This window comes from Peromyscus eremicus, chromosome 6, assembly GCF_949786415.1.
Source record: "Peromyscus eremicus chromosome 6, PerEre_H2_v1, whole genome shotgun sequence".
NCBI lineage: Eukaryota > Metazoa > Chordata > Mammalia > Rodentia > Cricetidae > Peromyscus > Peromyscus eremicus.
In genome coordinates this window covers 116,440,623-116,728,980 of record NC_081421.1, presented here as the reverse complement: position 1 = coordinate 116,728,980, position 288,358 = coordinate 116,440,623, and the positions used below count along the sequence as shown (strand labels likewise).

The following is a 288,358-nucleotide window of genomic DNA, read 5'->3' as shown; positions in this document are numbered from 1 at the left end:
GTTCATATGTGCATCCGTCCTGTATCTGGTATCTGGAAGATGCTGCTTCCTTGGAATCGGCCGCCATCCCAGCTCTTAACCCTTAGTCCCTCCCCCACTTTCCCCAGACACACTACACTAGCCCCAGGGAGTCATCCTCTTGGAACAGTCCCTCCCAGGCTGTCACATTCAGTTACAAGTCTTTGCTGTCCCACCCCCAAATCTCCATGGTGGTCTACGAACACAAGTACTTAGAACATAAGTAATGGAGGGGACACAAGGAAGTATGACAGGTAGGGAGGGGACAAGGCGGAGACGGGACAGAGTGCGTGGCCAATGGTAATGTTCAGACTCAGGAAATCAGGCTACTCCATCAGTGATAACACCCATCCCTTGTCACCTTTGTAGACACAAGACTGCTGCAGGCCAGGATCAGGGACGCTATGGGTGTGTAGGTGTCCAGTGGGGAGGGAGGGGTGATGGGGAACAGAGTCTTGGAGAACCACTTTTCTTTAAACCTCCCTAAGAAGAGAACTAGCCATATGCTTGAAACACGAATCACCCATCTATCCTGACACATCTATTCCTCAGTATCAGAAGTTACAAAAGGAGACCACCCCTTCCTGGTGAGCAGCCCAAGGGCAGGAAGCTTCCAGAACATGGCAGCAGAAGAGCTTTTTGAGAAAGAAAAACATGTGCACAGGTAGATTTAAAAAAAAAATGAACCCTGTATGTTCCTTTGCAGACAATTTTCAGGTCAGTTTTTTACTGCTTGTCCCCATGTTTAATAGCAGACTCACCCTATCTATCTATCTATCTATCATCTATCTATCTATCTATCTATCTATCTATCTATCTATCTATCTATCATCTATCTATCTATCTGTCTGTATATATATATATATATATATATATATATATATATATATATATATATATATATATATATATATATATATATCATAGTAGAAATATTGTAACTGGATTTCCTGACTATCTCACTGCACCCCAGCCCATCAGGTCACTTGGCTCTTGGGTCTATAGTCCTCTCGGGGTTCACACAGACATAGGTGTGTACTGGCTGATTACTTCTTTAATCCTGTCTTCTATAAATTTCCCCAAGGCATAATCTATACCCTCTCTCCAAAGTATCCATTTCCTAATTGACCAAGTTCTGACTCAGAGGTCCGAGCCTTTTCTGTTCTGTTCCCTTAGTTACCATGAAGCATGCCCCTACACCTCAGTTCTTGGGCTATCTGTGCCTCTCCACCTCATCTCACCTTGGCTAGACCTTGTCCTAGCACTACCCTTGCCTTTGATGTGACTGTGCTTCCTCCTGGACGCCAAATCACCTTACCGAAGACAATGACCTTGTCATCCGTTCCTTGCAGCCTCAGTACGTAATGCAGTCCTAAAATTTAACACAGAAGTGTGGATTCTTAATACATCATCATTTTCCTTCCCACGCCAGGTAATTATCTGGTGTTTTCCAAAATTAATAACACTTCTCCCTCCCCTTTCGTGCCACTCAGGAAACGCCCATGTTGGTTACCTAAGTCTACTTTCAGATCTCACAGTGGGAGATTAGATATTGATAGCAGCACTCTGAGGTCCTCCCTGAAGCCAAGCCAGGAGGTAGGACCCAATGCACTGGCCCACCTCGTGGATAATACGGGCAGTATGACACAGACACAGGTCAGGGTCCAAAGGTGTTATTAATACCCTCCCCTGTGACTTGGTGTGTTGTGCCCACAGGGAGGATATAAATCCACTTTGTCAGAGCAAACATTCCTCTTGGGGGACATCAGCTCAACCTGAAGGAGAGAATAATGGCCACAGCCCACAGGCAACCGGGATGAGTAATTTAATGCTGCTAGGCAATTAGTGCTGCTAGGGGGAAAAGGCTTTCATTTACAATTCTCTTTAAACCATATGTATCATGTCTCAGGGGATAATTTATGTATCATTAGAAAGTAGGAAACATATATCACACTAATAAATTGTCTCCCCCATTCGCCACAGCCTACAGCTCCCCGGGGTCTTTATGAAGTCAGGATTCTGCTGTCCTTATTATGCAAGGGTGTGACGGCCCATGCTCTCATTTCCCATCTTCACTGGCAGAGACTGATGGCGCGGAGACATTGGTCAGATTTTATTTTGCAGCTGTTTGTGGCAGCATTTGCTGTAAGGATCCCCATGCAGAACAGCCATGAGATGTATTGTTTCCCTAACAGCTTAAGAGTCTATTTGGAGATTCAGTTTAGCTTTGCCAGGGCTGAGGTACACTTTTCTCTAAGGTACAACCAGTTCAGCCATGCCACAAACCCTTCAAATCAAAGGTGGCCACAGGGGTACTGGAGAGACAGCTTGAAGGCTTTGTGTTGGGGTCCCAAAAGGCTTCATTCACTAAACAAGCTTTAATGTCGTATGTAGGCACTCTGGTTGGAGTTTGGAAGTCGAACAACCTTGATTCTCTGCCAAGGGGGTGAACGGCAAAGCCTAGGAAGGCTGCTCTGCCCTGACAGAGAGTGGGCCCAGGGCCCAGGAGGCATCACATCTTCACCTGCCTGAACAGCATGGGCCCTGACACCACCAATACTGAGTTCAGTCCCCACTGTGATCAGATAAAAAGTAACCCACAGTCGCATACTGACATGAAAGACAGTGAACCCCAAGGCCCCTGTTATTATTATTAGGTTTTTGTTTGTTTTTATTTGTTTGTTTGTTTAGTGGTAATAGTGTTTTGTTTATTTGGTTTGGTTTATTGTTTGTTTGTTCGTTTTCTTTGTTTGCTTGTTTTGTGTTTTCTAGAAAAGGTACATGCTTTCCAGAACTGTGTGTGTGTTCAATACGTAGCCGAGGACCTTGAACTTCTGATTCTCCTGCTTCTGCCTCCCGGAGTGCAGGGATGACATTGGGTTTGGTTTATTTGGTGCTGAGGATCAAAACCAGAACTTCCTACAGGCTGGGCAACCTCCTCTACCAAATGAGCTCCCCTCCCCACCCCCGCCCAGGAGACTGTGACTAAGCAGTCAACCAGGAAGGTGAGAGACTGTGGGAGTCACTGTGGGATTACACAGTGAAAGAGGAAGAGGAGAACAGAGACCTTGTGAAGATCGGCCTGCGGTTACCTGGACCAGGGGAAGGAGAGAGAAAGGACCAGGCAGAGCGGGTGGTGTGGAGGGGAGCTGTGAGTGTGTGAGTGTGCAGTGGTGGGAACTGTCACACGTTCACACACACCCATAGAGCCCACGTCAAGACTGAAGCCTAACGCAACAATGGGCCGTGGGTGACGATGTGCCATGCAGTTTCACAGATGTGATTAACAACCAGTGTACCATTCTGTTCTGAGAACCTGATAAACGGAGAGGCTGGGCACCTGTAGGGTAGAGAGGCTATGGGAACTCTTCACTTTCAATTTTGCTGTGAACCTAAAACTTCCCTAAGAAATAAAGTTTATTGTTTAAGAAACATAATTCCAACTCCAGTTCACTTATTTCTATTATATATTTAAATTAAAAGGTTCACTTGGTGTGGTACATACCTGTCATCCTAGCACTCAAGAAGCGGAAGCAGGGGGATTTCTGTGAGTCCAAGTTCATGCAGGGATACAAGATACATAGTCAGCTCCAGGTCAGCCTGGATTACACAGTAAGATCCTACCTCAAAAACAAAACAATGAATACAAATGCAAACCTAGGTTTCTAATCCCTTCTTAAAAACATGCTTCTGCAATATTATATACAATCTCAAGAAAAGGAAAAAAGTAATTGTTTAAAGCATGCTTCAAGGGCTGGAGAGATAACTCAGTGGTTAAGAGCATGTACTCTCTTGCAGAGGACCCTAGTTCGGTTCCCAGCACCCTTGTTGGGTGGCTCACAAAAGTTTGCAACTCCAGCTCCAGGGATCCAATTATTAGATTCTGTGAACACTCACACACAGGGTTATACAAAACAAAATAAATGTGCATTTTTAATATTAAATTCAAATCTAATTTTTAAAAGCATGCTTTAATCATTGAATTAAGTTATATCAGGATTAGCTACTACTCTACAGAGCCTACAGAAAAATTAACAGATGGGGCCCCTTGTCCAAAATACACTAAGAATTTCAAGACTGTTGATGACAGGCCATTAATGCAACTGGAGGGTCCTCTGAGAATGCACAGGTCACACCATCACCAAGTTGACCTAGATATCATCCGTGTTGAGAGCCTGGGAATCTCAAGGGACACAGCATTGTCCCCAGTTCCCGGGCCATGGTGGACCTTTTCCTTCAGTGTCTTTGCACAGCATTGTGTGCTTGGGATAGTCTGTGGGGTCCTCGTCACTCTGTCGGGCAAGGGGGGGGGGGGTGTTGTGCATGCTCTGAACCGTGTGAGGTTCTACATATTTGGTAGAGAACACAAAGTCGAAATATTCAAACTTGAAGTCAGGCAGAGCAAAATAAAATTTGCCAAAGTCACTTGAAAATAAAGGTGGGACCAGTCAACAGTGAAGTCTGTTCGTCCCGAGTTACTACAATAAAGGGGTGCCACGGGTGAGGGAATCACAGTGCCCTAGAGTGTCAGGAAAGGACTCTTGCCAGCACCAGAGGGCAGCTCCCGGACACACTTCACTAATGACCTTTGGACTCCTGGTGTGATGCCAGAGCCGGGCTATTTTTAGATGCAGGTGCTGGGGACTGCTGTTTGCCCCTTGATAAGAGGCTGTGCTATGGACTTCGTGGGCTCAGGGTTGCAAGCCTGGCTTTCCAATGGGTCAGGGCTCCGCAGGACTCTGAGTAGAATGTGAGGAAGAGCTGGTCGTAGTTAATTTGACCAACTCAGCGGGATTAAGAAATTTCTTAATGCCAGAACATTAGTGAGTCACACCTTGAGACCATTTGCTGAGAGGAAGAACTGAGGGGCAAGGCCCACCCTGAATGTAAGCAGTACCATCGTCCTGGACTGATTTAGAAACAGAGAGAGAGGAAGCATTTCCCCTTTCTCTGCTTCATAATGGAGCTGAACGGGAACAAGCAGCCTTGCTCCTGCCGCCATAGCCAAGAGTGGTTCCCACAGCCATGCCTTGTCTTTTGTTCCAGAATGAGCTGGCTGTGCCTTCGATTGTGATTCAGAACAAACCATTCCACTTTTCACTATTTGGTCACACAATGAAAATAGTAATGTGGAGCTTTGGGTAGGTACCCCTCACCTCCTACACATCTGCTTGGGTGAGTACCCCTCACCTCCTGTACATCTGCCTGGGTGAGTACCCCTCATCTCCCGTACATCTGCCTGGGTGAGTACCTCTCACCTCCCGTACATCTGCCTGGGTCAGTACCTCTCACCTCCCATACATCTGCCTGGGTCAGTACCCCTCACCTCCTGTACATCTGCCTGGGTCAGTACCCCTCACCTCCCGTACATCTGCCTGGGTCAGTACCTCTCACCTCCCATACATCTGCCTGGGTCAGTACCCCTCACCTCCCGTACATCTGCCTGGGTCAGTACTCCTCACCTCCCGTACATCTGCCTGGGTCAGTACCTCTCACCTCCCATACATCTGCCTGGGTCAGTACCCCTCACCTCCCGTACATCTGCCTGGGTCAGTACCCCTCATCTCCCGTACATCTGCCTGGGTCAGTACTCCTCACCTCCCGTACATCTGCCTGGGTCAGTACCCCTCACCTCCCGTACATCTGCCTGGGTCAGTACCCCTCACCTCTCGTACATCTGCCTGGGTCAGTACCCCTCACCTCTCGTACATCTGCCTGGGTCAGTACCCCTCACCTCCGGTACATCTGCCTGGGTCAGTACCCCTCACCTCCCATACATCTGTCTGGGTCAGTACCCCTCACCTCCGGTACATCTGCCTGGGTCAGTACCTCTCACCTCCCGTACATCTGCCTGGGTCAGTACCCCTCACCTCCCGTACATCTGCCTGGGTGAGTACCCCTCACCTCCTGTACATCTGCCTGGGTCAGTACCCCTCACCTCCAGTACATCTGCCTGGGTCAGTACCCCTCACCTCCTGTACATCTGTTGGATAAATGAGCTGAGGATGAGCTTCCCTTCATATTGCTGTCGGGCTCATCTGGCTAAGGAAGGACAGGAAGGCTCCTGGTGGAGGACTGGGGACTGAGAGAGTGTGTGCTCCTCAGGACCTTTACATCTCATCTGGACAGCTGGGTACCCAGTGACAAGACATTCAAACTGCTTCATTCTGAATACTACACAACAACCTGTGAGCTTCTAGAGTTGAAGTACCCACTGTCTCCAGGACAGAGCTAGAGCTGGATTTTTGTGCCCCTAACATCCTACCCAAAACAAAGTCCACCAAGAGTGTACCGTGATCACATAGAAAATGAAGATCTTCCTGGCTGGCCCAGGGAATAGATGTGCACACTGTACACCAAGAAAGATTGGCATTTTAATGACCTGATAGGAGGGCAATCTAGAGCCACGCCCCTGCCTCTGAACTTTAAGTTGACTTTGAATTTTCACAGTCTCCATTTTATACCTGGGGAAATGCAGACACATTGTGCCCTGTCCAAAGAAACTCAGGAGAAGATCCCCAACAAACTAACTACAGAAGCAAAGGCCTTGTGTCCACACCATTGCATGAATGAATGGGATCTACTTCCAAACCCGGCAGAGGATAGAACAGAAAGAGCCTCAAGGTCCGCACGAGTGCCAGAGTTTGCAGGAACTTTGGGACCAAATGCCAGTCTGACACTGAGATGTATCACCATCACCTCACGGCAGACAGTGGCTTGTCCAGACCCCCAAAGCTGTAGGCTGAGTGGAATTGGGACTTCTTTCTCCCATTCCAAGTCATCGCGCTCAAGATATCACGTGCAGCGTTGACTGTCACTGTAAGCCAGGGAGGCAATTTCTACAAGGGGTGGGGAGTTCAGAATGCAACTGAAAGGTAGAAAGAATGTATCTCCTGTCACAGGGAAGTCCCCAAGTGGAGGTCTAAGAGAAGAGAGGAAAGGGTTTGTCCCAGATTTGTCTATTAGCAGTTACATGCCACATTGTTCAATGACATCCAAAAGTTAACACTGAGAAATGTGGTAATTGTTTAAATGATTAAGAGAAAAAAACAATGTTTCCATGGTAACCTTGAAAAAGGTTTTTCTTTCTGAAAGTATTTGAGCCAAATGGAACAAAAAGAAATGAAAGCCAATTTAAAAAAAAAAACAGCTAAGAATGGGTGAGACTATCATTAATTTTTTTATCAAATGGCAGCCACAGCTCCAGACTGGAAATCTAGTCTGTTCAGAACCAACAATCTCACACTGGCTTAATCATATAACTGATCTGGAACCAGGCAATGAAGTCTAGAGCCTCAGTCTGATGGTCTTTAGTTTCAAAACCAAGCCCTACGACTCTTGACACTTTATGTAAAAAGAAAAAGTAACTAAAATGACATCTTAACTAAGCATTCTATATGTAGGCATGAGTCTTTTTCATTTAAAATTTTTTAAAGATTTATTTATGAGTATAAGTGTTTTGCTTGTATGTATGTATCTATACCATTCGGCAGATCTCAGAAGAAGTCATGTGATCCTTGGAACTGGAATTATGGAGACTTCTGAGCCATCATGTTGGTGTTGGGAACAGAACTTGGGTTGTCCCCAAGGACAGCAAAGATAGCCCTAGAATGAATCATTTACTTGCTTACAAATTTTAATGTTATTGTCTTATGATTTTCTCTGCCTAGATTTGATGTAAGCACATGAAGAAAGATCAGGGGTAAGGAGCAGATGGAGAATCAGACAAATTATTCTTGACAACAGGGTCTTGGGATACAGACAATGCTAGGGAAATGTGAGTGGTTCTGAGATGCGAATTCAAATTTCACCCCACACCCCTGAGACAGCTCAGCTAGGCCATAAATCTATGTTTAAGGTGATCTTCATCTCTTGCCATTAGCACAAATCTTTATTGAACAGCTTCCATGGACCAAGCCTCATAGTTCCTTCATCACTTGTTTAAAAATGAGAGATCTCTCATGTAGACAAAGTGCTTGAGAGGGGTGTGATAGGAAACTCCCACTTGGTAGCTGTTGAGAAACATTGCATTGTAACACAGTAATAATGAAAGACCGCATCACGGAAATAAATTTATTTAAGGAAACGTACACCACATTTCCTCACTTGACAGAGGTAAATCCCCGCCACGTGGAGCCGACTCATGAGACAGGTGGCCGCTCCCAGTTTAGCACCACTCGCCTTGTGTGTACGGGCCAGGGAAAGCTCACCTGAGGAGACATCCAGATGTTTCGTCCCACTGACTGTGCTAACGGACACTGCATAGCACGCCCAAGAAGCAAGTTCCCAGTGCAACCAGCCGAGATCTGAGTGCTCTAGACATCTTTCTGCTAATGTCTGAGTGTGAGCCTTGCATGGCTTACCAGTGCTCCAGCTTCAAGCCCTAACTTGGTATTGAAACCAAATATATGTCTGTGCTGACCACAAATTCACAAATGTCTTCAAATCCAAAGATCACATTTTAAAGCAAATCTTTTTCTAGCAATAAACATATATCTTCACCTGGTTTTAAATATTGCTTACACACTCTGAAATGGTAATATTGTTTCTATCCCAACGTTATGATGTCACAAGTGAGCAGACTGTTGACGAACTTCATTATCATACTTCTATTACATTAATTCCCAGGACGAACCTATCCTCTACCCTCCATGTTTATAAAAAGTAACTTGGAATGTCACTTCGGGTCAGCAGCTGACAGACACCCCCCCTCCTTCTGGATCCACAATTCAGTAAGAATCTTGTAGTGAGCCTCTGCTCCCTCCGGGGTCTCTCTGCACTACCACAGGAGAAAGAGGTCTGGACTTGATTGACATTAGCAGAAGGGATTCATTCAGTCAATGAGAATCAAGTGGTCATCACTTCCTCTCCTGCAACAGAAAAGGGGGTGAAGAAAAGCGAGACTTAAGAATTTTTGTTTGGGTAGCCCTGTGTTGTTATTGTTGTTTTAGACAGGGTCTTATGGAGCTGGGGCTAGTCTCAAACTATGTAGCCTAGGGTAACCTTGATATCCTGGTCCTTCTGCCTCCCTCCCAGAATACATGCATTGCTATGCTTGACATTTACATTTTAACTTTATTACTTGTATTGTAGTGGTGGGAATCAGACTGAGGGCCTTACCTAGGCTAGGCAAGTGTTCTACACTGAGCTATATCCCAGCAGGACTTCCCAAAATCTTTACAAAGAGACTGGAATGCTCTACATTCTAGACACACACAGCTTACATGAGCAAAATGTGAAAGAGGAAGAAAACTGATGAATGGAAATGTGCATGCTCTGAGACTTGGACACTTCTGGAACAACCTGTGAACAGATAACATCTCTGAGGACTCTGCTTTAACGAAGCTGCTATAAAGGCCAAGTACTCATTTGTAGTGGAGAACATTTGACAACTGGTATCTGCTCAACCAGGCCATTCTCTCCAATGAGCCACATCATGTGAGGCCCGGGAAGAGGACTCTGAGGCCAGCAGGCTCACCCTGACAGTATTGCAGTCAACAAATGGTTCAGGAAGGTGTGGGATATATACATCTGGGTACAACTTTGCGGGCAGTTCTAGAAATGTTTCAGTGAGAAGGGAAGACCACCCTGAATGTGGGTAGCCCTATTTCATGGGCTGGGATCTTGGGGTAAATAAAATGGGAGAAGAAGGTCAACTAAGCACCAGCATTCATCTCCACATTCATCTCCAACTGCCGCGTGCTCTGGTCACCAAGCTTTATATGTTCAGACCCTGACCTAAAGTAAATCCTTCTTTCCTTAGGTTGTTCCTCACAGGAATTTTACCACAGAAGCAAGGAAAGTCACTAATATAATAACTACATGACAACAAGACCACCCCAAGAGACCTGCCTTAGCCTTCCCATTTCTTAGGAGGCAGTTGCCAACTAAGAAAATTTATTCTCCTGTGTTCTGGCATCTACAGCAACAATTTGATGCTCTGAGAAGATGAAATGCAATTTTGAAATCATCTCAGAAGACCTCATTTTTTGTTTACCAGACATTCTTTGAATGTGCTCAGTCACCTCACTGCAAGCCTCAAGATAATAGAAACACACATCATGTGAGCTTAAGTAGTCATGGTCTCACCTCTTCCCTTAGGAATTTGAATTATAGAATCCTCCTCAAAAAACATGGGTAAGATATACCTTTAAAATTTCTACCCCCAGCCCAGGTGAAGACACAGATGGGTGCTCTTAAGAAAACCATCCCCATCTGACCTCCATCCTGGTCCCCACACAACTGTGTAGCACGCTCTGGTCACTGAGATTTATGTACTTTCTCTCAGAGTCCAAACAGCCAGCAAAGCCCAGCTGAGCACAGAAGAGCTACTGATGCATGCTTTTAACCAAGAACACTGTGATGGTTTGAAAGAGAATGTCCGCCATAGGCTCATGCATTTGAACACTTAATCCCCAGTTGGTGGAGCTGTTTGGAAAGGATTAGGGGGTGTGGCCTTGTTGGAGGTGTTTCACTTAGAGTGGGTTTTGAGATTTCAAAAGCCCTTGCCATTCCCAGTTCTCTCTCTCTGCCCTGTGTTTGTGGATCAGGATGTGAGCTCTCAGCTACTGTTCCAGTGCCATGCCCGCTGCCACCCTGCTCCCCACCATGACGGCCATGGCTTCAACCTCTGAAACTGTACACCCCAATGAACTCTTTTTCTCTCTGTTGCCTTGGTCATGGTGTTTTGTCACAGCAATAGAGAACTAACTAGGAGAGACCCCAACAGCTTCTTCCCCATTAGGTCCCCATCTGCCCAAGGAGTCCACCTCCAAACTTTAAGACCTCTTCCTTTGGCCCTTAGCAGGCCAGCGTCTTGACTTGGGTACAGTTGATCTCATGAGGCTCTCATAGGTCCCTAAGAGTTTCAATCATGTCAAACCTTGTTGTATAGAACATTGTTTTACCCCCCCCCCCCAAATCTATTTCTCAAACAGATTTGTGTCGGGGAGGAAAAAAAGAAAAGCAAATATTTCCCACCACAAGCTTCCTTGAGAGTGCAATATAACTTTGGAATGACTTCCTTCCAGCCATAGACACAACACTGACCTCCTCAGACAGCAGACACAGGACAGCGAGGCTGATGGCTCTTTTGGGTACCCGTCTTTGCTACTGCGTTCCTTCAGGAATTTCTGCAGATCCGTTTCAGGAAACCCATTTTGCTGGTATTTCTTTTGAAAAGCACAAATGCTGTTACCCCCTTCCCAGAGCATGAGAAATTGTTTCCTTTGTCAACAAGGCAAACCCACCTTCGCGAAATGAAACTCCTGCAGTGCTAGTTCAGATCCAAGAAGGACTTTGAACAAGGATGGCTCAGTCTGTCAGTCCTAGAACAGCTGAGCCAGGGAGGCCGTGGGAACTGGACAGTGGAAAGGAAAGCTCCAGAAAGCACTCCAGGGGAGCAGGGAGAAGAGGTGCATTGAAAAGAAGAATGAAAGAAAGTCAGACCCAGAAAGCTGGAGTGTTAATAATGAGACCAGCAGACAAATTTCACTCTACACAGTTCCCACCCAGAATCTGATGGGGATATGACCCCCATTCTCTGCGCACATGGAAGGTGACCACAGAGTGGGACAGGGATAGATTTTTCTCAACAGACAAAAAACCCCTAGCTTCCAGTCATGCTTAGTAAGGTCATCCAGCTCAACACTGATACCTGCCCCACATAAGGACACTATCATGTCAAAGATAGGAATTTTCATGGGCAAGAGCCTGGAATTTTGTCCCAACACACCCTGGGACAGGGGTCAACTACCACGTACACTCTGACCCCAGTCCTCACCCACTGATCACTGACCAGCTTTCTTTTGAGTTAGTATGGAAAGGGCTGAGTAGAGAGCAGCACCCTGTGTGGCTTAGGCACTGGCCCTGAAGAGTTTTCCTAGCACAACCATCTGCTGTGGAGATATCAGCTCCAAAGACAGTGAGCTTCCTTAGCGCTGTAAATCAACCACACAGGCCCTGTCTGAAAGGGTGTGGGATGCACCATGGCTTAGGAAAGCTGGAACCTTCGCTTTTTTTACCTTAACGGAGTGCGCACTACAAGTGTTCCTATCACTAGGTTTGAGGCACGTCACCAGCTACCCAGTCGTCAGGGTGGCCATCACCTCCCACCACCGGCATTTACCCTAAAACCTGAGTCCCAGGCAGCCATGCAGGCTGGAGCATCTGTCTGTGCCAACAACAGCCATCTGGTTGTTGAGTTCACCACACTCAGCTTTTCTTCCTTCCTCTCTTTTTCCCAGCATGCCTCCAAACCAAACCACATTGTTCGGGGTACCAAGTAAAACGTTTCAAGTGCTGTGCTGGCCAGCTTTTGTCAACTTGACACAAACTAGGGTCATCTGAGAGGAGGGACTCTCGACTGAGAAGACGCCTCCATACGATTGGACTGTAGGCAAGCCTGTAGGGCATTTGCTTAATTAGTGATTGATGGGGGAGGGCCCAGCCATTGTGGGAGGTACCACCAGGGCTGGTGGTCCCGGATTCTGTAAGAAAGCTGGCTGAGGAAGCCATGATGAGCAAGACAGTAATCAGCAGTCCCCTCCCCCTTGGCCTCTGCATCAGCTCCTGCCTCCAGGTTCCTGCCCTGACTTCCTTCAGTGTTGGAATAAGATGTGGAAGTAAGCCAGATAAAATAAACTCTTTCTTCCCCAACTTGCTTTTGGTCACGGTATTTCATCACAGCAATAGAAACCGTAAGACAAGTGTATATTTAAAATTAGTCATCAGAACAAAAAAAGGTTTATTTTCTAAATTTTTAAGAACATGACTAAAATTATCTTTCAATAAGATTACAGCCTTTCCTCTGTTCCAACCCATACAGTATTTACGGTGCTTTGGGGCAGCAAATCCGGACCGTGACTTACCTTAATGGTGTGATAAGAGTCGGTGATGAGGGCGATGAAAAGGCTGAGGACCATGTATATGAAGAGGCTGATGAAGGAGTAGAGGTAGACGCGGCTGAACAGCCACACCAGGACGCTCTTCTGCTGGATCTGAGCGAAGGTGGCGAACATGTCATCACCGTTGACCAGAGAGAACAGGCATTCAGACACTATGTTCAGGTTTTCAAACTGCAGGGCAAAGACAAGGGAGCTCCTGAGTGTCGGCACAGTGCCATGGGGAACAGGGAGCTGCCGGTGGCTGGGTTCGTCACTGGTAGAACTGTGATGTCTGGATCTTACAGCCAGCTACATATGGAAGTGCTTAAGACAACACAAGACCAAAGGGCTTTCCTAAGTGGCCATAGCCTTCCCAACCACATGAGAAACACTTTTCCAGGAACTCCCCACTCCAAAAAGTGGACAGGCCACAGCCAAGATAGACAAGGCCCCGTGGCAGAGCTGGGGTGGGCCATACAAGGTCAGTGACGTTCTGAACTAGTTCTCAGTAAGCAGAGGAAAAGGTTGTCTTCAGTGACAATGGGGAACTGTGGTGCTGAGACACAGCAATGTCTGAGCAAAGACATCTGAGCCAAATTGCACAGGGCCTCAGTGAGACAGGCTTACGTCAGTCTCAATCCAGCTCACAAGCAGACTTGAATGAAGGCCATCTGAGCCATGGGAGTGATGTGATTTGATGCATGCTTATTTAAAAACTAATGGCCTGTGGGAGATCTCCCAGAAGAGGAGCAGCCCAAGGGCAGGTGCCAGTCAAAGGTGACATTAGGAGTCCAAGTGAGGCAAAGAGTCCTAACCAGGAAAAAGAGACTCTGGAGAAAGTATATCTGCAGTAATCATGTGATGGTTAATATTGATTGTTGACTTGACAGGATCAAGAGTCACCTAGGAGACACACCTCCAATAAGTCTCTGAGGAGTTTCCAGACTAGTTAAACTTGGGTGGGAAGATTCATCCTTTATATAGGTGGCAACATTTTTTTTTATATATATATATATATATATATATATATATATATATATATATATATGTATATATATGTATATATGTGTGTGTATAATTCATATCATAATTTTTTATAATAATTATAATTAATATAATATAATAATACATATTATATATTCCCAGGGCCGAGTAAAAAGGAGAAAGTGAACTGAGCACCCGTGTTCATCTTCTCCTGCTTCCTGACTTCAAATGCAATGTGACCAGCCACCTCATGGTCTCACCACCACGACTTCCCCACCATGATGAAATACACCCTCAAACTGTAAGCCAAAGCAAACCCTTCCTTTAGTTTCTTTTGTTAACTATTTTGTCACCACAACAAGAAATTACCATTCATAGGCTTTTAACAGACAGTTTTAGACACAGTACATCTGAGGTACCAGGCGGGAACTCGGACATTAGGTAGTCTAGCTGAGGTGTGCACACGGAGCTTAAGCACTGATCCACTTAAGGCTAACACAGAGTAGCGCCAGAATCCACAGCCAGTCATCCTGGCTTTGAGGAGCTATCAAACTTCTGCCCCTCCACTAAAACAAACTGCATGCTATCAACAAACATGTCCCAGGGGCCAGGGGTTTAAACAGTAGACGAATATGAAAAACTCATGGAGTAATAATGACTTAACAAGCAAAAGACAGTATAGTTTTCAGAAATACGTGAGACAGGTTACTGCGAAATTTTCAGTCAAATTCTGACATTAGAGGTCAGGGACTCTGTGTTCATTAACTGAGCACTGGGAACAACCAAGGCCTCAATAAACATCTGGGATGTCTCCACATGGGGGAGGAGGGATATGCTGTCACTTTACAGGTAACAAAATGAACCTCCCATCACCCTATCCAAGAAAAGGGCTCTCCTTCCAAATTCTTCTATTTCTGTAATTGGTTCCAACCACCAACCAAAAGAAACATCTGTACTGAAGCAATGGAGCATGCTCCACTTTGTGCCGCTTGGCCGGCCTTCCCGACTCCTGGGTCCTCTGGAGCCTGTGTGCTTTATGGTGGAACCATCCTCCCTCTTCCACCCTGATGTCAGTGCTAACATTGGCTTGTTACAGAAACTTTAGGGAAGGCTTTTGCATGCCAGTCTCTCTCCCCTGGAATCCAGATGGAAAAGAACAAACAAACAAAACCCCCCAATTTCACAGAGATGGCTTTAAAGCTGTTTCTCTTGCTTATGACCATGAAAGCTGAAAACATGAGCACAGACGGTCAATGAGTCCTTATTCTGTGTCGCCTCCTGGCTCCTGCCTGTCAATATCAACACCCGAGCTCAGCTCCCCCCACAGCACATTTCCCTGGTAGAATTCCGTCTCTTCGTCTCATATATTCCCCCTTCCTCTCTGCGTCAAACAACGTCAGCATTCAAGGGCCAATTCAAAGTCTACTTGGGGATAGAAAGTTCCGTCAGCTTCAGCCCCTGCTCCACTGTCACAAGAACTACAGAGAACATGGAGGGCTGTCTTCTAATTGCTCTGAAATGCATTTCCATACCACAGTTGGAGAGCAAACACCACATCTTATACATGTTGTCCTACACACACTACCGGTATAAACACAATGCCCATCTCAACATGAATGTATTCATAACCAGTGTTATCTCTCCCTCAGTGCACAAATAAGACCTATCCCAACCCATCAAGTTAAAGCAAAGACCCAACAAGTAACTAGTGTACTGGGTCATTTTTCTACCACAAGAACAGATTATAACCAAAGTCACATTCAGTGGCCAGATTCCAAACACATGAGCATAAAAGCAGCCATGGTCAGGTACTGAAGTGTCTCTAGTTAGATGGCACATTGGCTACCTCCTAAGAATGGCAAGCCCCCATGTCTAGCTGCTTTTCTTGTCACTGTGAACAAATGCCTGGCAAAGAGGGAGGATTATCTTGCTCATGGCTTGGGGGAGGCTGGAATATACAATCCCTCAGGGCAGGAAGGCAGGGCAGTGATTGCCTACAGCAACTGCTTGCTCACATCTCAGCGGGACAACCAACAGTCAGGACGCTCCCCTGGTTCTCTTCTTTCCCCCTTTTTATTCATTCTTGCCTCTGAGCCCTTACAATGGTACCACTCACTTTCAGGATTAGTCCTCCCTCCTCTGCTGGAACTTTCTGGAAATGCCCAAATGCTTATGCCTAGAGGTGTGTCTCTGAGGTGATTCTCAGTCTAGGCAGGTTGATCAGGCAGATTAACCTGGAAGGCAGGTCAACTGCCTCTCAGAGGCAAACCTGCTGGGCGCCTGACACACTCCAGGCCTCAGGGTGGGCACTGAAGAGGAATGAGCCACAATCTCTGCCTTCCAAGAACTAAGTTCTGACAGAGCTGTGTGTGTGCAGACAGTAAACAGCCAATAGGTATTTCCATTAGAAGTCCTGGTGGGTTCAATGAGATCACAGAAGGAAACAAAACATTTATGTTATAAATGATGTTTGTGAGTGAGCCAAAAGACCTTCCGTTGGGATGCAGATATAACCTGCATTGGCTTATGTCAGGGAATGGTTTAAAGCATGCTCTAAGAGCAAGTAGCAAGAATCTCTTGTAATATTTAGATATAATATTTCAGCTGGCTCATGATTATTTTGAATAAGCAAAGTATCTGAGCATGACCAAAAGCCTTGGAAATTTCTGGATTTTGCCCATGGCCTCAGCAAAGTGCAATGGCTTTTCAATGCCTTGTTCTTATTTGTAAAATGGGGACAATGCAAAATGATTATTCATGCATCGTAGTTTAAGAAAAAACAAGTCCCCCAGAGACAGGAAATGTAAAAGCCACATTAGAGAAGTGCTTAATAATTCAAAATGAGGTTTGGAAGATCGTCAGCAGTCTTTAGCTCTCTGAGCCCAGACGTCTTCGAGGAGCATGGTGCCAAAGTCCATTAGCGCTGGAAATGAACATCGATGTGACACTTTTTGTTCCTTGAGTTGAATCACCGCAATCAGATGTGTAACAGGAAGACAGGAAGCTGAGGAATCTGGTGCTCTGACTCCCAATCAGTTGCATCAACTGAGGATTTTCCTGACACATTCTCTTTAGAGTTTTTTGTTTGCTTGTTTCTTTTAAATAATGAATGGCTTTCACACTCTAGGTTGCTGTGGTTCTCAAACTACTAATGAATGTTGCCCATGATGCTCAGCTGCTCTAGGGTTTGAGCAACCCCGAAGGGCCTCTGATTCAATGGCTAATGGTATAACCTGGACATTCTAACAGATCAGTTTGGGGGTGCTGCTGGGGGCAATAAAAATTTTCCAACTTCAAATCTAAAGCAGCAGCAGCAAAACAGGGCAGAAAAGCACCAAATTCCAGAATCAGCTGCCCACTGCCTGTGCATTTACTGAGCACACACTCAACGCCTCACTTTCCCAGTCTACCAGCCTGGTTAGAGGTGGGCGTGAGCTGTCACCAGCTAACCAGTCAGGGATGCTAGAGATGCTCAGCATCATTTCACCTTGTGAGAGAGAGAAAGGGAATCTGGCACCAGTGAAAAACATGCCCCAAACTGTAGCCACCCACCACGAGTGGCTGTTGAGCACATGACATGGAGTCTGGGAAACTGAGGTGTTGGGGTGTGTCTCACAGTTGGCAGAGTGCCAACATCGGCATCCATGGATTTGAACAGTAGTCCTGCATAATCAGGGCATAGTGGTTCATGCCTGTAATGCAAGGACTCAGGAGGTAGAGGCAGGAGGGTGAGAAGTTCAAGGCCATCCCCTGCTATATCACCAGTTTGAGGCTAGCCTGGGCTACCTGAGAACCTATCTCCAAAAAAAATTTAATAACTAAGATGAGACATGTGGGAGGCCCCAAACCCCCAGACTTCAAAGAGGACAGAAGACAAAAGAGCGAGGCACTGAGGTGTCTTACCTCACTTACACGCCAGAACTGGGATTTGAGCTTTGCTAGGCTTAACAGGATGTGTCGTTAAGATCAGTTCCACCCTGCTCTTCCTTGTTTTTAATGTGGATATTAGAATATTTCGAAGTGTGCACAGCAGCTGCGTTTATGGCCTCACATTTTGTGTTCTTTGCACAGTGCTAGGCCAGAGCACCAAAGCTTCACCACATCCTTTCAAAGGACAGAGATGAACATACAGGAATGGAGTCAAGCTCACAAAGCAAGTGACCAGTTTTTCAGCAGGTGATCTTGACATGTATTGAAGGAACACAACTGATGAGGGACTTTTGTCCGACAGCTGAGCCACAAGTACAGCCTGCCTCTCAGATCAAGCTGGAAGTCCTTTTATAATGGTGAGCATCAGCCAATACCAAGAGGAGCACCATGGGGTATTATTGGTCAAAGCCTGATTTGGCACTGGGCAGACTGGGTTGACGCTACAATTTGCTGTCTGGGTAACCACAGAAAATAGCTTGGTATATTAAGGTTCCTATTCTCCATAAGGGATGGTATCATCTCACCGAGAGACAAGATGACATGCTGTAGCTTGGATCTCAAAATGTCCCCCAAAGGTTCATGCGATAAAGGTTTGATCTCCAGACTGTGGCACCATTGGGCACCCTTAAGAGGTAGCGCCCACTGGGAGCATGCCTTGAAGGGGTGGATGGAAACCCAGCCCTTCCCGTTTCCCTCATCCCTTTTTGGCTACCTTGTTGCAAACAGACCTTCTCTAGTGTCCTGCCTGGTCACAGGCTCAAGGGCAACAGGGCTAAGTGACCCCGGACTAAAGCCATGAGCTAAAATAAACCTTCCTTCCTTAAAAGTTTATCTGTTGGGCATCTTATCACTGAGGCAGAAGGCTAACCTGAGGGGTAACAGAGCAAAGGAGAACTCAGACAGCGGGCCTAACAAAAAGCAAAGATTAGCAGCCATTTGGTAAACTTCAAACAGTATTAACTGAGAACCTTCCAGAACAATGGTGAGGGACAGAAGAAGAGCAAGGAGCGAGTGACAAAGAGCAAAGGACCGCTTGTCTGACTGTCTTGGGACCCTTGGATTGATGAAACCCAGGTTAGGCTCTGTATTTATTCCACACGGTGCAACAGTGCCCTCTAGTGACAGAGAGGTGGAGACGCTCCAGGAGCAGGAGGCTAGCAAGAGAAAGAAAAATGCAAATTCTCCTGGATCTGCAAAGACTGTGAGCTCTCCCTGTTAGAGTTATCATATCAAAGAACAATTTTTACCTATGAGTCACCTTCAAAGACGTGACACGAAACAGAAAAATCAATAGGATCATCAAGATTTGCTGCTAAGCTGGAGGTTGTCGCTTTGTTCGTTAGACTGTTTTTTTTTTCCAGTAAGAAAAGTCGTGACTCTTTTTTAACACATTAAAGTGACGGAGAGGGTAGCCTGGATGTTCCAAGCAGGGGTTTGATTGAATAGGACATGGTGGAGGGTCCAAGCTATGTGTATCACTCTCTCTGAAGAGCTTATAAACCACCTATCTTGGTTAATGTCAAGGTCAGAACTTAGGGTTGAGCTGTTATATGAACTTGAAGGACATCCTTTGTGTTCTCTGCCTCCTTTCTCCTGGCTGGGTGCCTGGGAACACCAGTAGGAGCATGAAGGGGTTGTGTGTGACCTGAGAGAGACCCTGGAATGCTGTGCCTAGCACCTACCCCACGGCAAACAGGTGGTAATGGCTGTCATCTTTTCTGTTGTCCCAACAGCCAGGAGATCGTGGAAGAAATGCCTTCAGATGCAATGATTCTTTTTACTGTTTGGTTTGGAATACAGCCTCACTGGTTTCTTCTCATGATGTTCTGTCCATCAATGATAACATCGCTTTGAGACAAAGTCTCCTTCTGTTTCTAAGGCTAGCCCTGAACTCACTGTGTGGTCCAGGCTGGCCTTGAACTCACAGCACTCCTCCTTCCTCAAGGCTCCTGGGATTATATCATGCCTGACCATAAGCCCGAGCATAAGCCTGTCCACCCTGGACTTATGGTGCCGACTGAAGAGAGATAATAGTTAGAAATCCAGATGCTGATCTTTAACAAGACGAAAACTGGAAGCTTGAACAAAGCCACCCTCAAAGATGTGAGCTCATTTCAAAAGAAATGAAGCATTTATCCTTAGTGAAGCCATTTCTCCTCCCCATTCTCCTCAGTGGACGTAAAGCCTCATACTTCACACTGGAGGATTCTGTCATAATTCCCTGACTTTTTTCCCCAGTTTTACTAACAGTGATCTTGTGCAAACATCTTGCATTGAATGTGTCAGATCCTCAGCCAGGCCCAGACTACTAGGAGAGGTGTGTTTTCCCATCTCCTGGAGTTCTTTTTCAAAATCCTAAAGCCACTCCAATGTCCTGAAAAGGCGGCAGAGAAATAGAAAAAAGAAAGTTCTCCGGGTACTGACGTCAGGGTGCTCGCTGGAGTGGAGGAGGTAAGTGCTGGAGGCTCAGGGTGAAGGGCCCCACGTGCCCTCGATGCAGAAGGAATTGGAGCTACTCACCTTCTCATGGTACGGTCCCAAGACAATCCAGCCGCAGAACGTGTACCCCAGGTAGATCATACCAGCACAGGCGCAGAAGCGGAGGACTTTGGGCAGCGAGGCCTGCATGGTGAGAATGAGCACCTGGAAAACAGTTGCAGCAGTGGCTGCGTTGGAGGACGGGAACTATCCGGGAGAACGCGGCAGAGAAACGAGTGTCAACCACGACGGCGCTTCTGAGAGCTTACGTTGTATGTTTGAAAGTAGCCCAAGTATCTGATGACTCCAACCCAGACCAAGAGCGTTGACGTCCCGAGCAAAATGCTGCACAGATCGTAATTGGTGAGGTTCTAAAGGAGGAAAAGAACGCACTGGTAAGTAAACAGCCTGGTCCCCTTGGCTTGTTTACCTCCCTTTCATGGATGAGAACTGACCATCCCCTATCCATATCTGTCACCCCAGCACTTGGGATGCTGAGGCTGGAGAATCACCATAGCTCCCAAGTTCCCTGGACTATATAGTAAATTCTACGCCAGCCTGAACTACATAGTAAGTTCTAGGCCAGCCTGGGCTACAGAGACCTTGTCTCCAAACAAAAACAATGAAGAAGAAGATGATGAAGAAGAAAAGAAGTGGGGGGGGGGAGAGGAAGCAGAGGAAAGCTTCAAATGTTTGGTGTTTATTTTCTTTTAGTACTTTAATTGTGAACGGATTTCTTTTCCAAATAACATTTTGAAATAGGACTTGCTTTTATCACTGACCCAGGCATGAAAGAGCATGGTGTTTGTCAAATATCAAACAACACAACCCAGTCACTGTTGGAAGCAAACTCCAGTGTGATTAACTGTCATAGTTCCTACTCCTAAGAGTTCTAGGCTTCATTACAGAGACAGACAACAAACACAATTCTAATACGATATGCTAAGTTCTATGAGAGACACAGCGGCCACTTTTCACAGAGGCCCTCCAATGGGCATGACCCAGGGCAAAGATAGACCTGCAGCACAGACTGAAGAGAAGTCTACAAGCTCGTGACAGAGGCTGAACATCCCCAGGACTGAGAACTGGCAGATGAAAGGGCAGTAGAAAAGCCAGAGCCCTGTGAGGGGTACCTTAGGGGCCATGGTGATGGGAGGTCCCTTCATCCTAAGTAGATGCCATGGAAAATATTGTCGCAGCAAGGTAGGCATTTCCAGGAGTTTTTCCCAGCCACTGTGCAGCTGGATCTGTGGCATTCAAGACTAAAGACAGAAGCGCAAACAAGAAGAAAGCAGAGGCAATCCAGGCCAGAGAGGAAGTCAGCCTGAGAGGAGCCAGAGGTCGCTGGGATGGAGACAGGAGGCACTGTTGCCATGAGGAGGACAGTGTTGTAAGACGGACAACAGAGGAGAGAACCGTTGAACAAAGGAGGCAGAGTCCAACCATGAGAGCAAACCAACTAAGTAACATAAACAACCGGTCAGACTTTGTAGACACTCAAGACTCCTCATCCTTCCCCCCACTATTGGGGCACACAGCATGTCTCTCTCTCTCTCTCTCTCTCTCTCTCTCTCTCTCTCTCTCTCTCTCTCTCTCACTCTCACTCTCACACACACACACACACACACACACACACACACACACACACACACACGCCTGCCACTGGCTCTTCAGACATGTTCAGGAGAGGTGACTGGTCTGTGTACCAGCTGCTTCCTTTGCAAGTTACACAAGTAAATGGACAGATAAATTTAATACAAAGGAATATAGAAAGCAAGCAAGCAAGCAAGAAAGAAACAAAGAAACAAAGAAAGAAGAAACAAAAAAAGAAAACCTTCAGTCTTCCCAAACTTCAATTCCTGTTCTAAAGATGTGACTGCACAGGCCGGAGGAAGGCCATAGATGCCACTGTCCACAGTGCACACTCTTCCTGAGGAAGAGTGAGAGGCAGCCTATGTCACGGATGAGAGAGAAGAGAAAACACAAGATTTGAGCTGGGCTCCAGAAGGACTCTGTCTCACAATGCCAAGACAATACAAGGTTCTAGATGGTGTGTCACTTACCTTGGCTTTGATCTCCATCTTTAATATGGATCCAATTATTGTCATGAGGTCGCTGATAGTGACCAGGACATACCATCCATTGATGAACTCCCATTGGTCAGCATCGCACACGCGTCGCTTGTACTTCTCCAGGAAGAAGTTTAGAAATCTCTACCGCAAACATTGAAAAAGCATTTCTTACAAATCACACAGCCCTCTGGAGGCAGAAGACAGAGCGAACAGTTCCAAGATGGCAGATCTACCTCACGGGGAGACACAACGCCACACACTAAGTCACATTGTCTACGCCAGTGTAAGCAAGCATTACCCCAAACACTAAGTACATGTGCTGCACACCAACAGTGCTAACCCAGAGTGTGTTCCAAACACTGCATGTCATGCCCCTATTCAAACTGGTTGATGGGAACCCTTTGAGCTAGGAGTCTCTTGTAGTCCAGATGTGGGCACTGTGTGCCCAATGCTGTACCTGCACTTGGCAGAGAGAGACCCCAACATTGGATTCAGAATACCTAGAGGGGTGGAAGGCAGATATGAAGCAGATATTTACAGAGTGAAAGTCAAGGGGCTGGAGAGATGTCTCAGCATTTAAGAGCACTCATTGTTCTTCCAGAGGACCTGGGTTCAATTCCCAGCACCCACATGGCAGCTCACAGCTGTCTGAAACTCCAGTTCCAGGAGAACTGATGCCCTCTCCTGGCCTCTGAGGGCACAGGATGCATATAGTACATAGACACACATGTGTGCAAAACACTCATACATATAAAGATAAATCTCAAAATATAATTTAAAGACCAACATGGAAGTTAAGATCAAAGAAAACAGAACATGGGCTATTTTATGCTCTGAAGATGGCATTTCAGTGACTTCCTGCTTCCCCGGACCCCAGTGGGAACCCATGCTCATGCCTCAAGCCAGAGTAAGACACACAGTGAGCCGAAGTACATGCTCCTGAGAATGCATACTGAAAGAGGTAAAAGGTACAATGAACTATTTCAGAAATCAAATCAAAGTATTTCATGCTTCATTATCATCCATTTACTGTGCCTTCTTGTCGAAGTGAACTCTGACTTGAAGAGAAAAGATGGAACCCACGCATGCTCTTCAGATCAGCTCTGAAATTAAAATTTTATTCTGGAAGCCTCTAAATGCTTGAGAGCTTACCACAAGTACCTGTACTTGTTAGCTCAATTTCAAGCAGAATGATTATCTGACCTCCTGAAATAACTTAAACCTTTTTCTTCCTTTTAAAATTTTGATGCACGTATGTGTGCACGTATGTTCACATGCACATGTGTGCATGTGGAGGCCAGAGATGGCAGCCAGGTGCCTTCTTCAGCCACTTCCCACTTATTTTTTTTTTTAACAGTGTCTCTCACTGAACCTGGAGTCACTGATTCCCTCAGACTGACTGGCCAGTGAGCTGCAAGGAGCCTCCCGTTTCCACCACCCCAGAGCTGGGATTACAGTCCGGGATGCAGTCCTGTCTGGCTTTTTCATATGTGTGCTGGGAATCAATCTCGGATCCTCATGCTTACGTGGCAAACACTTTACCAACCAGCCTGTCACACTAGTCCCCGGGGCCTCCTCTCACTTCCTGTAGGTCAGGATGGTAAAGGAAACGGATCGAGAAAGGCAGCGTAGCCCAGAGTCGGCAGACCCCCTTGATTTGGACAGATGCAGGCTGCCGGCCGAGAGAGGAGGGGGAAGAGACATGCTCACCTTCCTCAGCTTCAAAGCAAGGACAATGGATCGTGTGCACAGGATAAGGGATGCCAGGCAGATCACAATGACAAACGCATCAAACACCAGGACATAGGGAGTGCTTCTCTGAACTGCAGAGCAAGGCAGAATGCAGATGTTAAGGACGCCTTGCACAAACTGCAGAATAATTTCCCAGCAAATGGCAGTCTGAAGGGAAATTCAAAGAAACATCGCTTTGTCTGTTGTTAAAACAATAACTATCAGAAGCCAAACCATACTGCATTCATTCCGAAGTCCACAAACAAGCTAACACACCCTGGAGGGAAGGGTCAAGAGCTTACAAATGTAGGCCATGTGAATCAAAATTCTTTATGAACAGTTACTGTAGAACAGAATTCAACAGAAGGTGATCCATCTAGGCTCCACTCAAGAGAGGTGAAAGGGCCAATATGGCCTAAGTTGCTTCACACCAAGAGACAGCAGCAAGTTGGCCTTATTAATAAGAGAGCAAATGAAAACGCCACACTGAGAAGCCACAGTTCTGCTCATCAGCCTCACAGTGCACTGTCCTGCCAGAGCACTAAAAGAAAGGCTTTTCCTGCATGCCAATGCCAAGAAAATCACTCCTGGGAATGAACGTCAGGAAGTGAGCAGTGACCTGGGCTTTGCTTCGGAAGGAATGCACAGTGGAGGAGGCTGTGCAGAGAGAGCAATCTGTAAGCTTAGCTGCTGCCAGACTTCACGGTTACACATTGTAGCCGATGCTCTCCCCTTCCACACGGTGACTCCACCGGCTTCCTCTTCTCTGTCCTGCCTGGGGACCTGTCACAAGCTCATGCCTGGAACACGTATACCTGCCCTCGGCCAGAATCCCACTTTGTACACCCCTGCTCAGATTATTTGTTTGGGGAGTCAAGGTTTCTTTCTTCTTGATTAATTCTGTTGCTTGATAATTTCATAAATGTATATAATGTATTCTGACCTCCTGCCCCCATTATCTCAGCTCCTCTCATCCCTGTCCACACCCTTCCCAAATTCATGGCTTTTGTTCTGGTTTGTGACCCATCTGTGTGACCATTGGATTCAAACTATGAGCTGGAGCCTGGTGGGGTCGTAAGTGGACACCCACGGAAAGCGGTGACTTTCTTCTCACTGAATGTGTCTGCAGCAAGCAGCTGATGAGTGCAGGGCAGGGCCCCGAGTCCCACCTCCACCCATGCCTGACTGTCGAAGGCCCATTCTCATGCATTCCCAGTGAAGGCCTGCAACTCTGCAGCTGCTGTGAGTCTGTGGTTGGAGTGTGTTGGAAGTGGCTGTGACTTACCTAGAAGATGGCATTTCACAGCATCCCTCCCATCCCCTCCACCGCCTTCCCACCCCAGTGCTTCCTGGTTGCGGGGTAAGGTGTGAGCCTGCAGCTTACTACTTCATATCTACCTGACGGGGTAGACTCTTATCCCCCTAGAACCATAGGCTCAAATAACTCTTCCTTTTTAAGTCATTACAGAAGGTCATAACACCAACTCACCTCGGTCATGGTGTTTTATCACAGCGATAGAAAAGTAACTAATACAATAACTGGTGCTGAATGTGAACTAGTGGAAATTCTCCTGCCTCAGCCTCCCAAGTGTTGGCAACATCCAGCAGTCACTGATTTCTTACCTCACTGAAACTATTTTACCTTGTAGACACAGCTTCCAAACCTGAGTTTGGAAAACACTGGTTCAGAAATACACACTGGCACTCTGACCAGGGAAGTCCCACACCCAACTCTCTCCACCCTGCCGAACACCTGATGTATAAAGACACCCTTCCACTGTCTGCTGTGGGACACCGGCTCAAGGCTGTCCAAACACGTGTTAACTCCCACCCAGCAATAAGTAAATGCTCTCACATCCCCCATCAGTGGGAAGCCCTGCCACCAGTTCCCAAGCCTCATGTGACTCATTAAAAACTCAACTTGATGGAGACCAGAAGCACACTTGGGGAAGGGGTATCAGGAAGCAGATGAAAGGGGGCGTTGCCTGATGTGGGTGAATGTGGGCAATGACAGGAGAACCAAGCAGCCCAGAAGCTGAGTGAGTGGGAAGGAGCATGAGAACGCTTAGGAAAGAGCCCACCAGATGTCGTCTCTTGTCTCTCAGGAGGGATTCTCAAGCCACCACACAGCTTCGAATGAAAGAGAGGGCATCAGCCATCTCCAAAGCTGCTTTCTAAACTTCAGCTTTTTAATGATTTCATAACCCTTCACTTTATCTTAAATGCACGTTTTTCTGGTGATGAGGCTGAGTTTCTTTCTTTTTTTTTTTTTCGGTTTTTCGAGACAGGGTTTCTCTGTGTTGTTTTGGGGATGGCTCAGCCGTTAAAGGCTAGGCTCACAACCAAAAATGTAAGAGGCCGAGTTTCTTAAGACACAGCTATGCAAATAGCACATTTTAGTTATTTATATATGTGTGGCATGTGTTTCTCCCTATTGAACACAGGGAGGAGCTAGAGCTCCATAGTGCTGGGATTGCAGGTCTGTGATGCTACACCAAGCTCAAGGCTGTTTTAGGAATATTGACCATGAGGTAACTGAGGAAATGTCCCTATGTTTATTCAGGCTGCCATCTGCACTCTGGGGTCTGGTTGTCCAAGTCTTGGATCGAAACATACCTTCTGTAAGAATCATGTCACGATCCCCACTCATCCCTGGTCAAATTTATCATTTACCTTCTTCCTCAGAAGTACCTTTCATAATTCTGCACCTGTCTCTACCTGTATGCACTAGAGATCTGGTCAGGGCAGTCTCCCTCACTAAGACTTTTCCTCCTCTGATAGAGCTGAGCAACTCTGCTAACTCCCATCCTCAGCACTGAGCACCAACTCCTCAACAAATGCAGTCATTGCTTTTGCTCTGTAGAATAGTCTAAGACAGAGAGGCCAAGAGACAGGTCTAAGGCCCCAGACATGGCCAACAGAACCAGAATGCAAACCCAGGCCATCTGGCTGCAGAGGCTGATCTTCTAAGCCACTGACTCATGCTAAGTTCTCCAGAGAACCAATAAACACTTGCTGATGTGGGTAGAAGTCTCGAGACTAGTGTTTGAGCTTTGTTTTCAAGGAACTTTCTTCCCACCACCAACCACAGCAATCACATCGGTTCTCCACTTACTAGACCCAGATATGTTCAGGCCTTTACATTCTTCTATGTTGGCCTCGCTGTTCAGATAGACTTTGATTTTTCCACTGTGAGCTGTGTTGTCAAAGGTAATCTAGAGACAGAAATGGAGAGGTTATAGTCCAACGGGAGGTGGGAGTCATTAGGTCAACTGCTTATGAAGGTCAGCGGCACCCAGCTGGAACTCGGATACAGAGATCGTACCAACAAAAATGCCCCAGCACATGGGTTCTGGTCTAGCTGCTGTCACTGTGATAAAACACTGACCTTAAGCAGTCCGAGGATATTTCAGCCTACAACTGCAGCTTGCACTCGGCACAGAAAGGGTCACAGCGGGAACTGAAGGACACACCACAGAGGAAGGCCGCTTACAACCTTTACTCAGCCCGCTTTCTTTTTTTTTTTTTTTTTTTTTTCGAGACAGGGTTTCTCTGTGTAGCTTTGCGCCTCTCCTAGAACTCACTTGGTAGTCCAGGCTGGCCTCGAACTCACAGAGATCCGCCTGGCTCTCCGAGTACTAGGATTAAAGGTGTGCGCCGCCGCCGCCGCCGCCGCCGCCGCCGCCGCCGCCGCCGCCGCCGCCGCCACCACCACCACCACCGCCCGGCCAGCCCGCTTTCTTATGCAGCCCAGGACCACCTGCCCAGGGATGGCAGTGCCCACAGTGGGATGAGCTCTGCTCGGCAGCCAAGAAAAGGCTCCACCCAGGTGCTAACTGGCCAGTCCAATCTGGGTGATACTCCAGTAGATGCTCTCTCAGATCGCAGCGGGCTATGTCGAGCTGACAGCTGAAGCTAACTAGGAGAATTCCTCTCCAATTTTCTGTTAGTGTTGAAAACTACATTGTAAAGTGGTGAAGGGTTTCTGTGGGTGCCAGGGATCTGAACTCGGGTCCTCATGATTTACACACTGAGTCACCTTCCCAGACCAGGAATACAGTTTTAGGGAGTTGGAAAGGGCTGGCTCCATCTTCACATGAAACAGTCTCTAGATGAGACCACCCCATCATTAAAGCTGCTCTAATGCAGCAGCATCTAATGTCTGCAGGCTGCAGGGTTTATCTTCTTCTACAAAATCCACAGGGAACAAAACAGACGGGGACTGCCGTAAAACACAGACACTTGCCGTATTCTGAAAGCTGTAACAGTCTGGTACCTCTCGGGAATGAATTGCCTGTAGGTCGATTCCTCTGAGGGCAAAGGAGATATCGACTTGCACGAGCCTGAATAAGATACAGTAAAGGGCAGAAATGTCAGTGTCAGTTACCACTGTCCACCTCCCAGGCCTCCTCTCCTGGGATCTGAGGCTTGATGCTGTGCTTACCGGTAAAAATCCAGCCTGAAGAAAGAGGTCTGTGCCCAGTCCTCGGGTTCCTTGTCGAGCCCCTGGAGGTCTAGGTGAAGGCAGTCTAGAGCGACAGACAGACAAGGAATGGTCACTTCTAACCTGATGCTGAAATGAGGACAGCAGTCATGTGATGAGAAGAAGCAGGACCCTTTGAACGTCTCACAAAGCTAAGCACAGCATGGAGCACGGTAATGCTTCAGTGGAGAAGCTGGCAGGCGCCACTTTCAGTCGGGGGCCACGTTAACATGGGCAGTCTCAGGAAGAAGCAGGCTTCAGGTACCTCCTGCTGCAATGCACTGGGAAGGATGCATGCCTGGTGTGATGTTCCTTCCCCGGATGCACAACCTCAACCAGGTGTGATGGAACAAAAATGCCTGGTAGAGGACATTCTTCTCTTTGAAAATCTAGTGGTCTGCAGAAGATGGGTGGCAAATGCCTTTAACCCCAGCTTTCAGGAGGTGGAGGCAGGAGGATCTCTGTGAGTTCAAGATACGAGGTCACTGAGCAAGAGTGCAACTCTGCTGTGCCCTGTTAAACCCTCACAGTCTCCAGAGTAGCTGGCACCCGAAACACGCCCCTGACATGTGGGATATATTTGTGCTTAATAAAAATGTGCCACCCTGGGCCAAACACGAGGGCACAGAACTGAACAGACAGTTCCGTGAAACAGTGTACCACAGGCAACGTGCTGCGGCCGTGTGTGCTCTCTGGTTAATGAATTGTTCTCTTTAATCCTCAAAGCAAATGTGAGAGACAGGCAGCGATGATGACGTCACAGCTGAAGAAACCATAAAGATATGGCTGCACAATTATCTGCTGTCCATCAATATGTAAACACACCCGTTCTTGCCTCCATATCCTGAGTTCTGCCGAGGCTGACCTGTCTTCTTGGTTTAGATACCCTTTCTTGCATACAGTAGAGGAAGCCTGCTAATGAGGCAAACGTGCATAGGATGATCTCACACATTGGAGTAAGCTCCTTGGCTTTTCCTTGAACTACTTAGAGAATAATTCTTCCATGTGTTAAATATTAACAACTGCCTATGTGGCCAGCTTATCTGGTGGGCTAGCCTCAGACATAATACATAGTACATTAAGTATACATTGATAAATAATGTGTATTTTCCTTTAAATTAGTAGAATCTTATATTCAAAGAAACATGATAGAAGTTTGTAAGCTAATTTTATACTATGTGTAAAATTTGCCTTATGAAAGTCTGCTTGGTTGTTCAAATTTTCTGTTGCTTTATAATCCCAAAGCTACATGTTAGCTCGCTATATATTCAGAACGCTCTGAAATATGGCTGACTTCACACCACAGTCAGTGCTCCTGAAGCCACCAAGAGCTTGCTAGTAGCAAAACCAGTTTCCTAAAACAGAAGGGAAAAGCCCCAAGGAAAACATCAGAACTCCAGCAGGAATAGCAGATATTTAGAACAACAGCATCATCATTCAGATGGCTCCCCCTTATAGGATTTTCCAGAAAATGGTGACCTCCTCAGAGTGTCACAGGTTAGACTTGTCTTTAAAGAGCTGGGGACATGGTGAAGCAGTCTTATGCTAAGGACATTTGGAAAGAAAAACAGGACTAGGAATAATGAGATGACTCATTGGATAAAGGTACTTGCTGCCAAGTCTAATGACCTGTGTTCAATCTCTTGAGTCCGCATGGAAAAGGAGAGAACAGACCACAATTTGTCCCCTGACCTACACACACACACACACACACACACACACACACACACACACACACGTATATTTAAAAATCTTAATAAACTAAAAAATTGCATTAAAATAAAATTATATAGAGTGATCATCTCTGATCTAAAAATTCCAAATCTTTAAAATGCTCCCAAAATTTTAAACTTCTTAAACAATGACCTGATGTCTTGAGGAGAAAATTCTACACATGCCCTTATAGGATGAAGAACAGTCAAAATGCAGAGACACTAACAGTATTATATGAAATTATCTTCTGGATGTTTGTAGAAGATGTAAATGAAACAAACTTCATGTCTAGAGTTGGGTCCCGTCCCCAAGATATATTTTGTACTATTGAGATGGCTATTCTTGGTTTTCAGCCTGACTAAAACCCAAGCAGCTGAGTATATACCTGTTAGAGATTTTTTCTTAATTAAATCACTCAAAGTTGGAAGATCCACTTTTAATTCGGATCTTTTGAGGTGGGAAGGTCCATCTTTAATCTGAACCACACCTTCTGGTAGCAGCCTATATAAAGGATATGGAAGAAGGTCTCTCTCTCTCTGCCTGCTTGCCCCATTGGCTTCAGAGCCTTCTTCTTCAGGATTCCTGCATATACTAAAGACCAGTTGAGACATCTAGCCTCATGGACTGAACAACTGCTTTCTTTTTTTTTTCTTTTTTTCTTTTTCTTTTTTTTGGTTTTTCAAGACAGGGTTTCTCTGTGTAGCTTTGCGCCATTCCTGGAACTCACTCTGTAGACCAGGCTGGCCTCGAACTCACAGAGATCTGCCTGCCTCTCCCGAGTGCTGGGATTAAAGGCGTGTGCCACCACCGCCCGGCACAACTGCTTTCTATTGGTATACAGTCATTGTTGGACTAGCTGGACCACAGCCTGTAAGCCATTCTAATAAACCCCATATATATGGAATACACACACACACACACACACACACACACACAGAGAGAGAGAGAGAGAGAGAGAGAGAGAGAGAGAGAGAGAGAGAGAGAGAGATCCCCTCACCCCAAATCTGAAGTCTGAAACATTCCTGGTTCCAAGCATACTGGATAAGGGCCACTTAAGCTGTATTAAAATAATGGCCACTTAATTGTTAAAGATTTTATTTATGTATTCACATTTTTTGAGCAGGGAGTCCTGCCCATCAGAATAAACAAAAACTAAAGTCAACTAGATCCACAGGCAGTTTTGCAGCTTGCACTTCAGCCCAGGGGGCGACCGGTCACACAGGCAACGGTCTGTGTCTGAAACCTGAAGGACGATTTCCTACGCAGCAAAGGAAATGCCGCGTTTGTGAGTAGCTAAGACAGGACAGCATCTACCAAGGACTCTACTTCACCTGCAACCACTTCCCAAGGGGGTCAACCCACCACCTGGAGGCTTCCAGCAACGTGAAAAATCAACCTACATTTATCCCATTAGCAGACTTTCTCTAATGGATACAAGAAAATTAAGTATCAAATATTTTTAAAAATCTTTATACCTTTTCAAAACATTTACAGGTTCTCTTTGACAAGTTATAATTAATAAGATCAGAGCAGGCAGTGGTACACTTAGGCAATCTCTCTTAAAGTCACATTAATAGTCTACCTCTCTCCATTTACTCTAAAATATTCCATATACTTATAGAAAAGAAAGTAACAATGCCACCACTGTCTAATCATTGGGAAATGAATAAAATTTGCTTTTTAGCCCTGTCCATCTTCCCTAGCCATTGTTATTGACTTTGGCCACATTTGTTTAAACATTTTCCCGGAAAACTCAATCAGGGGGGGAAAAAAGCACAACATGGCGTATAGGTCGCTGGGACACTGTTGTGTAATACGTCCCATTTGAGTCACACAGTTTCAAATGGAAAGTGGGAGCTAGCTGAGGGTGTCGGGACCACCTTTCAGCCCCAGCTGTGATGTGCTCCCAGGTCAGTTAGAGGAATCACCTGCACGGCTAGGCTTGGCTGAGCTCCCACAGAAGGGGCTGCAGTGAGTCCTGACTGCCGTTTGGGTAGCTGTTCCCTCTGGCCTTGAGTGTTCCCTCCTTGAAGGATGTGGACATTGAGGGTGGAGGCTGCTACGACTCAGAAAGCTAAGGAGACTTACAGGACTCGGGAAACACTGAAAGTTACAAGATCCATGGAGCCCTCTCCAAAGTCACAAAAGCAGGGAACACTTGCTGGGTCAAGTGATCTCTTAGTGAAAGAGGGACCCGTGAAAGTAATCACCTGTGCTATGTGGGCTTTCCATAGGATGCAACTGCCTTTGAGTCACCCATACTCCTGTGCATAGCCCCAACCAACTGCTCAGTTCACTAGCTACTGTTGGGTGGAATCGGCTCTTTGGTCTGTCATTGGTACCTATATGCAGCAAATACACATTTGTTCACATCTCCCTAGGAAAAGCCCCATAACTACCAACAGGTCTCAGGCAAGCAAAAGCCACAGCACAGGAAGACCAGGAACATTTCTGTGGTGATGGCTAAATTACCAAGCAACTGGCCCCAACATGGACTCTGAGAGCAGCCTGGAAGCCAGACACTGCATGGGCCAATGTGACCCACTGACTTCTTTCAGGATCCAGAGCCTAGGGCACATTTGCTCACATATGGAATGGTCAACTCAGGGAAACAAGTAAAACCCCTACCCTGGGGGTGGGGTCCTCCTGTGTTACCAAAACACCTCAAGATCAGAGTAAGCTGATCTTACTAATATGGCTAAATGGGCTGTGAGATGTCATCATTTAACTAAAGCCCACCCTGCTACCAGGATCCCTCCTCCTGAACTGTCAGGTACTTAAAAAGCCAAAACGGGTTAGCTTTGGCAACCCCATGACAGGAAACAAACGGTGCGTACCTTGGGTCTGTTGACTGAATAGCAAAACCTCCAAAGTCTTAAAGCACACACTGTATGCTCACACATTCTTTTACATTCTTAACAGAATGGCACAAAGTGACTGCATGGTTAGGTGGGAAAGTTTTGTCAAATGACCGCCCAAGAGAGGGAATAATAATCCTTAACCTCAGTCCACCTTTGAAGAACACTGTGTAGTTTATAAACAATAGAGCAGGTATGGTGGTGCACACCCCTGGTCCCAACACTTGGGAAGTAGAAGCAGAAGGATAAGTGGTTAAGAGCACATACTTCAGAATTTTAAGATGTATCAAAGAGATAGACCGAAACAGTTCTCCCTTCCCATTTCCAGAAACGTGGTTTCCTGAGCCAAAGCCTTTGGAGGCATCCGTGAAAGCGACAGCCTGTGCCAGAGACAGCCTGCTCCCCTGAGCTCCACCGGGCTCCACCGAGCTCCACCGGGCTCCACCGGGCTCCACCGGGCTCCACCGGGCTCCACCAAGCTCCACTGAGCTCCACCGTGCTCCACCGAGCTCCACTGGGCTCCACCAGGCTCAACCGGGCTCCACCGAGCTCCACCGGGCTCCACTGGGCTCCACCAAGCTCCACTGGGCTCCACCAAGCTCCACCAAGCTCCACCGAGCTCCACCGAGCTCCACCAAGCTCCACTGAGCTCCACCAAGCCCCACTAAGCTGTTAGCACATGGGAGCCATTTTGCTCGTCACAGAAAAGGACACAGTCCCACGAGGAAATGGTCACTGCTGTTACCTGTCTCAATGTCACTGTCAATATTCAGGGTCTCATTCGAAGAAAACATGGCTCCTGTCTTGTAATGCTGCTTACAGAATTTCAAGCCAGTTCTGTTGTCTTCATTTTCTCCATAACCAAGGGTTGCCAAGGAAATGTTCTTTAGATGATGATACTAAAAACCAGTGAAATTATAGTTAAATAAACACACAAGTTCTTAAAAACCACAAGCCATGCCATATGGAATGCAGTTTTAGCAGATTTTATTACTTATACAATGCTTTTGGGGGGAGCAGTGTCCAGTTCGACACAGCACAAAGTCATTTTCTTCAGCTGAACAGGAACACCCAGCCTCATCGAACTCTACACCAAAGCAATAAATGAGGAACACTCCCAACTTCCTCCCAGCCAAAACCAAGTCTTACTCATCTCTCAGACTTTATCTCATACCGAGGTCTCTTGGCTCTACCCTGTAAAGCCCACTGGCCTCCAGGCCTTGCCAGAGCTTGACAGACGTTCTTCTGCCTCTGATCTTTTAGTTCCCTCTCCTGGAACTCCGTCTCTGTCTGCTCAGTTCACTGCTTGATCAAATATCACCACTACAACGAGGTATTCACTCACTCAGCTAATGAAAATTGCAAACAAATACCCAAACCTCACTTTGTACCTCATCATTATAACACAATTATATATTAGTCAAAATAATAAAAATAAGTAAAAATTCAAAACTGCAGAAAACTGCAACATCCATCTCATACCCAAAATTCCCCATCTCTCTCATTGCTTCACTGGGGACCTGAACCAATCCATGTCAGAGCTTACACTAACACAGCTAACACTTACATTAGCACAATCCTGTGACTGCCTGCCTTCACTAAGAGGGCTTCACTAGCCAACAACTTCATTGCTACGACTTTACTATGGAATATTTACAATGTTACAGGAATGTTGCAAACAACTGCTAATTATTTCAAGAATATTCTTTTTAAAAAGCTGAGCATGGAGGCCTTTATCCCAGCACTCAGGAGGCAAAACTGCATCTCTATGAGTTTGAGGCCAGCCTGGTCTATGTAGCGAGTTCCAGGCCAGCCAGGGATACATAGTGAGATCCTGTCTAAAAATAAACAAAATAAAACCTTATTAACTTGGCTAACAATTAAAAATTTAGTCTTACAGTTCCAAGACCCTGTGACTTATCCCCTGCCTTCACATGCTGGGTCCACCAATTGTTAAACAATTGCAACAGGGTCTTCACCCAATTTTAATCAAGATCCCTCCACATTAAAGGACTCCCACCCCACCCAAGGCACCACTGAGAATTGTCAAAGGAATTTCTTCCTTATCGCTGCCAGCAAGAAACTCAGCTGTGCTTAGTAGCATGTTTTGGGTACTTTGCCACTAAGGAGCCAGCCTTTGATACTATATATTTCATTTCTCTTCATTTATCTAGCTCTCTCTTCTAGAAAAGGCCAGGATTTTATGCTGTGGGATGGTCTGTTTGTGCTCTGATTGGTCAATAAATAAAACACTGATTGGCCAGTGGCCAGGCAGGAAGTATAGGCGGGACTAACAGGAGAATTGAGAGAAGAGGAAGGTGGAGGGAGACACTGCCAGCTTCCGCCATGACAAGCAGCATGTGAAGATGCCGGTAAGCCACGAGCCACATGGCAAGGTATAGATTTATGGACATGGATTAATTTAAGATATAAGAACAGTTAGCAAGAAGCCTGGCACGGCCATACAGTTTGTAAGCAATATAAGTCTCTGTGTTTACTTGGTTGGGTCTGAGCGGCTGTGGGACTGGCAGGTGACAGAGATTTGTCCTGACTGTGGGCCAGGCAGGAAAACTCTAGCCACAATTTTATCTGTTCTATTCACTGCTACAGCATCAGTGTGTAGTACTTGCCAAATACCAGGGACTCAAATATTTATTGAATTAATGAAAGGGAAAAAACAAAAACAAAACACTACCCCTAAATGCTTTCTTCAGACCTACCAATCTCACACTGTATCATATCCCATATTCTTAATAGTTATCTAGGAATATTAATGCTATCACATCAAATTTGAGACCACTATACACTCTCAGATTGGTGTGGTTGGGTGGCTGCACCAAACCTGATTTTATAGTCTCTTAACTCTTTGTTCCGGGATAATCTCCCCAAAGTAGTGGTTCTGAATCAATAAACTAAAAAGATTAAAACCTAGAGAAAAAATTTAAATGGGTAAGTTCTATTATTAGCATCTGAAGTAGTAGTAAAGATCTTGGCAAGCCATGCAAAATTTACATGAGATATTAATATTTGTTAGTTTGTTAAGACAACACAGCCATGTATCAATATAGTCTTTAAAAGTAGGTCATTTAAAACACTTGCCTGCTTTATAGCAAAAAAGATACTCTCATAGACGTCCTCTTGAGTATATATGCTACAGCTGTAGTCATCTTCATCACTTCCAGAAAATCCTTTCAAAAACAGGTGCTTAAAAGCAACAGTGTTATCTTCTTTGAAAGCCACCACCAACTGGTTACCTAAGCCAAACCGAACAAGCTACAAAGAAAACACAGGAATGTGGGCTTTTACCATTTACCAGGGAAAGAAAATGGCTTCTGATTCTTATTAATTCGCACCTCTAAGCTGTTGTGGAATATTAGTTTAAGATGTGTTACACTCGTTTATGCTGTGGAATACTTGTTTAATGATGCAAAGATGTGTTGCATTCTTTTATGTTGCATTTGTTTAACTCTGTAAAGCTGTGTTACTTTGTCTAAAACACCTGATGGTCTAATAAAGAGCTGAACAGCCAATTGCTAGGCAGGAGAGGGATACCTGGGGCTGCCAGGCAGAGAGAATAAATAGAAGGAGAAATCTAGGCTCAAAGGAAGAATGAGGAGCAAGAGAAGGAAGAGAGGAGAACACCACGGGCCAGCCACCCAACCACACAGCCAGCCACAGAGTAAGATATATAGAAAAAGTGTAAAGAGAAATGGGATCATTTAAGTTAGAAAAGCCGGCTAGAAACAAGCCAAGCAAAGGCGGGGCATTCACAAGTAAAAATAAGTCTCCATGTATTTATTAGGGAGCTGGGTGGTGGGCCCCCAAGAGTTAAAAAAAAAAAAGAAAAGAAAAAGAAAAAGAACCTACATTTTGGTGCTCCACTTTGGGCACCAAATGTTTTGCCTTCAATACAGTGGCTGCACCTTAACCAACTGTGGTCCCAACCAGCAATTGCAACTCTGCAGCTACCAGCAGCAGTTTGGCTGCACAGGCTGCAGCCAGGCAGGAATTCCACTCCCTCAGGCACTGGCTGTCACAGCCACTAAAGGGAACTTTATCTAGATCTCCATCCTTCTGTAGAACTCGGGATTCAAAGTTTGAGGTGAAATTCTGCTAGCTCAGAGAGGCTGAATAGCAAGTAGATAACCTTCTCTCCTTGCTTGTGTCTCCCTCCAAAAAAGGGCCGTCCTTCTGCTCAGCCGCCACTAAAGAACCCTCACTACACTTAATTCCTCCTTACCACTTCCTGTCAGCAAGTTGCTGACTCAGCCGCTTGGCTCCATGTTAATTTTATTTAATCAAACAAATGTAATACATCCTTACATCGTTAACAAAAGCAGAAAAAACAAATGTAACGCACATTTACACAGCTAAAATAACATTCCTCAGCATCTGAAGAAAAATCCATTCCTTAGTTTACACATTGAGAACATCAATGTTAAAAACACAAATCCTGAAAGATAATTACCTCATCGCACTACATCAGCAACCTTTAGTATAGGGCTGTGCTAAGACTTAGAGAACATCTCAAAGGACGGTGCTGGGACACGTAAGGGCCTTGAGCTGAAGAAGCATTAAGGCTTCTCCCCCTCTGTCCCTCCTAAGACTTCCTCTGAGGTTCCTTAACCTGACAGAAGTGTCTTCTGAGAGAATGGTCACGTGCTTCTCTGTCTCATCAAGCAGAGAAGAACACATGACTCACAGAAGAAACAGATGACACCACACCCAGGACTTTGCTACCGGATATTTTCTTTCCTTTGGGATGTCTGCTCATTAGAAATCACTTTCTGGTGGGCATAGCGACCACTCCTGCAATACCAACATTCGGGAAGCAGAGGAAGAAGGGTTGCCACGAGTTCAAGGCCAGCCAGGTAATATAATGAGACCCTGTCTCAACATCCCCCTCCCCAATCATCTATTTAGTGACACACAGTTAACTACTCAGAGTCTCTCTTCACTGAGAGCAAAAGTTTCTTCTTACACTCCATACACAGGACACACAGCTAGCACCAAAGGTTTATAAGAAACCAGGAAGCTGCACATAATGTTATGCCTATGCACACCCTATCACACAGGCATGATCCCCCTCCACACACAGTGTGCACATGTGTACACGCCTGCAATGCATGCCTTCATCCTTGCACTCTGTCACACATAGCACACTCTCATTCAAAGCTACACACTCGGGAGGCAGAGGCAGGCGGATCTCTGTGAGTTCGAGGCCAGCCTGGGCTACAGAGTGAGTTCCAGGAAAGGCGCAAAGCTACACAAAGAAACCCTGTCTCGAAAAAAAAAAAAAAAAAAAAAGCTACACACACACACAATCTATCACACAGGCTTGATCCTACACACACACACACACACACCTGCAATGCATGCCTTCATCCCTGCACTCTGTCACATACAGCACACTCTCATTCAAAGCTACACACACACACACACACACACACACACACAATCTATCACACAGGCTTGATCCTACACATACACACACACACACACACACACACACACACACACCACATACCACACATACACATCACACACACAAACCACACACACCACACACCGCACACCGCACACCGCACAAACCACACACACACATACACCATGCACACACATCACACACCACACATACCACACACACACACCACACACATACACATCACATACACCACACACAAACACACGCACACACATCACACACACCTCCCCCACACACACACCACACATACACATACACCACATACCACACACACACCACATACCACACACACACACAGACACCACATACACACACACACACACACACACACACACACACACACACAAATACTCATTGAATGTAGTCTGGCAAAGCTTGGGGATCAAAGGCCTCATTATGAAATCTGTGGAGGAGAAAACATACTGTACCCAGTGAAAGCAAGATGACACTCTGATTGGTATAAGGAACGTGGGATGGAAAGATCAGAACTCAGGAAAGAATGCAGACACCTTCCCTGAGGTCATAAATCGTTACAGAACACAGAGTTAGCTTCATTTCTCTTTCCTTCTTTCTAAAAAGTTTCCTATTCTGAAACCCCAGCTACATGCCTCTTGTCTCTTCAGACTCAGTGGATTGGGAAGAGATAGGGGGTGAGGAGGAAGGAAAGGCGGGGTTTGATGTAAGTGACCAGGCCATCTACAACTAGCTAGAATGAGGCCACACAGGAATAAGACTGTGACAGAACAGATTGTAACTCGTAAGATTATATTAGTGGAGAAACAGAAATCCACACAAAAAGTAGGTTATTAGTTCCCAGAGTTCGCTTATTATTAAAAGTAAAGTAAGTGATGCAGACAGCAGAGCGTAGTGAGGGACGTTACAGAGGCTGACATTATACAGGGGGCAGGGACGTTACAGAGGCTGGCATTAGACAGGGGGAGGGACGTTACAGAGGCTGGCATTAGACAGGGGGCAGGGACGTTACAGAGGCTGGCATTAGACAGGGGGAGGGACGTTACAGAGGCTGGCATTAGACAGGGGGAGGGACGTTACAGAGGCTGGCATTAGACAGGGGGAGGGACGTTACAGAGGCTGACATTAGACAGGGCAGGGGCGTTACAGAGGCTGGCATTAGACAGGGGGAGGGACGTTACAGAGACTGGCATTAGACAGGGGGAGGGACGTTACAGAGGCTGGCATTAGACAGGGCAGGGGCGTTACAGAGGCTGGCATTAGACAGGGGGAAACAGGTCTTCAAATCACACCCACGAAGTGAAGAGAGACAGAACCACTGTGGGCAGGGAAGTACCCACGTACGCAAGAAACATCAGGTTGGTCTGGCTGGACCGGAAGCAGAAGATGAAACCTCACTGGACAGAGGGTGAAGAAGGCTTTGGGAATCTGTGAATTCTGGACTGTAAATTCACGGGTGTCTTCTGGGAAAAGAAGTGTTTTTCAGAAGTTCCTGAGCAGCGGCCTGGAAAATGTTTGCCTTTCGAGTATGGTGGTCTTGGTTCAGTCCCCAGAACCCATGTAAAATGCTGGGCATAGCAGGATGTGTATGGAATCCCTGTGATAGCGAGATGGAAGAAACGGGGAAATTCCCCTGGCTTAATGGCCAGCCACCCTAGCAAGCTTGCTAAAGCCCCAGGCCTGTAAGAGACCCTGTCTCAGACCCCTGAGGAATGACATTCAAGACTGCCCTCTGACATCCATGTACACTCACACACAGCAGAATTCCTGAGCAGGAGAATAGTGAAGTGAAAGCTTCTCTAAGAAAAAGCAGTATGACTGGGCTGGAGTTACAGTTCAGTGGCTAAGAGCCCTGGCTGCCCTACCAGAGGATCCGGGTTCCATTCCACATGTACCACATGGCAGCTTCCAACTTCTGCAACTCCAGCCCCAGCGCATCCGACACCTTCTAGACCTGCACGCATGTGGCACACAAATGAAACACTCATACATACAAAATGATGAAATAAAAATAATACGACAACAGCATTGAAGAGATGAGTGCTTGTTCAAGATGGACTTTGAAGCAGAATGGTCCTGTCTCCCCACCTGCAAACCTAGAAGAAAAAAGCCTGCATCCAGAAGAAGATGGCAGATCAGAACAGGAGCGCAGCCTCCAGAGAGTGACTGGGCTCAAGTCCCAGCTCTGCACGGCGCCCATGCAGGGGCTGTGAGGAAATCAGTTAACCCTTGTGTTCCAGTTTCTTCATCCATGAAAGGGGGGTTCTAACTGAGCCCACTTCACAGGGGTGCAGAAAGGATAAACGGAGCTAGCACCTGCGAGAGCCTCCTCCTGTCTGGCAGTGGCTAACGTTAGCCTGTGGGCTAACAGCAGCACCATAGCTCCCTGCAGTGTGTCTCAACCCAGAGCCCTGCAAATGAGGTGTTTCTTTTGTTTGAAATTGGAGACAAGCGTGGATGGCAAGGTGGCTCAGTGACTGAGAGCACTGGCCGCGTTTGCAGAGGGCCAGAGTTTGGTTCACAGCACCCACACTGGGCCACTCACAGCCAGGTTTAACTCCCGCTCCGGGAGATCTGATGCCCTCTCTGGTCTATGCAGGTACTGCACTCATGCGTGTATACTCACAAATACGTAAATAAAAATTAAAACAAATCTAAATCATAGATAAGAGATAAGCTAGAAAGAAAATAGTGAGACTGGGAAAAGCCTGAGTAGGTAACATTTTGAAGAGGAAAGTCAATGGGATTCAGTAGTATCAGGACATTAAGTTAAAGATGGCAATGATTTTTCATGCCTATGGAAGTGACAATTTTAGTGACAGTACTAGATTAAAACATCAAAGTTGAAGCAAGATAGAAAACTGGCAAATAGTTAACTAAATCATTCCTTTGCCTTTTAAGGAACAATAAGTTCCTAATTTATAGGTCACCAAAACTAAAACCTGAAAACTAAGAGTGGAAAAGAGCAAGAGATGTGTCGTCCTTTTGACTGCATCCCTGCAGACTTGTCTCGCTTCTTCTGAAGCGACTGCTTGTCTTTCTTTTTTAATTACTTTTGTTATATTAATGTATATGAATGTGTCACCTGAATGTATATCTGTATACCACATGCATGCCTGGTGTCTATGGAATCCAGAAGATGATATCAGATCCTCTAGGTCTGGAGTTATAGATGGTTAGGAGTCACCATGTGTGTGCTGGGAATTGAACTCAGGTCTCTGGAAGCCAGTGCTCTTAACCTCAGAGCCATCTCTCCAGCCCCGTGACTTGCTTTTCTGAATGATCTGGGACAGCCCATCACACAACTTGAAGGCCCCTCAGTAAAGTGGCAACCATACTTACAGTGGAGGCCCTCTCATTTCCAAAGGGAGGCATTCCTTGTACTCTTCATATTATATTTAAGAACATCCTTATACACTTGGATTGATGGTACCAGCAGATTATGTACAGTAGAGCTAAAGACTCCAATCAGCACTGTTTTTTTGTTTTTTTTTTTTCCAGACATGTATGTTCAAATGTAGTCGACTACAGAGAAGTCACCACAGATGAGGTCAACGCCACAGCTCCACAGCTGGAAGATAACTCTGACGGCCATTTCAGTTCTGGTGATAAACTTATCTGCAGTATGACCTTAAGTCAAGGTCCAAATGTAATGCTCAGACATTCTCGATCGTGCCTGCTAGTTAGCACTTACATGGGGCACAATGCTACTGGTTAAAGAAAAAATGAGCATTTTCTATGTCTGAAGACTTTCAGAAACATATTAAATAAAGTAAGAAGGAGTTTTGAGAACTCCCTGACAGGCTGTGCACCTCACATGCATTAGGGGGTGATAAGATTAAGAAACTCCCTTCTACATGGATCTTTTTTTTAATCTGTTTTTACAGCTCCTGTGGAGAGATGGCCTCATGAACTCCTACTGAAACCAGATCACCTGAACTGAAACTTCAGCCCGCCCTCTGCCCTCTGGAGGCGACTTAATTGTAGTTTCATGAACTTCAGTGTGAGTCTTGCAGATCAGCCATCAAGTACAGGACACTGGAAACGATTTGATCTCGGGGGAAGGAAGGAGTAGTTGTGTGGGTTACCTGTGTTGTTACCATGACTATCTTCAGAATCTGCAAGCCCAGCTTCCATGGGATCTGGCGTCTGGCTCGGTATTTCTCACAGGGGCTCATGAAGTAGAACTTCAGGTCTTCCCTCAGACATTCTTCCTTCACCTCAGACTCAAGCGATGCCATCGCACTTCTGCCACAGAAGACAGTTTTTAAATACCCCGGAACGGCCTGTTTCTCACAATACTACTGGCCTACACTTCCTGTTTGCATACTTCACCTGGTTCCACAGACACAGAACTCTCAGTCCAGAGAAGCTCTTGTCTCTAGAAATCCGAAAGAGGGTTCCACTCGGTTGTCACCTCCTTTGCACATAACCATTCATCTCACTCAAAATGCCCATTTTCAGGATTTAAAGCTTTACCCGTCACTCCCTAGATCTTAGTACACAGTTTCTCCTGCTACTGAAGAGCTAGAAGAAAGTGTGTGAGTGGAAGGGAGAAATGAGAGTGTGAAAATGTGAGAGTTTCTGTGTGTGTGAATGTGTTATACCAGTAAGAAAAAGATGGGAATCTATCGTGACACTCTGGGTTTGAAATGACTGACATTTGATATAGGTCAATGGAATCAAATTGTTAAGGAATTAGAGAATCTGTGTTCTATAACTCTGGGAAGGATTATGTCCCCCATTAATGGATAAATAACGGTGATTACAAGATTCCAGAATAGAGAGTGGCAGTGGTGGGGGATGGATATAACAATAACACACTATGTACATGCATGAAATTGGCAAAGAGTAAATACTTAATTCCAAAATGTAAGCAGCTTGAGAGAGCCAGAATAGCAGCTCTCTGTTTACGCCCAGCCATATTTTTGTCAACTTGGCTCATCAACTCCAAACTCATGGCTGGACATGTGACTCACCAAGGCGAGAGACAACCAATGAGATGTGGCCACATCACTGTGACCATAACTGATGAGACATGTGTTTTTTCATTAAGTCTCCAAAGTGAGGAGTGCAAAATATGCTGGGAGTATAGAAATTATTAATGCTTCTGTTTTGTAGCCCCTAAAAACTAAAAATATTAATTTTATTAATTGTTAATATAGCAATGAACACATATAACACAAAATCAATCTAAACTATATATATAGTATAATAGAACAATGTGTAAAGTATATTTAACAGTAGCATGTAATTAGTATGATCACAATAGGACCATTGTGATACACTTTTACTGTTGGGACAGAGACAACACAGATCAGAGATCATAGACTAAAAGAGTGGGCTGTGGCTGTGAGTTTGGCGGTCCTGGGAGAAGCTCATCACCTTAGGGAAGTGCTTCTAGAGACTGGGGCTCCCCCAGAAAGTCAGAGGAGACAGATATCAAGTTTAATAATGATGCCGGAGAGTAGAAGGGTTTTCTTTTTGGCCACCATCCCCAAATAATGACATGGAGACTTACTATGAATTCTGAAAGCTTAGCCTTTAGCTTAGGCTTGTTCCCAACTAGCTCTTACAACCAAAATTAACCTGTTTCTATTCATCTACATTCTGCCACTTGGCTTTTTACCTCGTCTCCATTTTGTATGTCTGACTTGCTCCATGTCTTGCTGGTGTCTCCCACACATGCCTAGATTCATCCTGAGTCCCTTTCTTTCCCCTGAAGCTCCACGTATTCTCTCCTGCTTGGCTATTGACGACTCAGCTCTTTATTAAACCAATCACAGTGATACATCTTCACACAGTGTAAACAAATATCCCACAATACCAGAGTTCCTGAATCCAACTGTTTCTGAAGCTATCTATCTTAAGACTTTCAGATCAAGCTTAAGTCCTGAAGGCTTGGGTCATTTGAGTAGGGAGTGTCTTCATGAGTAAGAGCTGCGGGGGTCAGGATTGTTCAAATTACAGATTTGTTGGTAAGCTTTTGAAACTGAGGGTTATTCCTGGAGATCTTCTTATAGAGACTACTTACACAACATCCAATACAACTATAATCTGGGTCATCTGCTTCGACTAACAACTTTAAAAGAAGCTGAAAAGCGTAGAAGGACAGGGCATGGTGTGCTTGGGATGTCAGAGGACAACCTAATGGAGCCAGTTCTCTCCTTCTGCCTTATTGTGGGATTGAACTAAGGTCACCAGTCTTCCACAGCAAGTGCTTTTACCCACTCAGCCATCTTACTGGCCCTGGTTTTCTGTTTCTAAATTGATATTTTTTTCTCTTTCTTTTTTAAAATCTCATTTCTAAGATTGGTACACTAAGTTAGCAAGAACCATCCTGCCAGAAATAATAAAATAAAAAAGGAGGTAAGAAATGAAGGAAGGAGAAAAGAAGGACGGAAGGAAGGGAGGGAAGGAGGGAGGGAGGGAAGGAAGGAAGGAGGGAGGGAAAAAGAAAAGTGAAGAAAGAAGATGAGAGGGAGTGTGTCTTAGTTAGGGTTTCTGTTGCTGTGAGGAAACACCACGACCATAAAGCAAACTGGGGAGGAAAGGGTTTATTCAGCTTATACTTCCACACTGCTGTTCCACTGAAGGAAGTCCAGACAAGAATTCAAACACGGCAGGAACATAGAGGCAGGAGCTGATGCAGAGGCCATAGAGGAAAGCTGCTTACTGGCTTGCTTTCCCTAGCTTCCTCAGCCTGATTTCTTATAGAACCTAGGACCATCAGCCCAGGGATGGCAGCACCCACGATGGCCTGGGTCTTCCCCCATTGATCACTAATTGAGAAAATGCCCTACAGCTGGCTCTCATGAAGGCATTTCCTCAACTGAGGCTTTTTGTGATATTGTGTACCCCAATAAAGCTTGCCAGAGGATCGGAGGATAGAGCCAGCCACTAGATTAGACATAGAGGCCAGACAGTGATGGCACACACCCTTAATCCTATCACTCAGGAGGCAGAGAGCCACCTGGATCTCTGTGAGTTCAAGGCCACACTGGAAACAGAGCCAGGCAGTGGTGGCACACACCTTTAATCCCAGTATCAGGAAGTACACAAGCCTTTAATTCCAGGAAGTGACATGGCTGGGCAGAGAAAAGTATATAAAGTGCAAGGAAACAGGAATTAAAGCAGTTCAGCTGAGAACTTTTCAGGTAAGGACTCAGAAGCTACAAGTCTGAGGAAATAGGATTGGCTGAGGAGTTGGCAAGGTGAGGTTGGCTGTGGCTTGTTCTGCTTCTCTGATCTTTCAGCTTCACCCCAATATCTGGCTCTGGATTTTTATTAAAAGACCTTTTAAGATTCATATCACAGAGGCTTCTTCCTCTCTAATGACCCTAGTTTGTGTCAAGTTGATGCAAAGCCAGCCAGTGCAGAGAAAGAGATGGAGAAAAAGTTCCTACAGAAGGTCCATGCATTTGAAGGTGGATGGGGAAGAACTGTACAGACTGGAGGGTCTAACAGTAGAGAGCTCCTGGAGCAATCTCACCATGGGTCTACAGTTGTTGCCAACTGCCACTCAGACACTCTGGGACTTTGTGAGTGTGTGGTTTCCAGAAAGGGGACCAAGAAACCAGAGCTCAGGCCAAATCCCACCTTGAGCTGACAGCAGATTCTCCTCTCGTGCAGATGCATGCCCCAAAGCACTTCCCTCTGAGGAAGTAGACTGAGAAACCACTCCCAAGGCTACCCTGAAGACCAGACTGACTCCATACCATATTTCTAAAGAAAGAGGAACTGAAAAAGCAACCTCATCCCCAGACATGCTAGCCATAAACCAGGCCAGTAGGACTCAAACCTAGGTGACTGGGGTACTTCAAAGTGTTGGGTTTCTTGAGTCTGAGGATTCCAAGCTGTGTCCTGGGATTTGCACTGGATGAGCCTCAGGGACTCATCAATCTAACATATAATTTGTAGGGTATACCCAACACCTAATTAAACAGAACCAGACCAATGACAATCAAGTAACAAAATGGCTTAGAACGCAGCAGAAACTGAGCATGCACCACTGCATGTGTGTGAGGACTGGACACCTTAGAAAAGAGCCTTGCTGAGGCTGGGGAGATGGCTCAGTGGTTAACAGCACTGACTGTTAACCCAGAGGGCCCGGGTTCAATTTCCAGCACCCATACGGTAGCTAACTACTGTCTGTCTTCAGCCTTAGGGGATCCATTGCCTTCCCCTAGCCTCTGCAGGTACTGCAAACATACAGTGCACAGAGCTATATGCAGGTAAAACACCCATACACATAAAAATAAAGTTAAAAGAAAAAGAAATCAGCCTTGAATGCCATACAGCATGGGTAAAATATCTAAAAGATAAACTTTAATAAACAAAACACCTTTTGTTTTGTTTTTTTAAATAGTGAGAAATCAGCTACTATATGAGTCTCATTTCAAATGATGAAGCTGGGCATGGTGGTCATGTCTATAAGCTCAGCACTCCACAAGCTGAGACAAGAAGATTTTAAGGACTTCTAGGCCAGCCTGAGCTACAGGCTATCTCAAGAAAGACTTTATGAATGTGTTTGCCTTGAGCATGCTGTAGGCAGCTCCTTAGTCAGCCTGACTGACTGAATAGTGACTTCCTCTGTGGACTGGGTGCTTGGGACAGGACATGGGGATGAGTAGGTTCTTTGAAGGTCATGTGCTCAAGCTCCAGCAGGAGAGACTTGGGAGCACATTATTTTCAAGCAGATGAGCAAGGGTTGAACCACAGTGTCCCCATGATTCCAGACAAGTTCTGACTGTGAGGTTAAAGGTTCAGAAAGCAAGGAGAACCCTATCATGCTGATAGCACACAGGTGTCAAAACTACAAGAGCACTTGACTAGGAAGGTGGAGGGACCCAGTACCATCTTCTCTGAGCCTGAGAACAACGTCCTCATAAAGGCGCTTTAGAGCCCAGTTACCCAAAGATCCTCCAGTAAGAAGGCTTCAGAGCTGCGGAGATGGTACAGCTGGTAAGGTGCTGTGCTTGCCTTGTGAGCAGGAAATGAGTCTGATGTCCTAGAGCCGACATGAAAAGTGCCAGTCATGATGATGCTTTCCTCTCATTTCCAGGAGAGCAGAGACCAGAGGCATGCCCAAGACATAGTACACACACACACACACACACACACACACACACTTAGAAGCCTCAGGTAAACCAGAAAAAGATAGCAAAAGCAGCAAGTTTTGAAGTACCAATGTAACAAGAGGTAGCAAAATATGAAAGTGAAACTCAACGTGACTTATCTAAACTACTGTGTCCTTCCAGACCTGTTCCTTAACTCACTAGGCGTTACCAGGTTTCTAGTACTGAGAAGGATTAAACATGTTCAAAGGCACCCCCATCCCCAGAGCCACTCAATCTACAAAACACAGTGAAGAATCAGTGGGGTGGGACCAGTTGGTAGAATGACAGAAATACAGAAAAAAAAAAGTTAGTTGACATAATGAATGTTCAAGATGAATTTGACTTAGATTTTAAAGCATCTAAATTTTGGAGAAAAGTAAATGATATTTGGGTTCAAAAATTCTAGTATCTCAAAGGAAAAGTTTAAATGTGAGTTAATGCGACTTTCCCGGATAGTCTTTCTTGGTCCCCTCTTCCCAGTTCATAGTTTTGCCCGGCCGCCTGGCAGGTGAGGGTATTGTGAAGGCAGGGGCATTGCTATAACCACAGTAGAGGGGCGTGAAGCAAAGAGACAGAAAAACTCAAAAGTGAAAGAAAAGTGGGCAATGTGTCAGGACAAAATCATCCGTTCATTTGACAGGCACGTTCCCAGCACCCTCTGGTGGGGAATACCAGCTGGGAGATGAGCACAGGGGCTTGAAAACTTCATTCGCTGCGTCAGAAGCACGAACCAAGTCAGAAGGCAGCAGAAAAGCTGCCGGTCTCGACAGCAAGGCTAACAAACAGCAACGGGTTCAGAAAAAGGACAAAAACCTTGAGGGGAGGTAAGAACGGCTCTGACGCTGCTTCAGGAACAGGAACTTGTGCAGATCTAACGATGCCAGCCTATTAACTACAGCAGCCACACACTGAAACGGCAAGAAACCGATCAGGACAACTACAGCATTTATAAAGGATTAGTTTAACTAAGTCAAAGGAAATGCATGATCCAGACTGTGTGTACACATGTGTGTATACATTTATGTGTGTGCGCACACAGGCATGCACATGTGGAAGCCAGAGGTTGACATCAGGTATCTCCCTCACTGTGATGACGAAGGTGATGGTGATAGTGATGATGATGATGAAGAAGGACAAGAAGAAGAAGAAGAAGAAGAAGAAGAAGAAGAAGAAGAAGAAGAAGAAGAAGAAGAAGAAGAAATCGCCTCTCCCTGAAGCTGGAACTCATAGAGTAGACTAGACAAGCTGGCCAGAGAGTCCTAAGGATCTTCCTGTGTCTGTCCCGCCAACACTAGGATCCTAGGCTGGAGCCCCCACACCTGGCTTTTGTAGATTCTAAGGCTTGAGCTCAGGTCCTACGCTTGTATAGTGAGCCCTTTCCTGACTGAACCATATGCCTAGCCCCGGAATTTTTATAAGCTTACTAAATCACACTGTCGAAGACCAAATTACCCAAGTTTGGGGGAAACACAGTATCCATAAGCGTTAAAATAAAATATGGAATAGAGCAGATACTTGGTCAGAACATGAGTTGAACAAATGCTAGAGAATGTGGATATAAGATGAAGCCTGAGGCTGGTCAGGTGGTGGGAAGAAAAGGGAAGCAGGCCACCTCTGTGCTGGCTCGTAAGCAAGCCTACCCTTCCATAAGTAATCAGGACCGCATGGTGGCCAGGCTTAGGGTTACCACATGACTAAGGGCAACTCGAGCTTTATTGAACCAATATGTGGAAGCCTGACATTTTAAAAAGCAATTACCAATAATGTTATACTGTATTGGGATCATAACCCCAAATTTCACAGTGGGACTAAGACAAAGGCCCTTGACCTTTGCTTCTGAAAAATGCGCACACCGGGTCCAATGATAGCATCCTGCTGGCAAAGATGCCACCACTCCAGGCTGCTACGGTTTTGAACTTCCCCTTAGGTGACCCTTACTCTGCCTGACCAAATGACAGATGATTCTAATGGCTGGCCTCCTTGTGGAGTGGCCTGTTGCTACCTCCTCATGCTACCAAGGAAGCAAGTTAAGTACCCTGAGCTCAAGACTGGCCCCAATAAAAAAAACCTGCTTTCTACTGAGACCTCTGCCTGTTATTCCTTCTTGACACCCGAGTTAGTATTTCTTTTTTTTTTTTTTTTTTGGTTTTTTGAGACAGGGTTTCTCTGTGTAGCTTTGTGCCTTTCCTGGAACTCACTTGGTAGCCCAGGCTGGCCTCGAACTCACAGAGATCCGCCTGGCTCTGCCTCCCGAGTGCTGGGATTAAAGGCGTGCGCCACCACCGCCCGGCGAGTTAGTATTTCTTAAGGACTAATGAATGGCCTGTAGAATGATCGGGAATGGAGAACACATGCTAAGGAAGGTCTAATATGACTTCATTGGAAAATACATGGCATCTTGGCAAAACACCTAATGCATAAACTCAGGAGACTTCTATGTTTTCGGGTGATCAGAATAAGCAGGAAGGAAACCACAGGCCTCAGGATCTAGAGTCACCCAGGAGAGGAACCTCTGAGCATGTCTGTGAGGAATTCATTGAGGTGGAAAGACCCACCCTGAATGTGGCTGTCACTGTTCCCTGGGCTGGGGTCCCAGCTGAGTAAAAAGGAGAAGGTGAGCTGAACACCAGCGTTCATCTCTCTCTGCTTCCTGACTGATGCATGTGTCCATCTGCCTCACGCTCCTGCGGCCTTGACTTCCCCGCCGTGATGGACTGTAACCTACAACTATGAGCAGAAGCCAGCCCTCCTTCCCTGAAGCTGCTTCTGTTGGGTGTTCTGTCACAGTCAGGTGAACAGAACCCATCAGCTGGTTCCCTTTTCTCTCGATCCATAAAACTTTTCAGAGTAAACAGCCCACAGATCCCCCAACACTTCTGGGTGTGGTGGCCAAGCAGCATTCAACAGCTAAATGCCCTCTCTCTGGCACAGCCTTTCTCTCAACTTCTGGAACATTTCGCGTCTTCGGCTTCCTTCTCACCTCACCCAGCCCCCTCGTTCTCCCTCACTGGCTTCTCTTCTGTCTGACCTTTAAATGCCAGGGCATGGTCCAGCAGCTCTTCTATCATCTCTCCTGTATTCTAGAAGAGCTCATCCAGTCCTGGGCCTTCAAACAACTATTCACTTGGGGGGCTTTCCATTCCTCCGCCCCCCACCCTCTTGTTCCTTACCCACTCCTTTCTGGAAACTCCACCCACATGTCTAGAATCCCCACACCTATCCTCTCCCTGCCTACTCAGTGCAGCCACCCATGACTTTCATCTAGACGCTTCTATGGTTCCTTGCCAGCCACACGGTAGAGCCAACTGGGCCCTCGCTCCTAGACATTTGGGCCCCAGTTGGCATGAGGTCTGAAGTGGGAATCCGGATCTCAGTTAGATTCCCAAGTTCTACCACTGAGAAGCATCCACCCTCACATCAAATCTGCATCCCGAGTGCTCTCAGCTCTGCTCCTCCCATAGCCCCTCGCTGCTCTAAGCATCTTCTCCCTCACTTGATCACAGGCATGGCTTCCCAGTGCCCCACATCACAGCTAGAGGGGATGCTTAAGAGCGACTTAGTTACCTTTAAATTGATTTCGGCTCATTTCCTAAGTCAGGCACCATTTTCCAGCTGACAACAACACCCCTGGGACTTTCTGCTCCTCTCAGAATAAGCACTGAGCCTCCTACCTCTTCCTGGCATTGCTTGTGAGATCCCAGCCCACTTCTTCCCACACTCCGTTCTGCCTCCTCACTGCCCCTAGAGCCACTCCTGGCTCTGGAACATCCCCTCACTTGGGGGTCTGCACTTGCTGTTTCCCGGCTCTGTGCATGTCTGGATCCTTCCTGTCCTTGGGAGTTTCTCAGCTCAGATGTGACCTTTTTACAGAGGCCATTGGGGGTTTTCCTTGCAGGACTGGGCACTGGACCCTCCACCTTAAACACGGTAAGCAAGTGCTCGGCCACAGGCTAGACTCCCAACCCTTTCTTACTTTCTATTTGATGTAGGGTCTCACTAAGTTGTCCACAGGAGCCTTAAACTCACCCTGTTACCTAGGCATGCCCTGCTCCACTGTACCTGGCAGCGTACCATAGACTACCTAACACACAGCAGGTATTCAATGAGTATCGCTTGGAAGAAATGAAATGAATCAATGAATGAGGCGACTACTCTGGCTACATAAATGTTTCAGGCAGTCAGTGTCCTTTAAAATCAAAGCACAGCCACAGTAATATTAACTACATAACAACAGAAAGGGGAATGTTAGAAAGGACGACTGACTGAAATAGCAAAGCCATGCTTAGCCAAGGTGAGCAGAAGGCTCTAGGTGGTTAGGGACCCAATCTGCTGATAGAAATGCTGCTTTATTTTACTCACTAATCCTGTTTTGGGGTATTTTGGGGGGGGGGTGTTCTTTCTTTTTTTTTTTTTAAAGAATCAGCTAGATAAATTACTGCCATGGTGATCTGCTCTTTGGGCCAAAGAGTCCTTCCAGAAACAGAATACAAAAAAGGAAAAACAACAACAGAAAGAACAAAGAAATGTTTGCATTAAAAAATAAAATCAGTGGATAAATCAGATACAGAATTTAGAAAAATAATTTAGTGTGTCTTTCTAAGAAGAGCCAAGCTCAGAAGGCGTGGAAAAGTCTGGCAGAACAACTCGGCCTCCAAGTTTAACACTTCAAAGAGTCAAAAGACAGTGGGCTGAAGGATGGCTGGGGGCGAGGGGGGGGGCGCGGGGGGGGGGGCGGAGATAAAGTGTTCCCTGAGCAAGTGGGAGAGTCAGGGTTCAGACCCCAGAAGCGTGCAAAAGTCAGGCGGGTGTGAGTCCATCTGTAATCCCAGCAGGGGCCCCTGGGATAAATTAGTCCATTAGATAAATTGACTAACAGGACTGCTCCAGCTTCAATGAGAGGCTTTGCCTCAATAAACAAAAAGCACAGAGTGACTGAGCAAGACATTGATGTCAGCTTCAGGCATACACACCCCTGTGCATCCACATACATGCAAACACACACACACACACACACACACACACACACACACACACACAGGAACAGACACACACACAAGCAGAGTCAGAAGGCAGACTCAGAGAAGGTCTGCAAGATACTGAAGTAGCCAAAAGCTTAGCGCTGTTACTAACAGGTACTGGGTTACTAACAGCCCAAACTATTAATAAGAAAAAGATAGCCCAGTACAGCTACAGGCAAAGGATCTGGAAATCAGGTGGGCATTTACTCCCTAAAATCAAATAGCAATCAGGTCGGCACAAATCCAGCTTAACTCTTCTGTATCAAATCCAGGGGAAACTGTATTGGGAGAAAGTAAGTACTAAAAAGTCACTCTGTTAATTATCTATGAGTGTTTGTGTGATCAAGGAACCAATGTTTTATGTATTTTTCTGCAAATTTTGTAATTGCTATTTATTAAGATGATTATAAAAATAATCACTGCAACCAGCCTGGAGACTGTGTATGAGCCAGTAAATGCCTGTTACATTGTTACATTTTAATCATAAAATAAATATAGTATAATCTCATTATTTCTGAAAATATCAGTGTTTGTTTCCATATTTCAACTTTTTAAAATATAGAGCTAAAAAAATCTAGAGCTAGCAAACAAAAAATGAAGAAGCATTGCCCACCCACAAGACCTCTGGGAAGTGTTTCACAGAAGATCTTAATTTCCCTCATGTTTTCTCTATTTTCTCCAGTGTTGGTGATTAACATGAGAATTATCTAGTTACTACCACAAGTTAAAGTGACTTCAATTACGGTCAAAGTAAGGCGTGCAGTGTGCATCAGGAGACCAGGCGTTCCCTTCCCTTATTTCATGTGTGGTGAGGGGGAGGAGAGGGTAGAGGAAGGTTAAAGTCTGAAAGGGTAACTGTGGGGTCCCACAGTGGTGGCCGAGGGCCCCAGGACAAGTGTCAGATGGCCAGTCCAGCAGATGAAGACTTTGGCCCACCCCTGACAACTCCCACCCCATTTTTCTCACTCCATTTCCTATTATGAACTAGTTTCCTTGTGAATTCCTAGTCTTCTAAGAGAAGGTAACTGTTGTTTAAAGGTTATTTAAAAAAAAAAAAAAGTAAACTCTGGTCCCCTTCTCAGTGTACCTCTGGAAAGATAAACCACGTGGTCACTCGGTCCGGGACGGGCCCTGAAGGAAGCCTGAAGGGGCTTTCCATCGCCCACTAGTGCTCTTAAGCGAAGACGAACGCGCAGAATGTTCAGGATTTCCCTGAAGAACGCTGCGCCACTGAGTTCCTGTGAAACCATCCCTGCCTTCCTCTTCATCGCCTCAGACTACCAGGAATGCAGAAGTAGAGTCACGCGTGTTCAAAGTGCTGCTTCTCAGCAAGTCACACTCCTTCTGAAAACAGTGAAGAATCGGCCCCAGCCCGCAGAAGAGGGAGTGGCCTCTTCTCAGGAGTACAGGCTCTGACAGCTGAGGACCCCGGCTGCAGTGATGGCGTGCCCCAACTAACCCTTCATCTCCTCAAGTTTTCAACAAGTGTCTGGTACCAACGTCCTGCTTGCCAAGCCTGTGAGTCTCTTAGTGGGTCGCATCTCCTGGAAGTGTGGAATGGGTAACAGGATTTTCTTCTTAAAGTCCATCATTTAAACCATGCGTCTTCAAGAATTAGGACATCGACTGCAACACGAATTGCTAAACGGAGCCAGATATTGGGGGTGAAAGCTGAAAGATCAGAGGGATAGAACAAGCTACAGCCACCAGCAGACTCTTTGGCCTCTCGAGTTACTAATTACTACCCAGCAGAATTTTTTAGCTGAAATCATGAAGGCATACTTCAAAGAAAGAAAAAAAATAAAGATAACTTTTGAAAGAGAAGAAATGAAGTTAGCCATTTGAGAGGGAAGTTGGACACCTGTGCCTACAAAGAAGTCTGCCCTCATCAGGGAGAAAGAGCCTGGAACCAGGGAGCCCGGGACCAGGGAGCCCGGGACCAGGGAGCCCGGGATCAGGGAGCTCAGGGCCAGGCTCAAAACAGAACAGGGGTTCTGCGCATGCTGGTTAGAAAAGACCTTGGAGGGGAAGTCCCAGTGGCTGCAGAAGCAAGTGACCACAGATCGACACAATCCACACTGAACAGAATGCTATATTCTGCTTTTTGAAGTGTCTGGGGCTGGAGCAGTGACTCCAAGGTTAAAAGTGCTTGCTGCTGCTGTTCCAGAGGATCTGAGCACAGATCCTGGCATTCCCTTCAGACAGCTCACAATCACCTGTTACTCCAGCTCCAAGGGACAAGAAGCCCTTTCTGGCCCCCATGGAAACTCACACACACAGCATACACACAGACGCACAAACAAAAATATGTATTTAAGAAAAAAACTACTCCTGGGAATGAAGTTACTTTTCTCCATATGAGACACAGGGGATGCTCTAAAGAATGATTTCACTCCTCAGAAGTGATATTCGGAACTTAACTCCAAGGCCCCGCTGAAGATGGCTCACTTTAGTTTTGGTTTTCTTTAGCAGCTGTTTTTACTCACAAACCTTAGCCACAAGAAGACACCTGGCTGTCGGCTTGTTTTTCCCACCAAGTTTCAAAACCAGTCTTAATTTAGGTTTCGTGTCACCCACAGAGAGCCACTGGGCAGAGAGATTTGCTTCTAAATGTGTGTGTCCCTGACTTTCAGTTCTGCATCCCCCGGTGCTCAGCTCCAAATGTGTTCCAAGTCTTCTCCCTTTGTTGGCGGACTTCGATGTTGTTACATTTTTTATAAAAACCATCCTTGACAGAGGAGAATGTGAAAGCCTCACTATGGGAGGTTACATTAAAGGTGCTTTTTAAACAGATCCTGGCTGTAGAGCCTTGAGGAAGGTTGAGTGATAAGGGCGTGCCCAGGGAAAAGTCCAGGTGGACAGGTGTTTACATCTCTTGGGATTTAAAGAGGCAGATGAGCAAAAATCTTAGCAGAATTCAGACTCTACAAGGAAAACCTATCAAATTGACCCAGCTGTGTGCTGTTGACTTAGAATGGCGTGGACACTGTGAGCAGCACCTAACAGTGCAGAGTCCACAGCCCACTTCCAGACAGAGCTGCGTTCTTCGTCCCTTATACACAAAGTAACAGAATTTGCATCCTGATATCCACAGGCAATTTTCCACCTCTTGCATCACCTCCCTTCTGTTCTCAGTTTACAGCAACACTGTCTGATCTTCCACCAGTATTGGACAGCCAGGCACCTTCCTATGGTATATTTCACATCTACAAGCCTTCAAACGCAGTTTCCACGAACTTCCAAGTCTGTGTCCTTTAGCAATGCACACAGTTTCTGAAGACATGGAACATGTCAAAAACCATTTAAGCCCTGAATGAAATGTGCTAGGAAAAACGTCAAATAAAAATAAAACTGAAGGTTATGTATTGCACCCAATATGAGCACGGCCATTTTCCAGGCCAAACGGAGGACAGTGAGCCCATAAATCCAGAGGCATTTGCTCCATAGTTTTTAGGACAGTGCATTTAGGAATAACACAGAGAAGTGGGTGCACAACTTCCACCCATGTGGCCTATTAAAAAGAATCTCAGGCCAGGCGAGGGTGGAGCGTGCCTTTAATCCCAGCACACGGGAGGCAGACCCAGGTGGATCTCTGTGAATTCGAGGCCAGCCTGGTCTACAGGGTGAGTTCCAGGAAAGGCACAAAGTTGCATAGAGAAACCCTGTCTCAAAAAAATAAATAAATAAATAAATAAAAATAAAAATAAAATGAACTCCTCTACTTTCAGAGAGGTAGTTTGCAGATTGCATGGCATTGGTCATTTCAATGTGACATTCACAACTCGTTACAGTTGTCAAAGCTGCACCATTTTTTCATGGATGCGTGTATATTCATGTAAGTGTGCACGTGTTGTTGTGCATGTGGGGACAACCTTGTGAGGAATCCTCAGGAACAACACAGACTTCTTTTGAGACAGGGTCTCCCATTGGTATGGAGCTCCGAAATTAGGGGAGACTGGCTGGCCAGAGCACGCTGAGGGCCCTCCTGTCTCCTGCCCCTCCCGCGTTAGGATTACAGGCGCCACGTATTTTTACCAGGTTGTTGAGGCGCCAACCCCGTCCCTGAACTTGCAGGGAATCCCCTCTCCAGCGCCACCAATGTTGTATAATTCAAAATTGATCTTTCGAAGATCTGGGAAATCTATGCTACCCTTGCAGAAAATTACCCACTCGGTAGTCATCATAGACCAAGCAAATTCCCTTCGGATTCAGTTTTCCTTGCTGGCCTGGAGAGGCCTGCTGGGAGGGAGGAGCGGCTCCTGGCTGCCTTAGAAAACTTTAACAGCCCACCACTATTTGTTTTAAGAGCAGCAACCAGGAGCCAAAGGCCACTTTGTCCTCAAGTCGGGCTCAACTGCGCTGCAGCAGAAGTTTAAGCACCTAGGAGGGGCCGCTTGGCAGAGCCATCTGGCTTGACTGAACGCTTTTTCATAGAGCTAGGGAAACCAGGGTTGACCACATCGTAACCCTCCCACCTAAGAAAAGGCCTGTTTGTTCCGGAAGGTAAAACCCGGCCTTATTTAACTAAGTGCAAGCAGTTAGCGTGGGCCTGCCCAAGGTAGCAAGAGTGCTCCGGTAGAGCCAACCAGGATCCTTCAGCCAACCAGGATCTTACAGAGTCCTGTCTCCAAAAAAAGCCTCACCAGGACTTTAACCAGAAAACATCTGGTCTCTCTCCAGTCCTTTACCTGGGAAAACCGTCAGGTGGCAGGGCCAGCTCTCCCTCCCACTTCGGAACTTTCCAGGGCTCAGGGGACTAGAGGGAGTTGGAAAGCTGATCCACTGCGTGCTCATTTCCCGCCCCGCGGGTCAGCAGCCCCCAAATGGAAGCCTGGGGGGATCCAAAGCCTCTTACCCTTCCATCCAGCGCTCTGATTGCAGCCCCGGGGTCCCGCAGGAAGGCGGCTGTGTGAGCCCCGGTCGCTACGCGTGGCCCTGTTCTCCCGTCACGCCCCTGCTTCCCCACCCGTGGCCGCTGCCTTCCTCTAGAGCTGGGCAACCCAGGGCGCTGCTCCGCCGGTGTCGAGAAGGACTTTACGTGGCCGAGGAGAGCCCGAGGCAGGAGGCGGAACGGGGCCAGGTGTGCGCGCAGGGACACCCCGGCTGGAGCAGCCCCGGAAGGATGTGACGCTCGAATCCAGGAGATCACAAGACGTGGCGCCCCAGGGGAGTACCGACCTGTGGTGGGGGTCCCAAGCCCGGTCTGGGGCGCGGTTCCACGCAGGCAGGTCCAGCGCCTCCTCGCCTCCGGGCATGGCACGATCGCCACCGACGTAGGAGACTCCCGCACTGCCTCGATCCCCCAGATCCCCACGGTCCCGACACCCCGCTCCGCCTGCGGGTGTCTGCGGGAGGCAGGCGGAGCAGACGCCCTTATAAAGGGAAGTCTCCCGGGGAGCCTGCCGCGAGGCCGCCCGTTGTCCACCCCGCCCCCGGTCGCGCCGCCCGCCCGCCTGCCCGCCCTGCCCTCCGCCGCCCCTCCTGGCCCCATCCATGCCCAGACCTCTCCAAGAGTAGTGTTTGACCCCTGCAGACGTTCGTTGCATTTCTCTTGAGCTCGCTATGTGGCCCGGACTCGCCTCGAACCCAGAGCCATCCTTCTGCCTCGGCCTCCTGGGTGCTGGGATTACAAACAGGTGCCACCAAGGCCTGGCTTGTCCCGTTTCTTTGGCCACTTCTATTCTGGCATGTTAAATGCCCGTACTGTGTCCTAGGGATAAATGCATTGCAGTCCCTTGGCCTAGGAATCGACAAGTTCATGAGGACCGGTTTATTATGGAGACCGGTTTCTTTATTACGGAGAGTCTTTATTCCAATAATTCCCTGACAAGGAGTGGGATGATAGCGGTGTCGGACAATCATGTGGAAAGCAAGAAGCCAGGCACCTGAGCAGACCTCAGGGCCCCTGGAGAGCCCAAAGCAGCAGACCCCGCGGCCGCCCTGCTCTTCCTTGCTGCCTGAAAACAGGAGCCTCAAGACTGGCTGTCCTCCACGGACAAACCAGACTGCAGTGCTCCACCTGAAGTTGCAGTGCTCCACCTGAAGTTGATAGGACTCTTTGGACAGAACCCGTCTAGAGCTTCCTCTCTTCAACAGGAATCACACGAACAAAACTCCTATTTTTCCGGGCTTTGTACATCAGTAAATGCTCAATAGGCCCCAGGGTTAGCTAGGGCAAAGGACAGTTTGCAGAGGATCGTGTAGAAAACAGTCGGACAGAAAGACAGACGGATGTAGGAGCATTATTGATCCTTTTTGTAAGGGGTTTTTGTTGTTGTTTTTGTTTTTAATTTTGAGACAGCCTCATGTAACTGACCCAGGCTAGCCTCCAACTTGCTATGAAGCTGAGGCTTGCCTTGAACTCCTGATCCTCCTGCCTCCACTTCACAGGTGCTGCTGGTGTTGAGGCATATTCCACCCCCATCCCACCCCACTCTACCCCCACAGAATCTACCCTCTTTTAAAAGTTCCTAAGGACTAGTAGATAAAAATACCTTCCACCTCTTTTTTCCTTTCAGAATTCCTCTTAGTAGAAATGCCCACTGGGTACAGAGATCCTGGAGAGTCTGTCTGAGAAGTCACAGTGCCCACCATACCAACAGGCTCAGGGTTCTGTACACTGCCCCCATCCAAAACGGCTAGATGGGGCCAGTAAGATAGTCAAGGAAGTAATGGTCTGACCCCAGGAACATTTGGTGAATGGACAGAGACAACAAGTTGTCCTCTTGTCTCCACATCAGCGGTTCCTTCGTGGTGTCCCTCTTCCCACCACAAAATAAATAAGGACTTTTTTTAAGGGAGGGAGGGTGGAGGCGGAAGGGGGGACAAGGTCAGAGAAGAGTGTTACTTCTTCAAAGTCACCCACGGAGCAGCCAGCAGGTCCAATCTTTCTGTTCAGGTCTGTGACTCTCCGCCCACTGACAGACACATCATTAAAACAGTTGCTGGTGTACGGTAGCTTTCCTTATCTGAATGAGTTTCTCTAAACAGGTTCCCACCTACAACAAACCAGAAACAGTTTCTCTGGTGGAGAAAACATGCGTTTACCTAAACAGCTGTGAAACATACATTTGTCTAGGCATGGCCTCCCTGTCATTTCTAGGGGACAGGACCTCACAGCTGACTTCTGGCACTTCCTGGTTCTTTCTGTCCCTCTTCCAAGATCTTCCCCAAGCTGTTGGTGCAGGGGTATCCAATGTGAAACGATCAGCCCTGAAATCACATGTACAAAAGCCATACTCAAATGAACTCAACCAGATATATAGAGCGAGATGATAGTCAAGGAGAGGTCATCAATTTTAAAGGGAGTAAGGAGGAGCATGGGAGGGGTTGGAGGAGAAACGAAAAGGGGAGAAGTGATGTTATATTTTAGTTAAATTTTTAAAATAAAATTTAAAGATACATTTATCTAAATAGCTGTAATCAATGAAGCTTGTGTCATGAATAAGTATAAAAGTATCAATTTAAAAATAAGGTTGGCTGTGGTGCACTATGCCTATGCCTGTAATCCTGGCACTTCGAAGGCTGAGGCAGGAGTATTGCAATAGGTTTGAGAACACCCTGGATTATATAGTGAGTACAGTCCAGCCTGGGCTATGTAACACCACATTGTCTCAAAGTTTTTAAATAATAAATTTAAGAAATATAACCAGCAGGCAAATTCTTTAAAAAAAAAAAAAAAAAAGAAAAGGATTTGATTTTATTCTTAATGTATACCTGTGAATGTCTACCTTAGTGCAGGTGCCCGAGTAGGCCAGAAGAGGGTGTCGGCTGTCCTGGAGCAAGAGTCACAGGGAGTGTTGAGCCTTCATAATGTGGGTGCTGGGAATGGAACTCAGATCTTCCGGAAGAGCAGGAGGTGCTCCAAGCTCTTGAGCCATCTCTCCAGTCCTGAAAATTCTCACAGAGCACTGTAAAGGAGAAGCTTGCCAAAGAAGGGTGCTGGGTCTCAATCCTCACCATTACGTGACTCCAGGCTGCTCACTGGGGTCAGGCAGAGCACCGCCAACAGGAAGATGCTACTCATGCGGCCAGTGTATAGGCTGCTCTTAAAGCAGCAAGGGCCCCGAACAACTGAACCAGAATGTGGGAAGGAGCTGTGGGTAGAGAAGAGGGGACTAGAAGAAAGATGGAAAACAGAGTCGGATGGCTGGGGGCTGACTACCGGGTACACCGAGAGACAGGAATTATTGTTTGAGCCCTCCCAATGGTTAGTTCACCACTGTGTCTTGTTTACAGGGAAGACCCTGGCCCATTTCTCACTGGGTAGCCACGGGCATTGCCTTGTGCTACGTGTTGATCATTCCTCTCAGGTTTCTGCTCTGCATACCATACTTCACAGTTTGTATCTTAACCTGGCTTTGTCATGACCAGACAACACAAGAATCTTCTGTTCAACTCTGCATCAGATGACATTTCAGGCTTACCAGTCACTGTCATGAATTTCTCTAGTGGCTTTCCTTCTTATGACAGTTTCATGAATTTACTGTTAAAAAGGTTTTTAAGTCCTCTAGAAAATGTGAGCCAGGGTAATGGTAGACCTGCAACAATTTTATAAAAACGGGCAGTCCAAAGCAATTCCTATTGGGAAATCAAAATGGAGGCAAAGCACAATAAAATAACAGGGAAATGTGCCTTTTGTTTGCATAGCTTCACATCCTTCTGATGTTTGTTGATGTGCTAGTAAGCAGGCTTTGAACTTTCTAGATGTTAATCTTTTGCTGGCTTTAAACATCGTTAAGTACATTACTCTGTCCTTAATCTCTGAACCAGGTGCTCCTTGGCCTAGGTCTTTCCTTTAGACGTTGGAACATCAACATGACATCTGTCTTTATGACCCGAGCGTTTCTGATATTGGGAAGGAAGTCTACTCCAGAGCCACAGGCATTCTGCTTTCTCTGTCGGAGCTCGATTTTATCTGCCCTATCAAATTCCCTGTGCTTCAACGGCAGGTATGGTGGGAGGTAAGGACAGCTCAGCTCTTCTGCAGAAAACAACCCAGCTCAGCAAAAACAGCCTGTGACCCTGGGCTTGGTGACCTTCCTGTCAGGGGAAGGGCAGCGCTCCGGGCTCTGTGGACGGCGCTGCTGCTGTAACAGACGTGTGGTATAGAAGTTAGCTCAGACAAGAGAGAAACAAACAAGACAATGATTTGTTCTTGGTCATGGAAATATTACTAAGTTTCTAAAAACAGATTTTGTTTCTTAGAGCAGATATAGGTTCAAAGTGAAATTGAGTAAAGAGCACAGAGGATTGCCATATGTCCTCTGCCTCCCCCACAGTCACCATCCCACGTCAGAGTCACCCACAGTCACTGGACTGCAGATCAGAAGACGCGCTCTCACCAGGCAGCAGATCCGCTGCCACCCTGACCTTGAACATTCCAGCTCCCAAAACTGTGAAAAATAACTACTTATTGTTTGGTTTAAGCTACTGGATCTCCACTACTGTGCTACAGAAGCCAGAACTGACTGATAACCCTGGGTGAGTCATCTCCTGGAACCCCTAGGAAGGATGCATCTTTCCACTGTCTCTGTTTTCCCTTTTCTAGAAAGCCGTATGGTTGGAATCCTACAGAACATAGCGTTTTCAGGTTGACTTCTTTCACTTCATAATATGGACTTAAACTTATGTCTTTTCATTACCTGCTAACTCACTACTTTTTAGCACTGAATAATATTCCATTGAGTGGACATACCACAGTATATTTATCCATTCACTTCCTCAAGAATATCTTGGTTTCTTGCACATGTTTTAAATTTTGAAGAGCACTTCTATAAGCATTGTTTTTCTTTGTCATTTAATGTGAGCATGTTTCCGAATCCTTTAGATAAACACCGAGAAGCACTCATACTAATTGTTGACTTACGCCGTGAAAATGTAGTTTTGTAAGAAACTTCCTGTATCCCAAACTGACTCTAACATTTTGAATTCTCCTCAAGACTGTCTGTCACTTCCCATCTTCGCTGACATTTTGGATTTTAAGTGTTTTGAGTTTTGACTATGTATTATGGTGGTGTGCAGTCGTTGAAGTCATTTGCATTTCCTGAGTGTGTGTGATGTTGACTATCTGGCACATGTTTGCTTACCACCTGTTTGTCACTTTTAGTAAGACATTTTTCCAGTTATTATATCCTAGTCTGTTTTCCTATTGTTGAATTTTGAGTTCTTTGTGTATCATTAGCTCTGGGGGTTTTTTTGCAAGTATTTTCTCCTACTTATCTTTCTCCCGTTGGTATTTTTGCAGAGCATATTTTTCTGTTTTACAGGATTATTGCTGATTCTAATAGATATTGCCTTATTCAAACACTCAATTCCTAATCTAGATGTGCTGGCACACACCTTCTGTGAGGCAGGTAGAGCTCTATGAGTTTGAGGCCAGCCTGGTTACACATCAAGTTCCAGGCAGCCAGGTCTACCTACATAGTTAGACTTTGTCTCAAAAAAGAAAAGAAAGAAGAAACAAGGAAAGAAAAATGTCAAACTAACGATTCTCCCTTGTGTGAAATTGAGTGATTGACTGTGTTCATCTTCTGTTACTACAGCAGGAATGCCTGATGCTAGGTAATTTATAAAGAAAAGAGTTTCATGTGGTTCAGGGTCCGAAAGTCCAGGAGTAGGCTACCACCATCTCTTTGGCTTCCAGTGGGAACTTCAGACTGCCTCAACCTGTGGGTAAACAGAAGGGAAAAGTGGGGACAGACACAAAGGAAAAAGAGCAGGGTGCAAATGTTCAGGATGATGATTTCCAGGAGGAAAACATGCAGCCACTCCTAAAGCCTCTATCCCCATGGACCAAACGCCTCCCTCGGCCCAGGCTCCCAACACATGGGCCTAGGGGGACATACTCAAACTGTAGCCTTTCTCCTCTGCTCCCTTCCTATACTTCTTGTTATGAATGATTTATTTAATTCGTCCCAATAATCTCCAAGTCTCAACTAGTTCCAGAATCAGCTTCAAAGCCCCTTGTGTCATCTGAGGCTCAAGGCAAACTCCTGTCAAGTGTGAGGCTGGAAATCAGGACACACCATCACCTTTGAGATGTAGAAGCAGAACAGGCTTAGGGTAGACACTTCCATTCCCAGAGAGAAGTGGGCCATAGGGTGGGAAAATTAGTGGCATCCAACATAGCAGACATCACATCTTACAAATCTAGAATCATCCAAGCACAGGGTAGAGGGTGGGCTCCCAAGACCACAGGCAGCTGTTCCCACATCTTTTGGAGGTTCAATCCACATGGCTACTGCCTAGGGTGGGCAGGATGTCTTCACTGCGCTGTGGAATCGCAGCTGCAGGCTCACCCCAACTCTTCCACCTCCTATCCTGGCTCCCAGATAGTCCAGTGCATCTTCTGCTGTTTAGTTGGAGGGATCTGTGGTGATATTTTATTTGTTCTGTAATAAATAAAATTTACCTGAGGATCAGAGGAAAAAGCCAGCCACTATAGTAAACAGAAGTGAGGCAATGGTAGCACACACCTTTAATCCTATCACTTGGGCGGCAGGGATCTGTCTGGATCTTTGTGAGTTCAAGGCCACACTGGGAACAGAGCCAGGCATGGTGACATACGCCTTTAATCTCAGCACCAACCATAGAGGTCTGGAGGTCTATACAGACAGACAGAAAGTGACAGAGCTGGGCAGGAAGAGGAAGTGATGTAGCTGGGCTGAGAGAGCCAATGAGAGAACAAAACAGAAAGGCATATAGGTGTGGATATACAGGAAATAACTCTCTTTGGAGGCTGAGATGTCAGTGAGGTGAGGTTAGCTTGTGGCTTTTCCTATTTCCCTGATCTCTCAGGTAAATTTTATTTATTAGAGCACAAATAAAATATCACCACAGGGATCCACATCTTCATAGCCTCTGCGTTCTGCTCACCTGCTAAGTGGATACTGCCAGCATTTGCTTATTATGTCCTTTGCAGCAACAGTAGAAGGCACATCTGAGCCCACCTGGGCCACAGCACATTGCCCAGGTTTGTTGATTGAATACTTTAGATATGTGGCCAGAGCCATACACAGAGACACACTTGAGCCACAGCTGGTATGGAGTGTAATGTGGGGACCAGAATCCTTGGGCCACCAGAAGTGATGAGGCCGTGGAGGGTACCCAGGCAGTCCTCTTAGAACCATCATACCCCTCTAGGATTCTGGGCCTTTGATGAGGCAAGCAGACTCAAAGATTCTGAAATTGCTCCGTAGCCATTCCCCATTGCTCTGACGGGTAGGACCTGCCTCATCTGCACTTGCCCTGACCTCCCTCAGAAACAGCAGCTTGGCTACACACTTAGCAATCTCTGTGCTTTTTGACTCTTGCATGACCAGGCCACTAGTTTCCCCAGTTCTAGTGCTGTGTTTCCCTCTTAACTATGACTCCCAACCTTAGCCATCCCTCCTTAGCTGCTGCATCCCATAAGTGGTTAAGACCAGGAGTGTCTGAGGAGCGCTACGGGATAGGTGGGTCTTCTTCCAGATACACCATGTTGTCACCCTGTCTCCACAGGGCAGACAAAGAGCTCACACAACCCCTTTCCTTGCAGCTGTATAGGAGGATGACTTTTACTCTGTGTTCTTAGAAGACATCCTCATTTCTACCTACAACCTCATCAGCATGACCTTTGCTTCCCACAGTACTATCAGTATTATGGCCACAACCATATTAGTCCCATGTTGCCCTTAGACTTGTGGGGGTGATATATTGTGTACCCTAATAAACTTGCCTGAGGACCAGAGAACAGAGCCAGCGACTAGATTAGACACAGAGGTCAGGCAGTGGTGGCACACACCTTTAATCCCAGCACTTGAGATCTAATGCTTTTGCTTGGGAAGCACATGCGCCTCTAATCCCAGGAAGTAATATGGCAGAGAAAGGTATATAAGGCGTGAGGAGACAGGAACTCACTCTCTTTAGGCTGAGGATTTCATGGAGATAAGAACTAGTGGCTGCTGCTCTGCTTCTCTGATCTTTCAGCTTTCACCCTGATATCTGGCTCTGGGCTTTTTATTAAAACACCATCTAAGATTCAAACAACATCTGGCGTCCAACTTGTAGGGCACCAATTCACAAAAAAGCCGCTTGCCTGTGGCCTTGCAGGCCCCAGCTCAGGACCGAGCTGAACACCGCTGGAGTCTCCACCCCATGTGGGCCAGAGTCCCTAACTCACTGGCTTTTGTTGCATCCACACTGCAGCAAACACCATTAATTTTGGGAGCTCCAAAGTTAATAGTGGTTAGCCACTTTCTTGTGTTCCCTCCTGCAGAGAGCTGGCTCTTTGGCTTCTTCTCTCCTGATGAGTTGTGGGCTCTCCCTGAATCCCCATCTTTGGCTGCTACCACATTAGGTAGCTGCCTTGAAACCCCGCTCAGGCTTCCACTGTTCTACGCAGAAGCAGTCAGCTTCACATCTGAATCGTCGTTGTCGGCAGATATGGTGAGTCGATTGAGATTTCTTTTCTTTTCTTTTTTTTTTTTTTTTTGTTTTTTCAAGACAGGGTTTCTCTGTGTAGTTTTGAGCCTTTCCTGGAACTCGCTCTGTAGACCAGGCTGGCCTCAAACTCACAGAGATCCGCCTGCCTCTGCCTCCCGAGTGCTGGGATTAAAGGTGTGCACCACCACCACCCAGCAAGATTTTTTGGTTTTTTTGGATTTATTTACTTATTATGTATACAGTGTTCTGTTTGCATGTTGCTTGCCGGCCAGAAGAGGGCACCAGATCTTATTACAGATGTTTGTGAGCCACCATGTGGTTGCTGGGAATTGAACTCAGGACCTCTGGAAGAGCAGCTAGTGCTCTTAACCACTGAGGCATTTCTCCAGCCCTGAGATTTCTTAAAGGGAGGAATTAGTTAAAAGAAAGTTTTTTCCCACATTAAAAAATGGAAAACATTTTTACAATGGAGGATGTTTGGTCTCTGTTTGACAGTCTCAAAATACAACAATTAAATGAGAGGATAATTAATATAGATGGGATTTATGTAATGTCAATTATAAATATTATTTGTTTGATCGTTTTTTGTTTTATCATTTAAAAAGTTGGTTAATATGAGTGCCAAGATAAAAATTTTAAAAAAACTTGTTAAAACAGATCATAGAGAAATTCAGACCCAGACAGAGGAATTTAAAGGTGAACCCAAAAGACCCTAACCCTTCAGGCTTACACTCCCCAAGCCCCAGGAGAATGAGGAACTAAAAAACTAGTTCCAAGGGCAACCTGACTCAGCCATTACTCAATCACCCCTGCAACAATGTAACAATGTAAAAAGATTTCTGTTAAGAGATGTGCTCAGCTGTGACTGGGATAGTTGCAAGTGTTCCAGGAAGGACCACTGTAACCTTTGTGTAAACTCCACTCCTGCCCTGATAACCCCCTTAAGGTTTTGAGAAGAATGTACATGCGGATGTGACTGTACTCACTCTGTGATCAGACCATGATCTTGTAAAACAAAATTGTATGGGAATTGTAATCTTATGGCTTTTGTGAGTTTTTCCTTTAAAAGCCCCCATGGGGCTGCAGTAAGATACGGCTCTTGCTCTTTGGAGTTGAGTTTGCCCGACTGTGCAGCCACTTCAATAACCACCTCTTGCTGTTGCATCAACTGGATCAGAGTCTGGGTTCTTGGGGCGCCCACTCGAGACCCTAAACTTTGGGGTCTAACAAACCAATCTCAGCTTTGCATTGTACAGATACCAGGAAACAGCCTAAGGCTCTCAAACAGCCAACCTTAATCTATCCACTCACCTTACAGGAACTGCCAGATGCTCAAGGCTGTGTAAGAGCTGATTGGAATCTTGTACAAATGTTAGATTTGAGGAGATTGAAAGAAGCAAAAGTATCATATGGTATGCATTCCCTATTTGTGAAGCAAATGTTAAACTTGTGGTCAACTTGTAATACAATTATCTCCCAAGACTGAAGATATTTGGTTACAGCCATCTTAGAGACTGGTCCACAATTACAATGGAAGACCTGGTAGAAGGATGAAGCTAAGGACATTGAACAATGAAGTAGGGCTAGCGGTATGGAAATCTCCCAAGATCAACTTCTTAAAAAGGGAGATTATGCTAATGTAGAAAGGCAATCTCTATATGATGACCACACCCTGGCTTTATGCTGAACGGCAGCTTTGAATGCTTGGGATAAAATTGAAGAAGTAGGAAAGGAAATTGAGTAACTTACAAAAGTTATATAGGGCCCAAAAGAAACCTTCACTGATTTGTTACAAAGGCTATCTTCAGCAGTAAAAAGAATGTCACTAAATTCAGGAGCTAGACAGATAATAATTGAACCTCTGGCTTTTGAAAATGCTAATGCACAATGCAAAAGGATAATTAGGCTGTTAAAAGCAAGATCAACACCTTTAGAGGAATGGATCCCAGACACAATTAATATTAAATCTCATGACCATGATGATACTTAGGAGAGATGATTTCCAGAGGTTTGGAGAAAAATAGTAATGTCATGTATTTCAATTGCAGTAAACAATGTCACCTAAAAAGGGACTGTAAACAGGATGTTCCTAGAAACAATATTTTTGCTAGGAACAATCCCAATGGAATGCCCCCCTTCTGGATTATGCAGAAGGTGAGGCAAAGGCAAACATTGGACTAAAAAATGTAGACCAATAATGGACAGGCAAGGTAATCCTTGGCCTTTGCTGTAGGGGGAAACTCCCTGAGGGGCCTCTCGCAAGCCTCCATGACAAATTCCGTTCAGTCCTTTCCTGCCATCATAGAAGAAACTCCTTCCCAGAGCAATTAAAGAACCTAATGACTGTTGTAAGAAACCATACTGCTCTGGATGATAGAACAACTTTAGAAAGTAAAACAAAAATTTAAGTAGAAACTATAAACCAAAATTCATAAAAATTAGATTGGGAGCCTCCTCAGTGTTAGGGTTGGGGAAGGGTTTTGTTTTTGTTTTTCAGGAGAATGAAGGCTAAGGAATCTGAAGAACACTGGACAAATGAAACATCTGAATAAAAAGAACAAATCATCCAGAAAACTTGCCCCCAAAAAAAGATTTTCTGCTGTGAACCATGACCATACCTAACAGCAACTTTGAAGTCTCCAAAAAGATGATGGGACCCCACAATGACGATTCCATCAGGATAATACCACTAAGATGACAAACACCATCCAAAGATCGGCTTTGGACTACAAACTGCTCAGGACAACTTCAAGAGGGCTAGCTGAGATGATCCAGCCTCAAAGACTACTTGAACAAGGACTTGAGACAAACCCTGCACTTTCTCATTATTCAGAGACTGGACAAATGATCAGCTATCTCTCCCAGGACTTGACAATTAACCCAAATATTTCCTTTTCAGAATTACCTCAACATGCTTTTGCCCCTAGACAGCAGGAAGTAATTTTAAGAACACAATGCCCACATTCTCAAGAGGTGGGGTGGGTGGTTTTTGGTCATTCAGTGGGTTATGGATATTTGTCATTGTTTAGGATGGTTGGTTACAATTTGTTAATTGATAATGGTCAGAAAAAAAAGCTAAACAAGGAAATTAGATTTAGGGTTCTTGTGTTAAAAAAAAGAAAAAGAAAAAAGAGAATATAGATAAGAGGTAGATTATTGAATCTACTCTGAAAAAAAAGAGACATAGAAATAATAGGATAAAAGTGTAGATTATTAAATCTACTCTGAAAAGAAAAAAGGGGAGGATGTAGATACGATAAGATAAAAAGGGAGATTATTGAATAAACTTTTAGAAAGTGACTACTAGTTTTAAATATTTTACATTGGATTGGATTTTTGTATATTGTATACAAATTATATATATTGATACAAATTTGAGATTAATTTTGTTAGAAAATACTGTACATATATTTCTAATCTTGTTCAAGGTATTGTACCTATACAACTCATTTAACAATGTAATGTAAATTTCTAGTCCTTGAAAGTTATTATTACCAACTAATGAGAATATAAAGAAATGAAAGTTAGTAGCTAGTCATTACAATCAAACTGGTAGTCATGTCAGGTATGTTTTTCAAGGTCAAACAGAGATATATTTTAGACGGGTCATCTTCAAATACTTCAGAGATTACAGAATTTGGCATTCAAGATGTTTTAACAACATAGATTCTTCCTTTCCTTACGACAATGAGACATGTCTGCTCCTGGCAGCACCATTATTTTTCAGAGAAGATGATGAGCATTGAAGAAACTCCATATGGAGTTTACTTTCTTTGTGGCAAAAGTTAGCCACTGGGCAAGAAAATGCCCTTGCCTCGACTGCTGACAGTGTGCTGTTCAAAATGGACAAGCAGGACACAAAAGGAAAGACTGCCAAACCTTGTCAAAACAAGGTGAGAATGCTCTTTAGAAAATCCTGCTTCACAGAAAAGTCTGTTAGATACGCTAAGCCTGTAGGCCAAAGATGGATGCCCCAATGTTACACAGAAATCTTGGGTGACTGTCCGGGCAGCTGGCTGTTGCTGTCATTTTTCACATTTTTTGGAAGTTGCTTGTTTGCACTTCCTGCTTACTTAAGCACTATTATTTCCTTCTTGAGTCTCTGAGGGAGTTGAAGATTAGATAGTTATAGTTTTCCTTGTCAACAAATTCAGAAAAGAAACTCACTAAAGATGTGTAAAGTGTATAGGTTTGAATGACATCAAAGGATAGCTTTGAGTTTGGTAATACAAGTTAGGGTAGAAAGTGAATTAGGTACAACATTTGGGACTCACCAAAATAGGATAGATAATAGAGTATTTTCTCTGAATCTGTCAAATATTAATGGACTGGACATTGTTAATGTAATTCTTGTCTGTGTATATTGTATATACTTACTGTACTTATTGTACATAGTTTTATTATATTAGTTATAACATTCTTTTATTATTTTAGACAAAAAAGGGGAAATTTGGTGATATATTGTGTTCCCTAATAAACTTGCCTGAGGATCAGAGGACAGAGCCAGCCACTAGATTAGAGGTCAGGCAGTAGTGGCACACATCTTTAACCCAGCACTTGAGATCTCATGCCTTTGCTTGGGAAGCACATGCGCCTCTAATCCCAGGAAGTAATATGGCAGAGAAAGGTGTATAAGGTGTGAGGAAACAGGAACTTACTCTCTTGAGGCTGAGGATTTCATGGAGATAAGAACTAGTGGCTGGCTGTTCTACTTCTCTGATCTTTCAGCTTTCATCCTGATATCTGGCTCTGGGTTGTTGTTTTTTTTTTTATTAAAAGACCATCTAAGATTTGAACAATTGGGGGGGCATGCCTTATCCCAGCACTTGGGAGGCAGAGGCAGGTAGATCTCTGTGAGTTCAAGTCCAGCCTGGTCTACACAGCAAGTTCCAGGACAGCCAGGGCTACACAGAGAAACCATGTCTCAAAAACAAAAAAAAAGAAAAAAAGAAAGATTTCAGTGTCTTGGGCTATTTTCATTATGTCTCTAGTGCAACATTAAAATGTTAAAATTTTAATGCTTTTATAAAGTCGTTTTATACATAACTGAATTAATGTTGACATGGATAAATAGTACACAAAATGAATATTATACCACAAAAATCCCCATACTTGCCCATCAGTAGACTACAAAGTGTACAGCCTAATTTAGTGTCTTTTCAAGCTACATATATTCATTTTTAAAAAGTTTGAGCATGGGTTCTAGAACTGCAGTCCATAAAGCCACAGATCCTGACCCCACGTGGCTTTGCTGAGACTGACAGGCCTTTGGAAGGCACGGCATATCACTAGATTCCTCCACACTCCTTGGATGACAATAAAACCATCACTGCTTGATCACATACCCCCTTGGCACACACTTAACTTTCTTCATGTCTAGACTTTCTTGGACTTGTACCTTAACACTGAAAGGCAGAGAAAGCTTCTCAATGAATATGAGCATCATAAAATGGCTGTCTCTAAGAGCCAGGCACTGCACTGTCAGCTACGCTGGAGGCCTCTCTCTTGTTCTGTCTTCTTTTAAGGGGAGACTCTAAGACCAGTGACGTCAGATGTGTAATGATGATCTCAACTCTCAGAGAGGGACACTGGGTCATCCACGGGCACTGAGAGACTGGAGCTCACTTTCCAGTGCAGGTACAAGCCACACTGTAAGGCAAAAGGGGGCCTAGAGAACCCACGCGAGAGCTACAGCAGCTGAGACGAAGCAATGATCCGGCAGCTCCCTCACCAAATCAGTTATTTTTTAAAATGCTAATGTAAGCAGCAAAGCCACTAAATATTTTTAAAAATAGAAACAGGTTTTGCTAAGTCATAGTTGTGAGTTAGTTCAGAATACTAGCCTCTGAACATACTGCTGCGTGATCACAAATTATCCACACTGTCTCTGACTCAGCCACGTACTCTGTTTTCCTCTATGAGCACAGAGAAACCCAATGGTTACTTATTGCAGCAGCAGAATAAAGATGCTGGAGGGTCATCTTCTAATCTGTATTTTCCAGAGCTGGGGAGGTCTTTGCAGTCTGCGATAAACTTTCGAAGCTCTGTTTCTGGAAAGCCATTTTGCTGGTAGTGCTACATGGAAGAAGGAAAACGTCCTTGTTAATAGGGCCCCCTCCAACAGCTGTATTCCAAACCCATAATGGAGCATTTGGCAAAGGGATGATCTCTCTGGGGGTAGTTTGGCACTCCCAGGCATTTCTAGGAGAGGTCACCTCTGGAGTCGCTCTTAGGCTAGGTGGAGTGAAATGGGCCTGGGACTCAGCATCAAACCTGTGCTTGCTCGTCCCGGTCACCTACAGAGGCGTGTGAACCTTGTCTGTACCCCTCTCCTGGGAAATACGTAGCCAGCTTTGTCCTAAGTCCTACAGTGTCCACCACCGGTCTGCCCTCAAGCCTGCCCATTTCCCAGACGTGTGAAGAAAGCTCCTTAGGTGGAGCCTGGTTCAGGCAGCCGGAATCCCAATCATTCTAGATTAATGGAGCCTGGCTGGGATCTGAGCTGTGAGCATGTCTCATCTTCCACAGATGATCTCACAAAGCTGTGCCTTTCTCAAATGTCTATTGTGTACACCCAGTACCTACTAACCACTATTAGACTAACAAAAGATTGTAAAATGTACTTAAGAGTTGGGAACGTGAAGTTCAATGGCACAGGGTTTGCCTGACATGTGCCGGGCCCTGGGTTTGATCCTTAGAACAACTAACAATAATTTTTTTTTTAAAAAAAAGGAAAAAATAATTCTCTTTCATTTTTTTGACATGAATACTGAGAAACAAGAAATTTAACATTCTAGAAATTCCATTTTTCCTTTACTTTCTTCTATTCCCCAGTTGTTAAAATTAAGTTGCATCTCTCTCCACCGACGTCCTCCCTCTTAGCACTAAGCTGCCTTGCCACGACACACGTTCTAGAACAGGGTGCCCCCACTGTCAACGAACCTACCTTAATTGTTTCATACGTGTCTGTGATCAGCGCAATGAAAAGGCTGAGAATCATGTATATGAAGAGGCTGATGAAGGAGTAGAGGTAGATTCGGCTGAACAGCCACACCAGGTAACTTTTCTGCTGCATTTTTGCAAACGTGGAAAACATATCGTCTCCATTTATCAGAGAGAAAAGGCACTCGGAGACCCTGTTCAGAGAACGGAACTGGGGAAAGGGGACAAGAAAAGTTTGGTTTCTTGTTCTTTCGTGCGGAGACTTTTGTTCATGACATCATCCTGACAATAGTCAGACCTGCTATCCCAGGTGACACTTTCCCAACAACCACCCCCAGGTAGCCACAGCGCTTGCTTGGCTGCATACGCCGTGTCCCAGCCCTGCTGCTTCGTCCAGAGTCAAGCAGCTCTTTCTTGACCCTCCTCTGTGCTGCAGCAGCCTGAACAAGAGCAGGAAGGACAGTTCTGCTCTCTCGGAGACTTTCAGAGTCATGCTGTCCCTTCCCTGACCCGACCCGACCCGACCCTCCCCTTCCTTCCCCTCCCCTCCCCTCCCCTCCCCTTCCCTTCCCTTTCCCCTTTCACAGAAAGAAACCCTTGAAATGGTTTTAATGCTTCTGCAGAGACATCCAGGTTCCAGACTCCCATGGTCCTTATTTTGAAGCTCATCCAAACTCAAGATAATGTCTACGATTCAAGATGGCGGTCCTCACACTTTTCAAATATCCCTACAGGTTTTTTCCCTATAGTTGTATGGGTGTATATCAGTGAACTCAAACGGACTAAGCAACTTCACTGGCTGTACATAATTATCTATGTATTCCAAATAGGATTTCAGGCAATGGAGCAGATCAATGATTCTAGAAAGGTGTTCACATTTGACTGGTTTACAGTGATGCACTCACTATTAGATCTGTTTGTGGATGTAGATGTATGACTTTCTGCATTTTAAGGCTGAATTGCATGATCAAAGGAGTTCATTTAAGAAGGATAAACACTGTTGGCAGTTGATGGCTGTTGGTTCCAGGGAGTCAGTGTGTGGTCCTTAGTAGGGTGACCATACCACTGTGGATGATTCCATACCCATGTGTACGTGGGCTGCACTAATTGAACCCATCGGGTTATTTTTTTTTTAAAAAAAAAGGGACATAAAGTTAGAATCTGGAAGGAACTGGAGAAGTAGGGGATGAATATGATCAAATATTCTGTGTATATGTGCGAAAGTCTCAAAGAATAAATAAAAGTATGAATATTTTTAAAAAGGATAAAATAGCAAATTAGGTATGTTGACACACACCTGCCATCCCAGCACTTGGGAGATAGAGGAGGTTCAGGACTTCAAGGACCTTGACTATTTATGTGAGTTCAAGGCCAACCTGAACACAAACAAAAATAGAAATGAATAAAAAGTAGTAATCACAAAAATAGAAGCCATTGGCCTTGTCATTTGAGGTTAATAATGTCAGGAAAAACGTTGGCTGTCAGTACCTTGTCGTGGTAAGGGCCCAGGACAATCCATCCACAAAAGCAGTAGCCTAGATAGATCATAGCGGCACAGCAACAGAACCTGATGACGTTGGGCAGCGCTGCCTGCAGGGTCAGAATAAGGAGCTGTGGAAGCAAGAGGGGGCATTAGAATCCCTCTGCCCTTTACTCAAAGCAGTGGAATCATTCTGATGGTTTCTGTAGGATTGCTTACATTGTACTTTGCAAAGAAACCCAGGTATCGGATGACGCCGAGCCACACGAGCATGGTTGAAGTCCCAAGAAATATGCTACAGAGATCGTAGCTTGTGAGACTCTAGATAGAATGGGAAAGATTGGTCAAATAGCAGTATGTCAGTTTGGCAAGAAATATTAAGTAGCTGAGCACCAGGAGCTGTTCTAGGTGTGAAGGACAAAGCAATTGACAAATAGTTTTTACCCTCATGAAGCTTACACTCTAGTGGAATGTGTGGAACATAAAACAACATTAGATGAATGCAGTCTTCGGCACATTCATTGATGGTAAGTACTGAGGAGAAAGATCAGTCAGAGGGAGAAAAAGGAGTATGAGTTTGCAGTTTGAAATAGGATGAGCAGGAAAACTCTCAATGAAAGGTGACATGGAAGCAAAGATCCGAAAGACATGGGGAAGAAAGTTAAGCAAAAATCTAGAAGAAACTTCAGACACAGAACAGCAAATACAAAGGACCTGAGGCACCAAGGAACCTGGCAGGAAGTGAGCAGCAGACGGAGTGTGGAGACCCGGGGGTCACGGGTGGGTAGTATAACACCTCATGGGTACTTAAGGTCGTGGTTTTTGTCAGAAGGGGTCAGGGAGACTTGAGAGCCTTGAACAAGAGTGACATAATCAAATGCTGGCTGTGTGTCTAACAGCCTACTGATGCAGGGATGAGAGGCGTCCTGGAGAAGTGTGACTGAGAGTCGGTGATGACTTGGTCCAGGCTGGAATTACAAAGGCGATGGGGTCATTTTCAAAGGTAGACCATGTAGGTTCCCTCTGGGATTCAGCACAGGAGAGAGGGGATTCATAAAAGAGAGAAACGTCAGTGAACATGTGGTTTGGGGCGTGAACACACAGAGTTGCTGTTAATGGACACTGGAAAGGCGGTGGGAGAAGTAGATTTGGATTGGGGAGGATGGAGGAGTTCTGAGTTGGGTATGTTAAATCTGAGAAGATAGGTGGATAGTCAAGAGAAGACACAGGGTCAACACTTGGATATTCAGGATGCATCACAGAAGCGTCCTAGATGGAGATGCAGATTTGGCAAACATTGGCAATTAAATACCAAAATATCTATCTGGGTCAAGACGATAACATCAAGCAGGATGTCTCAAAGTGTCTCACATTAGGGATTGGCCAAGTGAGAAGGGACCAGCAAGGAAAGCTTTGAAAGCCAGTCAGGATCGGGAGGAAGCCTGGATAAGTGTCCTTCAGCTAAAAGGCAACCCAACACAAACCAGATCAGCAGTGAAAAGCTACTGCAATGATCCGTGAGATATCTGCAGAAAGGAATTTCAATGGGGAAGTGAGGCAGGCAGCCAGACTGGAAGACATCCTAGAAAAACAGGGGTCAGGGGAGCAGAATCATCACAAGGTGAATTGGTATTTTGAGATCTTTCATTCCATGAAGTGGAGCAGAGACGTGGGGAAACAGCTGGGTAGAGGAACTGGGGTTTTAATTTTACCAAAGAAGCAAAAACCGTATGGGGAAGTTACGGAAGACAAAGAACTGCCAGAGAGGAGAAAGAGTAGCTGAAGCTATGTTCTCCGCGGAGAACCTGGGGTCAGCTCCTGAGAGGCAAGCGAAGGAGCTAGCCTTGGACAGCAGCCGGAATCACTCAGAGCATGAGAATATACGGACACTGGGGACCATGAGGCAGGGCAGGGGGGCTGTGGAAGGGGTGTCTCTTTCAGTTATGAAACAGGAAGTGAGGTGGGGGTGAAAGGGTGTGCTAGAGGTTTCAGAGGAGAGGAAGATGGTCGAGAAAATGAAGAAAATGTTGGACACTATTGAAGGCTCACCAAAGGAAAGGATAGCTGAGGTTGGTAAAAACAAAGAATTGTGCTATGTGTGGTATGTGCCTGTAATCCCAGAATCTGGCAGGTGGAGGCAGGAAGATCAGAGTTCAAGGCCAGTCCCAGCTACATGGTGAGTTCCATGATAACCTGAGCTGCATGAGCTCCTATCTCAAAAGTAATAAAATAAATATTTACTACAATCCACCATCTTCTTTTTTGTTCCCTAAAGCTAAACTACTCAAATGGCAGCCATGTATGACCCATGGTGAGTGACATTTTTACCCCCCACCCCCAACCCCCAACCCTTCCCACCCCCCCACCCCCCCACCCCACCCCCCGTTCTTCTCAAACATATGTCTATTTCTTCCCCACATGCCCTTGCAGGTGAGTTTGACTGGCTTCACTTTAGAGGGTGTGAACAGGAATGAAACCTGCTACTCCTGAGCCTAGGCCACATGACACGGGAGAGCTGCCCCCAGCTGGGGTTTTCACTTCCCACGGGCTGTAGCCAGTTCATGAGGCAACCCTGTGTCGATCATGAAGTCAGGACGAGCTCTTAACTTCTGACAAAGAACAAATGAAGAGACTTCAGGTCCCTGAATGACTGCACGGAGCTGAACAACCTGCCAATGTAGAGCCCCACCCTAACTGTCTCAGGAAAGAGAACAAGCTGCCCTTTGACCCTGCCCCTGTGTTGTGAGTCTGCCTACGTTTATAACCAGCTTCCTAGATGATGTGCAGTTAATTACAGCAAGAAAGTATAAAGTTGAGCAAGATTCATTTGAACATTGTTAATATTTTTATTTTTGTTTGGGGAGAAAGATTAACCCTAGACTAATCTTATTTCAAGAGAATAATACCAATAGAAAAAGCAAGAACATAAGCATATTTGTGAGAGGAAATAAAGGTAAAAATACACAGGGTCGTGCCTTGACCTCACTTTCCCCTGCCCCCATACTCCTGAATACCTAACTTTAACAATTCCTTTGAAAACTTTTAGTGTAATTTCCTTGGTGTATATATGACTTTTGGTGTATGTGGCCTGGAGTGTTTGAACTCTCTTGGTCTAGCACAGAGCATTTTCTGGCCACATATGATTCTGACCTATTAGTTTACAGATTATGAATTTTAAAACTCTGATCAAGAGACTTCTAGTTAAGAAAACTGTTACTGTCAACTGAATGTAAATTGCAGAAGAAAGCATTTGCTTTGAATTTCTTCATAGTTTGGAAAAATACATTTTACCACTGTGGTAACACGATTGGGAAGAACAGTTTTTACCTTGGCTTGGATTTCCATTTTCAGAATTGATCCAACGATGGTCAGTATGTCACTGATGATAATCATAATGTACCATCCATTAATGAACTCCATTTGATCAGAGGTGGAAACTTCCTTCTTATAGTGGAGAAGGAAGAAATTGACAAACTCCTTTGGGGAAGAGGAGAGACAGTGTGAGCTTCCCTGCGGCTGAGCATGTGGGCAGCATCTCGGGGAGCAGCGCCCTACCTGCTGCAGCTGAATGCCTCTAATCACAGAGCGGGCACAGAGCACCAGTGAGGACAAGCAGGTCAGGATGACGAAGGCGTCAAAGATCATCATATAGTGGGTGTTCTTCTGAACTGGAAGACACAGAGCCGTGAGTGAGGCATCAATATGATGATGTCGGCTTCTTTTTACAGTAATTTACATAATCCAAGCATTTCAGAATCACAACCAGAAAAAGAACTTGGGAGCATTCTTCCCATTGGTATTTAAAGAGAGCTGAGGGTCCTGGTTATCCTTTGCTTTACATCTAGTATCCACTTAATGAGTGAGTACACACCGTGTTTGTTCTTCTGAGTCTGGGCTACCTCACTCAGGATGATATTTTCTAGTTCCATCAATTTGCCTGCAAATTTCATGATGTCATTGCTTTTTACAACTAAGTAATACTCCATTGTGTATATGTACCACATTTTCTTTATCCATTCCTCAGTTGAGGGGCATCTGGTTGTTTCCAGGTTCTGGCTATTACAAATAATGGTGCTATGAACATAATTGAGTAAGTGTCCTTGTGGCATGATTGAACATGCCCTGGGTATGAGGGAGGCCAATAATGGGGATGAGGGGGCAATGGAAGGGAGGGGATAGGGATGAGAACATGAGGGAACAGGATGGTTGAGCTGGGGGAGGGATGGAATGGGAGAGCCATTAAATAGATATCTTAATATAGGGAGACATTATGGGGTAAGGGAGAAACTTGGTGCTAGGAAAATTCCCAGGAATCCATAAGGATGACCCCAGATTAGACTACTTGCAATAGTGGAGAGGGTGCCTGAACTGGCCTACCCTGGTAATCACATTGATGAATATCCTAACTGTCATCATAAAGCCTTCATCCAGTAACTGATAGAAGCAGATGCAGAGATCCATAACCAAGCACCAGGCCGAGCTCCAGAAGTTCAGTCAAAGAGAGGGAAAAGGGATTCTATGAGCAAGGGGGGGGGGTCAAGATCATGATGGGGAAATCTACAGAGACAACTGAACCAAACTCATAGGAACTTGTGAACTTTAGACCGACAGTCGTAGAACCTGCATGCGACCGGATGAGACCCTCTGCATATGGGAGACAGTTGTGTAGCTGAGTCTGTTTGAGGGGCCCCTGGCAGTGTGATCAGGATCTATCCCAGGTGCTTGAGCCGGCTTTCTGGATCCCCATTGCCTATGTTGGGATGCCTTGCTCACCCTTGAGGCATGGGAGAGGGGCTGGGTCCTGCCTCAGCTGAATGTACCAGGCTTTGCTGTCCCCCTCCATGAGAGAACTTACCCTTTTGGAGGAGGGGATGAGGGGTGAGTGTGGGAAATCTGTGGTTGGTATGTAAAATGAATAAAAAAATTTTTAAATAAAAAAAGCAAAAAAAACCAATTGTATAGAAATAGTTGAGTAGTTGAGTTACAGTTGCAGTTTCAGAAAAATAAACTATGCTTTCTTTTTGTCTGAAGGGGGAAAAAGAAAAGAAAAAGCACTCCAAATCAAAGATCTTTAATTATTGGTTTGTGGTCTTTGTGCTGAATAGGTTCTCCTTGCCGGGTGTGATGGTGCATGCCTATAATCCCAGCACTTGGGAGCAAGAAGCAGAATGGATTACCAGGAGGTCTAGGCTAGCTTGGATTATATACTAAGTCTGAGGTCAACCTGGACTACATATAGTGAAAATCTTTCAAGAAAAAAGTCAATCTATCAATAAGCCTTCCTAAATTGCTCGATAATGTACTTAGCATTGAGCACCCCTATGTAGCTGGCACTTTTCTAGGTACTAGAACACAGTGGTAAACAAGACAGACAAGGCTCCTGACCTAATGCGAGCATCTAAGACAGCGAGCCGAGCCAGGGAATAAGCAGGCGCACCAACAATACACAGAGTGGAGTGATACAAGAGAAGTTAAGTCACAACCACGTCCTCGCCCGACTCGGTTCCAGGTGCTCTGTGTGTGTAGCAGCCTCACAACAGCCCCAGTGAGGCTGTCAGGGTTTCCCCTGCTTGGCATGTGAGAAAACTGAAGCACAAGGAGGTCACATGATTATCCCAGGGTACACAGTGTGACCAACTTGTCATTCAATCCTTCACAGCCTGCTTCTGGCGCCTACCACTCTGCATCAGGTTTTTGGTTTTTAGCTTTTTTTCTTTTTTAAGCGTCACTAGGGGACATCCTCAGCCCTTGCCATAAACCACTGAACCAGAAGTGCAGTGTCACTAAGCCTTCCAGACAAGACTAGTGTTTCAGAGTCATCCCTCCATGCTGTTAAAGGCAGCCAAGAAAGAGGCCTCACCAAAGCTTTAATTGAGCCTTGGGTGACGAGAAATGACCAGCTTCTGCAAGGCTTGGTGGCACAAACCTAAGGTTCCAGAACTTAGAGGCCAAGGCAGGAAGATTGTGAGTTTGAGGGCAGCCTGGGCTACGTAGAGAGACCCTGTTTACACAATGGAAGAAGAAGAGGAGGGGAAGGAGGAGGAAAAAGAGGAGAAGGAGAAAAGGAGGAGAAAAGGAGAGAGGAAGAAAAGGAAGAAAAAAGGAAGGGAAGAAGAGAGAAAATGGAGGGGAGGAGAAGGGAGAAGAGGAGAGAGGGAGGATAGCCTTTGTTCGGCCATATGGAGATGCTGGAGAATCAAAAGTGCAAAGCCATGGCCCACATGATAGTGCCACTGAAGAGGGCCGAGGCGGCAGCCACGGTACCCATGGAGCCTTTCTCTACCAGTCAGGCTGCTGTCAGCTGACACAATGATGAAACAGTTTCAGAGAAAGCTGTAGTAAAGCAAACCACTGATGTTTGCCAGGTGGCTTCTCATGGCTTCCCGAATGTCTAACTCTGAATTAGAAAGACTTAAAAACCAAGAAACAGACATTTGAGAGGCGGCCTCTGTGCCGGGCACTTAGTAGGCTCCCATTTTCCCTATGTGGGATGCTGCTCACCGATGGCAAAACAGGCTTGCACTCCACATAGACAAATAAGAAGCGATGAAGCTTGTGATTTGAGAGCCTCCCACACTCAAAGCTGCCTCTTGGTGCAAATAACAGCAGCAGGAACGCTTCACTCTACACACTCATCGTGATCACCTCGGGGCTCGACAAACCAGTCAGAAACAAACCCTGCAACACTGATTGCCTACCCTCCTGTGGGTCTGATGAATAACACTTACACATCTACCAACTGAGGAACGTGTCTTAGCAGCTGTCCAAGACATTTCCTCTTCTCAGTAGACTCCCAAAAGTCTCATGTAATCATTCAGTGCGGTGCAGCCTTCCATCCGGGCTACTTAAGAGGGCCTAGAAATCACTCGGAAATCCTTTCCTGGCAGAATTTTCCAGTTCCTGACAGGACTCATTCTGACCTGAGTTTTTGTTCATATTTTAGGACAGACATTTTCATATTTTACTTCACTTTATAAGCCAGATAGAAGACAACTACGATGTGTCTTAGCCTCAAGGTCAAACCCCACCTGACTTCTCCCTCGCTTAAGACCTCGGCTCACGCCGGGTGGTGGTGGTGCACGCCTTTAATCCCAGCATTCGGGAGGCAGAGCCAGGTGGATCTCTGTGAGTTCGAGGCCAGCCTGGGCTACCAAGTGAGTTCCAGGAAAGGCGCAAAGCTACACAGAGAAACCCTGTCTCGAAAAAACCAAAAAAAAAAAAAAAAAAAGACCTCGGCTCACTACACATCACTTCTGAACCTTGGCTTCCTCATCTGTAAACATAAGGATTCTGCTGCTCATTGAGCTATTTAAAAATATTAGCATGAGGAAAATAGGTGTGTGTAGGCTTTTCGTGCAGAACTGTGGTAGTTAGTAAGGAGGAGGCAGGTGAGGACTTGTGGGAAAGTGTGTTCTGTCTGAAACATCAGACATCTATGATGCACTGACTTGCTTACAAAATATCAAGAGACTTGGAACTAGCTCGGTCTTTTACTTAGTGGTCCTTGGGTCTTGCAGGCAGTAATTTAACGTTTAATTATTTAATTGCCATCCTGCAAATGGGTGGAGCTTATTACTTACTTGATCCAGATACGTGCCAGTCTTTGCATTCTCTGATAGAAATGTCATTATCTAAACTTATTTTGATTCTTCCACTGTGAGCCTTGTTGTCAAATGTTATCTGTAAAGACAAGAAAAAGGGTCCAGTGTGCACAACTAAGTGGTTTTTTTTTTGTTTTTTGTTTTTTTTTTTTTTTGGTTTTTTTTTTTTTTTTTTTTTTTTTTTTTTTTTTTTTTTTTTTTTTTTGGTTTTTCGAGACAGGGTTTCTCTGTGCAGCTTTGCGCCTTTCCTGGAACTCACTTGGTAGCCCAGGCTGGCCTCAAACTCACAGAGATCCGCCTGGCTCTGCCTCCCGAGTGCTGGGATTAAAGGCGTGCGCAACCACCGCCCGGCTACAACTAAGTTTTGGAGTCAAGCTAGCTCTCTGAATCCATCAGGAAGTAGTTCATTGAAGGACACAGAAAATGCTGGCCCTCATCTCTGATCAGATGGTAACTGTTAATCTTTGGAGTACCACTTTATTTCTCTATGAGTTGATAATATTGAATTGGATCTGGTATAGAGAGATTTCAGTGTCTAAAACCCCATTTTTTTCTAGGATGCATTCCAGCCCTGGACACCCCAGCAAACAAGAGTGCCTTCCCCTCCTTCTGATTCTAGATACTTGATTTGGCAGGAGTTCGGACAGGTTAGCTCTGCCCCACCTTCCAGCAGGATCTTAACTCTGGATGGCTTTTTGGTGTTTGGGAAATTATGCTAACACAGAAGCGCATCATTTCTGTCTTTAGACACCGCAGACAGAGAGTTTTTTTTATTTCATTCTGGGCCTAGATTTCTCCATCACCATGGTATCACATGTATTACAAAGGGCTCAGGGATAGTGTGGCTAGCATGTCTTGCTTCTGCGATAACCAGGTGAAAAGGCTGGGTGAAAGTAGCACAGAGCTTCAGCACAATGCCTTCTGCAGTCCCCCGGGTCTGCTTCTAATCTCCTTGCTTTCTCCATGCAGAGAAAAGGAAGGAAAGGTAAGAAAATCACCTACATCTTCTTCCCTTTCCCACCAAAGGATGGGAAGCATCCAGTTAAAAGTCCTTCGTGTATTGCTCAGTCCTAAATAACTCTCTCACCTCACTCCACCACCATGCTCAGGGAACATCACAGAAGAGGAGGCAGAAAGACTGTGAGAGCCAAAAGATGGGGAGGATGGCTGTGGCATGGTCTTATGGACGTATTATGCCATTGCACTCGGGAGCGCACAGCAGCTGTGGGCACCTGCACAAGACTAAGACACTCCCCTTACAGCAGAGATGGAGGACAGACCTCAGAGACTCCACCCCCAGCTGAGGAGCTCTGCTGATGGCTACTGGAAGAGGAGGAGTCATTACGTTTGGGTGTGTGGCTTCTAACAAGCTGTCCGTGCTCTGGGGAATGGCCTTATACCCACGCATACCCAGGCAACACTAACTGGGCTAAGCGGGAGGGGTGTAGAGCAGGCTCTGGAAGAGGGGGACAGTGCTGGTGAACACGATCAAAAGACATTGTATTCTCTACAAAACTCTCAAAGAACTTTTAAAATGCTCAGAAGGCTCTGCCATTTAAATGAATTTTATTGAAGTTTCTCCACATAGGGAAGTCAGACATGGCCCAAGTGACTAAAACATCGCACAATGGTGTAGTTGCAAAACCTTCTACTATAGCAAAAACTAAATCCCATTTACAACAGTTTGGAAAGAATTGCTCATACATCTCTGAAGTTGCTTGCATCAGAAGACCAGAACATACATTGCTAAGATGTGAGATATTGAGTAACTTCAAAGAGTCTAGTCACCTTGTGTCTCCTCCAGACAGAGAGTCAGCTTCTTTCCCTATACCACCGAGGCCACTGCTGTTGGCTGCCCTCCCCACAGTGGCTGAAGAACACAAGGAGATGTCAGTGTCATTTGATGGGACGAAAAGTCCTTGCCAATGAGAAAGTATTCTTTTTCCACAAGAAGAGCCTCAAGGACTGCTAGGGACACAGTAGATAACTTGAGTTACATCTCAGTAAGCCTCATTAGATGCTGAATTTCCCCAAGAGGAAAGGATGCTGGCTAGGATTTTAAAAGAGTATCACAGAAAAAAAAAAGGGTTGTAATATTTGAAGATGTAAGCACTTACTACCGAAGTGTGAGGGCTGGTGTTCAGATGCCCAGAACCTATGGGCAAGCCAGGCAGACATGGCGGCTGCCTCTAACACTTGAGGAACTAAGACAAGGGATCTGCTAGGCAAGTGGGTTAGCCAGAATAGCCAAAACTGGTGAACTCTGGGTTCAGTGACAGAATCCATTGACCTGCCTCAATAGGTGAAGGATCAAGCAATCAAAGAAACCCCTTAATGTTAACTGTGGGACTTTACACACATGTACACACACATATATATGCACCCATATATGCATGTTCCCACACACATGTGTGAACACACATACAGGTGCACATATACTACATACGCGCATACATACACCATGTGCCACACACATGTGAACACATACACATACCACACACACATACACACACACACAAAAGAATTCAGATGTTCACATGCCTAATAAAGAACCTCAAACAGCATCATGTGAGACTTCTGAATGCAGATGAACTATTTTTTCTGTTATAAATCTGACTTAGCACATGCAGGCAAAAGTTAAAGACTATTTCAATGAATTTGAGGCTTAGGTATCAAAATCAAGCCATTGGAAAGGACCCAGATTTCACAAGCATTTTTTAATTCATTCAACAAATATTAGCCTCACCTACTGTGCGTTGTTTGAGGGGAAAGACATTAATAAAATGACTATAAGCTTCAAGGAGCGTCCAGTATAACAGAGATGATGTCAAACACCTAGAAACTTCTAGAATAAAGAGTAAGATGTCAACCACATAAAATATAAAAAGGTGAGAAGAGGAAAAGGCCATGAAAGCTAGAACAAGAGAACACAATAAATCAGCGCACTTCTTGGGAGATTATAGACTGTGTTTACAACTGAAGAATCACAAAATGTCAAGCAAGAAGGTGTCAAGACTGCAAGAACTGTGAAAACATCATTTCTCAAACTCAAGATAGAGAAGACTTGATGGTATCTCAAAATCTTTAAAATCAGGTAACACTGCTGGTTAATACCAGGATCAACATGTATAGTATGGTTCAAAATTCTCTTCAAGTTTGGATGCTTTTTCATGTTAAACTTCTCCGTATATTATTATATTATATGATGGAATGTTATTTCACCCCTACTCCTGAAAACTCCATTTTTCACAACCATTTAATCAAGCTTCGTGAATATAAGCTACTGCAAAGGCTGTACAAATGAGGCAATATAGTTTCAAACAGAACAAAGGTTTCAGGTTCTGACCTATGTGGGGCCATACAGAATGTGTTATCGACGCATCTTCTTTTTAAAAAATCACACTTATCCATATATATCATATGTATATATGGATATATAGGTATAAGTGTAGTGTGTTCTTGTGTGTTTGAGCACACAGTGCACATGTAGAGGTCAGAAGACAACTTGCAGGTTAGTTATCTCCTCCCATCATGTGGATTTGGAGGACTGAACCCAGGTCATCAGCTTGGCCACAGCATCCTTCCCTATTGAGCATCTTAGCACTCACATTTGTCTTTTGAAATAATAAACCCTCTTGAGAGCATCCGTGCTAAGGGAACTAAGCAGCGCCATCTGCAACTGGAACACATACAATACAGGAAGGGGACGGAAGAAGAGAGACAGAACAGAGCACTCAGAACCACACAGCGGAGTTATGAGCAGTAACCCCAGGCTGCAAACATCCACAGAGAGCAAGTTCAACAAAGACCCCTTGGCAACAGTGGAAAGCAGTCTCTCTCTCTCTCTCTCTCTCTCTCTCTCTCTCTCTCTCTCTCTCTCTCTCTCTCTCTCTCTCTCACACACACACACACACACACACACACACACACACACACACACTCTCCTGATCCTTCAGTATTTCGTCATCTGCTGTACACCAGGCCCCACACTGGAGACAGCAGCAGACAAGGTAAGTCCCTTCCTTACAGAACATGCACTGAGGGGCAGCAGACAAGCACCAAGTAAGCAGTGTGCAGAGCAGAGCTAGCAGGAGCAACGTCCCAGGCACATTCAGGGCGGAACGTCCTTTCTGACCATGCCTTCCTTAGCACCAGTATGTGAACCTGAGCCACACACCGAGATAAAACAACCTTTTTCTAGACAGGAGCCCCATTCAGCACAGCCCACACTTACAGTCAGAGTAAAGTCGTAACAGTCAGGAAGTTCCTGGTGGCGAACTGTCTGCAGATTGATAGCTTTCAGCTTAAACTGAAGTTCCACCGTCAGGAGTCTGGAAAGCAGAGGACACTTGAGATAAGCGGACACACACAGGCTGGGCTGTGCATCCCTCCAGAGGACACTTGAGATGAGGGGACACACACAGGCTGGGCTGTGCACCCCTCCAGAGGACACTTGAGATGAGGGGACACACACAGGCCGGGCTGTGCATCCTCCAGAGGACACTTGAGATGAGGGGACACACACAGGCTGGGCTGTGTGTCCCTCCAGAGGATACTTGAGATGAGGGGACACACACAGGCTGGGCTGTGCATCACTCCAGAGGACACTTGAGATGAGAGGACACACACAGGCCGGGCTGTGTGTCACTCCAGAGGACACTTGAGATGAAGGGACACACACAGGCCGGGCTGTGCATCCCTCCAGAGGACACTTGAGATGAGGGGACACACACAGGCCAGGCTGTGCATCCCTCCAGAGGACACTTGAGATGAGGGGACACACACAAGCCAGGCTGTGCACCCCTCCAGAGGACACTTGAGATGAGGGGACACATAGGCCGGGCTATGGCTCCACTTTCCTCACCTGTGGAAGTCCAGGGTCAGGTTAAGTTTATTTTCTCCAAGTGTTCTGATGTCAAAAGGTTCATCTGGCTCTATAAGGAAACATTCTGCCACAGAAAGGAACAAAACCATAAATAAAATGCATTCTCAAAGGATAATCAGTAAGAGCAATTATTCATGTTATTACTTTTTACATCAAGACTGTAGAGTTCAGTATTAATGCCACTTGTTCTGGCATCCTGTTTTTAAGACGTAAGACATTTTTGGAGTGGTCAAATATTTAGACAGACTCAAACTCTGTCTCAGAATGTCATCATTCTCCCTGTTTCTATTTCCTCTGTGCTTTATCTGCTTGTTTTTCTGTGGAATTCATGAGTTGTATAACAAAGGTTCACAATAGAAGCTGACACATAGCCGGGCGGTGGTGGCGCACGCCTTTAATCCCAGCACTCGGGAGGCAGAGCCAGGCGGATCTCTGTGAGTTCAAGGCCAGACTAGGCTACAGAGTGAGTTCCAGGAAAGGCTCCAAAGCTACATAGAGAAAAACAGTCTTAGAAGAAGAAGAAGAAGAAGAAGAAGAAGAAGAAGAAGAAGAAGAAGAAGAAGAAGCTGACACATAAGAACCGTAGAGTTCTTCCTGTGCCATGAGAGCACTGACTATCACTGTTTTCAGAGCTGCAGTTATCACGGGGCTTAGAACAAATCAGGGAGTTAAAAAACATGTTCAAGGTTATAGGAGATCATCACCTGTTTCAATTTCTGGATCAATGTCAAAGGTGTCATTCCCGGGGCAGATGGTTCCTCGCTTGTAGAAGTGCTGACAGATGGCCATAGCCGACTGCTGCGTCCCCTTGTTCTCGTAAGCATGGTTGCCAACAGAGATGTTGCGAAGTTGCAAGTACTTCATCCAAAAAAGAGAGACGGAAATGGAACACCAACCAGGACAAAGGGGTGCCATGTCTTGAGAGGGTAGGTTCCCGCCTGCCCTCAGTGTGCAGACATTCAGGAAACACACAGTGGGACGCTGCATCTGAGCAAGAGGCTCTGAGGAAGAGCAGCAGAGATCAAAGGGACAGCTGAGTCCCAGGAAAGCCCCATGGAGGCCTTGACTACTCAGATGCTTGGTACAATCTACCCAGGAATTCTCCAAGCCAACAGCCTTCTGACCGCAGGCTCTCCCTACACTCCTGACCCAGAATCTTCTTTCTCACTTAGATGAGCATCCCAGGTCATTCTCTGACAGGTAAAGTAAAATCAAAGCCAAGCAGTGCACTACAGAAGTAAAGCAATTCTACATGGCTCACTTGTGGTCCTCCCCCGTTATTGGAACACATACAACAAGGATTCTGAACCCATTAGCAAACATTTTTGTGTCTCTCTGATACTTCCTTCTTCGTGGAGTAATTTCATCAAATGCTGTGATGTTGCGCACGGATTAAGGTTTAGGTATGTGTGGACATGGACAGAGTATGTGTCTCCCTGTTGCATGAGCAGTATAATAAGAGTTGTGATTTCTGGTGGATTATTTAAAAGCAATGCAGAGTGGTCCGCTGAGTGGGGGAATAAGAGAAAACAGCCAGATGCAGGAATTAACATGCTGTGCTTGAGCTGTTAGACCAAGCAGTTCCAACATAACGGGGCTGGAGGGACTATGAGGACCTTCTGCCCCTCTGTATCCCTTCCAGCGAGAGCTGAGCATGTGGACATCTTGATCTTAGCCTTTCATGCCTCTAGCACTGTGAGAGAGAATCTGCTTTCACTTATTATCCTGACAGACACTTTTCTATAGCAGCAGAAAAAAACGTGACAGCTAAGTTAAGGACTCTCCATGGAATTAACATGGAGATCTAACAAGCTGTGTGGCTTCAGTGCCAGACACAGGGTTTTGAAGACGGAGTTTAGTCCTGGTGATAAAGGTAAAGAAATTTTATAAAGCATTTCCAAGCCTTTAGCCAGGCATAGTGATTCCTTTTCAGAGGTGGAGGCAGGAGGACCAAAAGTTCAATGCCAGCCTCTGCTACAAAGTTTGAAGTCACCTTGGGTTACATAAGGCCCTGTTTCAAAACAACAAAATGTAATGGACTATTTACTTCTTGTCTCTACATAACACCTAAGAAACATATACATTTGGTACAGTGCTTTGCAGATACTTAATATATTTAAAAGTGAAGTCTAGGGCTGAGAGATGGCTCAGTGTGCAAAGCACTTACCACCTCATCATGAGTTCAAATCTCCGAGACCCATGGGAAACCAGATGCAATAGCATGCATTTGTGATCCCAATTTTCCTATGGTGAAGTGAGGAGCAGAGACAAGGAAATCCCCCAAGAAGCTTGCAAGCCAGATAGCTTAGTATTTGCAACGACGAACAAGACTCTGATCTCAAACAAGGTAGATGTTGAGGACTACAACCAAAGCTGTCCTCTGACGTTCACACAAATGCCACGTCATGTCCTACACATATCACACACACACACACACACACACACACACACACACACTTTAAAAAATTAAAAAATCTCTAAACTTAACTTCACCGCTAAGCTATTTGCTATTTTCCCTCCAGAAATTGTAGGGCATGATTCTGTTTAACAACTTCATGTAGTTTTTGTCTCTAAGTTTCCTATTCCCACTGCTAACTAAGAGCCTGGGCACTGTAAAGATGAATCTCACCCCAGCAGCTCGTGATCTCTGTTTGAACAGGTTGTCCCTAGAAAATGAAGAGTCACAATTGTTGGGGAACAATGCTTGAAGAAGGGATTTAATGATTTTGAAATGTGATCTGTAACTACCCAGCACTTGGGAGACAGAGACAGGCAGATCTTGAGGCCAGCCAGGTCTATAAAGCAAGTTCCAGGACAGCTAAGGCTGTTGTACAGAGAACCCCTGTCTCAAAAAACAAACAAACAAACAAAAATATACTGACCTCAAACACTTTTTAACTAACCCTTCAAAAGAAGTGACTTTGAACCTTGAGAAAGTACTAATTATAGCAAGAATAATCCAGAATGAAAATTTGACTCTGGAGGATGAAAAACAAGTTTCCTTTCTGTCCGGCAGTTAGCATCACGGGGCAATCACCAGACATGACATGAAAGCCTCACTTGTACATGAGTTTGAAGGCCTCGCTTGTTACACAAACTTCCAAATTAAAATCTCATTATTGGTTATAGGTCTCCAAAAGTATAAGCTGTGAAGACTTAATGACTACTTACATCCAGGGTTATGTTAGTAATTTCGAGTACTGAAGCTCTCGCGTTAAGTCCTATCCCTGATTCTTTCAATCAAGTCATTGAAATTCAACCTTCTGCTGGTTGAAAACAAAAGCTTTTATTCTACTTGTATAAAAGTTTGTTGGTAATATTTTTCAATCAATTTTTAAATAAGTATTTTACTTTTAGAGGTGTGTGTGTGTGTGTGTGTGTGTGTGTGTGTGTGTGTGTGTGTGCCCTGTGTTGGAGGAGGGAGTACCTGCAGAGGCCAGAAAGACAATGGATTCCCTAAAGCTGGAGTCACAGGCAGTTGTGGGCTGCCTGATGTGGTGCTGGGAAGCAAACGCCAGGTCCGCTGGAAGAGCAGCAAGTGCTCTTAACTGCTGAGCCATCTCTCCAGCCCTTAAACTACATTTGAATTGTTTATTCATAAGTCTCCAAGCAGAACTGTACACTGGAGTGTGGGGTTCTATATAATCTGTCCCTAGCATTTCTCCAGTCTGTTTTTTCTCCCAGATAAAGGATGTACACCACTGTCCGGGTATCTCGTTATTAGAACACTAGCCTTGTTTGTGCAAGGCCCTGAGTTCAACCCTAATACCTAAAACAAACAAACAAAATCCACAGCAAATGCACACAGTTGGTTTACCTGGCCCACCGCAAAGATGATTTGGTCGTACACATCGTTTTGAGTGTACACTGCGTATGTATCATCCATCCGGTCCATGTATCCTTTCAGAAAGAGGTGTTTGAAGGCTATGGTGTTCTCTTCCTTGAAAGCTACTACCATCTGGTTACTCAGTCCAAACAGGACCAGCTTTAAAAAAAGAAAGAAAGAAACAGCGTGAGGATGAAAAAGCTGAACAGAAAAGAGATGGAGGCATGTGGTTCAGGGGCTTGGCTGGCAAGAATTTACAAGGGGGTTGGCAGGATATCCAGAAGGCAATCCAGCACTCCTGTAGGGACAAGGGAGGTGGAGATGGGAGAGTATCTGAGAGCTCACGGGCCAGGTAGTCTGGTGTGCACAGTGGAAAACAACAGACCTGGATGGAGAACTGACACTCAGCTTTGTCCTCTGGTCTCCACATGCATGCCGTGGCACGTATGCACTCACATTCACATGCTGAAATGTGCGTGCGCATACACTGCATACACACACACAATGCATATGTATATAGAGAGAGAGACAGAGACACGCAGAGAGACACATGGGGAGGGGGAGGGGGAAGAGGAAGAGAAGGAATGTTCACACTTACTAGATAACAAACTAAGAAAGTCTAAGCCCTATGAACAGACTAAAGTCTTAGACCTCATTACCCAAGTTGTCCCAATAAGACCCAAAATCGAAACTATATTCTCTAAATTAGAGTATATTAAAATAATATTTCATTAATATTCAGGCAGAATTTTCCATGAAATCCAACTGTTCAGGTTTGAAAAAAGTTGTTTCACTGTGCAGCCATCAATCAGACTTGCCTCACTCCACGTTTCTATTTTATCCCTCCCAAACCACTTCAGTATCCCTCCCTCCCTCCCTCCTCCCCTCTCTCCTTTATGCTCTCTCTCTCTCTCTCTCTCTCTCTCTCCCTCATTCTCAGTATCTCTCCTCTCTCTCTCATTCATCCCATTCCCCTCTCTCCGCCCCTCCCTCAGATACTCTGGTTCAGACCCACAGATGAGGCAAGGTGTACTTGGGAATAACACTGAGCATCTGTGTGTGAGCGCCATTGCAGAAACTCTCCCCACAGGTATCAGCTGCACAGCATGGTCCCTAATACAGCAGTTTTGCAGGTGAGCTTGTAAAAGTTCAGAGGAATTAAATAATTTTAAAGTCACATGACTAGGAAGTGTGTAGTCAAAATTACAATCCATGTCTGAAAGATTAAATCCAAGCTCCATTTATCCCATCATTCCAGGAAATGTATTCCTAGGATCTGGTGTGAAAGAATGCATTTGTCTCTCCCCCTTTGACATCTGACCTGCATCCACAGGCCTTCATCCTCTACCTAACTTGACTTTCATTTCTGAAAAGTTTCTTTAAGCTAAATATGACAGCTTGGTACTCTAGGGACATGAAATCTATCAACACTGGTCCAAGGATCTCCCAAGCATTCCCAAAGATACTCTTACAAATACATTCAAACATCCAGGTGCATTCCAGAATTCACCATGAGCTAGGTGCTGGACAGCAAGGACACAACCTGTCCTGGCCCTCAAAAGAACCTAAAATACAAGACTTCCCTAGGAGACCTAGGCCGGGGCTGGACCTTCAGCTTTGATGCCAGGGAAGGACTCTGTAAAGAAGGTGCCGTCTCCTCTGAATTGTCTTAGCAGCCTACACTCTGACCACTTACCTCTCAGGAGAACCCACAGACTGCACGGCTGTATTAACATCTTCTCTGTAATCTGTAACACTGTTAGAGGCCAGGTGAAGGCGAGGTCTTTCTGTCTCTATCCCTCTCTGTCTCTCTGTCTCTCTTCCTCCTCTCCTTCTTTCCCTCCCTCCTTCCCTTCCTTCCAAGTTCTAGCCAAATCTTAAATAAACCCATTTCCTCCCCCTTTTCTGTAAAGTGCCAAGCAGTGAGCCTGGGTTCTGGAACACGATGACAGACAGAGGCTGCAGTGGTTGGGAGACCTTCTGTACTCCAGAGAATGAGACAGATGATGAGGGAAATGGGACCTTGGGGCGGGAGTTCTTAGAGATGCAGACATCTTCCTTCTGCTGCTGAAAAGCAAAACCTCCCAGTTCTAGAGACATCCATTTTCATTTTCCCAGTGACAAAGCAGCCTGTGTACAATGTGTTTGAGTGCTCAGATCCAGACAGAGAAGAGATCAGATCCAGGCTGAGAAGAGATTATAGTTAAGAGTAAGAGATATGGATCACTGGGTGTGGAGACTCACACCTTTAGTCTCAGCTCTTGGGAGGCAGAGGCAGGTGGATCTTCATGAGTTCAAGGCCAACCTGGTATGCAAAGAGAGTTCCAGGAGAGCCAGGGTCACACAGAGTAAAACCAAGACAGAGAGAGAGAGAGTCAGGTATGGGGGCTGGAGAGATGGCTCAGTGATTAAACATTTGCTGCTCCTGCAAAGGACTGGAGTTCCAGTCCTCACACGATGCCCTATAATCCTAGTCCCAGGAGAACTGGCACCCTATTCTGGCTTCTAGGGGCACTGTCACACACATGGCAAACAGAGAGAGAGAGAGAGAGAGAGAGAGAGAGAGAGAGAGAGAGAGAGAGAGAGAGAGAGAGAGAGGAGAATTTAAATGTAGTTTTTCTTTAAAAGATTCTAAGGTGGGGAGAAGGGAGGGAAAGATATCGCCAATGTTAGGTATGGAGGCTCCTGCCTGGATTCCAGCACTCAGGAGGCTAAGATCACGGGATTGCACTGACTTTGAGGCCAGTCTAGCCTCCATAGTGAGTTCCAAACTAGCCTGAATAGTACACTGAGACCCCATTTCAAAACAAACAAACAAAAAACATATTTACCAAACACCTTTGTGTGTTTCATACCAAAAGGCTTAAACCACTGACTAAGATTCCTCTTGGCCACACTAGTAACTACTAGGGATTCTCTAAAAAGATGAGGGAGTAATTATGAACGTAACTCTTGGAGTGTGCAAATCTAAGACTGTGCATCCTTCTTCTCTGCTATAGTTTCCTGTGTCACACAGGGAACACTGCACACTAAGCCTCACCACTGTCTGAGAGACAGACATGCACAGCTCAGGTCCAGTTTGTTTTAAGACTTGAGCGTGAGTGTGTGTGTGTGTGTGTGTGTGTACGTATGTATGTATATATGTATATAAAGCTTGGCACACAGCCATCACCAAAATGTACCTATTATTATCCAAGTAAATAGCATTCCTATCCAACTGGTACAGGCTCCCCCATATAAATGACACAAATAAGCCTTTCAGTGCTGTGACATATTTCATTATCACCTGGAAATAAAATTTCAAGTGCAACTTGCCAAGTATTATACTGAGAACTGAGCGTGTTTCCATGGTGATACATTGAAGAGGAAGCGCATCTGCCTCTGGAGTCTCCATGCAGCCGCTTATGAACCACGAGGCCTCTTAAACACTGTAAACATCAGTACCTTTCTGTAACGTGAGAGAGGCTGGGATTTCTCCAATTAGAGGATGGTTAGAATGGCATGAAACCATGCACTGGGACAGAGTGGTCACCCAAGTCTAGGGTTAGAAATCTAAACAAGAATTCCACCAACTTCGAATGATTCTAGAAACTGCCTTGGTTTACTAATCACAAGTGCTTATTTTAACAAGCAATTAAAGTTAGCAATCTTAACATTTAAAAAAACTCTCCTTCAATAACAGATGTTCACCAAGATCAGAAAATAAAAATACTAACCTAAACTTGGCCTTCATGTTTGTCCTTCTGCTTTTAACAAGAGATACTTCCCCTCACCAGCAGGAGAGTCCTTTTTCTGACATTTGTTTCTTTTGTTTGTGTGTGCACACATGAGTGGATGTCAGAGGATGATTGACAGGAGTCAGTTCTCAACTTCTAACACGTTGGTTCTAGGAATCAAATCCAGGTTGTCCGTTTGGCGGTGAGCACCTCTACCAGGGAAGCCATCTTGCCAGCTCCCAAGGTCCATTTTTATAATAAACCACAACAGTTTAGGCAACTGTCACAAAACATGATTCCTCAAAAAAATTTAAAAGAAGCTATGGAAAATAGATTGAAATGTTCCCTTCTCACAAAAATGAAGGCACTGATTTTACAGGCTGATACAAGCTCCCATCTGCCGACTCCATATTCTTCCACTACACGGCTCTCATGATCTGGGCCTGTAAGAATCCAAGAGATTGCCTACAGCAAAAATCCATGCAGTTTCTAGAGAAAGGAATGCCCAGAATATTAGGAATAAATGAAAAACCTCATGTTGGGAGTCAGCTAGTACCTGTGGAAGATTTATATCCCTCTCAAGAAATGTCTTCATTAGGATCCAAATGTTAAAAATGTTTATTCCTGAAAACTATTATGGCAGTAAAATTATAATATGAAAAATGAAAATAAGCTGGATGCCTTGATGCATGCCTTGAATACCAGCGCTGGGAAGCCAGAGACAGGTGGATGTTCATGAGTTCAAGGCCAGTCTGGTCTCCATAGGGAGTTCCAGACCAGTTAGAGCTAAATAGTTAGAGCCTGTCTCAAAAATTTTTTAAAGAGAAACTCAACACACACAGGGGAGGAGGGAGAGAGAGAGAGAGAAACAAAAAAAATAAAAAGCCAAAGTCTTTCAGAAATGTTAAAGAGAGAAGAGTTTACAGTTGCTGTGGTGGTTTGAATAGGAATGGTCCCCATAGACTCATGTGTTTGAATGCTTGGCCCACAGGGAGTGGCACTATTAGGAGGTGTGGAGGAGGTGTGGCTTGTGGGAGGAAGTGTGTCACTCTGGGGTAGCCTTTGAGGTCTCATGCTCAAGCTAAGCCCAGTGTGGCACACAGTCTCCTTCTGTTGCTTATGGATCAAGATGTAGGACTCTCAGCTCCTTCTCCAGCACCATGTCTGCTTGAACGCCCCCATGTTTCCCATCATGAAGATAATGGTCTGAAACTGTAAGTCAGCCCCAGTTAAATGTTTTTCTTTATAAGAGTTGCTGTGGTCATGGTGTCCCTTCACAGCAATAAAACCCTAACTTAGACAGTTGTGTTTTTTCTTATGTTTTTGATGTCTTTAGGCACGCAGGTAAAAGTTGTCTCATGAACAAGGCCCTCCTTCTCTGGTGCGCAAAGAGGTTTGTACCTAACTTGTGTTGGGAGATGCTTACCTGAACAGTCACCATTGCGATTTTCAGAATTTGTATGGCGAGTTTCCATGGCTTCCTACCCCGAGCCCAAAACTTCTCACAAGGATTCATAAAAAAGAATTTGAGTTTCCGCCTCATCTGGTCTTCTAAGAGAAGCTCTTCACGGGGGGACGAGCTCTGGTGAAAAGTGCAGTGACTTTCATCCTGGTGAGGGCTGCAGCTGCTTCCAGCCACCTCAGGGTCTGCCATCTCTAGTGAGGGAACCAAACATTTCCACTCAGTGGGGAAAGGCACAAGCCCACGTCAAAGGATCCCTGTCAGTCAGACAGAACAGAAAGACGAAGTGGGGGCAGGGGAGGGGGAGCAGGGGACATGAAAAAGGAATGGGGGGGCTCCTCGCCAGCTGGGAATCAAAAGTTCTAGAACGATGAACCTTTGCTTAAGGCCTTCCTCCCTTTCCAACAGTAAACCCGCAGTTTTCTAGAACTCTCACTAGGAAACCCCCTTAACGGGAAAAGGACATATTAAAACCCCCTTGCACGACCCTGGTGGCTCTTGGGTTCTACTTTATTAGATTATAATTCCACCCCAGATATCTCTGGAGCCACCTGCCATCCTACTTACCAAAAAATGAAACAGGAAGTTTCCCAGCAACGCTTTGAGGTGTGACTTGAAAGCCACCACGGTGGTACATGAGGCTGACACTAGGACGCTTGTGACCCTCTCTCGAGAAGGCCACACCCATGCATGAGGATACCTTACTCTTCCTTCTGGATCACCTCTCTTTCTCTCTTCACCCTCATGCTTAAAAAGTGTATTAAATGTCACTAATAAACTCCCACTCTGCCTGTTAACTAGTCCTGAAATTCTTTTCCGTGTCAAAGCCGAGGATCCAGTTTTCCCCGAATGGAAGTACCTGAAAGATGAAGGGTACCCAAGCCTGCTGCAGATGGCAGTGGTGGAGCTGGGGTAGTATGTCCAAGAAAGCTCGCATGGCTGCCCCAGGGTCCATAGAGCTGTCCTGTACTTAGGTGAGGACTGATTATATCCCTGATCACTGATCTTAGGTGAGCATTGATTGTAACAGGATATCAGTCTCCAACTGGTTTCAACTACTTACGTGAATTCTCGCCTAGTTGAAAGTTAACAGCTCCAAGGTCTGCTCCTATTAGGAAAAGATTTCATGTTTACATGTAAGGCTGTGTATGGTATGTGTATGCTTTCTGGCTCAGTGGGTACCAGATACAGTTATTGCAAAGATCAGGGCCTGAGAGGCTGAGTAAGGACTTCGGAGAGTAAATGGACCCTGAAATGATATGCAGATTTTCATGTGGATATGGTCATTCATTTTCATCTCTGGGGAAAAACAAAAACTTCCATACAACTATTAATCAATAAACAGGCTTTGTAAGAACCAAGAACGGGTTTAGATCTCGATCCTTCTAGGACTTGTGTCAACTCACTCAGCCCATATTGAGCCTTAGTCCTGCAAAATGATAATATCTATCCTCGGAAGATTGTAGTAAATATTAAATAAATGCAAATAGGGCCTTACCATGGAGTGTAAGCAGGCAGCCTCTCTTACACTCTATCCTCACTAGTCAGGGAGGCTCTCTAACATCAGCGAGATTTCTAGGGACTGTGTGAGCCTCCCAAACTGAGCTCCACTATACAGGGGAAGGCAGCCCTCAGCTGCAGCCCATTTCCCAAATGGCCCAGTGCTTGAACTTGTTTCCTCTTACCCAGGATATTTTACCCTTTGGAGCATGTGCTTCATACTTCATACTGTTTCTTTTGCCTCTTTGAAAGGGGTGAAGAAACTTTTCAGACTGAGGAAGAAGTCTCTCCAGAGACTGCGAGTTACCTGGGATTTCCCCTCAGTGATACTATGGAAACCCATTCAAATAAAATACCCTACACTCACCAAGAGAGTAGAGTCTTTCCACACAGAACAGAAGCCCATCTGAATTTAATGTTTTCATAATAACTTGCACTTAATGACCAAGGGAGAAGAATTTAGCCTACATTTGTACATCTGATAAATTAGACCCACTGCTTTCCAAGTCTAGAATCACACGTTGGATATAGATTACAACATTCTCAGCAAACCCAACATTCCTGAAATGCAGATTTGGGCTATAAAAACCAGTCATGGGGGACATTCAAAATTCCTGATTAATGAAAAGTGATAAATAAAGCCACTGCTGATGAAGAGAATAATGCATAAAACATATTACTATGTAACAAATGCAGTCAGCTCCTTCCGAAGACAACCATAATGGCATGCATTAAGGTGTGGTTTTGTCCCAGTGTCACAAGTCACCTCAAAGCATGAGTATATGTAATAATTCTTGGGTAAAGACATAAAGGAGAGAAAAAAGCATGGCAAACAAATGAAAAAACAGTGGGATGTTTTAGACAGTGTTTGTTTCTGCCATGCTGGGGATAGAGCCCCCAGCAATGTTCATGTGAGACAAGCACTCTAATTGCTCAGTCACATACCCAGCCCTTCACTCTACTCCTTCGAAGAAAGAGGTAAGATATTCTTGAGTGAAACTCCAAGAACTGATGGCTTTTTTTCTCTCCTTTATGTCTGTGGGACTTTGAACTGGTTGGTTTTCGTTAACTTGACACAATTCAGACATACCTTGGAAGAGGGAATCTTAATGGAGAAAACACCTCTGTAAGACTGGCCTGTAGGCATGTCCTTAGGCCATTTCTTAATACTAAGGTGGGAGGCTCAGCCCCCTTGGGGAGGGGGTGGCCATCCCTGGGTAGATGGTCCTAGGTGGTATAAGAAAACAAGCTGATGTCCCCATTACTCCTCTCTCAAGTGGCAGCATGGGGCCTAGGGGAGCTGGCCCTGAGGTCAGAAGGGCAAGAGAGCTACCCCTGACCCCCACCAGCTGCAACACTCAGGAGAACAGGCCCTACAGCCCACCTGGGCAGCACAATAGAGCCAATCCTGTTGGCAGAGGTGTGGGTGGGCCAGCCCTGTAGTTATGAGCATAGGAGAGCTGTCCCCATTACTCATCTGTCATGTGACAGCATGGGTGGAAAGGTGGGGGGGGGGCAGGTGGGAGGGCTGGTCCTGAGGTCATAAGATCAGGAGAGCTGGCCCTGCTCCTCATCAGCGGCAGCACTCAGGAGAGTGGCCCCTGTGCCATGACTGGGCAACACAGTAGAGCTGACCCTGAAGGTGTGGGTGTGGGAGATCTGACCCGAGGATATGAAATCAGGAGATCTGGCTGCAAGGGGTCAACTCACCAGAACGACGCAGGAGAGTCTGCCCTAGTGGTGAGGACAAGGAAGAGCTGGCAGGCTGACCAACCCTGAACTACCCAGACCCAGAACCAGGATTATGTGTTGGCCCACTCCAACATCCCCCCCATCTGTGGTCTGCTGGTCCTGCAGGCCCAAAGCTGCAGGATCTCCACAGCACAGGGCAACAGCAGGATAACCAAGAGGAATCCCAGTGAGGGCCCAGCATCAACCGTGTAGCAGAAACCAGAGGCCTCGAACCAGACCTTTGTAGTGGTCACTTGCAAGGAAAATATATGGACAAAGGGTTTACTGAATGACTCACTGTGTCACAGTACAGCTTACAGGACGAGACTGATTTTTTTTCCTTCTCTTTTATTTCTCTAAAATTTTATTTTATTTTATTTTATTTGGAGGGGGAGGGGGTTGCAAGGGCAGAGGGTGGATCTAAAGGGATGGAGAAATGAATGGGATGGAGATGCATGAGGTGAAAGACACAAAGAATTGATAAAAAAAAGAAAAGAAAGAGAAAAAGAAAGAAAAAAAGCTGAGCAAGCAGAGCTGCACCCCGGCTTCTGCTCCAGTTCCTGCCTCGCCAAGTTCATCCCGTGCCTGACTTCCCACAGTGATGAACTGTGATCTTACAAGAGAGTTCTAAGCTGATACAAACTCTTTCCTCCCTAAGTTACTTTTGGTCATGGTGTTTTATCACAGCAGTAGAAACCCTAACTGGGACAGACTTAAAACAATTTCTGTTGATTACTACATATGAATAACTACAGTAATGAACGTGTTGGTAGTAAAGTGTGTTTGTGAACTACTGATCTGAAGTCCCACCAAACCCCTTTCCATTATGATACAGAGAAAATTAAACTTTAAACACACTAGCCATACACCATGTAACAGTACCCTACAGGAACAAAGAGAAATCAGCCAACCACCATTAATTTATTCAAAACGCTGCTCAGGTTGTTCCAGAAACCCAGCTTTCATTCCGGGCTGACTGCTAAGCTTACTAGGCATGGGGAGCCACGCTGGCTGAGCAGGTATTGACTGCTGCTCTTTTTCAGGTGTCAAGGCCTGCAGAGTCCCCGCAGGGGTCTACCTCAGATGTCAGAGTGCTGGCCCTGGACTGACTCACACACTTAATTGACAGCAGCCAGAGGCTACATTGGGTTGACTGCAGAAATGTAGCGACAGAGAGGGAATGTGTGGTTTGGAGAAAGCACCACAAACGGCCACAGCCTGCTTCTTCAGCATCTCCGCTTCTCGCCAGACCCCTCCCTTCTTTCCGCCCTCCCTCTCTGGTTCTACAATTTGACAAGTCTGACCTCAGGCAACTCAGTAGGTCCATACCGAGCCCTAGTTTTCGCTCCTGCAAAATGAGAACAGTTCTACTCTCTCTGCCGCCCCTCCTTCCTCTTCTTCCATGCCACAGGACTACCCCTGTGGTGCTGGTTCCGAGGAGAAAGCCAAGGCTGGCCTGCTGTCATCCGGACACCACACCCCGGGATCTCCTGCTTCTGCAACCTGCCGGAGTCCGACCAGCGCAGAGCCTCTACTGTTGCCCCCACTTCTACCCCTGGCCACAGCCTTTACAAAGAGAGAGCCCAAGTTAAGAGCAGACACGAAGCCACTCCAAGAATGGTCTCTGAGACCCTGGTGGAAGTCCAGTTGGCCTCCCGGGGCACAGGCCTCCCAGAGAGAACCCACTCTGGGCTGGGGTGGCATCCTGCACTGGATTCTCGCAGCTTGCTTCCCGGGAAACACAGCTATGGACAGGCAGGACTCTGCTGCTGTCACCTCCAGACCTTGCCGAGGTGACACAGAGAGAGTGTTTCCACCCCAGCCGTGAGCCCCACTGACCTGTGGTCCATGGCGGAGCCCCGGTTGTGCCAAACCGGTGCATCTCGCACTCCGCTCCCCTCTGTGCGCCCTCCATGTCTGGCGCAGGTGTCCTGGCCCCTACCCTCCCGCTTTGTGTCACCTGCTGCTGGAGACATCGGGCTCCCTCCCCGAGCGCCAGCAAGCGAGGTTCACACGACACCTGATGCCCGGGGCAGCGCTGGGCTAGGCTCACCTGCGGCCCAAGACGCGCCGAGGGCGCACCCGAGGGAACAGCGGGGACCCACGGGGAGGAGTCAGGTCCTGCTAGCCGCCGAGGGATGCGACACATCAGCGCAGGGTCACTCTGGGCTCCGAGCCCGACAGGCTCCAGCCATCCTCCCTCCTCTGGCCCCAGCCTCGTGACCCTCGTGACCCTCCTCCCCCCAAGGCTCGAGTTCCCTGCCACGCCCTTTGTGGGACGGCCTTTCTCTGAGACAGGTGGGGAGGGAGGCCGTCTGAAGGAGTGTGGCTGTGGCGCTGTCCTCTCCCATACCTCCAGCAAGCCTGTTCCCTGCGCTCCCACCAAACATCCCCACCCGCTGTCTCTGTGAGCTGGAAAGGGACTGGTGAGGTGGATCACTAGGGGACCATTCCAACAGGTGGCACGGAGCTATCAAGGCGGTGTGGGATACACACTGAAGCTCACCTGCAGTCACGTTCACCTGCCTGCAATGTGAACTCAGAAAATGTAAGGCATCCATCCATCTGGAGCCTTGGATCATCAGTCAAAAGATGGGAAATGAAGGGCGGTCGACTCTCCCCAAGCTAGAGGACAGGCACACAAAGAGCCCTGGGGATCCCTGGGGTGCAATGTGAGTACAAATATGTCAGGCATGGGTACAAGCCTGGAGGGTGGCTTAGTTAGAAAAACACTTGCCTTGCACTCTGGAGGAACTGAGTCAATACCCCAAATCCGTGTGGCACCCACAATCTCAGTCCTGGGGGAGGTCGGAGACAGGAGGATCCCTGAGTTCGTGGGCCAGCCTGTCCAGTCTAATAAGAGACCTTGTCTCACTGGATTCTTGAGTATGACACACCACAGGCAGTCCTCTGGCCCCCACAGGCATGCATGTGCACCAGCATGGCTGTACATAGGTGCACCTTTACACCAACTGGCACACAGTGCCTGCGTGAGAGTGTCAGCTCTTGGAGTTACAGACAGCTGTGAGCTGCTATATGTGTGCTGGGAATTGAACCCGGGTCCTCCGGAAGAGCAGTCAGTGCTCTCAATCACTGAGCCATCTCCCCAGCCACCACACATGCATTTTTTTTAAAGTGCCGGACTAGAGGAACAGCTCAGGCATTACGAGCACTTGCTGCTTTAGCAGAGGCCCCAAGTTTGGTTCCCAGAATCTACGTGGTGGCTTACAACCATTTGTAACTCCAGTTCCAGGATGTCAGGTGCCCTCTTCTGGCCTCTGAGGACACCAAGTAGACACTTGGTGCACATACAAACACGCAGTCAGAACACTTATCTACATAAAATAAAAATAAACCCTTAAAACAAAGCTTGGGAACAGACTTTAAACTGCAACCTTTTCCTCAGGATTCCTTTGAGACATTTAACATTGGTTCTACCGCTTATCAAGAATAGCAGGAACTTTGGTTAATTTTAATTGCAATCACGAGATTTGTTTTTAAATTATTGCTTTATTTTTATTATCTTGGCGGCATGAATCCTTACCTTGCAAGGGAGATAACATAGTGTGACTTTCCCAGGGCGAGGCTTCTCCATTGCACTCCGGATGTGTTGACCCCTGCAATTTCCCCAAATGTGGGGAACTCATCTGCACAAATTGTGGTAGTGGGGGACTGTGTGCATGCTCTTCCTTGAAAAAAAAAAATACTTTTTAAGTTGTAAAATAAGTAAATCTTCCTAACAGGGTATCCCAAAACTATGTCCAGAGCAGACAGACCATTTTGGAAATGAGATCTAGATCAGTTCGCACAGACAACTTATAAACGGAATTATCCTTTCTTGTGTCTTTTTGTGTGAGGAAGTGTTTTTAGTTTTGTTTTTCAATGGAGTGCAAAAAGTTTCTGCTGTTCATTAACCCGAATCCCAAGTGGGATAGCCAAGCTAGATGCTCAGAGGATGTAACTGGCACACTATATTCTCAAGTGCAATTTGGAAGTATAATTTAATCTCTAATGCCCATATGTCTCCATACAGTTTAATGCTGACTTTCCTTTCTGTAGCTGAAGGTATCATTGTAGCAAGAATTTGGAATGCATAATTGTTCAGAAACAACCTGAATTTTGGAGAGGTTTGCAGAAATGAGTGATGGCCCTCCCTTGGCCCTGGTGAAGCTGAGTTATGTCTAGTAGTGAATGAAAAAAGTTCAGCTTTACAGTCAGTTCAAGGAGGCCCAAGTTCCCTTTTATGTAACTCACGGACTTCTTTGTAAGAAGTCGTTTACTCTCTCTTCCTCTCCACTCCCGTTCATGTCTAATCTCTCTACTGAAAGAAATAGTGAATATTGATTAACATGACACATGTAAGTGCTCATATTTTATGTGCTTACAGGTGTCCATTCTTGTCTTTGGTACAATCAAAGCTAATGGAAAAAATCAACCGTGTTCATGAATTGCAAAGACTCAATATTGTTAAAGATATCAGTTTCTACTCAGTTCACTTATAGGTTGGATCCAATCCTAACAGGAATTCCAACAAGCTGTGTTTTAGAACTTAACAAACTGATTCCAAAGCTCATACGGCAATGCAAGGAACCCAGAGAAAGAGTAACAGAACACTCTGTGAAAACAAAATTAGAGATTTACCAAACCCAATACCAGGACTCCTAAAGCTGGCTGAGTGGAACAGTTGTGCGGTACACAAAAAGAATACATCTAAACACTGGAACAGGGTCTAGAAATAGATTCTTATGTATGCATCTGACCTGCTGATTTTTAACAAAACTATCAGGATAATATAAAGGGGGAAATTAACCTCAATCATCAGCATAGTGATGTTATTGGCTCAAGAGAACCCATTTATGGGACTGAAGAGATGGCTGGGGGATAAGAGAGTTTATTGATCTTGCAGAGGGCCTGGGTTCCGTTCTCAGTACCCACATGGCAGCTCCCAACCAACTCCAGGTCCAGCACCAGAGAATCTGACGCCCTCTACTGGCCCTACAGGTGCCTACACACATGCAATTCACATGAACTCATGCAGACACACACACACACACACACACACACACACACACACACACACACACCATGAATAAAAACAAATCTTTAAAAATAATCAGTATACACTGGCATGAAGCCAAAAGAATGACGGCTTTGGCACCAGAGTCAAATACCTGAGTAGACATTTCTGGAAAACAGGGCAGAAGTAGGAAAGAAAAGCAGTTAAGATTCAGTCAGTCAGTCTTGCTTTAACCTTTACCACGTTATAGGTATGTGTTCCTGTGTTCCTGAGCCTGCCGGTATATCATTCTCAAATCAAATAAATGTGAGTGCATTTATACATGCAAAACATATCATACTAATCCTGTGAATGGCTATTCCAAAAGGTAAGCTTTGGAAGTAATTTATATAAATCTCTAAATTGCCATTTTAATTTAAGATTTTGTGTTAGTGTTGCTAGGAAGTGCAAACATACTGTTTGAATATAACCTAATCAACTCCACTGCATTTTCCAGGCATGCCTTGCATAAGAATAATTCTGTCAACAGCACATGACATGTAAGATGGTGGTCCCACAAGATGAAAACAGAGCTGGAACTTTTCCATAGCCTAGTGCTACAGCCATCATAGCATCTTAGCACGATACATCTCTTGGGATGATGCGGATATAAACAAGTTAGCTCTGCTATCAATCATACAAACATCGTCATACTGATGTGGATTGTACACAATACCTGTGGTGGTTTGAATGAGAACGTCCTCCAGAGGCTCATGCATTTGAACCCTTGGTCCCCATTTGGTGACGCTGTTTTGAGATTTATGAGGTATGGCCTTGCTGGAGGAAGTGTGCCAGTGAGGGCAGGCTTTGGGAGTTAAAACCTTGAGGCACTTCCAGTTTGCTCTTTCTGCTTGATGCTTACAGTTCATATGTGAGCTCTCAGCTTCCTCCCCCAGCTACCATGCCTACCTCTGCCTCCACCCTGCTGTGATGGACTCCGATCTTCTGGAGTGAGGGTCAAAGCAAACGCTTCTCTAAGTCACCTTGGTCATGGTGTTTGGTCATAGCAATAGAAGAGCAATTAACACAACATCCGAAAGTGAAAAATGACGAAGTTGCTGTCATTCACCGTATTTTTGTTGTGTATTCTATTTATGAAGAAAGGTTAACTGTAAAATAGACTTAGGAAGACTCCTTTTTGTGGGCTTTCCAAAGAGGGCATCAATATCAGAGGCGGTGGCAGCTCAGTGCATATTATCATCCTTGAAAGCCATCTTGTAGGACGAGGTTTTCAAATGAAGTCAAAGAAAATGATGATCTTGACCGTGTATAATCCTGGGTTTGTGTGTGTTTTGTCTTCATTTTTAACAGAGAGTGAACAACAACAACAAATAGGAATATTTTGCACAGTAAGGGTGTAGAGAAAATGTTTTGTACGGCTGCACAGAAGCTTGTTATTATTTTACTACTATTGAGATTTTGCATTGTTTCCTTCTTTTAATTATTTTATTATAAAATGACTGCAAAATAGTGATATTACATGTGATTGAAAGAGTCTTTTGCATAATTTTTATTTATTTTCTGAGAATAGACATGTACAACATACTTAGATCATAACCATCCCTCCATTACCTCCCTACCACCCTCAACTTCCTGTTCTCTTCTTTGTCATCTTTATAACTCACTGAGTCTAGTTAATGCTGTCTATAACATGCATGGGTGTGGGACCGTGCTCTGGAGCATAGACAGCCGACCAGTGGGTACACACACAAAGAAGCATAGTCTCCCTCCACAGCCATCGCATGCCAGAGATCTAGAACGGCCTAGAACAGGCTCTGGAAATGCCTGTGAGAGATCAAACAGAACAGGTTAAGTGAGACGGGAAGAGGCCCCCTAACTGTACGCAGCATCAGCCGTGGACCTGGGTCCTAAACTCAATAAACAGGAGGAAGTGAGCTGAGGCTCTGGCATATGTCTCTCTCTGCTTCCTTCCTGACTGTGGGACCAACAGACCAGCTGCCTCAGCCCCTTCCCTGCTCTGACAGACTGTGACACACTCCAGCTGTGACCCAGATTAAACCCTTCACTCTCAAACTGCTTTCGTGAGAGTATTTTTATCACAGAGAAAGGAAAATTAACTAATTATTACAGATATACATGCTCATGATTACATTTCAAATAATTTAAAGATGTAATTTTCCAAATTAGACAGCTTCAGGTACAGCACACCAAACTGTCCAGAAGTGGGAGGAGACATTGGCTAGCCTCGGGGGTGGGAGAATTATCATTTGGCTGAATCTATGACTTGTGCCCTCACATGACAAAACTATTTAACACGGATTCTATTTTAAATCCGAAACTGTCTACTTGGCTGACATAAGAATCACTTCATTCTCTCCTCCAACTCCCTCTCCCTCTTCCCCCCTTCTCTCCCTAACAGAAAGTTCTTTGTGAGGACCAGGACTGGCTGAGGAGCCTACCTGAGATCTACAGGGAGGGCTCACCCCACTTTTTCTGGCTTACTCTGAGGGGAGCACTGTCACCCCACACTGACATTTGGAAAGTTTAGTTTGTCAACAACATTTGTCTAGACAATAACAAACTTAGGCTTAAATATAATTTCCTTACTTTAAATGCAGTATTATCACTTTAAAAACATTCAAAGTGCCCTAAAAGTTTTTTTTTAAAAAAAAAAAAAAAAAAACAATTAGACATATCTGGTGTTCGCCAAAGCTCAACGCCCGCTCACACCAAAGCCTCTCACCAGTGGTAGTGGCTCTCCACCACAGCCGTTTCCGGGCAGAGAGCGAGAAGTCTCACTTTGTTTCCTCCCGGGCTCCTGCACTGGCCTCTCTGGAGACACATGCTATCTACACAGCACAGACCAGATCATGTGCAGGGACAGACAGGGCCTGAGTCATTCTGAGTCCCCACTGGACTCAACGGCTCCGCAGAAGAGATGAGATGCCTCCTTCCTCTTATTCGCTTTAGTGGAACACACATTCCAATGCCTCACCAAAGCCTTTTTAGATTTACCTTTTTATAACCACCACGATTGGGCTGAGGAGCTGATTCTGTCAATAAAATGCTTACTTAAAAACGTGAAGGCGGCCGGGCGGTGGTGGCGCACGCCTTTAATCCCAGCACTCGGGAGGCAGAGCCAGGTGGATCTCTGTGAGTTCGAGGCCAGCCTGGGCTACCAAGTGAGTTCCAGGAAAGGCGCAAAGCTACACAGAGAAACCCTGTCTCAAAAAAAAAACAAAACAACAACAACAAAAAAAAAAAAACGTGAAGGCCTGAGTCTGACCCCCAGAACCCCCTAAAAAGGCCAGGCATGTGGCGTGTGCCTGTAATCCTGGTGTTGGGGAGGCAAAGAGGGATGTGTTCCTAGGGCTTTCTGGTCAACCAGTCCAGCCTACTTGATGAGATTCAGGCCAGTGTGAGAGCCTGTCTCCAAAAAGCAGATGGCTGGCTAGTGAGGAACAAGGTCCAAGGTTGTCCTCTGCCTCTACACACACACACACTCACACACACACACACACACACACACACACACACACACGCACACACACACACCTATACACACAGGAACATGCACATATGGGTGTTTATACATACACACACCATATTAGAATTGGTTCTTTCCCTCAGAGGAAATTGAGTTTACTGTACAAAATCTGACAAGTTAGAGAGAAGATTGATTTTCAAGCTTTGCCCCCTGGTCAGGTGTCTCCATCTGATTTTCTCATTTCTGAAGCTGAGAATTCACTGGGGGATGTTCCCCTGTTCCTTCTGCCATAGGCTAAGACAGTTTCCCAGGAACCTAGAAGTGATCCCAAAAGGTCAAAGGTCAAACATGGATACCCTTTCCTTCTCACCTGCCCTCTCTCCCAAGGACACTGATGTAAATAACAGTACAAAGATGCTCTTCACAGCCCTCCATTCTGAGCTCTTTAAAACACAAAACAGAAAAAATCAATCTTGTCTCTAACTTGTCAGATTTTCTACGGTAAACTCAATTTGAAATTTCTCTAGGCGTCCTTATTTTCTTTTGTAACCTCTTGACTCACTACATCTTCACTTAACTAGCAAACTAAAACTAATTTTGAGTATCTTCGAGTCTGAGGCAAATTTAATCCGTGTCCCCTGAGAGTACATAGGTGTTCATTAGTCATCCTGCCCTCTCTTCTGGCCACTCCCACTGAAGAAAGGATTCTGTCAATCATGAATCTGCAGCAGGAAGAAATAACTAATCACTTCCCTTTTCTTTTTTTACTTTCTTGGTATTGTGACTTTTGACTCATCCATTGGGGTGTGTCTAAAGATGACAGCAGGAACCACGTCTCAATCAAATCACAAGGTTATTTGTTCTTAAATGCAGTTATTGTATTGTTGGGAAATTTTTAAAAGGAGAATATATCATTTGAAGGAATTTTTTTAAAGCCTTTGTTAATTTCTCTTGCATTTATTTTCTAGAATCAGCAATTATATATATTTGCATACACCATATGAATGTATATATAATCTAATATATGAGTGCATCAGGAGCTGTGCTGGATGATATTCATTTAAAGGAGTGAGATATTACCACAGCCTTAAAGTCAAGAAGGGAGGTGCCACATAAAGTGGCCATAGCTGCACATTGTTTTACTCAGATGGAAGAGTAGGAAAGAGTGACTAATTCTCCTGTGTGTTTGTGTGGCTTTGCAAAGGAGATGGCATCTGAGCTGAGCCCTGAAAGATGAAGAAGGACCTCATGAAGCAGTGAAGATGGAGAAAGGTACGCAGACTGAGGCAGAAATAGAAGCAACACCACCGTGTCCAGAGGAAAAGCCTTCCGTGGGTGCCAGCAGGAGCCACTGGGGACACATTCTCTCCTGAGACAGGATGTCAGAACTGCCTAAAACCAAGTGATGAACATGTCACGGCTGCCTGTTGTTTCTTTTTCATTCAATATTATGTCTACTTTAGTCAACAGTGACTTTACACATTTTTAAATTGACATAAATATGAATACATTGTGGAGCAGAAAGTCAAACTCTCAAAAAATTAATCTTTGTGTGAATGGGGTCATACACCTGGTGCCCACAGGGAGACTGGACAGTTTCAAGTCTCCGGCTGTCACCTCTCACCTCACTGTGCGAGCACAGGATGTGCCCACTGGGGTCTTGACTTGGGTCCTCACACTTAGATGGCAAGTGTTCATTCCTTCAGCCTACTGCCTTTACCCCTGAGCCATCATGCCCCTGGGTTTCTAGAGGTGGATTAAAAGTGCTGGACTAAAGCTGGGTTGCACTGTGACGACGATGCCGGAAATGGGGTAAGAAGGTGTCTGGTACCTGCCAGCTGTCTTTCGGGTCACAGTCAGAGTTTTGTACACGTTTTTATATACACATGGAGATGTGCAAAAGGTGATGTTAGGCTCGGATCCCTGATTTGGAACACTACATGGCAACTTAGAAAATAAACTAGAGGAAAGAAGACGGGCCGTGTCGGGCACCGCTGTTACTAGCTAGGAGACAGATGAGGCCATCTGAAATAAGGAAAAGGCAGAAGGCAGCTTAGAGGAGATTTCTCTTCAGAGACATATTCAGGGAGGAAAAACGTTAATACTTAGTAGTAGGTTGCCTGTGGGCAACAGAACAGGAATCAGGGATGATTCTTGGATTTCTAGTTTTGCCAACTGAAGGACAGGGATGCTACTACCTAGAGGAGGAAAAAAATGGGGCTAAAGAGAAGGCTCAGAGACCGTCTCCGTCTTGCAAGTGTTAGGACCTGTGCTGGAATCCCCAGGATCCATATAGAGCTGGTTGTGCTGGTCCACACCTGTAATCCCAGTGTTCCTACCTATAAAAACAACCAAGGATGGAAGGCGGGGACCAATACCTGGGGCTGTCTTCTGACCTCCATATATGCATGGTGGCACTACACACACACACACAGAGAGAGAGAGAGAGAGAGAGAGAGAGAGAGAGAGAGAGAGAGAGAGAGAGAGTTGAGATTTAAAAATTTATCTAAAGATTCTAAATTAATCTTGGCTCTGCTAAGCTGTGGCATCTATGGTAAGTCCATCCATCCATCCATCCATCCATCCATCCATCCATCCATCCGTCCATCCATCTGTCCATTCTACAGAGGGAGTTCTAGGACAGTGAGTTCTGTCATACACATAGCTCTTTAGACCATTCGTGGCGGTCAGCTGCATTACTTTCTGAATTTTACCAGGTTACAAATTAGCAGTTCTAATTTGTATTTTTAGAGAAAAGAAAGAAAGAAAAAGCCTGGAGAGACGAGCTTCTGTCAATCGTGGAGGGCCCATCGCCCTCCTTACAATCAACAGGGAGTCACGCTTTCCCTCTGAGACATGTATTTCCAGCTTGAGTCAAACTCTATACAATAAATTACTTTGACGAAAAAAAAAAAAAATGCACCACAGTAGTCAGGGACGTCCAGGACAACTCGAATGCAACTTCCGCTCCACACCGCAATTTTACCCAGGTTCTAGGTGCACCCGCTCCCTGCAGTGGAGTCAGGTGGCTGGCCTAGGGGCTGCCCACCCGCCCCACAGGACGCCACTTTGAGTAACGCAGCAGTGGAGGGTGCAAGGCAACGCATGGACCTGGGGTCAGTTGGGAGCACTGCCCTTAAAAGACAGGAATCGCCAGCGCTTTCCTTGCTGCCTGGAAACTGCCGGCTTCTCCGGGGTTACGTTGCGTGACGTCACACATGACAACCAATTACAAGCCTTGTATGAAAAAAATTGTTGAGAGCCGGTACGGTATTGGTGAAATAGGTTTGTCAATCTCAGCAAAAGAGCTTCCCCGGCCGCCCTCACAACACACACACACCTCTTAGCAACGGACGCGTCCTAGCAACACCCGCCAGGCTGTTGTTGCTGGAGATTTGAGATTTATTTTTCGGAGCGAGAAGAGTCAAGCTCCCGTCTCCAACCCTCAGAGGAGCTTTTCTCCCGGGTACTGCCAAGAGGCTGCTTTCTTTTCCCTTTAGTGGTTCCAGGTAAGGGCGGTTCAGAATGGAAAAGGAGGCGTGGGTGAACTAAGTATCTCATTACCATTTCAAGGGCGTTCGGAAACCTCCCGCAATGTGCTAGTGGCAGGGAAGTCTACGAAACAAGGAAAGACTGTTTTCACTATTTTCAAAAAGCTTCCAGCCCAAGCCAGTGAGACAAAACAGCTATGAGAGAGCAGTTAACGGCGATCTAAGAACGCTGGGAACAGAGAGCAGATACTGTCTGGTTCTTGCTCTTGCATTGCCTGGCACGCAGCAGGAGCTCAATAAATTATGCATAAATGAATATGAGAATGACATGGTCCTGGTTACTCATCTACACGCGGGCTGAAGCGGATAACTGGGGGATGGGAGAGGGCTAACCAAGGAAGATGAAGAGAGATGATGAAGTCTTTGAAGGAAGTTCTCGTTTCATTTCCCCTAGTGATTACTATATGTGGGACCTAATTGCTGCTCAGTGCGGTTTCTTCCCCCCCCCCCCCTCGTAGTACGGCATCCTGAACGCTGAGTGGATCCACAGCAACCCCTCAGGCAGTATGTTTGAGAACCCGGGTCAGCTCCTCACTGTATCACTGCAATGTGTCAGAACAAGACTGATTGAGGCTCAGTGAGAAAGCAGGCCACCCGTGCAGGATTATCTTCTGATAAATGCTTCTAAAATCGCAAAAACCTTCTAAAATGCAAAATCCACTCTTCGGAAGTAGAAAAGGCTTGGGAAATTTGCATTTCAAGTGACGTCGATCTTATACTGGAAGAGCGTGTTTTTGTATAGGGAAGTGATTTGACATTTTATGCACATATAAATAGCAATATTCATTGTATAAGATATGCAATGAACAGTAATGGTGGTAGTATTAGTAGTATTAATGTGTGTGCATGTGCCGGCACACCAGGCGGATCTCTGTGAATTTGAGGCCAGACTGGTCTACAGAGCGAGATCCAGGACAGACATCAAAACAACACAGAGAAACCCTGTCTCGAAAAACAAAAAATTGTTTGAGTAGAAAGTTCAGGGCTGAGGAGAAAACTTTACTGGCTAAATGTCACAGTGTGAGGAGATTGGAGGGATAGCTCAGCGGTTAGGATCACTTGAGCCCCTTGTAAAGGATCCAGCACCACGTGGTAGACACAGTCAACGGTAACACCAGTGCCAAGGGATCTGATTCCCTCTTCTGAACTCCACGAGCCCAGACATGGGTTTGGCACACATATATACGTGCAAGTAAAACACACATGCGTAATAAAAATAAATAGTTTTAATTGAGGTGTGTTAACACACACTTGTAATCTCAGCACTTGTGAAGCAGAGACGGGAAGATCCCTTAGGCTTGATACTCAGCCAGCTTAGGCTATGCGGTGAACTCCAGGCCAGCGAAAGACCCTGTCTCAAAAAATAGTGATGATAAGTAGACAGTGCCTAAGGCGTGACATCCAAAGTCGTCCCGTGGCACACACAAACATTCCCCTGTACACACCAGGGGAGGGGGAGGGGAGAGAAAGGAAGGGAAAGGAATAGAAATTTCTAAAAAGTCAGAATCATAAAATATTGATCAAAGCATAAATTGTACCTTTTTTGATGAACACCACGGCTTTAAATAGTTCTATTTGTGTGCTGACTAGTTTTATGTCAACTTGACACAAGCTAGAGTCATCTGAAAGGAGGGAACTGCAACTGAGAAAATTCATCAATAAGTTCTGTCTGTAGGACATTTTCTTTTTTTTTTTTTTTGGTTTTTCGAGACACGGTTTCTCTGTGTAGCTTTGCGCCTTTCCTGGGACTCACTTGGTAGCCCAGGCTGGCCTCGAACTCACAGAGATCTGCCTGGCTCTGCCTCCCGAGTGCTGGGATTAAAGGCGTGCGCCACCACCGCCCGGCTATAGGGCATTTTCTTAATTAGTGATGGATGGGGGAGGGCCCAGGCCATTGTGAGTGATGCCATTCCTGGGCTGGTGATCCTGGATTCTATAAGAAAGCAGGCTGAGCAAGCCATAGGGAGCAAGCCAGTAAGCAGGACCCCTCCATGGCCTCTGCATCAGCTCCTGCCTCCAAGTTCCTCCCCTGTTTGAGTTCCTGTCCTGAGTTCCTTCAGTGATGGACTACAATGTGGAAGTGTAAGCCAAATGAACTCTTTCCTCTCTAACTTATTTTTGGTTGTGGTGTTTCATCACAGCAATAGGAACTCTAATTAAGGTATATTTGTAATGAAACACAGAAATCTGAGGGGTGGTGTAGTGTGGAGGTTGAGAGTATGCCCACTGCTCTCCATGACCCCTCATCAGTGACCTGACCCTTCCGGGCCTCATAAAATATGGATGAAAAATGACAGTAATAATAACACACAACTAAGATTAAGCTCACAGAAAAGCCAAGGCAGAAGCATCTTACACTTAAAGCCAGTGTGGACAGGCAAACAGGGAAATCCTGTCTCGAAAAAAAGTCTATTGAATTTAAAATGCACATGAAATGCTTCAAACTGCCTGGCATCCACACCTGTAAGTGTGACTTATAATTATTACGATTTAAAAATACACACATTGGACTTTCAAGGCTCAACATGAAAAGTGCTTGCTGTGCGAAACTGAGCAGTTGAGTTCAGTCCTAGAACCCACATAAAGTTGGACAGAGAGAAAGACTGCCAAAAGGGTCAGTGGCCCACATGCCACCCTCCTTCCCCCACTTTGTGCATGCACACACATGCACAGTGATGTTAAATAATGTTTTCAGTGCATGCAAGAAAGATATTTATAGGTGAACACACAGATAACCACACTTTGGTCAAGATTTTGTAATGAAGGGACTAGATAAAAAAAAAAAGATGATGTTTTAGCCATCAGCTACAAAATAATGCTCAATCTGTGTTGATGATGATTTGTTAAAATAAGACAAGCCTCTGAGGTGACAGAGTTAATAATGGTTCAATTTTTATTACTTTTACTGAGCCCCATAGTCACCTTTTGAGGTAGATTTTATTATCCCCACTATACAAAGAAATAGACAGAGACTAAGAAGGTCTGTAGTGTGCCAGGACCATTCAGCTAAAAAGTAGAGACTGTAAATCTTGGTGCATAGACGCCTGAAATCACACCTGTACTGTAGCCCAGGCTGGTCTCCGACGCATGGCAATCCTCCTGCTTCAACTCCCAAGAGCTCTAATTATAGCTATGGCCACTATACCTGACACCAAAATCACACTTTTAACCATTTAATAGGACGAGTCTATGGTAGGCATCTTGACAGGGATTTAAAGTCATGGGATGACCTTGTCCAGTGCTACATCCTGTCAAAGTACCCTGGGACGGCACAAATAATATCCCATATGCTAAGATGGGAGTACGACTTAAATTATATCCATTTTAAAGCTCTGCGCGGATATGTGTGCTGTGGGCCTGACGCGTCCCATGGACTTTAATCTCATCTGTGTAGCCAAGACACCTGTGAGGAGACAAAGAACAAGGCAGCACTGAGCAACCACAGAGAATGAGCCCTCAGGGAATCAGGGACAGCGATGAGACACCCCAGCCAATGCTCCATAGGAACAGGGTCTCACCAATCACATTGCTGTGGCAGTAACACCTTTAGTCACAGTACGCAGCTAATCCCGAGTTCCTACTGACAATGTTAGTGACAATGTTCACTGAATCAAAATGCTTCATGCCTGGAAGTGTAAACGAGGACTTGACATGGTATCTCTTTTTGTAGCCTACATCAGAGCAATGGCACCAAAGCCACAAAAGAGCCCCAAGGGCCAGAGAAAGGGCCAGGGTGGCAAAAAGAAAATCAAACCATCAATACCAGGTAGGACCGCTTTTTTGCTTAATGAGATTTTTTTTATGGGTTATTTCTTTTTTTGTGTGTGTGTGTTATTATGTGTTACTGTATGTTGTTGTTTACTATGTAGTATAGACTCTGGCATGACCTACCAAGTAAAATGAAATACTTTTGCCTATTATAAAGTCAGAGAGACATTAAATGGAAGTTAATCGTTCCCCACTTGCTTTACTACAATGTTAATGAAATGCCACAGTACATACATCACTAAAGAGAAAGACAGTTACCTGCTTCTCCTGTAACCAGTCACGTGGTAGTTGAATTCTCCAGTGCATATTTTTATTTATATTTTATGTTTGATGTTTTACAATTCGTTTGTAAATTTGGTATTTCCTTGCCTTTCAGTTGTTGAAGAAGAGGAGCCAATGAACATGGAGAGCATGGGTGAGTGGAAATAATACTTAGAATTTGTTACTTAAAGTCTCACTATGTAGCCCAGATGGGCCCCAAACGTGGGGTCAGCTTGGATTGCATCCCCACACCTGACCTGGAATTTTAAAAATAAAGAATAGAAATGAAAATAGAAAGCAAAAATTAAACTGAGAAATAGATTTGGTCAAAGCAGTCCTTTAAAAAAGAAATTTATTGAGACTGCGGATGTGGATAAATCCATGTGTGGAAATCTATGGCTGTGGACAAATCACATTCCAGGCAAAGGCAAAGCTCACAACCTGAGTTTGATCCCCAGAACCCCAATAAAAGTGAAAGGAGAGGATGGAGAGATGGCTCAGTGTTTAGGAGTCTCGACTGCTCTTCCAGAGACCTGGATTTGAATGCCAGCACCTACCTGGTGGCTCACGATCATCTCTAACTCCAGTTCCAGGGTATGTAGTGCCCTCTTCTGGCCTCTGAGGGCACTGCATGCATGTGTTACATGACGGCAAAACACATGTACATATAAAATAAGAATAAATAATCTCTTTGTTTCCTTTTTATTTGTTTGTTTATTTATTGTACATCCTGGCCACAGTTTTCCCTCCCTCCTCCTCCCCTATTCCCATCCCCAATCCCCTCCTCCTGTTTCTGTTCAGAAAGGGGCAGGCCTTCCACGCATATCAAGTTTCTGTAAGACTAAGCACCTCCCCCTATGTTAAGGCTGGGCAAGGCAACCCAGTATGAGGAAATAGGTTCCCAAGAGCCAGTCAAAGCATCAGGGACAGCTCCCATTGTTAGGAGTCCCACAAGTAGACCAAGCTACACAACTGTCACATATGTAGAGGGCCTAGGTTGGTCCCATGCAGACTCCCTAGTTATTGGTCCAGACACTGTGAGTTCCTATGAGCCAGGTTGTTTTTGTGGGTTTTCTTGTGACATCCTTGACCCCTCTGGCTCCTACAATCCTTCCTCCCTCTCTTCACCAGGATTCCCCGAGCTCAGTCTAATGCTTGGCTGTAGATCTCTGCATCTGTTTCCATCAGTTACTGTGTGAAAGCTCTCTAATGATAATTAGGGTAGTCATCAGTCTAATCACAGGAGATTGTTGGTTCAGGCCTTGTAGATTTGTGGAGGTTTCCCTTGCATCAAGTTTCTACCTGATTCCCAAATGCCCCCCTGTAGCTAGAGTTTTCCTGCCTGGCCCACGGTCAGGGCAAATCTCTCTCACCCGCCAGTCCCACAGCCACTCAGACCCGACCAAGTAAACACAGAGTCTTATACTGCTTACAAACTGTATGGCCATGGCAGGCTTCTTGCTAACTGTTCTTACAGCTTAAATTAATCCATTTCTATTAATCTATACCTTGCCACATGGCTCGTCGCTTACCAGCATCTTCACATGCAGTTTGTCATGGTGGCGGCTGGCAGTGTCTCTCTCACCCAGCTTCCTGTTCTCTCAATTCGCCTCTCTGTTAGTCCCGCCTATACTTCCTGCCTGGCCACTGGCCAATCGATTTATTTATTGACCAATCAGCAACACATTTGACATACAGACCATCCCACAGCACTTCCCCTTTTCTTTTCTTAAAAAGGAAGGTTTTAACCTTTACACCCCCCCCCCTTACAGTCATCTTTTTCAGTATTTTCCCCCTCCATCCACTCTGCATCCTGATTCCTCATGTTCCCATTCCCACCAGACTCAGTTGTCCTTCCCAGGGAGATCCAAGGGTCCCTTCTTGGACCCTCCTTGTTACCTAGCCTCTCTGGGTCTGTGGATTATAACATTGTTACCCATTACTTTACAATTAATAACCACGTATGAGTGAGTACATACAATGTTGTGTAAATGTGCCACATTTTCTTTATCCATTCTTTGGTTGAGAGGCATCTAGGTTGTTTCCAGGTTCTGGATATTATAAATAAAGCTACTATGAACATAGTTGAGCAACTGTCCTTGTAGTATGATTGAGCGTCCTTTGGGTGTATGCCAAAGAATAGCTGTGTCTTGAGGTAGATGATTCCCAGTTTTCTGAGAAGCTGCCATATTGATTTCCAAAGTGGCTGTACAAGTTTGCACTCCTACCAGCAATGGAGGAGTGTTCCCCTTGTCCCACATCCTCTCCAGCATAAGCTGTCATTTGTGTTTTCTATCTTAGCCGTTCGACAGCCATTAGATTTTAATCTTAGCCATTAGATAGGTATAAGATGGAAGGAACCTCAGAGTCATTTTGATTTGCATTTCCCTGATGGCTAAGCATGTTGAACATTTCTTTAAGTGCTTCTCTGCCATTTGAGATTCTTCTGTTGAGAATTCTCCATTTAGGTTCTTACCCTATTTTTAATTGGATTATTTGGGGTTTGGATGTCTAGTTTCTTGAGTTCTTTATATATTTTAGAGATCAGCCCTCTGATGGATGTGGGGTTGGTGGAGATCTTTTCCCATTCTGTAGGCTGTAGGTTTGTCCTATTGACCATGTCCTTTGTTTTACAGAGGCTTTTCAGTTTCATGAGTTTCCATTTATTAATTGTTGATCTTAGTGCCTGTACTATTGGTATTCTATTCAGGAAGTTGTCTTCTGTGCCAATGCTTTCAATGCTATTCCCCACTTTCTCTTCTATCAGGTTCAGTGCAACTGGTTTTATGTTGAGATCTTTGATCCACTTGGACTTGAGTTTTGTGCAGGTGATAGATATGGATCTATTTGCAATCTTCTACATGTTGACATCCTGTTATGCCAGCACCATTTGTTGAAGATGCTTTCTTTTCTCCCTTGTATAGTATTGGCTTCTTTGTCAAAAATCAAGTGTCCATGAGTGTGTGGATTTAGGTCTGGGTCTTCAGTTCACTTCCATTGATCAATGTGTCTGTTTTTATGCCAATACCATGTGGTTTTTATTACTATAACTCCGTAGTAAAGCTTGAGATTAAGGATGGTGATACATCTGAAAGTTCTTTTATTGTATAGGATTATTTTAGCTATCCTGGGCTATTGTTTTTCCATCTGAAATTGAGTATTGTTCTTTGAAGGTCTGTGAAGGACTGTGTTGGAATTTTAATGGAGATTTTGTTGACTCTGTAGATTGCTTTTGGTAAGGTGGACATTTTTACTATGTTAATCCTACCAATCCATGAGCATGGGAGATCTTTCCACCTTCAGATATCTTCTCTAATTTCTTTCTTCAGAGACTTGAAGTTCTTGCCATACAGGTCTTTCAGTTGCTTGGTTAGAGTTACCCCAAGATATTTTATATTGTTTGTGGCTATTGTGAAAGGTGTTGTTTCCCTGATTTCTTTCTCAGCCCTTTTATCATTTGTATACAAGAGTTTTTTGAGTTAATCTTGTATTCAGCCACTTTGTTAAAGGTGTTTATTAGCTGTAGGAGTTCCCTGGTAGAATTTTGGGGTGACTTATGCATACTATCATGTCATCTGCAAATCACAATACTTTGACTTCTTTTCTAATTTGTATTCCCTTGATCTCCTTTTGTTATCTTATTGCTCTAGCTAGAACATCGAGTACTATATTGAATAGATATGGAGAGAGTGGACAGCCTTGTCTTGTTCCTGATTTTAGTGGAATTACTTTGAATTTCTCTCCACTTAATTTGATGTTGGCAATCAGCTTGCTGTGTATTGCTTTTATTATATTTAGGTATGTTGTATACCTGATCTCTTCAAGACTTTTATCATGAAGAGTGTTATATTTTGTCAAAGGCTGTTCGACATCTACTGAGATGATCATGTGGGGTTTGTTTATATGGTGGATTACATTGACAGATTTTTGTATGTTTAAGCATCTTGGCAACTCTGGGATGAAGCCCACTTGACCATGGTGGGTAATCTTGTTAATGTGTTCTTGGATTCGGTTTGCCAGTATTTTATTGGTATTTTTGTATCAATGTTCATGAGGGAAATTGGTCTGTAATTATCTTTCTTTCTTGAGTCTTTGTGTGTTTGGATATCAGGGTAATGTTGGCCTCATAAAAAGAATTTGGCAATGTTCCTTCTGTTTCTATTGTGTGGAACAATTTGAGGAGTACTAGTATTGTCTCTTCTTTGAAATTCTGGTAGAATTCTACACTGAAACTATCTGGTTTTGGGCTTGTTGTTGTTGTTGTTCAGAGACTTTTAATGACTGCTTCTATTTCCTTGGGGGTTACAGGTATACTTAAATTGTTTTTCTGATCTTGAATCAACTTTGGTAAGTAGTATCTACCAAGAAAATTTGTCCATTACTTTTAGATTTTCCCAATTTTGTGGAGTACAAGTTTTTGAACTGTGACCTAATGATTCTTTGGATTTCTTTGGTGTCTATTGTTATGTCTCTCTTTATATTTCTGATTTTGTTAATTTGGATATTCTTTCTCTGTATATTTTAGTAGTTTGGATAGGGGCTTATCTATCTTGCTGATTTTCTCAAAGAACCAATGCTTTGTTTCATTGATTCTTTGTATTGTTCTCTATGTTTTTATTTTGTTGATTTCAGCCCTCAGTTTGGTTATTTCCTGCCATCTACTCCTCTTAGGTATGTTTGCTTCTTTTTGTTCTAGAGCTTTTGCGTGTAGTGTTAAGTTGCTAGTATGAGATCTCTCCAATTTCTTTATGAGGGCATTTAGTGCTGTGAACTTTCCTCTTAGCACTGCTTTCATTGTGTCCCATAAGTCTGGGTATGTTGTATATTCATTTAATTGAATTCTAGGAAGTCTTTAATTTCTTTCTTCATTTCTGTCTTGACTCAGTAGTCTGTCAGTAGAGAATTTTTCAGTTTCCATAAATTTGTAGGCTTTCTGTTGTTTCTGTTTTCATTGAAATCCTGATTTAATCCATGGTGGATAGGATACAGGGGGTTATTTCAATTTTCTTTTATCTATTGAGACTTACTTTGTGATTGAGTATGTGATTGATTTTGGAGAAAATTCCACGAGGTTCTGAGAAGAAGGTATATTCTTTTGTGTTTGGGTGAAGTGTTCTGTAGATATCTGTTAGCTCCATTTGTTTCATAATGTCCGTTAGCTCCATTATTTTTTTGTTTAGTTTCTGTCTGGATGACCTGTCCATTGGTGAGAGTGGGGTATTGAAGTCTCCCACTAAAAATGTGCAAGGGTTGAGGTGTGATTTAAATTTAGTAATATTTCTTCTATGAATGTGGGTGCCATTGCATTTTGGGCATAGATGTTAAGAATTGAAACATCATCGGTGGATTTTTCCTTTGATGAGTATGAAGTATGTCTTTCCCCCTCTCTTTTGATTAATTTTGGTTGGAAGTCTATTTTATCAGATATAAAAATGGCTACACCAGCTTGCTTCTTGGGTCCATTTGCTTGGAAAATCTTTTTTCAACCCTTTACTCTGAGGTAATGTCTTTGATGTTGATGTGTGTTTCTTGTATGCAGCAGAAGGATGGATCCTGTTTTCGTATCCATTCTGTTAGCCTGTGTCTTTTTATTGGTGAAGTGAGTCCATTGATATTTAGAGATATTAATGACTGGTGATTGTTAATTCCTGATATTTTGGTGGTGGTGGTGGTGGTGGTGGTGGTGGTGGTGGTGGTGGTGGTGGTGGTATGTGTGTGTGTTTTTCTCTTCTCTTCTTTGGGTTTTGCTGGTGTGGGATTATTTATTGCTTGTGTTTTTGTGGGTGTAGCTAACTTCCTTGGGTTAAAGTTTTCCTTCGAGTACCTTCTATAGGGCTGGATTTGTGGATAGATATTGATTAAATTTGAATTTGTCATGAAATATCTTGTTTTCTCCATCTGTATGATTGAAAGTTTTGCTGGTTATAGTATTCTGGGCTCTCATCCATGGTCTCTTAGAGTCTGCAAGACTTCTGTTGAGGCTTTTCTGGCTTTTACAGTCTCCATTGAGAAGTTGAGTGTAATTCTGATAGGTTTGCCTTTATATGTTACTCAGTCTTTTTCCGTTCAGATTTTAATATTCTTCTTTATTCTGCATATTCAATGTTTTTATTATTATGTGGCTATGGGACTTTTTTTTCTTGTCCATTCTATTCGGTGTTCTGTAAGCTTCTTGTACCTTTATAGGTATGTCCTCTTCAGGCTAGGAAAATTTTCTTCTACGATTTTGTTGAATGTATTTTCTGGGCCTTTGAGAGGGATTCTCCTCCTTCTTCTATTCCTATTATTCTTAGGCTTGGTCTTTACATAGCGTCCCAGATTTCCTGGATGTTATGTGTTAGGAATTTTTTAAATTTGACATTTTCTGTGACCAGTGAATTTCTTTCCTCTAGTGTGTCTTCAATGCCTGAGACATCTCTCTTCCATCTCTTGTTAGTGATGCTTGCATCTGTAGTTGCTGTTTGCTTACTCAGAGTTTCACTTCCAGAATTCCCTCAGTTTATATTTTCTTTCTTTGTTTTTTTTTAAGGTTTATTTTTTTTATTACGTATACAGTGAGTGTTCGGCCTGTAGGCCAGAAGAGGGCACCAGATCTCATTGTAGATTGTTGTGAGCCACCAAGTGGTTGCTGGGAATTGAACTCAGGACCTCTGGAAGAACAGCCAGTGCTCTTAACCTCTGAGCCATCTCTCCAGCCCCTTATATTTTCTTTATTGCCTCTATTTTCAGTTTTATTTATTTCTGTTAACTGTTTGGGTTTTTTCTTGGTTTTCTTGACATTCTTTAAGAGATTTATTGATTTTCTCCAATTTTTGGTTTGTCTTTTCCTCAATTTCTTTAAGGGAGTTTTTTCATCTTCTCTTTAAGGACCTCTATTATCTTCACAAAGTTATTTTTAAGGTCATTTTCTTGTGCTTCAGCTGCGTTGGAATGTTCAGGTCTTGTTGTCATAGGACAGCTGAGTTCTGGTGTTGTCATATTGCCCTTTCTGTTATTGATTGTGTTCTTACACTGGAGTTTAGGCATCTGGATTTGGGTGATTAGGTATAGGTGTTGATGCCTGTGTTTGTCTTTGTTGGATGGGTGTTTTATTGGATGGGTGTTTTGTTCCTTGGTTTTTGTTTCCTCTCTGGTCTTCTGGCCTAAGTGACCAAAGGTTCTGGTAACTGATGAGTCTTCAGGTCTAGTAGGGTGTGTCCACTGAGGTTTTGGAGGACTTGGGTCCATTAATCCAGTCTGGTCTCTGGTACAGCTGAAGTCTTCTTGGGTCTCTAGATCTGTCCTGGCCTCCAGTAAAACCTGAGTTTTCTTCTGGGGTCCCTAGGAGCAGTCTGGTCTCCAATAGAGTTGCTGTGGCTGTTCTTCTGACTGGAGCGGACTATACCTGGGCCTGTGGCATCTGTTCTTCCAACTGTTATGGACAGTGTCTAGGCCTGTGGAGTCTGCTGGAGTTCTGGGAAGGGCTGGCTGCAGGGAGGATGATAATGTGGGAGGGTTGGGTGGTGGTGTGGGTCTTGAGGGAGCAGAATGGGGGGGCAGTCCAGCTGGCAGGTGGGTCACTTGCTCTTCCACTGGTGAGGATTGTACAGAGCAGTGGGATTCCTCGGGAGCTGGGGGCAGGGCCCAGTGGTGGCGCTGGTAATGAGATAGGAGCAGGCGGGCTACAGGACAGGAGGGTCACTCGTGGGTTGTGGCTGGTGTGGTCTGCGAATCCATGACAGAAGTCCACTGGGGTTAGGGGCAGGACCCAGCAGCAGCAGGCCAGGGATGAGCTGGGATGGCATGGGCCTAGGGCAGGAAGGACAGAATCCAGGATGGGGTACAGTTCCGCTGGCAGGCAGGTCACTCACCCGTTCTGGCTTGTGTGGCCAGGGCCTGCCTGGCTGCAGTGTTCTGGAGTTGGGGAGAGGGCTCAGCAGAGGGGTTAGGAACTGCCTGGGATGGCATGAGCTTGGGGAAGGGGGAGAGAGAATCCAGGGAGGGGTGCAGTTCCCCTGGCAGGTGGGTCAGTCACCCATTCTGACTGGTGTGGTCTACAAAGAATAAATAATCTTTAAAACATTAAAAAATTATAAAAATAAAGTGGATGGAGAAAAACAGCTCCACAGTTGTTCTATGACCTCCAAAGCTTGCCGTGCACCCATGCCCACAAACATACATCATACACTGCCATGCACCCATGCCCACAAACATACATCATACACTGCTGTCCACCCCCACCCATATACATCCCACAAACATACATCATACACTGCCGTGCACCCATGCCCACAAACATACATCATACACTGCTGTCCACCCCCACCCATATACATACATCATACACTGCTGTGCATCCCTGCCCATATACATACATAATACACTGCTGTCCATCCCCACCCATATACATACATAATACACTGCTGTCCACCCATACCCACATATATACATCATAGAGTACTGGCAGTCACAGCCCCGCATATGCATCATACACTGTTATGCACACACACACACACACATGTACACCACCACACACACCCAGTAATAATTCCTAACCTATCATGAGAGTATTAAAAGATCTTTTGCTGGATGTCTGCATGTTATTACTTCTATCAGAATAGCATATTTCAAACTATAGCTCAAAGGCAATATTCATCTGGTGCCAGTTCATTTTTATTGAGCTCATGGCCAGCAGTCCTGTAGCAGACACCTGAGTGAAGCTCCAACATCCTCCTCTGCCCCAGTCTCCGGGGAGCAAATGAGATCCCACTAACCTCTAGGCTAAAGTGAGTGCCTCTTCCTGCTGATCTCCACAGCCCAGTGCTATTGCCTCAGGTCCTGATGCTGTCCTCAGCACAAGCCTTAAAGCCTAAATAACAGCTGTTCTTTTTCAGTTTCACCACAGGCTCTGTTGGGTGGCAGAATCCTCAGGCCTTGCTCTATTCTGTCTGTTGTGCTGGAGCATGAAGGCACAGGACCACAGAGGATGTACATTCTATCAGCTTCCTCTTGTTCACCATAACCATCAATTGCCTACCCCCGCTGCAAATAGCCTATAGTGTTTACTAGCTTCTACATAAGGAAATGTTCAATCCTACTTTTAAATTGCCTTTAAAATGTTCAGTTAGTGAAAATGGATCCTTTTTATGAAAAATGCCAAGTTAGTAAGATCTGAACTGAGTGTCTAGTGGGAGCAAGAAACATGAAACGCAATCTTGAGGCAGGAGAATCACCTCAAGTTCAAAGCCAACCTGTTTTGCATAGCGAGTTCTTGGACAGCCTATGATTTCACAGTGTGAGACTTTGTTCCAGTTTTTATTTTTGTTACCGTGATAAAGTAACTGGACACATAAAACAACATAGAGGAGGTGGGTTTATTTGGCTCACAATTTCAGTTTACAGACCCTCAGTGAAGGGGTAGGTAAAGGCAGGAACTTCAAACAGCTGCTTCCTTCACGTCCACAGTCAAGAGCAGGGAGAAACAGGTGTATGTATCCTTGCTTGCCCTCAGCTGGATTTCTCCTTTCTCATACAGTTCAGGACCCTCCCTCCTTGCCTAGGGAATGGTGCCACACACAGTGGGCTGAAACTGCCCACCTCAGTTAACTTAATGAAGACCATCCCCTATAGACATGCCCATAAGGTCAGTCTACTGTAGATAATCTTCCCTGGGTGATTCTAGTTTGCATTGAGTTGACAATTAAAGCTAGCAATCACAAACTCTGTGTAGCTAGAGTTTTCCTGCCTGGCCCACAGTCAGGACAAATCTCTCTCACCTGCCAGTCCCACAGCCGCTCAGACCCGACCAAGTAAACACAGAGACTTATATTGGTTACAAACTGTATGGCCGTGGCAGGCTTCTTGCTAACTGTTCTTACAGCTTAAATTAATCCATTTCCATAAATCTATACCTTGCCACGTGGCTTGTGGCTTACCGGCATCTTCAAATGCTGTTTGTCATCGTGGTGGCTGGCAGTGTCTCTCTGACTCAGCCTTCCACTTCCCAGCTTTATTCTCCTCCTTGTCTCGCCTACACTTCCTGCCTAGCCACTGGCCAATCAGTGATTTATTTATTGACCAATCAGCAACACTTTTGCCATACAGAACATCCCACAGCAACTCTGTCCCAAAAGACCTTTAAAAATTAAACTACAGTTTTAAAAAGAGAGCATGTTTTTTTTTTTTTTTTGTCTCTCCAATTTCTTGGGATGTGGGCAGCTTCTTGCCTTTTTGAATACCTGTGTTAATTAGTATAGTGCCTGCTCTTTTTCCACTCTGGTGCAGAGGATCCCACAGTTCCTCCCAGCAGCTTCCTAAGGAAACCACAGAGCCTTTACTGTGTAGTCTATGCTAAACACCACCATCTGCCAGACATTGCAATCACTTACCTGAAAAGTCAGTAACTAAAAAACCTTTCTATCAGTACTTCTGAGGGCACTAAAAAGAGGTTTGTCCAGATTTCATAATTAATTTGTATTTCAAATGATTGTTGCAACAACTAATTGCAGTTTAGAATACATTCTCATGCATAATCAGAGTTCTGCATAAAATCATTTAAAGCCCTCAAATTACATAAATAATTATCCCATAGAGCCACTTGGGGACAGGATACCTCTGCAGGAAAATAACCACAGCATTCCAACCTGAGACAACATATCCTTCTCCCTTTGCTGGTACCTCTGTGCAGCAACTGGAAGGAGCATGGAAAATATGCAGCAGTATGAGAGATGGAGGAAGTGAGACTTCACCCTGGGACCCCAGGAATGCTGAGATGAGAGATTGTGCTGTAGGGAGACTGACTTGGCAGGAGCTAGTGATGTTGAATAGGACGAGAAACTGGAAGACATCTTGAGTGCAGGTTGGTGACTGGCAGAATTCTCCCGTGCCCTGTTGCATCCTCTGAACCAGGACATGCCACTGCTAGGGACTGATCTGGGGTAGAATGAAGAAGCAAGGCCAGGGAGAGGAGCAGAAGTTGAAAGGACCTAAAGGAAAACCACCACACCTTCAGACCAGGACTTCCACCTCTAAAACTATCCCAAAGAAAGGGTCTGTAATACAAGAACAATTCATAAGCTTTTTTAATTTATAAGAGTAGTTATAGTAATTGAAACAAATAAGAAAAACTGAGCACTCATCAGCAAGAAGATGGTCAAATGCAGGAATAAATTAATTTAAAATAATGTTTCAGCGATGTTATTTAATGTCATAGTAGGAATCCATGTGAGGTAACAGTAAAGTGTTAAAAGCAGGATTCAGAATTTCTTAAAAGGTCTACATGGGATGGATAGAAGAAAATATTAATAAGTTGTTTCTTGGAGGATATTAATAAGCCATTGACATTTTCTTTTTATTTTGCTCAAGATTTTGTGTGTATGCACGCATGTTTGTGTTTGACTGGGTGCATGTGGGTGCACATGTGTGCATGCACGTGGAGGTCAGAGATATCATATATTCCTCAGCCACCTGTTACATCTTCATTTGAGATAGGGTCTCTCGTTGGCCTGGAGCCTCTCCACGTAGGTGAGACTGCCTAGCCAGGAGCTCCAGAGATCTGCCTGTCTCTATCTCCTGGCTCACTGTTGCTGGCATGATAAGGGTATCCCACAATGCCCACCTTTTACCTGGATGCTGTGGATGGAAGTCGGGTCCTCAGGTTTGAAAGGAAAGGTTATTGACTGAGTCATCTTTAAAGCCTATGGTTCAAAATGTTTACAGTGAATGTAGTCAACTTCAAATGTAAGAACAATAAATTTAGAGTCTCAAAGTTTTAACCAAGAAAATCATTAAAAATCATTTCCTGATGTTAATATTTTAAGTTGTGCTTAATGTCCAAATTCTACTTTGTTCTCACAGGCCATCCAGAAATTTATCCATTAGTATTAACTACCAGGACCCAGGAAATATTCAACTGTCGAGCAGATGAAGATTTCACAGATGAGCAACCATATAAGTTCATCAAAAAAGATGATATCTTGGCAGACATGCTGAACCGAGCTGCAGTATCAGACTTCCACCCGGTCAAAAAAATTGTTCGGGTAAATACATGCTTGCTCTTTGCCCTCAGTCTTACCTCAAGAACATCCCAGGAAAGAAACACAAGTTAGAGAAGATTTTGCATTCAATTCTGGCATTTCCTTTACTTTTAGACCCCTGGAAATCCTGTATCAGGATGCTAGGTGAAAGGTTCATTCTTACCCTGTAACTTAAAATAGGAATCTAGCTGGGCATGGTGGCACTTGGGAGGCTGAGGCAGGAGGATCATGAGTCTGAGGACAACTTGGGACATATAGCAACTTCCAGGCCATCCTGAGCTGCAAAGTAAGACCTTTGCTCAAATGTTTTTTTCTTATACTGCTTTAAGTTGTTTAATCCATAGTTTTGGTCCTGTTTTGCCTCCAAGCATGTAGACCACACTATCAAACAATGCTCATGCCTCTCTCTTTTTCTCTCTCTCATGTGTGTGTGTGTGTGTGTGTGTGTGTGTGTGTGTGTGTGTGTGTGTGTGTGTGTGATGGATAATTGTACCCCTGTGAGTACAGGTGCATGTGTGGACACGTGTTGTGGAAACTGGGAGTCAACCTCAGGTAACCTCCTCAACAGCATTCCACTTTTTCTAGACAAGGCCACTCACTGAACCTGGAATCCATCAATTAGGCTGGGCTGGCAGGCCAATGGGTTTCGGGACTCCTCCCCTCTCTCCTGATCCCAACACTGAAGTTAGAGACAAGGCCACTGTGTCTGAACTCAGGTTCTCATGCTCGCACAGAAGACATTTACCAACTGGGTTCTTTCCCTCAGCCCCGATGTTTTCCTCCTTCTGTTAGAAATAAAATTGCATAGTAATGGGGCTGGAGAGATGACTCGGCTATTCAGAGAACTGCCTGCTCTTTCAAAGGAGGTTTGGTGCCCAACATCCACATGGTGACTCACAACCAGCTAACAACAGTTCCAGGGAATCCAGCTTTCTCTTCTGACTGCCATGGAAACCAGACATGCACATGGTGTACATAAATACATTCAAACAAAACACTTACACATATAAAAATGAAAATAAATAAATCTGTTTTTTTAATTGCATGATAAAATTTCCACAGACCCATTGTATTTTTACGACCTTTTTAATTAAGTAATTTAGAGGTTTGGGTTTAGCAGGCAGATAATCATCACGTTTACATTTCAGACCCTGTGGATTTGATGTTAGCACCAGCACAAACTGAATGTGCTCTGACCCTCGCCCTCTGCTGATGTCCCCACAGGAATATCCAGGGGACGAGCTGCTGCTTGTTTATGACAAGGACTTCAAATATGGCCTCAACTTTTACCTCATTGGGACCGAGGAAGGCAAGGAAAACTTCTTAAAGGTAAGTAATCCCTAAGCCCTTACAGGCTGGTGCTTCTGGGGCACCCCAAGGCCCCTAGACATGGCCGTGGTCCCTGAGCTCAGCTCAGCTTCAGAAAAGTGAGATTCGACCTGAATCTGTAGAGGAACTTGGGAGTATAAATTATACCTCAGGGCTATCCCAAGTAGAACACACACAGACACACACACACACAGACACACACACACACACACACATACACACACACACACACACACACACACACACATTCCTCTTATCAAATAATCCATCACAAATTCAGGGAAACCGAGTTTTATATTTTAGCCATGAAACTAAGCAATCCGTATTATTTGTAAAGACATGCGGTAAATGATGTTTTCTTGGCATGTGGGGTGTCCTCTCTTTCCTCCTCATCTTTGTCTTTGCTTGTGTCTTACTTTTTAATTATTTATTCTTCTCCCACAACCACCCCCTTTTTGCTTATGAAAACATAAGTTGACAGTGATATAGGAAATGCTTCATACACACATGTAAGTCAAGCTAGCTGTGTAAGATACACACAAGGAATATATGATTGGCCCTACGTTCTAGAATGCTTCTTGTTCTGCTCTAGACCCCAGAAGTGCCAGAAGAACAAGAAGAACTCAAGGAACATACTCCAGAAGACCTGTACATCTACAAACCACCTGTCTCCAAGCCGTGGGTGTCTTTGGGCAGTGAGAAAGAAATTGAGGAAGAATCTGTCAAGGAATCGAAAAGACGGGTCAGAGTCTTAGATGCTTTCCGGTCTTTACTTTCCTCTAACCAAATAGTATTCTTTCCTGAGAGATCCTGAACTTTACTGTATGTACTATTGGAAAGTGTGGGGTTTCTTTTTTTTTTCTAATAGAAGAATGGTCTCTTTCTTTGGCAGGTGTTATGGATTGAATCTGTTCCCCCAGAGTTTAACACTATAGATATGGGGGGGAGGGGAGGAATCTTTGCAAATATAATTATCCCTAATGAGGTCACAAATAGAATAGGTCCCTACTCTGACTTGGCTAATGTTCTTAAGAGAAGTTGATCATATAGAGATGTAGACAGGGATGCCATACAAAGAAGACAGAGAATTGGACCTCGAGTCCCCGAAGCCCTCAGTTCAATCCCCAGCACGCATGCTTGCGTGAAGACTGTAGGGACCTCAGGGAGACTATATCTATGATCAAGGAGCAATGAAGGCTACTAGCTGGCACCAGGGGTCAAGTTCTCCCTTGCCCCCCAGCTAGACAATTTCAGATGTCTGGCCTCTACAGCTGTCGGAATAAAGTCCTATGTTTTAAGCCACCCCAGTTGTGGTAGTCAGTTATGGCAGTGGTAGAAAAGGAATACAGTGGTATTTCCTCCCAGAGCAACTCCTGAGGGGAGGGTTGTATGCAATTGGCTGGGGGGTGGTGCTGGATAGGAAGGAAGCCCTCCGAGGGAGCAAGTCTGCCATAGTCTCTAGAAGGAAGGCTTTGTCCTGAGTCCATAGGGGAACTCCGGAGTACAAATTAAACTCAGGGTTATCCCAAACAGAAGCCACAAAGATGGACTTCCACATGCCTCCTATCAATCCCCTACTGGTCAAGAGGTAAACTCCCAGTCACTTCCTGTCCTTTTTGTCTACAGGCAAAGAGACCTCAGTCATGGTGAACATGGCTTCACTGAGGAGTAGTGGCTGCAGGCTGTGGGAAAAAAAGCCACAGAGAACTAGATAGGGGTGGCAAGAGTCCAGAGGAGTCTGAGAGGTTCTGGACAACCCACCACCGTATCAGACATCCATTTTTTTCTCCAGTGACTTCATTAGGTTTTCTTTACCGCTTATGTGTGTTACAGGTGACATACATGATTTCTAGAAAACGAAGTCAATTTGGTGCACCTGTGACTTTCAGTGACCAGAATGCTTCTAGCATAAAAGATGCCTACATTGAGTGCACTTCTTACACAGATAAAAATTTTACACTCACACAAATTGAGAAAGATATTGGCTTGCAAGTCATTCCTGAGGTCAAGGGCGTAAGCACTCAGACAAAATGGTAGGTATGACATGGTATAACAGACAATTCAGGAAGACTGAATTATACCCAATAATTCTCTTTTGAATTAGGGAATAAGATACAAGTATATGCTAAAAACTATGAAGCAGGACAATGGGAAAAATAATCACAACACCTGCTGGTTCTCACCTGGAATTTTACTGGTGCTTTCTCACAGCTCCATTCTTCCTGCCAAGAGATTTTGTTGGCTTATGACGGGGTCTCACTGTTCAGCCCAGGCTTGCCTGAAACTTGCTATATATTTCAGGCTGATCCTCAGTTCTCAGCAATCCTCCTGCCTCAGCTTCCCAAATGCTAGGATCACGGGCGTGCACCACTGCAGCAGCTCTGAGTGGCCATTTTTGCACCTCATATCAGATTGTCGGGCTTCATTGGCTAACTTTCTTATTTGGGCCACTATCACTTACAAAAACACAAGAAAGTTCCATCCGGAGCCCTTGGAATGGTATCTAAAGTCTCATGACCTTCACAGTGTGGTACACACAAAAGCAGTAGGCCGGCAGGGAACACTGCCAAGCTCTGAAACAAAGGAGACGTGATGGTCCAGTGTTCATGATCCATGGTGGTGTGTGCTGGAGGGCAGCACCTAGGAGGCTGTAAAGGGAAGGGTCTGGACAGGTAGGAAGAGGCTCTAATTAAACCAGGCGAGAGGTAGCCAGTGTTAATTTGAGCAGTAGCCATAAACAGAGAAGATGGGAGAGAAAGGAGATGTGTACATACAAAACACCATCATCAAAACCAACAATAACACGTCTCCTCCAGCTATTGCCTAATATCACTTCCATAGCAATTGTCCAAGTTCTCTTGACATAACCAGCCCTGCCCCTCAACACCCGCTTCTGTTTTCTGATTTACTGTTCTGCCTCAAGCCCACTCTGAGCCTTCTTACCAAGGCCCTGATCTGCTAACTCCATTGTCCATTTCCAGACCATCTCTTCCTTCACTTCTCAGGAGTATTTAAGAACACTAACCGCTTGTCTTTCTAGAATTACATTGTTCAGTATGAAGACTGGGCACAGTGAACTGATCCCCTCCTGGCTCACTAGCAACTCCTTCTAGGTCTCTTTCACTGGCTTTTCCTCTTTCCCATTTATGATCGTTTAAGGATCCCGAGGCTCCGAACCTATGCCAAGGTGACTTAGCCAGCCCTGTAGCATTCCCTGCCACCTGTTTGCTAATGACTCCCAAATCCACACTCTCAACCTCAGTCTCTCTCCTGAGCTCCACACACATTTATCCGACTGTTTCCTTGGCTGTTTGGTAGGTGTCTCAAGTTCAAATGCCAAAGCAAACTTAGTTTTCTACCCCAAAGCCGGGAGCCCCCTGAATCCTCCTCTTCTTAGTAAGAAGTCATAATTACTCGGACTAGAATGTGTCCACTTCTTACCTGGACCACATCATGTCCGTCTCTTGGCTGGAGTGTGGTAAATCCTCCTAACGGGGCTACAGCTGTCCATCCTTGCCCTCTGCTCTCCATAGAGCACAGGAATCCCGTGAAAGTGGGCCTCAGATGGTGTGCCTGAGCAAAGCCCTCCAACCCCTTCTAGGCTTCGGATGGCCTGGGTCCGCTTCAGAACCCCTCACCCTCACTTCTCCCAGATCCCCTTGCCCGCTCCCGCCAGCCGCACTGGCTGCTTGTTCTTGAGTCTTCCAGACATGCTCATGGCTGGTGTATTTATGCTTCCAGAGTACTCCTTCGCCCCACTCAGATCTCTGCTCAGACTAGGCATCCTCTGGCCCTCCTGCAGAAACAAAAACTGCCTCTAGTCTTTATCCCCCCACCGTTTTTCTCCATGGTGCGGTCATCTCTTTCCCCACATTTTTCATTGTCTCTTCTCCCACTCCTCTTTAGCATTAAGCTCTGTTTGTTATTGTCTTACCGCTGTGTATTTAGATGCTGGGAGTCTCTGTTGTGTGCATTTTTAATGGAGAAGGGGATGGAGCAAAGAAAAGGGCATAAGAAGGAGAGAGAGAATTAAAATAGGGGGTCATAATCGTGAGGTGCAATACAAAATCATGCTTTTCAGGCCTATGTAAGTGAAGTCAGAAGTCACACAAGTGTAATGTTAAATCAGGACACAGATGCATAGACTCTAAAGGTTGGGCTGAGAAATGGGTCAGAAACTAGAGAAGCAGATAAAAAGGGACAGGCTGGAACCAGGGGAAGAGAAGAAATAAGTGAAGACTTCTAGTCATGACCCGGAAACACCTAGAAGAGAGATCAAGGCAGAAAGGAGAGATGATTTTCCAGCCAAGATGTATAGGATACAGACAAGTCCCGAGAGAGTCAGGCCAGGAGGTTGACTCAAAAGGAACAGTGACCCTCTAGAGGAACCCAACCTACTGTACTTTGGATGGAGCAGGCTCTCAAGAAACACTGACTAATAAAAATAGTGGTAGCTATTTTTCTGGAGAGATGGAGTAATAGAAGAGAAATGAGTAGACCTTAGCTCACAAAGAAAGACATTAAGGAACTCTAGTGGTTCAAACCTAGATGACTAGGAAAACACTGGTATTGCTTCATTGTATCAAGATATTCGGGAAGATGGCAGGTGTGAGGAAGATGGATGCATCACCATGATGGAAGATGTCCCAAAACTCAAAGGTGACACTGTCTCAAATAAGAGGTGAAAGCAAGTCCCACCTGCCAGGTGTTGTTATTTTCCCACACCAACTCGGTCCTCACAGTGGTCCTCAAAGGAGGCTCCATCACTATTTTACAAGTAAACGACCAGAGGCAAAAAAGAAAATGAAATCTCAGCTGATGATCCAGCTCAGCGGTAGAGTGCTTGCCTAACACACAAGACACTGGGTTCTGTCCCAGTCACCACACACACGTAAGAAAGGACGGACATGAGCGCGCGCACGCACACACACACACACACACACACACACACACACACACACACACACGCACACGCACGCGCGCACAGAAAAAAGAAAAAAAACTATTTTAAACTGAAGTGTTAATGAATAGTTTGAATAGTTTTGCTAAAAATCAGACGAACAAATCATTTTTAAAAAATAAGAATGAGGGCTGGAGAGATGATTCAGAGATTAAGAACACTGGTTGCTCTTCCAGAGTACATTTGCCTCTCACAGCAGCAATTTACGGGTATTTGTTCAGCAAACATGGATTAAATACCCAAGATCCTACTGAGCACTTTAAGCATGCTGTGCAGTCTTTTCAAGGCCCTGCATGTATTTATTCACATATCACATCCTGACAGTGACTCTGAGATGCTTTGAAGAATTCCATTCACAGACAAGAAAACAGGCTCAGAGTGGTTAAATAATTAGCTCAGAGTCACATGGCTAGCGATCGAATCAGGCCTTCAAACCAGATAGCCTGCCCTCAGAGTCCACACTGATAACAGTTGTGCCATCCACCATCTCCCAGCTCAGTGGCCTAGGATCCAAGCCTCACCCTGTGAGTGAGACTGAGGATGAAGCCCGGAAGTACAGTGTGACGTGTTCACAGCGGAGGCAAGCCCTGAGGGTCATCTAAATCAAACACATGTCTCCATTGACAGGGATGCCAGTGCTGCCCTAATGTAACAAACCCTGGCATTGTGTTCTTAGAGCAGGGTCTCCCCTTCCCTGTAATTGGCACTTGAAGCTAAGTAATTCTCTGCAGTGGGAGGGTTTTATTGTTCCTCACGGGGTATGGAACAGCTTCTGGACCCTACCACTAGACTCTAGCAGCATTTCCCAATTGTGACACCATTGCCGAATGTCCCTTGAGGAAGTAGAATGGGCTGTGCTTGTCTAGACACACAGCTATAGGATTAGATCTGTACATAGCTCAGCAGGTAAGATGCTTGCTGCGCAAGCGTGGGAACCTAGGTTTTAAACCCCAACACTCCTTTAAAAAGCCATACACGGTGGCACTCACACCTCTAACTCTAACGCCACAGAGGGCGGTGATGGGCGTGCTGCCCAGGGAGGTTTGCTGGCCAGCCAGCCTGGCTGAAAAACAGTGAGCTCCGGGCTGAGAGAAAGAGACACTATCTCAAGGGAATAAGGCACACAAGGGTAGAGCAGGATACCCAACACCCTCTGTGACCTCAGCACTCCTGTGTACCTGAACAGACGCACTTATACCACCATATACGCCAGAGAGAGAGAGAGTTGATGAAGAAGAGAGAAAAGAGGGAGAACAGAGTAAACAGTACAAATACTGACTTACAGAGAAAGACCGTTAAGTAAACTTGACAAGTATTAGTTAGGGAACCTGGGTAAGGGATGTACAGGAATGTCTTCATAGTTATGTCCTTCTTACAACTTTTCTATATTTTTAAATGATTTCTAAATAAAAGTTTACACTATAAGACCCTTTAAAGCTATTTTTAGTGTATATGCACTGTGCGCAGTACTGAGTTTCATAAGGATATAACGTACTTTGACCATGTCCCCTTCTTAGCCCCTCTGGGACCTCCCCCACCTCCTATTAGCTCCCAAGACCTTTTTATTATGTTGCAGAAATGTGCACATAGACTTTGGTAATCAATATCAATTTTATGAGAAAGAACAAAATACCAAAGTAAAACATTTTGATATAAATCTTCTGACACCACTGCCACAGAAATAAACTTTTTTAACTTGACATTGCCTGTATTTGCTTTTTTCTGATCCAAGTTTTGGTATTCAACTTTCTTTTATGTATTAGGGCATTTCCTAAAAATGCTACTACGCAGTATTATGCAAGAGAATTTTCAGAAGAGGAAAAAGAAGCCCTCGAACAATCAAAGACTTTGGTTGATTTTCTCAACAATGTATCCACAAGGTAAGAAAGTACATACTAAAAACTTTATAAACATAATATGCACACACTGATGTGGTGTCTCAAGAAGCAGCTTCCTGTGTGACTCTTAGGAGTATGAGGACAGTTGTCAGTGGGACGTGAGTGAATGAGTCTCAGTGATTCCTGCCCTTCTGCTGCTGAGTTATCATGGGCCTCTCCTTCTAGGACTGTACCAAACATAGCAAGAACAACCAAGTGTACCAAGATGTTTTCCTAATTCCAAATTATCAGTTAAGTTAACTGTTGCTTAGCTGAATGCCTGAGGCCAGAACATGACAGGCTGTGGGTGAGATAAAAGTCTAAACACAAAATTAATTGATGCTTTCTACACAGTGGCTGACGGTGACTTTATACAAAGGAGGATCCGACCTTTTATACCTTTCATGAGTAAAGGGAAGTTTCGCATCGCATGATTTAGTTCAGCCTAGAATATATGACAAGAAATATGGAGCAGCCGGATCCTGTAAATTGAGAGTTGCCCAGTCACAGCACAGACAGCTTCTTCACTGTTCCAGAGAGACACGCAGGGAGGCAGGGCCTGCTGAGGCTGAGAGGTGGGCAGTGCAGGCCCACGTCCTAACAAGAAGGGACTTCTGGAATTTCCTCCCTGTTGTCAAGGAGAGAGAACCCAGACCCAAAAGAAAGAACAAAATTTCTATAAGAACTGATAGTTAGTACTGGTCAGACTAAATAAGAAACCTATACTAATGTTACTGTTTTTCTTCCCTTTTTAAAACTGTTCATCATTATTTAATATTTTTAAGTTTGGGGAAGGGTGCTTATGGTCTAGGAGTAAGTTGAAGCATCTATCTAATTATTCTTTTACCAATAAAAACTCAGGAGTCAGATGAGGGGTAAAAACCTGATTGCTCAGGGAAGCGATGGAGAAGCGACTTCAGTGACAAAAGAATAATTAGATAAACATGATATACGGTTAACCAGAAAAGTGGTGAGGAGGTGGCCAGTGACGACCTCTCTCTCCTTCCTCCACCCAAAAAGGGATGAGCAACTTTCTAAGCCCCTCCCTACTACTTCCTGTGTCTCTCTATCTGTCCTCAGTCCTCCAAAACCTCTATGGCTGATTTTGGTAAGCTAGTAGCAATCTCCGCCCTCGGATTCAAAGTAAACTTTATTGCCAGTTTTGGGAGTGTCATCAAAATGTCCCACAACAGTAAACACCTTTTTAAAGTGAGTTATTTTATCTAAAATAAACCTAAGTGTAGACGTTTTCCAAAGAGGAAAATGGTGAGAGATATTTCCAAGGGCATCATGCGGTGCCAGCCTAGGGTTATAAGCAGTGATGGTCCTGATGGGCACACACATCTGGAGCCCATCTTCATGCCTGTGATGACAGTGGCAATGTCACTGGATACTGACATCCAGCCCGTCGGCTGCTTCTCTTTTAAATGGAACAGTGTTGAAATAGCCCTGCAGCAGAACGAAATCATGAACACATTTATCGATGACTGGAAGAACCTCGCAGAGGAAGAGAGCACCTTTGGGGACAAGACTGACACCCACCTGAAAGAGTACCAGTCCTTTACAGACCTTCACAGCACCATGGAGAAGATGATCACCTGTGTCTCGTGGCACCCAACCATCTATGGTAAGAAAGTAATGCCAGGGGTTCCCTTTCGGTCTGACTTTGAAAAAGTCTTACTTTCATATATAAAACCGAAAATGAGATTGACTTCAACGTAACATATAAAACTTGCTGAGTGCCAGGCCCCTGCCAAGCAAGCATTTCCCACACCTCACTTGGGGGAAAGGCTTGTTCAGGTCACCCGGCTTGCTGGGGCAGCGAATGAAGAATCTGCCTGTGTCACTTCACTGCCCCTAACACTCTGGACAGACATCTTCAAAGAGCTCAACAGCTAAAGGAAAAGCAATCAGCGTGTCCAACTGTAGCCATGGAAAGAGAAGTCTCCACTCTTTCCCTTCCTTCCCTCCTCACTGGCATTTTTCTTATTAAAACTATTTCTTGAAGGCCGGACAGATGGCCCAGTGGTCAAGAGCACATACCGCTCTTGTAGGAGACCAGAGCTCATGCCCCGCACCCACATCGGGTGGCTCACCTGTAACACCTGTAACTCCAGCTGTAGGGGATCTGACACCTCCTACTGGTCCCCATGGTACCCACACTCATATACACATACCACAGAGAGACAGACACATATACACATAATTAAAAATAAAATCAAGTCTTATTTTTAGTAACAAGCCTTCCAAGGAAGCTGTTCATGCTAACCACACATCTCAGTTTGAAACAGCTACATTTTCAGTGCTGAGTGACATGCGACTCATGCCTACAACGTTGTCTGCTACCAGGACATGCACAGGTAGAGGCCTCTCTGTGGACGATGGCTGCTGACTACTTCGTACTTGTATTTCAACCAGGGCTCATAGTCGTATCGGTGGCTGTGCGCCTCTCCTACGAAGAGAGAGTCCACTTCTCGGGGAAATTACTGCTACAACCATCATTGCTTCTCTTCTGGAGTTTCTCTGATCCCATACACCCTCAGGTAACAGGGACAGAACACTGAAAGCTTAACTTTTGCAAATACCACGTCATCGTGTCTTTAGAAAAATTTTAACTGCAAATTCTCCTAATGTTGACCTCCTAATGTTGTAAACGCTTAGAAAATAGGATTTCTTTCCTCGCTGCTTGCCATCATTTAATCTGAGCAGAGCTAAACTTTACAGTTATTCCATTGAAAGTCTATTGGACAAGTCAATTTGAGAACACAGAGCTCTTGGAGCTGAGGGGATGCCTCAGTCTGTAAAGGATCTGCCATGAAAGCTCGGAGACTGAGTTCAGGTCCTCACAAGCCATGTAAAAAGCCGCATTGATTGTCACATCTGTAACCACAGTGCTTGGGATGGGAGATGGGGGAGTCTCTAGGGCTCATTGGCCAGTCAATCCAGGCCAATTAGTGACCTTCAGGTTCAGAAAAGACTCTGTCTCAAAAACATAAGGTAAAGAAGCAATTGAGGACCCCTGATCGCTACCCTACACACAGACATGCATGCAACTGCACATATGTGCATGCACGAACACACGCAGCTCTTTAATGGGTCTTATTTAAATATTGAGATGTTCAAATGCAGATAGGTTTTTAGCTTCCTAAGAATTTCCTCAATTCTGACGATCACCGGTAGGGGGTGATAGTGAGCAAGAATAACTGTGTGGAAGGGTACTGGGAACCATGTTCCCACAAGAAAGTGCAGGATCCTTTTTTCAACTCTCTCATTTAGGGGCAGCCAATCATCAGGCAGGTCCCAAACTTGGAATTGTGTATTCAACTTTCCAGACTTTAAATAGTTTAAGTAAAACACACCTGAGCATGAGCACATTCACACCCACACACACTCAAACCCACCCCCTTATCAGGCCACGTAAAATGAGACCGACGGCTGGATTCATTTCTTGTTTCCATTTTCTTCTCAGTAAGAGTTCTTACTACAAGGTGCTGTTTGCATTATATTATTTCAACGATCTTCAATGTAATAACACTCCACTCCTCTGAGGGTCTTAATTACTGTGGAATAAAGGCCTTCTCTGATGAGTCTTAGCTTCCTTCTTCACCACATCTGGATTAGGGCAGTTTTGTTCTAGGGGACTGTACCTATTATACATTCAGAAATCAGAGGGCTAGATCGCTAGTCTTTCACTTTTACCCCAAATTAATGCAGGCCTGTCTCCTGAGAGGGCAACGTCCTGGTGCTCTCCACTCTGCCACAGAAGTGCAGCCGAATGTCTAGTCTGTTAGGATGCTAAATGACTTTTCTCACCTCTATTTTAAAAAGCAGCTTGAAAAGGGCAAGCATGGATTGTGGAGATGATGCTGTGGGTAAAGCAGGCGAGAGTGAGGACCTGAGTTAAGATCCCCAGCACCCATGTAGTTATTGAGTGGCTATGGTAGCCCTCCTGGAATGCCAGTGCTCTGGAGACTGAGGTAGGGGACCTTGGGACAAGTTGGATGACTAAAGACAGCTGAACTAGCTGAACTGACTCTGAGTTCTAGTGAGAGACCCTATCTCACTAGATAAGTCGGAGAACGATTGACATCAACCTCTGCCCTACACACACTACACACACATACATACACTACACACACACATACACTACACACACAAACACACACACACACTCACCCATACACACACACATACACACACATACATACACTACACACACACATACTTATGAACACACATATACATACACCCATACACATGCCACACACATATGCACACGCACAAAAAAAAATAGATACTTTTTAAGGGATAATACAAGTGATTTACATTTTCTAATCAAAACTATGATAATATTAGTATTTTTACTTTCAAGAACTCTCTCTAAAGTCCAGAAAGTGCCATAAACTAAAATAATTTAGCTTTATAAAAATCCAGTTGGGCCAGGTATGGTAGTGTGAGCCAGCACTCAGGATGCAGAAGCAGGTGGATCTCTGTAGGTTTGAGGCCAGCCTGGTCCACACAGTGAGTTCCTGGACAGCCAAATCTACATAGAGGGACCCTTCTCAAAGAAAGGAAAGAAAAATCCAGTTGGAAAACTTTACCTGGGGCCCAGCTTTTGCCGCTGTAGAAAACAATAGCCATGCGCCTTGCTTGGTGGTGATATTAACTTAATGATTCCTTCATGCATATTTTTCATCTTCTGTATTTCATATTGTTTTAAAACTTGAAATATTTACCAGCATTACTTCCAGATTCTCCCACTCAGGGAATTTTCTTCTTGACTGTTCACTATGTGCCTGAGTAGATACCGTAGAGAAGAAAGACAAATATCATATCCTCACAGAGTTTATCCTCTTCACTCTTCAAAAACACCAATTGCATTTTCTTTCGTTTTAAGTATGATAACATGCCCCAATAATTATATATCCCTTGGGTGGATAATAGAAGGAACTAGATCTCTGAGGGAGCTTACCCCCCAGTCTCCTTTGTGGGAGCAAGGTCCATGATAAAATTCAACAAAAGTGCCTCTGGGGACTGGCTCAAATGTGCATTGCTTATAGACAGCTACAAAATTAGACTTCTACCCATCTCAGTATTATTTAATAGGTTTTCTTGTTCTTTTCTTTTGATTCATGGGGTTGACTTTAGTTGATGCTGGAGAGCCCCGATGACATCTTCTGCTTCGAGTTCTGTCCAAGTGACCCTAATATCATCGCTGGAGGCTGCATAAATGGACAGGTAATTAGGAATTGTCTTCAGATGTTTACTGATGCTGTAAGAAGTTTTGATTTTGATAACTTTAGAACTTAAGGGTTCAGTGTGGCACAGGGAAGGCATGTTGGCCATATGTCAATCACCCTGGCAGGACTTGAGTAGAAAGATATATCAGACATGGTATTGGCACTTGAAGTGTTCGCAGAGTAATTCAGTCAGAATAACAAAACTCAATTAAATCTGTCTTTTTTCACTTATGCAGCCCAGACCCACTTGCCTAGGGATTGACTTGTCAAGATGGGCCCTTTTACATCAGTTAGCAATCAAGAAACTCATGCCTCATGGACATGCCCACAGGCCACTCTGACCTGGGGGAATTCCTCTCTCTTCCCAGATGACTCTAGTTTGTGTCAAACTGACAATAAAAATTAACCAATAGAGCAAGCTGTAAGCATCGCTACCTCTTAGGAAAGAGACCATCACTTGAATATCCCAGATGCTATGTAGGAGTTACTAAATAATGCAGAATGCAAGTGGAGATTCACTGGAAAATATACATGATTGGGATGTACTTGGCACTACATTTCCTTTATTTTTCTTCTAAGACATTTAATTTATACCACATTGAGATTCTACCCTCCAATATTGTTGTATTGGGAAAGCAAAATAAAAACTTTTAAAGCCTTTCTATGGTCTAAGCTCCGAGTTATTTCAATCCGGTGAGTTTGACTGTTAGAAACTTCACTTAGGGCACAGGATGTAGCTAGAGAGGGTTACCCAGCATGTGCAAAGCCCTGAATTTGATCCCCCAGAGAATGGTGGCACACAGCTGCACTCCTAGCACTTGGGAGGTGGAGGCAGGAAGATCCAGAGTTTAAGGCCATCCTTGGCTACATAGATAGTTAGAGGTCAGCCTGGGCTACAGGAGACCCGATCCAAATTAATACAATAAAATGGAGGTGTCTGTTCTTTCTGTATGTGGCTGAGAAACTTGTTTAGTTTAGATTCACGCAGCAGCAGCTCCCAGGTTTATTTCTCCAGAACAGCGGGAAAATCAGGAAAACGAATAGGTCCCTGGCTTTTGTCTAACAGCTACTGCGATCTCAGTAATCACCCAGAGCCATTTCCTAAGCCAAGAAAATCTGAAGTGCCTTTGCATTTGTGACAAAAATGGTCTGAATTGTTTTAGAATATTTTAGAAGGCCACTGTATAATAGAATCACTCATGATTCCCCAACATTGACATTCAGTCACTGAAAACAACTCACGCTTGGTGTTGCGTATTCTACTTTGTTCTTGTTCTTAAGAGAATGACCATCCGAGTAACATACAAATTCTGAGTTAGCCATTAGAGACAATTAAGATAATTTGTCTGCCTTTCTTCCCCCATGATTAATTCTTGAGAATCTGGGTAAATTCTGTTTCTCCCCAGGTCTGAAGCAGCTATACCTATATTCAGAGCAGAAAGGACGAAATCTTACCAAATTATGGGAAAGTACATAATATTTGTCTGGCATTTATTTACTCAATAACAGCATTTGATAACATGAATATGAAACAGAGAGTTGGGGATACTGATGGAGAGACAAAAACATTCTCTTCAGTATCTGTTCTACAAGTTGCGAGTTACGTAGGCTACAGGCTAGATCTGATTACGCCCTAAGGTGACTGATTTTTCTCAGGCTGTATACCAATCACTTCCTAAAAAGCCATCTCTCAGACCCAGTTCTCTATGTCCTGAAAGTGCTGTGCTAACATTTCTCTGTTTTAGATTGTCCTGTGGGATATCACGTCACACGCGGACCGCATAGAAAACATCAAGGCGGGCGGCAGCAGAAGTAGAAAGGCCATTCTCAAGGTTGGCTGTCCCTAGCCTCTCACTCACAAGGACTCAAGGTTGGCTGTCCCTAGCCTCTCACTCACAAGGACTCAAGGTTGGCTGTCCCTAGCCTCTCACTCACAAGGACTCAAGGTTGGCTGTCCCTAGCCTCTCACTCACAAGGACTCAAGGTTAGCTGTCTCTAGCCTCTCACTCACAATGACGCTTCTAACCATTCCAGAGTTTATCAAAATGTTTATCACAGATTCACCAAGCTCTTTAAAGCTCGGTATGAGAAACACAGCAATAATTTTGTTTTACCACCTTCACATCTGCTTGCAGGCATGTCCTGAATTACTTTGTATGGGGTGTTTACCAAAGACACAGCAAAACAAGCTTCTTTGGCAGCGCAGGATTTTATGGGGTTGTGTTGCTGTGTTTATTGTTAAAGAAAATGAAGGAAGCAAATATTGTGTCTAAAGTGACTCTGTTGAAGGAGCCCAGGACAGAAGGACAGGAAGTCTGGGTATCCAGGTGCTGTCGCACAGGCTATGAGCTTGGATGCTCCACCTCACCTCTGCAAGAATCAGTTCACATGTCTAAGATGAGAGAGTGACAGTGGGTAAGAGCACCTGTCACCAAGCCTGATGACCAGAGTCCCATCCCTGAGACCCACATGGTGGAAGGAGAGATCTGACTCTCAAGAGTTATCCTCTGACTTCCACACTCAGGCACACACACATACATGTACACATGTACAGAATAAGTTAAGTAGTGCAAATTTTAAATTAAAAAATACATTATGGTTCTGTGAGGCTGTGGATTCCATTAGGAGTACTGGGAAGAGCAGTCAGCCTCTAGGTCAGTACTTATCCTCCATATCATACATCCCTCCAGCCCCCGTTCTCCAGCCTTGGATCCATAGGGCTCTCACTGAGGAGTGGTAAGATGTCTACATCCTTGTACCCATGAAAACAGTCCTTCAAGAATAGATTGGGTCCATAATCCTTGTGTAGTTCAGAGATCACATTATATTGAAAGGGAGAGTTGGTAAGTGTTACTAAATACGTGGTATACTGAAACACTAATTTGTGTCTTCCCTTAACTGATACAACTCTGGGTTTTTCTATTTTAACAGCAATAGCCAGTAAAGTGGAGTTCACCCATCAGCTCTCTACAATGTAACTTTCTTTTGACATTTCTCTAGCCTATGTTCCTCCTTGAACCAGACAGTAATAAGGAAGCGATGTACATCAGACACTGTGCGGTGTCTTCAATAGAAAACGGACATAGGAAAGTAATCACAGATATACACTGGCTGCCAGACTCCTTTGAGGTGAGTGCTGATGGCTGATGGGTGCTGGGACTCAAACCTTGCCTGTCTAGAAGAGCAGTCAGTGCTCTTAATCACCCAGCCATCTCACCAGCCCAAATTCTGTTAGGCTTGTTTTGTTTTGTTGAGACAATGTCTCATGTAACCCAGAATGGCTTTGAACTTACTATGTAGTCAAGGATGGCCTTGAATTTCTGACTCTCCTGTCTCCACCTCTCGAGTATATGTACACCATGCCCAGGGTATGTGGAGCTGCTGGAGGTCAAACCAGGGTTCTGGGCACACTTGGCAGCCACCAACTGAGCTAGCCACATTCCTGTTTAGTTTATAAAATATGTTTTCCAAGCTTCTGGAAGAGTACCGTGGCTTTAGGAGTTTGCTCTTGCTTGCTTTCTGTTACTATAATAAAATGCTCTGACTAAAAAACCTTAGGAGCCGGAAGGAGTTACTTGGCTTATGCGTCCAAGTCCATCCTTGAGAGAAGACAAGGCAGGAACCATGAAGGAACACTTGCTAACTCCATCACTAGCTCCTTCTTGGGCTCATACTTAGCCAGCTTTCTTGGGGTTTTTTTATTTTTCTTTTTTGTTTGTTTTCCAGGCAGAGTTTCTCTGTGTATCCTTCACTGTCCTGGAACTGGCTCTGTAGACCAGGCTGGCTTTAGATTCACAGAGACCCACCTGCCTCTGTCTCCCGAGTGTTGAGATTAAAGACATGCACCACCTCGGCCCAGCATTATACAGTAGGCCCAGAATCAACTACTTAGGGATGGTTCTATCCACAATGGGTTGGAACCTCAGGTACCAAGTAATAAGGTAATTTCCCACAGAAATGTCCACATTGATGCCAACTGGATCTAGGCAATTCCTCAGCCAAGGCTTTCCTTTGTGTTGATTCTAGGCTGTGTCTAGTTAACAAAGATAATCATCAGGACAGAGTTCTAAATCTTTAAAATGTAAGGCCCTAGAGTGGTAAATCTCTGATAACCTCAGGGTGGCCTCAGTAGAAGGATAAATTCTTAAACTATCAGATCCAATGGAAGTTGACATTTGGCACCAACCAGAAAGGGTTGGGAGCTGAGGGTGGGTCAACCTGGTCTGCAGTTGCCTGGCCAGTGTGATGTCTACGGGATTGGGTGCGCCATCTCCTCACTCAGCCCACTGGAAGCCCATCACTGTCCACTATTTTGCTCATTTACCCAATCAAGACAGTCATGTTTCCATACACATTTGAGAGAGTGGCCTTGACAAGTTGCCTCCAAACCCTTAAGCCTCCTTAACAAGTAGTTAGTGGGGACTTTGGACCTCCTAGGACGGTGGGCGGGCCCTGAAGAACCTCTGTGTGCTTGCAAAGTTGTGCCAGTAATTGGACAGTGCACACCATCGGTTTCCTTTCGTCTTTTATTCTCCTTGTTTTTAATCCTGAGGTTTAGGGGGACAAGGTCTCTCTATGTTGCCCTGGCTGTTCTGGAAGTCTCTGTGTAGACCAGGAACTAAAGGCACATGGCACTATGCCTGGCCAGCATCATTTCCTATTTGAGACTTAGCCCCTTTTCTCCTGAGCTTTCCTGCTTAATAGTCTCCTGAAATCTACATTTGTTAGGCTCAACAATTGATAGTAAAAAACTGAAAGAGCCTGCATTTCTAAAACCAGTGAATAATAAAATGATGCATATTATCTACATTTTATAAAACATTTAAAATAATTTGTGAGTATGCAGGTAAAATTCAGGGCTATGTGAGTTGAAAAATCTGAGAATCAACATTTATATGCATCCTAATTAAAACTATATAAAAATATTTCTGTGAACAGAGAGTTTATAGGAATTCAAAGTAGGGTTGTATTTGGTCTTAAAATCCAGATTTCAAATATCCATGACAGTGTTAGGGATATTTTAACAAACTTTTTAAAAGAAGAAAATCTAAAAGGAAAATAGCTATGAGAAAAATCATTTCTAGCTACTCAGAATTTACCCTTTTTTTTGCTGTCATTTGTTTTTATTTATTTTTTTATTAAGAAAATTTTTTCATTCATTTTACACACCAATCAAAGATCCCTCTCTTTCCTCCTTCCACCCCACCAGCCTCCCCCTTCCAACCCATCCCCAACTCCCACCCACAAGAAGGCAAGGCCTCAGAATTTACTATTTTAATAATAGTTTTTATGCTTTGGGAATAATATATATATATATATATATATATATATATATATATTTACCAGCTGAGCCTTCTTACTGGCTCCTGTTTTCTTATTGTTTCCAATTTTATCCCCATAAGAAGCTCTTTTTTGTTTTTTGGGGTTTATATATATATGGTATATGTCGTTTACATATATATATAATCATATATATATCCATATATATATATATATATATATATATATATATATATATATATATATGGAGAGAGAGAGAGAGAGAGACAGACAGACAGACAGACAGATGGCCAGAGAAGATCAGAGGCAACCTTAGAGGGAACCTACTACTGTTAGTTTACAGAATTTTCTCTTTTTAAAAATTTTTAAATAGATTAACAGAATGGGCTCTGTCTTTGAAAATCGGAGTGGAATAAATTGTCAGCTCGTCACATGCTCAGCAGATTGGTAAGTTTCACTTCAAACACTTCCTGGAACCCTTCACAAGCCATGCTCTTTTCTCTTTGATGCTCCTAAAACCAATGTTTCTTTTCACTCATTCAATAACCGTTACTACAGCAATTAACCTAAAGGAGGATTGTATAGACTATTGCTGCTAAGGGTGTCGCTGGCATCTGAAACAAAAGAAACCTTGACTTGGAGCAGTGTGGTGTGTGCCTTTAATCCCAGCACTCAGGAGGCTCCAGTAGGGCAGGGTCTGTGAGTGTGAAGCCAACTGGTCTACAAAGCAAGTTCTGGGCCAAAAAAACCCCAAAAAACAAAAAAGAGCTTCTTATGGGGATAAAATTGGAAACAATAAGAAAACAGGAGCCAGTAAGAAGGCTCAGCTGGTAAAGGCCCTTGGCAGGAAAGCCTGACAACCTGAGTTAGAGTCTCGGAACCCAGGGAGGAAGGAGAGAGCCAGCTCCCAAAGTTATCTGCTGACTGCTACACATGCACATGGCATGCCAGGTCCATGCTCAGACATGTCGTGCGCACAATGACAATAGTAATGGTCATAGTAATAATGGTAATAGTAAAGAATACTTTTAGAAAGCAGTTAACTATGTGTTGCCGTTGCTATCAGTACACAGCATTATCCATAGTGTTTCTGCTTCTTCATACCCCACATTTGTAAATCTATGGTATATGTCGTTTACATTCTGTCTATCTCACAGATATGAGGGTCGTCACGTGTAACAGGAAGGCTTCTTCAAGGCAGAGGAACATTGTTGTAACTTGATGGCCATGTCGGAAGCTATTCATTTAGATAAAATTACATTTGCCCATTTATAGAATTAGTAATTCATAACAATGTAGGAAATTTAATATTTATCTAGAGAAGTAATGCTTATTTAGCCTCCAAATACCAGAAAAATTTTGCTATTAAAAATGGCTTTGTAGCTCATAATCAAAGCACTCAAAAGACAGAAGCCTGAGAATTATGGATTAAGTCCAGCCTGAGCTATATCACGAGGTTTATATTTTTTTAAATCTTTGAAGCTGGGTGTGGTAGCACACATCTTTAATCCCAGCACTTGGGAGGCATAGGTAAGTAGATCTCTGTGAGTTTGAGGCAAGCTTGGTCTGCATACTGGGTTCCAGGACAACCAGAACTACATAGTGAGACCCTGACTCAAAAATCCAAAAACCAAAAACAAAAACTCTTTGGCTGGGACAGAGTTAATGACATGCTGTGCTAGGGAAGCTGGCAGAAACAGAAGCTGTGGGGTCCAAGAGAAGGTGCTGGGGACTGTAACAGCCACCATTAAAATATGTTTTTCATGGATGAACTTATTATATATGAGTTGTATCTTAATAAAGCACTTACATTCCTTTTTAAAGTCACCAGCTTCCAAACTGAATTACCCTGTATTACCATCAAGACAAAGGAAATCTAACACCCATAGGCACGGTATAATTTAATAAATTGTGAAACATGGTGCTGGAGGGGTGACTCAGTGTACTGACTGCTTTGGAAGAGGTCCCAGGTTCAGTTCCCACCACCCACACGAGGCAGCTCACCCCTCCTGTAACTCCAGCTCCAGGAAATCTGAGGCTCTCTTCAGACCTCATGGACGCTGCACTCCCATGCACAAAGTCACATTCAGCCGCACACAAGTGCATATCGTTAAAAATCAAATCTTTTATAAAATGAAATGCAGAATGGCCTCATTTCATAAAAGCTTAGTTTCAGAAATGTTAGGGAGTTACCACACTGACATGTAGCCACCAGGGTGTCTTAACATCGGACCTCTTACTTGTTCTAATTAAGTAACAACAACAACAAACAACATGAGCTTTCTTTTAGTACAATATGTTTTTGGGATATTCGACCTCAAAAACCTGCAAGCACAGCTGCCCCCACCACCACAGCCGCCGCAACCACAACCACAGCCATAACCACAACCAACAACCACACAAACTCGCAACAACCAACAACGGAGAAGAAGAAAGAAGAAACCATTGAAATTCCCTTTGATGTGCCATCGACCTTCTTGCACCTGGATCTCTCCTGGAAGCCCCTGTCTAGAGTAAGTAGCATGGCCTTGGTTCCCTCCCATACACTACACATTCTGCACAGGTCACACCCACGCACCCACCCTCCACATGAAGAATGATTCAGATTAACACAGGACCTCAATATTCATGAATGCGTTCATTCAACCAATAAACTTCTGACTGAGGGTGGTTGATGCTTACCTAGACCCAAACAGATACCCAAATCGCGGTGAGCTAGGGATTGGTATTTCGCGTGTAAGCAAGCTACAATTTAGGAACGGTTGTGTGATGATTCTTTAGCTGCACATTGGTTCCTTAAAAATTGGTAGCTACTCAGGTGGCCCCAGGAAAGTTAATTTTCCCTACTTCCATAGAAAAAAAAACTGCACATTTTGAATATCAGTAGTAAGAAATGATACTATAATACTGCTGACCAAACAGAGTAGAGAAGTCATTGAGTAAGAAGTCATCTGTATTAGACTTGAGTCAGCAATTCGCCTTGAGAATAGCATAGTGGCAGATGGGGACATGTGGGAAGTGTGTAGGGGTCTTTCTCTAGAATGTGTAATTCTAATTCCAAACTTAATATTTATCTTTTCTTTTGATTTATGAATATCACATTGACATTACTGGGTGTTTGCTCCCAGGGAAGGAGCTTGGAGGGGTGAGACAATTTCTGAAATAACCGAGAAAGAACAGGAAAGGGAATTAGTAATTGTCTGGGGTAGGGGCTGGAGAGATGGCTCAGTGGTTAAGAGAAGTTGCTGCTCTTGCAGAGGATATGGTTTCAATTCCCAGCACCCACATGGAGGCTCACAACCATCATTGACAGTCCCAGGGCATCGGATGCCCGTGAGCACCAAGCATGCTCATGGTGCACAAACATACATACAAGCCAAACACCCATACAAAAAAAAAAATAAAATAAAACTAAAAGAATTTTTTAGAGAGAAAAGAAATTGTCTGTGGTAAGATGTACTGAGATGTGAACAGTTAAAGCAAAATGAATATGCAATTGTTCCAAAGAACAATAGCAAGGGGATAAACATCCTGAGGGAGAAAAACTGGGGGCAGAGCCATGGAGAAAGAAACCGAATGGCCATTTATCATTCTGGCCATGAACGCATGATGTAGGCACAGGGCCACATCTGTCATTCAGGGTAAAACGTGTCCCTGATGGGACCAGCAGACACCCAGGTAGATGCCAGGTCCCTTTCTGAAGCTTCACTCCACTGAAGGATTTAGGGATCAGAGAACTAAATCATTAGTTTACATTACAACTCATAAAGGTGAGTTTTAGAATATAATATAAAACATATAAAGAGAAAATAATACTTTGGAACTGGGAAATATGTCCCCAGGTAAGCTTCCCTTGGAAGCCTGGCTTTAGAAATACAGATTAGGTGCTTTCCATGGGGAAAAGACCTGGGATAAAGGAGGGGGAGCAATAAAAGGTAAGGTTCTTACACTCTGGGGGCAGAAGAAACAGGCAAAGAAAAAAATCCAAGGGTTTCCTAAGAATATATCTTTCTTTTATGTTCTTCCAACAGATAAAACTGTCTAAGGGTGAAACAAGTTTAGACCACTGTCCAACCAAGTTGAGCCTGGGTGAAGACCCTCTACTTTGCAAAATGCAAGGTAACTAACTGCCTTTACCCATTAAAAGCACATTTGAAACATTCATATCCATTCATGTCTAAGGTGAGTTACCTACTAGAACAGTCTATTGTGGTTATATCGCTAGCAATCCACGGAATCTATTTAATGAACAAAGCAATTTATTTAGGGGTTAACTCACAAAACAGAATAAAGTAATTTGTTGCAGGATCTTGGAATGGTGTGGCACAGTCCAATGCTGTTCTCTGACGAGCTCCACCCTGGTCCAATCCAGCCTCCAAAACCAGGAGGTAGCAAAAAGAGCACAGATGTGCATCCCAGGTCTTAAGGGTCCTTCAGCAGCCACGCCCCAGGGGCATATACCTCAAGGTCATAGGCAGATGTAACAGTTACCTGCTACCTCATGAGGGGTGGTGCTTCAGGGTATGGCTCAAACAATCACCCACTACATCTCCCCCTTTTGTCTAAATAAGAAAGTTCTAACCTAACACAAAATTATATACAATAGGAATGATTATTATATGTAAATGTAACAGTCTTATTAAATAAGAAACACAGAGCCAAATGCAGAGTTAAAAGCCCAAGAGGTCAGAGCAGTAGCTAAGAGCTGAGACTAAAACCGCCTTCTTACTACCCGCTGCCACTGCCATCCTTCCCCTGAGGAAGAGGCCTACTTCCTGTGCGTCTGTCTTTTTATTGACTTTCTGTTCTGCCTTCTCATTGGATGTAAACCCAACCACATGACCTCCTCGTCACTGCCTGTCTATACAGACCTCCAGATATGGTTGGTATTGAGATTAAAGGCATGTGTCTCCTTGCTGGCAGTGCTCTTGAACACACAGAGATCTGCCTGTCATGTGATTGGGATTAAGGGCGTGTGCTACTTAATCCCACTGCCAGACTTCTGCTATGGCTTGCTATTAGCTCTTAGCTATTAGCAAAACGGAACTACAACCAACAAGAACAACATCAAACAAGAGACACATACTAAAATGCAGAGATGTCTAGAACACAGGTAAATGGTATGTTAGGGAGATTATTCCAAAAGCTGTCCTATCCTGAAGAATCTGAATCTAGTACTTAGTGTGTTCTAGCTAAGATATGAGAAGATTGTAACTGTAACTATCTAGTCTTCAACCCCATCAAAGACCTGAGAAGGAATATAATAATACCTGAGAAAATGGGAAATGCATGCAAGCAACTTTGGGAAATATTTCGAGAATAGACAGAGACAGCTGGAAGCCTGGACAGTCACCTAAAGTTTCTCAGCACTGTTAGGATATCTAATTTGGTTACAGGCCTAGAATATCTGACAGACCATTTTCAGAAACAGAAATTTTGAAAGACCATCTTACCCTTTCTTGGCAGAGTTCAGCTGCTTTTCCTTGTGTCCTGCTCATCTTGAAAGGACAGCATTCATATTGTCAGCAGTCAAGACAAGGGCTGTTCTTTGCCCAGTAGGCCACTATGCTCCAGGAAAAAGACAAATTTCCAAACTGAGTGTCTTAAAAGCCTAACATTCTCTCAGGATCAGATCGGTGCTGTCAGGAGCAATCATGTCTCATGTCACATTATTTAAATGCCATATTCTCTAGGTCTATGAAGTGTTTACCTGTCCATCTGATCTATGTATCTGTAAATCTGGACAACCTAACTACATAACTATAGAAATGACAAGCATGGATGGCTATAATTCTGTAAGTCTTATCTATCTAAATAACCTAAGGACTAAGGCTTATATAAACAAGGTAAACAGTCTGTAAGCAAATGTACAGTAAAAGGACAATGACCACCAGGCAGTGGTGGCGCACGCCTTTAATCCCAGCACTCAGGAGGCAGAGGCAGGCGGATATCTGTGAGTTCAAGGCCAGCCTGGGCTACAGAGCGAGTTCCAGGACAGGCTCCAAAGCTACACAGAGAACCCCTGTCTCGAAAAACCAAAAAAAAAAAAAAAAAAAAAAGGACAATGACCTCAAAATTGTGACAATACACAAAATATCTTAAACAGAGGTAGAAATGTATAGAACAATATGCAATATGACAATATGTATCAATATACAAAATATCCTAAACAGAGGTAGAACATAATACAGTATGACAAATACAATTTTACATTTTTATCAATATACGAAATATTTCAAATAGGAGTGGGAATATGTGTACAACATGGAAATTATAGTTTTGAATTTGTATTAATTTACAAATTATCTTAAATATGAATATAAAAATAGTTTACATTTATATCAATATATAAGAATCCATAGCAACGCAAATTATCTAAAGTTGATACTTTACTAAATTAGTTTCCTAGTATACACAATAATCTGCCTTAATATCCTATACCTATCCATTCTTAAGGAGAATACTGAGTCTAATTTTTGTTCCATCCCCAACCCTATAACCATCATCTATAACCCTGAGAAATAGGAAACCTTTGGGAGAGGGGGCGTCGTCTTCTAGAACTGCTTGATTTGTAAAAAGAATTCAGCTAATGAAACCTCCAGGATGGAAGCTTATAATTGCTGTAGAGAGACAGCCTGTACTGAAACCATCAGGACGCAGGTGTTGCAACAGAATTCTCTGGTTCAGTTTGGAAAGCACTGAGTGTGTGCAAGTGTGCGTGCTTGTGTGTGCACATGTGTACATGCATCTGTCTGTCTGTCTGTTCTACCTGCTTTTATTGCCAATGCTGGTCTTGAACTCCTGGACTTGAGTAGAACCTGAGATGGCCTCTGCGTCAGCTCCTGCCTCCAGGTTGCTGCCTTGTTTGAGGTCCTGCCCTCACTGGTTTAAACGATGAACTGTTATATGGAACTGTGAGTGAAATAAACCTTTTCCTCCCAACTTGCTTTTGGTTGTGGTATTTCATCACAGCAATAATAGCCATAACAAATACAGGTAGATATGATCAAAATACATTGTATACATGTATGAAAGTTTCAAAGAATACATAAATAAAATAAAATTTTAAGTGAATGAAGCCCACCTAAGGAATGTGTAGTATTCAAAGAATAATTTTATAGACTAAAACTTATCTCAGGCATAAGAAAATTAATCATGAAGCACAAAGTAACAAATTTCCATAATTATAATTTTTAAATTAATAGTTACACAGTGCCATGACAAATGAAGCTGAATGAAAAATGAAAATTTGTTTTTAAATCTAGCTTAGCTTAGCCCATGCTTCTTTGGAAAGTGATAGAAGGGTATGCACAAGCTATCAAAACCCTCAAAGGTTTGCTGAGCGCATCACCCGGAAAGCAAAATGCACTAAAAATGTACAAAACTCACTACAATTGAAGCGTTTTTCAGACACTTGCTGGCCCCCAAAGACTTCTGTTGTAAAGTTTCCAAGGTTTGTTTTAACAAAGGACATCTAAAAAATCTTTTTTATGTGAGTAATAACCAGCTGAAGCAGATCTGTGCTGGAGGGCAGGGGAAAGAATCTGGATTTTGGGACATTTAAAAAAAAAACATAATGTGTTTGTTTTCCTTTGGTTGGACCTTCTGGGTTTTAAAGGAACTACTAGGGATTCCTCTCTTCCCCATTTGGATCCAGTTTATCCATTATAATTGATTGAGTTCCAGCTGTTGGTCGGAGACTGTGCTAATAGCGTGCATGCCTTCATTCTGTGGGCCAGGGACTGTGCTAATAGTGTGCATGCCTTCATTCTGTGGGCCAGGGACTGCTGATATCTAACATCGTGCGCTTCTTCTTTCATCTAACAAACACTCATGAAGGTCTCACTGTAAGGCTAGTGTGGCAGCAGAACCAGATGCTTGCAACAACCCTGCAACGTGGGAATCTTCATTCGTGTTCTATAATTAGGAAAACAAAGGCCAACAGATGTTAATGCAACTTGTGAAGAGACTGTCTTGTGTTAAATATCTTAGGATATTTTTCTTACTGAGTATCCCAGGATGGCCTGAAATTCCTTATGTACTCTAAGCTGCCTGCCTCCATTTTGCAACAACCCTACAGTCCCAGCCTTGGAAGTGTTGAGGTTACAGATGTGAGTCTCCACCCTCAACCCTATTATCATTTTTTTAACTGGGTAAACATAAGATGTGAGTACTTTACCTAGTTTAGAGTATGGATATTATTACACTTTGTAAAGTGTGAAGTTTTTATTTGGCTTAATAATTTTATTGTGGAATAATAGAAATAAGGTATATTGTACACTAGTTAAGAGTTTGGGCGGCTTGCACATGCATACCCAGGAAACACCATCAGGGCCACCGTGTGGAGCGCATCCCTCACTCCCAAAGGTTCTCTCACAGAAGCGTCCCTTTGTCATCTGTCCTAACTTCCTGCCACTCCACATTAATTTGCGTTTTGTACGATGTTTTATATGAATTATTCAGAGTATGCACTCTCATTTTTAGCTAGCTGCTTGTTATAATTGTTTGTTTGTTTGTCTGTTGGTTTGGAGGGGACAGGTTCTTACTGTGTAGCCCAGGCTGGCCCTACACTCACAATCCTCCTGCCTCAGCTTTCCTACTGCTAGGATTAAAAGTGATGGCCATTTTTAATTGGGAATAGAAGACTTTTACTGATTTTTAGTGATACCCACCCCTGACCCTGACTTCAAGAAGCTGTGTAAGCTCTGTTAGCCCCATCAGCTAACAAAGCAGTGTACTGCCATCTGTGAGGGATGCGTTCCATGACCTTCAGAAGCCGCATCAAGGCACAAAAGCACAGATTTGTTCTATAAACAAGACAAAGTAAGAAGCTAACGGTGCTATTAATAAAATACAGCGTTGTGACTGTATCGTGGAAGAAAACTCCCATGAATCACCCTGGAAGTACTGAGTTGTGCTTCCAGCTTTATACTTGGAGTGTTTTTACGGCTTTTCTTGAGGGCGTCCCAGTCACCAGCGTCTCTGCTTTGCACTTTGGCACCATTAGTAAGTTAAAAGGGGGCGGGTCGCTCGAGCCCAACCACACGGCAGTCCCACAGCCGCCTGCCTCATTACCAGGGTGACAAAGTGGTTGATGGGCAGGTGTCCTGCGCAGTGTGGGTGAGCCCCCCCAGGGACATTGCCTAGCAGCATGGACCCGGCTGAGGGGCAGGTGCCCTGCGCAGTGTGGGTGAGCCGCCCCAGGGACATTGCCTAGCAGCATGGACCCGGCTGAGGGGCAGGTGCCCTGCGCAGTGTGGGTGAGCCGCCCCAGGGACATTGCCTAGCAGCATGGACCCGGATGGCTCAAGGTCTCATCACTCTAAGGAGACTGCCGTGCAACTGAAAACTCAGAAGGACTTCATCTCTGGAATTTTCCACTTGCTGTTTCCTGACATCAGTAGACCTTGAGTAACAACTGAAACTGTAGAAAGTGAAACCGCAGACACAGGGAGACTCCTTCCTGGACTCCAGTTTCCTTGTCCTAGCAACTGCGGAGAGGCACGGGATCTTTCGTTGTTGCACCTTTGTCTAATTCTCTTCAGCTGTTGCTTCAAGTTTTGAAGTTCTGTCTTTAGACACATAAATCCTAAAATTAATGCTTCCTTCCTTCTCCCTCCCTCCCTTTCCCCTCCCTCCCTCCCTCCCTTTCTCCCTTCCTTCCTTTCTTGGTACTGCTGGGAAATGAACTTAGGACTTAGGGCCTCACACATGGCAGGCGCATGACTGACTGCATTCAGTCAACAAGTATTTCTTTTTTTTTTTTTTTTTGGTTTTTCGAGACAGGGTTTCTCTGTGTAGCTTTGCGCCTTTCCTGGAACTCACTTGGTAGCCCAGGCTGGCCTCGAACTCACAGAGATTCGCCTGGCTCTGCCTCCCGAGTGCTGGGATTAAAGGCGTGCGCCACCAACAAGTATTTCTTAAACTCTTCACAAAGCCCCTGAGAGCCCTCACAAAGGCCCTGAAAACGCGGCTGTGAAAAAGGCAGGTCTCGCGGGGCGGTGGTGGCGCACGCCTTTAATCCCAGCACTCGGGAGGCAGAGCCAGGCGGATCTCTGTGAGTTCGAGGCCAGCCTGGACTACCAAGTGAGTTCCAGGAAAGGCGCAAAGCTACACAGAGAAACCCTGTCTCGAAAAACAAAAAACAAAAAAAAAAAAAAAAAAAAAAAAAAACAAAAAAAAAAAAAAGAAAAAGAAAAAGGCAGGTCTCGGGGCTGGAGAGACGGCTTAGCTTTGAGAGCACTGGCTGCTCCTCGGGAGGACCCTGTCCACTTCATAGCAATGGCTCACAACTACCGAACTCCAGCTCCAGGGGCTCCCACACCCTCTTTCGCAGTGGGCATCTGCACTTACATGTGCCATACAAACACACACACACACACACACACACACACACACACGCTTAAATTTAATTTAAACTAAAATTAAATTTAAAATAATGAATCTTTTATAAGATCAGTCTTTCCTTTCACAGAGCTAGTATTCTAGTGGGACAGATACAAAATCCATTTATATGCACTTCAGGAAAAGTCCTAAAATAAGCAGCTTGTAGCACACCCTTATGCTGTCAAACAAGAAGACATCCCATCAAATGAATATTTTCTTTCTGGACAACATGATTTTATAAGTTATTCTTTTTTTTTTTTTTTTTTTTTTTTTTTTTTTTTTTTTTTTTTTTGGTTTTTCGAGACAGGGTTTCTCTGTGTAGCTTTGCGCCTTTCCTGGAACTCACTTGCTAGTCCAGGCTGGCCTCGAACTCACAGAGATCCGCCTGGCTCTGCCTCCCAAGTGCTGGGATTAAAGGCGTGCACCACCACCGCCTGGCATAAGTTATTCTTAAATAAAAAACATTTGGGATAAATTACACCATAGAAGGAATAAGCATGTTCCCAGCAGAGACGCAAGTGAGCGGTCCAAAATTCATGTTGCAGGCAAGTCCATGGTCTCAGAAAGACTGGCCACTTCCTGCCTCCTGTGTGAATAGCCAACTTTAAGAATTGTATTAGACACCACTTGTGGTTTGGGAACACTGCCAGCTTGCACCTATTCTGGCTAGCCTTGGATCTGTTCAGTAGAGTGCACACATAACTTTTTCCTGTGACGTTTTGCCTATTGATCTAACACTGGCTTCCTTGGACCACGAGTCACAGGTTTTCTGGTGTATTCTGTCGCCATCTAGTGGCCAAGGACTACTCACCTTTGCCCTCCATTTTAGAACCCAGAGGAGTTAGTGGTCCCTAGACTTAGTTCAGTTAAAACTTTAAGAAATTCTGTGTGAACTATTTTTTAATTGAAAATATATTTTTTCATATACTATGATCATGGTTTTCCTTACCCCAACTCCTCCCAGATTCTCCCCACCTCCCTACCCACCCAAATCCACAGCCTTTCTTTCTCCCTCATTAAAAACAAACAGGCAACTGGAAAAATCAAACAAACCAGAATAGGAAAACAAAGAGAAAAAAAAGGTAGTCAAAGAAAAAGCACAAGAAACACATACCAGATGCAGATGCACACACACACACACACACACACACACACACACACACACACACAGTCGGTGGGGGGGACCCATAAAAACACAAAATCGGAACTCATGATATATAAGCAGAAGACCTGTAAGGTTAGAAAGAAAGAAGGAAGGAAGGTTGGGAAGAAAGACGGAAGGGAGGAAAAAATGAAGGAAGGAAGGAAAGAAAGAAAGGCCTAGACAAAGCATTTAGAAAAAAACAAACCTCCAGAAATACCATTGAGTTTGTTTCTGTGCTGGCCACCTGCTGCCGGGCATGGGGCCTGCCCGTCCTGAAGTGTGGTTTGTCTACCCAGTGAGACTCCATTAGAGAAAACTATGTTTTCCTTTGTGAGCAGTTGTCAGTGAGAAATAACCTCTGGGTTAGGGATGGGAGGCTTGTGTCTACTTCCTTTCTCAGCACTGGGACCCCATCTGGCGTAGACCTCCGCAGGCTCTGAGCATGCTGCCAGTCTCTGAGTTCACAAGTGTGTCGGCCCTTCTGTGTCTAAAGGCCTTGTTTCCCGGATGTCTTCCTCTCCCACCGGCTCTTACAATTTTCCCACCTGTTCTTCTGCACAATCCCCGGAGTCCCGAGGGGAGGGATTTAATGAGACATCGAGTTCCCAGGTCTCTCACTCTCTGCACATTGTCCAGTGTGGGTGTCTGTATTAGTTCTCATCTGCTGCAGGAAGAAGCTTCTCTGATGATGGCTGAGCAAGAAACTAATCTATGGATATAGCAAAATGTCATTAGGAGTCATTTGACTGCTAAGTTCCTTTAGCAGAGCAGTAGCATTTGGTTTTTCCCTACGTTCCCGGCCTGTCTAGTCTCGGGTTCTTAGACAGCTGAGAACGTCAGGCGTGGGTTCCATCCCATGGAGTGGCCTTAGAGCTAATCAGATAGTGATCCACAATTTTTGTATCACTATTGCACCAGCGTCTCGTGCAGACAGGTCATCACTGGACAGTGAAGCCTTCGTGACTGGGCTGGTGTTTAGCTTTCTCCTCTAGAGGCATGCAAGAGTACCTTCCGGTACCATGAACTAGTCAGTAAGGATGAAGGCTCCAGTAGACACCAGCTCCACTTCTCCAGGAGAAATTCTGTATGCATTTTAAGGAGAAAGGCTATACTCCAATAGCTTCTGGATTCCTTTAGAACGGCCTTCACAGCCTGCCACCTACTTTTTCAGCAGTGGCATAGTGGTTAAGAGTGGATTCTGGCGTTGATGGTCTGTGTCTAAAATCTCAAAGCCACAGGTTACTGTTTGACCAAGTAAACGGCTGTGCCTCTCGGTGCCTTGCCTTTTCTCTATCCTGCCTGGAAAAAAAGTGAGAAGATAAAAGGACTATATAACAGAGGTGGCTACATCATTGGACATTGTGCAGATGGGTTAATATAGAAATGCACACTATTTAGTGCCTGGCTCGTAGCAACTAGTCAATAAAAGTCGGGTGTAAGAATTACTAACACCAGAGACTGAAACTCTGTGGTGCATAAGAATGGCTTTGAATTCACTAAACATCCAAGGTTATCCCACTCAAGTCTGAGTAAATGTGGTTGATGGAAACATTTTTCTCTGGCTCTTGGACTGCACAGCACGAAACTGTTTTATTGAGCCACCGTCATGGTTCAGCAGGTAAGGTGACTGTGATGATCGTCACACGAGCCTGAAGACCTGAGTTTGATCCCTAGAACCCACATGGTCGAAGGAGAGAACAGATTTCTGAAAGTTGGTCTCTGACTTTCACACACTTGCTGTGCACATGTACGTACACACACACACACACACACACACACACACTCAGATTTTTCAAACCCCCACTATTTTCTTGATGTTGACACTTTCCTTAGTGTTTATGGGCTCACTACCTTTCCCCCTCTTCAATTTCGCCTCAGTCGTCTCTAAGAGAACAAAAGAACACTCCCTCAAGTTAGAATATGATTCAATTTTTAAATATTTACTTATTGTTGTGTATGTGAGTGTTTTGCTCGCATACATATATATATATATATGTAGATGTAACCAATCGTCTTATTAAATAAGAAACACAGAGCCGATTCAGAGAAGAAAGCCAAGAGGTCAGAACTAAGAGCCTTACTCTTCCTGCTTCAGCTATCCTGCTTCAGCCAAGAGAGCTCTCCGAAAAAAGGGGGCCTACTTCCTGTGTGTATGTCTTTAAATAGTCTAACTGTTCTGCCTTCTCATTGGTTGTAAACCTAAACACGTGACTGCCTTGTCACTGCCTGTATGTACCGCCCTCCAGGTCCTTAAAGGCATGCGCCACCACCGCCACGCACTTGCTATGGTTCTAATAGCTCTGACCCCCAGGCAACTTTATTTATTAACATACAATTAAAATCACATTTCAGTACAAGTAAAATACCACCACATATATATGTATATGTATATATGTATATGTATATATATACACCTCATGTGTGTTAGGTGCTCATGGAAGCCGAAAGAAGGCATTGGGTCCCCTGGAACTGGAGTTACAAATGATGGTTAGCTGTCATGTGGGTGCTGGGAACTGAGCCAAGGTTCTAGAAAGAGAAGCCAGTTCTCTTAAATACTGAGCCTCCTCTCCAGTCCCAGAATATGACCCATATTTACAAAGCCTGTTTTATGTGTATCCACAGGATGTCACTACGGAGAGAAGTAGCAGCACTCCAGTGGTGTTTATCTCTGAAAGATGTGGCATTAAGTGCATTTTGTTATTTGGCACATGCTTTTCTCTATTTTCCAAAAGCTTAACAATATTTATAAATTTTACATCATAAAAAAAATCTTTCTCTAAAATAAAATGACATCAGCTAATTGAAAGAAAAATCCTGGTATTTTGGCCTCCAGGATAGTTGCCCCCTTATGCCGCTTGCACATTTGGCTCTAACGTGCAAATATATTATAATATAGTTGGGGGTGGCCTAAAAAGCATGGGAGTTCCTGCTAAACTGAAGCCTAATGAGTCTTGGACTAAATCACTGCCGTATTGGGAAAGGGATGAATGGAATAATGTGTGGCAAGCAACAGGAAATATAACATACATCTTAAAAGATCTTTCTCTCTAAACAGGTACGTCTTCTATCCATGTTCTTCTGAAGGAAAAGGTGTTAAGCCAGGTGAAAGCCCTGAAATCAGCGGAAGTAAACCCCTACCACAATCTGGAGGCTGGGATAGCCAATATTCTCAAGCCGATAGAAGACTTCTGCACCAAGTTCTTTGTGGGAACAGAGGTAAACTAGAACTGTCTGGTCTTTAAATTACATCCCCTGCTGTTGTAGTTTTATAACCTTTATTTTACATGTTTCCTGTTTGAAGGCAGTTTCATGTTTTAATATGGTCATTGGTATCTAAGATTTTGAACTTAGGTGCCTTGTAGACTCAGGTTTGAAATCTTAACATGTTGGGGATGTTGTCAGCCGAGTACCTACCTAGCATGCACGAGGCCCTGGGCTCCATCCCAGCACCACCTAGAACAGGCTTGACAGCACACATTGGTGATCTTAGCACTCAGAAGGTGGAGGCAGGAGGCCAGAGGAGCACAAGTTCAAGGTCAACTGGACCTAGGTGGCCTGGAGTCAGTTGTCGAGTGTCCACGTCTTCGTGGCAGGACCACTGCCTCTCCCCATCGTCACTCACAGCTTCTGTCTCTTTCCCATTTTTCTGGCTGTCTCCTCTGTTGCTTCACATTAGCCCCTCTGTCTTCCCCTCTCCTTAAAACGGCCATAGGTTAGCACCAGACTTTTCAGTGCTTAAATCTGAGTGGAGGTTTGTGCTCTCTGCTCTTGTCTTGAAAAGGTAAATGTTATGATGCATCTTCCCTCTCTGTCTTACTCCGGGTCTTTATTAAGTCCTGACTTGGTTAAACGCTGAGAACAAACCACTGAATGACCCAAACCTGCCCTCGTCCCCCACTCATCCTCAGACAGTTATGCATAACAAGTCTCCACGGCTACCCAGGTTACTCATGTCACTGTGTGTGCATAAAGCAAACTCATTTTCACTTCATCTTGAAATCAGATGCAGTGACAGTTTGGGGCCTTTCTTCCCTCCCGGTCCTCTGAATTCATGAGTGACTAAAGTGACTCATTTTTATTTGTCTTTGTTCCCTCAGTCTTAGCACAGGGCCACAGGAAACAAGGTCACTTGTTTCTGAACTTATCATTGCGTTTATCCAGAACCTGTTATCTTTCTAGGAAGGTGAAGTGATATATACAGACTGGAAAATGGAGAGAGACTCTGAAACTGGACGATTCATGCGTAAGTTTTATGAATTAGCCTGTTATTAATGAGATCTTCCCTTTGTTATTAGCATGCATGAGTTATACATAAGAATGGGATGTTAGCACACATATAAAATGCATTTTATTGTCTTCACTCTTCATTGCCTATCTGCCCCCAGCTCCCACTAACCCCTTCTGTCTTCCTGCCTAGTCCTTATTAATTTATGTATTTAATGGCCCAGTGAGTTTCACTGGGCTTGCTTATGTGGTTCTAGGTTAAGGGTTATTTACAGGCGTGTGGGTTCCTTTGCCAGTGTCTATATCACTGAAGAGATGGCACCTCCTCCAGCCATTAACTCTCTATAGACATTCAGGAAGTGGGGGGACTTGGTGAGCCCCTACCTGACTAAAAAAACACCATCTGCCTATAGTTCCTCAGGGTCACTGGGGCCTTGAGGGTCATCTTTCCCTTGTCCCGAGTGCAGGATACCCACAGGCCCGATCTTGCCCAGATGTTATGCCAGTAATCACAAATGCTGTGAGAATCCCAATGTATCTTCCAAAGACCACCTTCTACCTTGCTGTACTCTTCTGTGAAGCTTCTGAGCCTTGGAAGTGTTGCTATATTTATTATATAATTCATATAGATATTCATTGTGGGTGTGTGTGCTGCATGCCAGACCTATGTATCATGGTAGTAGTCTTCACTCCCTTGGCATACAATAGAGGACTCAATGCCATGGCAGACATGGATTCCTCCTGGTCTCATACATTCTCCTGGGGTCCCATCTCCTCTTACAGCTTGCTTTTGAAAACTATTTAACCATGGAGGAAAGGTCAATTATTTTAAGTGAATTTTATTCCATTTTTATGCTGTGGGCCAGACAATGGTGTTAGTAGATGAGGAGGAAGTGTCCTCTTCTGACCTGTTGGAAAGGCAAACGAATGTTAGCATTGTGGTTGTAAGCAAGCGAAGTCATGGAGAAGTCCAGAGAGGAACTGTCTTAAGAAATGCTCTACCTTGGACCCCAGTTGAGCTGAGTCCTGTCTTAGTCAGTGTCCTGTTGCTGTGAAGAGACACCATGACTGCGGCAACTCTTAGAAAGGAAAACATGTAGTCGGGGCTGGCTTACAGGTTCAGAGGCTGAGTCCGTTATCATCATGGTGGGAAGCATGGTGGCACACAGGCAGACATGGTGCTGGAGAAGGAGCCGAGAGTTTGATATCTGGATTGACAGGCAGCAGGAAGAGAGAAAGACACTAGGTCTGGCTTGGGCATTTGAAACCTCAAAGCCTATGCCCAGTGACATACCTCGTTCTATAAGACGACACCTACCCCAACAAGGTCACATGTCCTAATCCTTTCAAATAGCTCCACTCTGTATGAGCCTATGGGAGCCATTTCATTCAGACCACCACAATCCTAAAGGATGGACTGGAAACTTTTCATATCGATTCAATGGGGAAAGACCCTCCTTGTCAGAAGAGCAACAAGGACAAGCACATGGGAACCCAAAAGAGCACTGGACAGGAAGGATGCAGGAGAATTCAGAGCCAACACACAGCGGTCTAGAGGTCGGCCACAGCAGGACAGGGGCCAGACCTCTGAGTCCAGGTGGCAAAGAGCTCTGACTGTCTTAATGAGGTTTTTAGAGCCAACTGTATTGAGGTTTTTAGGGCCTGGCAGGAGAGCAGGCGGTGGGGGGCAGGAGGTGGGGCTGGGTCAGTAGAGCTCCTAATGGAAGCTGGGTGAGCAGTCACAGTGGCCTAGTGAGAGCCAGTGGGGACTTGCAGGCAGGCACGGTGATAGTCATATAGCAGAAAAACTTGGGAGACAGAGTCTCTAGGCCAAGACTTCACAGCCAATGAGATACGGGTGATCAGGATGAAAAGGGGTTGCTTTTCACTTCTTGGCGTTTAACCCCAGGGCTGTGGAGACCCGGAAGCTATCAGCCAAGCCCTGTGAAACAGGCAGAGCTGCGCCAGCCTGCTGTTTCCATTGAATAATGTTCGCAGAGTGAGAGAGCTGGTGCGCAGCTGCACGGAACTGTAATCCATGTGCCCTGTTCACTGCGCTGCAGATGTTCTTCTTGTGAGTTCCCACCCTGCATCTGTCATAAACACCAGGGATGTTTCCTGAGCAAAAGCAGAGGCAGCTGCTACAACTTGATCCCTCCTGTCTGGTTAACTCTACATAACCAGGCAGGAGAGAGAATTCCATCCTCAGGGGAGAAAAAAAAAAAACAACTTGTGAAAGGCAGATTACCCTAAATAAAACGGGTTGGGGGTCATAGCAACTATTTGCACATGATCTAAGGGGCAAGTGAAGAAATGCAGATCTAAATGACCACAGTTGGCATAACTGTTTTAGTTGGTAGACCCTTGAACTGTACCATCAGCACATAAGCGTACCCGGCACTCTTCCAAGCACTTTCCGTGGATAAACTCGTCACTGTAACAGCAGCCCTGTGGGGTCCCTGCCTTGGGCATCACCAGCAGTCTCTGAACCCAGGAAGTCTGCCACCAATCTGTGCCTTTTGGTTTATTATAATTTTCTTTAAACGACCTGGCCTGGAGGCTCTGGCACTCCATTTAATAACTTAGGGACAGCTCCATTCACTGTTGAAAGGCACGCTAGTTTTCCAAAGGACTCCAGGGAGAAAAGATTATGTAGGATGTTATTAAAAAAGAATAGACCTTACCGTTGTGGATAATGCCATAGCTTATCACAGTTCAGAGAGTTTCCAGCCCCCAGGACAGCCTTGCTCACTCAGAGACAGTGTGGAGGGAATCTGCCCCAGGGGCAGCCCCACAGAGAGACAAAAGCATCAGCAAAAACAAAGCCACTGGTATCTGGGATCTGGAGTGTCTTCTGCATTGCCAGGAATTTTTTAGACCACTCAAGAAAGCCTGGAGAATATGAGTTCTGGGATCTCTTCAAGATATAGCCTTAGAAAGTGGATCTTTTGCTTTCTACCCAGTTACCATTATTATTATTTTTCATACATTTGTTGAGATCAGTCTGTGCCTTACTCCGAGTTGCCCTAGGTTGTATAAAGCAGTGGGTCTTCAGACTAGGCCCTGACCTAAGAGACACCTCCTACAAGCATCCTGGGGGTGTGTTTTCAGGATGGAGGATGACTTCTGCAGCTTGACAGACATTCGAACGGCATCATCTGTCTGGTACCACACACAGTGGCACAGACTGATACATTATTATTAATGAGAATAGAAAGAGTGCCACCCTGTAAATGTATCAGGGCGATTTAGGACAGTAGGAAAACAAGGGCAAATTAAGAAAATATAGCAGGGAAACTAGCCCCAAGAACTTACCAGACGTTTAAGACCTAGGAAAGGCTGTAAATCTCTCACCTGTCCCCGCCCCCCAAAATGTAGGCACCTAGCACTGCAGAGACCATGGCCTGTGGTGGTATTGTGTTCCCTGAAATATTGTGCACTCTAATAAACTTATCTGGGGTCAGAGAATGGAACAGCCACAGTATTAAACAAAGAGGTTAGGCAATGGTAGCACACACCTCTAATCCTAGCATTCCGAAGGCAGAGATCTGCCTGGATCTCTGTGAGTTCAGGGCCACACTGGAAACAGCCAAGCATGGTGACTCATGCCTTTAATCCAGGAAGTAATGGCAGGAGGCAGAAAGGTATTTAAGGCATGAGGACGAGGAACTATAGCCTGGTTAAGCTTTTAGGCTTTTGAGCAACAGTTCAGCTGAAATCCATCTGGATGAGAGAGAACTCAGAGGCTTCCAGCCTGAGGAAACAGGATCAGCTGAGGAATTGGCAAGGTGAGGAAGCTGTGGCCTGTTCTGTCTCTCTGATCTTCCAGCGCTCACCCCAATAATTGGCCTTGGGTTTGTTTTTATTAAGACTCTTGAAGATTCCTGCAACAGACGGGTCAAGGACCCACAGGTGGAGATCTCCCAACTGTCCTTGGGGCTTCAGCTTGCCTCATTCTCCCCGATACGGCCTACTGATAGAATTAACGCCTGCCTGTCCTGCTATCCACCTGGACCTTCTGCCCCTCTCTCAAGCTGGACCCAGCCCTTCCTTTTTGTCTTTGCAACAGGACTAAACTGTACAGTTCAACTCTGACCCTGCAGCCTGAAGCCACAGCCAGCAAGCCAGAGCAGCTCGGCCGGCCTGGTTTGGTTAGTCAGCCCACCACCAGAGACCACATTTCCTTCAGCCCCTGTGTTTCTCAGAAGCTTTGAAACCTCTGGAACCGTACCTCTTAACCCTTGTCATCATCCTGAAACCTGCTGTTAATGTGAAAAACAGCTCTCACCTCAAAGGGGATAAAGGATACTTTATTCTAGAGCCAAATGAGAAGGCTCATGGTCTGAAAACAGACTTGGGCTACCCTAAATTCCATATTCAAATATGGCTTTAAAAAAAAAAGTTCTTGAAATTTTTATTGTAACAACTCGAAGGAAGTCATAAACCCAGACACTTTTCAAATCCATTGCTGGAAACTCCAGGTAATGTATCACAGCGAAGGAAGAGAATATCAGAGTCTGCCTGATGACATGCCTAGCTTTGGGGTGAGTGGAAGCCTGTGATCTATCAAGATAACGAGGAGGACTGGGAGCAGAAACCAGTTAGTCAGTTTAGGGGCAAGGACCTTGAAGGTGAACAACCCCATTTTTGTCCTTGGCCAGAAGCAGGAAATGTCCTTGTTTCCAGCCCATGAGGTCCAGTCGAGAGCTCTGGTTTCTTATCGCTTTCTAAATGAACACCTTTGCCTGGAAGCTACACTTGAGCCTGTGACCAAGACTCCAGTCGTGACACTGATCCCTTCCGGTGAACGACTTTGGGACTATATTCCTGGATTTCCATGGTGGAAATGGGTTATACCAACTCCCCAATTATAACTCCTCTCCTAAATGGTTTTAGGGTCTCTACTCTTGAAAGGAGAATAATATAGGAGCCTTTCAGGCTGTTGAGGAGTGACATCTTCCTAATATAAAGTCCCTGCCCCTAAATAGAGACACAGTGTTCTGATCAGCTCCAAAGCTGGGAGTCAAACCCAGGTCCTCTGGAAGAGTAGCCAGTGTGCTTAACCACTGAGCCATCTCTGCAGCCCAGGTTGAATAATATCCCATCACATATCTAGTCCACATTTTGTTTGGCCATTTATCCATGGATACTCTTATCTTTCTTCTGTTGCAAAAAATGGTACCATGAATGTGAACAGATATTCAAAACCCGACTTTATAATTTTCTTACAAAATGTAGGGGGTCTCTTTCTCTTAAATATCCCATCAGTGTTTGGATTGGGGGCATCATTTCAGCTCTCACGTGTCATTAAATTGATGAGATACAGAATAAATTTGCAGTTTTAGCCTAGAGCAGAGAGACATTGCACCTTAGACCCCACAGGCATGTGTTTTTAATGGTCGGTCATCCCTGGAGTTTGGAGCAAAGAATGAAGAGCATTCAGGTCAACAGTCAACCCTGGCAGATGGAAAGGAAACCCAAGCCCTAATCCTGAGAGGCAGGAAGACCCTGGGGCCTGTGGCAAAGGCTCCGGAGAGCTCTGGTCTCAGCGTCTGAACTTTACCTTTCTTAGTTGCTGCGGGTGAACTGCATCACGCCAGTGGCTCTCGTCAGAAACCAGGCTGCTCCTCAGCGCTGCGGCTCGCTCGCTCACTCGCTCTGCCTGGCCAAACTGTCTCCATGTCTTCTTTCACAAATGCGTCCTGATTATCCACTCCTCTACTGCACCTTAATCCAAGTCACCACTCACACACACACCCCTAAACTACCACAGGAGTCCTCACTGGGGGCCGTGCCTCGCCTCGCCTGCCTCTAACTCATTCTCCCCACAGCGGCCAGAGTAGCTTTGGAAACATCAGTGGGTTTGAGCTGGACGCATAAAAAGACATTGCACTTTGGCCTTGGTCTGAACTCTTTTTCCTGAAGGACCCTGTCCATTCACGTCTCGTGCCTGTAGTTCCAGCCTCCACTTACTGTTCCTCTTCCAGGGACTTCGGTGTGTGCTGTCCTTCTGTCCACACTGTTCCTCCACCCCAGAAACTCCCAAAGCTCAGCTACACTCAGACCTCAGTGATTCATTCCCCCGACCCTTCAGTCTAAGTTAGGAGTGCCTCTTGTCGTCCCTCCTTGTGATGGTTTCAGTTACTTCCTGGAGCATCTGTTTACAGGATCGTCAGCCCCTTGAGGGTACGGCCACACTGGGTTACTAGCTAGCCATTGTCTAGGCACCCACATGAAGACCTTTGTTCATATAAGCAATCCACAAATATTTAGTGACTCCCCGAATAGACTAATGAGCAGGTAAATGAAGGAGAACATGGCGCTGCTGAGGGCCTGAAAAGGGGCCCAGAAGGCAAGTTTCTGTGACAGACCATGCACCCAAAGTTGGCCTTGTGTATTTCCACAGCCAAGAAACCTGTGAACCTCTACACCGTCCACGACGGGTCTGTCCACACCGTTCAGAGGTCACCTTTCTACAACGACATCATCCTCACTGTTGGGGGATGGAATGTGGCCATCTGGAAGGAAGAAGTCATGGTGAGTTGCCTGCAGAACTGAGTGGGCGGGTGTCTTTGTTACTGAGAAAGACAATAGGAACAATGGCTGTTCCAGTATATCATGCCTGTGGGGCACTTTATAGAGAAATGAGAACAGATGGTCTGGTTCCAGATGTCAGCAGAACCACTAGAAGCCTTTGAAAACATAACCATGTGGCTTTCTTTCCAGAGAGGAAGTAAACAACACAGCAAAGCCCTTGTTCTCTGAAACCTAATACGTGTTTTTTCTTCAAAATATCTGTTGTGGGCAGCTCATCGGACTTGAGTTTTGCCTCCTTGTAAAGATGGGACTCTGATGACTAGATGAAGTCCAGAGCAGTGCTGGGCATCTCCTTCTGCACCGGCAGCATGTTGGCGGGTTCAGGAGTTGGCATTTGCAGACTGGGGGTCCAGGGACGGCAGAGCCACTGCTTGTCCAGACACATGTGCACTGGTAAGATCTGGTCAGGATTAAGAACCGGGTCCTGCCAGATAGGAGCCAGACTGCCAACACAAACAAGTAAAAAAAAGTGAAAAACAATTAAATCCAGTAGGCAGGGCAGGGCAAACCAGTTCTTTTTTGTGGGAAATCGAGACTACTATGCCCCTTTGGTACGACACTGTGAAACACTGGAGGGAGACAGACAGACAGAGGCAGAGAGCATGTGTGTATCACAGCTGGAATATCCGTGTTCTTTCACCTAATAACCCCTTCTGGATATCTAATTGATATAAATAATTTTAAAAAGAAATGTGCCAACATTTGTGCACAGGGTATCATTGAACAAAATTGAAAGCTGCTTACATCTCCATCTATAAATATTGATAGATAATATAAATTTCTATCAATAAATGTAGGCTTTATTTGTTTTGTGGTTGTTTGTTTGTTTTTACAATGAGGAAGTTTTTTAATTAGAAAAAGAAAAGTCTGGCATGATTTTCAGAAGACTGTCAGGAACCAAAAACCAGGTTAGCCTTAGAGTAAAGGAATTGAGAGAATGGGGACGAAAAGGCTTGGAGGTCACCGAATGAACAGGCCTGGGACATCTTCCCTCACAAGAGGGTTTCCTGTGCATAGGTTGACTTGTGGGAGACAATTCCATGCCATGCTTTAGTCACTGAAAATATAAGGGACACTTGGATATACCCCGTGGGTAGATAGATGGGCACGACAGTAGGAGAAAGCATTTTCCAGTCTCTTCCCTCTGTGACAACTTCCCCAAGTTAGCAAATCACCTCAGGTGGAGAGAAAAAAGGATGATTCCACTGTGCTCTGGTGGCCTGAAGTCTCTCTTCCACACATTTCTTCAGCCGTCTGAAGGTGCTTATGAAAAGTTTGCGGGCGCTGCTGCTGACTCTCAGCTGGGGCTGACGGCGGCATTAGTCACTTTTCACAGCTGGGGTGAAAACACCTCAGTAATAACCTAAAGGAGGACAGGTGTTTCTGACTGACTGGTAGGGGGTTGCGCGGCTCAGCTGGTTCTGCTCACCTCCAGGTAGGTGAGAAGTAGAGGCACAGATCCAGGACTGGGGTCGGCTGCCAAGGGACGACCTTCCTCCATCCAGGCCATGCCGACAGTGTCACCAGCTGGGAACCAAGCACTCAACACATGGGTCTGTGGGACACACATGCTCAAACCATAACAACAGCCTTTTTGTTTGCTTCTTGTGGATCCCAGAACTGTTTCCATGGGCAGCAGATCCCTGGCAGCAAGGTAAAGTTAGAGGAGAAATTTCCTTACACACTTCTTGTATCTACTGTCCACAGATCCTCACAGAAATAGCAATCCATTCGAGGCATCTGAAACAAAATTGGAGGGTTCAATCTTTTCTAAAAAAGCAACTAAAAACAAGAAAATGAGGTTACTTATAAAGTAAACGGGCCGGGCGGTGGTGGCGCACGCCTTTAATCCCAGCACTCGGGAGGCAGAGCCAGGTGGATCTCTGTGAGTTCGAGGCCAGCCTGGGCTACCAAGTGAGTTCCAGGAGAGGCGCAAAGCTACACAGAGAAACCCTGTCTCGAAAAACCAAAAAAAAAAAATAAATAAATAAAAAAAATAAAAAATAAAGTAAACGGGAGAGAAAATAACTCTATATGTAAAAATAACTCCTATGTAAAAACTCACAACATTGCTGGCAGGATGGCTCAGTGGGTAAAGGCGAAAGAAGAGTATCAACTCCACAAAGATGCCCTTCGGCTTCCACATGGGCGTTGTAGCATGCACCACTCTCTGTCTGTCTATCTGTCTGTCTGTCTCTCTCTCTCTCTCTCTCTCTCTCTCTCTCTCTCTCTCTCTCTCTCCCTCTCTCTCTCATTTAAAAAAATAAAAATAAAACCTCACAACAAAAGGAAGTAAGACCTCCCAGAAGGATAAACTTATGGTTAAGTAATCATGGCCAGCTGGGCTGTACTTAAAAAAAAAATCATTGTGAATTTCCCTTGGGTCCCAGGAAAAGTTTTTCAATCTGTCTTTTAAACTTGTGTTTAGAGTGGACCGCTCCTTCAGACATGCTGCGCACCGAAAAGGTACACGTCAGGGGCCTGGTCCCTAACAAGGCCCGGCGTATTCTACATCGGCCGAGAGGATGGATACGTCGACATCTGGGATCTCCTGGAGAAAACTCATGAACCAGCCCAGTCCCAGAATATTTGCATCACCATGATCACCTACATCAAACCCTGGACCTTCTCCTGTATGTTCATTCTAATCCATCCAGCAACGTGTTTGGAGGAACTAGGACTGCTCTGGCGTTCCCCTGAAAACTCCCCTGTCCCCCACACCCCTACACTCCTCCCCACACCGTCCATGTTTTCCTCCCACCATCTTTGCCCCCCTCCTCCTGTCTCCTTCCTGCCCTCTCTCTCCCTTCTGCTCTCCACTCTTCCCTTTGTTTCTCCAACAACATTCCCATCTCCCCCCTTCCCCCATCTTGCCCCCAAACTCTGGAAGGCCCAAAGCTTCCCTGGCTGTTCGGACTTATCAGCAGTAATTTCTCAGATTTCTGATAAAAAAGCCGGGCTGAGGCCAATTTTGAAGCACAGGATGGAAAACATCCATCTAGTCTTCTCTCAGCCCGACAGAACAGTCCTAAAGCTTTGCGGCTTTTTGGCTATTTCTTTTCCAGAAATACTGAGTTGTCTTTCTTTGTCAACTTTTTAGATATTACATACTTTAGTGATGCTTTCAATGACCACGTCAAGCAACTCCCTTCATGGGATCACACGATTCTCTAGGGTTATATATCTATAAAGCTTTAGTGCCTGGGTTAAATATGAGTAAACAGCAATATATTACCAAGCAAGCATAAATTCAAGGATGTATTTATAGAAAAGTAATTTATTTCCCTTGGTTATTTTTTTCTTTCTGTTTTTTAATTTGTTTTTTGTTTTGTTTTATTTTTTGTTTTCTGTTTGGCTCAAATAGTATTTTCTGAGTAACTCCGATATACTTGTCCTTACTGGAAGCACTTTCCCTATGTTCCCAATAGGCACAAGATTGTCTCAACGATTTCTTTCGGGGGAAACACCCTCCCTCCTCCTCCCACTCAGGATCTCCAGGACTTCTCAGCCTGGTTTCCACTTAGCCATGTGGCATGACCAAAGCATGTTTCCCTATCCTTGGTACAAAACACCGACTTTGTACCTGCAGGGTTGGGAGTGGAGGATTCAGCAATTTGAACCAGACCTGAAAACGAGAAGGGGGAAATATCCGGAGCATGGAGAATGAGCGTTCTCACACACTTGGCTCCTTTTTTTTAAAGCAGTGTTCTCTCATAGGAAAACGGTGGTTCAGGCTGTGTCTTGAAAACCCATTGACCCAGCACGGTCCTTCAGCTCTCGGTGTGCTGGCTGACATGGGCTTCCCGGGTAGAACCACGAGCTCTCCCTGCTTTCTTAAGACCACAGAGGAAGGGAGCTTTCCGCCTCTCTCCTCTGACAAAGACTCAGAGTTTTAGCTTCCATCTCATCAGCTGGAAAAAAATGATTTGTCCGTGTTTACATGGTCCAGTCATGAGCATCTGATGATGGAGTTGCCAGGAGTGTGGCAACCACAGCCGGTCCTTCAGGAAACCACAAAACAAAACATCTTTTGTGTCTCACCTCTTCAGATGACTTTGTGATTGTTGAATTTCTCCCCTATTTTTTTTTAACCTTTCAGCTAAGCAGCAGTTTATAGCCATAGCTGATTATTATGGAACACTGCATATCTTAGAAATTCCCTGGACATTAAGTCACCCTTCCTTTAATGAGGTTAGTAAAGTCTCAGTTTTGCAAGTTTGATGTTGCTGGGGCATTTCTTTTTTTTTTAATTATACTTATTTATTTGTGTTGGAGTGGGTGCATGCCATGGCACACTTGTGAAAGTCAGGGGGCAACTCGCAGGAGTTGGTCCTCTCCTTCTACCGCGTGGGTCCCAGGGATTGAGCTCAGGTCATCAGACTTGGCAACAATCACCTTACCTGCCAAACCGCCTTGCCAACCTTTGGGGGCATACCTTAAAAGTGTGTTTAAAATGTTGGCACTTTTGCTTCACAAGAGAATGAGGAACTTGTGCATTTTAAATAATAAACGAATACTTTATCATACGAATTAGATAGTTTGAAGCTAAGGGAAATAATCAAACACGAGAGCAGAAAGGAAGGAGTCGAGTGAATGAGGTGCAGACTGGGAGAGTCATTATTTTCAAGTGTTAGCTCTGCCACTTCAGTGACATCCTTCCCCAAGGACTCTGTTGACGTATGTACGTACCCCTCCATCATCCTCCCTAACCTCTGCACACTGCTGGCCTTGTATCTGAACCACAATACTCTGACCTCTCCAACCTCATACTCACCGCCTAAGTGTTTCAAGCAATGCTAAGAATGAGGGTATAAAAGGATTGATGAATGAAAAACGTAAATATATATGCACTCACATTAAATATACAGATAGCAATCTATCACAAGTCCCAGCATCAGGCTAGTTCCTGACGGGCAGCAAGCTTGCCCTGACTGTCTTCCCCAAGGGAGGTCTCTGTTGACTCCCTGCTAATTTTGTATGCCTGTGTGCTAAGCCTCCTAGGGGACTGGAATTCAGCTCTGCTTCTGGTCCCTTTAAAGTCTCCAAAGTGCTGGAGAGATGGCTCCACCACAAAAGGCTAGGCTCACAACCAGAAATATAAAGTCTCTGTAGCTCTCTTCCGAGTTTAACAAGTTTATCTGAGGACATGCAACTTCAGTCTCCGAAGTAAGAAGAACGAAAAAAGGGAAAAGCAAATTCCTGAATATCTCTACTATAAGCACTGGAGGTTTGCAGCTCTCTCCTTCCAACTATAAGGGCGAACCTGCAAGTCACAGGGACCTAAATGTAAGCACAGAAGCATGTACACAGAGCTAGCTCCCCTGACCTGCAGGCACACCTCCAATTCACACCGCCTAAAGGATGAGAAGCACTCTACGACACGTTCTTCTGCTCATGGTTAAGAAGGCAGCTAAGAGGCTGTGGTCAGTGGAGTGAGGAGACATGGTGGGAAAATCCTAACTGTAGAACAGCAGGCATTCTAACAGAGCCTTGTACAGACCACGGGCGTCCCTGGCTCATCACCGGCCTTTGCTTCTGACAGGTAGCAAGTGTGAACTACTACTTCGAAAGAGAAGTCAAGCATCTGGAGTATGTCCAGCAGCGCAAGCTCATCCGTGAAGAAGAAAAGAAAGAAATAGCCCTGGAACTGGTGAAGAAGAAAACTGTAAGTGAAATTTCCTCTCCTGCCAGTGGGAAAGTGTCTCGGGGCTCATCCCACAGGAGTCTTGTGCGCTCCACAGCTTTCTGCTTTTCCTTATGAGAGTCAAGAGGGCATTTCTTCGATTTCCTAGACCACCATGAATGAACTACCTGTTGAGCACCCAGCGAGATTCTATCACATTTTTATCTGTTTCTTGCGTGTGGGTGGGTTCTACGTGGTAAGGCTGTAGAGAACTCACATACGGAGGTCAGAAGACACTTTATGGGAGTCAGTGCTCTAGCATGTAAGTCTGGGAAGGAACTCAGGTCGCCAGGCTTGGCAGCAGGCACCATACCCACTGAGCCAGCTCACCAGCCCTGATACACAGTGAGATTCTGTCCAAATCATCTTTCTGTGACTTACTGTAATTCTAAAATCCTTTAGTGTAGATACAAGGATCCACAGGGAAGTGCTTCCATTACGTGGAATTTTTCGGGTCTGCTGAGTGAGGCACTGAAACAGGCCATACAAAAAAGAACCAAATATAGACGTCAAGACGTGAGCCAGCTCCCACCTTTGCTGAGCTTTGGTTGTCTTGTCTGGACAATGGGAATGCCAACAGCTACCTCTGGTGACTGCTGGAAGGCCTTCAGCTAAATAGCGTGACCACTGGCCATCAAATGGCTGTTAGGCTAACTGTGGTGGCAGATAGATGAGAGAGGGGTGTGTCTTTTATCATACTGTGATGGACAGTGTGTGAACCCGGAAACAGAGACGTGGGAACACGTCCATCTTACACGCAGCTGTCAGAGGAATGTGACACTCTACAGGCCCCCTCTGAGGGACAGGAACTGTCCTAGGAACTGTCTAGGGCTGGTTTTCCGTCATCCATTAGAATTGGGGACTTTTAAATGCTCCATAAAGTGTTCTTCTTGTGTTCCCTCTCGAGTCGCCTGGATTTGTATTCATGTCCCTTGTTGGCTTGCCTCCTCCCTTGCCTCTTTGCTACCACACTTTCCTAACTGACCCCACCTGTGGTCTCTTCAAAGCCAAGCACATAGTATCCTCCAAAGTATTTTCCAGATGAGAGGCCAGGCCCCTAAGAAAAGCAGCAGCATGTGGGTACTGTGATGCTCTGCACACACCACTCACTGACAGACATGTGGGTACTGTGATGTTTTGCACACATCACTCACTGACAGACATGTGGGTACTGTGATGCTCTGCACACATCACTCACTGACAGACATGTGGGTACTGTGATGCTCTGCACACATCACTCACTGACAGACATGTGGGTACTGTGATGCTCTGCACACATCACTCACTGACAGACATGTGGGTACTGTGATGCTCTGCACACATCACTCACTGACAGACATGTGGGTACTGTGATGTTCTGCACACATCACTCACTGACAGACATGTGGGTACTGTGATGTTCTGCACACACCACTCACTGACAGACTCACAGTCACACAATCAAAGCGGAGGGTTCACTTCAAAAGCCCTTGGTGCTGACATCGCATACAGCAGTCCCAGCAAACCAACTTCCTGTCTAGTCCCACTGCAGCCAATGAATTGGTGGTGGCTTTGTGCTTTTTTGTTGTTGTTGTTGTTTTTGAACACGCACAAACACTGGTTTAAGTGCTTTGGTGGGAGACACTGCCACTCTCTACCCCAGCAGTCTGTCCACAGTTGCTACAACAAAGTATAAAGCAGTTCTGCAAGTCAGCAACCTACCCTCCAAGCCACACAAGGAAAGCAGGACACGTGGAAAACGGGGGAGGAGTCTGTCTGTGGGCCTGTAGCAAGGGTCCTCACCCCTTTCACAGGGGTCGCCTAAGGCCATCGGAAACACAGATACTTACATTACAATTCATAACAGTAGCAAAATTACAGTTATGAAGTAGCAACAAAAATAATGTTATGGTTGGGGTCACCACAACCTGAGGAACTGTATTAAAGGGTTGCAGCATTAGGAAGGTTGAGAACTACTGGTTTATAGAGAGAAAAATAGAGGGCAGGTTCTTCCCCACTCCCCACTTCTCAAGCACTTAGATTGCCCTGTCCATCTGTCCTTCTACCCTCCCACAAACCCCTGTGAGAGCGCAGCCACACCAGCTCTTCAATAAAACCCAGCTCCTTCTCATTCCGCTTTGGTTTTTAAGCTATCAGTGACTTACCAAGCTGTCTTGCTTGTTTCCACCTAGAAAGTCTACACTAAGACGAAAGAGCAGATGGAGGCTGAGCTGAAGTTGGAATATGAGAGCTATCTGGAGCTTGAGAAGTCCATCCTCTTCAATCTTGGCCTAACCAAAGTCTCAGAGAAGGTATCCTACTTAGATATGGCTTAGCAAAGATTCTCGAAGGTGGTTCCTGCGGTCACTCTGGTGATCTTCCCTCTCTTTTGAATGATTGTATTTTATGTGAGGTAAAATAGCAAACTGATTATATATAGGTTTATTTGTAAATGCAGGCTTTTATTTCACTGGTATTAAAACAATTAAATTCTATCAGATTTATTTCAACCTCATGGTGAGTTTTATTGGACTGTGTGCAGAATGTGTGCAGAATGTTTTTGAATGAGAACATCTTGATCTTCTGATAGTGGTATTACCCAGCTTCAGGCACCCCCTCTTCCCCAGGGCTGGTCACACACAGGCCCTAAACCCAGGCAGAAGCAGAAGTCAAATTTTGTTTTGATTTCTGATCACATTTCTGATCCCCACCACATTACTTTTGGCCACCTGTCTAAAAGAAATGTTTCCCCCAAGCCAGTGCACAGATGGTAGGTCCATGTTCTAAACACAAGATTAGCCAACTGAATCCAGAAATATATTTTTAAAAGAATAACACATGAAGACCTGGGTGGATTTATCCGGGAAAACAAGATTGATTTAACAGTAGAAAAATGAGTCCGAGATTGACTAAACAGAGAAATTATAATGCTGATAGGTAGAGAAAACACTTGTTAAAAATGCAACATTCATGACAACACATTCTTAGCACCTATAGAGAAGACCCTTTTTAACCGATGAAGGGCATCAAAAAGGCACCTGGTCATGTCTGTCTTAGTGACTTTTCTATTCATGCGATAAAACACCATGACCAAGGTAACTTATTAAAAAAGCACATTTAATTTGGGGCTCACAGTTTCAGAGGGTTCAAGTCCATGACCACCATGGCAGGGAGCATGGGAGCAGGCACTGGGCAGAAGCTGAGAGCCTACCTCTTGAGACACAACCATGAGGTAGCACACTTCCTCTAACAAAGCCACACCCCCTAATCCTTCACAACCAGTTCCACCAACTAGGGACTGGTTATTCAAACAGAAGGGCCCATGGGAGTCATTCTCATTGAAGCCACTACACTGGCAAATATGTAAGAGATTTCCTCTAAGACGGGGGAACAGCATTGTACTCATTTAAATAGTGCAGGAAACTGCAGTTCAGGAAAACATGGAGCCACACCATGACGCTCCCATCACCCTGCCCAAGGAGGGTGGTTTCAGCTTGTGGAGGATTCACAGAAGGGCTAAGCAGGAAGGCGACACAATCCACTTTCCTCATAAGAAGACAAGGAACAGACTAGAATGGAGAGTCCCCTAGCCAGAAATCCTCTTAGGAGCTCATGGTAACAGTTCAAGGTGAAAGATGAGATGGGCCTGGATGTAAAACATCGTGTGAAGATAGAACTGAGAGGCTCACTGAATGGGAAAGGGGAGACAGAGAAGGAGGCCAGTTTAGAAGTCAGGTTAACGGCGGGAAGGAGACTGTGAAGTTAGCCAGAGATTGGCATTAACCAGCTGTGTGCCCTCCAACAGATGACAGGACTCTAGGAGAGCTTTATCCCCAACTAGGCTGAAGCCACAGATTGGCAGCACACAGGGGCTGGAGTTTATAGTTGTTTCGAAGCACCAGGCTGGTCTTGAACTCTCAACCATCCTGCCTTGGACTTCATCCAAGGAGGTTGTGCACTCCTTGGTGATTGCACCTCGAAGCACTTCACCAGAAGGTGGAATAGATCCGAGGCAGATCCGAACCTGTGGAAGGAGAGAAGGAAGGATGGAATACAGATAGACTGCACCTCAGTCTCCCAGCATTGCCTCTGTTACACATCCTCCCTCGGACGCCACGGCTTCTCCCTCCCTCCCTGCCTCCCTCCCTTCCTGCCTCCCTCCCTCCCTGCCTCCCTGCCTTCCTCTCTCTGTGTGTGTGTATGTGGGGGGGGGGGGATGCGGTGCATGCACACACTGAATGTGCACATCTGCATGCCCATTTGGTCACATGGAGTCTAGAAGAGGACATCAAGTGTCCTGCTCTATCACTCTTTACCTTATCTAGTTTTCTTTCTTTTTTTTTTCAGAACATAACACTCTACTCAATAACTAGTCACCCAATGTTTGATTATTTAGATTAAGTACAATTATCATTCACCTTTACAAATTGCTTTCTGCTCACCAAGAAATGTGTAATTAAGCCAGGATATTTTCGGTCCCGCCGATAAGCACATCATTTGTGTGAACTTTAGATGAAAATGCAATTAACTCCAGAGGACTGTGGCCATGTCCTCTGCAGGTTTGCAAGCCTGCCATAGTAAATAATTAACAGCTCCCTGTGCCCTTCTGCCCCTGAGCATGGGCAGTGGTAGGTGACATTCTACCTTGTTGCTAGGCTGCCAATGCCATGGCAGATACTAGGTAACAGAGCTGGGTCCCATCAGGAAATTGAATCTCAGTGAAGGGCAGATTAAAGCCTGTCTGGTGAATTCACTCCTTGCATGATGGCTGAGGAGCTGTTTAAGGATCACTGTGGGCAGAAGCCCACACACCTACTAAATCAACCTGGGAAGTTCACTGAGGAGAAGACACTGAAGGGCCAGTGCAATTGCTTCTAAACGCCATCTCATTAACAGATTAACAGACTTGAATACTGGCAAATAATATTGGTTATATTTCCTTGTAACATGGCAGTGCTCTGGAGTTGGGAGATCAGAGCGCAAGTGTCCCTTCAGGCCCACCTCGCCAGTGTTCATGAAAGTCTGCCACATTTTGTTTTTTTCTTCTTGAGGAAAAAGAAGAAAAGTATAAAATGCAAAGTTTCACACTTTCTTCTCAACTAGGAAGGCATGCATATTCTCAGTGTAGACACTGAATAGCCCCACCACTCTCAAGCCTCAGTATTTGACAAAGTGTGTGTGTGTGTGTGTGTGTGTGTGTGTGTGTGTGTGTGTGTGTGTGATGCAAGCATCTGTGGTATGTGTGTGTTGTGCACAGGAATGTGCATATGCCCATGTTCACACATGTGGAGATGAGATTAAGACTTCTGCTGTCTCCTATTGCCTCCCTCCTTGTTACCTTGAGAAGATGTCTCACTGAATGAGCTGCTCCCAGGCTGGCTGGCCTGGACTACAGACCCTCACTGCCCTGCCCTGCTGTTTACATTAACTAAGGATCCCAGTTCAGGTCCTCAGTCCTTGCATTCACAGAGCAAATGCTCTTCCCCACAGAGCAGCCACTCCGGCCTCTGAATAATCATTTTGATCTTTTCTTCACTCAACATGTACAAATAATAAGTCCCACTGCATGGAATTATAAAAATTAAATAAAATATGAGAAACTATGTCGCAGAGTCCTGGAAAGGTGAGGCATGGTCCCATGCTATCCTTCCACCTGAGACTGCCCCAACATCCAAGTCCCACAAGGGAGTAAAGTGAGCAGCCTATGTGCATCTCCAGTCTTAAGGGTCACCCAAGCCATGCCTCAGGGGCAGGTACTTCAGAGTCATAGGTATGTAGGACAGTTACATGCAACATCTCTGCTTCAAGGTCATAGACAGAACAGCTATCTACTACATCACTACTGTGTAAGCTATAAAATGTAGCTGGGGCAACGTCAACAACACTGAACTACTTTGAATGCTGGGATGACCTGAATCACAAAGGTCTACACACAATTACTACACTATAGTTTTGCTGTGGTGTGACTCCTGACAGTCAGTGTTTAACATTCACCTTATCAGGATGTTCCATTCACACACTCCACTGGATAAATAAACAAGTAGCATCTATTCATAGGCAACTAAAAGTCTGAACTTAGAAAAAAATGAGAACAAATCAAACTTTTTGTTATAAAAAGAAGAGCATCCTGTTTAAAAGGTAGTGTGACCTTTTATATATTCCTCTCAATTCTGTGTCCACAAGGTGATCACGTAACCATCTCTTGACCATATTTTAGTCTTGTCTTTGTCCACATTTCTCCAATGGGCCATTGTAGCCCAGCACCAGGAAGAAGTCAACCCCACAGAGACCCATTGGCTCTAAAAAGGGAACTTTCATCCATAGATGAAAGTCATGTTTGCTTCTGAGGAATGCAAAGGAGAAGGATTACTCTCAGTGAGGAGTCTGTTCTCTCCACCCCCTGTTCTGGCCACTGAACTCATGCCATCAGATTTAATAGGAAGTGCCATTACACACTGGGCCACATCACTAGTCCTGAAGCCCAATTTTAACAAAGATCAGAACCAAAATAATCTCTTTACCTGCCACTCACATTGTTTCTAAGCAACACTTATTTAATAAAAGAATATTGTACTTTACATGTGTGAGTGTTGGTCTGCATGCAAGCATGTGTATCATATGTATGCCTGGTGCCTGAGAAGGCCAGAAGGGGACATGAACCCCCAGGAACAGGAGTTATGGATGGCTGTGAGCTGCCATGTGAGAACTGGAAATCAAACCTGAGTCTCCTGCAAGAACAGTAAGGCCCTCTAGGACATGGAGCCATCTTGCCATCCCTTAAAAGTGTTATTTTTTAATACTTGAATATTTTTCTCATGCCTTTGGTGACTTGAGAAATCTTTACAGATTCTAAGGTTTCCTTCTAGCAATCTGAGATTTTTCTGCTTTATATTCAGGTTTATGACTCATTTTGAGTTAACTGTTACATATGGATGGGCAGCTCTCCTCTTTTATTTTGTACATAAGTATCCAGCTGTTACAGCGTTGTTTGTTGAATAGGTCATCCTAATCTGGATTGCCGTCGCTGTCCACATCAGTCTGCTCCTGAATTTATGGTGCTGATATAAGTAATAGACCACCTTAACTACTACCACATCATGTCAACTTAAAGTCAGCTAGTGCTGGCCTTCCAATTATGCTCTTTCAATTGCTTTGGTCAGTTTGGGCCTTCGTGTGTAGATTTAATATATTAAAATAAATTGTATGAAGTCAAAATCATATATAACTCAATAACTGGCATGGGCAGTTGAGATAGCTAATAAAGAAGCCACGGGATCTCACAGCTAAATGAATCAAGAAAAACTGCATTTTCCTGTCACTTCCTTGGGAATAGTCTTGGAAGAGACTTGTTTCATTTTGTGGATTTTTTTTTTATTTTAATAAAAATAAAGTGTAGCTGAGCATGGTAGGGGTTGTTTGCAATCCCAGCACCCAGGAGGCAAAGACAGAATTGACCTAAGTTTGAGTTCAGCCTGGTTTACACAATGAGACTCTGTCTCAACTATCTATGTGTTATTTCTTAGTTCAGAAAAGGCACACACACACACACACACACACACACACACACACACACACACACCATTAATACCCTAGGATTTTCATCAGAAAAGAGGCCATGTTCCTCTAGGTGAGAAGTCAGTGAAGGACAAGTGGAAGAGGAGGACAAGGAGGAGGCGGGAGGAGGAGGAGGAGGAGGAGGAGGAGCAGGAGGAGCAGGAGGAGCAGGAGGAGCAGGAGGAGGAGGTAAAATCTCTTGGCATGAGAAGCAAAGCATTGACTATGTGAACTATTGGAGCTCAAGGCAGCTAGACCGGGCTCATGGCTACCCGTGCATCAGAACAGAAATATCCGTCAGGAGAGGAGATAATTAGCTGGGTGCCTCAGAGCAGCAACTGCTGGTGAGTGTTGGAAAACCGTTGTTGGTTTTGGCTGATAACACAGTTCATCATTTCTGGTTTCTGCTCATCTTGCAGAGGCTTCCCACATTTGGTCAGTCTAGGAGGAAGCAATAGTAGCAGTATGAGGCGACAGCTTCCTGCACTTTTCCTGTTTCCTCACAAGGGAGGAAATACTAAATCTCAAGGCAGGAAAGGATGGCCTCCCACTTTGGCTCCCTCATTTACAGCACCCCAAGTCAAAGGATGACTCACCTGAGTGAATGTCAGGTGTCCTCCACACTGTCCCCCAACCAGCCTTCAGCACACTGTGTGTGGTTTGGGGTTTTTTTGTCTTTGTTTTTTAAGACCAGGGTGGCCTCAAACTCACAGAGCTCCACTTGCCTCTGCCTCCTGAGTTCTGGGATTAAAGGCATGCTGCTGTAAAGCATTTGTACACTGTGTGAACATGTGTTGCTGTGATCTTTGGAATAAAAAGCTGAATGACCAATAGCTAGGCAGGAGGGGATAGGTGGGATTTCTGGGGAGAGAGAGGAAGAGGAGGAGAAATCTAGGCTCTGGGTTTCGACAGCAGACTTGCAGCAAGTTGGATGTGCCATACATACCAAGAAGAGGTGACTGAGCCATGTGGCAGAATATAGAATAAATAAATAAATATATATATATATGTTAATTAAGTTATAAGAGCTAATTGGGAAAAAGCCTAAGCTAAGGCCAAGCTTTAATACTTAATAATAAGTCTCTGGGTCATTATTTGTGAGCTGGTAGCCCAAAGAAAAATCCAACTACAGTGTGCACCACCACTGCCAATGTGCGTATTTTTTTAGGATTTGCATATATATATATATATATATATATATATATATATATATATATATATATATATATGCATACAGTACACTCAGAGGCCATAAAGTCATCATTGTGTCCTCTGGAGCTCGAGTTATAGGAGATTCTCAGCCATCCTATGTAATTGCTAAAATCTGAACTCGGTCCTCTGAAAGAGCAGCAACCACTGAGCCATCTCTCCAGCCCTGGAAGAGGGATTTGTTTGTTTGTTTATAGAGCCAACTGGCTTTTGCACTAAGCCTCCCAGTGAACAGGCAAGAGCAACCAAACCACAGAATTATGAAGGTCATCTGGGCAGGGATTTGCAACACAAGCTATAGCTCCCCTCTATCATCTGTTTCCATTTGTGCATCCCTCACACCTATGTCTTAGTTCTAACCTTAGGAGGGAGAATAGGTTTGTCATGTGTGGGAGCCTAAATTACTCAGGGTCAGAGAATCTGAGCTTGCTTTGGCCAGCAGGGCTGTGTAAGGAGATGATTTGGCCACTGGTGTGTTTACCAGGTGTTTGGAAGGGTCTACACTTGGCTGTATGGTGTGCTTTGATCTTACAAAGGGGAAGTCTTTTGCCTCTCCCCTTGGCATATTATAAAAAGCCCTTTTGAATAAATAAAGGGGATGTTGGGTATTGATCCAGGCCCTCCCAAAGCTATCCTGTGTCTCTTTCTCCTTGTCATCTAGATCTATCTTCCTATCTAATATTTTCTTGTTCCTTTCTCCTCCACCTAAGAACCCTTCAAAAGGCAGGAGCAGGTCAGAACAGAACTCCCACAGGCTCTGACAATTATGGGTCTCCCACCACCTTCTGTTAAAGCAGATGTAACTCAGGGGAAAATTTGCTGGGACACAAAGTGTTAAATACTGAAAGGGAGAATGTGGTGCAGGCAGCAACACTTGAAGAATTCCTGTGCAGACATCCAGCCAGCAAGGACTGGGCTTCAGATGTTTCTATCAGCACCCTACAGAGGTTCTGAAGAATGAGCCATGCTGGGGACGCAACACTGGACAGGCTGCAGAAAGACTCTCTGGAGTCTCCCATTAGGAGACCTTCACCTCTGCATTGCCACCTCAAGATGAGACTGGGTAAATGTTTATGTGGACAAGGTGCATTGAAGCTTAAACAGCCTGGTAGCCATGTGCCCAACTGCAGAGCAGCTTTGACTTTTATGTCCCTCTTTTTGTGATAGAAAGGAGGCAGGATTGAGGCCATAATATTCCCTCAATTGCAGTGTGTATTCAGCTCAAGATGTATATCACCATACATTTAACAAGTCATGAATTTATTTTTATGTGTAGGAAAAATTATGCTTGTTGACAAGTGATACTGGTTTTCTACTCATGGAACGATAAGGTTTACCCCAAATTTTACTTTTAAGGGATGTTTTTTAATTTTAAAATTACATGTTTATATGTATGTATTGTGTACCATAATGTGTGTGGTACAAGCTGGAGGAGTCAGTTCTCTCCTTCTACCATATGTGTCCCAAGGATTGAACTCAAGTTGCCCAGCTTGGAACCAAGTGACTTTCCCTGCTGCCTCAGTCAGTGTTCTAATGCAGTGAAGAGACCCCAGGACCACAGCAACTCTCATAAAGTTTAAATTTAATTGGAGCTGACTTACAGTTCAGAGGTTTAGTCCATTATCGTCATTGCAGGAAGCATGGTGGTACACGGGCAGACATGGCGCTGGAAAAGTAGCTGAGAGTTCTACAGCAGGATCAGCAGGCAGCAGGAAGAGAGGGAGCCATTGGGGCTGGCTTGAGCTTCTGAAACCTTAAAGCCTACCCTCAGTGACACGCTGACTCCAACAAAACCAAATCTCCTAAAAGTTCTACTCTCTTTGGGCCTATGAGGGCCATTTTCATTTAAACCACCACATCTACTGAACCATCTTGCTGGGACTTAAAAAGATTCCTCAAAGAAATAAGTATATCATAGAAGAGAGTGGTGGTGCACGACTTTAATCCCAGCGCTTAGGAGGCAGAGGCAGGTGGATCTCTGTGAGTTCAAGGCCAGCCTGGTCTACATAGTGAGTTCCAGGACACCCAAAGCTACATAATGAAATCCTGTCCCCCCAAAAAAAAAAAAAAAAAAAACAAAAATTAAGATAGATAAGGATAGAAACATGATCAAATAGTCATATAAAATGTTCCTTTTTATGCATGAGTTTTACATGTATATATGTATGTATGTGTACGCAGTACATGCCTGCAAAGGCCAGAAAATGGCCAGATCCTCTGGAACCGGAGTTACAGTTATGAGCCTCCATATGAGTGTCGGGAACCAAAACCCCATCTGCAAAAACAAGTGCTGTTAACCACTGAGCCATCTCTCCAGCCTAAAATGTGTATTCTTAGAGGTGGAAAAGAGTGTTCACTATACTGCATTCAGCTCTATATTTCAAAGTGTTTACACTAAAATCAGCTTCTCCATGCCCGTTTGCTTGGCTTTGATCGAACGTAGCACCCAGATCTGTTGTGTAGTTTCTTCCTCCAAATTGAACCATTGCTTATTGGAGGAATGAGGAAGACTTATCAGGAAGTCGGAAGTTTACAGGACTCAAGCTTGGACACCACAAGGCTAACAAGACCCCATCCTGAGGTTTGTAAGTAGAAAACAATTGCTGGAGGGAGGAGATTCTTCAAGGAACTGCCTGCAAGTCATCCAACGGTGCAGCTTCCTGAGCCGTTACCAAGGCAGGGGTGGGCTTTCTGAGGAGGCAGCTGCCTCTGAGTCACGCATGCTCCTGTATGCACGTAAGACTCGTCAAGTTGCTTGTTGATCAAACCACACTCGTTGGAATCAGTTTTGTTTTGTTGTGGGTGCTACCTGGAGTGAAGAGACGTTTGTTCATGTCTCCCCAGGAAAAGTCAGACAAGATCAAATGCAGATTCATAACCTTGGACGGCCACAGTCTATGTGCTGCCATGCCTTACCTGCCAGTCTAGACAAGCAGTTTTCACTTACCTAACCATTCAAACTCGCTCCTCGGTTGGAGTGAGTTCGACATGGCCACAGGGGGAAGAGGTTAGGCAAGAATGGACAACAAGTTGGCAACCTATGTCTTGCTTCTTGAGCAAAGGTCAAGAACAAAGGGTTGTTGTTCGTTATGTGGAGCTGGGGAAGTACACAAGTGACAGGTTGCTCTGGTAATGTCACAAAAACACGCTGGATGTGGAAGGGGGTTCCCTTGCTTGACTTAACATGAACTACACATTTCTACAGTTGGAATTTTAACTTCTCCATGGAACTTTATTTTGATGAGTGGAATTTCCACAGACCAAGATTTCACTACACCCAGGTCTCCATTAGGCAAAACCACATACACACAAAGACTTGAAAATGTACTGAGAGGCCTTAACAAGCAAGGATGAGGACAATCCAAGCCAGGGGCTTAAACACTGAACAAGGAATAAACTGTCAAACACAGTGTCTGGCCCCTGTATGGTTTCTCTGCTACTCTAGTAAGGAAGCATTCTACTTATAAGTTTACAAAATTACCTCCTTTTAATAAAGTAGAAATTAGAATTTTGCATTTCTAGAAAATAAAATCTATACAAACTCAAATGAGTTAATCCAACATCAAAAGGGGTATCTCTTACTCACCGTTTGTGTAAAGAAAGATCCATTTAAATAAAATCTTCCTTAGAGACCTGTCTTGTGGTAAGATACACCTTTCCACTCACAAGTCATTTAATCATTCTCACTCTGCAACAAATACTACCAAAACCTAGCAACTAACTTCTGTAAGTGACTAATTCCCCACGTCCATTTTCATTCCAAGATTCCCAAAGATATGTCATTAGACAAAAAGAAAGATGCATAATGTATCATCAAGGAGCATCATCTACCTGTGTCTGTGCGTCCATGTGTCATGTGTGTGCTAATGCCCATGGAGGCCAAAAGAGGGCATCAGATCTCCTGGTGCTGGAGTTACAGGCCACTCAGAGCCAGGTGCAAAGCAACAAGTGTTCTTGACCACTGTGCCATCTTTCAGCCCCAAGAAGTGAATTTTCTTAAGTCACATATGCATCTTATAGCCCTTAGTTTTAGTCGTTCCTTAATAAAAAGACAACCACTCTAAAAGTATCTTTTGCAGTCATTCACTTTTTAATAAATAGCTGATTATCTTCTAAGTTATTGCCCTTCTAGGCATACGGCAATGAACTAGACATACAAGATTTTTGTTGCCATGGGAACACTGTTTACATTCGAAAGGCAGAGACAGATAACAAGATAACTTCAGATAAACACTTTGATGGAAATAAGCCAGTGCCAATAGGTGTGACACAGCTTATAATCTTCTACTTTTTTAACCTATTTATTGTGCATGTGTGTAATACTATGCATTTATGGAAGTTGGAAGCAGTTCTCTCCTTCTGCCACATGATTTCTGGTAGTCACACTCAGGTCCTTAGGATTAGCAGCAAGTGCCCTTTCCTGCTGAGCCATCTCCAGCCTGCTGCAGTTTGAATGAAAATGCCCCGCCCCCAGTTTGAATAATTGGTCCCCAGTTGATGTTGTTTGGGAATGTTTATGGGGTGTGGCTTTGATGAAGGAAGTGTGTCACGGGGGGCGGGCTTTGAGGTTTAAAAGCTACGCACCATTCCCACTTTGCTCTCTGCCTCCTGCAGAGATGGTTCAAGATGGTGAGCTCTCACCTTTCAATTCCAACTACCACGTCTGCCACTTTGTCATATTGGCTCTTAACCCTCTGGAATTGTAGGCCCAAACACACCCTTCCTTCTATAAGTTGTCTTGGTCATGGTGTCTTATCACAGCAAAAGTAACTAACACATAGCCTCTTTGAAGTGACATTTCATCAGACAGGAATGCCAAAAAGGAACTGCCTAAGTAACAAGTGAATATAAAGCTTCCCAAGCAAGTGACAGTTTGGGATCTATCACATTTGAATCTTCGATGGGTGGATGTAGGGGTAGGTGGACAAGACTAACATGGGTGCAACCGGGTAAGACAAACAGTAGTGAAGTGTTGTGGACATTCGTCAGTCTGGCCTGCTTAGCATTCAGATTCTTCCCTTGTAGACAGAAAGTTCACTACCATACGCTTTGGGCCACAGTGGTTCTAAATCTGTGAGTCACGGCCCCTTTGGGGGCCGAATGACCCTTTCACAGGGTTTGCCTATCAGATATCCTGAATACCAGATATTTACATTACAGTCCAACAGTAGCAAAATTACAGTTATGAAGTAGCAATGAAATAACTTTATGGTTGGGGGAGGGAGGTCACCACAGCGTGAGGAATGTATCAAAGGGTTGCAGCATTAGGAAGGTTGAGAACCACTGCTCTAGGGGAAGGATACAGCTAATTCCTAATTCCTGGGGACAGGAAACCAAACTGGTGCCTTTGTCAGGAAATCCACATCAGAAAACCTCCAGGGCAGTGCTGACCACAGCAGCAACATGGGGACTGACCTGCTTCCTCTTTTCAACCTTGATTTCTTAGCCTGCTGTTGTTTCTAATATATGGTTTGTTTGTTTTTTTAAATTGAAGCATAACTTATAAAAATCACAGGTAAGTGTGCAACTCGAGATACAACCACCTTTGAAACCAACAAGGCCAAGATGTAAGAGTGTGTCAACACTGCAGGAGAACCTGGCCTCTGACTCATGGCTTTAAAAGTTCCTTTTCTGCCTGAGTTAGCCGGTTAATTTTTGGCTAAGTCAGAGTGTAACCAAGAACTCCCACTTGCAGCAATCCACTGCCCATCAACTAGGAACCAAATGGATTTTTGTAAACTGGTCAGGAAATGGGGGTCAAAGGTCATTTCTCCTGTATTCAGGTGAATAGGAATCCAATTAGGATTTATGGGCATTTTTGAACAGGGTTTAACTAAATAATCCTGGCTGGTCTAAACTTGCAGTGATCTCTAGCCTTCGGGGAAGCTGTTAGTCTGAAGGGCGATTCAATTTTATCATTTCAAAGTACTTGAAAATTACGGTTTTAAATTATAAAATTATATGCTGGGCAGTGGTGGTGCACACCTTCAATCCCAGCACTCAGGAGGTAGAGGCAGGTGGATCTCTGTGAGTTTGAGGACAGCCTGGTCTACAAAGAGAGTTCCAGGATAGCCAGGGCTGTTAAACAGAGAAACTCTGCCTCAAAAAACCTAAATAAATAAATATAAAATTACTCTTTGATCAGGAAATGAATTCCAAACCCATTTTCTTTAGGGTCCCTAACATAAAACTACACATTCTGCCATTTTCCGTGGATGGCTAGTACATGAGATGTAGCATCCTTAGAGATGCGCAATGAAGCCTTTTGTTTCCAGAGTCTGGTGGTGACTGAGCATCTCCCTTGTTAACAGAACGTCATGAAGCATTTTGTTAATGGCTGCTACTAATACCATCTAATCTAAGGACCACTTTAAAAGGAAATCAGTTTGGGTTTTTGGTTTTTAGACAAGGTCTATATAACCTGGCAGTCCTGGAACTTGCTATGTAGTCCACACTGGCCACAAACTCAGAGAGATCCACCTGTTTCTGCCTCCTGAGTGCTGGGATTAAAGGTGTGTGCCATCATGCCTGGCCATTTGATTTTTTTTTTTTAATGGCAACTCCCTTCTATTGCTTGAGCTATACTCCCAAAGCCTACAGGCAGGTTCTTTTGGCTCCTACTTCAAAATCTATCCATAATTCTCTTTGTAAGGTAATAGTCTCGCTCGCACGCATGCACGCACGCACACACGCTACATGTATTACCGCTTCTTATCTGAATGACCATGTTTCCGTCTTAGCTTACCATACAACTGGAAAGACTATCACCTAATGTGAAATGCCTTCAATGTTCTAACCTAGTTTCAACAGGAGACTGCCCAATCAAAATGAAGGTCCCCAATGAAGGTCCATGAGACCTGGAGAGATTCCAAGTTTATCTCTGATGAACCCTGCTCATGCTCCAGCAGATGCAGGACCCCCAGGATCTCAAGCACTCAGAGACTGCCATAACTGTACAGATCCAGAGGCTGATGAATGTGGGTCTGAACACAATTCAGTGAGGACTTGCTCGGGGCAGTGATGGCTCAGTGAGTAAGGTGCTTACTCCCAAGCACAATGCCTGGTTTGATCCCTAAGACTTCCACACACATGCCATGTGAGGCGTCAGTCTCTCCCACCCAGACACACATACACACACACACACACACACACACACACAGAGTGTAATTTTTTTTAATGCTTATGTAAAAGCACCTAAATTTGGCAATTCTGGAAGCAGCAATGGCAAGGAAAAAGGCCTGTAGCTCTGACACGGATTTAAAGAAAAAATGTTTAACATAATCAAGGCAACAGGGACAGATCAAGAACTATTCTCGTTAAAAATAAAATAAGAATAGGCCTTGAAGTATTTCAGACTCCAGAAAATTCCAATTCCAATTCCAATTCCAGGCAGAAGCAGGAGTTCGAGGCCAGCCTGGGTCGACAGAGTTCCAGGGCAGCCAGGGCTACACAGAGAAATAAGAATATGAAAGTGATCCTTAAAATCAATTATAACAGCATGACACTGTTAAAATATTTTAATAAAAGTTACATTTCTGGAGCCACTTACTTGATTTATTTAGTGTACATGACACAAAAGGAAGAAAACAGATATTTTCCCTACAAAACATTTAAAACTACTTTGTTTACTCATGATATTACCCATTGCATAGTCTCTGGTATTTGTTACACAAAGTTTTAAAAAAATGAAAGTCTCATATAAAAATAGTTATTTTTCTTTATACTAGTGGCTTTCAAATTAAATATCTGGATGTTATGTGTATGACATAGAAGAGGTTGTTACATTAAATACTTTAAGATTTAGGAAAACATTAAGAAACCAGTTTCTACATAGCTGTCACACTTTAAACTTGGTAACTCAACTTTCATTCACACTCTTAAAATTACACATTCTGTAAAGTATAAAAGCTCTTTTTAAACACATTACAATTTAATTTTTAAAGGCTTTCTAAATTTACATTTTTCAAACGCCAGTGTGATTTCTGTAACAACTACCCCATAGATGTACTTAGCCAAAATAAGTTAATTTAAAAAAAAATTGTAACAGGTAGTATCCTGGCAAGAGGACTTCTTTAGAAACAAGGGCGGTTACGAAGTCAACATCTTAAGCGTACCACTACCAATAAATACTTGAAGCATGACAGAAGACAAAAACGCATAGGACAGGGGACGTTTCTGTCAGTCAGGAGCGCAGCCACTTGATCCCTAAGTAGCTGAAGGACAGCCTTGAGTGTGACTTTTCCCAGGGATACTGCGTCTATGGAGTAAAGTGGAAAGGCTATCATTTCTGCTCAAACATTTCTAGTGTGCTTTTTTACTCAAGTGGTTTTTATGTAACCTATCTTTTAACTTAATCTTTCCCTGAAGAACACATTTTTAAGCTAATAAATTTGGCCTCATGACATAGAGTTTTTAAAATACATGGAATTCTACAGTCAACCCTTTCCCTCATTGTAAACTATATATACAATGCACTTATAAATATATACATATTCTCAGAATCATAAAAATATTTAATTTCCATAAGCTTAATTACTGAATGTTAATACAAAATACATTACTATCTATATAATTTTACATTTATAAAAAGTTTTCTTATAGCAGCATTCGTATTGCAAATGAAATGTGACCAAATGACATTGCACAAGGACTCTGACTGCAAATCAGCCTGGCCAGCGGCAGTGTCCTCTGCAGGGGACATCTGTCCCCACAACAGAAGAGCAGTTCTCACAATGCACCGAAGACTTGAGGGGTAAGAACATCCCTGATCCTTCGAAACATCTCCAAGTTTCCTCCATGCAACCAGCAAGGTTTATTAAAATGTCCCCCAAAGTCCTAGTTACCTTTATGCCCCCAAACAGTTCATAACTAAAATAATCCTATTAATGAAGAGTGTTTATAATTGAATCACATGAATTATTAGGAATTAACTTAAGGTTTAAACATTTCAAAAAAAAAAAAAAAAAGGTCATGAGAGGAATAAGAAAGGAAACGGAGAGGCTTGACCTGAAACTTGATGACATCATCACAAATTAAACGCCCCCTCCCCCATCTCAAACACTCATATTCAGCTTGTTCTTGCTGAGCTCCCGTTCCAGATTGCCAATCAAAGTATCGATACTTTCTTGCAGATCTCTGAGGTTAGCTTTCTGATTCACCGTGGACTCAATCGTCTCCACTGTCAAGTACGTCTGAAATGTGCATGCTGCAGACACGGGGATTTGCTGCCCAGTCATGACTCCATCCACTTTGCTATAATCTCTATTTTCTCCATCTTCTAAGGGAACATCATCATAATCCAAATCTTTGAAACTGTCTTTCATATTTGAAAAATAGTTTTCCCCACAGCTGCTCCAGTCTCCTGCGTAGCGATTGCGGAGTGGACTATCTGACCTGGTCGGCCTTGGCCTCAGCACCCCTGAGGAATCCGTACTGTTCAGATTCAATACACACGGTCGCTCTTTCTTTCGCCTCAGATAATTCAGAGATGACTGCTCCAGGCACAGACTGTCTGTGGGTTCTTTGACAGTTAAACGTTGCACTAGAAATGAATACACATACTTTAGTAACCGTCACTGGCCTTAGAAAGACAGCACACAATGAAGCCATTTAATTATCAACTACGAACATGCGCTTGAGACATGCGTTCTATCGAAAGAAAGCATCCCATGGTAATTTTTCTACCACCAGATATAATTAAGATTAGGCATACAAGCTAGTAGAACGTCCAGTGGTACTACTTCATGCTAAATAAAAACACTCCCCAATAAAACTCCCAATGCTGATTAACTTTCTGTGCGAGTTAATTGTTATCTAGCTGTAATTCTAAGCCAGTAGCTTCTCTGACATTAAAGACTACAGCAAAAGCAGGCAAGGCAGGGTGCGTAGACGGCACGGAACAAGACGCTCCTTTTCTGCAAATATCTAGCCCAGGCGAAGGCGTCTACAGTGATCCTTCTGGCCCTGACCTCAGCGGGCTCTTTTGCAGTTAGCAGTGTGTCATCATTTACCAAGCAGCCCAAATCTCACTTTGATAAAATGCATGAATACTAGACTTGGCCATTGGTTACCTGAGTGATTATACAGCATTAGCTACTAATAGTCTTCAGGTTTTTTGCCTGGAAATAGCACAGATATTTTATTTTCCAATTCTGGTTAGAGATTTAACAACCTCAAATAACGTTCTTTATATTTAGACTGTTTTCATCTGAGATAAGCTGCATTCTGCCATCTTGCATTGTACATGCAGGAGACGACAGACACACGTGACTTCATACAGAACAAGACTTACATTGCTTACTTAGAACAAAGTATTTGTCTAAGGTTCTTCTGCATATAAAACAGACTGTGTAAAATGCTAGGACATAGTTATTAAAGATTATCCACATTACCTATCTCTTTCTGCGTGTTTATTCTGTTCTGCCTCTCCCTTATAGCTCCCTCACTAAGGTAAGGGGCATAAACCAGTGATAACATCGATTTTGCAACATAGAATGAAGCTTGGTTTACAAAAGGAAACAACTTAAAATGATACACATATCCTAGTCTTCCACTTAAAAGAATATTCCCAACATTTTGCAGAGATATTTTACATATTTCAACTTTTATTTTAGCAACTGTACATGGTATGTTTTTAACATTTCTATTGATTTCATTTTTAATGATTTACTTTGCGTATGAATGTTGTGCCTGCATGTATGTGTATGTGCAGATATATGCCTGGTACCAGTGGAGGATAGAAGAGGGCATCTGATCTGATCTCACTGCCTCCTCGCTTTCTTCCTGTACCCCCATGCTACTCCTGTTCCCACTCTTCTGCCAAGCAGTCAACAGCACACTGGAAATCTAGAGGAAAATCCACGTCTCTTCTGCTCAGCCAGGACTCTGCTGAAACCACTTTTACAGTTTCTTCGGAGAATACTCAAGAAACCAACGAAATCATTATTTTACATTAGACTACAAATTCCATTTCTGAAACATCGCTATGGCTGTCTTCTTAAACTACTGATACTGGGATGTTTTCCTATAAATTGGTAAGGAAAATGGCTAACCTTAACCCTGAAAGAGAAGTCTGGCTTTCCCCATGCTGACACCGACTGCCTGTTTTCAACAGAAAGTGAAGAGGCCGCCAATTAAGGGTGTTTAAAATGTAATAAATACTTCAAAGTGTAATAAATACTAAGAAACTTAATTTTTCCTTATATCTTAAACCAGTAGATTTTAGTTCACTATATTACTTTCATTTAGAAAATAGCATCTTTATTTAATAGAACTATATTAGGTGACTGTTAGTGCTGGGAACTAAGAACATGGGGTAGGTAAACATTATCTATGATCTTACAAATTTTATAACCTAGGAAGAAGCAGGAACCCTGCCCCAGACGTATTCATCATGGGGAACGTGGAAGAGCAACATACATCTACATCCCCACTCTGAAGGTAAAGGTGGACTCACAACAGCATCCAGGGTTCTTCTCAATCAAAAACCCATTTTTTTAAATGCCCCAAACACAAGACATATAAAAAAGACTGCCCTTTGAAAGTATAAATGTTTCTACCATTCCAGGACCCCTTGCTCAACCAACTGCAAAGCCACTGGCAGAGAGAGATGGGCAGGGTGTGCTGGAGGATGAGGGCAGGGTAGTGTTCCCTTCTGGGGCTAATACAACAGGACTTTATAAACAGAGATCTCAAAGCAAACTATCTTCTTGCCCCAAATAAGGGGGGAAAGATCAACAGTAACACAAAAAGCAAGGTGTGTGGGAAACAAAAACAGAAGAGGCTGAAGGCAACCCTTTAAGCCCTGAGCGGAGGAAATTCCCCAAAGAACAGTCAAGTTGTGCGCCCTTCCACTGAATGCATGGGATGGACGGCTCTGGCATTCTCTACCTCACGCCTCTGTTTTTCACAGGCCCAGTAACTGCACCTTATTTACATGATGTCCACCGTTCCTAAAATCCGTTAACAGGCAATTTAAAGGGGAAAACTATTGTTTCCCCTCATTCTCTGCCGGGTTCTGTCTTTTGTCTAGGGTACTTTCAGGGGAAATAACAGGGTATAGAAAAAGGTTATGATTACAACCCGCAACGAAAGTCTTTGGAATAAGGTGCTGAACATGAGACAGTTGTTTAAGTTATCACTGAAAGACAGTCAAAGGCTGGAGAGATGGGTTAGGGTCAGGAGCACTGGCTGCTCCTGCTGTGTACACAGGTTCAACTCCCAGCACCCACAGGACTGCTAACCACTGTAACTCCAGTTCCAGGGGATCTGACCCTTCTTCTGGTCTCCACAGAAATGCACACGCGATGCACAGACAGACACGCAAGCAAAACGCACAGACAAAATAAAATAAATTAATTCTAGATAAAATGTAGTCAATAACAAATCTATTTAAATTTATATATACATATATGTGTGTGTAGCACAGAGAAGTGGGGGGAGGGCTGAGAAGACAGCTCCATGAGTAAGAGAGCTTGTTGTACAAGGGTGGGAGACCTGAGCTGCTGTGGGATGGTCTGTATGTCAAATGTGTTGCTCTGATTGGTCAATAAATAAAACACTGATTGGCCAGTAGCCAGGCAGGAAGTATAGGCGGGACTAACAGAGAGGAGAATTGAGAGAACAGGAAGGCTGAGTCAGAGAGACACTGCCAGCTGCCACCATGACAAGCAGCATGTGAAGATGCCGGTAAGCCATGAGCCACATGGCAAGGTATAGATTTATAGAAATGGATTAATTTAAGATGTAAGAACTAGATAGCTAGAAGCCTGAGCCATTAGGCCAAACAGTTTGTAAATAATATAAGCATCTGTGTGTTTATTTTATAAGTGGGCTGTCGGACTGCCTGGGCTTGGTGGGTCCCAGAGAGAAAACTCTCCAGCTACGCTGAGCTCCATCCACAGGACCCACAAGCGGAAGGAGAGAAGCTGTCCTCTGACCTCAGATGCATGTTCATATCTCCACACATACACATACAAAATAAATCAATGAAATGTAAAAACCAAATTTTAATTTATTACGTGTATTTTTTCTGCGTGTATGTAATATGCACTCTGTGAATAACTGATGCCCACAGAGGTGAGAAGAGGCATCAGATTTCCTGGTGCTGGAGTCAGAGATGGCTGTGAGCTAGCATGTGGATGCTGGGAACTGAACCTGTGCTTCGGGTCCTCCAGAAGAATAACTAGCACTCTACCCACCGATTATCTCTTCAGTACCATGCAAACCAAAGTTTTAAAAACAAAATAGCAAAGACAATTGCCAGCAGGAGCTGAAGTAATTTAAAAATAACCCTCTGAGCCGGGCGGTGGTGGCGCACACCTTTAATCCCAGCACTCGGGAGGCAGAGCCAGGCGGATCTCTGAGTTCGAGGCCAGCCTGGGCTACCAAGTGAGTTCCAGGAAAGGCACAAAGCTACGCAGAGAAACCCTGTCTCGAAAAACCAAAAATAAATAAATAAATAAATAACCCTCTGTATAGTAATTCTGTCAGAAAGAATGGGCATGGGCTGGAGAGATGACTTGTGGTTAAGAGCACTTGCTGCTCTTCCAGAGGACCCACATCTGGTGCCTCACAATTGCCTGTTTAACTCCCGCTGCGAGGGACCCTTCTTCCGGCCTTCTCAGACTCCCACATACATGAGCACATCACATAAATAAAAATAAAATGAATCTTAAGACTACTAAAAGAAAGAATAGACTTAAAAAGAAAATGCATTTTGCTTCATAACAAATTAAAGGTGAGAAAATACATTAATAATTGAGTATTACGTGCTAAAAACTGTGCTGCACCTTAAGAATACCCTTGTACTTAATTTTCACACAAAGTCTATGAACTCAGCTTGCCGAGGTCAGAGCCCTGTATGTGGTCCAACCAGCATTCCAACCCAGGTCTAACTACACCCAAAATATGTACAATGGCTCAAATGTCTACCACATTATGAGCACATGCAAAATATAAACAGCAAATGCTACAGAGCAGGTGTCAACTCTTCAGTATCAAAAATGCAAAAATCTGGATTTTTCCCCCCCACCCCATTACATCCAGGCACTTTAATCATCAGCTAACCCGATATCCCATGGCTGCCAAAGAAATGTCCAGAGACTCCTTTACCTGGCCAGAGCTGGAGCAGGTAATGAAGAACTTCGATGTGTTTCTTAAAGTCCAAAGCACTTGCGAGTTCTTCAGAATCGGTGAAGACTCTGTTGTTGTGGGTCGAAGTCTCTTGCCTCTGGTTAAGCAACACTGGTCCAAAGCACACAGCCAAATTCTGGCAAGTCATCTTATTCACTTCATGGTACGAAGCCACCAATTTCAGATGATCCAACAACATCTTTAGGGTCGCCTAAATATGTCCAAACATAATTTAATCCACTGTAAATGGCTAGATGTCCACATAAAATATTAGTAATATATTCTAAATTCCATGGCCCCCTTAGGAACTCTCCTTCACCCTCTAAAGTGACAACAGCAGCTGCTGCTCATTTAAACACAGATGACACCCTCTGTAGGCACCAAGCATGCATGCAGTGCACATACATACATGGAGGCCCTTGTACAGACACATAAATCTTTTTTATATATAATGTTCCTTAGTTTTCATTTGCTAGAAATTTCCTTCACTTTCATTCTTTGTTTTTTGTTTTTGTAGCTCTGGCTTTCCTGGAACTCACTTGTTCTCCAGGCTGTCCTCACAGAGATCCAACTGCCTCGGCCTCTCAAGTGCTGGGATTCAAGGTGTGCACTACCACTGCCTGGCTAATAAAATAAATCTTTTTTTTCTTTTTTTTTAAATGATGGGAACAAAAATATATCTAAAAGCGAAGCTTCTGGATAAAATAAATCTTTAAAGCAGGACTTAGAAGGCACATTCATGCCTGGGCTAAAGTCATGCACAGAAAACATAAAACTGATTTCTAGATCTATTTAAGAAGTGTAGGCAGGGCCTAAACCCAAGTGCCACAAATGTCAGAGACCTAAAAGGCCATGTGTAGTGATGGAGCGTGAACAGTGACCTCGTGTGCTAGCTTTCAGGGAAAATGTCTACCAAGTACACTTACCTTCTCAACGTCCGGCAAGCAATTCAGTAGGCCAACGGCAAACTTGGAGTCACTGGACTCATTCTCACAACCATTTGATGACATTTTCAAGGGACTTTTCACCATTGCATCTAACACAGCCTCATACAGCTGCTTTGTTATCAGTGGAGAAGGAAGCTCTCTTAGATAGTCTTTGAGAACACCTGTAAAAGTAGACCAGAGACAACAGTGATGGTCTCCAAAGTGAAGTATGCACAACAAATGCTTTAAAAATGCAAACAGTATGGCAGTCAACTTCGGACTTTCTGAAAACAAGACAAACAACAACATAAAAAGTGTTGTCACCACACACTGACAATTTTTATTCATGTAAGTTTCCTTAGTAACTAACTTTGGAACATGCTAAAATACAGACATAATTCCCATAGCTTTAAGTCGTGATGAAAGATGTCCTTGATGTGTAAGCCCTACTGACTCTGCTCCCATGAGAAGATCCTGCATGTGCAAGAAGAAAGCAACATACTAATGTTAATTGTTAACCACTCAACTATCCAAATTTTGAACTTCTAAACCTTTAATGGATATTGAAAGGGTACCAAATGCCCAAAGCCTTTGTAAATCAGCAAGGGACATCAACATATCTCCTCTCTAAAGCTGCTGCACATGTATCTTAAACAGAGAGATCGCTAGTCTCCAATGCTACACTGTCATACAAAAGGAAAAAAGATCCTTCCTAACACCAAGCAAATTAAAACAAGAGACAAGGACAGAAGCCATTAGACTTGTCACTGTGAAAATTAAGAGAAACCTGAAGAATTACCTATAGTAAGTTTATTTTTAGAAGCATTTGTAATTCAGCAGCAAGGGAAGGAAGAACATGCTTCTTTGTCAGGCTAGGGCTTTCCCATCCAAGTGAGTCTTAGAGATATTGCTTGAAGTAGGGGGCACAAGAAGAAACTACAGTTCAGCAGGTAGGAAGAGTGTCTATGGGACATGGACGTTTGCTCCATACAAAACTTAGGAGGCTTAGGAAGACATGGCCAAAGACCTGGACCTGAGGATGTGCCACTTAAAAGTGACTGTGACTCAGGAGCTTTAAGGATCTGAAGTGCAAGCTCATCTTTTGTCACACAGCAAATTCCAGGACAGCCTGATAACCAAGTCCCTGTCTCCTACCCTGGCCTGACCCCCAAAAGTGTGTGTGTGTGTGTGTGTGTGTGTGTGTGTGTGTGTGTGTGTGCGCGCGCGCGCACGCGCGCGTGTGTGTATTCATGTGACTGAGAGTATTAGGAAGCAAAAACAACAGTGTCAAGAACGGACTAGGAAATAACTCCAAAGGGAAGAGCTCTCTCAAACACAGCTAAGGAAGAGTAACAAAGATCCCATGTGGTTAGAAAAGGAGGTTTCAGGGATGAGTAGAGAGGCATATATGTTGCAAGGAAGACAAGGAAAAGCTGCTTCAAGACAGAGCCTGAGGTATCACATGACACACAACAGTAACTAGGTTAGGTAAGAATGGCCATGAACGCCATGGGGAGCAGTCCGTTCCAGCACCAATGCATCATGATCCGGCCTGGGCCCATGCCCCTGTATTTATAAACAAATTCTTCTTGGGAGTCTACCGCAAAGGGTTTTTGTAGCGAGGTCTAGGAGACAATGACCTAGAGGCAATTAGAGATAAGGATTAAAAACAGAAGAGTCGTGAGAAAAGGAAATCAGCTGCCTTGGCAAGCACTTACAGGGAGTAAAGGACAGAGCCAGACAGCTGGTTAGATAAATGGGCAAGACAGCAGAAAGGTCTCCCAGGCCCAGGAGAGAGGGACTGTCATCATCGGGGAAGTCCCCAGAGAAGAAAGCAGAGACTCCTGAGAAAACAGGAAGGGATGGAATCAGTTCACGCTGTCAGGAATTCGTTTGTATCCAACACCCCGGGAAGTAGAAAGACGAACAGAAGCACTAACAGTGCAGGCGAAGACACTGCTCCCACCGAGGGCCTCCAGCTCTGGGGCGGTGGCGGTAAGTACCACGGTGAGGAGAGGAGGATACCCGCACACTGGAGAAGAAGGGGTGGGGGCACCGAGGAGACGGGGAGAGAGAAGACTGGGGGGGGGGGGGAGAAAGGAAAGAGAAAAAAAAGGAATCCAACACATGAGCACCAGAAAGAATTAAATGCTTGTGGGAAACCAGACGGGTACAAAATTTTACTCAGAAAACTAACAATTTCTCTTGAAAAAAAATATAGATCTTTAAAAAAATATATAACTATAGTCCGTGTTTACACACCTGAAGACAACACCCCCCTAAATCGATTACAGAATCAATGCCGATCCTAACAAAATCCCAGCTGGGAACAAGGAGCATAACTCAGAGGCACAGTATTTGCCTAGCATGTACAAGCCTTGGATTTGATCATCATTATCACCAAATAAATAAAACAAAACCCAGCTAGCTTTGTCACAGAAACTTTAAACTGATCCTAAAAATTATATATAAGAAATTCAAATAAATATCCTGGAAAGGAAACTGAGTACTAAAACCTGCCAATTTCAAATCTTGCTGAGTTTCAGTCATCAGTGTGACAGGAAGGCATCAGGACGCACAGCCCAGCAGAGCAGTGAGGAGAGAGCATCATGGGGGCTGGAGAGGCGGCCCAGTGGTTACAGAGCACTTGCTGCTTTCCCAGCACCCACGTGGTAGCTCACAGCACCTCTACCTCCAGTTCCAGGGACTCTAACTCCCTCCTCTGACCTCAGCAGGAGCCACACACGCACACAGTGCACGTACACACGTATACACACGCACACAGTGCATGTACACACACGCACACAGTACACACACACAGTACACACACGCACACAGTGTACATACACACACGCACAGTACACACACGCACAGTGCACATACACGCACACAGTGCAAGTACACACACGCAAGCCAACCACTGACACACAAGACAAAATCAACAGGAAAAGAAGAAAACGGTCAAATGCAACAGGGAAAAAGACTGACAGAAGCTAGAACAAGCAGATGTCCACTTGCTAAAGACTGAAACACTCCTTACAAAACACACAAAACTCAAAAGTGAGTAACAAATCTAAACGAGAAGTAAAAATCATGAAACTCAGACGAAAATGATGAAAATTTTCATGATCTTGGGGTAACAAAGCTTCAGATACAACAGCCAAAATTTTAAGTGGAAAAAAAAGTTGGAATCATCAAAACTAACTTAGACATTTTTGGTTTCAAAGGACACCATCAAAAGAATGAAAAGACAATCCACACAACGGAGGGAAGTACAAAATACTAGTATATCATTGATTAGATTAGGGATCGGAACCAGAACATACAACGAAAACTTCAGTTTTCTGATATAAGCAAACATGTAAAAGGAGCAAAAGTCCTGAGTCAAGATTTCTCTGGGGTAAACAGTCAAAAGGGCCAATAAATCAATGACACATCAGTATTCAGAAATAACTGGAATAAAACGTCCAAAAAACCATCATAAAGGACAGTAAACTGCTAAGAGAAGTTAAACACAACACTGACGGAGAATGGACGGTTTAAGGTAGATCATGTGATTTAACATTAAGATATCAATTCTTCTCAAATTGATATTGAGAAGATAATAATCATAATAGTAATCATAATCAAAAGCCCAATAAGCTTTCCCATCCCCACCCCTCCCCCCCTGTCCTCTCCCCCATCTCATCCTACCCCTACCCCACTCTCCCACCCCCTCATCCTGACCCCACCCCCTCATCCTGACCCCACCCCCTCGTCCTGACCCCACCCCCTCATCCTGACCCACCCCACCCCCCACCCTGACCCCACCCCCTCATCCTGACCCACCCCACCCCCCACCCTGACCCCACCCCCTCATCCTGACCCACCCCCCCCACCCTGACCACACCCCCTCATCCTGACCCCACCCCCTCATCCTGACCACACCCCCTCATCCTGACCACACCCCCACAGCAGAGGCCGTGCTAAGGACAGGAATTGAACCTAAGTTTTCATGTGCTGGACACAGCCTGAGGCCTCAGGAGGCCATCATTTATCCACAAAGTGATTCCTGTAAATTATATAGAACACAAAGTACCTATGCCAGCAAAAAGGAAAACAGTACAGTTGGGAACTACAGTTCCTCTATCAGTTTCCACCACTGTGAAGAAGTATCTGAGACAAGTAACTTTCTGCTGTTGTGTCTGTTCTGTTGTCCCATCGAGTCTCTCTACACGGCCCTGGCTGGCCTGGAACTCACTATGTAGACCAGACTGGCCTTGAACTCAGAGATCCACCTGCACACCTGACCCGAGACAAGCACTGTCTAAGAATAATTTACTTTGGCTCAGGACTTTAAAGGTTTCAGTTCATGGCTGGCTCCCCGCTAGGCCTGTGGTAAAGCAGGAACAGAACAGAGGGACATGGAGAAGGACAGCTGCTACCCTACAGCTGTCGGGACATTGAGGGCACGAGACAGACTAGGGACAAGGAGCAACCTTGCAGGTCACACACCGGGGACACAGTTCCTTCAACCAGGCCACGCTTTCCATTTTCCCACCATCTCCCAGGAATGGCATCAAATTGTAAGTCCACCATTGACTGAACCCTCATGACTCAATCACGGCCCCCAAGGTCCATCTCTGAACACTTTGTCTCAAGGGACACTTCCAATCCAAACCGTAACAGTACCTGAAAATTCAAGTCTCACTGCACAACTTAAACAATTCAGACAGTGTGGCTTAGGCATCACTAGACAGACACAGGCTGATTACAACTCGGACATGAATGTTCACAGCAGCTTTATCTGTAATAACAACCCCAAACTGGAAACAAGGTAAATGTTGGTCAAGAGATGAAGGGATGCACCAATGGTATCATCCACTATATCCAGAGAGTGGAACACTGTCTGGCATAGACACTTGGAATAACACGGGAATTTCAAAATAATTTTGCCAGTAAAAAAAGCCATGTACTTCTGTTTGATAATAAAAAGGGAAAGTCCCTCCTGTATGGTTCTATTCTATAACTTCTAGAAAATGAAGTCAATTTACACCAACAGAAAGATCTACAGCTGCCTGAGGATGGGGGCAATGGGTGATGGTGCCACAGGAGAGACACGAAGAACAGAGGGTGACACTTGTGATACTCACCGTGGCTACGGTTTCATGGTGCACACACATGTGAAGACACCCAGTTGCATACTTTAAATACACGCATTTTATTTTATTTTAGGGCAATTATGCCTCAATAAAGCTGTTAGGAGAGACTAACCACTGGCATTGCAGGGTGGGAGCTTTGCCAGATGGGAGAAACCAACAGGGGCCGTGGGAGGACACTCAGGACATGTGGTGGCAGTATCTGAAATAATGACCACAGAAGGGAACACTCTAACAGTGAGGACCTAGGAGAAAGTTCAAGCACACGTAAACGAAAGGAGACTGACTGAGTGGAAAGGTGACTGGAAAATGCGTGAGCAAGCCTGAAGGTCGGCAAAGAGAGCTGGAATGCAATCAGTTCAAGACGCTGGGGACAGATGGGTTCTGGATGACAAGAACCAGGTCAGATCTTAGGAGTGAGTCACGGAGGTCGAGCAGACGTCAAGGTCACCGGCACAAGGACGGGCACACGCCGAAACCTGCCAAGCACTCGGGAGGCTGAGGCGGGACTGTGCATTTGAGGCCGGTCTGAGCTATTTAGTGAGACGCCGTCTCCATAAACGAGCCACTTGGGATAACAAAGAGCGAAGAATCTAGTGTTCTGAACTTGTTGTTCGCATGTTATAAAGTCATTTAAAATGAGGGAAAACATAACCAAAGATTTAACCAGACAGACTTCACACATTCAATTCTGTACCTGTTCTAAAACAAAACGCTTTGTCTGGAGCATTCTATTCTGTTCCAGACAAAACAACCACTGAAAACATTAACTCTGAACACACAGCGGCATTCACCTCATTCATTTCTTGTGTTTAGACTCACTTAGCTATTATTTTCCAAAATTTCAACAGAAATGTGAGTTCACGTAAACACATGAGGCAGCTTCATCACTGGCCAATTCCCAAGCCCACAGCACTCTCTCTTTGGAGGCACAGCGGCCCTGTGTGTAATTTATCCCAGTTCCAGTGCTATTTCTCAGACAAATCATTTCATTGTTTTTTGTACTTTTAATCAAGAAAGAAAATAGCTCCAAATTCTTTTGAAAAATAGCTTAGCTGAAATGGAACAGTGCAAATAACAGAGGCAAAAACCATGTAGTTTGTGGCTTTAGACTCTCCTATTTAGAAAAGAATGCTACAAACCAGACCTTCACTAACCTGTGTTCATGTCTACAAACATTGCAAGTGTCCAAACCCAAGGATCCTTCTTAAACAAAACAGCCCACTCAAATCACACCTTTCATCTCTAAACACTCAGCATCATGCTGATTTCTAAGCTAAGCCTTCACTGAGACAAAAGTATAAACTTTTGTTATACTTTCCTGGAAATAGCTATCTATAAAATTTTCCTTTCATGAATTCTTAAAGTGAACCCTTTACTAATTTTACAAATTATATATTATCTCATTTTTTTTAAAAGTAATAAGCCTCTCTTTACCAAAAACTTAGTTTCTGGTTTGTTAAAAATTCACACGAGCCAGGTATGGTGGTGCATAGGAGGGAAAGGCGGGCGATCTCTGTGAGTTTGAGGCCAGCATGGTCTACATAGGAAGCTCCAGGCCAGGCAGAACTGCGCAGTGAGACCCTGTCTCAAAAAATAAAATGAGGGGCTGGAGAGACGATGGCTGAGGTTAGGAGCACTAGCTGTTCTTCTAGAGGACCCAGATTCCATCCCTAGCACTCATGGCTGCTCAAAACTCCTGTAACTCCAGCTCCAGGGGATCCAACACCCTTACACAGGTGTACATACATGCAGGCAAAACATCAATGCACATAGATAACAAATACATCACTTTTTTAAAGTTCAAAAGAAATAAATGAAACATTCATAAGAAAGGAACAATACGTTGGTTTGCTTCTCTTGGTAGTGAACTGCTTGAGATCAAAGTTACATCATTCAAGATGATGAGACACACTCTACAGAAATAAGCCACTCAGCACCCTGAGCCAGAACCTCAACTATTCCTAAAGCTGCGATCCTAAAAGTAAACTTCAAGGTACAGTATCAGTACGTAGTAAGTGAATTTCCTTAAATTCTTACCTAAAATTAAATGTGTATAAAATAAGAAAACAAATTAGGAGAGGTCAACATCCACACGTCAAGAAGGAGAAAATGTTAAGACAATAGAGCACACACAACTACCAAGACACACTGAAGACAGAGGGACCACGGAGGCATGTACGGACGAAAGGGTGAGGTCGGGTTTGCTGCTCAATAATCTTGGGTTGGAGAGGATCAAGAGGATCAAGGGGGCAGAGGACAAGTCAGGTCAGGAGCTGTGAACTAGGAAAAGTGGGTGAATGGAGGGGGCAGAGGACAAGTCAGGTCAGGAGCTGTGAACTAGGAAAAGCGGGTGAATGGAGGGGACAGAGGACAAGTCAGGTCAGGAGCTGTGAACTAGGAAAAGCGGGTGAAGGGAACAGATGGGCCTCCCAATCCTCTGCTTCTGCACTGGCCCCGAACTTAAGCAATGAAGTAAAGCCACGGGAAACTGTGGGTGACAAGTGAGACCCAGATCAGCGGTCCGGTTGGGAGCAATCTCAGACTCCAAACCTTTCCCGCCCTCCTCTGGACGCCCTCCACACCACTATGCTGCCTCTCACTGTCTGTAACCTCTGCTGGCTCTGCCTTCCCAAACTTTCTGTCTCCTCCGAACTTTCCAAGGTTCTTCCTTCTTTGCCTGCCAGCAAAGTTTAGAGACTGCTCACATCCCGTCTTTTCAAACTTTTATGGACAATCCCAGGACTGAATTTTCTGTGCCAGTTACTCTCAAGCTCCCATTTTCCAATGCCTCACAACTGCTAGTACTGTTTCCAACGCTATACACTGGGCTGTAGTCACTACTGGGACACATAACCCCAACACATGGAAGGCTGAGGCAGGAGGATTGCAAAGTTGAGGCCAGCTTGAGTTACTTAATGAGACCTTGTCTCAGGGAGGGGAAAGGAACACTTCAATTCCCACTGTGGTTTTCCTCAGCAGCAGATGAGAACTTTCAACTCCACCTGATCTCTCCATTCACATCTCCCACTTCAAAAACTCAACGCATAATCTTTTCTAACATTTCTGCAGCTAAAACATTATTGCTGTTCCAACAGTACATGACCAACCAGGTTTCAGAATCATTTCTCTTGCTTGGCTTTGGATGCCTGTTTGCCACCCCACCCCCCCAACACACACACAAACCAACACCGCCACTCACCCCCCGCCACCCCGTCTCATTACTGTGATATTGGGAGATCATCATGGTTCCCTGACTTCCTTCCTCTCTTCAATCCCCCATATACAGTTGCCAGATTAACATCCCTCAAAACAGCCTTCAATGACTCCACTCCCCTACCCCAAAATCCTTAATGGATCCCTTCTGCCTATTAAATAATCTAAATTCTCTAATCAGATAAGCCATTTCCTTCCTACCAATCACCTAAGTGCCAGTCAAACTGAACTTCCTGCGGCATTTTAGTTCTCTCCATGAAGACACGGGTCTGCTGTAGTGAATTTAATCCGGGTCTCACTTCCCCCATCGTGGGCTGTTGAAGAATGGAGCCATAGCTTCACACCTCCCCTCAGAAAGTAACACTCAGTAGTCCATGGAGAAAGGAAAGTAAGACCGCAGAACAAAACCAAGTCAGACGCAGGTGATAAGAGCGGATTTCCACTTCTTTCCCGCAGGTGCAGTCTCTCCAGAACGAACACAAAATAGAGTCTATGTTTACCTGTTATCACATTGATATCTGGGTACTGGGTTTCACACAGACCAACAGCTTTGCTATCCTTCTCAAAAGCCTCCCGAAGCTCTTTCTTGACAGCTGCTGAACCACACAATCGGTACAGGCCTACAACCTAGAAACAAAACGCCATGTTACAGACACGATAATGAAGGTGATGGCAAAAATCACAGAAAGCTGGCGCTCGAAAACACCCAAACGTCATTATAACACCTCCAATGCAGCTTCTGAGATCTCACACTAACTGATCATATAGTGATGGAAAGAAAATAAAGCCTATTTTAGGTAAAACAGGTTAAAAAAAAAAAAAAGGTAAAATAAAGTCTACTTTAAAATTCATACAAAAGTTACATAGTGCTCACTCCAGGACCTACAAAAACGTACTTGTTAGGTAAACACTGCCAGTCCTTTTCATTATTAAGTCTTCAGAATTATTTGTAGCTTGAGTTTTCCTGCCTGGCCCACAGTCAGGACAAATCTCTATCACCCGCCAGTCCCACAGCCTCAGACCCGACCAAGTAAACACAGAGACTTATACTGGTTACAAACTGTATGGCCATGGCAGGCTTCTTGTTAACTGTTCTTACAGCTTAAATTAATCCATTTCTATTAATCTATACCTTGCCACATGGCTCGTGGCTTACCAGCATCTTCACATTCTGTTTCTCATCGTGGCAGCTGGCAGTGTCTCTCTGCCTCAGCCTTCCACTTCCCAGCTTTATTCTCCTCCTTGTCCCGCCTACACTTCCTGCCTAGCCAATGGCCAATCAGTGTTTTATTTATCGACTAATTAGCAACACATTTGCCATACAGAACTTCCCACAGCACTTCCCCCTTTTTTTTTTTTCAACAATACACACCCAGGGAGAGAAAGCCAACCCGGTCTCAAGAAAAAAAAAAAATCCCTGATTAATCTTCTAGATTCTTTTGAAAGATTAAATCTCAAAAAATTTAAGGAGATAGGGGTGGGGAGGAGTCCAGCTAATAGAATGCCCTGGGTACAATCCCCAGCACCTCATAAAACCTCGGAGGCAGGGAGGGAGGGCGGGCGGGAGTTGATGAAGGAATGAATTAAGGAAATAAGGGGCTGCCACCTACACTTTCAAATCCAAAAGCTATTTCGGAAGCAGTCACCCTGAGTGGAAGGAGCAGTTACAGAAAACAATTTCACAGTAACGAGACACGAACAATCCTTGAAGGCTTGAATTAGGAATCTGTGCAGAGTATTTTAAGGGATCTAGAAGATGAGGAAGACAGATGAAATGACCAGGCTTCCTTATGACTACTCTCTTCTGAATCATTAAACAGCTGAAAGACAACAGCAGAGAGGGGGGCGTGGTGATCCAGGAAAGCATCACCAACAACACGGGCAGATGAGATCCAACTCAGACCACTAGCTGTACCATCTGAAGCATGGCCAAAGACCTGAATCTACTTCAAGGAAATATTCATGTGAAGTGCTCCTGCCTGCAAAAGGATCAACAACACACAAAGAAAACCAAGGAATGTGCTAGAAAGACACTTCTCATTTTCAAAGTCGTAACTGAAGTCCTGAGCCACTGATACTGAGAACAGCATGTTAGGGCTAGCATACCATCTCAAGAAACATGGCGAAAATACATACATGGTACACAGACACACATGCAGGCAAAACACCATGCACATAAAATAAAAATAATTAAAAGGAAAATCCAGGCGTCTGGCAGACATAAAATCTAGAGAAGCCACCTCTCTGTCACAGTCCTAACTAGCAAATAGCACCCATTTTTCTGGGAGAAACCCACAGATAAAGAAAGTCTGATATTTCAAGCTCAGCTATGTTTTTAAAATGTACAGAACAAAGACAATAAAGTCCAAATGATAAATAGGGTCAAGGGAAATGCTTCCATAGTAAAGGAAACCAATTTTCTTATAGTCCTTTTGATAAAGGCCCATTTAAGTATCATAAAATCCTATAGGAAGGATTTATACCTTTGAACTTGAAGACGAAATAAACCTAAGACAGACTAAAGTACTATTTAAGACAGTAGACAATAAGTTGATCAAACGTTTTATCCCCAAAAGCTCAAATTACAAACACAGATTTTTAAAGGATAAAGAAGTGAAAATCTGACATGTCCATCAAAGGAAGGACATTCAGTTCAGAGGCTGACTGAGCCACGAACACGCTTCGGCCACAGTGGATGACGGGCCATGACTGTGATCTCTGGAGTGACCTTTCCCATCGGAAGCAGCAGAGGCAGCAGTGTGCAGAGCAGCCACAAAAAGCCATGTCCATGCCACATCCTCTCTTCACACGAATCGCAAGAACAGTTAGTAACAGGGCAAACAGAACTTAAGTGGTGGTCATGTGCGGCACGCTGCACAGGACAGGTGTAACAAGCCTCTTAGTCTCTCGGGTGGGGAGAAGGGAAGGACCCAAAACAAAAACTTCTCAAAAATGTGCAACTTTCTGAAATGATTTTTAGTTATTATTTGATTATGTGCATAGGCATTTGCCTACATATATGTCTGTGCACTATGCAAATGCCTGGTGCCCAGGGAGGCTGGAAGAGGGTGTTAGGTCTCTGAGAAATGGAGTTACAGACAGTTGTGAGCCACCATGCGGTTGCTGGGCATCCAGGTCCCCTGCAAGAACAGTCAGTGCTCTTAACTGTTGAACCATCTCTCTAGGCCCGAAAGACTTTGTGTGTGTGTGTGTGTGTGTGTGTGTGTGTGTGTGTGTGTGTGTACATGAGTGCAGGTCCTGAAGTGTCAGGGGAGCTGGAGTTACAAGCAGAGATGAGCCACTGGACATGGGTGCTGGGAACAGAACTTGGGTCTTCTGGAAGAGCAGCAAAAACTCTTAACCACTGAGCCATATCTCCAGCCCCTCGAAATACAATTCTCACAGGGTATAGTAGTGCACACCTGCTATATCAGTACTTTGGAGGTGGAGCCGGGAGGCTCAGGAGTTCTGGGCCAGCCTCAGCTCCCTACCTGGTTTAAAAACAACATATAATTCCAAATGCACTGCTGGAAGCTTTTAGGCCCCAGGAAATCTTTATTGTTCCAGTCATTTAGTTATCTGTTCTGAGTATGCACACATGTGCCATCTGTTATGCATGTGTACCCGTGTGCCAGGGTCCACATGTGAAGATCATTTCCTCCTTCCACCATGTGGGTCCCAGGGATCAAATCAGGTCAACAGCCTTTACCTGCTGAGTCATCTCCCTAGTCCAGGAAATCTTTCTTAAAACAAACCTTTCTAAACTTTTATACAAGAATCACTGCTAAAAATAGCAGTCTTTGTTTTTCCTTTTTGGTTTTTTGAGACAGGGTTTCTCTGTGTAACAGCCCTGGCTGTCCTGGAACTCACTCTATAGACCATGCTGTCCTTGAACTCAAGAGATCCACCTGCCTCTGCCTCCAGGGATTAAAGGCAGGCACTATCATCACCTGGCAAAAACAGCAGTCTTTAAGCATCTGTTTTATACACCTTTCAGAAAATAAACTAATAATATAGTACTACTTGGGCTCCTTATTTTAATTTAAATTGAAAAGTTTCTATTTAATGGTTAACTTTAAAGTCTACCTAGTCTCTGAGCGTCTACGCAAGGTGGGGGTGGGGACAGAAAAGGAAACGAAAACCTTAGGAATAAAATGTAGTTGACTGAAGTTGGAATGTAATGTGAATGGCTTGCTTCAAAGAGACACCATAGACTAGACAGAATCATGTGTCTGGGTGGAGTTCTTCCAGAAGGTTACACACCCTACTTCTGGTTACCATTTTCAAACTGTGTTACAAATAAAAACAGGTTTTGTTTCTTCTCTGGGTTGCCTTTGCCATCCTATTTTAGAAGCGTGGAAAGAGGTTTCTATGGTTCAGAGCAAAGGCCGCTCTCCCAGAGGGGCCTGGGTCAATTCCTAGCACCCCTATGGCCACTCACAATGGTCTGTAAGTCTACTTCCAGGGCCTCTTAGGCCTCCACGGGCCCCAGCATACATCATGCAGGCAAAATACCCATATACATGAATAATAATTTTTTTTTTTTAAGTAGACATGTGTTCTTATCAGTAAGAGCTCTCCTTATCTCACGTGCGGCCCCAGAGTAAAGAGCCGGTTAAGTCTGGACTTCTGAAGAATGAACTGAGAGAGTAAGGATGAGGTTCACCTCAGGTCCGAAGCCAGATCCTGTGACCCACTGCTGGAACGCCCCCAGAATTTCAAAGCACAAAGAAATGTGTATTACAGGACCGAGCCTTTCTATGTTATCAGCTTTTCTAGACAAGTCATCGTAGAGAAACCTAGTCCTTTCTAGTCCTAAAGCCCATGCGGTTCTGTTTCACAACATAAACTGTGGAATCATCTAGCAGGCTCTCAAATCACGGGCAACAAGAGCTACGATGTGAAACATACTCCAAAAACCATGCAATACAGGTCCAGCAGGGCTGGGAACGTCTACATTTTTCTTCTCAACCTTTCCTTGAGCTCCTTTTCTCGAGACTTAACAATCAGTCAATAAAGGAGAGAGCAGGGAAACAGCAATACCTGACAACCCCGCCTTTCAATTTCCACGATACATTTCTGTATCAACAGCGGCACCATGGAGCCCACATTTTCCTTCTCTACAACTTTCTGAATGTCAACACCGAACATGACTGATTCTCGGTTTTTATCCAGGCCGTGCAGAGAATTCTCCCACTGTTCCATGAGGGTCACCTTGGCATAAATAAGGCCTCTGGGTTCCAGTTTGACAGCCAGGTGATGGGTCTTTGTCACCCTGAATAAAGAGGGCAGGACAACTGTACCATGACAGCACACTCGATTTCTCCTTGGGGTGGGCTCCCAGCTGAACACCACCAGTTTCAAATGCTGCGCATTTTCAATCTCTATGTTGAAAGTGTGGTCCATGTCTAGAAACGTCGTCCGACAGGTGAGCAAAGCGGTCCTGGCTTTGTTGACCGAGTCTACCTGAATTGCACAAAAGACATCTTTTGAATCTAGCCGGGGTGGCTTTAAACCCTCTGCGCCGTACAAGTGCACACTCATGAGCCCCGATATATACTGGGAACACTTGGGCTGATCGGCGAAGCTGTAATGTCTAAAGGCGTCTATATCTATTTCATTTTTGCTACAACTGCTTGGAGTGGTTTCTCTTCCTTTTCCAAGTCTGTGCTCGGATGCGTGCTTGCTGGATTTGGTTCTGAGCTCAGGCGAGTCTCCGTCACTGAGGTAACCGCCCTTGCAGGCATACTTGGAGTTCCCAGGGGCTTTCTTCTGGTAGCTCTGCTGAGACGACACGGTGGTATCGAGATGGTACCGGCTTATAACGTTCCTGGTTGGGTTCCCAGAGGACAGAGAAACGCTATGAGGCAGCTGGCGACAGTTACATTTGGACAATGACGGGGTACCATCCGGACTGCTTATATAGTGCGAGGCTCCCCTAGCACCCAGCTTCCGGCTGAATTCTGGCAACCTTTTCATTTTCATGGAAAGTTTCCTCACGGTGCGTGGAGATTTTATTTTATCTGGCAAAGACCAAGCCATGGAACCGCCTTTCTTCACAGGGCTGGGGCTTGGAGAAGATGGCTCTAAAGTTCTCAGTTCAGTCCTATTTGTAGAAACTACGATCCCAGGGCCTTGAAAAGGAGACAGGAAAACATCATAAAGAGGAGAGTACCAACTTATTTCTACTCTATAAGCGAGCTGGCTCTCATTTTCACATTTCCCTCCGCAGTCCACTCCAGTGAGTGCAGATCCTTAAATGGTGGCCTAAGTTTTGGAGGAACTGGAGTAGCCTCTATCTCAGGACATTCAGCTAGAAACAACTCTTAACATCACAAGGCTGCTCTGTATTTATACCCTCTAAAGCCAAGTGTTACGCAGAGCAGTGTCGATTTAAAAAAAAAAAAAAAAAGTTAAAAACCCAAGAAGTCTGTAATTTGGGCAGCAAAGAGGCCTTCTTTGTTCTAAAAGTCTGTTAGGATATTCTGTATCAACTAAACTTCCTGGTAAGCTGGTTCTGGCAAAACACTGATAGAATATGCTAAATGATAAACCTTTTCAGTTGAAAAGGACAGATTAATCAATTTCATTTTTGAGTCTGTACAGTTCCTACTAAGTTTTCAAATTATTCAAACAAAATAAAAACATGTTCTCAAGCCGGGCGGTGGTGGTGCACGCCTTTGATCTCAGCACTCGGGAGGCAGAGGCAGGTGGGTTTCTGAGTTTGAGGCCAGCCTGGGCTACAGAGTGAGTTCAAGGAAGCCAGGGCTACACAGAGGAACCCTGTCTTGAAAAACGACCCCCTACTCCCAAATTCAGCATCATCCCAATTACTACATATTCAATTTTCAGATGTTGTCTACTCCTTTAAATAAATATCTAATAATCTTAATACCAGAATCTAATCTTAGCAAAACTATTTCAGGATTAAAATGAACATGTGTGTTTGCTCAGAATCAGTAGACTGAATGACCTTTCTTTAAATGGCTAACATGAAAGCCGCCTTCCGTCCATCCCTGTACCCTAACAACAAGTATTGTTTTTACACAGAAGGAGGACTATTTTAAGCATGCATACTGGGCTTTCTGGTAAACAGCTAGTAAGGAATGGAGTGCCTGCATACCAGACAAAGCATCCCTTGTACTGCCAATCACAAACAGTTCTGCAGGCTCACTGGTCTAGAACACGCTGTAGTAACCAGGGCCCTACTTTATGTAACATTAACCAGAAGGGCTGGCTACTCAGCGTAGTAAACTGCTCTGGGCTTTCCTAAATCACTGAGGAATTTAATCATCGGATTCTCTTTACAAACTGCTAATAAACAGTTCCTAAGCTGTTAATTGTTAAGATGAAATATTTTATATGTTAAAGATTCTACTGCAGTGAAGAGGGACTTTATTAAAACACAAGTGTGGGGCCGTAGAGTCGGCTCAGTGAGTTAAGTGCCTGCTGCCTAAGCATGAGAACCTGAGTTCAAATCCTTGGAGCCTGGGAAACGTCAGGTGTATTTATGTGAGTCAGTCATCAGTGTCGCTACAGCGAGCCCAGGTGGGGGTGGGGTGGGGGAGATGGCGGGGAGAGGGGGGGTAAAGCCCAGCCTGGCACATGCAGTGAGGAACAATGAAAAGAGACCTCCTGCCTCAGACAAGGCGGAAAATGAGGACAGATACCAAAGGTTGTCTCTGACCTCCACGAGTGCGGGAGCATGCGTGTGCCCTGACTTACACACACAGAATTGCTTTGATTTTTAAAATTCAAGAGTTGAACTACTACAAAATTCTACTGTCACTGAAACTAGAATTATACCAAACAGATCACATAACGGCTACGAGAAGTAAGTATAACATGAAAAATGCTTAAATATACAAATGTATGTACCAAGCTAGAGGTGCTGGATCCTCTGGGAGCTGGAACTACAGGTGCCTGTGATTGTGAACCGACTGATGTCGGTGCTGGGACCCAGACTCAGTCCTCTGCAAGAGCAGCCCACTCTTAACACTGAGCCGTCCCTCTCCAGGCCCGCAATGTCTTCACTTTATAAGGACAGAGTATAACACACATACAGCAGACACCATCTATGTTCTGTTTCAGGGACTATCAAAGACTTGAAAGGAGAAAGAAAAGCCAGGTGTACAATCCCTCTTACCTGTAGAAGCAGACCTCCACACGGGGCTGTCCTCTGCCGTCACGCCGTCCTGTGTCCTGTGTCCTGACCTTGGCTTGCACTGCTGCACAACTCCTGCAGAATGGACGGAATCGACAGGGTTAACTCCATTTGACCGTGTGGTCTGGACATCACCTGTGTGGTGTTGGGCAGGACACGGCAACTCTTCCCCAGGAGGCTCAGCCTTCCTCAGGTCTCTAGCAGACAACATGTTCACACTGAGAGCAGAGAGCTTCACTGTGGCAGCATTCGCCTCCTCGAGACTCAAGACACTTGCTAAGCCAAGCTCGTCTTCCTCGGGGATGGGATTGTACCATATTTCTCCTTCGTCATCAGCATCATTGTCCTCGCTGAAGTCTAACGAGCAGGTTCCTGACAATGGAGAGCTGGCAGCTTCACAGGTCCACTGTGTGCAGCGGCCCTGGGGGGCCTTACAGAAAGGCTGCGATGACCCACGTTTGGGTGGGGACACGGGGGAGAGGCAGAAATTCCTTCTGTCTTGACATCGCTTACTCTCTTCCGGACTCTGAGATCTCAGGGTGCTCTGATACAGCCAATTGCGTTTCTTTGAAACGGTGATGTGGTTAAGGGGCTGGTGACCTCTAAGCTCAGCATTATCCTTTATGTCTTCAGGTTCTCTTCTCTTCGAGGGAGACCCATAGACATTTTCAAATAAGTCTGCTTCAAAGGAGAAACAGAGAACATAATAATGTCAGGTACAGCAGGAAAGACATGTCACTTCAGACCAGCTATTAAAATGCTTAAAGATAAAAGTGATATTAACTATATTCACAGATCAAAATCAAATCACAAAAACTTCAATTTTTTTAACCACTGAAACAAAATTTCAATTTAGAAATCCAAGTGGGTATACAAGTATTATGAAATTCTAAGAGGGAAAAAAAAACCCACCAAGCTAACACTGCCTTTACTGTAAAATACGATAGTGCTCAAGTCTCACCCTAAGCAAAATATGTAATTTACAGAAAGTTTCTAAAGAATGCTTTTTTATACAACAGTATGCTTTAGTTGATATCTGAATATTCAACTCAGTGTTAAAAGGACCAGAAGTCATGAGAAAGCACAAGTAACATTCTTTTGCTTTCACAAAGATTAATTTTTAATAACAGTCTTTAAATTTTAACAAAAATTAAAAACTTTAACTAAAGCACAATCATAAGGAGCAGATAAATATTAAACAAAATAGCCCTTTCCCACAATCCAGTGAAGACCTCAGACACTCACATATGTTTATGTGTCAATATAGTGGTACAATGTTCTAAGAATGCTACATTACTTGCAATTAAAGAAGTTTATGCTTCCAAAGAGTTGTGTTAAGTGGCAGTGACCAAGCTAAGCACACATCTATCAAAACCATAGTTCATTGCATGAAAGGTACAGCCACACTTGTGGAAATCTAAGATCACGTTATGTTTTTAAATTATTACTGTTATTATTAAATTATAGTGTTATGATAGTCTGAATGTATGTATGACTAGTTCATCTTGTTACAACAAATAGAACAATGATTTAAGAGCAGTGATAACAACACATTAAGCTATGAGAAGCTTCATAACAAACAAAAAATTAGGTCCATGTATAATCAAGCCTTCCATCTATTGAAAAAAATCCTTTAAAAATGTAAATTTACCATCATCTTTTTATACCTAAACATGTACCCAAATGCAATTAAAACAAAACTTTCACTACAAACTGAGGTTAGAGTTCAAATATTTCTAGATGTGTAATCTAGACCAGCTCTTTGTCTGTTTGTTTTGTTTTTCAAGACAGGGTTTCTCAGCGTAGCCCAGGCTGGCCTCGAACTCAGATATCTATGTGCCTCTGCCCCCGCTCCCCCAGCACTCACTTGGCTCGTCGAGCTCTTAAGGGCTCCTACTGTGTGAGTCACTGATCTACTCAATGAGTGACTACTTTGTGCCAGGCAGACAGAAAGCTGCACAGTAACTCTGAATTCCTGCCCCTCTACAACCTTCCTAATGCTGCCACCCTTTAACACAGTTCCTCAGGTTGTGGTGACTGCCCCCAACCATAAACTTATTTTTGTTGCTACTTCATAACTGTAATTCTGCTACTGTTATGAACTGTAATGTAATATCTGTGTTTTCCAATGCTCTTAGGTGACCCCTGTGACCCAATTCTGTGAGTATGAGTGGTGTTCAAAACTAAGTCTGTCTAACCCTAACACCAGCATTCCCTTCCCCCAGACCACACGACCCACTAACAGTAGGGAAGCGCCTCTCTCTGAACATAAGACACTCGGTATTTTACCTAATAAGGTAGCTGCTGATAAAAGACTGTTGCTATGTCTGAAATACACCGAAAACTGTAAAAATTCTACTCAGAATAGCCAAGTTCTTGTCTGGGCTTACCTAGGTGGTAAACAGAAGAGGCAGTTTTCCAACCCTGACTCTTCCCTCGCAGACGCATGGGAAGAAAGACTATCTCCACCCTCCAGGACTGGAGACTCAGTAAATACCTTGAAATAATTTCCTTTTTAACATTTTGAATTAATCAAAACTCCACTCAAGTGTCTCTCTTTGGAGCTGGAGAGATGGTTCAGCTATAACAGAGTACTTACTCACTGCTCTTGCATTAGACCCAAGTTGGGTTCCTAGCACCCCATCAGGAAGCCGACAGCCCTAACTCCAGCTCCAGGGGATGGCTCCTCTTTTGGCCTCCATAGACAACAGTATTCACATGGACATAGATACATACACACATAATTGAAAAATAAGCCAGGCATTTGGGAGACAGAGGCAGGCAGATCTCTGAGTTCAAGGCCAGCCTGGTCTACAGTGGGAGTTCCAGGACAGCTAGGGTTACACAGAGAAACCATGTCCTGAAAAACTAAAACAAAAACAAAATTTATATTTTAAAAAATTGTTTCTTCGGTTCCTTCTCCTTCACGAAGTCCAAAGACAACAAGAACAAGGACAGAAGTTACTAGGGCTTTGGGCTCCCTGGGATCACGTGCTCTTGCCCAGTGCTCAGAAATCTAGATCTACCTCACATTTCAGTCCATGTCTCTTATGTAATAGCATACCAGACCTGTACGGGACACTGTTTACACATAGCTCTGACACAATTACGAAGTTGAAGCTAGAAGTCGCAACTTGTTTATCTTCTCAGAGCTCCTTAACAACACCCAAATACGTATGGAGCTGGATACATTATTTTGTTCTACTATTGTTTTTCACATAATATACATTCCACACTATTCCTAATAGGCATCAACATGTACTACATTCCAAGGAACTCCAGTAAGAAAAATAAAGCTATTAGCATTTTATATCTAAGCAAGTTGATGTGTTTAATCAAAGTGTAATACCACTAAAAGGTACAATTACATTGTGAGACACTCACTATTTTTGTTATCATGTGTGTCGTATATGAGAGTGTACGAACATGTGTGTGCATCCATGCAGAAGCCAGAGGCTGACATCAGGATCCTCTGGAACTGGAGTTATAGAAGGTTGTGAGCCATCGTGTGAGTACTGGGAAACGAACTGGGTCCTCTGCAAGAACAAGGAAGGCTCTTAACCATCTTGCTTTATTGAGACAGCTCTCTCACTGAACTTGGAAGGCTGTGTATAATCTCCTCTCCCCTCCCTTTTTATGCTAAAAAGTAATGCCTAATTCAATTGCACAGATTTTAGAGTTAAATCTTGATTCAGATCATACATAGACACAAGAAGATGCAAATAAAAATAAGTATGCAAAGTTGCAGAGCAAAAAAGCACTCTATTGCAACTATACATGTTAGTTGCTATAATTTCCAGGTTCTAACTAAAGTGATTTTATTTTGAAAATCTGTAAGAGAATGCAACAGTGGCAATTTTTGGAAAGTTTTTTACTGAGAAAAGTAGGCTGCATAGTAGTAAACTTACTTGAGCCAATTTTATTTTCTCAATAATTATTTCATAATAAAGACAGATGATGCAGTATTACCGGGATTTAACTCAAAGCATCAGCAGACTAAGCAGCTTACATATTTCACCATTAACTGGGAACGTACAGCATCCACAGGTAATCTTATCACCTATCTAAAATCTTGGAAAGAAAGTGGTGTCCTTCCTTCTCTTTAAAATCCTCAAATAAAAGCACTGTTATAAGCATCAGACACTGAAGTCTACGCTTAGGTTTTGTTTAAGAAAACTGAACCTGGGGCTGGAGAGATGGCTCAGCGGTTAAGAGCACTGGCTGCTCTTCCAGAGGTCCTGAGTTCAATTCCCAGCAACCACATGGTGGCTCACAACCATCTGTAATGAGATCTGGTGCCCTCTTCTGGTCTGCAGACATACATGCAGGCAGAATACTGTATACATAATAAATAAATCTAAAAAGAAAGAAAGGAAGGAAGGAAGGAAGGAAGAAAATTGAACTGGCTTGTGCATTCTCAGATAAATCTGAAAGGAGGTGGAGGGTAAGGAAAGACACATTTTCTTTTCCTTTCCTTGTGACTGGCAATAAAAACCCTGGAGCAAACAATATGCTCACATTTGAGACTGAAAAAGTAGAAAGGAAATCTTTGAGACTCTTTTCTTTTTTGTTGTTGTTGTTATTTGTTTGTTTTCAAGACAGGGTTTCTCTGTGTAGCTCTGGCTGTCCTGGAACTCACTTTGTAGACCAGGCTGGCCTCGAACTCAGAGATCTAACTACTGGGGTCTCAGGGATTAAAGGCATGCGCCACCACCTCCTGCTAATAGAAGAGAAGGGGAGAAGAATAAGTAAGTATCGCTTGGGGGTGGGGAGCGAGCAGGGCTCTCTAGCTCAGCCTCAAAGCTCCCCTAGACCTGACTCCTCAATCTACTCAAACTCTGACTGGGTAAGGTAGTATCCTCATGAAGCTTGCCAAATGCCTACACTGTACCGGATTATTTTAGTATTCTCACAGCAGCCAAAGGAAAGAAGCTGAGTATCTTGTCTCAGGGAAGTACTGAAAGTCTGTTGAGAAGTCTACAACCTGTTAACTACGGTTCCTCCATTCCCACCTCTCTGGCGAATTCCAAAATCTCCAGTACTGATGGGTGGGATCAATTCAGAAAACTGCTCAAAAACATCACGTTATAAGCACTATCTACTGATTCATACAAGATTGAAGCCGAGAGAACTCTATGCTCTTCTCTAACTGGGGTCAGTATAAGTATCAGGTATTAAATAGGGAAGTCTTTCCAAAACTGAGGCACAAGAGAACTCCAGACTCTAAGGAGTGGCCAGCCTCCCGAATGGCACCATCTGTTTACTGAAAGCCTGTTAAAATGCAGAAGCTCAGGACCCTGCCCACACTCTAAGGAGGTTTTCCGAGAATCCACAGGCACATTGCTTGAAAAGCATCCTTCTGAAACAGCAAACACCAAACCTTCTGCAGCAGGGACCTAAAAAACATCCCAAGATGTTCTCAAAGGATCCACAGAAATCTCTTTGATTGGGAATCACTGACTTATAGGCGACTTATAAGCACAGGGCTTTCAAACCAACAGGACACCATTTTCTGCTGATTTTGTAATTCTCCCAAGTTTTCCAGTCACCGGCATCCAGTCTTCCATGGCACTCTTCCAAAACAACAAACAAAAAAGCTGCACTTGCTTCCAAAGGCCAGACCGCCAAGCTGTCCCACACGGGATTTCAAGCGAGAAGACTGTCAGAAACCTGCTCACATGATGCTACTAATGTTGGGGGTGCTGGGGAGGGGGAGGGGCTGATGCAAAAACAATAATAGAACCGTAAGAGTAGTGGATGGGAATCTGAAACTTCACTTAAGACGGTTAAAGATCATACCAGCTGGGGGTCTGGAGAGACCACTGAGCGATTAAGAGCGCTGGCTGCTCTTCCAGAGGACCCGGGTTCTATTCCCAGCCCCACTCCACATGGCGGCCAACAACCATCTGTAACTGTGTGGGCACCCGGCACACTAGCGGTGCACAAATGAAATAGTCATACACGTAAGATAAAAATAAATGAATCTTAAAAAGAGGAAAGAGGGGAAGAGGGTGGGGCAGAGTCAGTCATAGTGGCACATGCCTTAATCCCAGCACTCAGGAGGCAAGCAGATCTGTATTAAGTTCAAGGCCAACCTGATCTACATAGTGAGTTCCAGAGCTATGTAGAGAGAGACTCTATCTTCAAAAAACAAACAAAAAGGATCGTACAAACCGAGATCTGGGGATGTGGCTCAGTGGGTACAGTGCTTGCCCAGTGTGTACAAAGCCCTGGGCATGATCCAATTGGGTATGGTCATGCACAGATCTGGAGTTCAAAACCAGCACTGGCTACAAAAACCACAGAAAAAGATCATGCCATCTAATTCACACTACCTTAAGATTTTTAGGTTGAATCATTAACAGCTGCATACCATGTCTTTGCTCACAGAAGCAGCACCGGAGTCAAAGAGGCTCAATAAAGGAACAGCCCAACAGCTCAACCGATACCCCAAAATATATTTCTAAAAATTACATGCTAATTAAAACTAAGACTTATAATGAAGTACAGTTGGCAAATAAACTATGATTCCTTCATAATTTTAAGGCTTGCAGAAACTTGATAATATTTACTATGTGTAATGACTTTAAATTTCTTAAATAATCATCTCAATTAGGAACAAATTGGCCACTCTGTGAACGCTAACACACTGAAATGCATCAGACTGCCGGCATTATACTACCATCAAGAGTTTAATGGGTCCTGGTGGAGCCAGATATCAAAACAGACAGCCACTTGTTTCCATGTCTAATAGTCTCCAAACATTTAAAAATACTCAGATTAGGTAGCTCCATCCCATCACATAGCTATTATATTCTGAATTGTAATCTTATTTTGAAAGAAAATATCCTTATGAGTATTTAGAAAAGGTGACATAAACCCTTTAAAACACCTACCTTCTTTTGTACAACTAAGACTGGGCTGCTTCAAAACTAGACTTTGTATAATTTTTTCAAAAGAAACCAGTTTTGAAATTTTTATTTTATTCTCTTTTGTGTGTTGGGGGAAGAGCGGATCTGTAATCAAACCCAGGTCTTGACCCTACTAAGCATATACTCTACCACTGAGCTATATAAACAACCCAAGAAAACAACTCACAAGAGTACTTAAGTAAAGGGGATATACAGCAAAGCTGGAGAGATGGCTCAGCGGTAAGGACCGTTTGTTCTTGCCGAGGACCTGGGTTCAATTCCCAGTACTCACAAGGAGGCTCACAGCCACCTATAATTCCAGCTCCAGGAATCTGATGCCCTCCAAGGCACCAGGCAGGCATGTAGGGCCCATAAATACATGCAAGCGCCCCCACACATAAATCTTAAAAAATATTTTAGTTAAAAAATAAACTAAATTAAATTGTCACTAAATTCTTTTAAAAGTTTTAAAGACTCTCCTAGAACCCCAACCCCATCTTCTCTGCACGCTGAACTGTGTTTTATAAAACTCCATCCATCTCCTCAGGCCAAGCCATTTAATGAAATTAATTGGATCAAGTCTCTAGAGAATTCTGAGTCTCTTGGACCTTATATGGAGAGGTTTTTGAGTCCTGAGAACTGAGTTTGAATTCCCAGGGCTGTGTGAATCTGTGTACAGCAGTGATGTGAGTCTGCACACCAGCAAGACACCTTCAGCAAACTCCTTTGCTGTCGAGTGACAATGGCCTTATCCTGGATGGGGACAGAAGATGAGAGTAAAATTGCTGTAAGGATCCAGAACGGTCCAGACCAGCACACCATCAAGGAAAACTTAACTATCCACATCCTTAGATACCAAAACAACTATTTTATTTTTACTTCCTCAAGAATAAATGTGCCGGGCGGCGGTAGTGCACACCTTTAATCCCAGCACTGGGGAGGCAAAGCCAGGAGGATCTCTGTGAGTTCGAGTCCAGCCTGGTCTACAGAGTGAGTTCCAGGACTACAAAGAGAAACCCTGTCTCTAAAAACCTAACTCCCACCCACCCACCCACCCCAAAAAAAGAATAAATGTGTGATAGGAACAGAAAGTTTAGGTAGGAGATTTTAGCAGTCTTTGGTTAGATTTATTATAAAATGGTGCTATAGTAATTGCAATATTTGGTTTTAACTTAACTTCTTTTGCAGTTGGGAGCACTTCCAGATTTAATATCATAATGGAAGAAGTAACAAATTCATCCTCTGAGGAAATATATTTACTTAACTCCCTGAATATTTAACTTATCTAAAGTCATTTGAAGGTGCCCATTTTCACAAAGAGTTTTGTTATCAATGAAAGTCACCACAGAGTTGATTTAATCAAGTCAAAGGAGCTTGGAGGTTGTGAGAAGATTCTTAATTGCCAGTGCCTTAGAGCTGGAAAAATGGGGCTTGTTGTTGTCATTTTGGTTTTTGTTTGTTGTGTGAGCTTGGTAAAATGCACTTCTCTTGACAAAGACAAGACTGTTCCTTTACCCGGGTGAAACAGAAGCCATTGCTGAATATGTATTGTCTATACATCATACAAAATCACTGTCAAGTTAGAACTTTTGTGGACATTTGTGTTCATTGGTTGACGTTAGTAACCCAATCCTGTGGGATATGTAATCTCTTCTTTCTTCCTTTTTTTAAAGGCAGGGTCTCACTGTGTTACGGAGACCCACTTGCCTCTGCCTCCAGAGTGCTGGGACTAAAGGTGTGTGCCTCCACACCTGGGCCGGATGTGCACGCTTTCCGTGAAACCCTCAAATACTTTCAAATTACTACTATCCTTAAAACTCTTCACTGAAAGTTCCTGTGTTTAAGGGGGTATCAAGATGCCACTTGGTTTTGATCTGTTTCTTTCACCAGAGAATTTTGATATTTACAAGAAAATGGAGAGATTTCTAAAACTGATAACCTAGACCTCCGGTGATTACCAAAAACCACACGCATACCAAACCAAGGAGCGTGACTACTATATACGGACAAACAGACTTAAAAAGTTTTTTCCTACTATAAATAGTGTTTCCTAAGTTTTCAGGTGACCTTAGGAGCTTGGATATGGACCTGAGTGACGTTTATTTTCACTACAATACCACTATCCCAGGTTTTCTACAAGTGAATGAAATCTTAGCTCTGGGTTTAGTCTGGTTTGTGTGGTGTGTGTAGCCAGCATGCTCACACGCATATCTGAGCTCAAGTGTGAGCGCCTGGGTGAGAAAAAGAGCCTACTAAGTAAAGTGACAGTTTATGAACCCTGTAAAATTCTACCCTGGATCGAATTCAGGTTCACAAACTTCCCAAGTCTTAGAGTTTGCTTAGAGCTACAGAGAAAAAAATCAAGGCAGTGCCGGCCATCTCAAAACCTACAGAAAAAGCCTGAAAAGAACATTAACATTTACTCACTGTTGTCCTAAGGGAGGAGACACGCTGTCTCTTGGAGAAGAGGAGAAAAAAATCCGACAAGGGAAAGGAGGAAAAAGCAGGAAGGGAGAAAGAGGAGGGAAAGGGAGGGCGAGAACACTGATTTAATGCATGACATTGGCAGTCACGCGACCGTCTGCAAAAACACTAGCAGAAGCCCACTTGATAAACCACCAGAGCGGCGGTTCTCAACCTGGGGGTCGCGACCTCCTACGGATCACACATCAGCTATTTACTTTACGATTCCTAACGGTAGCAAAATTATGTGTCGAGTAGCAACGAAATAATTTTGTGTTTGGAGGTCACACACGTGAGTAGTAAAGGGTCGCAACATTAGGAAGTGGCTCTGGAGGCTCACGGCGTTGCTTAGCCTGTTGCCGACAAAGTGTCCTACCTGTCAGTGTGAGTCTTTGGTCCGCAGTCACCGAGAGGACGTGGTTTTCATGCACTTTCCAACTGCCCAAATTTGGAGAGGTTGCCTGAGCTCCGGGAACTTTGGGTGCTGTCCCGCGAGCACGACCCTTCATCCCCAGGGACAGCAAGCGTCCTTTGTACATCCACTTCTGCAGCTTCTTGACTGTCACCGCAGGTGGCTTGAGGAGGGGAGGCCCCTCGGGACGGTCCTCTTGGCTGCTGGATACCCCAGAGGTCACCGCAAGATCCCTATAGGGACGCACCGAGGGCCGGCTCGGGTCCCGGCAGAGGGAAGGCAGGAGGGCGGCGGACGCAGCAGCCGAGTGGCTGCCCCGGCTCCAGCCGTCCATCCCACCTCCACGTGGCGGGAGCTCGTCCCTGTCCCTGTGCGCACCGCACGGGATCCAGCTGTCGCTCGCCCACCGCTGGAGCAGAGGCGGCGGCTGGGGGCTGACGCGGAGGCTCTCGAGACTCCGGCAACTGGACAGCCTCATCCGAGGACTCGGCGGCCGTCCAACCCCCGACTCCTTCGGAGGCGACCGGGGCGGGGACACCTGCTGCGAAGGGCGGTCGCCGCCTCGGGGGCTGCAGGCTAGGCGCACGGCTGCGCCGTGGGGGAGAGGCGGCGGCTGGCCCCGAGCCCGGGCTCCCGCGGGTCCGCCCCGCCGCGTGCCCGAGTCAGGGGGCAGGTCGTGCATGGCCTGGATCAGCAGATAATAGGCCTCTCGCAACTGGGTCTGCAGCCTGCCCGTCTCCAGGCGGCCGCCCTCCACCCCCGGGGAGGAGCCCGCCGCTGGGGAAGGCGAGGCCCGCAGCGCCTCCGCCCCCTCGGGCGCGCAGCCCGCGGGCAGGTTCTCGTAGTAGTCGGCGCCCTCGTCCTCCCCGTCGTCGTCGCCGCTGCCCTCGGGGCCCGGGACGGCGTGAGCGAGCGCGCGGCCCAGAGCGGCGGCCTCCTGAGCCCCGCGAGACCACGGCACCCGCGCGCCTGTGCGCACCCCGGCCTCCCACGCGGGCTGCTCCATGCCCGGGCCCCCGAGCCCGCGGGGCGCCGGGCGTCCCTCGGAGAGCGAAGCCGCCACGGTGTCGGCGCGCAGCTCGAGCGCCCCGGGACCGCGCCGCTCCCGGAGCCGGCCGAGCGTCCTCCGCAAGGGCTCCGCCATGCGCGCCGCCTCAGCAGCCCGGCTCGCCCCGGGCGCGGGGCTGGCTCCGAGTCCCGCGCGGGCGGAGGCGGCGGCTCTCCATGACCGCGGCCGGTCCTCGCCAGCTCCTCACATACTTGGCATAACTCTGCCGCGGCGGCGGGCCGTAGGGGGAGGGCGCGGGCGCGGCAGCGCGCATGCCCCGGAACTGGAGCCGCGACGGGGCGCGCGGGCCGCTCGGCTGCGCTGCGTTCCCGAGGTGGGCGCTCCGGGGGCGGGGCCAGCGGGGCTGCAGGGAGGGAAAGGTGGAGCGGGTCCCGCTGCCACCCCGCCGCCACCTTCCCCAGCCCCTCCCCGCTGCCCCCCGCGTGAGGCGTGGCTCCGGTGCAGCAAGTCCTAGCTTGAGAGTTAACAAAGACTGTTGGGACGGATCGAGTGTGAGTGCAGGTGTATCTCACTGCAGCGATGTTCCAGAGATGTTCCGATCAGTTCCCATCCCTCCCCCGGCCCTCCCCCGAGCTGTTGCAAAGGAATCTGCGAGCCTGGAGAGGTGGCTCGGCTGTTAAGAGCGCTGGCTGCTCTTGTAGAGGACACAGGTTCGATTCCCAGCCCTGGTGGCTCACAGCGGTCAGTAACTCCAGTACCAGGGGTTTGGATGCCCTCTTCTGGCCTCAGCGGGCACCAGGCATGCGTGTTGTAGACAGCCATAGACGCAGGTAAAACAACCATGTACATATAAATAATGAAAAAGGAAGTTTGCAGCAATTCCTTTTTGATAAGGTTTTTTTTTTAATCCTTTATGTCTTAAATGACCTCGGTTTCCTCTCCTTTAAATCTGTTTTTCCTTCTGCAAAAATGATGCGTGCTCACCCAATGCTAATCCCTACATCAAGCAAAACATGTTAAATGGAGCCACAGGTATCAGAGCCCTGGGTACAACAACCGAATTAAAAACACTGGTTTACAACTTTTAAATGTAAAAACGCTAATTCTTCGTTTCAATTCAGTGTTAAGAGACAGCTGGATTGAAATAGAGAAAGGGTGGAATTTGGAAATACCTGTTCTCACAAAACAGGAAGGCCCATGTATTCAGTATAGGAATACCAAATACAAGTCCTTCACACTGAATTGACCTTTCAATGATACGAGTCAGTGTTACCATCATCCCTGATTTCAGCTATACGTTTTAGTTTTCATAATGCACAAATATCTAGCACATACCTGCACTTAGTAGGTACTCAAGTCCTCAAAAAGCTGTGTTTTCTGCACCATCCTCTAAATTGGCTTAGATCTGTACTCCATTTGTTAGCACCTATCTCTGCCTCCTGGAATAATGTCTCCTACATCTGTATTTGTGGAAATCTTACCCATCCTATGCGTGGTGTGGTGGTATGCATGCTTGTAATCTCAGCATTGGGGAGGAGGAAGTGCAGGATAGGGCACTTGGAGGACAGCCTGAAAAGGAAATAATGACAAGATGTTCCAGCAGGCAAAGGTGCCTGCCTTCAAGCCTGATTATTGAGTTTGAGTTATATCCACAGGACCCACACCTGGGCAGGTGGGAGCCCATTGTTTTCTAACCCCACACGTAGCTGTGGCACACTCACTCAGAAACATAAGAATAGAAGAGGAAGAGGAGGAGAAGGGCCCTGCTCATCCTTATTTTCACCTGCCTTCTTCACCAGGAAGTCAACGCCAAGCAGGACATGATCTCAAGTTCTACCAAACTCCAGTAGTCCTTTATTACTATCCAGCATACACACACACACACACACACACACACACACACACACACACACACACAGACACATGCCCCCCCCACACGTCTTTGTCATATTTGTTGAAACAGATTGTTGTAGCTACTTAGTTTTACATAATTTCTATGCATGTTTTGTCTCCCTTATGAGAAAATTCAAAATTCACCCACTTCTAAGGACAGAAACTACTATCCCCTGTTGTATTGTGGTGAATACAGCAAATTAAACACTGTACATGACGAACCTTTTTAATGACAGCGGTGTCATAGAAAACAAGTAGCCTCAGTTTCCAGTCTGTTGCTCAACTCTCCCCTAGACCATAGTGTATTGGTGTTGTTTTAAAGTTCTTTCAGTAGCAATTCGGAAAGACAGTTTTAAAAATAATCTTAATTCTTAATATGAAATGTTACGCTATGATGTTCATACATTAGTACTGACAATGGTGGTATATTTTTATTGCAGGAACCCAAGGCTACTTCATGAATAGTCAAGGCCTAAAAATATTCCCAGTGACTATTCCCACAGGAAATGGCTGATGGCAAAGCTGCCAATACTGGGTTCTATAAACACAGTTTGATCTCTATCTCAGAAATTGTTTCCCTTCCAACTGTGTTGCACAATCTTTTTATTCTTTGTAGTTAGCAGAGTTTAAAATGCCATAAGCTGCACACACACACACACACACACACACACACACACACACATCTGTATGTTGAACTCTGTCCTGAATTCAACTTACTAACTTGTTCAGAAGTCATGAAGTTCTCTGGTCAATGTAATATGCCATGCCATGCGTTGCTTTAGGCATTACTCAGAATATGGCACACCACAGTGAAATTCAATACTACCTAAAACTGAGGATGTGAACTGGCTGGGGCTATGGCTCAGTTGGTAGAGTGCTTGCTGAGCAGGCACAAAAACTTGGATTCTATCCCAAACGCCAAATAAATGGCGTGTGGTGACCAACATCTGTGATCTCAGCACGTGAGAAGAACAGGCAGGAAGATGAGAATTTCACAGGTCAGTCTGAGAATGTTCTAGAAGGTGAATTCACAATTTTAACTCTATTTTGGGTCACAGAAATTAATACAGCTGTGGCCATTTAACACTATTTAATGGTCTTAAATATATAAATCCTGTTTTTCTATAAGTGTATTATACCTCAATAAGAACTTTGTAAACATGTTATTCTAAGGCAACATGCCCACAGAACTGGCGTGATCTACAGTGTATGATGTAGCAGGAATCTTAACAGGTCTTATTAATAAAATCAAACCTGGGCCAGGTATTGGGGTGTATGCTAGAAGATCAGAGAGACAGAACAGGCCATAGCCACCTCACCTCGCCAGTTCTTCAGCTGATCCTGTTTCCTCAGACTGGATGCCTCTGAGTCCTCATCCAGAATGAATCTCGGCTGAACTGCTACTCACAGCTTGAAAGCTTAACCAGCCAAATGCTTCTAGTTTCTGGTCTTCACGCCTTATATATCTTTTTGCTTTCCACCACCACTCCCTGGGATTAAAGGCTTGAGTCACCATGCCTGACTATTTCCAGTGTGGCCTTGAACTCACAGAGATCCACACCTCCAGAAGGCTAGGATTAAAGGCGTGTGGGTCACCATCTTCTGGCCTCTGTATCTAGTGGCTGTTCCATTCTCTGACCCCAGGTAAGTTTATTAGGGTGCACAATATTTTGGGGAACACAATACCACCACAGTATTCCACCAGAGCAAGGTTCTGATCTTAGGTAGCTCGGTTATCTCCATCTCCTTGTCTGTCTAATCTTGCAGATTCTCGTGGAAATTAGGGGGTGACCAAGACATTTCCAGTGTTCATGCTTGTTTCTCAGAGGCTTGGCAGTCCCGTTGGTGCCTCATGAATTGACAGCCACGGCATTGGCACTGTCACAAAAGATTTAGCGCTGGGATAACAGGGCTTGGGGAGGGCGGGAAGCCAAGCAGGCTGGGATGGTACATCTAGGAGAAGGGAACAAACAGGCAGGCTGAGGCACAGGTTCAGTAAACAGTCATGGAAGGGACTGTAGCTAAGTGTGTTACAGTCATTTTCTAGACAATCTAGTGTGTTTGTGTCTCACTTGTTCTCAGTCTTCCATTGTAGCTGGAAGTTTCTCTGGTCCCACCTGGCCCCGCAGTCCCACAGCTGCTTATAAAATAATCACTCAGAGGCTTAATTTTTTTGGTTTGGTTTGGTTTGGGTTTTTTTTTTTTTTTTTTTTTTTTTGGTTTTTCAAGAAAGGTTTTCTCTGTGTAGCTTTGTGCCTTTCCTGGATCTCGCTCTGTAGACCAGGCTGGCCTCGAACTCGCAAAGATCCGCCTGGCTCTGCCTCCCAAGTGCTGGGATTAAAGGCGTGTGCCACCGCCGCCCAGCCAGAGGCTTAATATTAATTACAAACTGTATGGCCTATGGCTCAAGCTTCTTGCTAGCTAGCTCTTACAACTTAACCCATTTCTGTTAATCTATGTATCACCACGTGTTCTGTGGCCTTACCTGCATCCCATTACATGTTGCTCCTTGGACGGCTGGCTGACGTCTCCCCACCCTGCCTTTCTTCCCTCACTATCTCTTTTGGATTTTCCGCCTGGCTCCATCCTGCCCTGCCATAGGCAACTTTATTATTAGCCAGTTGGAGCCACACATATTCACAGCATACAGAAAGACATCCCACAGCATTCCATCATACTCTTAAAGGAACCAAAGGCACCTTTAGCCCTGGAATTTTTGCAGGTCTCTCTTCCTAAATCACCTCACCGGAAGCCTGGGGTGCAGACCTGTCTGGTCTACCATGCAGCTCCCTTGGTACTGAGTAAAAAGTAACGAGTCTACACCTGACCACATTGACTCCTGACGCGGATGGCATGTTCTCCATACAGAGGTTTTTGATTAACATCTGCCAGCTTGCAAAATTCCTGTTGTTCCCCACCTTCCTGAAAAGTAATGAAAGGAAAACTCTTGCTAAATTTGCATGTGTTTTCTAACATTTAGGAACATTTAATGTTTTAGAATACTCATGGACATTTTGTGTTACCTAATCTTATGTGATCTATATTTATTACTTGCTCAAGTTCACCTCGATGAGATGGAAAAACAGACCTGGCATCTGATTGCAAGGCTACTAAACTCCTGTGGCATTTCCTAGAACATAAATAGATGCTAGCCACTCTTCCTGAGACAGTGCTTGCTCTTACTTGAACATTCCTTGCTATAAATATAAATAGTTTAATATAATATAATATAAGTAGTTTGATGTTTTATGATTTTGTGGGAAACACAACTGAATGTTTTAATTTTTCTTAAAGCAACCGTCATCATGGCTGTTAGAACTACAGTCTATATTCCCATTTATCTGTGAGTTTATTTGAAAAAAAAAAAAAAACAGAATAAAATTTCTTCCAGAAAAAAAAAAATGGAGTCTGATTTCTAAAGTAGGACAATGCAGTTTAGTATTGTCATAGTCATGGTTGTGATTGTTTTTGTGGCCAAATACCCAGTAAGACGACCGCTGAAGGAGGAAGAATTTTGTTGGCTTACAGCCTGAGGGCACCAGTCTGCGGTGGGACATCGTCAGCAGCATGCTGCTTGCTCACATTTCAAAACAGGGCAGAGAGATGAGACTGGTACTCAGCTCACCTCTTCCTTTTCCCTCCATTACTCCATCCAATCCCAGAGCACACGGATGCGGCCACCAAATTCAAGTTAAGTCTTCCCATCTAAGTTAATCTTCTTTTAAATGTCCCCACAAATGCAGCCAGAGGTATGTGTGCCTCGGGAATCTCTCAGTGATTCTGAGTCCAGTTGACAAAGAAGACTGGCCATCATAAGTTGTTTTTTTGTTTTCTTTTAATTCACCTTACTTAATTTTGAAACAGAGTCATAGATCAGGCTGGCTTCAAGCTTCTTATATAGCCAAAGATGGTTTTTAACCTTCATCCTTCTGCCTCAGATTTCCAAGTGCTAGGATCACGGATATATGGGGTATATGCCACTTCTCCTGGACTGTCACACAGATTTCATTTTTATTTTATTTTGTTGTGGTTTTGTTTTTCGTTTTTGTTGTTTTGAGACATAGTCTCATTATGTAGTTCTGGCTGTCCTAGAACCACTGTGTAGATCAGGCTGGCTTTGACTACACAGAGACCCACCTCTGCCTCCTGAGTGCTGGAATTAAAAGTGTGAGCCACCACACCTGGCCACACGGGTTCTTCTAAAGATTTATGTTTAGTTCTGTGTATGTGTGTGTGGTTGCTGAGTGTGTGGATGTACATGGCGAACAGAAGGGGCAGTGAGGTGCCCTGGAACTGGAGTTACAGGTGGTTGTGAGCCACCTGATGTGGGTGCTGAGAACCAACTGGTCCACGGAAGAGCATCAAGCACTCTTGGCTTCTGAGTCATCTCTGCAGCCTCAGTCACAGCATTTCAGAACAAAATATGTGTGGCCCTATGATTCAAGACTTCAGGGGAGTCCCCCGTCTCCATCTTGTTTGGGGAGCATTTCATTCTGTAGCTCAGGCTGGACTACAATTCACTACGTAGCCCAGGCTGTCTTCAGACTTGCAACAATCCTGTCCCAGCCTCTAGAGTGCTGAGGTTACAGGTGTGAGCCACCATGCCCAACTCAGATGAGATTTTTTTAAATTATCTCTTTATCATTTAGAAGTAAACACTGAAATATTTGTAAGGTGATATGAAGTCAAAGTTTTACTTCAAATGATTGAAAAGGAAAGGAATGTAGGATGAAGATGGGCTTTGAGTTCAATCTAGGTGACAGGTACATGAGGGCTTGACAGGTACATGAGGGCTTCGTTGTTCTAGAATTTTTACTTCAGGATGTTTGAAATTCTCATATATATATATATATATATATATATATATATATTCAATTTTAACAGGAATAATATATATTTTATAATATATTGTATTAATGTTATATTAATGTTAATATACTAGTATATATTTTAACATAATATATATTCAGTTTTAACAGGAATCAATCATTTACAATAGGTTCTAGGAGCTTTTTAAAGCAACAAAAGTTTGAAGTCAGACAAATGCACAAAGGCAAAGAGAATCCTTGTGTCAGTTTCCAAAGCCAGAATCCCAGGGCAGACCTCAAGTGACATAAGGAAATTTTGGCAATCAGATGGAACTCATTCCAATCTTGCCTTCCCCAGTCACATGCTCCCAAGCCTCCGATCGATCATGAAATCGAACCATGACTCACCTCTGCCACTTCCACACCATGAGTCTTTCCTTCTAAAAATCTACAGCACTTCTGAAATGCATGGCGTCCAGGCATGTCCAGTCTTTCCATATTGATATACAATGTGGTCAGTACAAAGTTCAGGCTAGAAAACTGCATAATCAAGTTACTAAAAACAGTTGAAAAAAATCTCAATGTTTTCAAACATTACGAAAGAAAACTATGGAAGAAAACTTTAAAAAAAAAAAAAAAAACAGGATCTCACTATGTAGCCTAAGCTGGCTTTGGACTCAGAGATCTGCCCCCTGACCTACTGGAATTAGAGGCTGGAGTCACCACCCCTGACTAAAAATCTCAGTGTGTTTAGAGCTTCGTGCTGTGCTGCATTCATCTGCCCTGCCACACGCTGCCCCATGCCTGCACATGCTTTGGGGACTGTCCCATGGACTTTACCTGTACATGCTTTGGGGACTGTCCCATGGACTTTACCTGTACATGCTTTGGGGACTGTCCCATGGACTTTACCTGTACATGCTTTGGGGACTGTCCCATGGACTTTACCTGTACATGCTTTGGGGACTGTCCCATGGACTTTGGCTTTTTTGTAGTCACATGACAGCTTACTCCGCTTTATTCCAGCATCTACCTCATTTTATTTCTATCATTTCTTGTCATCTTGGTGATTCCATTATTTACATAAAGATACACCTAACACCCTGGACTATCTTCCTTTCTTTCTCTCCTTCTTTCTTTCCTAAAGACAGGGTCTCGCTTTGTAGCTATGGCTGACCTGGAACTCACAGAGATCCTCCTGCCTCTGCCTCTCAACCAAGTGCTGAGATTAAAGGCATGTGCCACTCCTCCCGGCCCTCCTTTTTTTTTTTTTTTAATTTTTTTTTTAAACTTTTCTTGAACGCAGTGCCAGAGTCACACCTTGTCCCTGGTCACAACCAGTTAGCTACAACGCCACACACCACTTCCTCAGTTCTAGCACACTTTCCTGACACTCAGGTGACATGTGACTTGATCACCCAGTCCCTGTTCTTTCTTCCTGCTTTCTCAGGGGAAAGGGCTCATTCCTTGTATATAACCCGACTCTCCCTTTTCCACTGCCCTGCTCACTCAGTGAAACCTTAACCCTGGTTCAAACTAATTTTTCTCCATTCTTTGCATTTGCACCAGAGGTCCACCAAGACTGCCATGCAACACCTCCAAATATCCAAATCCATCCTTTCTCTTGTGTATCTCAACTCTCTGATAGTCACCCTCCTATCTCCACCAACCTTTCACTCAGTTGTGACTTTTCTCCTTCTTACCTTGAGTCTTAGTCAGTGTTCTATTGCTGTGAAGAGACACCACGACCACAGGAAATCTGATAAAGGAAGCATTTAGTTGAGGTTGGTTTACAGTTTCAGAGACTTAGTCCATTATCATCATGGCAGAGAAAATAGCAACACACTGGCAGACATGGTGCTGGAGAAGGAGTTGAGAGTTCTACATCTGGATCAGCAGGCAGCAGGAAGAGATAGTAAGCCACTAGGCCTGGCTTAAGCTTTTGAAACCTCAAAGCCCACCCCACCCCCTCCAGTGGCACATTTCCAAAAAGGCTACACTTCCTGATGCCCCTCCCTAAGCACTCAAATATGAGTCAATGAGGGCCATTCTTATTCAAACCACCACATTTGGTATCAAGTACTTCTAACTGGCTTAGCCATCTCACGAGCCCAGAGTAAGTTTTTCAAGTAACTTGTTTGGGAGCTTGGGAGATGGCTTACAGTTCCCTACAAACCACATAAAGAGCTAGAAGGGATGGCATGCACCTGTAACCCCAGAACTCCAACAGAGAAACGGGAGCCAGAAACAGAAGAATCTGCCAGATGCTTGCAGACTACCTAAGCCTAGCGTTCACTGCTGTGCAGCAGAAAGAAGAGAGATGTCCGCCAACCTCCACACAAGCTCTGTGGCAACTCAAATCTGCACACACACACACACACACACACACACACACACATACACTCTAATTAATTAATTTAAAAAGTAGTAAAGTAACTTGTTTTCTAAGGGTAATAGATTCAAAGAACGAGATATTTAGATTTGTTTATGTTTGGGTAACTGTCAGATGTTCTTCTACCAGGAAGTTCAGACTATTTCTTTGTGCTGAAAAATCCCATCTCTAGTTACCAAGCACATAACAGAGCAGTCATCACCAAGGGAATTTTTTCCTGGATTATATTTATATATTCCTGAAATCATGTGTTACTTTTTGAATCTACATGGCCTGCCGATTCTATTTTCGTACCCAGCTTTAAGCTCTGGACACCAGACTCAAGTCACATTCCCAATTCAAAAATGCACCTTCCTGCCCATTTCACTAACTGGTTCTTCCATGAATGAAAGTCCTCCACACATTAGTAATGAATCCAAGGTGAAGATTAGGATCGTCTATTTTGTCATCATCATAGACAAAAAGCACATCTCTAGTGACTCACTAAGGCAGATTGGTAACAGTTTTCCACGATGCACCTAGAGATGCAAACCACTTCAAAGCCTTGTCTCATTGGAGTGGCTATCACACTCCACCTTCTGGCTTTTCAACCGAACCTTCCATTCTGTGTATTCAACTAATGACTTCTTAATTAAAGACCTGGAGCCACCATGGCCACTGACAGCCACTACAAAGGTCAGAGCCCCTGTGAACAGTCAGTACTTACTCTAAAAAAGAGGGTGGGGCTGAATTTGTTCAAAGATAACTTGATCTTGCATTGCCATCATAGAGTTCCAAACTCAGTGCCTTCTGGGGCCAGACAGGCCCTGCCAATACGGGCACAGATCCAGGTGTAGCAACCAGACTGCCTAGGAAAAGGGAACAATGGCTTCCTCAGCTACAGGAGTGGAAACCTACCAAGAGCCCATTCCTTATCCTGTCTTGTGTTCTTTTCTATCATCCTTGGCTGAGGAAGTGAGTTTTACATCCCTTTTTAAAAAGATTTCATTTATTTCTTTATTTTTAAACTATGACTATGGGTACCACATGGATACCACAATGCATGCAATACCTGCAGAGACCACAGGAGAGTTTGGGATCTCTTGGTACTGGAGTTACTGGTGGTTGTGAGCTACTGTGTGGGTGTTGAAAATCGAACCCAAGTCTTCTGGAAGAGCAGCCAGGTGCATTCAACAACTGAGCCCTCCAGCCCCTAAAGATGTTATTGTTAATTACATGTGTATTTGTTGTTTGTGTCTGGTTATGTGTACATGTGGACAGTGCTCACGGAGGCCAGAAAAAAGTGTTGGATCCCCTGGAGTTATAGTCCTAGGCAGCTGTGAATTGCTGATGTGGGTGCTGAGAACCATGCTCAGGTCCTGTCAAGAGCAATATATACTCTTAACCTCTGGGCGCCTTTCCAGTCATTGTGTTTTGTTTTGTTTTTCGAGGCAGGGTTTCTTTGCGATATCTTTGGAGCCTGTCCTGGAACTCACTCTGTAAACCAGGCTGGGCTCAAACTCACAGAACCTGCCTGTGCCTCCCAAGTGCCGGGAATAAAGGTGTGTGCAACTACCGCCTGGCTGTCACTGTTAAGGTTGCTGTACAGGATAGTGTGGGACAGGTCAACCAGGTATGCGTGCTACTTACTACTTTTTTTTAACTTCTGATCTTCAGGAAGTAATGCATAGAAGTTTCCAGGGTTTTTTTGTTGTTTTTTTTTGTTTGTTTGTTTTGTTTTTGTTTTTTTGAGACAGGGTTAAAGGCATGCAAAACCACCGCCCAGCCAGAATTTTTTTTAAAGCACTAAATAACTAAGTATCATAATTTTAAATAATCTGTCAGCCTTCTGACCCCAAGGGCTAACATGTATGGTAATGAGCAGATGTTCTCTTCTGGTCTTACTTTACCATAGCAATCTCAGTCTCAGCATGAAGCCTGGGTAGGTGCAGAATGTCATCAACAGTGCAGTGTTTTAACTTTACCTCCGAGTCTCACCCACAAGTATTGAGGGTAAATAAATAGAATGAACAGGGCCGTCACCATGTTCACATGTTCATGAGGAAGCTGAGAGCCTGAGAGCAAAGCCTGTTGGTGATGGCTGCATGGGCCTGAGGAAGAGCCTGCCTCAGTTTTCCAAGCTGGGCATGGTGGTGCACACCAGTTATCACAACACTTGAGAGGCTGAGGCAGGAGGCTCTCTGGCCTGGACTATACAGAAGCCTCATCTCACAAATGAGCCAACAGCCTAACACACACACACACACACACACACACACACACACACACACACACACCGCCTCTAAATTCCATCACATTTACAAGCATTGTTTTATCTGATGGTACAAGTATGTGTTAGGGCATAGATAACTTAGATAGGTGGAAAAACAGAACTGAGCAAAAGGCAAAAGCCCTCATGTAACCACTCCAACACACACACAAACTCAGTTACTGAGTGGATTCTTCCCATGAGCAGTTGCTGCTGGGAAAACATGGTTTTAAATGCTTCAGTAATATCATTAGCAGTATTAAAATAATATTCTGGTAATAAAGAATAATTACCTTAGAACACAGTGTTTTATTGTTAGCGCATTTTATCTAATATGTATCTTTAAATTTTTTTTTTATAATTTAGTGATCCAATAGGGATGCCGTTTTTTATCAAGAACTCTGAGGGAAGGGAAGTGTTTTTCTTTAAATGAAGAAGACATTCACTAATCTGAAAACTTTTTTTTCACTATGCACACCAGTCGGCAACCTCATAATTACATGCCCAAAGATTGTTCAAATAAAAAGGGAACAAAGCTCCCAACAAAGTTCAATGCCGAAGTCAAGACTGCCTGGAGGTATGAAAAGTTTTATGTCTCTGTTTACCCCAGGAGTAAATTAAATGGATGCGTGTTTAATACATGAATCATGGTTATATTTAGTCTACATGCTACAGACAGGGAGAAAACAGGAGAAATCTTTCTGATAAAATGTAGCAATGAAAACTGAAGGTACACCCACAGGTTTGGATACGTGCCCCGGAATGCAGTCATGACAAGTTCAGTATGAAATAACTGTGGAACAGAAAGACAGACTGGGGTTTAGAGTATCTGGATATCGCTCAGTTACGAAGCCTAGCTAGTGTGCTTGCAGCCCCCACATGAGTACTCTAAAAAGAACAACAGCTGGATTGCAGATGTCTGGAGTCTTTCAGTATCTCTCAACCTGACTATAATGCAGCCTCAAACCTGGAGCCCCCAAGGGGGAAGCTTCTACATTAGTCACTGTGCTTGTTACTGTGAGAAAACACCTGCCAGCAGTACTTGACGAAGGGAGGGCTTTTTGCCTCGCAGTTGGAGGGTGCAGTCCATCACGGCAGAGAAGGCACAGCAGCAGGAAGAGGAGATGGCTGGTCACATGGCAGCCACAGCCAGGAAGCAGATGGAAATGAATGCTAATGTGGGGCTCACTGTCTGCTCTCCAGACCGTGGACCAGCACCTCTCACATTTAGGGAGGGCCTTCTTACTCAAGTAACACACTTTAAGTCTTTCTCAGATCTGTTCCTAGGTTTGCCTCCTCCTATGTGCTTCCAGTCTTTGCCAAATGAATGATCGACATTAACTATCCCGGCTCCCAAGGAAGCCCCTCTCGAATTCTCTTACAGAGCTGGGTGGGAGCTCCTGACGGCCAGCCGCTCAGAGAAAGTGCAGAAATCCTCAGGGCTTCTCTCAGTTACCTTGTGCTCCAGCTTCCAAGCAGTCTGATGGTGATGGAGACCACCATGGGAGCCTCTGGTAAGAAATACTGAGAGGATAGGACAAGCCTGCGTGCGCACGCGCGCGCGGTTTATTTCTCTCTAGACTTTTGCTGCTTCGTTCTGAATGCAAGCAGTTACATAAGTGTAACTAACTAATTGCTTTCCCTTGACTGCAAGAGAACCAAAGTGAGGAGTAAAAGGGACTTGGAAAGTACTGGAGAGGCCAAGGAGGTGGATTTTCCACCTGAGTTCACCACTGAGCTGTGTACAACTAGGTCTGTGTACAACCAGAGTCTAACCCACAAACGTTCTGCTACCCAGATCTCACACTGACCACCAGGTCACCCATACGCAGGGCCGGTTGAGTAATGCAGCCAAGTTTTATAATGCTGGCTGCTGTTAGAACCACAGTCTGCAGTTTCTGGGTTGAAACTTTCAGACGTAACAAAACTGCATCAGTTGCTAAGGCTGGAGAGATGGCTCAGCAGTTAATACACTTGTCGCTCTTGCAAAGGACCTGGGTTCAGTTCCCAGCACCCCCCAGATGGCTCATAATCTTCTCTAACTCCAGATCCCCGGTTCCTGAGGATTTAACGCCCTCTTCTGACTTCCATAGGAATTGTACGACAACCTCAGAATCTTGGAGGCATACAAAGAATTCTTTCTATTTGTGGATATTCAGATCCAAGTAGCTCACTACCAGGCAGTGTCTGCTACCTGGCAGAAAGTGAAATAGTTGCCTACAGCGTGCCTCTTAGGGCCCATGATATTTCTGGCCACATCCCAGTGGGCTAAGGAAATCATAAGAGCTTGGCTGAGTAAATATACTCGACTTTTTCTAGTCCTTGTACTTCGAATTCACAGACAGTTCCTTTGGACCCATGCTGTGACTGAAGCAATTTCCTCAAACCCTGCTCTTCACATTTGGTATCCCCAGTATTCCAGTCTCTTAGACAGCTGCTGGCCCACTTGCCTTCGTGATCTGCAACTTGGAAGTGTCCTCACCCTTTTCCTACCCAATGGTCTACTTGTTTCCCAACTGTATATACATGAACCTCACCAGAGGTTCTTTGTACCAGTAGGCAGTTTAGATCAGCCACTGGGCTCTCTTCCAACACAGTGAAGGAAAACCAACACAGTGAAGGAAAACCAACACAGTGAAGGAAAACCAACACAGTGAAGGAAAACCCAGCATCTTTGGGGATCCTTTCTTCGACAAACACTGAATCCTTTATCCTCTCACTGGTCGTCACAGCTCTGAGAAACCTGGTGCGCTCTCCCCACTTTACAGATGAGAAGCCTGAGGAGAGAAAAGGAAGGCAACTCACACAGAGTCACAGAACTGGTAAGTGGTTTTCAGAGTTCATAGCAAAAACTACAACTGTTTTCTTCCCTCTCTCCCTTTCTTTCCTCGTCTTTTTCCTTTTCTTCTTGTTTTCTGTTGGTTTGTCTGTTTATTATTGTTGTTTTTCTTTTTTGAAACAGGGTTTCTTTGTGTAGCCACGGCTGTCCTGGAACTCACTCTGTGGACCAGGTCAGCCTTGAACTCAGAGATACGACTGCCTCTGCCTCCCGAAGTGCAGAGATTAAAGGTATGTGCCACCATGCCCAGCTACAACTGGCTTCTAAACTGAGGCTTCCCTTCTCTCCGCCTGTTCCTTTCCCAAACAGCGGACTCCTTCTCCCCCCATGCTGGTCACAGGCCATATTCTTTACTGGATCTTGGCTTCTACCATTGTCTTTAGGAAGTCTGAACAGGTTAGTGTTAAATGGCTCTCCTGTGTTAAGTAGGCACCTCAACCATTTGTCCCAGGTTTGAAACCTAGCTGTTAGTTCACAGTCTTAGGGGAAATGCCCAAGGAGAAGTCAAACAGATTTCTGATGGAAGGGTCCCAAACAGACTTGGTATAGGAAGCAGCCGCCGAATGTTGCCTGGGAAGGGGAGAATGGGGATTCCATACTTAGTGGAACAGCACGTGCAAAGGTGCCGAGGACTAGCTTGGGAACAGCAAGCTGTCTGCTTCGAGTACAACATGAAGTCAAACGCTGAGTCAGAGGACAAGAGAGAAGAGGCACAGGAGAAGCCAGGGGGAAGATCTGAGGCAAGGCTGTCCATGAGAAGAAGAGGGAGTGCTTCCCCCATGATGGAAATCACAATGAAGTAAGTAGCAGTTCCTGCCAAGGGCCGTCAGGGCTGAGGAGAAGCAAGGGTTGCATTCCATCGTGTTATGTTAACAAAATAATCAGCCAAATATAAACTAATTCTCCATGCAGACATTCCAAAACTGCTCTTGGAGAAACAGAGGACCCAAGAACATGTGTGAATGAGGTCAAGTACAGGCCAAGACAGATAGACAAGAGGTGTTAGCAAGATGGCATAACTGGAGAGCCTACGAAAAAAAAGCACAGTCCGTCCCTCCCTTCGGGAAAATGTGAGGCAGATGGTGTTCTGTGCCACCAGTGAGGTGATTCACGCGGGATCAGAGGAAGTTCAGATCACACTTAAATGGAAAAGGCTTCAAGAAATTCATAATGATTGGAGTTCTCTCTAATTTCTTCAAAATCCTAGAAATAATAAAACTGTGTCCTCTAAGTCTGAATGAAGGATGACTGCACCTCGGTGACCACCCCCACTGTCACCCCGACTGTGAGTTATTACGCTGACATTTCTGAGCCAGTCTCATAAAATCAATAAGCGCTATGGCTTTTGATTTCCCATATCCAGGAGAAAGGGGATGATATTATTCGTGGCCCTTTAAGATGCTCACTTGGCTCACGTAGATTCTTGGAGCATGATCCGTCTGTTTCTGCTTGGTTCCCTGGGCACACCACAGAGCTCAAAAACTTCGCTGTCATTTAATTTTTGATTAGTGACATAATTTTGGTACAAAAGGCTGCTTGAGTTAGTTATGGGTTTCAATACAAGCTTGTAACACCAGAAGCTCTTTCCTGCGCGTCAACAGAGTCATCATCACACTGGGATGTCGCTGTCTTAAGCAGCAGCCACACTGATGGTGAATGACCCTCCCCTGCCTATGTCTTTTTGAGTCTTAGTGTTGACTGAATACATTCTGAATTCCTGAGCTCAGCCTGCCAGGATGTGGCTTCTACCACCTTTTCAAAAGTCCTTGCTGCGTCAATCTGTTCGGGCTGCCATTAAAAAGAAAAAAAAAAAAAAAAAAGAAAAAAACCAACCTACCAAAAACCTCGTAGCTGGTGGCTTACAAGCAACAGTCACCCCCACAGTTAGTTCTCCAGGAACTCAAAGATGGAGGTGGCAGTGGGTCCGAGGTGGAGAGAGGCCTGCTTTCCGGCTCACACTCAGCACTTTCTTCCTGTGTCCACACTTGGTAGGTGGGTCAAGAGGCACTCATGGCCTTCTTTCCTTTCAAATTATTTTGCAATTACGTTTTTACTTTTCGTGTGCGCACACACATCACTGTGTGCATGTGGAGGACAGAGGAAAGGACAGCTGTGGCGAGTCAGTTCTCTCCTTCTACCACGTGGGTCCCAGGGACTGAACCGGGTTGTCAGGCTTAGCAGTGAGTACCTTTTACCCACTAAGCCAGTGGTGCGGTTCTCCACCTTCCTAACGCTGCGACCCTTTAATTCAGTTCCTCCTGTTGGGCTGACCCCCAACCATAAGATTATTTTCATTGCTACTTCATAGTTACAATTTTGTTACTGTTTTGAATTGTAACAAAAGTATCTGATATTTCCGGTGGTCGTAGGTGACCCCTGTGAAAGAGTCAACCTCAAAGGGGTTGTGACCCACATATTGAGAACCGCTGCCCTAAGCCATGTAGCCGGCCTTTGGGCCTCTTTTCCTAAGGACTCAGATCCCATTCAAAAGTCCCACTTCCTGATACCAACAGCTTGAGGGGTAGATTACTGTAGAGGACTTGGGGGCGGCATTCAGACACTCAGACACTACAGTAACTTTCCCCCATGCCATTTTTCATTCTCTTAAATGTTAATGTTAACTGTTAGTTTGACGGTACCTGTGGGCGATTGTCTCGAGTTCCTTAGTGGAGGCGGAAGACCTACCCACTGTGAGCAGCACCATTTCCTGGCTGAGATTCTGGACCAGGCGTGGAAAAGGGGAGCTGAGCAGCAGCTTGGACTCACTGCTCCCTGCTTCCTGGTTACAGACACGATGGACCAGCTACCTCAGTCTGCGGCTTCCCAGCCACAGTGGCTGTACTCGTGACCTGTGGGCCACTGTAAGGCCTTTATCCTTGAGTTTCTTTTCTCAGAGTGCTTTATCACAGCGACAGACAGGGAAAGAAACTAAGACACCCTCCAGCCATGCTGGTTATCTTTCTATCTCTCAATCCTGCCAGAGCATTTCCTGCTCTGAAGAGACTTTAGGGCTGGCTCCTGTCCATCCTTCAGAATGTGTCTCTAATGTCACTGTACTGACACAGAGTGATCACAGCAGGTATGATTAAACTGTAATAATCTTTTTTTATTGATACGTTATGTTTACTCTCTTTCTCATTAATATGCGAACTTTGAGAACATAGGGACCAAACGTAGGCAGAACCTAGCCTGTTTTCAAGTCTCAGTTCAAATACTGTTGTTTTTTTGTTTTTTTGTTTTTCTATTCTTGGGGCCTGACAAATAATCAATAACTGAAGAAAGAATGAATAAATACAAAAGGAGACAAAAGGAAATAGTTTGAAAATAAATATATAAAGACGAAGACATGAGGGGAAAATTGTGAAACCACAGAACCCAAGCTGGCAATAAAGACCATTTTTAAACCTCATGGTTTAAATGGTTGAATGGAGAGCATCAATTGCTTCAGGTTGTTATCAAACAACTGATTTTAAGTTTGTTTATTTGTTATTAAAATTGCAACAGCTTCTTTCTCAATCCGACGACTAGACAATACTTGTCAATACTCTCCATCTCAGAGTTAATAAAAATAAATATTAAAGCCAGGTGTGGTGGCACACGCCTTTAATCCCAGTGGGAGGCAGAGGCAGGCGGATCTCTGAGTTCCAGGCCAGCCTGGTCTACAGAGCGAGTTCCAGGAGAGTCAGGGCTACTGTTTGTTTTCAAAAAACAAAACAAAACAAAAAAAGAATAAATACTATACAGTTCTTTCAACTTGAATATATGCCACTAAAACATTATCCTTAAAAAGCTAATCACGTCCTGTAACCCAAGCACTTGGAAGGTGGAGACAGAAAGATTAGGATAACCTCAGCTACATATCAAATTTAAAGCGAGCCTGGGTTATATGAGATGCCCCAAAAGTCAAAACAAACAATTTTTTAAAAATTGGCATCTCTAACCAGTTGCTTCACGTTCGGGAAGCTGAAACAGGAGGATACTCTGAGCTACAGTCTAGGTCATAGATGAGATCTTGTCTCAAAAATCAATAATCAAAATGACAGCAAAGAAAACCACCCCCAAAACCAGTTATTTAATTATCGACTACCATAACGGATCCAGTTCTACTGAAGTACATATGTGTTGCCATGTACATCTGATGCTAAATGTTTGGAGTAGCTGTAGTTGTGAAGTTCTGTTTGACTTTGCCTAGTGCTAACATTCATACATGAATGGATGAAATGCCATCAGGGAAAGGAATATTTTACGAGTCCTTATCATTCAGGGTAACAAACTGAACCTTGCTAATGTGAACACAATCAGCTGTCACTTTTGCTCACTTCAAAAGGGAATGCTATTCGCATGAGGACGCCATCACCAGAAAGTTGTAAGTAGAGGTGCCACTTAAAATGGTTTTGTGATGTGATGAATAAAAGTCCCAGTCTTACTTCTAATCCTCTTTATCCCTAGCATCTTGCCAAATGACCTCCATAGTAAGAATTTATATTTAAATATCACTTTCAACCTTTTAGCCAATTTTCCTCTATTTTAAGAATAAAACAGGGCAAAACTTGCCTAGAAATTCATTCTATAATGGTGAATGTCAAAGATGATGCCAACTTGCTGGCATTTTTTTTTCTTTTCAGTTTCACAAATTGAAAACAGCTCTCTCAACAATCAAGAACAAACTACAACTTTTGACACTAGAAGGAAGAGCATCCTTCTCCACAGGGAGAGAAGGGAGAGGTCATCTCAACCCCAATCCTTCCAGTGCAGAGTGCCTGAGACCTTGCAGGTCGTCGGCTCGGATCACCAGCCTCCTCCGTCAAAGGCTCCAGGTGGTTGGTTTCTTTAGGGCTGCTCTTCAGAGCTGAAGCTGTCGGAAAGGCCTCGTTCTCATTGGCTGCTATAAATAAAAATCGAATCATTATGTCATGTCTTGAGAGGGTTTATGGAAATGCCAGGCATGGCTTCAAGCACAGCAGCCATCTGAATGCGTGCCTTGGGAGCAATGCTAAGCCACGTAGTAAAGGGCATCACGATGGCTGCTGAGGCATATTTGTGTGACAGATTGGGCTGTTCAGGCTCCTACTTACAGGTCAAAGCCTGCAGTCCTTGAAAGGAGAAAGCCGGGAACTCGCCCCGCCTGGCCTGCACCTCTCCACAGCTGTGTAATCCCACTGAACCTGTCTGGCAGCTGGGCAGTAACGGCTGTTCCTGGCAGATAAGACCCTCTCGGGAAGCCCGATGGCTTCTGTCAATAAGGAAACTGCAGAGCCACTGGAATTTTCCAAACCATGAAGGAAAAACAATCTCTGGTTTGGAAATGTGCAGATAACCAATCATGACAGAGCGGTTGAATAAAACTTTTATTAAGGAACGATAGACCACAGTTCTTTGCTTTCTAACAGTCAGTCATATGCAAATCCCACATCTTCTCCTGGACAGAAGCAGCCATTGTTTGCTTCCCGGTTGCATCATCACCAGAGACTTAAGATCTCCACAGCTTTCAGACGCAGTTCAGACAGTGCTAGCAGAGGGCGGCTCAGGTTTCACAATGAGAGTTAGGGCAGATTCCATTTAAGTACAATGAATGTTCTTCCCTCTAGAAAGGTCGATTTGGATTGGGTCAAGGAGCAAATGACTATCTCACCCATGGTCTATGAGAAAGTGAGGCTTCCGGCTAGAGGAAGGACTGCCTGGTGCTCTGGAAGCCCAAATGTTGGGGCTGACTGATCAACCAGTTAACTTAGTTAGCTCCTTACTAACTCTCCCCCGGGGCCAGAGCACCTCCCCCCAAAAGTGCTGCTGAGTCTAGACTTTCCAAACCTCCTAGTCACTGGGGGAGAGAGATTGATGAACACTAAATGCCAATAGGTCTGTCACAGTGAGAGAAGAGAAGAGTTACTTGGAACTCAGTGCTAAAAAAGAGCACAAGGTTGCAGTCGGAGAAGTAAGAAAAAGACGGGACAGACAGTAGTGGGAGGGCTGGAGTGTCTCAGAGAGCCCAGGGGAGCCAGGAGGAGGAATCCGGGTAGGTGCCGCTAGCTGCTCTGTTGAAAACAGGGGTCTGTCTCTTAGTGTCTTTAGTCTGTCAGGGTTTATTCCAGCCCGGCTTTCACTAGTGACTGTCCTTTGCTGATGGCATGCTTCAGTGTAAGGTAGAGTTCCTCCAAGTTATTAGCTTCTAGTTAATGGACTGTGCTTCGGTTGGTTCAAAGAAGTGATATATACGTATGAATCAACTCAAGAGAATAGTTAGGTGTGCTGGGGATACAGCTGAACTGTGGCTCAGTCCCAGAGAAAGCAAGTAGAAAGCCTGGGTTTCATCCCAGGCAGTACAGGAAGCCAGATGTGGTGGTGCATGCCTGGGAGGTCAAGCAGAGGGCAGAAGTTCAAGTTCTTCCTTGGCTACACAGTGAGTTTGGGGAATGCCTGGGACATGGGAGACACTGTCCCAACAAACAACTGTCTGGGGACTCAGGCCTGTAGTCCCATCTTCACTTTGGAGACTGAGGCAGGAAGATGGCCGTAAACTGGGGGCCAGCACCTAGTAATTTCCAAGCCAATCTAGGCTACCGAGTGAAACTTTGTCTTGAAAAAGCAAAAACTAAAACAAAACAAAATTTAAAATATGGTAACAAAACTCACAGATCGGGAGAGGACTCAGTGGAAAAGAATGCTTGTTCTGTAAGCATGAGGACCTGATTTTGAATCCCCAGCACCCACATACCAAAAAGAGAACACCACCAGAAACACAGGCCGGTGGTGTGGACGCCTGTAACCTCAGCACTGGCTGGAGACACAAATCTTGGGAGCTCCTGGCCAGCCTGCCTAGCTGAAAAGGCGATTTTTGCTCAGTAGGAGACCCTGTCACAAGGCAATGAGGTGAAGGTTGACAGAGTCAGACAAACCACAGCCTTCTTCCGGCCTCTACCTGTACACTTACATTATCATTTTTCCAGGCGAAGATTTACTTACTTTTAACTCTTCAAAGATTTTTTTTAAAATTTTATTTGTATGAATATTTCACTTGCATATATATACATAAGTGTGCCATGTATGTGTCTACAGATGGTTGTGAGCTTCCATGTGGGTTCCAGAAACTGAATATAGGTCTCTGTAAACACAGTAAGTGCTCAACCTCTGAGCCATCTCTTCAGCTCCTAGTTTATTATTTATTTTAGGATGGAAAATTTTAAACACTTAGATATTCTCATTGCTTTAAATCAGATTTAAATAGATTAGGAAATTTAGTCAATATTACCTAAGTATTTTCATGACACTTCAAGTTTCTTCTTAAATTAACGTCTAATTTAAGTAGAAGCTAATTGAAAATTTTCATTATTTTATTTTACTCATGATGAAAATTGCCTGAATACGTAAATATACACTTTTTAAAATTGAAAAAATATTATAACTATGTAGGGACTGACACGGTGGCACTCTGTAATTCCTGTTAACATTTTGGTGACTACCTGTTTCAGTTCCATTTCTGTTGTGATTAAATACCCTAACAAAAGCACCTGAGGGGAGGAGGAGAGATCTACTGTAGTTCACCATTCCAGGTTACAGTCCATCAGTGCTGGGAAATGAAGCTGGCAGGATCGTGAAGCAGCCAGTCCTGTCACATCCATAGTCAAGAGCAGAGAGAAGAGAATGCACACATGTACTTAGCAGACTTTCTCTACTCTTAGTCCAGGGCCCAGACTTAGGGAGTAGTGCTGCCCACTTTCAGGTTGGGTCTTCTCACATCAGTTAAGGCATCAAGATAACCCCCCCCATAAACAAACCCTGCTCTAGACAATACAGAGGTGTGTCTCTGAGGGGATTCTAACTCCAGTCAAATTGACAGTGAAGATTAACCGTCAATCACTGTGTAAGGGAGCAAGCAACCTCACCTTTTACTACATGTAGAGTGAGTTATTTGGTGGCACAGGGGGAACAGGTCATCCTTAAGACATGAATTAAAGGTATAGCATTCTGAGCCGGGCGGCGGTGGCACACGCCTTTAATCCCAGCACTGGGGAGGCAGAGCCAGGCGGATCTCTGTGAGTTCAAGGCCAGCCTGGGCTACAGAGTGAGTTCCAGGAAAGGTGAAAAGCTACACAGAGGAACCCTGTCTCGGGGGAAAAAAAAAAGTGTAGCATTCTTTATATACTAATTTACTGTGTGTCCAAGCATCTGGGGCATCTGCAAAAATATGCAATTAAAATAGCGTGGACAGAGACCTGCCAGAACGGATGATGTCTGCTAGTGCAGGGCAGTATATTGGTGTACCCACTACAGCAGTACTGCTGATACAGGGCTATTATGCAGACCAAGAGGACAGCAGTCCTGCCTTGAGGCTGTTTCTGGCTTCTCTATCCTGTTTCATTGGCTTATTTGTCTATCCCTGTGCCAAGTTCATATTGTTCTAATTTCACAGGCCTTTGGAGTATTTCAGTATCTGAGATGTAGTTTATTTTTTCTTGGCTATTCTCATACATTTACTCTTACACTTGGACTTCAAGTCCTATTTATGTTCCTCTTGTATAGATAATAAGTGTCTTCCTCAATTGCTGCCAGCCATGTGTTTGAAAGACGGGATCTCTAGACCCTAGAGCCCACCAATTCACTTCGGCTGGCCAACACGTCTCAGGGATCCTCCTGTCTCTAGCTCTCTAACACTGGGATTATAGGTGTGGTGCCGCTGTTGTTGGATTTTCACATGAGTCCTGGGGATTGAACTCACATCCTTATGCTTGTATGGCAAGCACTTTACCAACTGAGAGATCTCTCCAGACCCAGTCCATTACTTCAAGGTGAACTCCATAGGCTCATCACCACTGAAGATCTTGGAGAACTAGCTGAGGCCTTTCCTGTGACTGTATCCATTTTGAGCAATATCTCTTCTCTGGATATTGATCCTAAGATCACTCCCAGGAAACCTGCTGCTGTCAATCTCTGCATTACCAGTCCCCAGGTAACCAACCTTAGACCTTTCAGTCCTTGAAGGAAATGTCTGGATGCTGACATGGTGGAGTATTAAGAGAGGAGTAGCTTAAGTTTCAGATGTACTTGAACACCTTACCGGCTCCAATGCCCAAGGTTACAAAAGGAAAAGGAAGCTTCTAGATGGTGAGGGTTTGAGTGAGAATGGTCCCATTGGCTCATACATTTGAATGTTTGGTCCACAGTTAGTGGAACTGTTTGGGAAGGATTAGGAGGTGTGCCTTTGTTGGAAGAGATGTGTCGCTGGGGGTGGGCTTTGAGGTTTCAAAAGCCCGTGCTAGGTCCAGTCTCACTCTTTCTCTCTGCCTGCTGCCTTCACATCAGGATTTAAGCTCTCAGCTACTGCCTCAGCTGCTGCTTGCAAGCTCTGCACCTTGACGGCCGTAGACAGATGCTCTGAAGCTGTAAGGAGGCCCTAGTTAAATGCTTCCTTTACAAGTTGCCTTAGACATGGTGTCTCCTCACTGCAGCAATGACCAAGACAGCTGTAGAAACCACTGGTTGTGTTAAGAGGCCCTAAGATAGGAGTATTAACTTTTGTAATATTAAATTCTCCTACCTAAAACATTGAGACATTTATCCCTTTAAAAACAATCTTACCGCCAGGCGGTGGTGGCGCACGCCTTTAATCCCAGCACTGGGGAGGCAGAGCCAGGCGGATTTCTATGAGTTCGAGGCCAGCCTGGGCTACCAAGTGAGTTCCAGGAAAGGCGCAAAGCTACACAGAGAAACCCTGTCTCGAAAAAACCAAAAAAATAAAAATAAAAAATAAAAAAATAAAAACAATCTTACCATTAAGAAAAAAACGTAACTTCTAAACGCATTTTATGTATTAATTACTTTAAAAAACTATTTGGTGCGTGTTTGTGTGTCTGTATGTCTACATGTGTGCACACATGCTATAGCATGTACACAGAAGGCAGGGTTGGTTCTCTCTGTCTACCTGTAGGTTCCAGTGATTGGACCGAGGTCGCCAGGCTTGGCAGCAAGTACCTTCACATGCCGAGCCATCTCGCCAGCCCTCCTTTTCTTAATATATGTCTCAAACCTCTCATGTTAAATTTATTTAAAGAATTAATTTGTAATTGCTTTGTTAGTGAGAACGAAGGCTTTTCTTTTTTCTATTTGTCAGTGGCTATTTTCAAAGTAGAAGAAAAGACATTACACTTTTCTACAGGGGGTGTTGAAACAAATTCTACGTGCATATTCCTTGCGTAGGAGCTGAGAGCATTGTAACTCTGACCCTTGAGTGTGACGGGATGAGGGCAAATCCCGATTTCACTTCTTTCTTTGGGTAAGTTCCTGAGTTTCTCTGGCTGTCGGTCTCCATGCTTACAGGGTTGTGAAAGGCATTATAACACATACTTAGGCATATTCCGATCTTAAAGACTGAACGTTCAGTGATACTCCAGACGGACAGCCTCGGCCACAAACCTAGAACACTCTGCAGGGGGCGTGTAAGAGAGCACTTCGAATTTTCTTACGGTGTGCAAGGAAGTAAGAGAGAAAATATATTTGGTCAGTTGAAGTGGAAAGTCCTACTTAGCTGTTCATTGTGGTTTTCTAATTGGTTATGTTTATTTTTACTGTTCTGTCAGGTTTTGCCTTAGTATGTGGCAACACCAGGTCTGGGAGTCATCGCAGCCCAATGGCCTTCCAACTGAAAGATTTTCAAGAGAGGACTAGATTAATGTACACATACGAAGCTCTTGGGAAACATTTAGTATGTTCTAAATCTCAAAAGAATGTTAGCACTTACTGGCCTGATTTCAATCACAGAGCTCAATATGGTGGTGGGTGATAGTGACCCCAGCACTTGGAAGGCCGAGGCAGGAGGATTTCCAGTTTGAAATAATAGCACCCTATCAAAAAACAAAAACAACAAGAACAAAAAAAAACCAAACAAAGGTGAAAGTGTCATGGAAAGTTCTAGAAAGATCCCATTGTGATAGATAGTTAGATTGGGTCTTTCATTGACTTTCATTTCGAAGACTTATATATTCTAATTACATCCTGTATTGGGGAAGGACAGGGAATATAATTGTATAACCAATGCCAGCATAACAAAGGTTTATCTCTCACGCCACATGGCCAGTGTGTTCCACAGAGCCCCTCCAGGACCCAGCTTAAGAGGGATTTGCAGATTAGCAAAGGGCTTGGAAAGTCATCTTCCAAGCAGAGAAGAGAGGCAGGCACAGACAAAGAATGGCGGCATCTACCACATCCATGTTACATATTCCCACCTTACACAGCACAGCAATTTCCACTTGTGGTGATGCCTTTATCCATTAACTTTTAGATTTGTGTTTGTTTGGTTTTTGAAACAGGGACTGGCCTTAAACTGGACAAGCTAGTTTAAGAAAGATGACCTTGAAGTCCCCATCTTCCTATCTCCATCTCTCAAGTGCTGGGATTAGAGGCATGTAATAGTACACCTGGCTTTTGTTCCCTAGTTCATCGAAGGGATGGTTTAAAGCATATAATAAAAGTTTCCGTCAGAGTTGTCCATTTAAAAAGCATTACCGTTGAGGTTTATATTCCTGACAAAGGTCACTCCACAGTAACAACAGTGATAAAGAAACCGTTGGGACTCATTATCAGTTAAGAACTCTAGACCCACGGAGAAAGAAGACAAAGAAGCAGGGCACAAAAGGACTTTCGCCTGCACTATCTCCTGTCGTAAAAGAGTTCCTAGGCTTGTCTCACATTTAGAGATGAGAAAATGAGGCTTAGAGAGCCTCAGCAGTTAGCTGGAACTTACGGTTAGTAAGGGACAGGACAGGACACCAAGGCCAGGTACAGAGTGGCTGTGACATACTCTATGAATGTCAGGTCCAAAGGAAACTCCACACCCCACCCCCAAATTCTGGGGCTGTTCTGTTCCCCTCTGCCCAAGAATCAAATGGCTGCTGGTGGTGCCTATCAGCATGCCAAAGAGCATGCTGGTCTTCAGGCTATCTCAGTACCAGCAAGTACCTGGGGCCCTTCTCGCTCATCCTGCTCCTACTAAACTTCTCCAGCTCATGGCCTTCCCTCCCTCGGCATCTTGTTTCCTTATCTCAAATCCTGCCGTTTTGGCCTGTGCTCTTGGTTCTCTCTTTTGTCTTCTCTTGCCCCTCCACCCCCGTCATCTCCCCCCACCCCTTACTCCCCTGTCCTCCTCTCATTATCTGTCCAGTCTGCTGGCCATGTTCAATTGTGGGGGCCCCAGAACAACTTGACCACATAGCTGCCATGACAGGCTTATTGACAGGTACCACCCGGTCCCCAGAAAAAACCATAAGTTGACCTCATCCAAGAGAGCCAGCATCTAAGGGGAAATATCTGACATTCCAAACATTCCCAGCACATACCTATACCCCTAGAGAAATGTCAGCCAATCAGGGTCCTGAACCCTGGAAATCCTCTCACCCCAACCTCTGCTATGATAAAAAAAAAAAATGCTACCCAATCCGGGCAGGCCCCCTGCATCTGACAGACAGGGAGACCAAACTCGAGCTTGAATAACGGCTCTTTGCTTTTACATACGGGATTCAGTCTCTGTGGAGGTCTTTTGGGGGTCCCCTCCACCTGGGTATAACAGTAATCATGTCCTCACTCTATATAATAAACAGTCTAGGATCCAAAGTCTATATACAGTCCTTCCTAGTGGTAGGTAAAATGCTGCCTCCGTTCAAGTCAGTACTGGGAACTTCTTCGGGTTCTTGAAAAGAACCTCACTTAAGATATAGTGAAGCCAGAGCTGGAGAGATGGCTCAGAGGTTAAGAGCACTGGTTGCTCTTCCAGGGTTCTCAAGTTCAATTCCCAGGAACCACATGGTGGCTCACAACCATCTATAGTGGGATCAGATGCCCTCTTCTGGCATGAGGTCCACAGAGGACTCATATACATAAAATAGATAAATAAATCTTAAAAAAAAAAAAAAAAAAAAAAAAAAAAAAGGTCTAGTGAAGCCATACAGTGATTGAGAAGCTGTTAGTTTCCTGCCGTATCCATGACTCAATGTGGAACAATCCATGTCTTCGGGGCAGATTTGCTTTTCATAGTCACTCAGGGACCTAGGCTTCTTTCTGGGTGTTGTGCGCAGGTCACAAGACCCCCAAGCAAGACCACCACAGAGCCGATATCCGATGCAAGCACACAGAAGTTTTTAAAAACAAAACAAGCAAGCTTGGTCCGCCATCCAACATCCTACACAGTGGGTGGAGGAGAACGGCCCCAAGCACTCACTTTAAGGGGTTTATATAGGAAAAATTTACATGCAGCTTGGGATTGGATGAGGGGGCTAAGGGTGAGGCAGTTCTTTGAAGTTACTGGCTGAACTATAAGCATGAGGTTACTGATGGCTAACAGGATTCAGGGTATCTACAGAGACATAAATTTTTACTCCCTGTGTTCTGCTTTTGTTGAACCCAGGATATACACATTCAGAATTATTGTTCCAGTCCTACTCTCCTCTTAGGTCAGTTGAGCCCATCACTCCCCATATCTTGCTTTGCCAAGTCCAGGATACATAGATTTATTGTCCCAGCCTTATGAGTTCAACTTCTGGTCACTTCTAAAACTGCCGGTCAGCAAATACCTTTGGAGGAGGGGAGGGAGGAGTGTCTCTCAAGATGGCTCCTGACTTTTCCCTTTCACTGGGAATTTCTGAATCATTTTCAGGGCTTGTCACCAAAATGAAGCTACCACATCCAAGGTCTAGCCAGTAAGAAATGGGAAGACACTGTGGAGTGGGTGTATCCGGGCTCTGGCTTTGAAATGCTAATGAAAACAAGAGGAAGAAAAAAAAAGAGAGAAAATGCCTTTGCTTTGTCATTGGAGAGATGCTGAGTTGGAAGGAGGGGATTGAATCAGCCACAAACTTAAAAATCATTTCATCGGTGTAACAAAATACCTAAGACAATCAGTTTACAGAAAGAAAGTGTATTTTGACTTATGGACCAGAGTTTTCAGCTGGTGGTTACTTGGCCCTGTCCTCTGGGCCCATGATGAAGCGGAACATCTCGGTGCTAAGGAGCTAAGGAGCTGGGCCCAGTGTTTCCTCCCTTCAAGGGCACAATGCCGGTGACGTCACTTCCTTCCATGAGGTCCTGTGTCCTGAAGCGGTCATCCCCTCCTGGTAATGCCATGGGCTGGTGACTGAGCCTTCCAGCACATGAGCCTTTGGGGACTTTTAAGGTAATGTCAGGGGTCAGATTGCTGTCTTCCTGTCCTCTCTCTGCACCTTCTTTTATCATGAGTGTACTTAGGAGAAGAAGAGCCAGAGGGCTTGTCAGGAGTGAGCACCTCAGGGTGGAGTGGAGAATGAGTGCTGGGAAGTCCTTACCAAGACATCATGGCAGAGGGGATTCTGGGCCTCAAGGGGGATGCTGAGGCTGAGAGTCACAGGTAAACTGGATTTCCTATTTAGCCATTAACAGTCAGAAAAGTATTTTCTAAGCCACATAGAGTGGCACACATTAGTAATCCCATCACTGACACAGGATGCTTACTGAGCACTGAAAAGCTGAGGCAGAGGAATTGCTAGTTCAAGGTCAACCTGTACTACAAAGGAAGTTTGAGACCATGATGGGCTACATATTGAGACCCTGTCGTAAAAAAAACAACAAATCAAAAATATTTCACCTGTTTTAATAAATGCAATTTTTAAGTATACATCTCTGTCATGGAGGTTAAAACCCAAAGTGGTATAGAGAACGGCAGAGAAGTTTCACATAATTGTCCCCATTCCTGCTCTGGGCAATTAAAGAGGGGCTTTTATCCTGGCCACTGTAGGAGGGAGAATTTCATTCATAGGAAATGTTTCAAAGATAAGGCAAGGGTAGGAGAAGGAGGGAGTGCCATGGTAGGGAGGGATTAGAGGCAGGCTCAAGCTGGTTTGATCTCTGACAGGATGGCGACTCTTTGCTGTTTCCTGCCTACACATGGGTTGTGGGATTTTTGTTTGTTTTTTGACAGTTTCTCACTGTGTTGCTCACGCTGGCCTGGAACTTGCCATCTAGCTCAAGCTAGCCTTAAACTCGCAGTGATCCTCCTGCCTCCCATATGGAATGCAAAGCTTTCCTGCACTCTGCCGAAGCCCTAAGCCAGTTAGGCAGGTATGATAGATGTGGCCCACTAAGAGCAGGTCCCTGAACTAGTGAAATATGATTCCCTGACCAGGTTCCTGTGACTCCTCCTGGGAAATCCTGTCTTGGCACTGTGCTTTTTAATCCCCAGACTTACTTTCTGAGGAGCTGGGGCGTGGAGTTTCCCCAGTCCCACAAGCCATGAGGAGCAGGCACCTTCCTTCTCTAGGAGGGAGATGTGCTTTTCTCCTTTCCCTTCTTGGGGTAGCTCAGGTTTCCCCCTGCTGTGAGGCAAACCCAGAACTAAGGGACTTCCTAGGGCTCCAGGCAGTGGCGTTTGTTCCGTAGCCTCTGGCTCCACCTAAGGTTTGTCTCTGCTAATTGCCACACTGTTTTAGTAATACAGATGGAGGCGGGGGTGGGGTGGGGTGGGTGGGGTGGGGGGTGGAGGTAGGAGCGAACCTGCTTTGTTTCTTCCTGACCTTCTCTTCTCACCCCGAATTTGTCTTTCATCCATATCAGTCATCAATTTCTCCTGCAAAACGGCCAGGTTCTCAATGGGAACCCTCACAAGCACGTTTTTGGAGCAATCTAAAAACAGGAGTATGGCTTCTGAGAAAAGCTGAAGGAGGACACAGAAGAAATGCCACGTTCTTGTCATAAAGGGCTAGCTTGTGGTGAGAAGCCTAACATTTAGAATTTCAAGGTGGACAAAAACTTTGAAAGTGACTATTCAAATGCAGCCTCAAGAAGTTAGGAGCAGAAGCGGGCGCGGTGGTGCATGCGTATAATCCCAGCACGGGGGAGGTGGAGGCAGGAGGATCAGGAGTTTAAGGTCATTTGTCCATCACAGAGCATGTTGGAAGACCACCTAGGCTCCAAGTGACCCCCCACTTCACCCCCAACAGGAAGTTAGGAGCTTGAATTCAAGCAAACCAGACAACTCAAAGTATTTACGATTTCATGTTGAAAACTGAGAAAAGCAGTTCTGTGATCAACACTGTTACTAAAGACTGAAAACGTCCACCATAGTGTTATAGTGGTAAAAATTTTTGGAAGTAATTTTATCGTCTGATAGCTAAATGATAAATAAATTATGATACAATGAAGTTGAATAATTGTAAAAGTTTTAAAAATTATTTAGTGTGTGTGTGTGTGTGTGTGTGTGTGTGTGCATGTGCGTACCTGAGTGTATATATGTGTACCATGTGCATGCAGGTGCCCTCAAAGGCCAAAAGGAAGGACATCAGAGCCCCGGAACGGAAGTTGTGAGCCATTCACTGTTGGCGGTAGGACCTGAACCCAGGTCCTCTGCAAGAACAGGAAGTGCTCTTAACTGCTGAGCCATCTCTTCAGCACCCCAAAAATAGATTTTTAAAGAATTCATGTGGTGCCAGGCAGTGGTGGTGCAGGCCTTTAACCCCAGTACTGGGAGGCAGAGGCAGGTGGATTTCTCTGAGTTCAAGGCCAGCCTGGTCTATAGAACTAGATTCCGGGACAGCCAAGGCTACACACACACACAAAAAAAAACAAAACAAAACAAACAAAAAGAATTCTTATGGCACTGAAAGGTTACATGTAAGAGATTAGGTATCTTGTCTAGCAGAAGTACATGATATATATAGAAAATTAAGAGAATATTGTATAATAGATTTTTTTTTGCCTATAGTTTTCCTGTTTCTGTTTTTAGAACTTCTACAGGGAGAAAGTATCATTTTTCATAATCAGAAAAACTTTTGTGAATATTAATGTTTCAAAGAATTTATATGTAACATTGACATAATGAGAATTAATTGAAGCAACTGGACTTAATAATAATGTGTATTTTTGGTACAAAATGTTCTGGTTTTTGAAAAGACTAAATATGTTTGTAGCAAAAAAACAACAGCAGAACCCACACACAAGCGTGGAGGGCTCTGTGTGTGTGACATTCTGTGACATTCAGGTCATTTCCTTAGCTTGTGGCATCTCTGAGGACACTGATATGCATTCTCACTTATTTACCAAAGTCCCATAATTCTTATTGGAAAAATTAGTCGAAATCATGAAAATAACAAGAAAATTTGAACGCCCCATCAGCTCCTCTCTTCAGTGTCGGCTCGTGGGATCTGAAACCCTCCAGAGCAAAAGACAAAATGAGGCCCTGCGCTGGGCTCCCCAGCCTGGGCGACACGGGATCACCTTCCTCGGGTTACAGGGGAAACAGAAGTGGAAAAAGAGCGGACAAGCCAGGTAGCTCATAACCAGCCAGCACTGGGTGAATTCAGCATCCTCGAAGACAGAAATATAGAGGGCACCAACCAGTTTGTCTAGAAAAAGCCATTTACCACATAATGTTTTAAGTTAGCATCTCTAGTTGGCTCAGGAAGGTCCTGAAACTATGTTTTCAAACAGCACTAAAATCTCTTCCCACCCTGAACCAGCAAGGCTGGGGCCCGTTGGTGTGTGGTGGTGAATTCCATGCTTCGGTTCAGAGTTGAGCCACTTATGTCTGGGCTCCGGAGACTCTGGAGAGCCATGGTAAACCCCTTTTCTGGGTGGCAGCTGGGCACAGGGTGAAGGGAGCCTGAGAACGCAAAGGCACAAACATGAGGACTTATTATCTTCCTTTCCCAACTACGGAGCAGTTAGGAAAAATTAACCCTCTCATTTGTTAACCTCAATAACAGGCTTTAACTGATCTGTAGCCATGGATGGCACAGATAATTGCACTAATTAGTTCGGTAGGGAGAGACAGCGGGGTAGGGTGCTTGGGGAACACAAGCAATTAAGCTGAAATGAAGGAGGAGGAGGGGAGGGGACGGAAGGAGGAGGGAAGAAGAGAGGAAGAGGAAGGGAGGAAGGGGAAAAGGACAGAGGAAGACAGGAGAGGAGAAGCAGAAAGAGAGAGGAGCTGGAGAAGGGGAGGAGGGAAGGGAAAGAGGGAGGAAGGAAGGGAGAGGATAGAGTGAGCTGATTTACAAATTGGACATATAGGCTCCAGATGGATGGAGGAAATTCTGCTGCAGGGCTTTTGGTCCACTTTCCGTAGTTAGGACAGAATCTGAGGTGAAGGCCCAAGGCTGACCATGGTGAGGAAAGGGAGCTTTCTATAGGTAGTAAGAGAAAGCCACCACGGGTGTGTGTGTGTGTGTGTGTGTGTGTGTCCAAAGTTAAAACTAGGAAAATTAGCAACAGGGTCTTAAAACTTCCACAGTACTGACACCTCTAGAGTTACTTCTGCATTGGCTTGCTTGTCCTTTGCTGGCAGGATCACTTCCTTAGTTGGAAGTGATTGTTCGGTTATCCCGTGGCACTTTCCCGTGGGATTCTAAATTTAAAATGTGAATACACACTCCAAGGCATGCCAGAGAGGGTTGCTGGGATCTGAGTCCCCTTTAGAAGCAGAGGCAGGTAATTATGCTGGGAAAACAGCTCTCCTCTTTCTTCACTGTTGTGCATCAAATCCTGTTTCTATTCCTTTTTCAGGAAACATTAAACACAGGTCCAGAGAGGGGAGTTCCAGCCCCAGGGTACCAGAATACTACAGACATTTCAAGTCTGGTTTGTAAGCCTGTCATCTCATGAACCTAAAAGAGTGAGGTGATGCTCACACCCAAGACAATACCAGCTGTGGGAAGGCTGCCCTCACACATCCTGTGGGTGCTGGTGTCTAGGTGCTATGACTTTAAACTCAAGCCCTAATTAGAAATGAAAGGAAAACCAGCAGACTTTCAGGGAGAGGTTGTGGTTGTCTGGAGACCTTTGACTTTGCAAGACAAAGTAAGGGATAGTGGCAATCCACGTGTCAGCCCTGGGTCTGATCCCCAGCACTGCCATAAACAAGTGAAATGCTGGATACACATATTTACATTGCCTGCCTGCCTGTCTGTCTGTCTGTCTGTGGTAGAGATTGAACCCAGGGTCTTGTAGACTTTGTACACACCAAGTAAGCACTACTGAACTACATCCCTACCCTTGAAAACTGTTATTGGAAGGAGGACATAGTCTCAGACTTGCTGCTTTAAGACTCTAGTTAAAGATCTTTAAAATGAAAAGCCTAAGTCCTTGAAATATGCATTAACTTTCCTAAATCATTTGCATATTGACTTTGTATTAAATTGGTCCATCTGAAAGATGCTTCTGGCACATTAGATCAATACTGCAATATGGCTCCTATGGTCACTTTTGGATTTGTTAATTAAAAAAAATTGACTTAATTTTATTTTATATGCATTGGTGTGAGGGTCAGATCCCCTGCGGCTGGAAACAGTTGTGAGCTACCATGTGGGTGCTGGGAATTGAACCCGGGTCCTCTGGAAGAGCAGCCAGTGCCTTTAACTGCTGAGTCATCACTCCTGCCCTGCTTTAATTCCTTAGTTATATGAATACCCCAAGGTAAGACATTCTTTGAACCAAATACACATGAATAAACTAGTTACAGGTGACTTCTGGCATTTATTTCTCAGTGTAGTGAGTGCTCTGGCCCTGGAGCCATACTGCCTGAGTCTCCCTTGAATAAATTGATTTTTGCTTTTTTTTTTGGTTTGGTTTTTTTTTTTTTTTTTTTTTCCCCCAAGACAGGGTTTCTCTGTGTAGCTTTGCGCCTTTCCTGGATCTCATTCTGTAGACCAGGCTGGCTTCGAACTCAGAGATCCGCCTGCCTCTGCCTCCCGAGTGCTGGGATTAAAGGTGTGCGCCACTGCCGCCGGGTTTGCTTTTTGTTTAAATCTTTAAAAAATTTAAATGTTGATGTGACTGTTCCCCCCCCCCCTTTTAAATATTAAAAAAACAAAACTATTCATTTGTATGTGTATGGGGAGGGGTGCACATGTGAGTGTAGACTGGAGGACAATTGTGGGAACTGTTCTTGTGGGTTCTAGGGATTGAACTCTGGGTTGTCCAGTTTGACAGTTTACTAAACTCACTGGCTATCTCCTCCACCCATGTAAATTAGTCTTTGTACCTCATTTTCTTCCCTTGGGAAGTGGTAATAATCCCTCTTACCAAGTTGAACATGTTTGTGAATCTTGTGAAGAACATAGCACAAAGCCTGGCCCACAGTAAGGATCTGGTATGTTTTGGCTAGTAACTTGGTATTGAGGAGTGAGGTAGTGGGCAGATAGAAATGAAGCCAAGAACATGAAGGAGGGAACACTTGAACTCTGGGAGAGCTGACTAGGTCTCCAGAGAAGAGCCAGACCAAGCAAAGGGTTTAAAGCAGAACATAAAGATGCATCTGAACAGCACATCTGGGAACTGTAAACCATCTCTTGCAGCTGGATGAAGAGCTGTGTGAGAACATCATAGAAAAGGTAGGATGTTTCCACCAGACCTATGAGATGGTACAGCATGGGGCAGAAACGAAATGTGGGAGGTGGTTTTTGACACAGCATGTGGGGCCTTTGAGACAAGTGGAAATAGAGCTGGATATACAAGCTTGAGGCAAACAGAAGAGAGTATGCTAGTCTAGCGAAGCTGGAGGAGGACCCAGGAAAGAGACAGACTAGAGATTCATTTTGCACTGCTTGCTATACACAGAGCATTAACACAGGGGCTGGGCAAAGAAAGCATGCAGCGCAGCAGCTGCCAAAGCACTCACCTAGCACGGACAAGATTAGGGCTTCACCCCCAGCCCACAAAATAAACAAGATGCTCAGTTAAATTGGAATTTCAGATGAATTTTTAATGTGTCTTATATCACATATACTCAGACTCAGATTTAACTGGACATGCTCTTCTTTGCTGAATCTGGTAATCTTTCATAGAAGAGCCTATCTTCAGCATATTTAATGAGGAGATGAAAAAATAATCACACTATAAGGCATGTATGGTATGTTAAGTGCAGCTGATAACAAGGGCAGGAAAAGACCTCCCCTAACAACAGAAGTGTATGTAGAAGAGATGATAACGTTCTTGGAAAATGCCTGAAGTCTGCTGAGAGGTCAGGTAGTTTAATCTGACTCTGGAGTCAGTCCTGAGTGAATCTGCTAGTCTCCACTCACTGGCTGTGTAGCCCTGTCCAGTTCTTCTAGCTCTCTTCATTACAAAATAGGATACTAACGTCTACTTTACAGGACCATTGGAGAGAAGTATGCACAAGGCACCTAAACATGGGAGGCTCTCCCTACATGCTAATCCCTACTGTGAATTAAAAGGTCACAGGGCAAACAGGCTGCTTGTTACAAACACTTGTTAGTGGCATACAATAATAGCAATGTTGACGGAAGTAATTTTATTTCCATGATCATCTATTTACACTGTACAGACACTAATGAAGAGCACCCACAAGTTCACAGTACATTACAATATATTTACTTTAAAAATAGATTCCTTTATAAAAGGTCCAAAGAACAATGGCATGTCCAAGTGACAAAACTCTCAAAGCCTGTCACCAATTCTGTGATAGCCAGAATGCTTCCAAGTACTGTCAGTTCACAATCACAGGTCACCATTAGAGTTGTAAATACATACAGGTTTTAAATAAAAACCTCAGTTCTACAGCGGAAAGTCTTGAGGCGGTACTTGATAGTTCATTAACATAAATACTTTCATGGAGATGTCTGTCATGAGAACCACAAAAGCAAACACTCCAGCCAACGACACATCTCAGGAGCTCAGCAGCCCAGTGTTCTCGCCACTGCTTCTCTACTTCTTCTTCTTGGCTGCTTCTGGCTCCACTCTTCGAACTTTAGATGCACGCTCATCTCTGTCATCATCTTCAAGTAGGGAAGAAGAGAGTGTCATTAGTGAGTCTTTAAAAGATCAACACAGAAAACTCATTTATTAGCTTTATACCAAAAGCTCATCAGCTGTTTGAAAACTTATCAATAAAAACTAAATACTAATTCTTAGAACCCTGATATTAAACTACATAGGGAAACAAGCATTTTTTTAAATTACAGCAATACAACATTTGTAAATTAACTTCTTAGGGACATATTAATGTGGCTTAATTTATCTTACTTCACAAAAACCAGCTTTCTCTGAAACAGCTGGTTGGTCCCAAACTTCCCAGTGCACATACTGCATGCATTTAGACACACACCACACTTCATGAGAACAGAGCACAGTCTCCTTCTACAGAACATGCATCGCCTGTTAGCCTCACTAAGTGGCCACCAGCTGTACTTTTCCTCTCCGATTTCCTCTCCCAGTCTTATGATCAACCCACTGTACGTTCTGACGTTAAAAGCACAAGTGAAGGGTCAGAGAATCTCACAGGTATCTGTTCTAAGGGTCAGAGAATCTCACAGGTATCTGTACTAATTCTGGACCATTCCCTCCTAGGCGGTCAGAACATCTTAAAATCAACAGAGTAAGCAGGCTCCACCTTCACATTAAGGAAAATTTGGATGAGGAAGACTACAGAACCTTACAATAACCAGTACCTGCTCCCCCACTGCTATTGTCTATGGCTGCAGAAAATTTCCATGAATAAAAATGTCATGCCTGAAAAAGTGGACCTTTTCACTCTATTTTTAAAAAATTCAATTATGTGGTTCAATGTACACAGGTTGGCACAGACTAGTTGCTAATTCATATCTCCCTAAGCAAATGTGTGATGCAAAGAATTCCAGCCAAGTGTGGTGGTGGTAGGCCTACAGTCCTAGCACTCTGAGTGCTGAGACAGGAGGACTGCTATGAGTTTGAGGCCAGCCAGCTAACACAGTAACACCTTGCCTCATCGGTGGCCCCACTCCAGAAGAATTCCATATAGATACACACAGCTTCTGACTGCCTTACTTCCATGGTACCAGGGACCACACCCCATAGCCTTATGCCTTCCAGACAACCACCCTATACTGAACACCCTTAGCCCTGACTTTACTCTGCTTTCTCTCCTCTCCCCTCCCTTTCTTTCTACGTAGCCTAGACTTGCCTGATTTCATAATTCTCCTACCTCAAGCCTTCCAGGTACTAAGATTACAGACACAAGACTCCATGCCTGAATGAACTTTATTTTCTTGATCAACAGCATACCTAAAGTTCAAAAGGTATAATATGGTGACATATAAAATATTTTGATGCCTTAAGACCTTCACATTAAAAAATTAGGGAAACTGCTGGGTGGTGGTGGCACACGCCTTTAATCCCAGCACTCTGGGGGGCAGAGCCAGGCAGATCTCTGTGAGTTCGAGGCCAGCCTGGGTTACAGAGTGAGTTCCAGGAAAGACGCAAAGCTACACAAAGAAACCCTGTCTCGAAATACCAAAAAAAAAAAAAAAAAAAAAAAAAAAAAATTAGGGAAACTGCCAAGGTCAAATCACAAATCATGTGACAAAAATCTGTAATCCAGGCTGTAATCCAAATGCCTGACCCTCCTGCTTCCTGAGTGTAGGGAATATTGGTGTGAAGCCACCATACCCACTTCAAGCAAACAAACTATGGTTTTTAGCTGGAGTTTAATTATCAAGTTTACCTTGAAATTATTTTCAGAAATAGTAATATAAAAGTTAAAAGCAGCGGAGCGGTGGTGGCGCACGCCTTTAATCCCAGCACTCGGGAGGCAGAGGCAGGTGGATCTTTGTGAGTTCAAGGCCAGCCTGGTCTACAGAGCGAGATCCAGGAAAGGCACAAAGCTACACAGAGAAACCCTGTCTCGAAAAACCAAAAAAAAAAAAAAAAAAAAAAAAAAAAGTTAAAAGCATTTTCTGAAGACTACTATCATGCCACACTATTAACACACATTAAAAAGGGACATTTCTGCTTTTATTCTGTCACTTAATACAGGTAAATCTACTGATAAAACACTGAAACCACATACTACTACAATTGGAAAAATGAGTTCCCATGAGTGACTGGAGCAGAGCTCCTGTCCCCTAGCGTCAAAATAAGGTGCTGCCTTAAAAACCAGCACAGGAATAGCTTTCTGCTTTCTTGTTTTTTAAAAACTAACCCTATCATACACAGACACACTGATATGAAAATAATTTCCCTATTACACAACTTGAATCACCCAAGGTAAACAACATTAGCTTAACCTGTATACTTTTACAATTAAAACAAAAGTAAAATAAAAATCACTTGCTCCATTAGCTGGCTTTTGCAGTTATTTGTTAATAACGCTATGAAAATCTAAGTTTTACTTCTCTGTATTTCACGGTCACTAAACAAGCAGCCCTGAAAAACAGTGAGAGGCAAGGCTGGATCTAAACTTTCTCAGCTCCTCTAAATTCTGGAAATCAGTGGCAAAAAAGAACAAAGGAAGAATATAGGATAGCCAAATAAAAGCAAGGTAGCTTAATGATGAATTTAAAATATAATTAAGTGGGCAGACTTTCCAATACATGCTTCATTAATGACAAGCTATAGGTAAACAATGTTGTCAGGGGCTGGGGAGGTGGTTCTGGACATGAATTTGAATCCCAGTCGTCTCTGCAAAAAAGCCTGACCAGTTAACACGCCTATAACCTCAGTGCTCCCATGGCAACGTGGGAGGGACAGAGAATGCCCAGCTCAAAGGCCAGCTAGACATAGTATGCACGAATGCATATATACATACATAGCAGAAAGTCTCAAACAAGGCAGAAGACAAGGGCTGACACCCAGGGTTGCCCTCTGGCCTCCATACTCACACACACACAAAAAGACAATGACAGACAAATTAGCATGGCAGCCTGCAATGACAAAAAGTCACTTCTCAAAAGGAAACTAGTGGCTGAGTTGGTAGAATGCTCACCTAGCATGCACGAAGCTCAGTATCTAAGACTACATACATAATGTGCATGCAGGGTGGCACACACTTTTAATCTCATTTTGGGAGGCAGAGGCAGGAGGATCAGAAGTTCATGGTCATGGCTACACCCTGAGTTTCACACCCAATCTCTAAACAGGTGGAGGCATTTATTATAAGAGTTAGATTCAGTAACCAATGCTTAAATCCAAATTAACAATTTAAGATTTGATTCCAGCACTCAGGATCCTGGGTCCTCATGCCTGTGAGGAAAGCACTTTATGACTGTGCTGTTTCCTCAGTCTCAGAACAACCATTGAGTCATATGTTCCAGCTCTAACCCAGAAAACGTTGGTCTTTGTGTCTTTTCAATTGCTGACATTCATTTTCTGATCAAAAGGACAGAATTAGCTATGGAAATGTGGGTGTTATTTGCCATTATTTGAATTTCTGGTAATTGAACCCAAAAGTTAGAAAAAAGATGATCCTTGCTTACTTGAACATAATTTCTGGCCTTTATCATAAAGGGCCAGAGATGTAAGAGCGCTAGACTACAGCAACCTGGATTATCAACTCTGGTCCCTTGAGAAGACTGATTACTTCTTAAACTGTGAAAACACGATGTGACCAAACCTTAGCTTAATAAGGCACAGATGCTATCTCAAGGTTGAATTTGAAGTCCTATTTTCTCAGTTCCCAATGGTGTGAACTTAGGCAAATTCTCTCACGTCAGACTGTTTCCTCATCTACAAGACAGTGATAATGAACTATGGGTCACTCTTGTGTCAGGCTGTTAATATTAAATTAGGAAACGTGTATGAAACATTTACTCCGACCTTGGACAAGTTATAAGCTCTCATTCTGTATTTCCCTGTTCTGGCTTTGTAAGATTGCATAAGGATTCCTTATTCAAAAATACTTTTTAATCAAAGTGCCATACGATAAGAGGTATTAAAATTCACACTTTGTTTAAGATCTTCAATAAAAACCTTGACATAGTATATGCCTATAGTCCCCGCTAGGAGGGAGTTCAAGGTCATCCTCAGCTACAGCAGGAACCCCTTCAATGTAACGCTGGTCCTTGTAATGGAAGATCAGAAATCTGTGTTTTTTTTTTTTTTGGAAGATCAGAAATCTGTTTAATAAAAAAGGCAAATGGCCTTTAATAGTCTAAAATGCTGAGCTCAGCTCTACAGTCATTCACTCACAATGTGCTACTAACTATGGAACCACACAGAGGACCAGGTCTGGGATTTCATAAGGGAGAGGGCATATGAAGAAATAACCACACACAACTACGATGAATTAGCACGGCACATCCCAGGTAAAGGAGAATAATTACTATCAAGAGTGAACTAGAAATTGTTTGCATGTTGGATTTTGTAAGATGAACGGCTTTATCAGCCTAGAGTTTAAAACATTCAGTCTAGACTAAGGTGAAAAGTACATTAAAAGCCAGGAACCCATATGAAAGTGTGCTCCACTCAGGTCTAAATTTCAACATCTTAAAATGCTGGAATGAAGCCCTTCAAAAGGATGGTGGTGAGGGGGACTGGGTGGGTCACAAGGAAACACCAGCTCTCTTCTGTTTGTGGAGGTTTGGGGGCAAGCCAGTTACACAGTCAGATATAAATTTTAGAAGCCTGAGACACAGAGAAGCAGGGGTAAGAGTTTGCAGGCAGAGATTACTGTGGTAGTCCAAGTAAGAGGTGAAATTATGAGATTACCAACAAAGGCAAGAAAATCAAACCACGACTACGTCTGTTCCCATGCACAGCTGATTACACTCTGCTGCCCTCATTTCAGCTCTAACGCACAACTGTCTTAGAAGAAATGAAGCCTTCAGCATGTCCCAGCTGCAGTTCCAGGCACCCTTGAATTAACACCCGCCGCTCTAATAAGGCATCCTACAAGCACGTACCCTGGAGACTTCCGAGACTACTTTCAGGCAGAACACATTCTTAGATCTTAGTAGAGCAGAAGCTGGGAGTGGTGGCCCATATCTTTAATCTTACCACTGAGAGGCAAAGACGGGCTGGCCTCAGAGAACATCCAGGTTACACAGCCCTTGTCTCACATAACATAAAAAAAAAAAACCCCGAAAGATGGAAATGACTTCTCGTTAGTATCCAAAGTCAAGTCTTCCAATCCACCAGGGTCTCAATTGTGCTCACTGAGTGTGCACGCCTTATAGAAGCACCTCGGGCTGCAATCTTGACAGCACCCTTACCCGATTCCACGGTCTCCTCCCCTTCCGGCAGAAGCCGGGCTTTCTTAGCATTCTGTGGGGCATCATCACCATTGTCCTCATAGATGTTCGACCACTTTATTGCCATGTCCAGCTCCGGCGGCGGCGGTTTCTTCTCGGTAGTGTAGGTCTCGGGGGGTGGCACATAGTTGGACTTCCAGACCTTGAATTCCTTTGGAGGCTGTTAAGTAAGCACATGAAGAGGCCCTGTGACGAACCGAGGTTCCCGCGATGGATACGAGCGCATGCACCTCCCTGCCGACTGCTCATCTTTCTGGCTGGCTTTTTAAAAAAAAATCCTTTAGGCTTAAAAGACACCCTTTTTTTTTTTTCCTCCTTCTATCAACATCACAATACCGTTCAGTGAAAAGTCACAGGGTTCCCTATATAAACAAAGCTAATAACTTTTAGTTACCAAAGAAGGATCCAGTCTCAGATACTACGGCCAGGCTGACCCCTTCAGGAGGCTGCAGCAGAGACACTGTCTTGGCGGCAGCAGCGCAGGCACTCCGGCGTCAAAGGGAAGGGGTCTCGGGGAGAAGCTGCAGCGGGGGGCGGGGAGTCACCACCGTTAGTCGTCGCCCGGCTGGGGGCCCCGAGCGCGGAGGGGCGGGCCCGGGCTGACACCCCCCGGGCTCCCGGGGCCGTGGGTGGGGACGCGCGGCCTCCCGCGGCTTGAGTGCGTGTGGGGGGCGGCCGCGGGGCCCCGGGGCGGCCGCGGGGCCGGGGACCTCACCTCCTCGGGCGCCTTCACCACGTGCCGCTCCCAGTCGATCTGCTTGTTGAGCGGGTTGTAGAGGAAGGCCGGCCGGGTCACGCTGCGGAACAGTTCGTCGGGGCCCGGCAGCCGCTTCTCCGCCGGCTTCCCGCGGCCGCCCGTCGTCGGAGCCGGCGCCGCCTCCTTGCGACCCCCGTCTTCCGGCTCGCTGTTCTCCTCGCCCGACGAGTCGGAGCTGCTGCTCCCGTACGCCGCGAAATAGCTCAGGGGGTCCTTCTCCTCAGCTGCCATGACGGCGGCGGGCGACCACCCTCTCGGCCGGAAGCCGGAAGCCGCGGCTGGCCCCGCCCCGTCGCTAGACGGGCGAGTGATGCGTTTGCGTCCCCTAGCGGCGGTGCTGCGCACCTACTCCTGGGCGGAGGGGAAGAGGCTGGAGGCGGGGATCCCACAATCCCGAGCAAGATTACTTTTGCTTTTCCCTAGAGAATCCTAGGATCTGTACCAGTGGCCACAGCCAAACTCTCGGCTGGTAATTATGGCACAGAAAAGCCAGGCATAGTGATGCATGCCTAGGTTGAGGCGGGTGGGTTGTTGCAAATTTGAGGGCCAGAGAGGTGTACCCAAGGGGATCCTTGCCAGCTTAGTACTATGTAGGAGACACTGTCTCAAAACAAAACAACAGTAAGAACGAGCATAGGGGAGTGGGACCGCACACTTCTCACCCCAGCCCTTGGGAGGATAGGGCAGAAGATTGCCACAAGCTAGAGGCCAGTGGGGTAATTTTACCCCCTCCCCTAATGAAGTTGGTATCATTGTATCTATTTGGATCCCAGTTAAGGATCCGTGGTCAAAGTCGACACAATCATTAACAACTTGCCGTTCTGTATGATTCTTAACTTCTAAATGCTATGGGACAATGCAGTGAGTTTGATGATGGAAGGGGCTACACTGCCTTGTTCATGTTTATATTCCTAGTATTTATTTTGGTGGCTGTCCACGGACTACATCAATGAATATTGTTGGATTATAATTTATGAGAAAATAGGTCTAAGTGTTTCCAAAATAAGTTCCATCCAAGTACCTAGACTGACAGAGATAAAAATGTTCTCAAAGTACAAAGTGCTGGCATCCCCCAAATCCTCAGTTCTGGTGTGGAGGTGCGTATTTGGAATCTCAGCCCTCGGGGAGATGACAGTGAATGCCTGAGGATCAGACATCCGAGGCCACCACAGGTTACTGTGAAATTCTGTCTCAAAAACCAACCAACCAGGAATGAGAGCTAAATGGGTAAGTAAAACAACAGAATTTCCAGAAAACTCGAAAGCAGTATCAAGATGCTGGGATGGCAAAGTCTCTTGGACAGGAGATAGAAATCTCTAGCACCACAAATAAGGACTCAAAGAGTTGATTAGCAGGGGCTGGTGAGATGGCTCGGTCAGTAACGTGCCTGCTGCACACATACGCTCACCGAGTGTGGGTTCCCAACACCACACACAAGCTGGATGTAGTGGTACACATTTGTAACTCTAGGGCATGGGGGAACAGAGCCAGGAGGATCCCAGGATCTGCTAGGCTAGCCGAACGGTGAGCTCCAGGGTGAGCCAGTCACTGTCTCAAAAAATAAGATGGAGGGCAATTGAAGACACCAGACATCGACCTCTGGCCTCCATACACAGGCGCGCACACACACACACACACACACACACACACATACTACACACAGTTATTTAATAAACAAGTGAAAAATGTAAACAAAACTAAAAAGCCAGATTTAAAACAAAACAAAGAACCAACCTAACTTAGTAACTGCCACCATCCTGGCCTGTCTGACCCTTCAGGTACTATGCTAAGGATGAGTCTCTTCATGGAACACCTGAGGAGCTGAAAGCAGCCTGAGACTGCTCTGTTCTTTATGCCCCAACAATAGACATTCTAGAAAAGGTCAACGCTTGCTAGGACTGGGATGAGGGGAGGCTGAACAGATACACCAGGAAAGATTTTTTTAAAGCAGTGAAATTAACTATTTGGTTATGACACTTTTTGGGTAGATTTGTAATACATATTTCTAAAAACTTGCAACTTATACAATGAAGGGAAGACCCAAATATGGACTTTGGTTAATAACAATGTATCAATATTGGTTTACCAACTTTAACAAGTTATCACATCAATAAAAGAAGTATGGGAAACAGGGAGGAAGATTTAATAAATTATTTTGTTCAATTTTTCTGTTAAACCTACAACTGTACAAAAAGCATACTTTTTAAAAAAGCAAGAAAAAAGTGAATGCAGAGAAATGATTTGTATACTGTGTTAATCTGGTATTTCTGAAAAGTAACTTTTTATTACTGTATCCATTAACTTAGTAACAAATTATATCCTACTGAGTCACTGTCATCTTCTCAATTTATGTTCTCCTCTTCCTCTTCTTCCCCAATGCCCCCTCACCCCCTCACCACTTGTGGAGACAGTCTAGACAATGGACTCTGGCTGACCTTGAACTCACTGTGTAACCTCAAACTTACAACGCTCCTGCACACAAGACGCTCCTGCGCCCAAGAATCGTAACATGTACACACATCTGACTTTGAAATAACTGTTTTCTACTTTAAAAACCAGTATAAAAAAGGGTCAGACATTTGGAAACCAGACATTTTGAGTTTTTGACCCTGAAACATCACTACCTTAAAAAATTTTTTATTGTTAATAGCAACTTTTCATTTCTTAATTTTTAAATAATAGAAATATACAGGAGGTGGATGTCAGGAAATATGTAAAATTATAATTTAAATGAAAACAATCAGCATTTTTTAAATGTGAAAAGTTAGTCAAACTTTGTAATACAATAAAAACTGATGTAGCTAGTGGCTGCTTGATGAAAATATTAAAACAAAATTGTCACACATTCCAAAATCAATTGTCCCAGTTACTTTATCCATATAGCAGTGTTCATTGAAAAAGACTGAAAGGCTCAGAGGAAATATTTTTAATCAGTTACAAGTGATATTAATTACAAGTAGTATCCTATTGGGATAACATTCCTTTTTTTCTCTGTGTATCCCTGGCTGTCCTGGAACTCCCTCTATAGACCAGGCTGGCCTTGAACTCACAGATATGCCTGCCTCTGGCTCCCAAGTGCTGGGATTAAAGGCGTACACCACCTTGGCTTGGGACAATATTCTTTAGGGACAAGAACGGTGACACAGGACTGTGGATTCCAGATAGTCACACCAATTGGCAAGAGCAGTCCAGAGTGATTTTTGACCAACTGAGGTCACAGGTGGCTCAATGCCATCAGGTGTTTCTTTAGAACCCGAAGGCTTCTCAGAACCAAGGAGGGGAAATCCTCCTTAGTGTTTGGGCAGCTTTTCCACGGCCTGGCTTTACTGCAAGTCAGAACAGCTTCCTGCTGAAATGTACTGCCAGATCACTGGGAAATGATCTGACTGAGAATTTGTAGCATAAGTGTGCTGAGAAACAGTATTCTCAGCCCATGAGTTGATTTCTCAAATTGAGAAGTATTCTGATAAAATTAGTCCTATAACATAAAAGTTAAAAATACTAAACATCTAAAATTAAAAAAAAAGACAATATGGAAAAGCGCACACCCATGATTTACATCCAGCTACCCCTAGAGTGTGCTCTTTTACTCTAACAAATCCTATTTACAGAGAGTGTGTACACTGTGATTTAAAAGACACATATCGGATGTGAGTGAACTTTTTATAAACTGTGAGTGGTTTTTATAAAAAGAGCCTATCATTTACAACATTTCCCATCACTATTAAAAAGACTAGGCAGTGATGTGTCACTGGCGTGAAAGAGCGCGTGATCGTAAGGGGAGAAAGATTTCACTTGAGTTTCCACAAGATCCTCCTTCCAAGCGCAGATCTGGGGGCAAAGGGGGGGGCCCCGGGGTCCCCAGGTCGAGGAAGGGTGGTTGAGGAGAAGCTGCTGTTTTCAGTTCTGCCAACTTCCAGGACTGGCAGATTCAGAGATGACTCGGTGGAGAAGAAGGGAGTGGTACTGGATTCCCCTTCGGGATGGTACATGACAGTGGACGCCGCTCTCTGTTTCTCAGAGAAGTTGCTCTCATCCGAGTTGGACCTAGAAAGGTTGTTGGTGGCTCCGGTGGCAAAGGGCTCGCAGCTGCTGCACTTCAGGCCTACAACGGAACACACAGAAGCAATGAGGAAGGACCCAGAAAAGGGACGCCCCTCCCACCTCGTAACTTCCCAAGGACTGTGAGCTAGTCACAATACAACCACAATTTGTGGTGTGAGACAGGTCTCCTGTAGCCCAGGCTGGCTCCTGCCACCTCCTCCTCTGCACTAGGATTTCAGCTGCAATTCACAAACGCTGTCATCACAATCCACCTCCAGTCTCACTTGCTTTTCTAACAAGAATACTCCGATTTACATATTCAAGCTAAGGACACCATCTCAAAGCAGCAAACTAAATGCCCACTGTTCACATTCAATGATTACTTGCATAGTTAATGGCTGAAGGATGGTGGTGGGGTAGGAGGCTGAGAGATGGCCAGATGTTAAGAGCACTGGTTGGCCTTCTAGAAGACCGATTCAGTTCCCACCATCCACATGGTGGCTCACAACCATCTGTAACTCCAGTTCCAGGGGATCTGATTTCTGGCCTCTGCAGGCACCAGGCATATAAATGAAGGCAAACAGCTCAGACATATAAAAACAAATCCTAAAAAAAAAAGCAGCTCCTATAATTTTTCATAAGTGACTTTGACAGCTAGTTTTTTTTTCCCCTGTTGAGAGAGGGTTTCACTGTGTAGCGTAGGTTAGCTCTGCACTTGTTAAGCAGCCCAGGATGACCTAGAACTCTAATTCTTCCTGCTTCAGCCTCCTACCATTTTTATCTAAGAAACATTCATTAGCATTCTGCAAAAAATATTATTACTTGATAAAAATAAAATGTAGTCAGGCATATATTCCAATCTTACAAGCCAGTCAATGGCAATTAGTGCTTCTTGAGTACCAGGGTGTTAGAACTGAAGGGGATTTAGTGGTCACCGGAGACACTTGCTGTTACTATTAGGGTTGAGAAAACAGGCATGAACAGGTGAGCCATGCAGCGTTCCAGGACTGCCATGCAGAGCGGGGACTACAGGTAAACAGCGACTGTCCTATTCCTACCACAGAATTCTATCATGTCCTATGGGTCTACTGGAACATTAGCCCCAGGGCAGGAGAACACAAACACGATCTGTTACACTTAGCACACAGTCAATGGAGCTCTCTACAGGCACAGGAACTCCTGGGTTGACAATTATAGGCAAACCTAACGAAGTCTAAAAGTGAATTTGCATGCCATCTTTTCTGCTGATAGTTTCAGTATTAGACACAACCCTTCCTCCATCTCTCTCTCACTGGTTTTTTGAGACAAGGTCTTAGAGAGTAGCCCAGGTTGGCCTCAAAAAATCACAGTCCTTCTGCCTATGCGTCCCAGGTGTATACCAGCAAACCTGACTCAGACATTGTTTATAAAGCTCATGAAGGGGAGACATAAGGAAGACATCCAGATTTGAGTTTCTTATGGGCAGCTCCTTAAATGACTCACCGCTCTATCATCAATGTCAAGAACAGCAGGTGCAGTAACAGCCTAAGCTTACGTGCGCGTGCGTGTGTGCGTGTGTGTGTGTGCGTGTGTGTGCGTGCGTGTGTGTGCGTGCGCGTGTGTGTGCGTGCGCGTGTGCGCGTGCGCGTGTGCGCGCGTGTGTGTGTGTGTGTGTGTGTGTGTGTGTGTGTGTGTGTAAAACTCAGTGTTCTGGAGAAACGGGGCAGGGGTGGGAGGAGCATCTTGGGGATTTCAACTAAGCAGACAGTCCTACACAGCACCCCATCAGAGAGTGCCCTGGGCTGAGAGTAAAATGGGAGGTGATTTGCTCCTTTCTCGCTAGTCTCAGGTCCCATGCCTCTCACAAACTGACTGGTTTTAGGTTTAGAGTCACATATATTTTATGCATGAGTCTTATAAGCATGTGCCAATTATTGCTTTTGATCAACTGGTGGGTGAAATCACCAAGAAAAGCTCAGCTAAACTTAAAATTCATCACCTATAGATCGTTCTTTGGTTGTTAGGTCAGGGTCTCTGCTGTGGAATAATCCATTTGTACACTGTGAAGATTTGTTGCTGTGATTGGTTTAATAAACAAACTGACTGGCCAATAGCCAGGTTAAGGTTAGGCAGGAGAGCTAGACTAAGAGAATGCTTGGAGGAAGAAGCAGAGGGAGCAGGAGATGAACGAGCCATACTAATAAAGTTACCGCCACGTGGCACAGCATAAATAGAAATATAGGTTAATTTAAATGTAAGAGTTAGCTAGTAATAAGCCTGAGCTATTGGCTGAGCATTTATAAGTAATATTAAGCCTCTGTGTCAGTTATTTGGGACCAGGTGGTTGAGACAGGAAAACTCTGCATACAGGTCTCATTCTACATACCAGGCTGACCTGGAACTCACAATGTAACCCAGGTTGGCTTTGAACTTTTGGCAATCCTCCTGCCTTGGCTTTCTAAGTTTAGGAATACAGGCATAAGCCACATAGCTCCTTTTCTTAAAATGTAATATAACCGTGTTTTCTGAGTTTATTTCTGAATGGATTAAGTTTATGGCATAGTTTAGAAATAAACTTCTACAAACACTACTTTTAAGTGAATACAAATACAGCCAAATTGATTTCTATCGCTTTTGTAACATGATAATGTATCTGGCAAGAAATGTAAATTGAATATAATTCTGAGCTTTAAGCTTTTGGAAAGAAAAGGTCACCTGTGACTTTTGAAAAGTGCTGTTAATTCTTTGCTGTACAGCATTAGTTACCTTTGAGATGCTCCAGTTTTATATTCCGTAGCTTTAGCACTTCATCTGTTATCTTCTGAATCAGGAAGTTCTGTGTTTTCTCCCTGCGAATGGATTCCACAAGAGTGTCCAGTCCCTTAGGGTTTTCCTGTAAGTAGTCTAACAACTTCCCAGCTCTTTTTCTACTTGAAGTTCGGCAAGAAATTTCCTCCGTGTCTTCTCTACTGAGTATTTTTTTTGCACGTAGATGATCAAAATGTCTCTCGGCTATGATTTTTTCACACAGGTAAACACGTAAATTTTCTAAAGCCTGAGAGACAAAAGAAAACATGCTTCAACATTATTTTGTAACATGCAGGAAAATCACAGAGGTGACCGGTCATTAGTTAGGAATCTTAACTAGTATGAGGCAACGTTCTAAAGTCAGGAGGGTTGGGCCCTTTAAAATGCATGCTAAGTAAGATGATGTCTAGGTGGACACAAGTGGGTCCCACACAGTCCTCACAAACTCTGCCCGGTTCTGTTCCATCTTTCATAACCCCTGAAAACTAAGACCCAGTAATGGGAAGAAGGCCTGCAGAAACAGGAAGTCTGCAGACTGTCACCTAGTTCAGGGTTAAAAATAAAAACAAACTTCTTTATATTCTAGTAACTATCAAGTAATAACTTCAGAATTAGTACCAGAGAGGACAACCTGGTGTGGAGTCTCACAATTTGCAACTTTTTAGTGTTTGTTATTAATTATTACATCACTTCAGTATGAAACCATTAAAAACACAAATCCCCAAAGGCCCTTATGTCTCCGCTTTGAGGTCAGCTAGAAAAGCTATACAACTCACTGAGTCAGTCTTTGTGGAAGGGAGAAGAAAGGGATGTAAAGAGAGGAACATAAGAAATAGGAGGGAGCGCTGGAAAACATCAAGAAAAAGGAGACTAGAGGAAAGCCCAGATTAGGGGAGCTAGTTCAGGCTGGTCTTTATTTATGTTTTTAACTCCAGTCTTCATTAGTTTTAACTGAAACATAAAAACAAAAAAGTGCACATATCAGTGGGGTAGCATGTAATTAATGCTCATGCACACACTGTGGAATGTTTAAATCAGGTCCACGTTTGTCATAACAAATGGGGATGATAATCTGACACATGACCCTGGGCAAGTAATTAACTCCCCTGTGCCTGTTTCCGCATGTGACGTGATAGTTCAGAGGAATAAATTAATATATGCTAAGTGTTTAGAAATTGCATGGGACATAGTAGGTGATTGGTCCTGTTAGGGACAATGATAGTGGTGATTAATTTGACTCACATTTTAATGAGTTAATAAGGCAGTGGAAGATTTCAGTAGAGCCTGGTTAGAAAATAATGGCAGGAAAGTTGTCTCATAGGTTTTTGTCTACTGAATTCCCACACACATTTATTTATCCACACAGCAAACTTTTTATGTCTAAGTTCCTAGCATGGATATAAAAAGATGAATGAGATTTTCACACTGTATACAAAGGGCTCCTGGGGAACACACAGCACACACAAGCCAGTATGATAAGACCATGTGATACAGCTCCAAGATCCTCAATCAAGAACAAGGAGAGCACAGGTGTGCAGCTACCTCCAGGCTCTGGGGAATTTATCGAGTCATGAAGATGTGCAGTGGGAAGATGCCTAGCCACAAGATGCATCTGAGGGTGGTAAGGAATGAAGCTGGGAAGGCAAACTGGAGTTAGATCATGGAAGACTTTTATAACATGCTGAGGAATGTTTCTTGTAAGCCAGAGGAAGAGTCACCAAATATGTATAAATAAAAAGCAATAGGGAAACTTTTAGAAAGGACTGGGGAACCAAAATTGGGGTCAAAGGAAATAATTAGAGAATTGTAACAATGACAGCACAGAAAGCATTCTGAACACACTGAATACACTGTGGGTGTGAAGTGAAGATTGTATTTAAAAGATGAACTTGAAAAACTTCTCCTATGGTCATTTTTATCATGTATGCTGGCAAGTCACAAATGCATGTCTGTTTTCCACTTTGACATCTCAAGGCACTTCAAATTCAACATGTGAAAACTAAGTTTATCTTCCTTATCATTTTCCTAGTCTCAACTCATTTGGAATTACTACAATCCAATCAACCCCAGTCCCTCTCCTTCCGTCCTGCCAATCACCATCACTTCAGCACTACTGCTGACACTTAGGTCCTTATATCCTGTACGGACCAATAACAGAAAAGTAACATTTTCTAATTCCCTCCTCTTTCTCAACTCTCTCTGTCACACATCTACTAGAGTTTTACAAATTTTCACAGACAACAGAACTCTCAACTGTTACATACATTACAGCAACACTGTGTTCTGCCTGTGACTTACTGGGTATTCCTGAACCACAGCACAACAGTTAAGGAGTTGAGAGCCCTGGGACTGGAAAGATGGCTGTGGTGAAGAGCACTTGTTCTTGCTGAGGACCTGGGTTTGCTTCCAAGCATCCACATGGAGGCTTACAATGATCCACAACTCTAGTTCCAGGAGATCTGACACAGAGGTCTGTCTTCTGACCTCTGTAGACACCAGGGACAAACATGGTATATAAACATTCACACAGTCAAAACACTCATATTAAAAAAAAAAAAAATCTAAGAAATAATTAAGAAGAGCATGGCTCTGGAATGAGATAAACTTCTGTTAAAATCCTGAATCTGCAATATACTTTGATAGGTGGTACAAATGACTTAACCACTGTACCTTCAGGATCTTCCTCAACAAAATACGGATAAAGAACTAAACCCATCTAGGAAGACTAACTGGGTGTGTCCAATATCTCTCTCTTTGTGTTTCTTGTTTTGTTTCGTTTTTGGAGACAGGGTTTCCCTGTGTATCCCTAGCTGTCCTAGAACTCACTCTGTAGAGCAGGCTGGCCTCGAACCTACAGAGATCAGCCTGCCTCTGCCTCCTGAGTTCAGCCTAGTCTCTTATATTCAGTAAAAGTTCAACGACCAGTGACTACTGGATCATGGCAGGTAAGATTCTTGATAGTACGGTTCTGGCCTCTCTCTCCAGCTTAATTCAGCAGTACTCTGCCCAGGACTTTGGCTCCACCTACAATTGAGGACCGCCACTGTTTTACGCTGCTATGTGTCTGATTTTCTCTTCTCATACCTTAAGCTCCTCCTCATCTTTTAAGACTGAGGTCACTGGTCATCTCTAGAGAGCCTTACCTTAACATCCAGGATGAGCCAGACCCAGCTGTCTTGCAGCACCAGATTCCTACCTCATTCTCTCATCTCCCAGTCCTACCTCATTCTCTCATCTCCCAGTCCGTCCCCAGACACTTCCACTGTGTCCCTGTGCTCTTCCTGAAGTCACCAATGACCAGTGCGTCCCCAGACATTTCCACTGTGTCCCTGTGCTCTTCCCGAAGTCACCAATGACCAGTCCGTCCCCAGACACTTCCACTGTGTCCCTGTGCTCTTCCCGAAGTCACCAATGACCAGTCCGTCCCCAGACACTTCTACTGTGTCCCTGTGCTCTTCCCGAAGTCACCAATGACCAGTCCGTCCCCAGACACTTCTACTGTGTCCCTGTGCTCTTCCCGAAGTCACCAATGACCAGTCCGTCCCCAGACACTTCTACTGTGTCCCTGTGCTCTTTTTCCCGAAGTCACCAATGACCAGTCCATCCCCAGACATTTCTACTGTGTCCCTGTGCTCTTCCCGAAGTCACCAATGACCAGTCCATCCCCAGACATTTCTACTGTGTCCCTGTGCTCTTCCCGAAGTCACCAATGACCAGTGCGTCCCCAGACATTTCTACTGTGTCCCTGTGCTCTTCCCGAAGTCACCAGTGACCAGTCCATCCGCAGACACTTCTACTGTGTCCCTGTGCTCTTCTTCCCGAAGTCACCAATGACCAGTCCATCCCCAGACATTTCTACTGTGTCCCTGTGCTCTTCCCGAAGTCACCAATGACCAGTCCGTCCCAGACATTTCTACTGTGTCCCTGTGCTCTTCTTCCCGAAGTCACCAATGACCGCCCTGTTGACAGAGCCTTTTTCCACCGTCATCTCACTTGGCTTCTCAGAGCAGGGACAAAGCTGCTAACTCCTTCCTCCAGACACAATTTCCTTGCCAAGGAAGTATGACACTGTCCCGATTTTGTTTTGATGTCTACGAAACTTCTCTCAGCACCTCTCATCCCCTCTCTGGGGTCCTGCTACATGGCCCACCTGGCCTCGAACTTGTGATCCTTCTGCCTTAGCCTCCAAATGACTAGGACCACAGGACAGCACCTGAAAACTTCTCTTTACAGGGTCTCAAACACCTCATCTGCTAGCTCTCAAGTTTTTCAGCATCATGCTTGTGTTTCTACTTTAGAGCTATCTCCTGATCTTCACACCTACTCTTCCTCAATTTCAGTGTGCCACCAAGTCCCATCATTTCTATGCTCTTAAAATGCACCTTGAACTTCTGCCTTCACCCTGATCCAAACCATCATCATCTCTCAGTACATATTCAAGTCTTTTCACAGCCTTTTCCACTTTTACTCATCTTCTAGGGCCACAGAAAAGGCAGAAAGATATTTAAAAGTCAAACAAACAAAAATCCTATTGATTCCTTAGCAAGCCTGTACCAGCAGAAAAAAAAAAAAAGTCCTTAGACCACCTTCCTCATTTCATCTTGTTACCCTCTGCCTTCCTTCAACATTCTGAACTTATAAAGGTCTTGACTGGCTTAGGTCCCTGTCAGATTCTTTTCTCCCTCAACTGTTCTTCCCCAGCCAAATTTATAATTGTATGATCATATGAATGATATTGTATTTTTCAGCTTTAATGACCTATATATTTAGAGCAGGTAAGAAGCAGGAATGTTTTGTTTAATGCTGTAGACATTACACTCCAGAGTGCAGTGTTTTGGATGAATGAAAAAGTCATTACAATATTTTGAAATTATCATTGTATGGCTATTTCCCTTCATTCCAGAAATTGAGCTATTTTAAAAACAGGATTTTGTCTTGGTTCTTAATTTAACTGTTAAAACCAAATAACATGATTGACTTCAGAGTACCATGGAATCTCTATTTGTTAAAATGAACCAAATTAAACCAAAAAAGGACACATAAAATACACAGATGAAAAGGGGGAGGAGCATTGGAGACACAGGTGTCCCGGGGGATCCCCACTAACATGAGGAGGACACATACTAAGACCTCAGGGGATGTCTGAAACCTCATGGTACCAACCCCATGCCCAAGCTCTCTGCCATAAAAACTAATCTAACAATCCAGACAGCTAAGGGGCTAACAGGCAGGTAACACACACAGTGTGACACACCGGGGAAAGGTGCAGTGGGGTGGTGGTACAAGATCTTATCATGCTACTTAGAAGAGTGCTCAATTTGTACCATATCGACTTATCAAATTCCTGTTATTTTGGACCACAGCTGACTACAAACAACAGAAGCCACAGAAAGCAAACCCAGCAAACAGACAGAGCCTCATGTAAACAACTTCCCACCATTTATCAAGACAGACAATACAGAAGGAACACCAAACAGTTTTGGAGGAAGGATAATGAGAAGTTCAATTTTTGAAAATATAAGAATAACTTGTACAATATTGAAACTTGATTCCTAGTAAACATTTGGAAATAAAGGTCTGGAGTTGAGAAGGAAGGAAGTTCAAGTTATGTGGATGAATTTTTAAGCTTGTCATAAACACTTTTGACAACAGGATAAATATCTGAGAAACGATTGTTGCTATAGACACCTTGAAGCTCATCCATAGTTTCTCTACAGTTCAGAACATTTGATACAGTCTGAACTGGAAGTGCCGGGGTGGGTACACCAGTGACCCACCTGGAGCAGTAACATCTGATACAGTCTGAACGGGAAGTGCCGGGGTGGGTACACCAGTGACCCACCTGGAGCAGTAACAAAGGTCTGGAGCACTCTTCTCATCTGTAGCTACAGGCAGGTCTTGCCCTGCTTTGCCAGCTATACAATGGAAAGCAATTCTCTTCCTTACAGGCTATTTTAAGGATTGTGAGAAAATTCAAAAACTATGTGAAACAGAACTGGGAGCACAGCCACCACACTTTAAGTGCATGGCTTACTGGCTTCTTAAATAAGACTATAGCAGTTATTAAAGATCTAGTCTCAAGTAGAATGTAAAGCTTTCCATAGTAAATGCCCTACCAACTCCACTGAACAAGGAAACCACAGCACAAATCCCAGTTACACCATTTCCTTCTGGTAGTGAGCTACGCTAATTTTAATTATGGGTACAGTGCAATAAACCTTACAAGGGGAAGCTATCGTAGAAAAGGGGATCTGAAGCAGACCAACGTCTTCAACAACCTGCTGTCAAGTTTGCAGACTTTCAATAGCACTATGGTGCTAAATTAGAACGAACTATTGTTTTTAATGTGAATTCATGTATATTATCTAAATGGTGCTTATCTGATAATTTTTTTCTGGGCTAAAGGAAAAGAAAAACGAAGCATGTCGTGCCTCAAGTCATTTTTCTCAAATATTAATGTGTATGTGCAGTTCTGCGTGGTCCAAGCAGAGGAGCGCGATTTAGCTAATTTAGCTAATAACTGAGTATTTTCAACGTTTACCTGGGCATCAGTCTCGCTAGAGGTACGCACACCCCCCTCCATTTAAATACGTGGGCGTCTCATTACTAGGGGAATTCCAGGCTGAGCATTCAGCGGGCGAGCTTTCCGCAGCCCCCTGGACAGACGAGTTTCACCCATCTGCTCCACTGCCTGGGGACACCTGCCTGGTCCGGCGTCTGCTCCGGACAGAGACCCCCGGCGGCCCTAGCCTCGCAGCTCCCGCGGGGGTGAGGTGGGGTGGGGGATCAGCCGGATGGAGAGCCGTCGGCGAGAAGCGGGCGCCGACAGGCTTCGCTGTGGACTCCCAGGGCGCTGGTGGGTCACTTCCAGCCAGCTCCCGGGACGCAGGCAGGTCGGCTGTGCCCCGACTCGTTCTTCCGACCTCAAGTTCCTTGTCGCTCGGCTCCGGGTTTCCGCTTTCCTCCGCCCCCGCCCGCCCGCCCGCCCCGCTGCGCCCAGCCCGGCCGAGCTACTCACGTCCTTCTTCACTTCGGTCAGGTCCTCCTCGGTTAGGGACGGCGCAGGAGCCTCCATGGCCGAGGCCCGGATGGCGTCCTTCCCGCCCGCGCCGCCCCGCCCAGGCTGAAGGGCTCCGGTCTCCGGGAATCAAGCTGTGACTTTGGGGGACCAGGAACAGGTCCGGGGGAACGACCGGCTCCCGGAACGCAGAGGTGGGGCTCTCAGCGCCCCACTTCCGGTTCCGCCCCTGAGGCCTGCGGTGCCACTCCCCGCACTCCTCAACGTCCCTAGGCTACAAGGCCTTGCTCAGGCGCCACCCTTCAGCGAGGCGGGTCTACGCTCAAGCCCCGCCCCACGCGTGGACTAGCCAATCCGTGCTAGCCTGCGGTTCTCCTCGTCCTTTCTTCCGGCGTGGCTTCGCCCACAGAGGCCGTCTCTAACCACGCCCACTTGTCATTTGCATACGGTTGCGGATTGGTCTCCCAAGAAGGGCTCGTTTCCGTGGGCGGGGCCTGGGCCGCTCAGTTTAGCGGGATCTCCCCGCCCTCGCAGACTCCTCATTTGGGTGGAGCGTGGGCTGAGTTGGCTTTGGTTTGCTTCTCTTTTCCAGATGTTGCGGAAAGATTTCCTGTTGCTGTGCTGGTCCAGGTTTTACAATTGCTTGATCGTACACAAACGCCTACAGATATACAAAGTCTACACGCACACACAATATAACTCTAGTATTGAAATGTTGGAGGGCCTGGTCCGGGGCCCACTGCCACCCACGACCTAGCACCAGGAAGACAGGAGCAAGAGGATCATTAGAGGGGGGGGGGGACCCCAAACAAACAACAAAGTAAACAAACAAACAAATAAATAACAAAAAAGTGTTAAGATTAAAAGCACCTGCAATCCCACCATTTTAGCACCTAAAGCAGTGTTTGGGTATTCTTAAATCACTGTTAGGAACATTTCCCCTTATTAACCTATGCAATAGAGATACATTTAATAAGCTTCTAGGGCCTCTAAGAGTATATTTAAGGTTCGGAAGCTACTTGGAGCACAGTTGCACTCTCTAGCTCGTTTTTACCCTTTATCCTTCCTCATTAAGCAAGTGTTTTAGGCATCTTGTTGGAGGCCAAATGGCTATTTCCAGAATGGTATTCTAATCTGTAGTAGCATGTGCAAGACATATGAGGTGGTGGATGAGGAGCTCCAGATAGAGTCCTAGGCCGAAATGATGATATGGACAGTATGGTGACTCTGCCAGTGTAGATTCAAGTGACGAGAGGACCAAAGGCGAACTTGGGAACCCAAATCTTTATGTAAAACGAAAGGCCCAGAAATGGCTTAGAGCCACAGTCCTGTAGTTCTGATGAGAGCACAGGACTCTTGGCTTTTACATTATGTTACACGTCTTTTTTCACACCGACAGGTAGTACAATAGAGTCGCTTTCTGTGTGGTTAGTCATTCAGTGTCTTGGTATAACCCAGCTTGCTTAATCATTTGCCTTGCCATGTAACACGCATTTGTGGAATGCCAACTAGTCTACTACACCGTAGACATTCTTCTAGGGTTTGGTGAATAACACAGATCAAACATCCTTTTCCTTAAGCTGGGGTGTGGTGGCACAAACTAGCTAGATGTGTTGTCAAATCAGTAGCCTGCATCTAGCCCCAGGATAGCTATAAATTTGACCAAATCGTAAACTTACTTAAAACTTTATGAATTTTTTTCTTTTTTGCAATTTTTTTTTACATCTTGAATATGTGGTTTTTGTGTTTGAACTCTGTAGATGATATTATCCTGTCTCAAGATAAAAGTATTGGACATAGGGATCTGCAGTTGGGAGGCCAAGATCAGATTGTCCAAGTTCAAGGTCAATCTGGGCTACTTAGTAACTTACTGGGCCAACCTGTGCTACATAGGAGCACCCTGTCTCCAACAAGCAGAAAAACAAAAATAAAATCGGTTTCCTCATGAAATTTATATTATTGCATGTGTATGTTTTGGGTAGAAAAGGTGAACCTTTGGAAAGTTTTATGTGTAAGGTATTTTAACGTGTTAGAAGCTCAGAAATGCTAAGAGGGAGAATAAAGAAGGGAAACAGGAAGGGTGGTGAGGAAGACCTCACTGAGAGAAGGGATACATTTCCCACCTGCAGGAAGTGAGGGAGGAGCCCTGTGGACAGATGGAGAAAGAGCTCTAGGAGTGGGAGCGCCACCAATCAACAGGCTCTGTGTGATGGAGAGATGAACTCTTGTGTGCCACGGTCAGAGTTTAATCTGACTTTGCTCTGAGTCATACAGGTTTACTCTGAGTCAGAAGGGAAGCCACGGAGGCTTCAGAGCAGAGGAGTGACAGATGCAATCTATGATTTGAGGATCGCTTTCACTGTTCTAGGAGGGGAGACAAGCTGGGCAGCTACTGCTGGAATGTAAACCCCAGGAGGTAGAGGTTGGGGTTAGGTGGGGGCAGTGAGAGAGCGGAGAACACCTGGAAGAGAAGGGGCAAGGCGATTGGATTTTGTTTTGAAAGGTTCACTGTAGCTATCAAAAGAGAGTAGACTGCAGGATGGAAGAGAGAAACAGCTCCAAGTTTTATTCTCCATCTACCCAGGCACAGCGTGTTCACCATGGTGAACACTCTCCATCATCACTTTTGGTCATGGAAAACTGTCAAGCAATTTTCCGTTTTTCTTCCTTTGCAATAAGGTCTATATTGTTCAGGCAAGTGTTGAACTGGATTCAAGCCATCCTCCAACTTCAGCCTTGTGCATGGTCATGGCCTGCAATTCTCAATCCTCAGTTTCTAATGCATTCTCATTCCTCCATTAGGAAACTCATTTCTTCTTTTCTGCTAAATCACAAAGCCAGACTATAATTGCTTCAAGCAAACATGCCTGGCCATTCTTTGTGATCAGTTCCTCTTCCCAACCACTAACGTGAACCTGCATTTCCATCTTAACTTATAAGTGTACCCACGACCTACTCTGGAGCATGAGAGACCTGATCCACGTACTGTGGATGCAGTTTAGCTGCTGCAAGCACAGGCATGATGCTGGGACAGTGATGACATTGTTAACAAGTTTCTCAGAATGTTTCCTCATGGTCAAGGGACACAGCACATGAATGTATTTTCAAATAAGATCATGTCCTAGTCAATGTGAATTTTGGGGAGATGCTGTCCAACTTACTACATAATTAGCTGTATAATCTTGGAACAATTAATAGTGATCAATAAAGGGAGTTTTTATAGGAATGCAGGGGGAGGGAAGAATAAAACATTTACAGCTGAGAAGATGTGAGACAAGCAACATCTTAAAAGCAAAGCTTTACGCTGAGTGGAAGGATTTTACCAGTGGAGCCTTAACTACTTAATGATTTATCCCAGACTTCCTGTTGGATATAAGATACTGTGTTGAACAACATATTTAATTCCAGGTGATTGTGAACTAGAAATTTCTTGCAAATAGAAGATGAACGTGACTAGCTTTGAGATACATAGATCTTTCTGGGTGTTGATGGCAAAACAATGTGTGGGAAAATTCCCCTGTCCCAGCATGGAGACTGTGTGAGGACACATCTCCAGAGGTGGTTCCTCACTTAGGAAGGAGGCCCAGAGGGTGCCAGATTGTGAAAATGGATGAACTTGCACAATTTTATCCTGATAACTGTGCCTCTAGTAGACTTATTATCTTAGCTTGATAGGTAAGAAATCCGAGGCTTAGAAAACATGATTTGCTTAAGGCCATTCTCCTAGCAGGTAGCAGAATCAGGATTTCTACTCATCTCTGATAATAAGACTGCTGATCTAAATCACTAGCGGTACTCTAACTGTGGGGACACAATTACTCAGAGAGACAAGGCAACTTGAGCACATCCTGGAACAAGGCAAAAATGTGTAATGTATTCAGGTGTATTGTCTAGGCAGGATCTAGGAATAACAAATCCAGGAAAGTTATCATGTGGTTGTCCAACTTCCTGAAAGAGAAAATGAACAACTTAAGACTGGCTGGGAAAGGAGCCCTAGGTCCTTAACAGATTCCCAACTGTCAGATTCTTACAGACTGTTGAGTAGAAGGGGCCAGAAGTGAGCTCAGGGCTTAGGAAGGTAATTGATGGAACAGCACACACAAAACATCGGCACCATGATGAGGAAGCCACAACTTAAACTGTAACAGGAATCAGTATTCCATGCACGGATATTTTTATCACTCTGTGAACATTTGGATTAATTCTGCATATTTTGACTACTAGGAATGACTACTATGAACACATGCATGAAGGTGGGTGACCATATGCTTTCATTTCTTTTGGGTACAGACTTAAAAGTGGAATTTCTGGGTCATGTGCTAGCCATACTTAACCTTTTAAGTGCCAGTGGCAGTTTCAAAACTTCTCAGTTGGTTCTGGGACCTAGAACCAATGACATCCATAGAGTTGTGAAACGAGGGATCCATCCTAACTTTGGGGAGACATTCACAGAGTCCTCCATAAGCACTGAGGATCTGTGTAGAAGAGGAAGGTGGCTCCGAAGCTGATTTCTGGCTGATTCTAAGATATGAAGGACTATTGGGCCTTCACAGGCGGCCAATGTGTCTTAGTGCCCACACTGTTCCCAGTTCTGCTTGAGCTGACATTTACACCAATGGCTTAGCAATGAATACCAGAAACAAGGGTTTTCAAGCTTTTTTCTTTCTTTGTGTGTGTGTGTGTGTGTGTGCATATTTGTCTATGGTTCCATATTACATGTACGTGCCCATGCATGTGGGAGCCAGAGGGCAATGTTTTAGTGTGTGTGTGTGTGTGTGTGTGTGTATACACATGATATAGTTCATGTGTAGGAGTCAGAGGACAACCTGTGGATATTGGTTCTCCCCATCCACCATGTGGGTTCTGGGGATGGGACGCCAGTCAGGCTTGGAGGTAAATGCTTTTACCTTTGAGTCATCTTGCTGGCCCCACCTTCTCTTTTGAGACAAATTCTGTGATGATTAATACTTAGTGTCAACCAGACAGAATCTGTACATGCCTGAGAAGAATTCTGTAGATTAGGCTAGCCCCTGGGCATGCCTGTGGCAGATTGTCTTGATCGGGTTGATTGGGGTAGGGAAATCTGTCTGAATGTTGGCAGCACCATTCCCGGGACTGAACAAAAAGGACAAAGGGGCCTGGGCGCTGATGTTCCCCTCCTTCTGGTTTTGACTGTGGATGCTCCGAGCTCCTTCTGCCGTGACCTCTTCACTGTGCCGGGCTACAGCCTGGAACTATGAGCTAAGTAAACTCTTCTTCCTTACACCGCTTTCATTGGGGCATTTTATCTCGGCAACAGAAGGTCTCTCGCTAGGATCTGGGGCTCACAGATAGGCTAGGTATTTGGTCAGTGAACCCCAGGAAACCACCTGTCTCCACCTTCCCAGCACTAGGATTGCCATACTGGCTTTGTACATGGGTACTGAGACCGGAACCTAGGTCCTCAAGCACTTTGTGATTGAGCCATCCCCTCAAGCCCTCAATCTTTTCTCCTAATTGTAGGACCCCCTCTTCCAATAAAGTGCTCACAGAAGCTTAAAGATAAAACAGAAAGGATGGAAGTGATCCACATGTCACTGAGGAGAGGCTGGCTCTGAGGCCCTGTGGCTGGGCCTGGAGAGGTTTTCTTTCTTGCCTACCTACCCCTCCACCTTTGAGCCACCTCAGAACACCCAGTGCCTTACAAAACATTGCTTGGAACTGCTGAGGGCATTTTCTCTAGCTTGTAGATGATGCAAAGCTGAGAATATAAAGTCATTTAAAGGACAGACACAGGGCGAAAATGAGTTGTGATAGAGATCAGCAAAAAGCAAATGAAAGCCGGGCGGTGGTGGCACACGCCTTTAATCCCAGCACTCGGGAGGCAGAGCCAGGCGGATCTCTGTGAGTTCGAGGCCAGCCTGGTCTACAAAGCGAGTTCCAGGAAAGGTGCAAAGCTACACAGAGAAACTCTGTCTCGAAAAACAAAAAACAACAACAACAAAAAAGAGCAAATGAAATGAAGTAAGAACTATAGTTCTTTGTAGTGAGTTACATTGAGAAGTGATGTTTTCTTCATGTAGGGCACACACAGAGACACAGACACACACACACAGACATACACAGAAAACTTGCCCCCCCATGTGTGTGTGTGTGTGTGTGTGTGTGAAAGAGAGAGAGAGAGGGAGGGGGAGGGGGAGGGGGAGGGGAAGAGGGAGAGGGAGAGGGAGAGGGAGAGGGAGAGGGAGAGGGAGAGGGAGAGGAGGGGGGATTGAGAGAAGGTAAATGAGAAACCAGAAGGTGGAGTGTTTGGCCTTGGTGTTGATGGTGCCTCCAGCTCCAAGCCTCTCTACTCCTCCTGTCAGAGTCACATGTACCCAGAGAACCCTGCAGAGGCTTGGCCTCAAGGGTAGAAAGCTGCCAGTTTTCTCTTTATCCTAGCCTGGTGCACTATGAGAGAAGTGGGTAAGAGCTCGCCTATTTGACTAGTATTTAGTCTACTCTGCTAGACCACAGCTTCAGCAAAGCTAGCACCTTGTTCACCTTTCCAAGGATGCTCCTGAAACAGTGCCCAGCATGCTGATAAATAAATGCTGAGTAACTAAATAGAAAGACATTCTTTTTTAAAATCTGTATTTGTTTATTTTGGGAGGTCCTGGGGATGGAACTTAGGGTCTTGCTCATGCTGGACAATTACTGTAGCTCCAAGCCATATCTTCAGACCTTTCCATGCTCTTCTATTTTGAGCCAAGGTCTCTATAAGTTATCTTGAATTCACTCTGTAGCCCAGACTGACCTTGAACTTGAATTGATCTTCCTACTTCAGCTTCCTGGGCAGCCAGAATACGGGGCTATGCCAGAAGGCTCAGCATAGAAAGGCATTCTTGATCCCTCTGGGGCAGCATGCTTTCCCCATACTCATAGAGCTCCGATCGGCTGCCTTACATAATGACCTCTGTGACACACCAGGAAGACTATTGAGAATTCAGTGTTTGGAAGCTCTTCTGGTCTTAGTTCTAACACACTTGCATCTACTCATCCCTGGGCTCCCTCTTCCATCCTGGGCTCCCTCCTCCACCTGGGCTCCCTCCACCCTGAGCTCTCTCCTCCACCTGGCCCCTCCTCTGCCTGGATCCCCCTCCTCCACCTGGGCCCCTCCTCTACCTGAGCTCTCTCCTCCACTTGAATCCCCCTCCTCCACCCTGGGGACCCTCCTCCACCCTGGGGTTCCTCCTCCACCCTGGCCCCCCCCTCCTCCACCCTGGGCCCCCTCTCTGTGGTTTCTGACTCACACCTCATTTTCTGGTTTCCAGCTTTGCTTTCTTCTGTCTTGAGTCATTCCTTTACCACTCACTATATCAAGTTCAGGCAAGTTACA

The 288,358-nt window shown here is 44.6% G+C and overlaps 6 protein-coding genes, 1 long non-coding RNA gene and 1 other non-coding gene across 11 annotated transcripts; 3 read left to right on the top strand and 5 right to left on the bottom strand.

Annotated features, from left to right (window-relative positions):
- Window positions 1-8,146: 8,146 nt before the first annotated feature.
- Window positions 8,147-58,061, bottom strand: Mcoln2 (mucolipin TRP cation channel 2). The gene is made up of 14 exons (XM_059265046.1): window positions 57,925-58,061; window positions 42,698-42,857; window positions 36,251-36,424; window positions 33,897-34,050; window positions 28,542-28,626; window positions 28,344-28,440; window positions 27,213-27,312; window positions 24,077-24,189; window positions 22,358-22,507; window positions 20,564-20,665; window positions 20,337-20,459; window positions 12,888-13,094; window positions 11,068-11,189; window positions 8,147-8,888 (listed from the first exon to the last, which is right to left on the bottom strand). The coding sequence occupies exons 1-14, from the start codon at window positions 57,999-58,001 to the stop codon at window positions 8,852-8,854; spliced, it is 1,701 nt and encodes a 566-aa protein (XP_059121029.1). The 5' UTR covers window positions 58,002-58,061; the 3' UTR covers window positions 8,147-8,851.
- Window positions 58,062-71,144: 13,083 nt separating this feature from the next.
- Window positions 71,145-96,275, bottom strand: Mcoln3 (mucolipin TRP cation channel 3). The gene is made up of 12 exons (XM_059266395.1): window positions 96,048-96,275; window positions 90,897-91,064; window positions 87,784-87,937; window positions 87,059-87,143; window positions 86,429-86,525; window positions 82,174-82,273; window positions 78,149-78,261; window positions 77,921-78,070; window positions 74,813-74,914; window positions 74,602-74,724; window positions 73,118-73,324; window positions 71,145-72,246 (listed from the first exon to the last, which is right to left on the bottom strand). The coding sequence occupies exons 1-12, from the start codon at window positions 96,273-96,275 to the stop codon at window positions 72,112-72,114; spliced, it is 1,662 nt and encodes a 553-aa protein (XP_059122378.1). The 3' UTR covers window positions 71,145-72,111.
- LOC131913642 (uncharacterized) lies at window positions 73,119-77,425 on the top strand. The gene is made up of 2 exons (XR_009379944.1): window positions 73,119-73,228; window positions 77,024-77,425. It is a non-coding gene; the product is annotated as an uncharacterized LOC131913642 (long non-coding RNA).
- Window positions 96,276-102,850: 6,575 nt separating the features above from the next.
- On the top strand, window positions 102,851-103,007 carry LOC131913971 (U1 spliceosomal RNA). The gene has a single exon (XR_009380037.1). It is a non-coding gene; the product is annotated as a U1 spliceosomal RNA (small nuclear RNA).
- An 8,120-nt stretch (window positions 103,008-111,127) lies between these two features.
- Window positions 111,128-176,615, top strand: Dnai3 (dynein axonemal intermediate chain 3). Of its 2 annotated transcripts, XM_059266393.1 has the most exons (23): window positions 111,128-111,327; window positions 115,040-115,135; window positions 115,514-115,552; window positions 127,234-127,415; window positions 128,637-128,741; window positions 129,334-129,483; window positions 130,575-130,774; window positions 135,465-135,581; window positions 137,015-137,205; window positions 137,997-138,121; window positions 140,727-140,816; window positions 142,564-142,650; window positions 143,819-143,947; window positions 146,472-146,545; window positions 148,389-148,611; window positions 150,130-150,217; window positions 160,684-160,844; window positions 161,808-161,871; window positions 168,259-168,389; window positions 170,878-171,082; window positions 172,549-172,640; window positions 173,992-174,114; window positions 176,304-176,615. In XM_059266393.1, the coding sequence occupies exons 2-23, from the start codon at window positions 115,054-115,056 to the stop codon at window positions 176,445-176,447; spliced, it is 2,802 nt and encodes a 933-aa protein (XP_059122376.1). In that variant the 5' UTR covers window positions 111,128-111,327; window positions 115,040-115,053; the 3' UTR covers window positions 176,448-176,615. The 2 variants fall into 2 exon arrangements, with proteins under 2 accessions (XP_059122376.1, XP_059122377.1); XM_059266394.1 differs by lacking the exons at window positions 170,878-171,082; window positions 172,549-172,640.
- A 13,761-nt stretch (window positions 176,616-190,376) lies between these two features.
- Syde2 (synapse defective Rho GTPase homolog 2) lies at window positions 190,377-225,381 on the bottom strand. Its single transcript, XM_059266392.1, has 7 exons — window positions 224,202-225,381; window positions 214,434-215,129; window positions 211,331-212,421; window positions 206,788-206,914; window positions 197,934-198,115; window positions 196,987-197,218; window positions 190,377-192,415 (listed from the first exon to the last, which is right to left on the bottom strand). The coding sequence occupies exons 1-7, from the start codon at window positions 225,379-225,381 to the stop codon at window positions 191,928-191,930; spliced, it is 3,996 nt and encodes a 1,331-aa protein (XP_059122375.1). The 3' UTR covers window positions 190,377-191,927.
- Window positions 225,382-260,742: 35,361 nt separating this feature from the next.
- C6H1orf52 (chromosome 6 C1orf52 homolog) lies at window positions 260,743-267,447 on the bottom strand. 2 transcript variants are annotated; one of them, XM_059266390.1, is made up of 4 exons: window positions 267,111-267,447; window positions 266,357-266,555; window positions 262,354-262,433; window positions 260,743-261,169 (listed from the first exon to the last, which is right to left on the bottom strand). In XM_059266390.1, exons 1-4 carry the CDS (start codon window positions 267,381-267,383, stop codon window positions 261,068-261,070), a joined length of 654 nt encoding a protein of 217 aa, XP_059122373.1. In that variant the 5' UTR covers window positions 267,384-267,447; the 3' UTR covers window positions 260,743-261,067. The 2 variants fall into 2 exon arrangements, with proteins under 2 accessions (XP_059122373.1, XP_059122374.1); XM_059266391.1 differs by lacking the exon at window positions 262,354-262,433 and having other exon boundaries at window positions 267,111-267,435.
- A 2,616-nt stretch (window positions 267,448-270,063) lies between these two features.
- On the bottom strand, window positions 270,064-281,283 carry Bcl10 (BCL10 immune signaling adaptor). 2 transcript variants are annotated; one of them, XM_059266388.1, is made up of 3 exons: window positions 281,002-281,283; window positions 273,942-274,230; window positions 270,064-271,257 (listed from the first exon to the last, which is right to left on the bottom strand). In XM_059266388.1, the coding sequence occupies exons 1-3, from the start codon at window positions 281,056-281,058 to the stop codon at window positions 270,944-270,946; spliced, it is 660 nt and encodes a 219-aa protein (XP_059122371.1). In that variant the 5' UTR covers window positions 281,059-281,283; the 3' UTR covers window positions 270,064-270,943. The 2 variants fall into 2 exon arrangements, with proteins under 2 accessions (XP_059122371.1, XP_059122372.1); XM_059266389.1 differs by lacking the exon at window positions 281,002-281,283 and adding an exon at window positions 280,525-280,782.
- Window positions 281,284-288,358: the final 7,075 nt, after the last annotated feature.

Bases quoted from the DNA above. Each gene is read 5' to 3' on its own strand.
- Bcl10 (XM_059266388.1), bottom strand. From the start codon at position 281,058: ATGGAGGCTCCTGCGCCGTCCCTAACCGAGGAGGACCTGACCGAAGTG. The intron at 274,231-281,001 runs GTGAGTAGCTCG...TTTGTCTCTCAG, and splicing joins TGACCGAAGTGAAGAAGGAC to GCTTTAGAAAATTTACGTGT. The intron at 271,258-273,941 runs GTAACTAATGCT...GTTCCGTTGTAG, and splicing joins AAAACTGGAGCATCTCAAAG to GCCTGAAGTGCAGCAGCTGC.
- C6H1orf52 (XM_059266390.1), bottom strand. From the start codon at position 267,383: ATGGCAGCTGAGGAGAAGGACCCCCTGAGCTATTTCGCGGCGTACGGG. The intron at 262,434-266,356 runs GTAAGGGTGCTG...TTTGAACTTTAG, and splicing joins GGAGGAGACCGTGGAATCGG to GTATGCTGTTGATCAAGAAA. The intron at 261,170-262,353 runs GTAGGAGAATTA...CCCTACTTGAAG, and splicing joins TAGTACCTGGAAGGCTTGAG to ATGATGACAGAGATGAGCGT.
- Syde2 (XM_059266392.1), bottom strand. From the start codon at position 225,381: ATGGCGGAGCCCTTGCGGAGGACGCTCGGCCGGCTCCGGGAGCGGCGC. The intron at 197,219-197,933 runs GTAAGTGTACTT...GGACATATTTAG, and splicing joins GCTTGCCGGACGTTGAGAAG to GCGACCCTAAAGATGTTGTT. The intron at 192,416-196,986 runs GTAAAGGAGTCT...ATTCATTTCTAG, and splicing joins CCTGCTCCAGCTCTGGCCAG to TGCAACGTTTAACTGTCAAA.
- Mcoln3 (XM_059266395.1), bottom strand. From the start codon at position 96,275: ATGGCAGACCCTGAGGTGGCTGGAAGCAGCTGCAGCCCTCACCAGGAT. The intron at 74,915-77,920 runs GTAAAAACTGTT...CATTCTATCTAG, and splicing joins AAATGGAAATCCAAGCCAAG to AGTCTCACAAGCTACGATCT. The intron at 72,247-73,117 runs GTAGGTTCGTTG...TCTTCCATGTAG, and splicing joins ACACGTATGAAACAATTAAG to CACTACCAGCAAAATGGCTT.
- Dnai3 (XM_059266393.1), top strand. From the start codon at position 115,054: ATGGCACCAAAGCCACAAAAGAGCCCCAAGGGCCAGAGAAAGGGCCAG. The intron at 135,582-137,014 runs GTAAGAAAGTAC...TAAATGGAACAG, and splicing joins CTCAACAATGTATCCACAAG to TGTTGAAATAGCCCTGCAGC. The intron at 168,390-170,877 runs GTGAGTTGCCTG...ACTTGTGTTTAG, and splicing joins TCTGGAAGGAAGAAGTCATG to AGTGGACCGCTCCTTCAGAC.
- Mcoln2 (XM_059265046.1), bottom strand. From the start codon at position 58,001: ATGCCCGGAGGCGAGGAGGCGCTGGACCTGCCTGCGTGGAACCGCGCC. The intron at 36,425-42,697 runs GTAACCCACACA...TTTTCTTTGTAG, and splicing joins TAGTCATGGTAACAACACAG to CTTGTTCGGTTTGGCTTAGG. The intron at 34,051-36,250 runs GCAAGTGTTTTA...ACTGGTTTTTAG, and splicing joins TCTTTTTTGCTATAAAGCAG to TATCATCATCTAAAGAACAT.